At 36.8% G+C, this 243,793-nt stretch overlaps 6 protein-coding genes and 1 long non-coding RNA gene across 17 annotated transcripts; 2 read left to right on the plus strand and 5 right to left on the minus strand.

Annotated features, from left to right (window-relative positions):
* Nucleotides 1-1,708: 1,708 nt before the first annotated feature.
* Nucleotides 1,709-10,804, minus strand: LOC131540148 (cytosolic phospholipase A2 gamma-like). Of its 2 annotated transcripts, none has more exons than XM_058774649.1 (15): nt 10,555-10,804; nt 10,264-10,289; nt 9,634-9,745; nt 9,396-9,538; nt 9,110-9,311; nt 7,558-7,660; nt 7,338-7,478; nt 6,957-7,019; nt 6,810-6,869; nt 6,253-6,381; nt 5,863-6,003; nt 5,063-5,140; nt 4,829-4,983; nt 1,996-2,161; nt 1,709-1,914 (listed from the first exon to the last, which is right to left on the minus strand). In XM_058774649.1, exons 2-15 carry the CDS (start codon nt 10,287-10,289, stop codon nt 1,766-1,768), a joined length of 1,668 nt encoding a protein of 555 aa, XP_058630632.1. In that variant the 5' UTR covers nt 10,555-10,804; the 3' UTR covers nt 1,709-1,765. The 2 variants fall into 2 exon arrangements, with proteins under 2 accessions (XP_058630632.1, XP_058630631.1); XM_058774648.1 differs by having other exon boundaries at nt 6,253-6,414.
* A 4,384-nt stretch (nt 10,805-15,188) lies between these two features.
* On the minus strand, nt 15,189-18,437 carry LOC131541474 (uncharacterized). The gene is made up of 3 exons (XR_009271519.1): nt 18,302-18,437; nt 17,839-17,963; nt 15,189-16,167 (listed from the first exon to the last, which is right to left on the minus strand). It is a non-coding gene; the product is annotated as an uncharacterized LOC131541474 (long non-coding RNA).
* A 10,054-nt stretch (nt 18,438-28,491) lies between these two features.
* Nucleotides 28,492-69,971, minus strand: LOC131541377 (cytosolic phospholipase A2 gamma-like). Of its 6 annotated transcripts, XM_058777082.1 has the most exons (17): nt 69,838-69,971; nt 68,299-68,407; nt 60,260-60,418; nt 60,002-60,027; nt 45,994-46,105; nt 45,752-45,894; nt 45,466-45,667; nt 41,551-41,653; nt 41,331-41,471; nt 40,933-40,995; nt 40,778-40,837; nt 40,310-40,435; nt 37,468-37,608; nt 31,952-32,029; nt 31,713-31,867; nt 29,286-29,451; nt 28,492-29,186 (listed from the first exon to the last, which is right to left on the minus strand). In XM_058777082.1, exons 4-17 carry the CDS (start codon nt 60,025-60,027, stop codon nt 29,038-29,040), a joined length of 1,665 nt encoding a protein of 554 aa, XP_058633065.1. In that variant the 5' UTR covers nt 60,260-60,418; nt 68,299-68,407; nt 69,838-69,971; the 3' UTR covers nt 28,492-29,037. The 6 variants fall into 6 exon arrangements, with proteins under 6 accessions (XP_058633065.1, XP_058633066.1, XP_058633064.1 ...); XM_058777083.1 differs by lacking the exon at nt 69,838-69,971 and having other exon boundaries at nt 60,260-60,355; nt 68,299-68,378; XM_058777085.1 differs by lacking the exons at nt 60,002-60,027; nt 60,260-60,418 and having other exon boundaries at nt 28,493-29,186; nt 69,838-69,969.
* A 7,496-nt stretch (nt 69,972-77,467) lies between these two features.
* LOC131540717 (cytosolic phospholipase A2 gamma-like) lies at nt 77,468-110,654 on the minus strand. Its single transcript, XM_058775906.1, has 16 exons — nt 110,534-110,654; nt 91,953-92,040; nt 91,697-91,722; nt 90,542-90,653; nt 90,299-90,441; nt 90,013-90,214; nt 83,509-83,614; nt 83,280-83,429; nt 82,896-82,961; nt 82,743-82,802; nt 82,026-82,151; nt 81,671-81,799; nt 80,862-80,945; nt 80,626-80,780; nt 77,937-78,105; nt 77,468-77,859 (listed from the first exon to the last, which is right to left on the minus strand). The coding sequence occupies exons 3-16, from the start codon at nt 91,720-91,722 to the stop codon at nt 77,696-77,698; spliced, it is 1,692 nt and encodes a 563-aa protein (XP_058631889.1). The 5' UTR covers nt 91,953-92,040; nt 110,534-110,654; the 3' UTR covers nt 77,468-77,695.
* Nucleotides 106,716-122,821, plus strand: rcl1 (RNA terminal phosphate cyclase-like 1). Its single transcript, XM_058775907.1, has 9 exons — nt 106,716-106,961; nt 107,941-108,012; nt 108,089-108,264; nt 109,482-109,556; nt 109,703-109,827; nt 110,201-110,326; nt 110,554-110,710; nt 120,919-121,022; nt 122,543-122,821. Exons 1-9 carry the CDS (start codon nt 106,847-106,849, stop codon nt 122,694-122,696), a joined length of 1,104 nt encoding a protein of 367 aa, XP_058631890.1. The 5' UTR covers nt 106,716-106,846; the 3' UTR covers nt 122,697-122,821.
* Nucleotides 122,822-125,788: 2,967 nt separating this feature from the next.
* mcc (MCC regulator of WNT signaling pathway) lies at nt 125,789-218,152 on the plus strand. Of its 5 annotated transcripts, none has more exons than XR_009271342.1 (20): nt 125,789-125,944; nt 128,036-128,280; nt 130,452-130,669; nt 165,777-165,890; nt 172,918-173,060; nt 176,023-176,171; nt 179,386-179,549; nt 182,878-183,084; nt 192,239-192,385; nt 193,226-193,315; nt 194,600-194,748; nt 195,649-195,789; nt 197,827-197,927; nt 199,618-199,801; nt 207,472-207,706; nt 209,850-210,062; nt 213,675-213,763; nt 214,731-214,853; nt 215,781-216,171; nt 217,384-218,152. XR_009271342.1 is itself a non-coding variant. In XM_058775870.1 (20 exons), exons 1-20 carry the CDS (start codon nt 125,817-125,819, stop codon nt 217,453-217,455), a joined length of 3,015 nt encoding a protein of 1,004 aa, XP_058631853.1. In that variant the 5' UTR covers nt 125,789-125,816; the 3' UTR covers nt 217,456-218,152. The 5 variants fall into 5 exon arrangements, 4 of the variants coding, with proteins under 4 accessions (XP_058631853.1, XP_058631852.1, XP_058631854.1 ...); XM_058775870.1 differs by having other exon boundaries at nt 215,781-215,883; XM_058775869.1 differs by having other exon boundaries at nt 215,781-218,152.
* Nucleotides 218,153-219,405: 1,253 nt separating this feature from the next.
* ppp1cc (protein phosphatase 1, catalytic subunit, gamma isozyme) lies at nt 219,406-242,542 on the minus strand. The gene is made up of 7 exons (XM_058777009.1): nt 242,266-242,542; nt 232,873-233,004; nt 232,186-232,416; nt 230,945-231,049; nt 229,238-229,461; nt 221,336-221,470; nt 219,406-220,333 (listed from the first exon to the last, which is right to left on the minus strand). Exons 1-7 carry the CDS (start codon nt 242,318-242,320, stop codon nt 220,244-220,246), a joined length of 972 nt encoding a protein of 323 aa, XP_058632992.1. The 5' UTR covers nt 242,321-242,542; the 3' UTR covers nt 219,406-220,243.
* Between the last annotated feature and the right edge of the window lie 1,251 nt (nt 242,543-243,793).

The raw sequence follows: 243,793 nt of genomic DNA on the forward strand, positions 1-243,793 counted from the left end.
AACTGATAGTAGGTTCAGGATGCTGATTGAATACCTGTGTTATTGATTATTCAGCAACTGTTGTTGTTTTTGCTACAGTTTCCAGTTTTAAAAAAAAAATTAGGAAGGAACAGTAGCGAATAATGAAAAGATGAAATGCTAGCTGAAGTATTTGTCAAATTCCACAGTAATGATAATGTATCAGAGGATATTAAAAGTAGATAGAATTTAGGCTGGGACGGAATACTAGGACGCTGTTTTAAGCCTAGAAGCCAATGCAGGAAAACACAAGCAAATAAAGAAGTACTGATAGGGGTTTTAGTTGATATTGAGAAAACATAAGATTTTTAATTTAACTTAAATGTATGTGAACAGGAGGGAAGTTGTACAACTGCATTAATAGATTTTCTGCTTGAAAGAACAACATAAGTAGAGTATTCAAAGATATACAAGATAGATCATGGAATTCCTCGAGGAAGTGAGTGCAGCCCAGTGTTATTCAATATTATGACAAAAGATTTTTAAATAATGTTAATGGTGACATAGGAAGGGCATTATTTGCAGATGATGGGGAAATATGAAAAAGCATACTTAATATTGCACGTGTAGCCTATCGAAAAAGTAAAAAAGAGCAGTAGATTAAGTGCAGACATGGGCAAATTATTGGAGCTTTAGATTATCAGTGGCTAAAGCTCAAGTCATGTTTTAGTAAAAGGAAAAATGTAAAACAGGAGTAAACATCTTTTGATGCTTATCAGGGCTGCAGCCTGTAGATTATCATTTAAAAGAATACACTGTACATTAATTAGATCAAGTGTGGGTTAGTATAATATGTGGATTTGCATCTGAAACCAAGCTTCAAAAGATTGAAGCAATTCAGAATCAAGCTCTAAGAATATGTTGTGGTGCTTTCAGAACATCTATTGCAGGTAGAAGGAGAGAAGCTCCTTTATATCTTCGTAGACAAACTAAGAATGAATTATTGGGTCAATATAAAAGATCACAAAGAGAGTTATCCAGTATCACAGGGAGTGATAGAAGAACGCTGAGAACACGGAAACGGAAAGAAAGTTTGGATGTGTGCTAACAGGGACGCACAAGTCGATGGTATTGCAGACTATGATCAGGTTAGATCAGCTTTATTCATCATGGTTGCATTTTTATACGGTTCTAAAGATCCTGTCTCTGGTTGAAAGGCTACCCCAGTATATATCCCTAAATGTCAAAATAGCATTAAAAGGATAACTGACCACATGTCAATGTATGCAGCAGAATTAACCGGGTTTAAAACCAACATTTATAGTACTTTGTTCTGACTCTATACTGACATCAAGGCAAGACATCATTTTTGAGATTCTTGCATGTTTAAGAGTTTAATGATTTTCCTGTGGGTTCCTGCTCATGTGGGAGTGGAGATTAATGGAATGGTTGATAAAGCAAGCTCATAAATGTTCAGAAATAGATATACAAGTGACTCTTAGCAAGGAAGATGTTAAGTCACTAACAACGAACGGCAAAAAGCATAGAATGAGCAAAAAGGTATAAAAAAAAATAAAAGGTTCCAATTATACAAAAAGTTATGAAAGCTCTGGATTGTCCAATCAGCATCCAGGATAACAACTATCACTTTGATTGATAGTGAGCATTTGAGGCCAGGACAAAACCATATTTTTATAGAACAGTTTATTAATTCATTGGAACAGAGGCAAAGCACTACAGTATATTAAATCAATAATTGTAATCACATCTGTTACAGTTGATTTGATTCTCATCAGTTGTGTCCTTTTCACCCAACGACCGCCGCAATCTGCTCCTTCAGTTTCTCTCTGTTGTTTGAGATGTTTTTTCCAGCGACCTCCATAAGATCAGTGATCATCTCAGTGCTGTAAGGATCTTGAAAGGTGCTATATTTGTTCATTGAGGCCTCAACTTCATCTAAAGAAATAAAACATTTACATGCATCTATAGGCTTTTTTTTTTTTTTAGTTTTATTCAACTAGACAAATCACAACTTGCCTCCACAGTTGACCACGTTAAACAGAGGGATGTGAATCACGGTTGGAGTGTTTTGGCCTTTGAACACATAGAAGTCCTTTGGTTTCTTCAGGTCTTCACTGGGAATGTTGACTTCAGGGAAAGGGATGTTTAGTTTCTTGCACTTCTCAGCAGCTTCTCTCACTGTCTGCAGTGGAAAAACAACAGCATTTATTTATTGCAAGGATTAGATAGAGATTTGAGTTGAAATTTAACTTCTTGACTGAAATAATAAGGCTGAGATGAATAGGAATGCTAGCGGATGCCCTCTCCAGGTTTTATAAATAAATACCAGTTATAATGAAAACATATGCACTTTTGTTTAAAGGGTTCATGAACTGAGGAACCAAAATGCTCTTGATCATTTGACATGAGATCATTGTACTATAAAAACATCCTGTAAGTTTCAGAACTCAAAACTTTTATTGAAGGCAGTCTACCAAAATGACAGCTTGTGGTATGTTCTACACTATGATGTAATAGTGTGGATAAGCACCACCTCCACAGATCAACACCGGTTTCTACTCATCTACGTCGCTACCCGTTTAGCCCAGCCCACCAGGTCGCACATATAGCGTTTACGGGAAGAGAACGCACAGGTCTATGCAGAATCCAAACAATAAAGTTGGCTCTGAAGACAACAAGACGCTGTGCAGTGCCAAGCTGTGAAAAAACAGTGTTTGCTTTGCCTTCCTTCTGATCCCAGCGTCAGGAAAGAGTGGATAAACTTTACTTTTAAATGAAGATCCAGATTGCGTCAATAAGAACTTGGTCCTTATTTCACTTAATTTTACCGCGGATTAGTGGACAAACAAGTAACATTTTGATGCGAGATTTTCAGAAAACTGGGCCGCCTATATTGGATACAACAGTAATGTTGCAACACAAGTGTGAGCAACTGTTTTCATTACGTGATCACTATTGCTTTGCCTCTTCTCATTGGATCATTATTTTAATGCAGAGATCATTATTTGGTGTAACAGAATGTTGACATGCTTTAATGTTAAAACAAACATTTTTCAAATACTGCACATTATTGTAGTTCCTCTATGCCCAGCCTCTCTCAAACGTGTCGCTTTCTACAAAGCCCCTCCTTCCCACAAGCGCAGTCTACTCTGATTGGCCAACTGACCCAGTGCATTGTGATTGGCTTAATACCACAAGCATGCGTCGGAAGTGTAACACCCCTTACCATAATCGCGAGCTTCAGCTTTCGAGTTAGTTTTATCAGTTCAAGCCTGAAAGGGGAACCGATCGTATGACAGACACCGAGATGATGCTCGTATGTATTTGCAGTACACAAGCTGCAGTTAAGAATTTCTGACGGGCTGTACACGCCGCTGTGATGTGACCCTGTTACACATGTTACACGCAAAACTCCGCATTTGAACAGTCAACAGCAAATACTTCAACTAATAACAAAACATACTTACAGTCGCTGATTCAGAAGCGCCAGATTGTCATAGTCTTTTTTTTTTCTTTTTTTTTTTTTCCTTTTATTCCTTCAAGCCTTCGTGCATAGCCCCAGATAGCAGACGTAAGTCTACAAGATGTCTGTTAAAGATAGCTTGATCTGGAAAGCATCTGCTGCGTTCAAACATCTGACAGACATCTAAGATGTCAGTTTTACATGCTTTCTGAATCATGAACATGTTAAAGGCATCAAATAAATGTCTATTTGACAACTGATAGGAAACGTCCAATAGACACATTGCAGATGAGCAAACGCCCTTTAAAAAAAATAATAATAATAAGTCTTACAGATGTTAATGCAGATGTCAAATAGACATCTCTGCGATGTATGCATGCTATCAGGGAGCCAGCCTTGTACTCTGTGTTCACGAAACTGTCGTCCAGAAAATTCAAACATTTGGGTTGTGCTGTTGTTTTATAAAAAAAAAAAAAAATCTTAACAATGATTCCTAACTGCATCTACTTTCGGAAAGCAAATAAAGTGCTTTTGCATAGAAACACACAGCGTCTCCCTGACATGGCTGCGTCAACACTACTGCGGTTACTGAAACCACGCCTTCTTTCCTCGCGAGAACATTTGGGAGGCATTATGCAAATATTTCCACATTATGACGTAGACATGTGGGGGCGTTTGAATGAGTCGTTTTAGGGGGGCGTGGAGGTCTTAACTTTTATAAAGAATATCTCCTTGGGTTTGGGACTTTAGTCTTTGCAACTTTAGGGATCTCATCCATGCATGAACAGCTTTTAACACTCCAAAGAGAAAGGAAAACTTGAAAAATCGCATCATATGACTCCTTTAATGGAGCAACAGATTTGAGAAAATAAATCATTCAAATTCTTTATTTTGTTTAAAAATCTTGTATGAGGTGGCATGGGGTAAAAGGCTCACAGTATTGATAAATACTTCAGCTAAAATAATGGGATTTTTTAAATAAATCCCTGAGTTAATACTTGCTCAAAACGATCACTTTAGCATAGTTTGTACGGTTTTCTGCTTTTTAAAAATAAAAAAAAATAAAATAAAAAGGCAGCTCATGACACCTTTAAATAGTTTTCTTTGCTGTTGGTTTTATTGAATTAAATGCACCGCATTTGTAATTATCTGTCAAGGTTTTTTTTTTTTTAAGATTAGTGTGAACTCTGGAGGTCCAATGAATGAGGATAATCAGCAAGATTAATTTATAAGATTTTTAAAATAAATAAAAGTCTCTCCTGTTGTTTTCTACAGAACAAAAGAGAGAAACACCGGTTTGGAAGGACAGGAGGGGGAGTAAACAGTGATTTCTAGGTGATCTGTGTCTTTAACTTTTATTAGAGTACGTCTTAATGCGTGTTATACCATGAAAGGGTCGCCTTCACTGAAATCCAGGGAAATGATGAGATCAAGGTTTCGTTCTTTTCTCAGCACTGAGATGTACGGTGAGTTGAGTAATAGTCCTGCATCTTCAAAGTCTCTCATCTCAGTTTTCAGAAGAGCGGAAGGCACAGATTCATCTAAAGGGTCGCAGCATGAAATGAGTCATTATGTCACTCACTTTACTGAATTTCTAGTTAACAGCAGGTCTGTTCTCACCTGTCATTCTGTGGAGGAAGTTATAGTTTCTGCCCCAGATCCACCGAATCATGCATGTTGAAATGCTAGAGGCAATACCTGAAATACAAATAGTGGTTGTTAAATTTAGGAAATGGTTCCAAGTTTCTTACATCGTTTTATATTCTTTATATAGTCTCTGACTATATTTGGAAATGAATTCATTTATAAAACTTCTTTAGCTTTATACTTTAAAGTTGGGGATGTGATTATTCACATTTTAGTTGAAATTAGTCAATATTGGCATTCAGTGATTATAAAAACATGACGAAATGATTGTGCCACATTTGGTTGCCTTCCTTTAAAACTGCAATATTTTATAGTCGCTTAAATATGTACATAAAGATAAATGACTGTCTTGGGGTGTTCATGTAAATACAGTCAGTTGTTGACGTGAAGAAAAGCCAAAATTAAAGTCTGTTCATCGTGTAAAGTGACTGTCTCTTCAGAAAACTCAAATTAAACCATCTGATTCATATTGGATTTATTTTACAATTCTTTATGAATGTTTTGGAGCATTATAGTTTTGGGCGAACAGACAGTATGGTTTTGGAACAACATGAGGGCGAGTAAATGAGTGAACGGTCCCTTTAAAATAATCATGATTTTTGCCATAAACGCACTTTACTGGTCGTCTAAAGCAGAGGTTCTTTCTTGGCTTCAGTTAAAACCTTTTTGTTGCTGATTGGAAGCTTTATTGAATCTTACAGTAAAGCACTTGTTTTGCGCATTAAAAATGACAATATACAAGTCAAATACAACGTAGAGCTAGTTCAACTTACCTAAAAGCCCAAAACTGAACTGACTCAAATCATTACACACATCCTCAGTGTATTGCTTCATATACAGTTTTGCAGCTTCTTTATCAGCAACATTCAGTTTTTCTGTAGGAAAAATCAGCTGACTTTTGCCTCCAGTGAGGTCTGTGAAAGAGAGAAACATTACGGAGTTCTTGTTATCTGGTACAAGTTCATCCATCTTGTTTAATGACATGTTTTTCCATGTTATCTTATACAGTTTTGCGGTTTCATCTATTAGATTAAAGTTCAATAACGTTTTGATTGTCTATTCAGAAACTGAACCTTATTATTACTAATTGACAGTAAGTGTGATAACTAGACTCTAAAATGAACTAAACTATGCTCCTCTATATGAATTCTAACACTTCTTACCGTTCAGCGTTTTTCTGATGGATTGATGAAAAGCAGAAGGATCTTTGCCATTTAAAACACACACATTCATATCCACAAGATCCATGAGAACCTGGTGACCCTTTTCTACATGTGGGGAGTTTGGGTCTTCTGAATAAAACACATTGAACAAATATGAACACGCTGAAGAAAAAAAAAAAAGTCCCAAATGTAAGTGCTTTCCACCCCCAGATTCATCATGTTCAGATATCAGGAGTTTCACCACAAATAAACATACACAACATTGATTCCCAGGGAAAGCAAGCTGATAAAATGTAAAAACTGTAACTTGAATGCAATGTAAGTCGCTTTGGATAAAAGCGTCTGCTAAATGTAAATGTCCCATTTAAGATGTTCTGATTTGAAGCTAAATTGAATTTGATCATCTCATGATTTATTCAGTAACACGGTGTATGCACGCATGTGCACGAGCAGTATATTTGTTACAGTATGGATTAGTCTTTGTTAATGTTAGTAGGTCAGTTGACAAGATAAAACGCATCAATAAATAAAAACAGAAGTGCAAATAAATGCTTTACCTTCCTTCATCTCCTCAGACGTTTTCGTTTCTGTCTTAGGTCTTGATTGTTTAAGGAAATCTGGGGGGAATCAAATATAATCATGGATTCACATAATGAAATGAATGTCTGCTTTAGTCAGAACTGAATCTTCAAATGCAGATGCACCTTGAAGTTTTCTCCAGATTAATTCTTTACCATCTTCTCCAGCTAAAGCACTGCCACACAGACCTGCAGAAAACATGATTATGTTTAAGAGTTTACAATAAATGAAACAAAACATTTGTGAAGTGTAATATATTAGTCTAGAGCACAAAATTGTTATTCAACCTCTTAAATTGAGCATAAATTATCTGTATTTTAAATCATTGTGTAATGAGAAGTCTTATTTTGAAAAACAGCAACTCACTGTGCTGTTAAAACTGCTTTAAATGATTTCACATTTCTAATTGTAATATTTATATTAACGTTTTGATGCCCATTAACTTCGGTGATCAGTGTACATTGGTATTGGAAATATTAACAAACTCTCGTGACAGAGTTTGATACCCTGCAGGTACAGCATGTCCATTTCAGGCTGCTGTTTTTTCTTGGAGCCGTTGTCAAACTGGCTGCCGAAGCTGGAGGTGTCCACAAACGCTCCAGTGAGGGAATAACCTGCTTCATATGGAGTGATCTCAAACCAGGGGTCTGCAGACAGAAAACACCTCCATATAACAGCAGACACGAGCTCAATAACACCCTTTAATTCTTTCAGACAAACACAGACCTCCTCCCTTCTCCTGTTTGCTTTGCTTGTCATTCACGGTGTAGATGGGAAACGGGTCTTTACCAAGTTGGGACCGCTTATCTGTCAGAGTGTGTTCATCAATCTGTAGAAAAAACATTTTTAAATGCATTTTTTTAAATACACACACACACACAGTGGGGGGAAAAAATTAAAAATATTTGATCCCCTGCTGATTTTGTATGTTTGCCCACTGACAAACAAATTATCAGTCTATAATTTTAATGGTAGGTTTATTAGCTTAGCGCTGTGACGTAATTGTGACATCAGCCTAACTAGTTACCTGTGGTTGGCCTGGCCGTGCGTCACTCAGAAAACAAGCCAATCAGAAGAGAGGCTCATGAATATTAATTAGACAGGCCAAAATCGACCTGTTCTTAGGGAGCTCTAAAAATATATTGAGATGGTTTTTGGTACTTATGCCGCAAATATACATTAAGGACATCAAAACCTAAAATAAAACCCCAGAAAAGTGTACAATATGGGACCTTTAATGTTTCACAGACACAGTAGTTGTGAATTTCATCAACTTAAGCTAATATCCTAATGAAAGCTAATGAGTCATATTATAAGGGCGTTAAAAAAACTAAAATATCACCTTTCAGAGCAGAGATTGATAAGCATGTCCCAGCCAGGTTATTTACTTGTTGCGGATCCCTTATACATATTCGATTGTATTGTAAATATTTGCAACACATTTCTGCATTTGGTTGTGTTTTGATTATTTGTAGAATACCTGTTGTCAAACTGATGAAAATGTTCTTAAGTCGCAGGTATTTTATTTAATTTTTTTTATTTGCAACATGTTGAGCTCTCTTGGCTACCCCATATTTTACCATTTAATACCACGAACATTTTAATCATTTTAATATAATTAGCATAACTACAAGGTGCACGCCTCGTCTATGCTGGAAGTGTCACTTCCGATAAGCCATTAGCATTTAAAACAGACCTCTCAGACATGCCCATTTCTCCAACCTGCAGCACCGACATGTCTCTGCTATGGTAATGTTGTTAGGAAGTACCTTTTTTTTAATAGAATAGATTAGAACACGCTCTAATAAACTGATTTGAGTTGAAACTACTGACAAATCTTACCTGTGTCTCATGTCCAAATACTTCTTAATGGGTGAAAATGTATGTAAATAAGTGTAGGTCAACATTATCCCTTAAAATGTTTGTCTTGTTTAAAATTGCTCGTTCGTCTTGCTTCCAGAGCACTTGCTTGCTATGAACAGGGGGCTATTACATTTCTACTCGCATAAATATTTTGTGATCAGTTGTTTACTTTTGTGGCAGGTAGATGTGACAACAGGTTGAATGAACAATATCCAGCTTGTTACAAGTCATTTAATCCTAAAATATTGGAGGTTTTCTATCAATGTGGTCTTTGGACCCCACGTCAAAAATTTTACAGTAAGTGTTCATATATTCCTCAAGTTCCTTGGAATCACGTGAACAAAAATTTGTTACAGATATCTCTGAATGGGACTACCATAAATCATGCAGGGATGTAGTATGAATATTTACAGACCTCTTTCACGTATGTTGTGATGACCATCACTGCCCAGAAGTCAGTCAAGCTGAAGAAGTCTCTCTCATTGTAATATTTATTCAGTTTTTCATATGCGTCTCCCCAGCTGACTCCTGGTCCGCTGAGTCTCTTGATGATTTTGTCTTTCACGGTCTCTAGTTTGGTGGACCAGTCTGGTTCTTGGTATAAGGAGGCCATGCACCTTCAGAGAAGAACATACTGCTCTCATTTTTGACATTCAACCCAATTCGATCTCTGTGTGTTTGTTGTTTCTCAGGGTTCGTACCAGGTGGATCCAGAGACTCCGCTCAGATAAAGGATGCAGTCCAGAAGACCTGCTTTATCAAGCTGAACCAGGGATCCCAGCAAACCCACCATGGCTCTCTGTCCTCCTCCAGAACTTAATAATGCAATGTGTGGCACTTTATTCTGAAATACACAGTTTGATCGTGCAAACATACATTTGTAGGTCATTTCAAGAAAGAATAGACAGGTAGATAGATATGAAGTATAAGATGTTTGACCTGACTGCAGGGTATGTTGAGTTTCTGCAGGCTTTGAAAAACAGTTTCTCTCCTTTTGACTACAAACTCCTCCTCTTTCTTATGTAGAGAGTGTGCGATTCTTACTTCACCACTGCATTGGTCACAAAGACAGACGGATCAGTGCTGAATTTAACATCTCATAGTACTACGGTGAAAGGTAAGATGAACCTTGCATTTTGTTTGCTGACAACCATCAGTAATATCCAGTCATGCAAACTACTCAGTTTTGAATTTAAAATATGGTCTGGCATTTATGCGATTCACGTCACTTATTATTGAATGGGATCAGACAAGAAGCATTTCTCATTTTGAGTTCTCAACATAAACAAAACTGAATTTATGCATATTTTAAAAACAGCTCAAATGGATTACTTTACGCACGCGCCTCTCTTTTTCTTTATTATCCCAAATCCTTTATTCATCCGTCCGTTACCATTGGGATTGAATAAAAAGACAACCCTCCATTCTTAATTATCCTTTATTGTAACTCTGAAGTTTATTTTAAAGTTGTTCACAGAATGATCTAGTTTGTATATAATAGACATTAATTGTGCAAGTAATGCAGTACAGTACTTATATAGAATTAGGAATCTGAGCAGGATTACGAACCTTCCCTGGAGTTTGGATGCACTCATCTGTAAAACAAGAGTCAACATTAAAGTAAAAATAATTTGAAACCTATTTGGGAAAATCTTTTGATAAAATCAGGAAAAGTCATTCCTCAAATGTCAATTATTAGCCACAGTGCATACTGTAGTCTTTAGTTTGCAGGTCATTGGTATTGGCCAACTTTTAGTTAGAGCTAAATTAACTCATACTACTGTATTATTGTGACTATAAATGAAATGACATTAAGCGTTTTTAATTGCCTGTTGTAAAAATATTAACACATTTACTCACTGTTCTTGATTGGTCTTGTAAAATCCTGAGATTCACCGATAACAACTCAGCTGCCGTTTTCTCTCAGATCAGACAGAAGATCCTCTTTTACAGGCTCTGGATCATTAAGAGCTGATTAACATAGACTTCAGACAACAGAAAAACAGAAAATATCCACACACACAAAAAAAAGCTTGGTGTGGTGACTTGCTGTGAATTGTTGCACAGATTAAGCTTGCACTGATTTAATCAGCTTTCATCCATGAGTGTAATTAGAAAGCTGATTATATATATTGTGACGAGCTACCCAAGTACTCATTAGCATTGTCATGGAGAGGGAGAGGATCCAATTGCCGGGAGGCGGAGTCTGTGAACAGGAGCCACCTGAGAGCCATCAGGAGAAGGGGATATAAACAGAGCAGAAAAGAAAAAAAAAAAAGCATTGGGGAGACTAGATCTAAACAAAACCAGGCTAACGGTGTCTCTGGTTCTTTTCTCCTAGGCTCCAGTGATTACTAAGAGATCACAAGGTTCCAACAGGTTCCTACACCTTTGCTTCTACACTCTTCAGGGCTGATGTTCTGCCTCCTTAGAGCACCTACACCACTTTCAATATTGTCACTCAATAAATGCCTCTTTGGGGATATCTCACTGCACGTCGAGTCTGAGCCTCCTTTCTCCCACCACAATAGATATACACACACAGAGAGAGAGAGCTGGGTAGTAACTGATTACATAATCAGATTCAAAAATTAAGTGCTTGTAATTAGAGTGTTACATTTTAAGGTACTCGTAATCAGACTACAGTTACTTTTTTGATTACATAGTATTCACACAATAGCAATAAATTATTAATTTATTGATTCTCTCTAATTTCTCTTTTTTTTATCTTTTAAATTTTCCTTTCTAAAATAGTCTACTGCTTATATACACTCAGAAAGTCTTCAGTTTTGTGGACATTCATAGACTAGTCATTAGTCGGGTGGCGACAGCATTTGACCACTAGATTTAAAAAATCATTTCAGGTTTAAGCGTTTCAACATTGCATCAACTACTGATGAACACATTCATTTTCATTTGAATTATCACTCAGTAGGTTATTTAACCATGTATTACGTATTATTGAAAGGCTTTTGTTTTTCAAACTCATTAAAATGCACAGATTCTTGTTATTTCTTATTTGCAGACATTCTCAAACTTTTTTGTCAACTTCTTTCACCCAATAGCCATATTTACTTTAAAGGGGTGGTCAATCAGCAATTCTGTAAAAGACAATATCTCTCTTTGAGCATCGTAACTTTGCTGATGTTGTTTATGCTCAAACAGCAACATTACACGCTTACTAAAGTTAAAAAAGTGAAATCATAATCAATGACCCCTTTAAGTACCCCTGAGATTTTAAAATAAACCGTGAACCTTTGCGTGAACATTTGCTCTGTTCCCCCGAGAGTCGCGTGACACAGTGATGTGACCCTGTCTCCCTGTCTGTGTCTATCTGTCTGTCTGTCTGTCTCTCTCTTTTTTTCTCTCTCTCTCTCATCTCCCTGACATGGCTACATCTACACTACTGCGATACTGAAACCACGCCTTTCTTTGCGTGAACATTTGGGCAGCATTACGCAAATATTTCCACATTGTGACGTAGACATGTTTGAATGAGGCGTTTTAGCCCAGTCTGGATCAGCCTTCTCTTTTAGATGGAATAAATACTTTTGTGGGAGCCTTTGTGCTTTGTAACTCTGCAGATCGTATACATGCACAAACAACATACCACACCAAAAGAAAGGAAAAGAAGAAATCGCATCATATGACCCCTTTAAACTGACAGACAGTGTCTGCTTCCTGAAAAATGCTAGAAAGACTGTTCCAGTTGATCAAAACAGTCGATACTGATATTGTAAGAATTATCAACTGGCCAGAATTTTGAGATCACAGTGGATGTGAAGGACTACAATGCAACAGGACCTAAACCATTTAGAGCACTTCAAGAAATCAGCAGGATTTTAAATGTATTTGATGTTTAATAGGGAGCCAGTGCAGTGTTGACAGAACCAGGCTAATATATATTTCCTGCATTTTGGACCAGCTAGAGTTTGTTTATTAAGCGTGCAGAGCAACCAGCCAATAAAGCATTACAATAATCTAACCTTGAGGTCATGATCGCATGAATTAACATTTCTGCATTTGATATTGAGAGCATATGTCAATATAGAGATATTTCAAGATGGAAAAATGCAGTTTTTACAAATGTTACAAATGTGTCTTTCAAAGGAAAGATTGCTATCAAATAGCACACCCAGATTCCTAACTGATGATGAAGAATTAACAGAGCGGCCATCAAGTGCTAGTGTTCTAGATTATTACATGCAGAGTTTTTTTGGGCCAATAATTAAAACCTTTTCCTTTTTTTCAGAATTTAGCAGTAGGAATTTACTAGTCATCCAATTTTTTATATCAATTATGCATTCCATTTTTTTTTTTTGTGCATTGTATTTTTCATCAGGCCACCAATAATTATAGAGCTGAGTATCATCAGCATAACAGTGAAAGCTAAGTCCATATTTCCTAATGATATTTCCCAAGGATAGAATGTACAGGGCTAAAATCAACAGACCGAGTACTGAGCCTTGTAGTATACCATATTTGCACTTCTGTTCTGATCTATATTATACCTCTTCATTCACTGCTACAAACTGATAATAACTGTCAGATAAATATGAATTTGAACCATGCCAATGCACTTCCACTAATGCCAACATAATTTTCTAGTCTATACAAAAGAATGTTGTGGTCGATAGTTCAAATGCAGCACTAAGATTCAATAACTCTTTCCGGCAAATGATACCATGAAGAATGTGAATATTTAATTTCCTGGCAAAAACAAAACAAAAGGTAAGCAGGTATTGGTATTAATTTCAGTATCAGTATCAGAGGTTGATCCTCCAAAGATTGGGACGCGGCACCAGCATGCAACGCAGTGTGATGCAGCTTCACGTTCTCTATTGCAGTGTTACCGATACATGAAATAAACAACAACAACAAAAAACACAATGCTTTCACGGATGGACTACCCTAGAATATCATGCACTATACATCCCAACTAATGCTAATTTAAATTTTATTCCCTGAATAGTAAAAACTTTTTATCTGTCTCTTTTTTCTGGCTTATGATGCCTTCATGATGATTGAATTTCTAACTATATTTATTTATACTGAACATTTTATAGGACAGACTTGGTCTGTGCACATGCCTTTAAGGGTAAAACCTTAATTTTTTCTCTTGACCATAGATGGCACAAAATCCCATCTCAACACTTAATGTAAGGTTATGCTATTTTTAATATTGTTATTTCACCTGAAATGATCTACTCTGTCTTTTCTAGCACCACTTTATATCACGTAACATTCAGACTTGGAATGACTAGAAATCATAATCTGAGGTGAGGTGTTAATGCATTTAACCTGAAAAAAGTGTTAACTGGAACTGAAACATAATTTTACATTGAAAAAAAGAAAAACATTAAAACAAACAGTGAGGACTTTGCCTCATTTCAGAAAGCTATGCACCACTTATGTTCAGATGCCATCAGTTGTCTTCTCTGCTCAACGATGCCACCAATCTGCTCCAGCAGTTTCTCTCTGTTGTTTGAGATGTTTTTTCCAGCGAATTCCATAAGATCTGTGATCAGCGCTGTAAGGACCTTGAAAGGTCTCATATTCTTTCTTCCTGTGTTCAAGTTTATCTAAAGAAATATTAAAATAGCCAAATTAGAACAGTTGATATTTTAGTTTTATTCATCTGGACAATCTTAACTTGCCTCCACAGTTGGCCACATTAAACAGAGGGATGTGAATCACGGTTGGAGTGTTTTGGCCTTTGAACACATGGAAATCTTTTGGTTTCTCCAGGTCTTCACTGGGAATGTTGACTTCAGGGAAAGGGATCTTTAGTTTCTTGCACATATCAGCAGTTTTGGTCACAGTCTGCAGTGGAAAAGCATAACAGTATCACTTCATTATAAAGGTGAGAGAAACATTTCAGTCAAAATTAAAGTTGTTATTCACTGAAATTGCCAGGTTGAAATGAATGGGAATGCTAGTGGATTGTTTCTCCGTGTATTGTAGATAAATATTGTTAAAATAAAAGCATGTGCTCTTATGTTTAAATAGTTTTCTGTTTAAATGAACCACAGCATTTGTATTTGTAATAATCTGTCAATGGTTTTAAAGGTTATTGCGACCTCTGGTGTCTCACTCTCATTTGGTTCCAAACCCATAAGACTTTCATTCATCTTCCAAGCACAAATGAAGATCATTTTAATGAAATCTGAGAGATTTCTGTCCTTCCCTTGAAAGTCTGCTAACAAAACTCTGATATATAGAGATTGTAAAATAAATCCATATGAATCAAGTGGTTTAATCCGAATCTTCTGAAGAGACACAATCACTTCACATGATTTAAATTTGCTTTTGTTCAAATTTAAACAGTGACCAGCAAACATAAACAGAAGCTCAACTGTACTGCGAGAACAAACCTCATTGGTTCTTGCAGAAGCTCAAACGTGTGAGAACCAATGAGGTCAAGCAAACACGTTTGAGCTTTCAGTAAACATTGTTTGCTAATCAATGTTTATATATGAAGAACTCAGGTCAAGCTTACTTATTAAGGGTATTAGAGAAATCTAGTACATTGGCGAACCACCCAAACCACAGCTCAGCCAAATACAGCAAAATCTAACACATCTCCTTATAAATGTTTTGAAGAATGAGACTTTTGAGTGAACAGGCTTTCAAAGGAGGGACAGAAATCTCTCAGATCTCATTAAAATGATCTTGATTTGTCTTCCATCTACAAATGCTCAAGCAAAGATCTGAAATGCAAATACAAACAGTGGTTCTTAAATTTAGTAAATGATATTGTTCTATATTCTGTATCTTGTTTTTCAGTTGACTATATGGTTTTTTGGAGATGATTTTTGATGTTTCATCATAGGTTTCACTTCAGCATTTATGCTTTAAATAAGGGCTGTGTTCTGAATCAAATTTTTGTTTAGATTTCGAGTTTGGCTTTCGTCAATTATGAAAACACGATAATAGAGACAAACCGATTATTGTGAAACATTCAGTTGCTTTCCTTTAAAACTGTGCTCTTTTTTCATTTCTTAAAAATATATCAAAATGATTGGCTTGGTGTGTTCATGTAAACACTGTCGATTCATATGGATTTCATTTTATGATCTATTTATAAATGTTTTGAAGCATCAGAGGATTAGGTGAGTTTTTGACTTTTAATGGAGGGACAGAAATCTCAAAGATGAACGAAGGTCTTACGGGTTTGGAACGACATGAGGGTGAGTAATTAATGACAGAATTTTTTGGGTGAACTAACCCTTTAAGAGTAAAGCATTTCTCGGTTTACGCATTAATCTGGATAGAAAATCAAAAAAGAAGTATGATATACTAATCAATTGTACAGACAATTCAACCTACCGAAAGTCTCTGAACTGAACAATTGACTAAAATCATTACATACAACCTCAGTGAATTGCTTCATATACAGTTTTGCAGCTTCTTTTTCAGCAACATTCAGTTTTTCCCCTTGAAAAATCAGCTGATGTTTGCCTCCAGCGAGCTCTGTAAAAGAGGCAAACACATTTTTGAGTTATTGTCTAGAATCTAGTTTGATCACTCTGTCTCCTTTCTTAGTTAGTTTTCTGACTTTCTGCATTCAGCGTTTCGCAATCGCACATCTGTTCTTTAGTCTATCTAGCCAAAAGGCTGATACATTTTAAATACAGATATGAAATACAGCCTTTATATTTCAAATAGTATTTTATATTAAAAAAGGGTCAAACCACAAATCAACTTGTGTTTTGTCATTCAGCAGACAAAAACGATTGGCATTGATAATGTATCTTTAAGCTGAAAAAAAGATGTAATCTAGAACATTGCAATCCACTGTAACAAATTATCCTCAGCATGTTCAATAGACTATTTTTTGTGGATAATTATGGTTATTAATGTTAAGTCAAGTCAAGTCACCTTTATTTATATAGCGCTTTTAACAATACAGATTGTGTCAAAGCACTTAACAGTATCAAATTAGAGGATAAAGTGTCAGTAATGTATAATGATAAGATTAAACACTCAATTTTCAATTTTCAGTTAAAGGCATTTCATTATTGAATTCAGAGATGTCATTGTCTAGCTCAGTTTAGTTTAAATATTATCTGTGCAATCAAATCAGCGATAATCGCTAGAAATTAAGTGTCCCCAACTGAGCAAGCCAGAGGCGACAGCGGCAAGGAACCAAAACTCCGTCTGTGACAGAATGGAGAAAAAAAAAACCTTGGGAGAAACCAGGCTCAGTCGGGGGGCCAGTTCTCCTCTGACCAGACCAAACCCGCAGTTCAAAAGTTTATATTTCTATTTTAATTTTGTTGCAATTTCTAACAATAGTAGTATTATGTAGTTAGGTATTTTATTATATTTTAGTTATTTTATTATATTTTTTTTAGTTTTATTGTATTCAATCGAGGTTTTCACTGGGGATATGTCTCTGGGGCTCATCTAGGTGTCCTGGTCTCCGCTGAAGATCAGGGCTGTAGACATCATCTGACCGGATACAGACTGAGAAACAGAATAGGAAAGAAACAGACAAATATTAGCGTAGATGCCATTCTACTTACGATGTAACATGTACATTGTGATTTGAATTGACAGAGCAGCCGTCAAGTTTTAGATAATGTTCTAAGTTATTACATGTGGTGTTTTTAGGTCCGATAATTAACACCTCTGTTTTTTCAGAATTTAGCAGTAAAAAATTACTCGTCATCCAGTTTTTTATATCGACTATGCATTCCGTTAGTTTCTCAATTTGGTGTGTTTCACCAGGCCGCGAAGAAATATAGAGCTAAGTATCATCAGCATAACAGTGAAAGCTAACACCATGTCTCCTGATAATATCTCCCAAGGGTAACATGTAAAGTGTGAAAAGTAACAGCCCTAGTACTGAGCCTTGAGGTACTCCATACTGCACTTGTGATCGATATGATACCTCTTCATTCACTGCTACGAACTGATGGCGGTCAGATAAGTACGATTTGAACCATGCTAAGGCGCTTCCACTAATGCCAACAAAGTTTTCTAGTCTATTCAAAAGAATAGACTAGAAATAACTTGTTTGATTGTGTCTGTTCAGAAACTGAACCCTGAGAAACATTCACTGCACTAAGCATCATAAAATGAACTACAAAATAACTGTCTCCTCTATATGAATTCTTGCAGACTTTAGGAAAAGCTCACCTTTCAGTGTTTTTATGATGGATTTGTCAAGATCAGAAGGATCTTTTCATTTAAAACACAGAGATTCATGTCCACAAGATCCATGAGCATCTAATAACACTTGTATACAGGTGGGGAGTTTGGGTCTTTTAAAGAAAACACAATAAACAAACATGAACACACAGCAGAATGTCTTGAATGTAAGTGCTTTCCACCCCTAAATGTATCATGTTCAGATATCAGGATTCCCACAAGCAAACAGACACACAACATTGTCCAAACTAAGATGCTTTGATTTGAAGCTAAAATGAATCTGATGACATTCTCATGATCTATTCTGTAACACTTAAATAAGGTGCATGAGAAATACATTTGTTACAGTATTTATTCATCACTGTTAATTTTAGTACTGTCAGTAGATCAGTAGACACAAAGGAAAAACCGTGTCAATAAATAAAAACAGAAATGCAAAGAAATGTTTTACCTTTCCTCGTTTCCTCAGTCATTTCTGATTCTATTGTAAGAATTCTGGGGAAAAAATAAATAGAATCAGAGTTCACGTGATAATGAAATGACTGTCAGCTGAATCTTCTTCTGAAACTGTCAGCTGAACTGAATCTTGGAATGCAGCTGCGCCTTCTTTTTTTTCCCAGATGAATTTCTTAATCTTGTCTTCATCAGCTAAAACGCTGCCACACATAGCCGCAGAAAATACAATTACATTTTAAAGTGTTTTCAATAAATGAAACAAAAACGTATCAATTTTAAAACAAAATGTATAATAATGCATCAAATTGTTTGATTGTCAAACTTGAGCCCTTAAATTGTTCAGCATAATCTTTTATTTAAATCATGTGTATTGAGAAGATTCAATGTGCTGTTAAAACTGTTTTAAATGATTTTTAACATTTCTAACTGTAATGATGTTTATATATTTTAGCTTTGACACACAAGTTCATATAAGTTGATATTACAAATGTTAATAAACTCTCATGTGACAGAGTTTGTTACCTTACAGGTACAGCATGTCCATTTCAAGCTGGTGTTTTTTCTTTGAGCCGTTGTCAAACTGGCTGCCGAAGCTGGAGGTGTCCACAAACGCTCCAGTGAGGGAATAACATTTACATTACATTTACATTTATGCATTTAGCAGACGCTTTTATCCAAAGCGACTTACATTGCATTCAAGTTACAGTTTTTACATTTTATCAGCTCTTGCTTTCCCTGGGAATCAAACCCATGATCTTGGCGTTGCTAGCGCCATGCTCTACTATTTGAGCTACAGGAAAGCCTGCTATATAACCTGCTTCATATGGAGTGATCTCAAACCAGGGGTCTGCAGACAAACACAATCATATAACAGTTGACACGAGCACAATAACTCCATTTCTTTCTTTCACACACACCAACACAGACCTTCTCCCTCCTCCCTATTCCTGTTTGCTATGTTTGTCGATCACTGTATAGATGGGAAACAGATCTTTACTCATGGTGTGTGTTCATCAATCTGTAGAAATATATATATATATATATATAGTGAGGAAAATAAGTATTTGAACACCCTGCTATTTTGCAAGTTCTCCCACTTAGAAATCATGGAGGGGTCTGAAATTGTCATCGAGGTGCATGTCCACTGTGAGAGACATAATCTAAAAAAAAATCCAGAAATCACAATGTATGATTTTTAACTATTTATTTGTATGATACAGCTGCAAATAAGTATTTGAACACCTGAGAAAATCAATGTTAATATTTGGTACAGTAGCCTTTGTTTGCAATTACAGAGGTCAAACGTTTCCTGTAGTTTTTCACCAGGTTTGCACACACTGCAGGAGGAATTTTGGCCCACTCCTCCACACAGATCTTCTCTAGATCAGTCAGGTTTCTGGCCTGTCGCTGAGAAACACAGAGTTTGAGCTCCCTCCAAAGATTCTCTATTGGGTTTAGGTCTGGAGACTGGCTAGGCCACGCCAGAACCTTGATATGCTTCTTACAGAGCCACTCCTTGGTTATCCTGGCTGTGTGCTTCGGGTCGTTGTCATGTTGGAAGACCCAGCCTCGACCCATCTTCAATGCTCTAACTGAGGGAAGGAGGTTGTTCTCCAAAATCTCGCAATACATGGCCCCGGTCATCCTCTCCTTAATACAGTGCAGTCGCCCTGTCCCATGTGCAGAAAAACACCCCAAAGCATGATGCTACCACCCCATGCTTCACAGTAGGGATGGTGTTCTTGGGATGGTACTCATCATTCTTCTTCCTCCAAACACGTTTAGTGGAATTATGACCAAAAGTTCTATTTTGGTCTCATCTGACCACATGACTTTCTCCCATGACTCCTCTGGATCATCCAAATGGTCATTGGCAAACTTAAGTCGGGCCTGGACATGTGCTGGTTTAAGCAGGGGAACCTTCCGTGCCATGCATGATTTCAAACCATGATGTCTTAGTGCATTACCAACAGTAACCTTGGAAACGGTGGTCCCAGCTCTTTTCAGGTCATTGACCAGCTCCTCCCGTGTAGTTCTGGGCTGATTTCTCACCTTTTTTTACTTAGGATCATTGAGACCCCACGAGGTGAGATCTTGCATGGAGCCCCAGTCCGAGGGAGATTGACAGTCATGTTTAGCTTCTTCCATTTTCTAATAATGATTGCTCCAACAGTGGACCTTTTTTCACCAAGCTGCTTGGCAATTTCCCCGTAGCCCTTTCCAGCCTTGTGGAGGTGTACAATTTTGTCTCTAGTGTCTTTGGACAGCTCTTTGGTCTTGGCCATGTTAGTAGTTGGATTCTTACTGATTGCATGGGGTGGACAGGTGTCTTTATGCAGCTAACGACCTTAAACAGGTGCATCTAATTTAGGATAATAAATGGAGTGGAGGTGGACATTTTAAAGGCAGACTAACAGGTCTTTGAGGGTCAGAATTCTAGCTGATAGACAGGTGTTCAAATACTTATTTGCAGCTGTATCATACAAATAAATAGTTAAAAAATCATACATTGTGATTTCTGATTTTTTTTTTTTAGATTATGTCTCTCACAGTGGACATGCACCTACGATGACAATTTCAGACCCCTCCATGATTTCTAAGTGGGAGAACTTGCAAAATAGCAGGGTGTTCAAATACTTATTTTCCTCAATGTATATATATATATAAAATTGTGATGATTTTGGCTCACATTTAACAAAAACCCACCAATTCACTCTCGCAACAAGTTAGAACACTTCACAAGACCAATAAAAAAAAAAATTAGTGAATTGTTGGTCTTCTTGAAAGTATGTTCATTTACTGTATATGTACTCAATACTTGGTAGGGGCTCCTTTTGCTTTAATTACTGCCTCAATTCGGCGTGGCATGGAGGTGATCAGTTTGTGGCACTGCTGAGGTGGTATGGAAGCCCAGGTTTCTTTGACAGTGGCCTTCAGCTCATCTGCATTTTTTGGTCTCTTGTGTCTCATTTTCCTCTTGTTTTCAGGTCTGGTGAGTTTGCTGGCCAGTCAAGCACACCAACACCATGGTCATTTAACCAACTTTTGGTGCTTTTGGCAGTGTGGGCAGGTGCCAAATCCTGCTGGAAAATGAAATCCGCATCTTTAAAAAGCTGGTCAGCAGAAGGAAGCATGAAGTGCTCCAAAATTTCTTGGTAAACGGGTGCAGTGACTTTGGTTTTCAAAAAACACAATGGAGCAACACCAGCAGATGACATTGCACCCCAAATCATCACAGACTGTGGAAACTTAACACTGGACTTCAAGCAACTTGGGCTATGAGCTTCTCCACCCTTCCTCCAGACTCTAGGACCTTGGTTTCCAAATAAAATACAAAACTTGCTCTCATCTGAAAAGAGGACTTTGGACCACTGGGCAACAGTCCAGTTCTTCTTCTCCTTAGCCCAGGTAAGACGCCTCTGACATTGTCTGTGATTCAGGAGTGACTTAACAAGAGGAACACGACAACTGTAGCCAAACTCCTCGACACGTCTGTGTGTGGTGGCTCTTGATGCCTTGATCCCAGCCTCAGTCCATTCCTTCTGACGTTCACCCAAATTCTTGAATCGATTTTGCTTGACAATCCTCGTAAGGCTGCGGTTCTCTCGGTTTTTGTTAAATGTGAGCCAAAATCATCACAATTAAAAGAACCAAAGACTTAAACTACTTCAGTCTGTGTGCATTGAATTTTTTTAATACACGAGTTTCACAATTTGAGTTGAATTACTGAAATAAATTAACTTTTCCACGACATTCTAATTTATTGAGATGCACCTGTATTTGAAAATCTGAGGGGGCAAAAAAATCAAAATACTGAGAAAATCGCCTTTAAAGTTGTTCCGTTGAAGTTCTTAGAAATGCATGTTACATATAAAAAATTAAGTTTTGATATGTTTACAGTAGGAAATTTACAAAATATCTTCATGGAACATGATCTTTACTTAATATCCTAATGATTTTTGGCATAAAAGAAAAATTTATAATTTTGACCCATACAATGTATTTTTGGCTATTGCTACAAATATACCCCAGCGACTTAAGACTGGTTTTGTGGTCCAGGGTCACAAATAGTTTTAAGTCAGTTATTTCTATCTTTTGCTGTAGTGTGTCAGTAGGAAATATCAGTTTACATTTCCAAACATTCATTTTGCCATTAATTGTAATAATCCAGTGAGATTTTTGTGCTCCACACAGAGATCTGATCTGATCGTCATCAGTCTGTCTGGAGTGACATGAAGAAACAGAATAAACTGAGACAGACTCAATCCAGAAGAACTGTGTCTCCAAGACGCTTCAAGAAAGCTCCTGCAAAGCTCCTGAGAAACTCTGCTCAACTGCACCGAGGACAAAAGCTGCTTTAAACACAAATTATGCTCACACCAAATGTTGATTTCATTTAGTTAATAGAAGTTAATTGATAAAGAAAATCTATTTATGACATTATTTTGTACAGCATCTTCATTTTACAGCATTTTTACACAAGTGCCTAAAACTTTTAACAGTTCTGTAGCTTTGCAGGTTTCTTGAAGCTTCTTGGAGACACAGTTCTTCTGGATTGAGTCTGTCTCAGTTTGTTCTGTTTCTTCATGTCACTTCAGACAGACTGATGACGATCAGATCAGATCTCAGTGTGGAGCACTGGCTGTTGTCAGATAAAAATCTCACTAGATTATTATAATTAATGGCAAAATGAATGTTTGGAAATGTAAACTGATATTTCCTACTGACACACTACAGCAAAAGATAGAAATAACTGACTTGAAACCATTTTTAGCTGCTGAAAATACTAGTGTTCTAATAATTTTGGCCACCACTGCACTGTTAGACTTTTCAAAGGGTTTTTACAGTAACTTACTGGCAAGTTACTGTAATTAAGATTTACAGTAGCAAACTGCATTTGATTTATCAGTATACTACTGTAATTCATTCATTTTAATATAGATTTCATTAGATTTTATAATTTTTATATATAATTCATTTTATTTTTACTCTACATAGATACTACTGGCATTCAATTAAAACAGACACAATAATTACAAAATATCAAATTCTTTATTTAAAACACTGCATGTATAACACTTAAAAATACAGACTTCCAATGCTGGAACACATGTTGTGTCCTCTGGATTCATCCTCACAAATAATCTTTAGGCAACAGAAACATAATGAGGGGAAAAAGACAAACAGCCAAAAAATACATAGCCCTCTGAAAAACCCAGGTGCTGCTCCAAAACGTGGCCACCATCTTTGCTCACCATCCACTTTGACAGAAATGTCTTCTCTGAAAAACAAGATGTAGAAATAGCACACTTTTAAAAGGCAAAGCTCATATAGAATACACAAACCTCTCAAAACCATAGTTGTTCTCTTACCATGAATTATCAGTCTCAGGGTGGCTCGCGCTGTTCATGTCTTTCTTGATGCTTCATTGCAGTTGCCTTTAAAACACAAATACAAAAAAATGCAGTAAATTTTAAATTCCATTAAAAACTATAACAAACTAATTCTAAAACTAGAAAGGCAGCTAGCTATAAAACTAGTTTAACCTAGCTAACATACGATTTTATTTTCTCAGGCTACTGGCCAACACTAACTACTAACACCTGAACTAAACTTCACATTAGTTAAAGGTCCCATGGCATGAAAATGTCACTTTATGAGGTTTTTTATCATTAATATGAGTTCCCCTAGCCTGCCTATGGTCCTCCAGTGGCTAGAAATGGCAATAGGTGTAAACCGAGCCCTGGGTATCCTGCTTCGCCTTTGAGAAAACATCTAAATGGTTAATTATAGATATAGTAAGACAGAAACTCACCTGTTCCCCACTCATGTTGGTCTGCTGTATTCCCTGAAAAGGTAAACGGGCATCTTGAGAGACTAGCATAAATTGACCGACAGCGTCATCTGCTGTTTTTGGAAGGAAAAAAGGAAGTTGCTCAATTGCATTTGTGAGAAAATCAAGCCGTTTCCTCATAAAAAAGCAAATGAGTCTCACAGTTGCAGGCACGTGCAGAGGGGTGCGCGGTGGGTGCCTGAGAACCTGCCCCTTTTCCCCTTGATGCCCAAAGTGCCCTTTCGTCATGGCAGTTTTTTTTTTTTTTTTGTAATTAAATGAAGTTCCTAAACGTAAGTTAGGGAGGAGCGAGCCCATCTAATCTTTCAATCAACAGCCGGAGTATATAAGCAGCTGCTTACCTCTCTCCAGTCTCAGCTGCTCTAGCATCCCTCCACCTCCCCAATCTCCACCTTCTTCTTAGGTACCTTGCCCTTTGTAATCACCTTATACCATGTCCCTGGGGGGTTTATCAGAGCTCGAGTTGAAACTGCTTCATCGAGCCACCCATCAGTGGACAGCAAGCCAAATAAGTTTACTCTATTTCCCAATGATTATATGGGCAAACGAACTCGTTAAACGCCCTTTTGTGAAGGCCTGCCCAATATAACTATTAGTAAAATTAATCAATAATAATTTAGCTGTAAATAAAATTATCCACATGATGACCTTTCACCTGATGATCTCATCCGGGATGATCGCTCAGGTTCAGACACCTTTAGTAATTTAGGGCACTACCAGGATGCCTTCAATAACGTCTGCGACTACCGGTAATTCTCAGCGGAGCGGTGTGCTTGTAAACTGTTATTATTTTACGAGAACGGTGTGAAGAGATCATGCACAGCTGTTGTTTATATATTGCTGTGTGTAGCCTGTGGAAGCAAGATTAGCTGCAGCAAGGGGCTACAATATTTTTGATCACTGTTTTCCTAATGACAATTTTATGATTGGTTTGTAAAGGGTACTACGAACACCTTTTTCCCATTTTTATCACAGAATAATTGAGGGAATATATTGTATAGTTTCTATACTAAATGATATATCAATCAGTACTGCATTTTTCATATAGTTTATTTATTTATTACCTGGAGATAACTTGAAAACACACATAAACCATATATTTTCGCAATCGTGTGTTTATTGTCTTCACATTTCATCAGTAAAAACGTTTCTGCTTTTTATTCAGCTCAGCTACAGTGATAGTTGTGTGTTTGTCCATATTAGGGATTTCCTGCAGGTCATAAATTTCTGCGCGAGCGCGCCCTCTGGCTTCGAGTATGAATGAAACATGCACTGCACGAGAGTGTTCAGCTCTCCTGATATTCATATCTCCTCATTTTGGATACGAATAAGACTCAGGTCATGTCTCTTTTAATTTAAATCTAGAAACCTCTATGTGAAAACACTTGCTCGAGCTCGAATAAAGTGCAGGGGACGAATTTACATTTTATTAAAATTAATATTAAACATTAAAAATGCAGCTAAAGTAGTTCTACAAACAGCAATGTGAACAAAGGTGCTTGTTCTCTTTCGCTCTTTCTGTTTAATTGGGAAAAGTTTAAAGCGCATCGAAGCATCTTGTCTTTTTTATGTTATTTGACTAAAAATTCATACTTTGAACTATTATTATTATTATAGTATTTATTTAAAAAACGTAGAGTGCCTTAAGAATAATTATCACAACACTGGTAAAACAGGCTTATACTGATTTTCTCGTCCTCCGAATTATACTTATCAATCCTGTTTTCATAATCATTATCACTCAAAAACAGGAATAGAATCCTATTTTAAATAAGACAGGAACATTTTTTTTCTACAACAACAACAGTATTGTTTACAACAGCAAACCCATAACCTGTAAAGTCAATAACAACAACAACAATAATAATAATATAATTCCAGCGTAATTAAGAAGTGCAAAAAATGTCTTTAACATTTAAACTTAAAATGGTCTTTTCTGTTCTGTGTTTCTTTTTCAAACCCGAGTGATGGCATTTGCTGCTGTATCAATACAGAAGCATCCATTTCGATACACACATCAGCAAGGAGCACAGCCCTATTAAAAGTCGTGTTCCATGTGTCCCTTTTATACTTTGAGCACCTGCCCCTCCAAAGCCCCTCCTGCACAGTTGTAACACACAATACAATTATTTTTCCATACCTCTGCATTTTCTCTCAAATAGTTTTGTATTTGCAAATCACTTTGCGTTTGTTTGAAAATCGAGTTTTTGTTTGCAAAGCAGATTGTGTTTATTTGGAAAACGCTGGATTTGTTTGTAGAATTTTGTCACAAAATTCGCTCCATACTCGCAGCCTCTCATAACGCGTCTGTGTAGAAGTAAGAAGAACTGTTCGAGCAGTTAAAAGAAGAACTGGAGAGATTGGTGTAAAACAATAGGAGAAGATATTGACTTAAGTGAAGTATAGGGCACAATAGGAAAAATGGGAGGAATATATAGAAATCAAACAATACCAGTTTTTTTTTTTTAATTAAGAAGGAAAAATAGCAGTGACGGATAATGAAAAGATGAAATGCTAGCTGAAGTATTTGTCAAAGTCCACAGTAATGATAATGTATCAGAGGATATTAAAAGTAGATAGAATTTAGGCTGGGACGGAATACTAGGACGCTGTTTTAAGCCTAGAAGCCAATGCAGGAATACACAAGCAAATAAAGAAGTACTGATAGGGGTTTTAGTTGATATTGAGAAAACATAAGATTTTTAATTTAACTTAAATGTATGTGAACAGGAGGGAAATTGTACAACTGGATTAATGGATTTTCTGCTTGAAAGAACAATATAAGTAGAGTATTCAAAGATATACAAGATAGATCAGTGTTTCTCAACTGGTGGGACGCGGAGTGTGCGGCCAAAGAAACGACATCAACAACAAAAAACGTAATTCTAAATGTTTTTCTGATGCGAGACTTTTATTTTAAAAGACGTGCATGAAAGCTGTTGATACTTCTGTCAGATGTAGTTTAAGTTAAGAGTGCCTGAGAAAAAAAGCGCTGTCCCGATTCAGTATCTGCGGTCAGATGAGATGTTGACAGGTTTAATGTCAGTGTCATTATTCTATCGTTATTTTCGTAACTTAATTTGGTCAATTTAAAAACATGTCCCTTCATTCTCCCAGCGTCAAATTGGTGTAACAACCCAGTGACCAGAGGTGTCTTTATGGAGCGTTCAAGTCATGTCGGATACATAGTATTTACGAGTTGAACGCACATGAACGCCACCACAAAGTGGTTATTACGAGTGGGAAACTCGAAATTTTCTTTAAGCCCCGAGTTTGCATACGTTTAAATGACTGTGGTGGCTCATACCAACTTAATTGTATTAACAAAAACTAGTTTAGGACTGTTTGGGACTTACCTGGCTGGCTTACAGGCTGTTTATTCACTATTGGTCATAATCTTAACAGTTTTAACTTAATTTTTTGTGAAATAAATTTGCTTTGTTTTTAAACAAATTTATATATATATATATATATATATATATGGATGTGTGTGTGTGTGTGTGTGCTCCTTTATACCTTCTTAGGTATGAACTAAGAATGAATTATTGGGTCAATATAAAAGATCACAAAGAGAGTTATCCAGTATCACAGGGAGTGATAGAAGAACGCTGAGAACACGGAAACAGAAACATTAAAAGTTTGGATGTGTGCTAACAGGGACGCACAAGTCGGTGGTATTGCAGACTATGATCAGGTTAGATCAGCTTTATTCATCATGGTTGCATTTATATATGGTTCTAAAGATCCTGTCTCTGGTAGAACAGCTGCCGCAGTATATATCCCTAAATTTCAAAACAGCATTAAGAAAAGGATAACTGACCACATGTCAATGTATGCAGCAGAATTGATTGCTGTGATGGTAGCACTCCAGTGGGTTTAAAACCAAGATTTATTGTACTTTGTTCTGACTCTTATGCTATACTGACATCAAGGCAAGACATCATTTTTGAGATTTTTGCATGTTTGTTAAGAAAAAGTAGTGCAAGTTTAATAATCGTCCTGTGGGTTCCTGCTCATGTGGGAGTGGAGGTTAATGAAATGGTTGATAAACTAGCTAAGAAGGCTCTTAAATGTTCAGAAATAGATATACAAGTGACTCTTAGCAAGGAAGATGTTAAAAGTCATTAACAATGAATGGCAAAAAGCATGGAATGAGCAAAGATGTATTAAAAAAATTATAAAAGGTTCTAGTTATACAAAAAATTATAAAAGCGCTGGATTGTCCAATCAGCATCCAGGATAACAACTATCACTTTGATTAATAGTGAGAATTTGTGCTGTTTAAAAATTAAATGGCCAGGACAAAACTGTATTTTTATAGAACAGTTTATTAATTCATTGGAACAGAGGCAAAGCACTACAGTATATTAATCAGTAATTGTAATCACATCTGTCTTATGGTTGATTTGAATATTAATGATTATCTTGCTTAATAATGTTTGCAAAAAACATTAAATAGAAGAGTGCCTCCGTTGTGCTGTGATGTGATTGGCCGGTTACACTGTTAAACCCCGCCTCTCAATTCCATTTACATTCTGCATCTGCAAATCCATCTGAATGAACAAATGGTGTTAATGAGAAGACTAATAAAACGTCAACAACTCACTCAGATATCACCACTTTATGTCAGGTCACATTCAAACTGGAAAACAATCAATGAGCTTTTTTTTTCTCAGTTTGATGGTCTCTGAAAATGTGTTGACTAAAGAACAGCTTAACATCAGTTATTTAACCTGAAAAAAAATGTGTCAGCATTAAGTGTAACTAGCACGGAACTTTACGTAAAAAGAGAAAAACGTTCAAATAAACAGCAAGGCCTCCTCTGTTCAGAACGCTGCACACCACTGATATTCAGATTCTCATCAGTTGTGTCCTTTTCACCCAACGACCGCCGCAATCTGCTCCTTCAGTTTCTCTCTGTTGTTTGAGATGTTTTTTCCAGCGACCTCCATAAGATCAGTGATCATCTCAGCACTGTAAGGACCTTGAAAGGTGCGATATTTGTTCCTCCAGGCCTCAACTTCATCTAAAGAAATAACAAAATGCTTACATATATCTATAGGCTATTTTTTTTTTTGTCATTTTTTTTGTTGTAGTTTTATTCAGCTAGACAATCGTAACTTGCCTCCACAGTTGACCACGTTAAACAGAGGGATGTGAATCACGGTTGGAGTGTTTTGGCCTTTGAACACATAGAAGTCCTTTGGTTTCTTCAGGTCTTCACTGGGAATATTGACTTCAGGGAAAGGGATGTTTAGTTTCTTGCACTTCTCAGCAGCTTCTCTCACTGTCTGCAGTGGAAAAGCAACAGCATTTATTTATTGAAAGGATTAGATAGAGATTTGAGTTGAAATTTAACTTCTTGACTGAAATCATAAGGCTGAGATGAATAGGAATGCTAGCAGATGCTCTCTCCAGGTTTTATAAATAAATACCAGTTAAAATGAAAACGTACGCAGTTTTGTTTAAAGGGGTCATGAACTGACAAACCAAAATTCTCTTTATCATTTGACATAAGAGATCATTGTACTATAAAAACATCCTGTAAGTTTCAGAACTCAAAACTTTTATTGAAGGCAGTCTGCCAAAACAACAGCTTGTGGTATGTTCTACACTATGATGTAATAGTGTGGATAAGCACCACCTCCACAAATCAACGCCTGCTTCTACTTGTCTACGTCGCTACCCGGTTAGCCCACCGGGTCGCACATGTAGTGTTTACGGGAAGCGAATGCACAGGTCTATGCAGAATCCAAACAATAAAGTTGGCTCTGAAGACAAGACGCTGTGCAGTGCCAAGCTGTGAAAAAACAGTGTTTGCTTTGCCTTCCTTCTGATCCAGCATCAGGAAAGTGTGGATGAACTTTACTTTTAATGAAGATCCAGATTGCGTCAGTAAGAACTTGGCCCTTTGCTCACTTAATTTTACCGTGGATTAGTTGACAAACAAGGAACAATTCGATGCGAGATTTTCAGAAAGCTGGGCCGCCTATATTGGATCCAAAAGTAATGTTGCAACACAAGTGTGAGTAACTGTTTTCATTAAGTGATCACTATTGCTTTGTCTCTTCTTACAGATTGTTTGATATGTAATGAGTTATTTATGTTTTTGACCTAAATCCCCATCTATGAGGAATGAATGCTGTCAAACATACTTGTGTACAAAACATAAACAACTATTAGCCAATGACAGCAGTGGGCGTTTACTTCTGAGTTTACAATCTGCTATGCCTATTCAAATAGAGCGTTCTGATGAGGGGGATAAAAACAGCACAGAAAATATTAGGGTACAACGGGGCTAAAGGCCCATAAGAACCCCTCGGTGATGCAGGGGTCACAAACACTGGTGATTATCTGGAAAGGTCTTTTTAAAGCATTTTCCCTCACCAGCATATCCAGCATATTTTTAAAGCATATCCCTCACCAGAGTTGGGTATAAAATGCATAATGGATAGTAAATGCTGTTTTTAATATAGTACTATTTGTAATATTTACATAGTAAAAACAGTTTTTAGTCAAAAATTGAAATGACAAAAACTGTAAATCTTTACTCCCCCAAGAGTCTCCGCTGGTCCCGTCCAGCTCCGCGCTTCCAGAGCGCCCCCCAGAAGTGGACTTCCCCAAGAAAATTGGGGGGGGGGGGGCATATAGTCATTGCCTGTGTGGCCGGGCCAAGGACCAAGGCCACAGAGTCCCCGGATCCGCCATGGCCACCGGACTCCCCTGATCCACCATGGCCGCCGGACTCCACTGATCCACCATGGACTCCACTGACCCGTCCTGGAGGTCTCCCTTGTTCTGGCCTCGCAGTGGCCTCCAGGGTGCCCCCCCCCTCCCTACCCGGTGGAACTGTTGCGGCGCTGGACGCGCCTTCCGGGAGGAGGGAGTAATGTTAGGAGTTGGGACTTCAGTTTGGTCTTTTTCTGTTTCATCTATCTGTTCTTGTTTTCCCTTATTTGGTTTTGTTCCGGTCTTCCTCAGTAGTTCTTTATTAGTTAATTAAGGTTAAGTCGGTTCACCTGTGTTTTGTCATTATCTCGTTTACTCCCTAGTTTAAGTTTGCTTTATAAACATTCAGTTTGGTGACCACGTTTGTTGAGTCTTAAAGTTATACTGATGTTGTTTACTTTGTTACTGAACACATTGTTACTATTAAAGAACCTGATTGCACTGAATCCTTTGTTACCTTGTATTCCTTGGGGACAACTCGTAACAGTAAGTGGACCTCACAGAACAGTACAAAATAAAAAAAGGCAGTTCATGACCTCTTTAAATTAGTTTTCTTTTCTGTTGGTTTTATTGAATTAAATGATGCACCGCATTTGTAATTAGCTGTCAATGTTTTTTAAGGTTAGTGTGAACTCAGGTGGTTAAATGAATGAGGATAAGCAGCAAGATTGTTTTTTTTGTTTTTTTAAATCTCCTGTGGTTTTCTACAGAACAAAGAGAGAAATACAGGTTTGGAACGATAGGAGGGGGAGTGAACAATGATTTCTAGGTGATCTGTGTCTTTAACTTTTTTTAGAGTATGTCTTAAAAATGTGTGTTATACCATGAAAGGATCGCCTTCACTGAAATCCAGGGAAATGATGAGGTCAATGTTTCGTTCTTTTCTCAGCACTGAGATGTACGGTGAGTTGAGTAATAGTCCTGCATCTTCAAAGTCTCTCATCTCAGTTTTCAGAAGAGCGGAAGGTAAGGTTTCATCTGAAGGATCACAGCATGAAATGAGTCTGTTTATTATATCATTCACTTTACTGAATTTCTAGTTAACCGAAGGTCTGTTCTCACCTGTCATTCTGTGAAGGAAGTTATAATTCCTGCCCCAGATCCACTGAGCCACGCATCTACAAGTGCTCAAGAAAATGTCTGAAATACAAATGCACAATGGTTCTTAAAATTAGTAAATGGTTCTAAGGTTCCTGTATTGGTTTATATTCTTTATATTGTCTTTCTGTTGAACATATTTGGAAATTAATTAATAATTTATAAACAATTTCTTTAGTTTTATACTTTAAAGAAGGGGGTGTGATTATTCACATTTTAGTTGAAATTTCAATATTGACATTCAATGATTATGAAAACATGATAATCATGACAAAATGATTATTGTGCCACATTTGGTTGCCTTCCTTTAAAACTGCAATCTTTTATACCGTTTAAAAAAATATATCAAAATGACCGTCTTGGTGTGTTCATGTAAATACAGTCAGTTATGTGTCAGTTGTTGAGAAAGAAGACAGACGTGAAGAAAAGCCAAAATTAAATCTGTTCATCGTGTAAAGTGACTGTGTCTCTTCAGAAAACTCAAATTAAACCATCTGATTCATATTGGATTTATTTTACAATTCTTTATGAATGTTTTTGTCACAGATCCACCCATCGCATCATCCACACCAACCACTTACACCCGCTCACAATCACCAGATTATTAATCACCACCTGATGCCACTTACCTGCAAACTATATCAAGACACTCACCTCACTCAATTGTTGGTTGGTCTCAAGGTTGCAAGCCAGTCTCTCACCGCTACCTACCGCCTGGATTGCTCGGGTTCTCCCCCTCACATCTCCTGCCAGAACGTGCCTGAAAGAAGGGTCAAGTCAAGATTGATTATTCCTCAGTTTGAAGTGCCTAAGTTATAAGTTATACCTCCTTCCGCATGTCCCATGGCCAAACCGGCGATCTACTCCGGCGATGCGGCCGCCTGCAGTGGTTTACTGCTTCAGTGTTCACTATATTTCGAGTTCCAACCTCACCAGATCGTGAACGATCGGGCGAAGATCGCCTTCATCATGTCTCTGCTGTCGGGAAGAGCGTTGCAGTGGGCTGAGGCACTCTGGAATTCGCACAGCCAGATAGTGCGGTCGCTGTATGCTTTTATCAATCACTTCCGTGAAGTATTCAGTCACTCTGCTTCCTCAATCTCCGTTCACGATGAGCTCTTCCAGCTACGGCAAGCCAACCTGTCCATTCACGACTACACCGTTTGATTTCGCACTCTAGCCGCAAGTAGTGGGTGGAACGAAACTGCGCTCTTGGCTGCATTCCGACGGGGTCTCGAACCCTCCATCAGACAACAAATGTCAATCATAGATGACACGGTGGGACTAGAAAGCTTCCTACAGAAGTCGCTGCACATCTCTCAACATCTGAATGCTTGCCACGCTGAAGACGCCTCAACTACTGCCGCACCTAAAATTACTCCACTAACATCCGAACCCATGCAACTGGGTCGTTACCACCTGTCCCCAGAGGAACGGTCTCGCCTGATGACCCATCACCTCTGCATGTATTGCGGGTCAGAAAATCACTCGTTGCCTTCCTGCCTAATTCGCCCCACGAACTCGACGGTGAGTACGGTCTATCTTCACCCGGATGTCTCTGAAATTCCACATGGTGATGCCCTAATCATATACCTGAACCGATCTTTTCCAGTCAAAATCCTCATCGACTCCGGTGCCTCTGGAAACTTCATCTCCTCGGCCAGTCTCCACCAAATCCAGCTCCCTCGACTCCGGGGCACCACCTCTTATCAAATCTCCACAATTCAAGGCAAACCATTAAGTAAGGGGTTAGTGCGGCATCACACTCCGGAGATCACTCTCCGCATCGGACACTTCCACGAAGAACAGATCTCTTTTCTCGTTCTGGAAAGGGCCATTGTGGACATGGTCCTGGGCCGACCCTGGCTCGCCAAACACCATCCAGATTTGCATTGGAACTCGGGGGAGATCCTTCGTTGGAGTAACTCCTGCTTCAAAAAATGCCTCACGGGTCTTCCGGTACCTCGCCAGACCATTCCCTCCATCACGCTGTGTTCCACCACCATCGAAAGCCCAACATCACATAAATCCGTCCAAATTCCTTCAGTCTATCACGCCTATCAATACGTGTTCAGTAAGGTCGCCGCAACACATCTTCCACCTCACAGACCCTGGGACTGCGCGATTGACCTGCTGCCTGGGGCCAAATTACCGAAAGGACATGTCTATCCCCTTTCGATCCCGGAGCGCGCTGCCATGGAGGAGTACGTAAAGGAGGCTTTACAACAGGGGTTCATCCGTCCATCCACCTCTCCTGCGGAATTCAGTTTCTTCTTTGTGGCAAAGAAGGATGGGGGCCTACGGCCATGTATTGATTATAGAGCACTTAACGCCCAAACTGTCAAGTTTGCCTATCCACTACCACTGGTACCCACTTCCTTAGAAGAACTCCATGGGGCCCGGATCTTCACCAAACTTGATCTCCGCAGCGCCTATAACTTAGTTCGCATCCGGAGGGGAGATGAGTGGATGATGGCCTTTATAACACCCACAGGGAACTATGAATACCGGGTTATGCCGTATGGCCTTTCAAACTCTCCATCCGTTTTCCAAAACTTCATGAATGAAATCTTCCGGGACATGCTAAACCGATTTATACTCATCTACATAGACGACATCCTAATTTACTCACCTAACCTCGAAGAACATCAAAACCATGTAGCCCAAGTACTCCAACGCCTCCGTCAACATCACCTTTATCTCAAACTTGAAAAGTGCGAGTTCCACCAGACCAAGATCCACTTCTTGGGGTATATCATAGACGCTGAAGGAGTACGGATGGATCCCGCCAAGGTGGACGCCGTAAGGAACTGGCCTCTGCCATCCACCATCAAGGAATTACAGAGGTTTCTAGGGTTCGCAAATTTCTATCGGTGCTTCATCGCCCACTATAGCAATCTGTCGGCTCCCCTGACTTCTCTCCTCCAACGTAAGCCCAAAACACTCACCTGGACACCTCAAGACACACAAGCCTTCCACCAGCTGAAATCCTCTTTCTGCACCGCTCCGGCTTTGACCCATCCGGACCCAAGCCACAGCTTCGTGGTGGAGGTGGATGCCTCTACGGTAGGAATCGGTGCCGTGTTGTCCCAACGAAAGGGTGAACCCCCTGTACTCCATCCATGTGCCTACTTCTCCAAGAAGATGTCCTCGGCGGAGCAGAACTATGACATCGGTAACCGCGAGTTACTGGCCATCAAACTCTCACTGGAAGAGTGCCGGCACTGGTTGGAGGGCGCGCAACATCCCTTCGAGGTGATAACCGACCATAAGAACCTTCAATACCTTCGCGAAGCCAAACGTCTAAACCCACGACAAGCCCGATGGGCCCTATTCTTCACCCGATTCCACTTCACAATCACTTACCGTCCAGGCCACAAGAACCTCAAAGCAGATGCTCTATCCCGTCTACACCAACCAGACCCATCACCTGAGAACCCGGAACCCATTCTCTCACCCAAGGTGTTTGCGTGTCCTATTATATGGGAGGTGGATGATCAGATCCGTGCCGCCACTCAAACTGAACCTGCTCCGCCAGGAGGTCCAGAAGGGAAGCAGTACGTACCTACCACCTTACGTCTCACCCTGCTGGACTCCATCCACACGTCTCCGGGATCAGGTCACCCAGGCAGCCAACGAACCCTCTCGCTCCTCCGGAACAAATACTGGTGGCCCAGCATGGCCCAGGATGTCGCCCGTTACGTCAAGGGCTGTTCGGTCTGCGCCATCACATCCACTCCACGCCACTTACCGGAGGGCAAACTGGTTCCATTACCGATTCCACGCCGACCCTGGTCCCATATCGGGGTAGATTTTGCCACTGACCTCCCACCTTCCAACGACTTCACTACCATATTAGCCGTAGTAGACAGATTCTCGAAGGCCTGCAAACTAATCCCTCTACGGGGGCTACCCACTGCCTTCGAAACTGCCGAAACTCTCTTCCAAAATGTCTTTCGAAACTTTGGCCTACCAGAAGATATTGTTTCAGACAGAGGGCCTCAATTCATCTCCAGGGTCTGGCGTGGTTTCTTCCGTCTACTGGGAGTATCTGTCAGCCTTTCCTCAGGTTATCACCCACAAACCAATGGCCAGACCGAGCGTAAAATTCAAGAGATTGGGCGCTACCTCCGCGCCTATTGCCATCGACATCAAGACAGCTGGAGCCAGTATCTGCCCTGGGCCGAGTACGCGCAGAACTCACTGCGACAAGAAACAAGTCCCGGCGGTTGACTACTGGTTCCGGGAGAGCGAATGTGTATGGGACTCAGCGCATGTCCATCTCCAGCGGGCAGTACGGAGGCACAAGGACAATGCGGATACCCATCGCGCCGCCACGCCCATATACCAACCAGGCGACCGAGTCTGGCTCTCCACTCGGGATATTCGCCTCCGTCTGCCCTGCAGGAAGCTGAGTCCCCGTTACGTAGGTCCCTTCCCTGTAACGCGCAGAATCAACGAAGTAACCTACGAACTTCAGCTTCCAGACACCTACCGTATCTCACCCACCTTCCATGTGTCACTATTAAAACCATTCATTAATCCCGTTCTCCCTCCTTCCACAGAGCACGAAGTACCACCTCCTCCCGAAGCCGACCCCAACAAGACCATCTACAGAGTCAAAGAGATCCTAGACTCCCGACGGCGGGGCGGCCGACTCCAGTATCTGGTAGACTGGGAGGGATTCGGCCCCGAAGAAAGATCATGGGTAAACCGAGAGGATGTTCTGGATCCATCCCTTCTCTCCGACTTTCATCTGTCACACCCTGACCGCCCTGCCCCAAGAGGATGCGGCCAGGAGACGCCCGTGGGGGAGGGGGTACTGTCACAGATCCACCCATCGCATCATCCACACCAACCACTTACACCCGCTCACAATCACCAGATTACTAATCACCACCTGATGCCACTTACCTGCACACTATATCAAGACACTCACCTCACTCAATCGTTGGTTGGTCTCAAGGTTGCAAGCCAGTCTCTCACCGCTACCTACCTCCTGGATTGCTCGGGTTCTCCCCCTCACATCTCCTGCCAGAACGTGCCTGAAAGAAGGGTCAAGTCAAGATTGATTATTCCTCAGTTTGAAGTGCCTAAGTTATATCGTCGTTTTGAACCCCTTGTGGGTAGTCTCTTTCTGTTGGACATTAATAAAGAGGAGTGTTACTACTTACCCAGTGTTTGTCTCTCCGTCCAGACGTGACAGTTTTGGAGCATTATAGTTTTGGGTGAACAGACAGTATGGTTTTGGAGCAACATGAGGGTGAGTAAATGAGTGAACAGTTCCTTTAAAATAATCATGATTTTTGCCATGAACGCACTTTACTGGTCGTCTACAGCAGAGGTTCTTTCTTGGCTTCAGTTAAAACCTTTTTGTTGCTGATTGGAAGCTTTATTGAATCTTACAGTAAAGCACTTGTTTTACGCATTAAAAATGACAATATACAAGTCAAATACAACGTAGAGGTAGTTCAACTTACCTAAAGGCCCCAAACTGAATTGACTCAAATAATTACACACATCCTCAGTGTATTGCTTCATATACAGTTTTGCAGCTTCTTTATCAGCAACATTCAGTTTTTCTGTAGGAAAAATCAGCTGACTTTTGCCTCCAGCTAGGTCTGTGAAAGAGAGAAACATTACGGAGTTCTTGTTATCTGGTAATTCAAGTTCATCTATCTTGTTTAATGACAGAATGTTATCTGTACTGCAGATAACATTCTGGTACAACCGCTACATATCTCGGACCATTTCTTCATTACATTTACACTACATTTTGCTACCCGTGTGCCACCAACCCCCCTACCGGTTACTTTTAGACGAAACCTGCGCTCCCTTTCTCCTTCCCATCTTTCCTCTGTAGTATCCTCCTCTCTTCCCTCATCTACCCATTTCTCATCTCTGGATGTAAACGCAGCTACTGAAACTTTATGCTCTACCTTAACTTCTTGTCTAGACGACATTTGTCCTCTCTCCTCTAGGTCAGCACGGACTGCCCCTTCTAACCCCTGGTTATCTGATGTTCTTCGTGAACATCGGACTAAACTCAGAGCGGCAGAGAGAAAATGGCACAAATCAAACAACCCGTCGGACCTGAGTAGGTATCAGTCTCTGCTCTCATCTTTCTCTGCTGATGTCCACACTGCCAAATCCTCACATTTCCACAACAAGATCAACAGCGCTCGAGACATGCGTAATCTCTTCAGAACATTTAATTCTCTCCTCTGTCCCCCTCCACCACCTCCCACCACTTCTATTACAGCTGATGACTTTGCTACTTTTTTTACAGACAAAACTAGATCGATCAGTGATCAGTTCTCACCTCCACGCACACAGGACCCCCAACCAACCACATCCACTGCTAAACCTCCCATCTTCTCCTTCTGTCCCCTGACGGAGGCTGAAGTATCCAAAATTCTCCTCTCCAACCATCCTACAACATGTCCTCTTGACCCAATCCCTCACACCTTCTGCAAGCAATCTCCCACGCTCTTACCGACACTCACACACATCATCAACACATCCCTCCTCACAGGCATCTTCCCCACTGCGTTCAAGCAGGCTCGGGTAACCCCACTGCTCAAAAAACCTACATTAAACACTTCTCTTATAGAAAACTATAGACCTGTCTCTCTCCTTCCATTCATAGCGAAAACACTTGAACGTGTTGTCTTCAACCAGGTCTCATTGTTTCTTTCACAGAACAACAAACTGGACGCTAAACAGTCAGGTTTCAGGAGTGGCCATTCAACTGAGACTGCACTTCTCTCGGTCACTGAAGCCCTGCGAATTGCAAAAGCCCATTCCAAATCATCAGTCCTCATTCTGCTGGATCTATCTGCCGCGTTTGACACTGTCAATCATCAGATACTCCTCTCCACTCTCTCATCACTGGGCATTGCTGGAATTCCACTTCGCTGGTTTGAATCCTATCTCACTGGTAGGTCTTTCAGGGTGGCCTGGGGAGGGGAGGTATCCAAAGCACATAGACTGGTCACTGGGGTTCCTCAGGGATCAGTTCTTGGACCCCTCCTCTTCTCCACATACACTACATCACTGGGTCCCATCATACAGGCACATGGATTCTCCTACCACTGCTATGCTGATGACACACAGCTCTATCTCTTTTCAACCAGATGATCCAACGGTAGCTGCAAGGATCTCAGGTTGCCTGGCGGACATCTCGGCATGGATGAAAGAACATCACCTCCAGCTCAAACTGGCAAAGACTGAGCTTCTTGTCTTTCCTGCCGCTCCAACTCTACAGCATGACATCACGATCCAGTTAGGTTCATCAACAATTACCCCATCAACTTCGGTCAGAAATCTTGGTGTAATCTTTGATGACCAGCTGACCTTCAAAGACCACATTGCAAAGACTGCTCGATCTTGCAGGTTTGCACTACACAACATCAGAAAGATCAGGCTCTTTCTGACGGAGCATGCTGCACAACTTCTTGTCCAGGCCCTTGTCATTTCTAGGCTGGACTACTGCAATGCTCTTCTGGCTGGACTTCCATCAAACACAGTCAAACCTCTACAAATGATTCAGAATGCGGCGGCACGACTGGTCTTCAAGGAACCCAAAAGAGCCCATGTTACACCTCTCTTTATCTCATTGCATTGGCTACCAATCGCAGCTCGCATCAAGTTCAAGACACTGATGCTTGCTCATAGAACAACCACAGGCTCAGCACCGCCTACATGCACTCACTATTAAGAATCTACATCCCTCCAGAAGTCTGAGATCTGCTAGTGAGCGACGCCTCGTGGTACCATCACAAAGAGGCTCAAAATCACTCTCCAGAACATTCTCGTTCACCATTCCTAGCTGGTGGAATGATCTTCCCACCCATATTCGGAGTACTGGATCCCTGTCAATCTTCAAGCAACAGCTGAAAACTCATCTCTTTCGACACTACTTGACTTCAACCTACACATAAAAAAAAAAAAAAACTCTTTCTCCTTATTTATTCCTTCCCTTGCTAGCTTGTACTTATTTAAACAATGCCTGAGACTTGGTGTTACAAGCACTTCCTTTGTCGGCTTGCCTCTTCAAGATGAATCGCTTCATGTGTTCCCCAAATTGTAAGTCGCTTTGGATAAAGGCGTCTGCAAAATGACTAAATGTAAATGTAATGTTTTTCCATGTTTTCTTATACAGTTTTGCAGTTTCATCTATTAGATTAAAGTTCAATAACTTTTTGATTGTCTATTCAGAAACTGAACCTTGAGAATTATTGACAGTAAGTGTGATAACTAGACTCTAAAATGAACTAAACTATGCTCCTCTAAACTATATGAATTCTAACACACTCTTACCGTTCAGTGTTTTTCTGATGGTTTGATCAAGAGCAGAAGGATCTTTGACATTTAAAACACAGAGATTCATGTCCACAAGATCCTTGAGAACCTGGTAACACTTTTCTACAGGTGGGGAGTTTGGGTCTTTTGAAGAAAATACACATTGAACAAACATGAACACACTGGAAAATGTCTTAAATGTAAGTGCTTTCCACCCCCAAATTTATCAGGTTCAGATATCAGGAGTTTCCCACAAACAAACATACACAACATTGTCCAAAAGCCATTTAAGATGGTTTGATTTGAAGCTAAATTAAATTAGATCATATCTCATGATTTATTAAATAACACTGTGTATGCACGCATGTGCACGAGCAGTATATTTGTTACAGTATGGATTAGTCTTTGTTAATGTTAGTAGGTCAGTTGACACAAAAGATACAAAGTATCAATAAATAAAAACAGAAATGCAAATAAATGCTTTACCTTCCTTCATTTCCTCAAACATATTCATTTCTTTCGTAGGTCTTGAATGATTAAGGAAATCTGGGTGGGGGGGAATCAAATATAATCATGGATTCACATGATAATGAAATGAATGTCTGCTTTAGTCAGAACTGAATCTTCAAATGCAGATGCACCTTGTATTTTTCCCCAGATTAATTCTTTACTATCTTCTCCAGCTAAAGCACCGCCACACAGAGCTGCAGAAAACATGATTACGTTTAAGTGTTTACAATAAATGAAACAAAACACCATTTTTAAAGCAAAATGTGTAATATATTAGTCTAAAGCACAAAATTGTTATTCGACCTCTAAATTGTTGAGCATAAATTATCTGTACTTTAAATCATTGTGTAATGAGAAGTTTTATTTTGAAAAACAGCAACTCACTGTGCTGTTAAAACTGCTTTAAATGATTTTTCACATTTCTAATTGTAATGTTGTTTATGTTAACGTTTTGACACCCATTAACTTCGGTGATCAGTGTACATTGGTATTGGAAATATTAACAAATTCTTGTGACAGAGTTTGATACCCTGCAGGTACAGCATGTCCATTTCAGGCTGCTGTTTTTTCTTTGAGCCGTTGTCAAACTGGCTGCCGAAGCTGGAGGTGTCCACAAACGCTCCAGTGAGGGAATAACCTGCTTCATGTGGAGTGATCTCAAACCAGGGGTCTGCAGACAGAAAACACCTCCATATAACAGCAGACACAAGCTCAATAACACTCTTTAATTATTTCAGACAAACACAGACCTCCTCCCTCCTCCTGTTTGCTTTGTTTGTCAGTCACTGTGTAGATGGGAAATGGGTCTTTACCGAGTTGGGACCACTTATCTGTCAGAGTGTGTTCATCTATCTGTAGAAAAAACATTTTTAAACGTGTATATATATATATACACATATATATATATATATATATATACACACACACACACAGTATATATACACTGAAAAAAATTATAAAACAACACTTGTTTTTGCCCCCATTTTTCATGAGCTGAACTCAAAGATCTAAGACTTTTTCTATGTACACAAAAGGCCTATTTCTCTCAAATATTGTTCACAAATCTGTCTAAATCTGTGTTAGTGAACACTTCTCCTTTGCCGAGATAATCCATCCACCTCACAGGTGTGGCATATCAAGATGCCGATTAGACAGCATGATTATTGCACAGGTGTGCCTTAGGCTGGCCACAATAAAGGCCACTACTACTACAACGGAACCCTTACAAAAATTATCTGTTTTTACTACACCAAACCAAAATACCATAGTTACTTATAGTTAAACCACGGTAACCACAAATTAACTTTGTTTTTTGGGGGTTTTTTTTGTTTGTTTTGTTTTTTGGCCTATTGATTGCCATTTGTATAACCACAGTTGAAAAAATATACCATGGTTAGTGTAGCAAAATCATGGTTAATGTGTGGTTACCTGGTTAATTATATTAATAACCATGTTTATTTTATTATTATTTTTTAATAGTAAAACCATGGTTAATTTTCATAAGGAAAGTTGTAAAAGTAAGTTTAGCCAGCTTACTTAATGTTTCACAGATACAGTAGTTGTGAATTTCATTAACTTATTTAAGCTAATATCCAAAAAGCTAATGAGTCATATTATAAGGGTGTTAAAATCAACAAAAATATCACCTTTCAGAGCAGACATTGATAAGCATGTCCCAGCCAGGTTATTTACTTGTTGTGGTTCCCTTATAGATATTCGGTTATTTTGCAAGTATTTGCAGCGTATTTCGGTATTTGGTCATGTTGCGACTATTTGCAGCGCGTTTCTGTATTTGGTTGTGTTGTGAGCAATTGCAGCACGTTTCTGTATTTGGTCGTGTTGTGAGTATTTGCAGTGCGTTTCTATATTTGACCGTGTTGTGAGTATTTGCAGCGCGTTTCTATATTTGGTCGTGTTGTGAGTATTTGCAGCGCATTTCTGTATTTGGTCATGTTGCGACTATTTGCAGCGGGTTTCTGTTTTTGGTCATGTTGTGAGTATTTGCAGAGCATTTCTGTATTTGGTCGTGTTGTGAGTATTTGCAGCGCATTTCTGTATTTGGTCATGTTGCGACTATTTGCAGCGTGTTTCTGTATTTGGTTGTGTTGTGAGTATTTGCAGCATTCTGCTCCGCCCTGGTGGGCTCCAGTCCCGTCGGCTCCGCCCTGGTGGGTTCCAGTCCCGTCTGCTCCGCCCTGGTGGGCTCCAGTCCAGTCTGCTCCGCCCTGGTGGGCTCTAGTTCCGTTGGCTCTGCCCTGGTGGGTTCAAGTCCCGTCTGCTTCGCCCTGGTGGGCTCCAGTCCCGTCCACTCTGCCCTGGCTTCCTGCTCTGCCGGCTCTGCCTTGGTTCCCGGTCACTCCACTTCCACGTGGACCTGGCCCTCCATCCCTCCCCCTGTTCCGCCTCCGCTCCACCACCCTCCAGGATTGTCTAGGAGCGTCTGGAAGCCGCTCCTTGGGTGGGGGGCTATGTTACGAATCCTGGGCCTGCTCTTCTATCCGACTGCCACAAGAGGTCGCCCTGCCATCATATTGACTTTCACACCACACATCACAATGGACTGCATTTCCCATCAGCCATCTCACTAATCACACGCTCACCTGATCACACGCACACAGCTGTATCCAATCAGACACTACTTATAAGCCTTGGACTTTCTCTCCCTCTCTGCCCGAGTATTGTATGCATTTATCACTGTCCTAGTTGTTAGCTACTCTACAGAGCCCTGTTAGTTTCCTAGTCTTGCCTGTTTCGGATTGTGTTTTCCCCTGCCTGGACTACTGCTTACGTTTTGGATTACCTCTGTTGTCTAGCCCCTTTGGAGACTGTTCGCTAGTGATGGAAAAATGAAGCTTTGCGAAGCACCGAGGCTTCCCCTCAACTGTATCGTAAAAAGGTTCATTACTCGAAGCTTTTCAAGACGATGCACACTAACGACATCTTGTGGTCAAAAGGTGGAAATAGCTGCCTTTGCGTCCCAGACGACCCAGCCATTTTTGGATTGTTTCAGATAATAAATCAGTTTGTGCTGTGAAAATAAAGCAAAGAAAGTATTAACTCTATATAAATTTATATTTTACATGTCAGTCATTGTTTTACACAATATATGAATAAATGAGTCTGTGAATAAATTTGTGGAAAAAATAGGCAAGAATATATGATATGCATAAATGATCAAAATAAAAGAAGATTATCAGAATGGTCAGCTGAAATGATTGTGAAGCGGGAATTAATACAAAATGAACATGCACAAAACTACACATGCATATATTTATTCGTACATCGATTCATTCTTATCAAAGAAGTGAGTGACACTTGCCACTGCGCAAGTGGTTCGCGTTATTTGAAACAGAATACAAAGCAGTCACGTGGTTGTGTGCGAAAACGAAGCTTCGGACGTCACAGATCACGTGGTTTTGGCAAAATGAATCAAGCTCCGGTACAGTGCTTCACTGCCAGATGCTTCGTTTTTTTGATACAGGCTTCGAAGCCTCAGTGTCGAACGTCACATCACTACTGTTCGCCGATCGTCGACCCACACTAGTCCTAAGATTACTCTTTGTCTTGTCCCTGCCATACCTGTTTGCCATTGTTTCAACCCTGCCTGTATTTATGACCATGCCTTTAAATAAAAGCTTGCACATGGATCCGCACGTCTCACGTCTCGTCAGCCCCGTTACAGTTGTGTTGTGAGTATTTGCAGCACGTTTCTGTATTTGATCGTGTTGTGAGTATTTGCAGCGTGTTTCTGTATTTGGTCATGTTGGGAGTATTTGCAGAATACCTGTTGTCAAACTGATGAAAATGTTTTCTTAATTCGCAGGTGTTTTTTTTCTTTTTGCATGCGTTTTTTTTTTTTTTTTTGCAACGTGTTGAGCTCTCTCGGCTACCCCATATTTTACTATTTAATATCATAATCATATTTTAATAATTTTAATATAATTATCATGATAACTACAAGGTACACACCTCTTGTCTATGCTGGAAATGTCACTTCCAATAAGCCAATAGCATTTAAAACAGACCTCTCAGACACACCCCCGCCATCGGACATGCCCATTTCTCCCACCTGCAGCACTGATATGTCTCTGCTATGGTAATGTTGTTAAGAAGTACCTTTTGTTTATATAACTGATTATAACATGCTCTAATAAACAGGTAAGATTTGTCCGTTTCAACTCAAATCAGTGTCTCATGTCCAAATACTTATTAATAGGTGAAAAATTGTGTAAATAAGTGTAGGCCTACATTATCCCTTAAAATGTTTGTCTTGTTTAAAATAGTTTGTTCGTCTTGCTTCCAGAGCACTTGCTTGCTATGAACTGATTTTTTTTTTCTCAGTTGTTTTGCGCTTGATGAGCTACTATATTTCTACTCACATAAATATTTTGTGATCAGTTGTTTACTTTTGTGGCAGGTAGATGTAACAAGCTGGATATTGTTCATTCAACCTGTTGTTGTCACAAATTATTTGTTTGTTTTAAATCTTTTGTTGTTTTTCTATCAATGTGGTCTTTGGACCCCACTTTTTACAGAGAATTTTACAGTAAGTTTTCATATATTCCTCAAGTTCCTTGGCATCACGTGATCAAAAATTTATTACAAATATCTCTGAATGTGACTACCATCAATCATTCAGGGTTGTAGTATGAATATTTACAGACCTCTTTCATGTATGTTGTGACGACCATCGCTGCCCAGACGTCAGTCAAGCTGAAGAAGTCTTTCCCATTGTAATATTTCTTCAGTTTGGCAATTGCGTCTCCCCAGCTGACTCCTGGTCCGCTGAGTTTCTTGATGATTCTGTCTTTCACGGTCTCTAGTTTGGTGGACCAGTCTGGTTCTTGGTATAAGGAGGCCATGCACCTTAAGAGAAGAATATACTGCTCTCATTTTTGACATTCAACCCAATTCATTCTCTGTGTGTTTGTTGTTTCTCAGGGTTCATACCAGGTGGATCCAGAGACTCCGCTCAGATAAAGGATGCAGTCCAGAAGACCCACTTCATCAAGCTGAACCAGGGATCCCAGCAAACCCACCATGGCTCTTTGTCCTCCTCCAGAACTTAATAATGCAATGTGTGGCACTTTATTCTGAAATACACACAGTTTGATTGTGCAAATATACATCTGTTGGTCATTTCAAGAAAGAATTGCCAGGTAGATAGATAAATGAAGTATAAGATGTTTGACCTGACTGCAGGGTATGTTGAGTTTCTGCAGGCTTTGAAAAACAGTTTCTCTCCTTTTGACTACAAACTCCTCCTCTTTTGTATGTAGAGAGTGTGCAATTCTTACTTCACCACTGCATTGGTCACAAAGACAGACAAACAGACAGACCAGAGCTGAATTTAACATCTCATAGTGCTACAGTGAAAGGGTGCAAGGTAAGATAAATCTTTAATTTTGTTTACATATTTGCTGACAACCATCAGTAATATCCAGTCATGCAAACTACTCAAAGTTTTGAATTTAAAATATAGTCTGGCATTTATGCGATTCATGTACAGTAATTTTATACAACAGACATTTTATGAAAATATATCAATAAAACCTAAATCAATGTATTTACAAGGTTTTAATATTTTCAAAATTGAAGTGAGATTTTTAATCAAAACTTCCAAACTGAATTTTTCGGCTTTCCTTGCAGGCCACAAATTGTTGAGCGATCTTTTTTCTCGCTAACTGATCAAGTTTTTCCTTGTGTATATGACACACAGCAACACTATTCAGCCGTGTTTGTTTCATGGTACGAAGCCATGTTTTTAGCCTTCTGAGACCACTGAAACTTCTCTCAGCTTCTGCTGAGGACACGGGAGTGACAAGAAGCAGTCTGACAAGTGTTTCCACCTGATCAAAAAGACTACGGACTTCTGGACACATCCCCTGAAGGATGCTTGCTGCTTCACTGCTGCGCTGCATATTATGCTTTGATCTGAACATTGCCAATTGTGTGTTAAGGGATATTTTGTCCAGTTCTGGGTACCACATTATCGACCACCCCTGTTTAAGGAACACTCCACTTTTTTTGGAAATAGGCTCATTCTCCAACTCCCCCAGAGTTAATAAGTTGAGTTTTACCGTTTTGGAATCTATTCAGCCGATCTCCGGGTCTGGCAATAGCACTTTTAGCATAGCTTAGCATAGATCATTGACCTAGCTGAGGGCTACTTTCAGGCGCTGCGTAATATCACTGCGCCTGCTGCGACTATGTTACGGCAGCAAACTTCCTTGATTATTACGCCGGAATGGGAGTATAGTTCCTAATCATATCCGCCTAGAAAATCACAACTTTTCATTTTCCACCGGTCTTAGTACACAATATAACTACAGAAGAGTCAAGTTTTAAATAGGAAAAATATCGAAACTCTTTGGTTATTTTTGAACACGATACTACTGGTCTATTCGGATTCAATGATATATGCTAAGCTATGCTAAAAGTGCTATCGCTAGACCCGGAGATCGGCTGAATAGATTCCAAAATGGTAAAACTCAACTTATTAACTAATTAATTATTGGATAATGAGCCTATTTCCAAAAAAAAAAAAAAGGAGTGTTCCTTTAAGAGGATGTTTTCCAGATTCATTAGCATCAGCAACCCTTCCTGCTCAAAACATTCTTTGAACTGCATATCCACAACATCAATCGGAGAGAGAGATCAAGGATTTGGCACATTTCTGATGCTTTGGTGTAGACAATTTGAAACCTCTCTGAGTTTATTTTATTTGCAACAGCATCCCTCACATAGGCAACAGCAGAAAGAATACCATTGATGGTCTGTGTTCGACTTTGGAGAGATGTGTTGAGATTCTCCAATTCTTCTATAGCCTCTAAGGCAAGCAGAAGACCAAGAATTACATTTCCCTGCTGGAATCTGTCATGTAGTCCATTTGCCCTGTTAGCGGTGTCTGAGCTGCCAGATGCCATTTCATTCAGAGCAAGCATTACAGACTCATACTGATTCAGCACTGCATGGATAGCACTGGAGCGAACTGACCATCTTGTGGGACAAAGGGGCCTTATAGTTTGAAAGGACCCTTGAACAGATTTTGCAACTTCCTTGAACAAAGATTTAAATTTACCTGACTGCCCAAACAAAATTCTTAACTCATGAACCCACTGTAAAGCACTGTGGACAACACGTGAGGCAGTACAACCATGCTGTGTAATGAAATTTACACAATGGGCACCACAGTGGATGTATGGGGCAAGAGGTTGTTCCTTTTTAATGATGGCCTGTGCTCAAGAATACCTGCCAGCCATATGCTGCACCATCATATGCCTGCCCTCGTAATCCAGAAATGGGCAAATTTAAACGAACCAACACATCTTTCACAACCTTTGCAAGATTTTCTCCTGTACCCTCAGATACCTCATAAAGGCCAATAAACTCTTCATCAAATCGTTATCTACATATCAGAGACAAATTGCTTCTTGCTCTTTGCCTGAAACATCTTGCGTTCCATGAAAGGGTACGGTCTGACAGTGTCTGTTTTATGATAAATTTGGGATCAGGGTGGTTTGGTTTTGTTGCTGAGAAATGTTGATCAGAGTCTGCAGATTCTTCCCTGTTCATCAAATCAGTTCTCTCTTCTCTTCAGTTCTCACATGGTTCCTTACTTTTTCCCTCATCTCCCTCTCTTTCATCCTCTTTTTCCTTCCCTTCCTCACACATGACTGACACTTCCTCACAAACATCCTAAAAACAGATATAAACAGCATATAGGGGGCAGGGATCACTCATTAGTGACTCATTTGCCATTTCCATAGTTAAACACAACTTCACAAGTTTTTCATTTAGATGTATATTTAGCAACCCATAAATAGCCTACAATACAGTACTTAACACTTTTGGAACACACTGCCTTTATACATAAAACTAATTTTATTTAACAGTTTGAACATAAAATAAAAAATGTTATATTTTGTTTTATGGAATTAAATTGATTTAAGGAATTAAATTGATGTGTAATTCCTTCAAATATTGGCAAGTAGTCTCAATTAAGAAAAGACTGCCTTAAAATTGTCAATCCTCTTTTTTTTATACAAATCTCACCTGTACACATTCTGGAGGGGTCAAGCAACTGTCCTCCCCTCTCTCTGTCAGTGACGTCACAGCCTGCCTTTCCTACAGACCAGTTAGGACATAGCAATAATAAATCTTTAAAAGACTAAAATTTCATTAAGTATGATAAGATATTCGGCGCAAAACAAATTTGATTTATTGTGAAAGGATAATTCTACTCCGGATGCGAGCAGCACATAGGCAATAAAAGACAGTAGAACCCAACCCAGCAGGTACCAGACGTCTATATAACGTCAGGTTGACGTTGGACATGATGTCGGACAGACGTTGCATTTTGGTAGAAAATGAAAATCAGGTTGACGTCAATATTTAACGTTTACTTAACGTTGGATTTTGGTTCTACAAAAACAAAATCTCAACGTCAGCTGATGTCGGTATCGGACATCAATTTAACATTGACACTGAATTTTGGTCATCCGACGTCGCAACTGAAATTCAACCAAATATCAACGTTTTATAACATTGTGTGCCTGCTGGGAATAATCTGTTATGTCTCATTTAGCAGATGCTTTTATCCAAAGCGACAAGTAGGAGAGCATTTAACACACACTCGGCACAATCCGGTACGACGTGACGAGGTCCATATGGGTTCTGTTGTCTTACACGTCTTTCTACGTTACAGTAGGTTAAATCATAACATGGAAACTTTATCGTGTGATTCATGTCATTGCGACATACTGTAACACATACTTACAGTGTGTGTTTGAAAAAAGGATGTAATCGTCCTCTGCTTTTTTCTGGGGAGCATTTTACCCCAGACAGCCAAACAGCAAAGTGAATGAACGAACAAAAATTCGCAAGAGCAACAAAAGATTTGCTGTGCTGTGATTGGCTGAATGTTAGTTCACTCAAGTCTAAGTAACAAATCAGAGAACACAGGCGGAAATATTGGTGCTGAGTCAAAAAAAAAATGCGGGGGACAGAATCACCTGTTTCTAAAAGTTCCCCCCGGTTGCTACACCCCTGAACGTGAGTACAAGATAAACGCAACATAATGCCATCACATTTACCGATGATGAACTGGTCTGACCCCGATCTGAGTGAAGCAATGTCTTTATTCAGACAAAAAATGAATCTGTACCTGGAGGATGAAGAGATAACAGATGCAGAAAAACAAGCTAGGAAAATTTGTAGAGGAATTGGAGACTAATGCCGAGTTCACACTGCACGATTTTCAAACTCGTCGGATCGCTGTTGTTTTCGCACTGCGTGACTATCTGGGGTAGCATTCAGTTGCTGCTGTGTTCACATTGCACGATGGATCGGCGACAGGGGCTTTCACATTGCACGATTTCACAAGAGGAAGAATCGCCGACAACTCTGTCTGATCCGCAAACTACGTGATAAGGAAGTGATAAGGAAATGACGCGAGAACCTGCGTGCGTCAGCCCGTTGTTCTCGAGCGAGACTGGAAGTATTAAAAAAATATAGCCAGCAAATTGTCTGTGCGCTGATTTCAGCTACAAAAAGAAAAACAGATTATGCAGGAGGGAGATACAGGGAACATGGATTGTGTTCTGCAAAGAGTGGTAAATAATAATTTTGCAGTAACTGTTATGCTGATGTTGCAGCTGGTCAAGCGTTTGTGCTTGTTTCTGTATGATATAATTGTACATATTAAAATACTAATATGGTCTATAACTCCTCACCAAACTTCCCTCTGCCCTGTATCTTTGTCTCTCATTGGCTGAAGGTCATCCCCGATGTAGTTTTCAGTCAGAAATCATTGCACACAGCAGGATTGTGAATCGCCGACAGCTCCAGATATTTAGCATGTCAAATATTTCACAGGCGTCGGCGACGTGTCGGCGATTCCCTCAGATCGCGTCTTTGATAATTCACACTGCGCGATTGTCACTCGCGTGAACGAGGTCCGATTTGCCTCCGATTTCAGGCATTTGTCGGCGATTTATCAAAACCTGTCGGCGAGTGAAAAATCGGGCTAAAATCGTGCAGTGTGAACTCGGCATAAGGATTGAAACGACTCAATGCAAGTGGGCTCAGTGATGCAGATAAGAAAAAGCCTGACACCTTGTGGACTTTTTTTGAAGAACAACTAAAATTAAATGTGAACTTTAGAATTCACAGACTCCATCTCATGCAATACAGACAGAAACCAAATGAGAGCACTGACGATTTTGTGACTAAAGCCAGAACTTTAGCACTAAAATGCCAATTTACTGACGATGGGCTTAATGAACGTCTCATTGAGCGTATCATTGCCAGTACACCTTTTGATGCTCTCAGAAATTATCTCTACAGCAAGCCCAAAGGCCATCCCATTGCTGACCTACTAGCAAAGGGGAGAAAGTATGAAGCCTTAGCAGCTGGAAATGAACAGATACAACAGCTTGGCATGTCAAACACGGAAAAGGTCCATACCATAACAAGAGGACCCGGCCACCCGGTACCCAGAAGCAGTGCCCCTCCGAAAAGCCGAACATCGCGCATGAGCTGTTCCTGCTTTTCAGCCGAGTCGGCATCCCAGCAGAGATCCTGACCGATCAGGGGACCACATTTATGTCCTGGCTAATGGCTGACCTCTGCTGGCTGCTCCGGGTAAAGCAGTTACGGACAACCGTCTACCACCCCAAGCAGACGGGCTCGTCGAACGATTTAACCAAACACTCAAACAAATGCTACAGCGGGTGGCCGGGGAAGATAAGCGAGACTGGGACCTGATGTTGCCCTATGTCCTGTATGTCCCAGGACCTTTTTTCAAGCCAAAATGGACCAAATTCTTGAAGGTCTTCACGGTGTAATCAGCATAGCAGATGACGTTGCAGTATGTGGAGTAGACGAGGAGGATCATGACAGGAACCTGATAAGCCTAATGGAAAGAGCTGCAGAAACTGGAATGGTGTTTAATAGCGACAAGTGTATCATCAAGCAGCAGAGCATATCTTTTTTTGGCAATCTGTACACAGACAAAGGCATCAGACCAGATCCAGCCAAAGTCCAAGACATACAGAAAATGCCAACGCCACAAAGCAAGGAATATCTCCATCGATTTATGGGCATGATGAACTATCTGTCACCCTACATTCCAAAGTTTGCAGATAAAGCCCACAATCTGAGAGGACTGCTGAAAAGCGACTCACAGTGGATTTGGGACAGTGATTATCAGAAGTGCTTCGAAGACCTAAAGACAACAGTGACGGTTGATGCTTTCTTAAAATACTACAACGCTGCAACCACCCTCACACTGGAAGTAGATGCATCACAGCGAGGCATCGGTGTAGCACTGGTGCAAGACAAGAGGCCCATTGCTTTCGGTTCAAAAACACTGAGTGTCAATCAAGATACAGCAACATTGAAAGAGAAATGCTTGCTATTGTATATGGTATGCAGCGATATCACACATACTTGTATGGTAAATCATTCATTGTGGTAACTGACCACAAACCTCTCGTTACCATATGCACAAAGCCTCTACATGCTGCTCCTCCCAGGCTGCAACGAATGCTAATCAAGACGCAGGGATACAACTACAGCATCATGTATCGTCCTGGAAACCAAATGATTCTTGCAGACACCCTCAGCCGTCTGCCAAACCCTGAAAACAATGAAGCCATTGAACATGATGAATGCACTGATGGACTGGATGCAGAATTTGAAGACCCTGAGCTTCATACTGTCGCAATTGTAAACTTTTCTCCGAACAATCAGGAGGCTCTCAGAACTGAGACTGCAAAGGACCCCAAGCTCAGTGCATTAAAAGAAATCATCCATCAGGTATGGCCAGATAAGATACAAGACCTGCCAATAGACCTACGCAGCTATTGGCCTTTCAGAGATGAACTCGTAATTGAAGCAGGAGTTGTATTCAAAGGCAGACAAGTGCTTATTGCAGAATCTGTGACCACTGACATTCTGATTCAGCTACATGCAGGCCACCAAGGTATCGAAGAAAAAAACGCCGGTTGGCTCGAGAGAGTGTTTATTGGACAAAGATAAACACAGACATTGAAAAAATGTGCGAGTCTTGCAGTACCTGTGCAGAGCACCAAGACGCACAACCAAAAGAACCGCTCATTCCACACAAAACACCCACAAAGCCGTGGCAGTACCTGGCATCTGATCTGTTTGAGATTCATGGACAACAGTACCTACTTACTGTGGACAAGTATTCCAAATATCCTTTGGTTGATGAAATGCCCACTCCAGCAAGCAGCCATACAGTTGCACGTAAAATGCAGTTTCATGTCTTTATTTGCTTGACCAGATTAAATAATGACAGACAATGGACCACAGTACACAGGAAAATCCTTCAAAAAATGCATAGCTGATTGGGGATTAAAACACAAAGAAGATGTACAAGTAGCCTTGTTGCAAGTGTGAGCGATGCCCATTGACAGTAATCTACCATCCCCTGCAGAACTGCTCCTTGGCAGACCTATCACCACACTCCTACCAAGTCATGCAGATCCAGGGAAACTGGAACACAGACAACACCTGGAAAAAAGGACAACAATAATGAAAACGCATCATGATCAGTGTAGTGGTAGAGATTTACCTCCACTGTTCTGTGGACAGTGTGTAAGAGTGCTGGACAAGGAGAGGAGAACATGGCACCCAGGGACTATTGTGGAAAAGTGCAGGGAGCCAAAAAGCTACTTGGTTCAAACACCAAATGGAAACACAGTCAGACGTACCAGGAGCCATCTTCGTGAGATGTATGCAACACAAACACAGAACATCCAGAAGAAAGTGCAATTCGCCGAAACACCTAAGAGAGATGTGGTTGAGCAAAGCCACAAGGATATAGTCGAAAGCAAAACCACTCAACCTCTTGAAACAAAAACAGATAATACAGGCAATGAGACAGCAGTACCAACACGCACAAGGTCTGGACGAATCATAATTAAGCCAGTGCAATACAAGGACTGTGTGTAAAGCTGAATGAAAAGTTAAGCAGTAAGAGTTCCAAATATGGACTAAATGCATATTTCTGCACACAACCAGTTTATTAATGTTCATTACTGTTATTAGGTGCATTCCACTGAGAAAAAAAAAAACCCTGGAATGCCTTACTGTTTATGGAACATATATTGTTGTCATGTTTGTCTGAGATGTTTACACTCTTATGTTAAACAGGGGGGATGTTGTGATACGTAATATGTTGTGTTACGCTATACGCTACATGTGTGTACCGGAAGTATCTGTGTAGTTGAACATGAGTTGAGCACCTAGTAAAGACGTTCATACCAACTGATATTGTCGTCCAGTAATACTTCAGGTGCTGGGTTATTTTTTAATCCAAACGCTGGGTTCAGCTTGTTACCAGGAATTTACCAACTAGAACTAGGAAGTATGACCACATTAGCCCGGTTCTGTCAACACTGCACTGGCTCCCTATTAAACATGGTATACATTTTAAAGGGGTCCTATTATGCTTTTTCACTTTTTGAATTTAAGTCAGTGTGTATGTTTGGGTATAAAACGATCTACAAAATTACAAATCTCAAAGTCCACTCCAAAGGGAGATATTTCGTTTTTAAAAAAAATCCCTTTTCAAGAACTACAACGAACGGCTCGTTTGGACTACAAAGTTGTTTTCCTGTATTTGTGATATCACAAAGATAAATCCCGCCTACTGAAATTCGAATGGTTGGCAGGTGGGGAGAACGCTTGGTTGAGCTCTGCACATTTCAAAATCGAAACCCGGTGTGGGTGTTTTTATATCACTGTATTTCTGATGGAAACCAACTGTTTTCAGAAAATTTTGGATGTCATTTTCATTTCGTCTTGCGTGTAATGTCTGATAAAGCAGGGTTTGTGAGCAGAGCACTGCTTTCTGTACAGCGTTACCAGGGAAACCTCGCTCTCTCCCGCTCCCACTCCCTGCTGGCAGAGAATTAATTTGCATATATATGCCGCCACAAATAGTGTAAGTCTGTGGGACTATATGGTATAAATAAATTCAACTGTATAAGAGTTTCACTTCAATTCATGTTATAATGTTAGAATTAAAAAACAATAAACATAATACATATTACCTTTACACTTATCTTATTTTTAAGCTGTTGTTGACATCCTATCTAAAACGTGATTTAGCCAAAAAAAAAAACAACAACAATAACCACTTTAATATGTCTTGCAATATCCGTGCGTGCAAAGGTTCTGCGTGATCCTCGAGTTCAATATTCTCGGGGTCTGAATTGAAATGGCAATATTGATGAACTTGCTGCTTTGGCAAGGGACGGGGCAGTACTGAAACACCGTCTAAGCTGTTCGCAAATCACAAAGCACTGGGACAGCTAACAAATCACAACACACTTTGTTTTTCAGAAGGTGGGCCTTCATCAAACCCAGAACTAATCGAGTCGTTGTGTCAGGCTGGGGAGAAAGGTATTGTAATAATGTAAATTATGTGAAAAATAATGCGATTTCGAACCACCCAAGCATGAGAGCATGTTCTAGTACACCCCCAAAACAAAATCCAGACTTTGTAAAAGAGCATAATAGGACCCCTTTGAGATCTTGCTAATTACCTATAAGGCCCTGAATGGTTTGGCACCTCAGTATTTGAGTGAGCTCTTATCCCAGTCCTTCACCTTATATCACTATAGTCCTTCACGTCCACTGCGATCTCAAAACTCTGGCCATTTAATAATACCTAGAACATCAAAATCAACTGCGGGCGTGAGATCGTTTTTCCTATTTAGCGCCCAAACTCTGGAACAATCTACCTAACACTGTTCAGGAAGCAGACACACTCTGTCAGTTAAAGATTAAAGACCCATCTCTTTAACCTGGCTCACACATAATATACTATCGCATTTCTTATAATTCAAATCCGTTAAAGGATTGTTAGGCTGCATTAATTAGGTCAACCGGAACCAGGAACACTTCCCAAAAACACCCAATGTACTTGTTACATCGTTAGAAGAATGGCATAATTTCTTATTCCAAGGTCACCGTAGCCACCCAGATCCAGACACCTAGATGAGCCCCAGAGACAGATCCCCAGTGAAGACCCTGTCTCCTAGACGGCCATTGGGACAAGACCACAGGAACCAGATGAGTCCTCTGCACAATCTGACTCTGCTGCAGCATTTTGACACACTATTTCCCCGTCTAAATACTGTAAAGCTGATGTAAAGCCACCCAGCTTTATATCAAGCTGATGTAAAGCTGCTTTGACACAATTTGCATTGTTAAAAGGGCTATAAAAATAATAGTGATTGACTTGACTTGTTGGGTTATTTTAATGCTGGGTTATTTTTTTCAACCTAACCGCTGGGTTGAGCTTCTCTTCGGTGAAACTTCAACAACACAGCTGCTGTAAGCACGGGATTTTTACGTCCAGGAGAGAGCAGTTCTCAGCGCCGCCGCCGATTTGGTGCACTCTTTCGGGGAAATAAAGGTCTGTATACATTTTATTTAATTTATAATGTCTTTAATGTGGTGTAAATTATATTATTTTACACAACGCAACATAAGGACGAGATGTCAGTCAGCAGCGGTCGTTTCGCGCTGGAAACGCCTTTGCCTTGCACAACATAAATGGATTTTATTCGTCATAATACTGAGTGTAATTTAGTTTGATGTTAAAATATGTCCTCTAATCTCAGTACTGTTTATTTTTGGGCAGGTTTTGGAGTCAGTCACGCCTTATCTCAGCTACGAGTGAAACGCAAGGCGCAGTTCCCCGCAAACAGCAGCCCTTCACCGGCTCGGATTTCGCAGCACGAGAATTAGCACTATTTCGGTAAAAAGTGATTTCTGAAACGTAGGGATTTTTTTTTTTTTTTTTACTCAAAATCCTCACAGAGAGAGCCAGGAATATCCAGGGTACAATACAGGGAATCATGAAACAACAACCGGCAAACACAAGTGAAAACCAAGCTGTTTAAATACACACAGACAGACAAGCTAAATGAGATAACAAGGGGGCATGGGCAGTTGTCATAGGAACACACAAGGGTAACTATAGAAACAAACAAGCAGACTAAGGAAACAGGAACTAGACTCGGGAAGTGAAGACCGTAACACCGGGGCAGACACGGAGCACATATGACAATTACAGAGAACAGTTGAATACACTTAAATTAAAATGCTACTTCTATATGCCTTTTTAATTTCTAAAATGCTTGTTAAACGAATGTATGTGATATTGTAAACTATGCTGTATTCACCCAAATAAATTCAATTTGTCTTGTATTTTGTCCATGGGTGTTCTTGCTTAATAATAAATGTTCATCTTTTGATTATTGCTGTTGCCTATAGTAATTCTGTGTGTGATTTTTCATTTCCAGCCCATTTTAAGCCAACAATATAATACTTTTTAAACAATAAATTAAACAACCCAGCATGGTGGGTAAAAATGTTTAATCCAACCAGCTGGGTTGCCAAATAACCCAAATTGGGTTTGTTTTTAACCCAGCATTTTTTAGACTGTGTGACGGGAGGAGCCAACGACAGACACAGTGGGTGTGGCGTCAGGCCTCGGAGAGGCTTTTATTAACAAAATAAAGTGTCCAGGGAAAGAAGTGTCCAAAATAAACAGGGGGTCTGGTGTCCTCGTCGTGCTGCGGGCTCGTGAAGGAGGGCAGTGTTCCAGGAGGAAGGGTCCAGGAAGGGGCGGAGTCCGTTGGCCGCACGCTCCCACTCGGGTCCGGGCGCGAGGGCGGCGGCTTCATCATAGCGGCTCTTACACGTCGTCCACGGCCTTTGGTAGGACTTATGCGGCCCGACATCCTGGTCCGACGGCCGTGTCTGGTGCGGCTTTCGTCCGGACCGCGGGTTCGGCAGCTCACGTCTTCGGTGGCGCGGAAGTCCTCTCGCTCCTTCCTGGACCCACGAGGACACCAGCGTGCATGCACGGGAAGAGACCGGTCTCCCGAGGAGGCGCTGGGCATTTAACAGCGGCGGTGATGAGGCTTCATTCAGTCCAGCTGTGCCTCATCACACGCCGCCAGCCCGCGTTGATCCCACGCCCCTCCTCTCATCCACCCACTCCAGTCGGGAGCCTGGTGAAGGCGGCGAATAAGGGACGGGTGGTGATGATAATGAGGGGAGGGCCACTGATCCGTCACATTCCCCCAAGCGACATCCCGTCATCGGTCGCCGCCCACGCAGGAGTGCTACCTTCCTCAACCAGGCTCCATACGGTCGGAGTGGGCGGGCAGGGATTCCTCTCCGGCGATCTCCCTCTCGCACCGCGCCGGAACAGGGACAGAGAAACGGTATTAGTCGACAGCCTCAACCAACCACAGGGTAAGATGACAAGTGGGAAACGTCACTTACCCCTTTGGTGGTTGGGAGGCCGTCTCCGTCGTTTCTCCGTCCCAGCGCTTCTCCACGAACTTCTGCGGGCGAGAGGGATGGCGTCTTCAGGTGTTGCCCAACTGCGCTGTCTAGGCTCCGCCTTGCCCGCATTCTCCACCACTGTGACGGGAAGAGCCAGCGACAGACACAGTGGGTGTGGCGTCAGGCCTCGGAGAGGCTTTTATTAACAAAATAAAGTGTCCAGGGAAAGAAGTGTCCAAAATAAACAGGGGTCTGGTGTCCTCGTGCTGCGGGGCTCGTGAAGGAGGGCAGTGTTCCAGGAGGAAGGGTCCAGGAAGGCGGAGTCCGGCGGCCGCACGCGCTCCCACTCGGGTCCGGGCGCGAGGCGGCGGCTTCATCATAGCGGCGGCTCTTACACGTCGTCCACGGCCTTTGGTAGGACTTGTACGGCCCGACATCCTGGTCCGACGGCCGTAATACGGGTGCGGCTTTCGTCCGGACCGCGGGTTCGGCAGCTCACGTCTCGGTGGCGCGGAAGTCCTCTCGCTCCTTCCTGGACCCACGAGGACACCAGCGTGCATGCGGGAAGAGACCGGTCTCCCGAGGAGAGGCGCGCTGGGCATTTAACAGCGGCGGTGATGAGGCTTCATTCAGTCCAGCTGTGCCTCATCACACGCCGCCAGCCGCGTTGATCCCACGCCCCTCCTCTCATCCACCACTCCAGTCGGGAGCCTGGTGAAGGCGGCGAATAAGGGACGGGTGGTGATGATAATGAGGGGAGGGCCACTGATCCGTCACATTCCCCCAAGCGACATCCCGTCATCGGTCGCCGCCCACGCAGGAGTGCTACCTTCCTCAACCAGGCTCCATACGGTCGGAGTGGGCGGGCAGGGATTCCTCTCCGGCGATCCTCCCTCTCGCACGCGGAACAGGGACAGAGAAACCGGTATTAGTCGACAGCCTCAACCAACCACAGGGTAAGATGACAAGTGGGGAAACGTCACTTACCCCTTTGGTGGTTGGGAGGCCGTCTCCGTCGTTTCTCCGTCCCACGCGCTTCTCCACGAACTTCTGCGGGCGAGAGGGGATGACGTCTTCAGGTGTTGCCCAACTGCGCTGTCTAGGCTCCGCCTTGCCCGCATTCTCCACCACTGTGACGGGAAGAGCCAACGACAGACACAGTGGGTGTGGCGTCAGGCCTCGGAGAGGCTTTTATTAACAAAATAAAGTGTCCAGGGAAAGAAGTGTCCAAAATAAACAGGGGGTCTGGTGTCCTCGTCGTGCTGCGGGGCTCGTGAAGGAGGGCAGTGTTCCAGGAGGGGAAGGGTCCAGGGAAGGGGCGGAGTCCGGCGGCCGCACGCGCTCCCACTCGGGTCCGGGCGCGAGGCGGCGGCTTCATCATAGCGGCGGCTCTTACACGCCGTCCACGGCCTTTGGTAGGACTTGTACGGCCCGACATCCTGGTCCGACGGCCGTAATACGGGTGCGGCTTTCGTCCGGACCGCGGGTTCGGCAGCTCACGTCTTCGGTGGCGCGGAAGTCCCTCACGCTCCTTCCTGGACCCACGAGGACACCAGCGTGCATGCGGGAAGAGACCGGTCTCCCGAGGAGAGGCGCTGGGCATTTAACAGCGGCGGTGATGAGGCTTCATTCAGTCCAGCTGTGCCTCATCACACGCCGCCAGCCAGCGTTGATCCCACGCCCCTCCTCTCATCCACCCACTCCAGTCGGGAGCCTGGTGAAGGGTGGCGAATAAGGGACGGGTGGTGATGATAATGAGGGGAGGGCCACTGATCCGTCACAACTGTAATAGACATTAATTGTGTAAGTAATGCAGTACAGTACTTATATATATTTAGGAATCTGAGCAGGATTACGAACCTTTCCTGGAGTTTGGATGCACTCATCTATAAAACAAGAGAGTCAACACTAAAGTTAAAATAATTTGATACCTATTAGGGAAAATATTTTGATAAAATCAGGGAAAGTCTTTCCTCAAATGTCAATTATTAGCCACAATGTATATAGTCTTTAGTTTGCAGGTCATTGGTATTAGCCGAGTTTTAGTTAGAGTTAAATTCATTCATATAAATATGACATTTAATTGCCTGTTGTAAAAGTATTAACACATATACTCACTGTTCTTGATTAGTCTTGTAAAATCCCGAGATTCACCGATAACAACTCAGCTGCCGTTTTCTCTCAGATCAGACAGAAGATGCTCTTTTACAGGCTCTGGATCATGAGGAGGGGTGGAGATGATTAACATGGACTTCAGACAACAGGAAAACAGAAAACCTCCACCAAAAAAAAGAAAGAAAAAAGCTTGGTGTGGTGACTTGCTGTGAATTGTTGCACAGGTTAAGCTTGCACTGATTTAATCCAATTTCATCCATGAATGTAAATAGAAAGCTGATTACAAATAGAAAGAAAGTGAATAGAAAGCTGAATAGAAAAATTTAAGAAATTCCTTAACTTCTTAATTACGAGATTTTCATGAATCTGAGCCAGGATTGTTAAAGGTAAATAACCTATATATATATATATATATATATATATATATATATATATATACTCATTGGCGTTGTCATGGAGAGGGAGAGAACCCAATTGCCAGGAGGCGGAGTCTGTGAACAGGAGCCACCTGATATGATGGGATATGAACAGAGCAGAAAGACGCATTGGGGAGACTAGATCTCCCAAGACCAGGCTAATGTTGTCTCTGGTTCTTTTCTCCTGTAGGCGCCAGTGATTACTAAGAGATCACAGACCATAAGGTTGCTACTTCTACAGTCTTCACAGCTGATTTTCTGGCTCTCTGGCACCTTGGAGCACCTACACCACTTTCAGTATTGTCACACTCTAAAAAGGCTGGGTTAAAAAATAACCCAACCTTAACCCAGCCGCTGGGTAACTATGGGACAGAACACGCTGGGTTGTTTTGACCCAAGTGCTGGTTGAGCCATTTGACCCAGAATGCTGGGTTGTTTATTTAACCCAACCAGTGGGTCAGGTTAACTGTGTTGCTGGGTTAAACATTACCCAAACATTGGGTTATTTGTTGTCTCATTGCCTTGCTACGTTTATATTTACCAATATTACTAATAATAATAAATAACAATCACAAAGAAATGTAAAATTATTATTTTTCTGTAATACAATTACACAACACAAAAAATGCAACTGTAAATATCAATTTAATGAGTTTTCACATTTCTTTTTAAAGATTTTTTTGAATGGGTGCTATACTGTTACACATTACACCCAATCCCTACAGACACAAATAAAAATGTTTTTTGTAGATCAGTTTCTTTAAAAAACAAAACTTTGTAAACTAGGTACTGTAGATTCCTATTCTTTGTCAACATTGCAACATCATAACACTATGAAATTGATTATTGCCACAGGAGAATCAGTCCAAACATTGTGCCATTAAAACTAAGCCAAACAAAGAGACCTACAACAGACAATACATGTGACAAAAAATTAAAACGTTACAAGTGGCCAGAAAAAACGGTTGCCCTCAAATACTTCGCACATGAAGACTCATGTCCATCAATATGATATACTGCATGCTGGAGAAATTCCCAGGAAGGAAGATGTTAGTGTAGCTAACATCAAGCACAAAAAAAGGACTTGAAAAAGATAAACAGCCTCAAGCAACAAGTCTGTTTCAATGGCATAGCCTGAAACAATGGCGAAGGTGTGGGATGTCGCTGTCTCGTCACCAAGGCACAGAATGTGCAGGAATGCATCACCGTGTTGGTCCCCGCCACCTGTTAATTACACGACACTTAGTCTTGCAACGTAACTTACATTTTTACAAGTTGTAACATTAAGGTTGACTTAAATAAATAACGTTTAAGTGTATTTTATGGAAATCAGCCAAACCATCTGAGTTTTCCTGTGAACTGGGTCTGGTAAAGGTTGCTCAAACTAAATATTTATTGTGTTACTGATTTAGGTTTATTTCTGCTTACTGGCACTTCTTGGTTGTCTACCTAAATTTCATCCAACCAACATGGCATAAATTATGGGGTATTTAAAGCCCCCAGTATATATATATAGTACTGTGCAAAAGTTTTAGGCCACTAGTATTTTAGCCAGCTAAATTAAAAAATGGTTTTAAGTCAGTTATTTCTATCTTTTGCTGTAATGTGTCAGTAGGAAATATCAGTTTACATTTCCAAACATTCATTTTTGCAATTAATTGTAATAATCCAGTGACATTTTTGTTTGATCTGATCTGGTCATCATCCAGTCTGTCTGGAATGACATGAAGAAACAGAATAAACTGAGACAGACTAAATCCAGAACAACTGTGGCAACATCTCCAAAATGCTTCAAGAAAGCTCCTGCAAAGCTCATGAGAAACTTTGCTCAACTGCAGCGAGGGCAAAAGCTGCTTTAAATTTAAAGGATGATCACACCAAATGTTGATTTAATTTAGTTAATAGAAGTTAATTGATAAAGAAAATCTATTTATGACATTATTTTTGACAGCATCCTCATTTTACAGCATTTTTTCACAAGTGTCTAAAACTTTTAACAGTACTGTAGGTTTGCAGGAGGTTTCTTGAAGCGTCTTGGAGATGTTGCCACAGTTCTTTTGGATTTACTTTGTCTCAGTTTCTTCATGTCATTCCAGACAGACTCGATGATGATCAGATCCGATCTGTGTGGAGCACTGGCTGTTGTCAGACATTCACTGGATTATTACAGTTAATGACAAAATGAATGTTTGGACATGTAAACTGATATTTCCTACTGACTACAGCAAAAGATAGAAATAACTGACTTAAAACCATTTTTAACTGTTGAAAATACTAGTGGCCTAAAACTTTTGCACAATAGGGTACAATGGGGCTAAAGGCGCCCTGGGGTCAAAGGCACCTTTGATATTATTTTCATCTAAACCACTAGATGGCACAAAAATGTGGCGTAGCACTTTGCAAAACATTTGCTTTTCAACATGCACGATTTTATTTGTCTGATCTTTGACGCGATCACACGCAGCAGTGCAAAGTTGATTCTGTGCTTACTTGATCTTATATTTTATGTTTTTCAAATGTTGTAGATTTAAGTAGCAAATGAGAATCGCTAAAAATAATACATATATTTTGAGACAAAGGCCTTCTTTATGATTTTCAGTTTGCTTAAGATAATTAAAGCAACAGTTTTTAAATAAAGAAAGAATATGTAAAAGTATGTATTTGGGGTAAAACGCGCCTCTGCTGTTGGGGCTAAAGGCGCCGTAATTAACATGATAATTAATAGATGGCTGACTTTTCCATTTGTTCTCATGACATGGTTAGATTCAGATGGTTAATATCATATATTATGTTGTTATAAATATCATATATATTATGTATGTGTCCATATTAAAGATAATCACAATGTTTAAAATTAAACCATCATATTTAAAAACAGGATATTTATCATATAATAAAATATAATTTGTTGTTAGCCTACTACTGTAAATATATTTTCAATTATTATTGAATCTCCTTCAATACTTTCAGAATCTTTACTTATTAAAATGACTTTATTTCTGTATTTTAAAATATATTTTTTATATTAACATATTTTAATGACAGTAGGCCTATATTTATTGACCACCTTTTTTCTTTTCTTTTTTTTTTAAAATTAAGCAGAAAACAGAACAAACTTTGCTAAAGTGATTGTTTTTAACAAGTATTAACTTAGACATTCTAAAAAAAAAACATTATTTTAGCTGAAGTATTTGTATCAATACCGTGAGCCCCGTGTGTGGGGTAAAAGGCCCCCTTTGTCACCTCATACATTTATAAGATTTTTAAACAAAATAAACAACTTGAATGATTTATTTTCACACAAAATCTGTTGCTCCATTAATGTTCAATACAAAATTTTTTTTTTTTGACAATTATACATTTTAATTGCGCAGCGCAGTGAATACCACATTTTTTGTTAAGGTGGGCCTTTAGCCCCGTTGTACCCTACTGTGTATAGAGTAGAAAAAGTAAAAGAAACTTACAGGTTGTACGTCAAATGAATGACTTCCAGGATTCTGTGGTTGTGGGTCTGAAGACCTTTCCTCCGTTCTTGAATATTGATTGGGGAAGCAGAGCGGGCAGGACTTTGAAAGCACTCTCCCTTTTAGCATCTAAACCATAAGAATAATACAGTGCAAGCTGTGAAACTGATCTCACAATCAAAGAAGTTAGTGATGTTAGTGATGTTCTGGCAGAGGTGCTGCTGTGTACACTCACAGAAAACAATGTGCTCAAATTTTAAAGATGTGGGGCAGCTCCTGTAATATTGCCTTGACTATCGACAGAGACATCAGCTCTCAGCGATATCTCTGACTATCGTCAATACACTATACTATCGTCTATATGCATAACCCCACTAACAATTTAACCATTTCAAATTTCTGTAAACGAAACCATAAAATCTAAATTATTTCTTACCATGCCAAGTTTTTCTAGAAGCCTGGAGAACTCTTTCAAGATTTCTGGGATGCTTGTAGACCCATTACTGCGAATCCACCATTTCTTAAATTTTTTTGGGAGGCAAAACAAATTCTGTAAAATAAGGATGAAAAACTGGGTTAAAAGCTAGCAAAACCATACAGTATGCCAGCCTGGAAATCCAGTGATCTGCCTATTATTCATCAATCTCAAATACAAATTGTTATTTCTAACAGTAACATATAAAGAACACATTACATGCCCTGCGTCCCAATGTGCATACTATCCACCCTATCTGCCCTAAATAGTATTGAAAATTACTACTATCACATAGAATTTAGGATGGATAGTATGCACATTGGGACGCAGGCATAGCCTCTCTAACTTACTGTTAACCTGGATAAACTTGTGTTCTGATTAAAGCAACAAAAGCATTCACTAAAACAGAGGAAGAAGGACCTCAAACACCATGAGAGATTAAGTCTAACTTTAGACAACATTTTAAGTAAAATATTTAAGAATATTACATACTATTTAAGAATAATATTACATACCTGCAATATTGTGGTTTAACGTTAAGGGTAGCTAATGCAGCTGACGTTACCTGAGGAAAAAAAGAGCGCGAAAATAAGTTATTGTTGGATTCGGCACGTCGCAGACATTTACTTGGAAAAAAAAAAAGACCTTAAAAGATCAATTTTAGTACGAAAAGATCTAATTATGACAAAACATTACAAAGCCACACAGAAAGGTTACACAGACAGTAAATTAACTGAACTTACCCCTGTATTTCTGACCTAACGATAGTTCATACCTTTTTCATGAGGCGTTAAAATATAAAACTTTGCGCACGCACGCTCGCTCACACTCACACACACATAACTAATATATAGCCTATATTTATAACTTTTATATAACGATAAAGAGATTGCTGACATGATTGCTTTTGTCAACAAAAAAATGTAGGCGGCTAACGTTACTTCATTCACAGAATAATGCTAACTTTAACCCGCACAGCGACAGATCAAATATCACATTAACCGTGAAATCAGTGTGCTCTCACCACAGTTTATAAAAATAGAGGTAAGTAATCATATTATCATATTAATTTACCTTATAATCCTGTTTGCTGCCAGCTGCTTGACCGTCTGACGATGAGACGAGTGAAGAACCCAGAAAATTCGATGAAGAGGAAAAATAAACAAACCGGTTGGGTCAAAATAACCCAACCCAGGTGTTCAGTGGTGAAAGAACCCCTTGCAGTCATTTGACCCAGCACTAATAACCCAACTATGTGTTTACAGTACCGCAAACAACCCAGAATTATGACCCAGCACAATTAACCCAACAATGTGTTTACAGAAATAACCCAGCACTTTTAAGAGTGCACTCAATAAATGCCCCTTTGGGGATATTTCACTGCACGTCAAATCTGACCACACACACACACACAAGATTACATGTAATCTGGATTACATAATCAGATTCCAAAAATTCAGTACACTCTAAAAAATGCAGGGTTGTTTCAACCCAACTTTGGGTCAAATATGGACTAACCCATCTGTTGGGTTAATTTTTTTTTTTTAATAAAATATTTAACCCAAGTGCCGGGTTAGTCCATATTTGACCCAAAGTTGGGTGGAAACAACCCAGCATTTTTAAGAGTGTACTTGTAATTAGAGTAAGTTACATTTTAAAATACTCGTAATCAGACTACAGTTACTTTTTTGATTACATATTATTCACACAATAGCAATAAATTATTCATCATTTCTTGATTCTCTCTAATTCCTCTTTTTTATCTTTTAAATATTCCTTTCTAAAATAGTCTACCGCTTATATACACTCAGAAAGTCTTCAGTTTTGTGGACATTCATAGACTAGTCATTAGTCGGGTGGCGACAGCATTTGACCACTAGATTTAAAAAATCATTTCAGCTTTAAGAAGTGTTTCAACATTGCAACTACTGATGAACACATTCATTTTTATTTGAATTATCACTCAGTAGGTTATTTAACCATGTATTATTGAAAATGCACAAATTATTGTTATTTCTTATTTGCAGACATTCTCAAAGTTTTTTGTCATCTGAACTTCTTTCACCTAATAGCCTATATTTACTAAAGGGGTGGTCAATCAGCAATTCTGTAAAAGACAATATCTCCCTTTGCATTGAACCTTGAGCATCATAACTTTGCTGATGTTGTTTATGCTCAAACAGCAACATTATATACACGCTTACTAAAGTTGAAAAAGTGAAATCATAATCAATGACCCCTTTAAGTACCCCTGAGATTTTAAAATAAACCGTTCTCTGACAATGGCCATATGGCATGCAGTTAAACATAAAATATTTCTTCTTTTTTAGTAAGTGAATAATTTTGATTGTTATTTTAAAATGATTTATTTTAATTTTACATTTTTATGATTTAATGAAATTTTTGCCTTTCATTAAACTCACAAACCCCCTGCAGTTTCTTTACGAACTCCAGTTTGAGAAACCTTGATGTGACAATGTTTAATGCACTTCATGTTGTTAATTAAAATGAAAGGAATATATTTTCTCACTTTTTGTATTTTTACATCATTATGGTACAATATTATCCTGTTTAAATCAATGTGATAAACGAGTTAGGTCAAAAGTAATCTAAATGTAATCTGATTATATTACCTAAAATGTGTAATGTAATGGATTACGTTACTGACTTTTTGTCATGTAATCTGGAATCAGATTACAATTTGTAAGTAATCTACCCAGCTCTGTATATATATTATATAATAAATGTTGACTGAAATATAATTAAATATTTTAAAACATTTCTTTGATAACTTATTCTATTTCAGCTGGTTCAAAGTCAACATTTTAATTTAGTCTATATGTCCATGAAATTTCTCATTTTAATTTAGTTTAACTGGATGTACCAAAATACCAAATTAAAATAAATAAATAATTGAAATAAAAATAGACATTAAAAAGCTGTGCCTAATAAAAATGACAAAACCCTGCACAATTCCAAAAAGTTTAACTAAACCTGAAATGGAAAATATAAATTCAAAATGGTTATAAAAACAATAATAGTATCTCGATGTGTAACACATTTTGTTGCATCCAGCTTTTGATATTTTTGTACTTATATTTGCTACAAATTAAAGTCCATAAATGTTTGTTTAAAATGTGTTTATTGTTTTATGTTATTTCCTTTAGTAAGTTATATTGTATTTATACAGAGTCACCATAAATGGGTGCATCCCCTCTGAACAAATCTAAAAGATTTATTTTTTCTTAATGATCACTAATACAATTCACAGAAAGGTGGCAAAATTGTTATTTGTTAGACATATTCTACAAATACAGAAAAATGTATAATTAGTATCTGTAAAATACTTAAATTAGCCAATGTTGTTTAAACCTCCTTAAACTCCCTGGTTTTTAATGGGGATTTTTGCTCAATTTGTCTGTACAAAATCCCTGAAACTCAAGAGGCTGGGTGAAATACTTGAAAATACTTGTTCACTGAAGAACTTTCTCCTTTGGGAGAATGTATATAGTGATTGTCATGTATAACAAAATAACTTGTAAACAAAAGCAAGGCACTTGTCGGTAAAATCAAACAACACTACTCTACTTACTACACACAACTAATCTAAAGAACACACACACACACAACTTCAGAGGTTATATAAAACATACATGATAAAACTCAAACAGAGATAGTATGGCTTACTGGCATCACTTTAAAGACGGTTGCATATTCCAGTCGTAAGAGTGAGTTCAACTAGGTCGTTCTTGAGGCAATGGAAGATGCCTTGGAATGCTCAAAAGGGGAAGATGCCCTGGGGACAAGAAAGTGTCACAAGGTTCTTCTCATGCTAATTCTGGTCTTGAGATCACTATCACATGTATCCTCTTTCCTGTTATGGCCATATATTTTGTGTGTGATTGTCACGAAGTGTTGCTTGGCCATTTGGTTCCACAGAAGGATTATGTTTTGGGAACAATGAAGGGTCTTCTTCATTGTTCAGTTTTCATTGTTGCAGATAAAAGGGAAGACAGTTGATTAGTTTTAATGACCTATCACTGACTTAGTGGCAAACCTTGTTCATTTGGTGGACTCTGGTTCATAGTAAATCCTACATCACCCATCATGAAATAAAAGCTTAAAGTGAAGGCCTGTTTATTTCTGGGAGCTTCTCACTTGATTTTGAGTTTTCGTGTTACTTCTGCCATATTTTTACACTTTTTTTAATGTTTTTTTAATGCCATATTTTTACGCTTTTTAAAAAAGTTTTGTCTCACCTGTTAATAAATAATTGCCTTTAAATTGCAAGAGAATATTTTTATGTATTTTAATTCTGTAACTTTCAGGAAAGTGTACTCATTTTTGCAACACAACATGTAATTGCTGAGTTTGCTAATTTTCAGAGGGGTTTACTCATCTATGCTGACAGAGTAATGTTATTTCTGCACATTACGACAGAGTTATTTCTGCAGGGCTACTATGTTCTCTCTCCAATGAGTCTTTCCAGGACTCTCACTTAATATAGCACATTACTGATGTTATCATCTCACTTACACTTGCAGGCCGCTGTGGTGCTTGAGGCCCTGCCACTATTGATTTGTAGCCTACATAAGAAAAATAATTAAACCCATGACATTCAACAAAAGCAGTATTTAAAGAATAACAGCTGTGGTCGGGATCTTAATACACAAAGAAAGACAAATGATCAACTAGCCAGTCTATTTCAAATCAAATATGGGGTCAAGTTAGACGATTGGACATACTCTTTTCATGTATAGCATATAAAAGAAAATTACTTTTGAAGTAATAATTTTTTTAAAAGCCTGTCTTTGTACTTTATATAGTTGGAGCTTATGGAGAAACCTTCAGAAATGACATTGCCTCCCTTCAGAAAAATCTCAATAACTTTTAAAAAGAAAGTGATAGAATGACCATTCTTTCTTTTGTTTGCTGCCACCCAGTGAAATCAATAGAGATTTTCAACAGAGAGCTAGACCAAAAGTAGTCTCGTGTAGCCAGACCTTCAGACTGATGGCTGAAGGTCTGGAATCCATGGCAGCTTTCATTGGTCAAGGCCCGCCCATGAGGCCGTTTGACTGGCATGTCAAACAACCAATCACAGTTCGTTTTGTTCAGCATTACGTTTCGGGGCGTGGAAATGTCGCCACAATAACAGACCGGTGTGTAAAACTCTTTGACGTATTTTAAAGATTCTATGCCGTGAACTTTAAATATTTCACATACTTTTGAAAATCCAGAGTTTAGTTGATCCTGATAAGCGCTCGTCGTCACCGTTGTAAACACGACGGCTTTCTTTGTTTCCAGGCGGAACGTTAAATAACACGACACACCTCTCCCGGAAATCCTGTATAATTCAACCAATCCGACGACGACTTCAACACTTCTGAAGCATTTCCACTTTTGTGTGCCATATGCATCAGACGTTTAGTCAGCGGTCTGTGGGCATGACGTCTGAGGCTGAGATCAAACGGGTCCAGAATGATAGGCTCTCAAACTGAATTTAGATTTTTTTTTTTTTTTTAATCCAAATTTTGCCTGTTTATTTAAATGTTTATCCTGGAATTGTGAACAAAAACAAAACAAAACAAAAAATATGAATAAGTCCACTTATTTAAGTATATGTGGACTTCTGTAAAATTATTCAATTTCTTTCCAAGTATTCCAGTGTATCGGGTAAGGTGCTCCTTTTAATTCAGGTATTTCATTCTGACAGTAATCCAAAAAGTGCTCCAAGACGTTAAGAGGTTTAAAGGGGTCATATGATGCTTTTTTAAAGATCATTATTTTGTGTGTTTGGTGTAACAGAATATGTTGACATGCTTTAATGTTCAAAAAACACATTTTTCAAATACTGTACATGATTGTAGTTCCTCTATGCCCCGCCTCTCTCAAACGCGCCGTTTTCTACAAAGCCCCTCCTTCCCACAAGCAGTCTGCTCTGATTGGCCAGCTGAGCTGACCCAGTGCATTGTGATTAGCCGAACACCACAAGCACGCGTCAGAAATGTAACGCCCCTTACCATAATCGCGAACTTCAGCTTTCAAAGTAAATATAAAGACAGTTAATAATGTCCTTAGTTTTACCATCAGTTCAAGCCCGAGAGGGGAACAGATGCAGTGATGAAGCTCATATGTATTTGCAGTAACCTTACACAAGCCGCGGTTAAGACAGCTGACTCCACTGTGATGTGACCCTGTCTCTCTCTCTCTGTCACACACACACACACACGACGCGTTACTCTACACTGCGCATAACTCCGCATTTGAACAGTCATTAGCAAATACTTCAATGAATAACAAAACCTACTTATAGTCACTGATTCAGAAGCGCCAGATTGTCATAGCAAAGTCAGAATTGACCCCCTTTTTTTTTAGAAATAGCCTTTGTGCACAACCAGCCTTGTACTCTACTAGGTTCACAACTGTTGTCCATAAAATGCATTGCACAAATTCTAACATTTGGTTTGTGCTGTTCTGTTGTAAACAAATCTTAACAACGATTTCTAATTGCATCTACTTTCGGAAGGCCAAAAGTGATTTTGCTTTCGCACAGAAACACACAGCGTCTCCCTGACATGGCTGCATCAACACTACTGCAGTACTGAAACCACGTCTTCTTTCTTTGCGTGAACATTTGGGCAGTGTTACGCAAATATTTCCACATTGTGACGTAGACATGTTTGAATGAGACGTTTTAGCCCAGTCTGGATCAGCCTTCTCTTTTAGATAGAATAAATCATTTTGTGGGAGACTTTGAGCTTTGTAACTCTGCAGATCGTATACATGCACAAACAGCTACATAACACACTAAAGAGAAGGAAAAGAAAAAATCATATCATATGACCCCTTTAAACTGACAGACAGTGTCTGCTTCCTGAAAAATGCTAGAAAGACTGTTCCAGTTGATCAAAACAATATCGATATTGATATTGTAAGAATTATCAAATGGCCAGAATTTTGAGATCACAGTGGCCAGTTGATGTAATCAGCAGGATTTTAAATGTATTTGATGTTTAATAGGGAGCCAGTGCAGTGTTGACAGAACCAGACTGCATTTTGGACTAGCTAGAGTTTGTTTATTAAGCGTGCAGAGCAACCAGCCAATAAAGCATTACAATAATCTAACCTTGAGGTCATGATCGCATGAATTAACATTTCTGCATTTGATATTGAGAGCATATGTCAATATAGAGATATTTCAAGATGGAAAAATGCAGTTTTTACAAATGTTACAAATGTGTCTTTCAAAGGAAAGATTGCTATCAAATAGCACACCCAGATTCCTAACTGATGATGAAGAATTAACAGAGCGGCCATCAAGTGCTAGACAGTGTTCTAGGTTAAGAACACTGGTGTCTCACTCTCATTTTGTTCCAAACCCATAAGACTTTCATTCATCTTCCAAGCACAAATGAAGATCATTTTAATGAAATCTGAGAGACTGTGTGAAACAGTGACCAGCAAACATAAACAGAAGCTCAACTGTACTGCGAGAACAAACCTCATTGGTTCTTGCAGAAGCTCAAACGTGTGAGAACCAATGAGGTCAAGCAAACACGTTTGAGCTTTCAGTAAACATTGTTTGCTAATCAATGTTTATATGTGAAGAACTCAGGTCAAGCTTACTTATTAAGGGTATTAGAGAAATCTAGTACATTGGCGAACCACCCAAACCACAGCTCAGCCAAATACAGCAAAATCTAACACATCTCCTTATAAATGTTTTGAAGAATGAGACTTTTGAGTGAACAGGCTTTCAAAGGAGGGACAGAAATCTCTCAGATCTCATTAAAATTATCTTGATTTGTGTTCTGGAGATGAACCAACATCTTGTGGGCTTGGAACCACATGTGGGTGAGTAAATGATGACAGATTTTTCACTCTTGAGTGAACTAAACATTTACTTTTATTATAGTATTTGTTATATGTGCGTGTAAAACCATGAAAGGATGGCCTTCACTGAAATCCAGTGAAATGATAATGTCAATCTGTCTTTATTCTCTCAGCACTGAGAAGTAGGGTGAGTTCAGTAACAGTCCAGCGTCTTAGTCTCTCGTCTCACTTTCCAGAACAGTAGAAGGCACGGTTTTATCTGAAGGATCACAGCATGAAATGAGTCTGTTTGTGATATTATTCACCCTGAATTGCTCAATTTCACATTGAAGGTCTGTTCTCACCTGTCATTCTGTGGAGGAAGTTATAATTTCTGCCCCAGATCCACTGATTCATGCATCTACAAATGCTCAAGCAAAGATCTGAAATACAAATACGAACAGTGGTTCTTAAACGGGTCATATAATGGTACATGCACTTTTACAAGTTGATTGTACTGAAATGTGTGTTAGCAGTGCCTGTACACAACCATCATAAAATGATAAAAATCCATCCAGTGTTTTTTTTTTAATCTCCTTATTTGTTTTACCCTGTCTCAAATCAAGCCGTTCGACCGTGTGACGCCACACGGTCAGACGCCCCTCCCACGATGGTTGATTGACAGCAGTGTTTCAACACAGACCCGCTCTTGCTCGTGAGCGAGCTGTCAATCATAGTCCGCGCGTCATTGTTGATATACGCTGGAGCTGTCTATGAGCAGAATGGCGTCTAAGCGATTGTGGTGTTCTGTTCTCGGGTGCAATAATGAACACAGCAGTCATTTTGATGTTCCTAAGTCCGAACCGCTGAAGACACAGTGGCTGAGTTTTGCTTTTGAAGGAATATTCCCCACGAGCAACGCGTCAATGTTTTCATGTTTGCGCGAATCATTTTCACCAGACTGCTTTATAAATGAAGATCAGTATAAAGCTGGTTTTGCTAAGAAGCTGCTCCTGAAAAAAGAATCGGTACCAACTATTCGTGTTCCTGCTGAACCTCCAGAAGAAGTGAGTATAACGTTTAATTAACCTTTATATTAATCTTTATATTAATCTTTGCAAATCGCTAGCACGCTTCACGATGTATGTGGCTAATGTTTACATTCAGGGTACATGCATGTTTTCTATTTACGACGTTCTCAATATGAAAAATTCCTGCCATGACCTCATCTCAGTGTTTCCGCCCTGAGAGTTGTACCTAACACTGCATAGATAACGTTACGCATCACTGACAAGCCTACATTTACCGAATTTATTTTTCATGACCATTAGCTGTAACATCAATCTGTCAATGAACTAACGTATCAGTAAACACATAGCGTTCGTATCTCACTACTCTACCTGACAGTACACACAAAAATAGATAAAAGTGACATTACGTTAACCAACCATTCAGAAACGTCCCGTTCGAGCCTTAATTGTCGAACTTCTTCGGGGCCGTCATCCTGTTCCGGGTCCGACTCTGCTTCAAATTGATAAGGTTGCACAGTATCCTCAGAGACTCCCGCTGCCATTCTTCAAAATATACCCTCAACTGTTGTCAAGGCAACACTCCACGTGTGTTAGGTCAAAACGCCCACAGAACAGAGGGCGGGCGAGCAAAGCTCATTAGCATTTAAAACACACGCACTAAAACGGTGTGCTGAAAACAGAGCTGTTTTTGAGCAGGTAAAATTAGTGTTTTCTTACAATACTAATGAGAATTTTAAATTAAAGTATATTACAAACTTTCAATTTAGACCCTAAAGAATCATATTAGCTTGTACAAAAATGGCATTATATGACCCCTTTAAATGTAGTAAACGATATTGTTCTATATTCTGTACCTTGTTTTTCAGTTGACTATATGGTTTTTTGGAGATGATTTTTGATGTTTCATCATAGGTTTCACTTCAGCATTTATGTTTTAAATTAGGGCTGTGTTCTGAATCAAATTTTAGTTTAGATTTCGATTTTGGCTTTCGACAATTATGAAAACACGATCATAGAGACAAACCGATTATTGTGAAACATTCAGCTGAACATGTTTCTGAAGTGAATCCCATTTTAAACACTTTCTGTCTGGTTAAGTGAAATCTGTGAAGAACCTTATACTGTATAAGTTGCAAGTTGGCATTTTTTGTCATAAAGTAGATATTTTTGCATATTTGTGTCCAGAAATCAACATCAGGAGCAATAGATAGGTCTGTTTCCCACTTAACATGTGGTAAAACATAATGTGTTGTCTGATTTTAATATTATTCTGTATATTTTGGAGAGTAGTTTTTTTTTTTGAGGACGATATATTAATTAACTCTGAGTTTAAAGGTGAAAGTTCTAGATTAACGATTCGAATGTTGATTTTTGATTGGATAGAAACACTATTACTCCTGATGTTATATTTCTGGACCAAGTATGAAAATGAGGCCAGATTATTTCTATGAAAGATGTGTTGGAGTTGTGTGATGCCCTTTTCTGCCCATGTGTGTAAATTAAGTGGCTTTTTATTAACTGTATAATCAGGGTTATTCCAAATGGAGGTGTATTTAAATGGTGCAAGACGAGTGTTTGTGATTTAAAACAGAGATGTTTTTTGATTGTCTGACTATAGAATGGTAAATCTGAAATTCGAATATCCTTACAAATTGTTTGCTCAATATCTAGCCATATGTTTTCTGATGGGTTTGGGTGAATCCATTTGTATAGCTGTTGAAGCTGATTAGTTTAATTGTTTCTTGTAATGATGATGAGGGATCTTGTAAATATAGTAATATGTCATCTGCATAAAAACTGATTTTGTGCTGTATGTTTAATGTTTGAACTCCTTTAATGTAGCTGTTTTGGCGGATGGCTGCTGCTAATGGTTTGATTAAAAATGGTGAATAATGAGAGAGAGAGTGGGCATCCCTGTCTAGTGCCGCGGTGCAGTGTGAAGCTACATGATGTTAGTCCATTAGTGATGACAGTGGCTGAAGGTGATGTATATAGAATTTTAATCCAATTAATGAATGACTCCCCAAAACCAAACCTCTCTAATGTGGAAAACAGGAATTTGACCCTATCAAAAGCTTTTTCTGCGTCCAGAGTGATTATGATGGCTTTTGCTTTTTGAATTGAAGAATAATAAATTAAGTTGAATACAGTAGTCTGCGTGTATTGGTGGATGCTAGTCTACCTTTAATTAAACCGGTTAGATTTTTTTATTTTATTTTATTTATTTTTTTATTCGGCTTGATCTGATTTTAGTCTCATCTGACCACAACACTTTCATTCAGTTCTCCTCTGAATCATTGGCAAACTTCAGACGGGCTGTACACGTGCTTTCTTGAGCAGGGAGACCTTGCGGGCGCTGCAGGATTTCAGTCCTTCACGGCGTAGTGTGTTACCAATTGTTTTCTTGGCGACTATGGTCCCAGCTGCCTTGAGATCATTGACAAGATCCTCTCGTGTAGTTCTGAGCTGATTCCTCACCGTTCTCATGATCATTGAAACACCACGAGGTGAGATCTTGCATGGAGCCCCGGTCCGAGGGAGATTGACAGTTATTTTGTGTTTCTTTCATTTGCAAATAATCTCACCAACTGTTGTCACCTTTTCACCGAGCTGCTTGGCGATGGTCTTGTAGCCCATTTCAGCCTTGTGTAGGTCTACAATCTTGTCCCTGAAATCCTTGGACAGCTCTTTGGTCTCGGCCGTGGTGGAGAGTAACTAAATTATATATATATATATATATATATATATATCTGTGTGTGTGTGTGTGTGTGTGTGTGTGTGTATGTGTGTGTGTGTGTGTGTGTGTGTGTGTGTATGGTGGTGGCCAAAATTATTAGAGTATTTTCAGCAGCTAAAAAATGGTTTTAAGTCAGGTATTTCTATCTTTTGCAGTAGTGTGTCAGTAGGAAATATCAGTTTTTATATTGTCAAACATTCATTTTGCCATTAATTGTAATAATCCAGTGAGATTTTTGTCTGACAGCAGCCAGTGCTCCACACAGAGATCTGATCTGATCGTCATCAGTCTGTCTGGAGTGACATGAAGAAACAGAACAAACTGAGACAGACTCAATCCAGAAGAACTGTGTCTCCAAGACGCTTCAAGAAACCTCCTGCAAAGCTCCTGAGAAACTCTGCTCAACTGCACCAAAGGCAACAGCTGCTTTAAACACAAAGGATGCTCACAACAAATGTTGATTTAATTTAGTTAACAATCTAACAATCACGTCTCCTCTGGTTCAGCGTAGTGCCATTTTGGAGAATATCCGCTGGACGCAAGCAGCATACGCTCTTCTGTGTCAGGCACGCCACAAGGAAACGTCTTCTACGTTTGTTTACGCTTTGATTTGAATGAAAACTGCGTATCCGGTGTGCGGCTGACACAGAAGATTATACGCTGCTTGCTTCCAGTGCATATTCTCCAAAATGGCGCTACACTGAACCAGGGGAGACGAATTGTTGAATAAAGTTGTTGTTTTGTTTTCTTTGCGTAGAAAATGTATTCTCGTCGCTTCATTAAATTCAGTTTGAACCACTGATGGCAGATGGACTATTCTGACGATGCTTTTCATACTTTTCTGGGCCTTGACAGTGTTAATTACTTGGCAGTCAATGGGACAGTCACAAACCTCCCGGTTTTCATCCAAAATATCTTAAATTGTGTCCCGAAGACGAACGAAGCTTTTACGGGTTTGTAACGACGTGGGGGTAAGTGGAGTAACCCTTTAATCTAATTTTAATAACCAATGTCTTTGCTGCTGACCTTCGATGATCCAATTCATCAATACTAATAAGCAAAAATAACTTTAGATAAACTAACATATGTGCTTCATTTTTTTTTTTTATTGCTGAAGAGTGTTCTTCTCCTGCATTCTCATCCTTTTTATTAAAAACGCAAAAGTAACACAAAAGTAACGTAACACATTACTTTCCATAAAAAGTAACTAACGTAATGAGTTACTTTTTAGGGAGTAACGCAAAATTGCAATGCATTACTTTTAAAAGTAACTTTCTCCAACAATGATTGTAATCACGTCTGTGGTATGGTTGATTTGTTTATTAATGATTATCTGTTTATTGCTTAATGAAAGTCAAGCATGAAGGAACAAACTGAAACATGCAGAAACATATTAAACAAAAAATGTTAAACATCAAAAAAATTACATTAAAAAGAAAACATTAAAGCAAACAGTAAGGACTTTGCCACCTCGTTTCAGAGCACTGCACTTCACTGATAATCAGTTGTGTCTTTTCTGCTTAATGGCTGCTCGAATCTCCTCCAGCAGTTTCTCTCTGTTGTTTGAGATGTTTTTTCCAGAGACCTTCATAAGAGCAGTGATCATCTCAGTGCTGTAAGGACCTTGAAAGGTCTTATATCTTTTCCTCCAGCTCTTAATATCATCTGATGAAACAGCAACACGCTTACATTAGACCACAGTTGATGTTTTAGGTTAATTCAGCTGAACAATCTTAACTTGCCTCCACAGTTGACGTAATTAAACAGAGGGATGTGAATCACAGTTGGAGTTTTATTTTGGCCTTTGAACACATAGAAGTCCTTTGGTTTTTTCAGGTCTTCACTGGGAATGTTGACTTCAGGGAAAGGGATGTTTAGTTCCTCACACAGCTTGCAAGTTTCAGTCACTGTCTGCAGTGGAAACACAGAAATAGAACTTCATTAAAAGGGCTAGAAAAACATGTCCTTTCAAATTAAATATTTACTGAAATCATTAAAAAATTGAAAAAAAAAAAAATTAAAAGTAAAATAATAATTTTAGTATTTTAATAATGTTAAAGACAAGTAAACAGTCAGTAATAATATAATAACAAATTACAAGCAATAGCACAAATAAATGCAGAAGAACAAAGATACAACTGAAATAATCAGTGCTTTAAGCAGTGGTGGGTTACTTAAGAATTATAGTTTATTTTAAACTTTCAATTAAATGTACCATATTGATTTTTTTTTTTTTTTTAAAAGCTAAGAGAACATTTTTTCCATTATTTGATATCAACATCCTTAATTGCATTAAACTGCAATTACTTTAATGTAAGAACTGCAGTGGGTTTGTGACTTGATAAAAAGCTACTAGTCAGTTCAGTCATTAAAATGAAAAATAAAAATAAATTATTTTAAAACAAAACACATCAAAACAAAATACTTTGTAAACCCTCATGTCTGTGTAACCATTAACTGACATCAGAGAACTGTGAACGCGAATGTCTTTATAAATTATTTAAATATTAACTTCCTCTGGGTTATTTCAAGTAAATATTTCATGTCAAAGGGGTTTGGCTGACAAAAACTTTTAGGAATCCCTGCATTACATTAACAAACATTAATACGCATGAAAACAACAATGTCATTACACGCCAAAAGTATATGGTGAATATAGAGCTAAATGGTATGACAAGATAAGATATTTGGAAAGGAAACCTTAAAAGAAAAAGAAAGAAGAATTAGGGAGAATCAATAAATTATCAATAATTAAAAGTCATTTTATATACAGGTGCATCTCAATAAATTAGAATGTCATGGAAAAGTTCATTTATTTCAGTAATTCAACTCAAATTGTGAAACTCGTGTATTAAATAAATTCAATGCACACAGACTGAAGTAGTTTAAGTCTTTGGTTCTTTTAATTGTGATGATTTTGGCTCACATTTAACAAAAACCCACCAATTCACTCTCAACAAATTAGAATACTTCATAAGACCAATAAAAAAAAAAAAACATTTTTAGTGAATTGTTGGTCTTCTTGAAAGTATGTTCATTTACTGTAAATGTACTCAATACTTGGTAGGGCCTCCTTTTGCTTTAATTACTGCCTCAATTTGGCGTGGCATGGAGGTGATCAGTTTGTGGCACTGAGGTGGTATGGAAGCCCAGGTTTCTTTGACAGTGGCCTTCAGCTCATCTGCATTTTTTGGTCTCTTGTTTCTCATTTTCCTCTTGACAATACCCCATAGATTCTCTATGGGGTTCAGGTCTGGTGAGTTTGCTGGCCAGTCAAGCACACCAACACCATGGTCATTGAACCAGCTTTTGGTACCTTTGGCAGTGTGGGCAGGTGCCAAGTCCTGCTGGAAAATGAAATCAGCATCTCCATAAAGCTTGTCAGCAGAAGGAAGCATGAAGTGCTCCAAAATTTCTTGGTAAACGGGTGCAGTGACTTTGGTTTTCAAAAAACACAATGGACCAACACCAGCAGATGACATTGCACCCCAAATCATCACAGACTGTGGAAACTTAACACTGGACTTCAAGCAGCTTGGGCTATGAGCTTCTCCATCTTTCCTCCAGACTCTAGGACCTTGGTTTCCAAATGAAATACAAAACTTGCTCTCATCTGAAAAGAGGACTTTGGACCACTGGGCAACAGTCCAGTTCTTCTTCTCCTTAGCCCAGGTAAGACGCCTCTGACGTTGTCTGTGGTTCAGGAGTGACTTAACAAGAGGAATACGACAACTGTAGCCAAATTCCTCGACACGTCTGTGTGTGGTGGCTCTTGATGCCTTGACCCCAGCCTCAGTCCATTCCTTGTGAAGTTCACCCAAATTCTTGAATCGATTTTGCTTGACAATCCTCATAAGGCTGCGGTTCTCTCGGTTGGTTGTGCATCTTTTCTTCCACACTTTTCCTTCCACTCAACTTTCTGTTAACATGCTTGGATACAGCACTCTGTGAACAGCCAGCTTCTTTGGCAATGAATGTTTGTGGCTTACCCTCCTTGTGAAGGGTGTCAATGATTGTCTTCTGTACAACTGTCAGATCAGCAGTCTTCCCCATGATTGTGTAGCCTAGTGAACCAAACTGAGAGACCATTTTGAAGGCTCAGGAAACCTTTGCAGGTGTTTTGAGTTGATTAGCTGATTGGCACGTCACCATATTCTAATTTATTGAGATATAGGTGGGTTTTTGTTAAATGTGAGCCAAAATCATCACAATTAAAAGAACCAAAGACTTAAACTACTTCAGTCTGTGTACATTGAATTTATTTAATACATGAGTTTCACAATTTGAGTTGAATTACTGAAATAAATGAACTTTTCCATGACATTCTAATTGATTGAGATGCACCTGTGTATATATATATATACATTGGCCAGCAAACATAAACAGATGCAGTTTTATTAGAGTATGATGTCTTATTAATGTGTGTAATACCGTGAAAGGATCTCCATCACTGAAATCCAGGGAAATGATGAGATCAATGTTTCGTTCTTCTCTCAGCACTGAGAAGTAGGGTGAGTTCAGCAACAGTCCGGCGTCTTCACAGTCTCTCGTCTTACTTTTCAGAAGAGTAGGAGGCACTTTTTTATCTGAAGGATCACATCATCAGATGAGTTTGTTTATTGTATTATTCACATTGAATTTCTAGTTAAGAGCAGGTCTGTTCTCACCTGTCATTTTGTGGAGGAAGTTATAATTCCTGCCCCAGATCCACCGAGCCATGCATATAAAAATGCGTGTCAGCATCTGAACAACTAAAATACAGCACAGTAATTGTTCAATTTAGTAAATGGTTCTACGTTTCTGATATTGTTTTATATTCTGTATTTTTTTTTTTTTTTTTTTCAGTTGACTTTAAAGAAGAGCTGTGTGATTAATCAAGTTTTAGTTTCAATTTAGGCTTTCAGTGATTATGAAAACATGATAATTGAGACAAATGTGTGTTTATTTTACAATTCTTTATGAATGTTTTAAAGCATCAAAGTTCTTGGTGAATAGACTTTAAAGGGGTCCTTCGATTCACCAAGCATGAGAGCATGTTCTTGTACACCCCCAAAACAAAATCAAGACCTTGTAAAAGAGCATAATAGGACCCCTTAAACAAAAAGACAGAAATCTCTCAGCTTTCATTATTAAATTATTAATTATTAAATTATCTTCATTTGTGCTTGGAGAATGAACAAACGTCTTATGGGTTTGGAATGGCATGAGGGTGAATAAATGATGACAGATTTTCATTTGTGGGTAACTGTCCCTTTAAATAATCATGATTATTTATTTATTTATTTATTGCCATAATCATACTTAATTGGTTGTCTAAAGCAAAGGTTTTTCTGTCTGTTAAAACCTGTTTTGTTTGCGAATTGGAAGCTTTATCGAATCTTAGAGTAAAGCAGTTCTGGGTTTATGCATTAATCTGGCTAGAAAATCAAAAAAGAAGTACAATATATAAATCAATTGTACAGACAATTCAACTTACCAAAAAGCTCTGAATGAAACAAATTACTCAAATGAGCACATACATCCTCAGTGGATTTTGCAACTTGTTTTTCAGCAAGATCACTTTTTCCCCCTGGAAAAATCAGCTGACATTTGCCTCCACCGAGCTCTGTAAATGAGGGAAATTAACATTATTGTGTTCTATTATTAATAATGTATATTTCTAGTTTGTCTGTCTTCCTTTAATTAGTTTTTGTTGGCTAAAACAGATGTTTTTGCATGTTGCCTCAGTGTTTCCCATACATTGATTTATTTGTGGCGACCCTTCACAATATCAACATAATAGACAATAGACTTCTCTAAATGAATTCTAGCAGACTTTAGGAAAAGCTCACCTTTCAGTGTTTTTCTGATGGATTGAACAAGATCAGAAGGATCAGTGTCATTCAAAATGGCAAGATTCACATCCACAAGATCCATGAGCACCTGAAGACACTTGTGTATAGGTGGGTCATTTGGATCTTTTGAAGAAAACACACATTGAACAAACATGAACACACAGCAGAATGTCTTGAATGTAAGTGCTTTCCACCCCTAAATATATCATGTTCAGATATCAGGGGTTTCCCACAAGCAAACAGACACACAACATTGTCCAAATCCTTTGATTTGAAGCTAAAATCAGTTTGATGACATTCTCATGATCTATTCAGTAACACTTTATATTTATTAATCTTTGGTAGTTAGTAAAAATACAGTTTTTCATTGTTAGCTCAGGTCAATTTAGTTGCATCTGTTAATATTTTTTTATTAGAATAATGTTTCAGCAAATGTTGCAGTAAGAATGATCTAAGACCAATTAATGCTTTAGCGGTATTTTTTTATTTGCAAATAGAATTTTATTGTGAATTGTTACATAAGTGTTATGGGTTATTAACAGTCTTTAAAACCAAATTAAAGATTATCATCATTAGAGCTCATCTTTTATTTTTCACCTTTATAGAGTTTGACATTTCAGCGGGAAGCATGAACATCAGTAGACACAAAAGATGAAACTTAGTAATAGAACACTTTGTAATACATAAAAGTAGAAATGCAAAGAAATGCTTTACCTTTACTGCTTTCCTCAAACATCTCCAATTCTATTATAGGTATTAAATGTTTAAAGAAATCTGGGGGGGGGGGATCAAATGTAATCAGAGTTCACATAGTGATGAAATGAAAGTCATCTTTAGGAAGAACTGAATCTTTAAATGCAGCTGCACCTTTTATGTATTCCCAGAAGATTTTTTTATTCTCCTCTCCATCAGCTAAAGCGCTGCCACACATAGCTGCAGAAAACACATTTACATTTTACAGTGTTTTCAATGAATGAAACAAACACATATCACCTTTAAAACAAAATGTATAATATAAGTCTAATGGAAGAAAGTTAAATTTGAGCCCTTAAATTGTTCACCATAAATGATCTCTGCTTTAAATCATGTATTGAGAAGTTTCGATGTGCTGTTAAAACTGTTTTAAATTATTTTTAACATTTCTAACTGTAATGATGTTTATATTTTAGCTTTGACGCACAAGTTCACATAAGTTCAGTGTAAGTTGATATCACAAATGTTAATAAACTCTCATGTGACAGAGTTTGATACCCTGCAGGTACAGCATGTCCATTTCAGGCTGGTGTTTTTTCTTTGAGCCCTTGTGAAACTGGCTGCCGAAGCTGGAGGTGTCCACAAACGCTCCAGTGAGGGAATAACCTGCTTCATGTGGACTGATCTCAAACCAGGGGTCTGCTGTGACTGGAGACAGAAAATAAAACCACATAACAGTTGACATGAGCACAATAACACTCTTTCTCTTACACACACCAGCACAGACCTCCTCTCTTCTCCTCCTGTTTGCATTGCTTGTCGATCACTGTGTAGATGGGAAACGGGTCTTTACTGAGATGGTCCCACTGATCTGTGAGTGTGAGTTCGTCAATCTGTAGATAGAAGATAGATTTATTTATGTATCTATCTATCATGTTAGTCAAGGCTCCATTTGACGTTTTTCAGATCGCAACACTAGTGGAAACATCAGAAGATGAACATCACTGAGGAACTTACAAAACAGAGTCCAATAAGCTCCTGCAAGAACTTTAAAAACTCACTATAAAAAATTTTTAAAAAAAGTTGAGCCAACTTAAAATTGTAAGGCAACCAGCTTCAGCAGATTTTTGAGTTTTCTCAACTTGTTGTTTTAAGTTTATACAACAAAAAGTTGAGACAATTCAAAAATCTCCTACAAAAATAAATTGAGAAAACTCAAAAATCTGCTGAAGCTGGTTGCCTTAAAATTTTAAGTTGGCTCAACTTTCTTTTTTTTTTTACATTGTGTCAGCAGTTCTTCTGGTAACTTCATCATAAAGAAAAAGCTTTGAGACATTCAGTTTTTCACACAGACGTGTCGAGGAATTTGGCTACAGGAAAAATTAAAAGGACTTGCCACCATCTTGGAAGTGACACCTAACCCCTCTCACTGAGGTCATTGTTAATAACTTTTGGGAAGTTATATATACAACGTTTTTATGTTTTTATTCAATTTATGAAAGTAAATTGAATTGTTATATAATTACGTTATGTTAGTTTAGTAACAATATCCATTACATCACACATTTTAGATAATGTAATCAGGCTACTTTTTGACTCAATTTTAGTTTCATTATTTTTAATACATTTACCATCAGTACAATACATATATTGCGTCTGCTTCTCCACTCTGCCAACTCTGATTCCAAATTACATGATAAAAATTGTAGTAAGTAACATAATTCATTACATTACACATTTTGAGGTGATGTAAACGGACTACTTTTTGATTACCTAAAAATCTGTGTAATAAGTGTGTGACACAGAACAACCGGAACCACACCCCAGCCAATACCAGCACACTTCATCTCCTGATTACTGAGCACACACCTGCAATCCATTTACTCATCACCACACGCACTACTTAAGCACCCTCAGCACCTCACTTCAGTGTCTGGTCTCATTAATGCATATAGGACTCCTACCTGTACATTGCAATCTCCTGAAAAGCATCTACCCATTTACTTACCTCCTGTGTTCCTCCCTAGAAGTGCTCTCCTCATCTGCGTCCTCCCCCGTCTCCTGGTCCTCCAAGTCCTGGATCTCCGGTGCTGATCCTCATCCATTCTCCTGCAAAGCAACCCCAAGTATCACTCTCTTTAAAGATACCTCTAAGGATTCATTGTCTCTTTTACTCACCTGCTAATTCCTGAATATTTGAAGTGTTTGAATAAGTTACCCTCAACCTTCCTCTTGTGTTCGGGTGTACTTCCGTAACAGAAGACCGGACCTCTAAATGAAGAGGATTGCCAGAAGCATGAGCGATCCCGATCCGTTTCAAGAGATCGTGGATAATCTACGACAGATTCTCACTTCAACCGCCACCAACTCTGTCACCACCAGTGCTGCCACCACCACTTCTGTCACCGCAAGTACCACTTCTCCATCAACACATGTGATTGCCAGTCCCATGGCCAAACTGGCGCCCTACTCTGGTCGGGTGGAGGATTGCAATGGGTTTCTGCTACAGTGCTCATTGGCGCTGGAGATGCAACCGCAGTTATATCCCACAGAAAGAGCTAAAATCGAATTCATCATTTCACTGTTAACAGGACAAGCTCTCCAGTGGGCCGAAACCATCTGGTCTCAAGCTGGCTGTGTTACACAATCCCTGGACCACTTCATCACTCATTTCTGCGAAGTATTCGGAATTCCTGCAGGAAACTCCTCCATTGGTGAGCAACTCTATCGACTTCAAAAAGGTTCAATGTCAATAAACGAATATACCCTGAAATTCAGAACCCTAGCTGCCACCAGCGGTTGGAATGAACGCTCTCTCCTGACAACTTTCCGACAAGGTTTAGAACCTAATCTGCGGTTACATCTCGCTGCTTTTGACGACAGCATTGGGCTAGAGCAATTTATTCAACTTTCCACCCGAGTTGCCAACCGTCTCCATTCTTGTATAGAGGATCAACCAGGTCTCAGGATCAACCTGCCCTTCTCGACTCTGGCTCATCAGGGAACTTTATCTCCAGCACCCTTACTCGCCAGTTCAACCTCAAAACTACGGTTTCCAAAACCTCCTACCAAGTAACCTCCATCACTGGAAAAACCGCTCAGCTGTAAGAACGTCCGGCTATGTGTGGGACCTCTCAAACTTCGGGTGGGTCATCTGCATGAGGAAAACATCCATCTGTTGGTTCTGGAGGACTCCACAGCAGATATCATCTTAGGGCGCCCGTGGCTAGTTCAACACAATCCCATCCTTTCGTGGAGCTCTGGCGAAGTCCTGAAGTGGGGCGAGAGTTGTTTCCCTGACTGCTTTCCTCACAAACCTCATCCTCCAAGCAAGACCCCGAGACACCTACCATTGTGCACCACTTCCATTGAAAGTCCCATTGAGAAACAGTCCATCGACATCCCCTCCTGTTACGCCCCCTTCAGCGACGTGTTCTGCCCGAAAAGAGCCTCCCAGCTACCTCTGCACCAGCCATGGGACTGCGCCATAGATCTGCTTCCGGGTGAGTCAGTGCCCCGCAGAAAGATATACCCACTCTCAATCCCTGAGCAGAAGGCCATGGAGGAATATATTGAAGAGGCTCTCCAACATGGCTACATCCGCCCTTCTACGTCCCCTGCTGTGTCGAGTTTCTTCTTCGTGGCCAAGAAGGACGGTGGTCTGAGACCTTGTATTGATTATCGGGCATTAAACAAGATAACGGTCAAGTTCCGCTATCCTCTTCCCCCTCGTCCCAGCGGCATTAGAACATCTCCGCAGAGCCAAAGTCTTCACCAAGTTGGACCTCCACAGTGCTTACAACCTCATCCGAATACGTGAGGGGGACGAGTGGAAGACTGCCTTTGTGACACCTACTGGCCACTACGAATACTGCATGATGCCGTATGGATTAGTCAACGCCCCCTCCGTATTCCAAGATTTTATGCATGAGGTTCTCCGGGAGTTTCTTCACAAGTTTGTGTTGGTCTACATCGATGACATCCTCGTGTACTCCCGGAGCATGGCCGAACACCGCCACCACATTGTGGAGGTCCTGAAACGCCTGAGAGAATACCACCTCTTCCTCAAAGCTGAAAAATGCTCTTTCCATCAGACCTCAGTGCAGTTCCTTGGTTATAACATCGACCAACATGGCATCCAAATGGACGAGGGGAAGGTCACTGCCATCAAGGACTGACCCATCCCTACCACTATCAAGGAACTCCAACGCTTCTTAGGGTTTGCCAATTTCTACAGAAGGTTCATCCATGGGTACAGCACCATAACCAGCCCCCTCACAAACCTCTTGAAGGACAAACCCAAATCATTATCCTGGTCACCGTCAGCCACCGAAGCGTTTCAAAAACTCAAGAATGCCTTCATCAGCACTCCAATCCTCATCCATCCTGACCCCACAAAACCTTTCATTGTTGAAGTTGACGCCTCCACCACAGGCATCGGAGCCATATTGTCTCAGCAGCAGGGGACACCAGCCCGACTCCATCCATGTGCCTTCTTCTCCCGTAAACTCAGCCCGGCGGAACAGAATTACGATATAGGTAACCGGGAACTTTTGGCCATAAAACTAGCCTTGGAGGAGTGGAGACATTGGTTGGAGGGTGTCACCAACACCCCTTCACCATTCTGACCGACCATAAGAATCTAGAGTACCTTCGAGAAGCAAAGAGACTTAACCCACACCAAGCCAGGTGGGCTCTGTTTTTCACCCGCTTCCACTTCTCCATCACATACCGTCCAGGCTCCAAGAATGTCAAAGCAGATGCCCCATCACGTATCCAAGCCCCAGAGGAAAACAATGATCAACCCGAGACGATTCTACTCCAGAAGATGATTGTAAGTCCCATCCAATGGTCACCAGATTCCGTATCCTCCTCCAATGTCTCCAACGACAATCCGCCGGGCAGTCCCCCAGTACTGCAGTACGTCACCAGAACACAACATACTCCCCTCATCCTTTCAGTTCACACATCATTGGGCACTGGCCATCCAGGGGCCAATGCAACCCTCTCGCTATTGAAAGATTGCTTCTGGTGGCCCAACATGGCCCGAGACGTACGAAGGTTCATCCAGGGATGTACTGACTGCGCCATTTCCAAGAGCCCACGCCATCCACCATCTGGTAAGCTCTTCCCGCTGCCCGTTCCTAATCTCCCCTGGTCACACCTAGGAGTGGACTTCATCACCGATCTTCCACCCTCTGATAATAACACATGCATTCTTGTCATAGTGGACAGATTTTCAAAGGCCTGTCGTCTCATTCCCCTCAAGGGACTTCCCACAGCTATGGAGACAGCAGAACTCTTATTCAACCAAGTCCCAGAGGACATTGTCTCGGACCGAGGACCTCAATTTATCTCCCGAGTGTGGAAAGCATTCTTCACCCTCCTAGGTGTGTCAGTCAGTCTCTCCTCAGGATACCACCCACAATCGACCGGGCAGAAGGAGAGAAAGATCCAGGAAATTGGTCGCTTCCTGAGAACCTTCTGTTATGGCCACCAGAACTCCTGGAACCAGTTCCTGGGCTGGGCCGAGTATGCCCAAAATTCCCTTTGTCAATCATCTACTGGACTCACCACTTTTCAGTGCGTACTCGGCTATCAGCCCTCTCTATTCCCATGGTCTGGCGACCCATCCAATGTACCATCAGTCGATTACTGGTTCCAGGAGAGTGAGAGGGTCTGAGACGCAGCCCACCATCAGCTACAGAGATCGTTGCGGCAACGCAAGTTGACAGCTGACCGTAGAAGATCCACCGCTCCTCCCTACCAACTTGGTCAAAAGGTCTGGCTGTCAACAAGGGACATCCGAATGTGCATGCCCTGTAAAAAGCTTAGTCCCAGATACATTGGCCCCTTTACCATCACGAAGCAGATCAACCTGGTCACTTACCAGCTGGAACTACCGCCTCACTATAGAATTCACCCCACCTTTCATGTGTCACTCCTCAAACCTCACCATCCTTCCATCCCTGTCTCCACAGATCCAGATCAGGCTGAGGAACCCCCCCTTCCACTGATCCTAGAAGACGGAACGTCCTACAAGGTCAAGGACATCTTGGACTCCCGACGCCATGGTGGTATCCTAGAATACTTGGTGGACTGGGAGGGTTATGGCCCTGAAGAACGTTCTTGGGTACCCAGAAATGATATCCTTGATCCCACCATGTTAGATACCTTCCATGCATTACATCCTGGATGCCCCGTACCCCGAGGATGAGGCCGACCACCACGACGTCGGGGTCCTCGGCCCTCAGGAGCGGGCCGTGAAGGGGGGTACTGACACAGAACAACCGGAACCAAACCCCAGCCAATACCACCGTACTTCATCACCTGACTACTGAACACACCTGCAATCCATTTACTCATCACCACACGCACTACTTAAGCATCCTCAGCACCTCACTTCAGTGTTCGGTCTCATTAATGCATATAGGACTCCTACCTGTACATTGCAATCTCCTGAAAAGCATCTACCCATTTACTTGCCTCCTGTGTTCCTCCCTAGAAGTGTTCTCCTCGTCTGCGTCCTCCCCCGTCTCCTGGTCCTCCAAGTCCTGGATCTCCGGTGCTGATCCTCATCCATTCTCCTGCAAAGCAAACCCCAAGTATCACTCTCTTTAAAGATACCTCCAAGGATTCATTGTCTCTTTTACTCACCTGCTAACTCCTGAATATTTGAAGTGCTTGAATAAATTACCCTCAACCTTCCTCTTGTGTCCGGGTGTACTTCCGTAACAGTGTGACTGTACTTATTTCAAGTTATTAATTCGTCTTGCAAACCTCTAGCTCCAAACTGTTTCTCTTCATGGAAAGCTTTGTGCTTAATGACCTAAAAATATTTCAACCCAATTTTATGAACCCAAACCCATTGGCAGGTAGATGTGTAATGAGTGGGATAATGAAGAGTCAAACTGTATTGTTATCATACATTATTTATTATATAAGTCCTAAAATGTTGTTTATTTCCATTTCACTCTTAAAAATAAAAGTTCTTTATTGGCGTCAATGGTTCTATGAAGAAGCTTGAAAATCCATGGAATCTTTCAAATGCAGAAAAGGTCCTTTATAGTCGAAAAAGATTTTTTAAATGTTCCTCAAAATGGTTCTTTTAGGAAGGTCTATAGCAGGTAGATTTGCTGTAGTTTTTGATCAGAAGAATGTTGCAGTATGTGTTTATATGTGCCTGAAGTTCCTTGGTAGGCTATCCCATGATTTATTAAAAATACAGCACTTTAAGATTGACTGTGGCAACTGTAGATCATGCAGGGTTGTGTTATGAATACTTACTGACCTCTTTCACAAATTTTGTGACTACTATCACTGCCCAGACGTCAGTCAAGCTGAAGAAGTCTTTCCCATTGTAATATTTCTTCAGTTTGGCCAATGCGTCTGTCCATCTGACACCTGATCCACTGAGTCTCTCTATGATTTTGTCTTTCACGGTCTCTAGTTTGGTGGACCAGTCTGGTTCTTGGTATAAGGAGGCCATACACCTTCAGAGAAGAACATACTGCTTTCATTTTTGACATTCAACTCAATTCGATCTCTGTGTGTTTGTTGTTTCTCAGGGTTCGTACCAGGTGGATCCAGAGACTCCGCTCAGATAAAGGATGCAGTCCAGAAGACCTGCTTTATCAAGCTGAACCAGGGATCCCAGCAAACCCACCATGGCTCTTTGTCCTCCTCCAGAACCCAGTAACGCAATGTTCGGCACTTCTGTCTGAAATGCACAAGCTTGATTTTGCATTAATCAACTACAACACCATTTGTTGGTCATTTCAAGAAGGAATGGCAGATATATAAAGTATAAGATGTTTGACCTGACTGCAGTGTATCTGGAGTTTCTGCAGGCTTTGAAAAACCATTTCTCTCCTTCTGACTACAAACTCCTCCTCTTTCTTATGTAGAGAGTGTGCGATTCTCACCTCACCACTGCATTGGCCACAAAGACAGACAAACAGACGGATCAGTGCTGAATTTAACATCTCATACTGCTATTTCAGGGCCATAAACTCTAGACACTGGGTGGCAAACCCCCTCCCCCCTTAATAATGATTCTTTTTTAAGGTAATTGCGACTTATTACCTCACAATTTTTACTTTTTCTCAGAATTGGACTATATTTTGCAATTCTAAGAAAAAAGTCAGAATTTTGAATGGATACGAGATATAAACTTGCAATTTTGACTTTATTTCTCACAATTGCAAGTTTATATCTTGCAATTCTGATGTTGTAGCTTGCAATTCTGAGAGAAAAAAAGTCAGAATTGTGAGTTTATATCGCACAGTTCTGAGAAAAAAAGTCAGAATTGCGAGATATAAACTTGCAACTGTGAGGGGAAAGAATTTAAGAATTTATGTCAAAAATGTCAGAGGTTTTTATCTCACAATTCTGAGAAAAACACAAGTGTGAGATAAAAATTCGCAATTACCTTTATCATTTTTTATTCAGTGGCAGAAACAAGCTTCCATAGTTTTATGGAATATCCAGTAATAGGAACTACTGAACTTTTTTATTTTTTAATTAATTTATTGTTTGTTTGTTTGTTTGTAAAATTTTGCTGTTTTAGTTGAAAATATAGTCTGGCATTTAGGTGATTCATGTGTTCTGAATGTGAGACAAGAACATATTAGGCATATAAATAAGATTGATATGCATATTTAAAAAAAAAAAACTTACTAATCCCTGTTTTTTCTGTCTCTTGTTCTTTTTCTTTATTACCATAAATCCATTTAAATCTTTATTTATTTAATTCATGTAAATAAACCATTCAAGACATGGTTATGGCCTTGTGCTGTGTAATATACTTTTTATTTTAGATTTCAATACAACTAAGTAAAGTTTATTATGAAGCTATTCACAGAATGATAAAGTTTGTAATAGACATTATTTATGTAAGTAATGCAGTACAGTGTTTGGCTGTATCTAAAGTGCACAGCTTCCATCGTTCTTGAAATCTTAGCAGGATTACAAACCTTTCTTGAAGTTTGGATGCACTCATCTGTAAAACAAGAAGATTAAATCATTAATTGAAAAATTAATTCTTAAAGAATTACACAAGTCATACCTCAAATGTCTTTTTTTTAATATAGTCTACATGGTCTCTAGTTTGCAGGTGATATTGGCCAAGTTTGAATTTTTTAGAGTTAAATTCATTCATACTATCATTGTCACTATAAATATACTGACATTTAGCTGCCCTGTTTTAAAAGCTTTAAATCATACACTCACCGTTTTTGTGTAGTCTTGAAAATCCTGAGTTTCAGCAATAACAACAGCAGCCGTTGTGTCTCGGATCAGGCGAAAGATGTTTTAAATTCTGGATCCTCACGGGGGTGAATGTGGTGAACATGAAAGAAAAACAGAAAACTGATAACTGGACCGGGGGAGGAGAAAATTCATGTGGGGACTTGTTGATAATTGTTAAACAGGTTAGGCTTGCACAGATTAAATCATATTTTATCTATGATTGTGTTTCTTTTACATTCAAGACTGCACATTATAATTTACAGTACAACAACTTTTATTTCCCAGAGTTTAACTTTGATTTATGAACAGATTTTAGCTTTTGTCTTCAGGTCATATTAAAGCTTGTTCTCTTGGAACATGCCTTTATGCCTTTTTTTCAGTTATTTTACACATTTATGTCTCGATTTTATTGTTTTACATTTCTTTCAGACTTTCAGTTTTAAAAAGTCCATCATAAAAATATGCTGTTATTGCATGTTTAAAACCATGATAGTCTGAACAAAGAGTAAAATAAACAAATTATGTGAAGATGATTGATATGCTTTTTGGTGCATGAATGTACAATGTGAATATAAAAAATGTAAGAATTTTGAAACTTCTTAAATAAGGAGATTTTTTAATCTGGCAGAGGGTTATTATACTAAAACTATAATTTAAAACAAATTACTTGAAATGTAAATTATCTGGGGGGAAATCTTATTTATTTCTCATTTTAGCTGTGGCAACATTTATTTTAATATATTTTAATACTAATACAAAAGTACCAAACTAAAACTGAAATATGAAACATTACATTATAAAACTTTTACTAAACAAATGGACAATATAAGAATAAAATCTAATTTAAAATGTTAAGAAAAACTCTCAATGATACAGTGTGAGTGTAACACATTTTGTTGCAACATCAGTCAAATCCAGCCTATGATATACAGTGAGGAAAATAAGTATTTGAACACCCTGCTATTTTGCAAGTTCTCCCACTTAGAAATCATGGAGGGGTCTGAAATTGTCATCGTAGGTGCATGTCCACTGTGAGAGACATAATCTAAAAAAAAAAATCCAGAAATCACAATGTATGATTTTTTAACTATTTATTTGTATGATACAGCTGCAAATAAGTATTTGAACACCTGTCTATCAGCTAGAATTCTGACCCTCAAAGACCTGTTAGTCTGCCTTTAAAATGTCCACCTCCACTCCATTTATTATCCTAAATTAGATGCACCTGTTTGAGGTCGTTAGCTGCATAAAGACACCTGTCCACCCCATACAATTAGTAAGAATCCAACTACTAACATGGCCAAGACCAAAGAGCTGTCCAAAGACACTAGAGACAAAATTGTACACCTCCACAAGGCTGGAAAGGGCTACGGGGAAATTGCCAAGCAGCTTGGTGGAAAAAGGTCCACTGTTGGAGCAATCATTAGAAAATGGAAGAAGCTAAACATGACTGTCAATCTCCCTCGGACTGGGGCTCCATGCAAGATCTCACCTCGTGGGGTCTCAATGATCCTAAGAAAGGTGAGAAATCAGCCCAGAACTACACGGGAGGAGCTGGTCAATGACCTGAAAAGAGCTGGGACCACCGTTTCCAAGGTTACTGTTGGTAATACACTAAGACGTCATGGTTTGAAATCATGCATGGCACGGAAGGTTCCCCTGCTTAAACCAGCACATGTCCAGGCCCGACTTAAGTTTGCCAATGACCATTTGGATGATCCAGAGGACTCATGGGAGAAAGTCATGTGGTCAGATGAGACCAAAATAGAACTTTTTGGTCATAATTCCACTAAACGTGTTTGGAGGAAGAAGAATGATGAGTACCATCCCAAGAACACCATCCCTACTGTGAAGCATGGGGTGGTAGCATCATGCTTTGGGGTGTTTTTCTGCACATGGGACAGGGCGACTGCACTGTATTAAGGAGAGGATGACCGGGGCCATGTATTGCGAGATTTTGGGGAACAACCTCCTTCCCTCAGTTAGAGCATTGAAGATGGGTCGAGGCTGGGTCTTCCAACATGACAATGACCAAGCACACAGCCAGGATAACCAAGGAGTGGCTCTGTAAGAAGCATATCAAGGTTCTGGCGTGGCCTAGCCAGTCTCCAGACCTAAACCCAATAGAGAATCTTTGGAGGGAGCTCAAACTCCGTGTTTCTCAGCGACAGGCCAGAAACCTGACTGATCTAGAGAAGATCTGTGTGGAGGAGTGGGCCAAAATCCCTCCTGCAGTGTGTGCAAACCTGGTGAAAAACTACAGGAAACATTTGACCTCTGTAATTGCAAACAAAGGCTACTGTACCAAATATTAACATTGATTTTCTCAGGTGTTCAAATACTTATTTGCAGCTGTATCATACAAATAAATAGTTAAAAAATCATACATTGTGATTTCTGGATTTTTTTTTTTAGATTATGTCTCTCACAGTGGACATGTACCTACGATGACAATTTCAGACCTCTCCATGATTTCTAAGTGGGAGAACTTGCAAAATAGCAGGGTGTTCAAATACTTATTTTCCTCACTGTATGTTTATTTCTGCATGTTGCAACAGAGTTATTTCTGTCTACAGCATTGCTCTCACAGTCTCTCCAGGAATGTCATTATAATAACACACTTTATCTCCTTACACTTTCACTTTATGATTGTGTGGTAATGTTCTCTTATTACAGCTTGCTTCATGCTGTCACAGATCGGCCAGGCTCATCCACCACCACAGCGCACACCGTCACCCGAGTATTAACTGCACGCACCTGTTTGGACTCATCACTCCCATCAGGACTCCTTTTTTTTTTTTTTTTTTTTTTTTATATTTTGTTTGCGTTTTTACATTATAATTTAAACAGTACTCTCCTCCATCCCACAACCACGGTCTTGGGAAAAAAAAAAAAAAAGGCAGATAATCTTGAGTCAAAAACATTCCAGAATTTTCAGAGTTTACAGTGAAAAAATAAAAAAACAAAAATAAATAAATTTTAAATTTTTTTAATACAAATAAAGTGTCCCATGCTTGTTCAGTCCATATGATATCATTTAACGCGAAAGGCCTGACAACATCCAAAGATAAATAAAGAAATTAATAAAAACAAAAATAAATAAATAATAATAATAAATAAAACAAATTGCAGAAGAGGTACATCTTCATTAAGAAATAAATAAATAAATAATTACATAAATTTAAGTACACACTTTCAGCATACCTGTCTAGATAACATAGTAAAGGAACTAAAATTACTGGTAACAGAGGCAGATATACATGCATACATATATACTCAAACCTAAATATATTAAATAAATAGGTGACCTTTAGAAAAGAAAAAGGAAAGGAAATAAATAAATAAAACAAGATATGGAAAAAAGATATAAGAAAAGAGGTGGAGGTTGAGACTGGCTACTCCATCCTAAAGGCCAGGGAGCTCTTCAAAGTATTTAATAAAGGGAGACCAATTGTCTAGGAACTTACATTTCGAACCTCGAATCATGTATTTAATCTTTTCCAACTGAATATAAGACATTACTTCTTTTATCCAGCTACCATGAGTTGGGGGGTCCGCCCTTTTCCACTTAAATAATATTAAACGCCTTGCTAGTAGTGTAGTGAAGGCAATAACAGAATGGATATCTTTCCTGAGATCTATAGCCTCAGGCACCACACCAAAAATGCCCATCAAGGGATCAGGGTCAATCGGGATGCCATATATCTGTTTATATGATTCAAAAATCTTCTTCCAAAACTCCTCTAGCTCGGGACACAACCAGAACATATGAGCAGTAGTAGCAGGGGATTGTGAGCACCTACCGCATACAGGGCTAATATTTTGGTAAATCTTGGCTAGTTTAAAGTTAGTGAAATGAAGCCTATGGAGAACCTTAAATTGAACTAAGCCATGTCTCGCACAGGGCGAGGAGGAATGCACCTGATTTAAAGCATCTTCCCATTCTACATCTGTAAATTCTGTGCCCAAATCATTTTGCCAGGCTTTACGAATATAATCCAGGTTCTGTGGATCTATAGATGTTATAATAGAGTATATGCTTGAGATTAGTCCCCTGCCATGTGGGTTCAAATCAAGCAAATTCTCAATAGGTGATGTAGGGGGGATTTCTGGGAAGGAGACAAAGACCTTCTTAATGAGACTCCTAATCTGCAAATATCTAAAAAATTGAGATCTAGGTAAAGCAAAATTACGTACAAGCTCTTCAAAAGAGCAGAAAGTATTATCTAGATATAAATCTTTTAGAAGCCTAATCCCCCTCTCCTCCCATATGCAAAAAGCTGAATCCATGTAAGATGGTGGGAATAAACTGTTAGAGACAATAGGACCCAAAATGGAAGCTGATTGTAGACCAAAATGTCTTCTAAATTGGGCCCAAATTTTTAAGGTGTGAGTCAATACAGGATTAGGGGAGGAGATATAATTCTTTCACAACAGAGGAAGCGAAGAACAAACTAGGGAACTAAGTTTGACATTAGTACATGATTGTTCCCCTTGCACCCACAAAGGGGTATTTTGGGGATCTACACTAGATAACCAGTAGATTATCTTCTGAATGTTACTTGCCCAGTAATAAATTAAAAAATTAGGTAGAACCATCCCTCCCTGACAATTTAATCTCTGTAAAAAAAGTCTTCCTAATCCAAGGGGTCTTATTCCCCCACAAGAAGGAGGTAATTAGACTATCCAGCTTAGTAAAAAAATTCTTCCTAATAAAAATGGGTATATTCGAAAATAAATACTGAAACCGTGGTAAAACAGACATCTTAATTAGGTTAGTACGGCCTGCTAAAGACAGGGGTAAAGAGGACCATTTCACAAAGTCTTTTTTACATCGATCCAATAGTGGACAAAAATTGGCCTTAAACAAATTATTAAACGATCTGGTGACCTGTACACCTAAGTATTTGAAGCCCTCACGAACTATTCTAAAGGGGATAAAGGAAGAGTCTCTATAGGAGGTCGGAGTGATCGGGAAAAACTCACTTTTATTCAAGTTTAGCTTATAGCCAGAGAATTTGCCAAACTCCTTTAATAATGAAATAATTTGAGGTATTGATGTGGCTGGGCTTGATACATATAGCAAAACATCATCTGCATATAATGAAATCTTATTCTCTGTACCATGCCGCATAATACCTTTAAAGTTAGAGGATTGACGGAGCGCAGCAGCCAATGGTTCAATTGATATAGCAAATAACAATGGAGAAAGGGGGCATCCTTACCTGGTGCCCCGATGTAAAGGGAAAAATTCTGAGTATACATTGTTTGTGCACACTGAGGCAACCGGAGAAACATATAACAATTTAATCCATGAAATTAAGTCTGCAGGAAAGCCAAACTGTTTAAGTGTGTAAAAGAGGTATTCCCACTCTACTCTATCGAACACCTTTTCAGCGTCGAGAGATATTACTGCTTCTTGCTCGTCTGGGGGAGAATTTGTATACATTACATTATATAGGCGTCGTAAATTACTAAAAGGATTACGACCTCGAATAAATCCTGTTTGGTCATCTGAAATTATGGTAGGGAGAATGAGTTCTAGGCGTAATGCAATAATTTTAGATAAAATTGTAAAGTCTACATTCAGAAGCGAAATTGGCCTATATGATTCACAACGAGTAGGATCCTTGCCTTCCTTTGGTGAAAGGGAGAGAGAGGCCTGCGTGAGTGTTAAGGGAAGAGTACCAGTATCAAAGGACTCATTATAAACTGCCACAAGAAGAGGGCCCAGCAAAGTTGCGAACTTCTTGTAGAACTCTATCGGGAAACCGTCCGGTCCTGGAGCTTTACTGCTCTGCATTGACCTCTGACACAACTACAGGTCTGCCCAGGCCAGAATTGAGGTCAGGATTTATAGTTGGTAGCTCACATTTTTTTAAAAAAGAGTCTAAAATTGCAGGATCATTAGGATACTCTGAGGTGTATAGGGTAGAGTAAAAATGGACAAAGCTCTGATTAATATCCTGAAGAGAATATGCCATAGATCCAGAAGGGGCTTTAATATTAGTTATTGTCTTCGAATTATTTAATTGACGAGACTGAAAAGCCAGTAATTTACTGGCTTTATCCCCAAATTCATAAAATGTATGCCGGGTTTTTAACAACCTCTTCTCTTCCTGTGAGGTTGACAGCAAATTATATTCAGACTGAAGACTTATTCTTTCTTTATATAAGCGAGGACAAGGAGAGATGGCATACTGTTCATCCAGCTTATTGATAGCTTCTGAAATATCCCTGAGCCTAGACAGTTCTTTCTTTTTAACATAAGAAGAAAAAGAGATTATCCTGCCACGCAGATATGCTTTCAATGTCTCCCATAATATAGATCTAGATACATCATGCATGTCATTTAACTCCAAATAAATCTTAATCTCATTGGTTAAATAAGTAATGAATTCTTCATCTGCCAAAAGCAAAGAGTTTAGTCTCCAGGGCTTAAAGGAAGAATGCTGAGTTGGTAAACTAAGTACAAAAGAAGAGGGGGCATGATCAGATATAACAATGCTATGATACATACTAGATGAAACTAAGGGTATAAGACTCTTATCCACTAAGAAGAAATCAATGCGGCTGTATGAATGATGCACAGGAGAAAAAAAAAGAGAATGTTCTGGAAGAAGGGAGAAGAAATCTCCAGGGGTCTAATAGTCCAAATTGATCACAGAAATTCTTAATGTTTATAGCTGCTTTAGAGGGATGTATAACTTTAGAGGAGGATCTATCCAGGGATGTGTCCAAAACACAGTTGAAGTCCCCACCTATAATTAATGCATAGCCGTCGCCTATTGGAATAGATGTGAAGACTTTATTGAAAAAATTGCTATCGTCAAAGTTTGGGGCATAAATATTAACAAAAATAACTTGCTTGTCGAGCAGGCGGCCTGCAACAATCACATAGCGACCATAGGAGTCACTAATAAACTTTTCGCAGGTGAAAGAAATGTTTTTTCTGATGAGAATAGCTGTACCCCTGGCTTTTGCATTGAAGCTTGAATGAAATACTTGTCTTCCCCAACTCTGTCTAACTTTAATTATATCTGAGTTAAGAATGTGGGTTTCTTGGAGAAAAATAACATCTGCGTTTAATTGACGTAAGTGAGAGAAAATTTTACCTCTTTTAATAACATTGTTCATGCCTTTCACGTTCCACGTTATAAAGTTAAGGTCACATTTATTAAACCTGGACATGATACCAGGAAGTAACTGTAAATAAATAACGAAAAAAATACAGAGTTCGTTATAACAAACCACATAAGCATATTGACTCCGACCAACTGATCAATACATAATAAAAACAAAACAAAAACAAAAAAAACCTGAGCCGTGCAATTATACCCACCTCCCCCCACCTTTGTCACAAACGACCTCGAACAAAAAACATCCGCTGGTATACTAAGAACCATAACTCACCAGCTTGTGTTTCTACTCCATTGGAACTAAATTACTACTGATAACAGAAACAAGTGACATTTTGAACTTAAAATAAAGAATGTGGATCAGACCAAACTTAAATTAGTCTCTTCAGCTCTCCATCCTCTCGTATCACGTGGTTACCCAACCTCAGCGGAGAGTTGTATAAAGCAAGAATACAGACACATTCTCTGCCGTAATGTGCATCTTACACATTCGCTGAAGTGGGGAGGATTCCCCGCTGCGGACAGTCCAAAAAATGTCTCGCTCCATCGTGATTGATCCGTAGACGTGCAAGGAAAAGCAAGCCGAATTCAATGCCCGCTCCTCTGAGATGAGCTTTAACCTGATTAAAAGCCGCTCTCCGCTTTGCGACATCGGCGCTGACATCAGGGTAGAAGTGTATACACGTTCCTTTGTATGACACCTGTCCTTTTTCCCTTGCCAGATGGAGAACCAGTTCCCTCGCCTGGTAGTGATGCATTCGCACGATGAATGGCCTGGGGGCTTGATTAGGTTTCGGCAGGGGTGCTAGGGAGCGGTGGGCCCTGTCCACCTCTGGCTTTCTGGTAAAGATTTGCTCCCCGAATACCTCGAGTAATAATGTTTCAATAAATGTAGAAGGATGCGACCTCTCGGTGCCTTCGGGGATGCCGATCACTCGGATGTTGTTCCTCCTAGATCGATTTTCCAAATCATCAAGTTTGGCCTTTAGTTTTTCATTATCTTTCGACAGCGCTGAGCACGTAGACTCCAGGACAGTAACACGGCCATCTACGTCGGTGAGGGATTCTTCCACATCCTTCAGTTTCTGTTCTTGCTCCAACAGTGAAGTTTTCTCTGCAGAGATAGATGATTTAAGCTCTGCAAGGATCTCCACTCTGAGCGCGGCTACCTCAGATCTAATGCCGCCAAGATGCTCTCTAATATATCCCTGGTCCGAGATGGCGCCGTCCACACTTTGCGTATCGCCAGCATCCTCAGTAATATCAACTGTTTTTTTAGTATTGTTTCTCGGCATGTTGTTTACTCAGGTTCGTAAATAGTGTTATCAAACTATGCCACCCAATAAATGCCAAGTAAGCCGTTAAATAATAGGAAATGCGCAGAGCAGAAAACTTTGCGACCTCTCACGCCGCCATCTTTTCTCCCCTCTCAGGACTCCTTCTTAAGCACACACCTCACTTCACTCAGTGTCCGGTCTCGTTCCTACGAAGTGTACTCACTCTAATATCTTTCAAGCGCTATTCAGAAATACTTACCTTGTATACTTACCCTTTGTGTCTCCTCCAGTGTGCGTCTCTGCTCCTCGCTCCAACGTCTGTTCCAGGTACCTTATCATTGTGGACCTTGTCACTGCTCATCCTCAGAGGTGTGTCTATCTATCTCCAGTCTCCATTCCACAATCTCCTGCGAAACAAGAAACAAGGTTACAATCCCCATCCATCCAAGAACGCCACTACTTCTCCGCCTGTCATCACCAGTCCCATGGCCAAACCAGCGCCCTTCTCTGGCTCGGCGGAGGAGTGTAACGGGTTTTGCTTCAATGCTCGCTTGCTCTGGAAATGCAACGCATCTTTATCCAACGGAAAGAGCCAAGATTGCGTTCCTGATCTCCCTGCTGACGGGGCGAGTGCTCCAATGGGCCGAGACCATCTGGTCACAAGCTGGTACTGTAACCCTCTCTTTTGATAATTTTGTTGCCCATTTCCGAGAAGTCTTTGGCAGACCAGCAGGCGATACCTCTGTCAGCAAACAACTCTACCATCTCCGTCAGCACTCTCTTCCTATTAATGATTATGCTTTTAAGCTCAGAACCCTCGCAACGGCCAGCGGATGGAATGAGCACTCGCTACCGGCAGCGATTAGAGCCGAGAGTGCGGCTTCAGCTCGCTGCCTATGACGACTCCTATGGTTTGGAACGTTTCATACAGCTGTCCATCCGATGTGCCACCCATATGCAATCTTGTATGGAAGAACATCAACTGTCATCATACACTCCACTCCTTCGCCGGCCAGCCACCATCAGTACTCCAGAACCAGGTCGTGAGCCTATGCAAAGTGGATAGTACTCGACTCTCGTATTCAGAACTGCAGAGACTGACCCAGGGCTTATGTCTGTACAGTGGAGCTGGTGGGCACGTGATCGCTGCATGCCCAATTCTTCCGCCAAGACCCATGGTGAGTGTCATTAAGCCATCAATAATCAATATGCAGCCCCTCACCTCTATTATGAAGCTTACTGCCTCCAGTATCTCCCTTTCAGTACATGCCCTCCTTGACTCCAGGTCAGCCGGAAACTTCATCTGCAGGAATCTCTGCCGCCAGCTCAAGCTCCTGACTACTACCACCAAAACCACCTACCAGGTCCAATCGGTAACCGGTAAACCACTCAGCCGTAAACATGTGCACCACAGCATGGGACCTCTTCACCTACAAGTGGGACAGTTACACGAGGAAACTCTGCATCTCCTGGTTCTGGAGGATTCCACTGCTGATGTGATCCTAGGGCGCCCATGGTTTGTGCAACACGATCCTGTCATCTCCTGGAAAACTGGTGAGGTCCTGAAGTGGGGCAGTACCTGTTTCCCTGACTGTTTTCCTCACACTCCTCAGCCGTCATCTCTTCAACCCGAAACACTCACTGTCATCTCCACTTCCATCGAGAGTCCCGTCGAGAAACAGTCAGTTGATATTCCCACCTGTTACGCCCCCTTCAGTGATGTATTCTGCCTGAAGAAAACCTCCCAGTTACCCCCGCACCGGCCATGGGACTGTGCAATAGATCTGCTTCCGGGTGAGCCAGTGTCCCGTGGTAAGATTTATCCACTGTCACTCCCAGAACAGAAGGCCATGGAGGAGTATATCGAGGAAGCTTTACATCAAGGCTATATCCGCCCCTTCTACGTCCCCTGCTGCTTCAAGCTTTTACTTCGTGGCCAAGAAGGACGGAGGTTTGAGGCCTTGTATCGACTACCGGGCGCTGAACAAGATAACCGTCAAATTCCGTTATCCACTTCCCCTCGTCCCAGCGGCATTGGAACATCTCCGCGGAGCCACTGCCTTCTCCAAGTTAGACCTCCGCAGCGCATACAACCTCATCCGGATACGTGAGGGGGACGAGTGGAAGACTGCCTTCATTACCCCTACTGGCCACCATGAGTACCTCGTCATGTCGTATGGATTAGTAAACGCCCCCTCCGTATTCCAGGATTTCATGCATGAGGTTCTCCGGGAGTATCTTCATCGGTTCGTCCTCATCTACATTGATGACATCCTTATCTACTCCTGGAGCATGGCTGAACATCACCACCACGTTGCGGAGGTCCTGCAACACCTGAGAGAATTCCACCTGTTCCTCAAAGCTGAAAAATGCTCCTTCCAGTCCTCAGTGCAGTTCCTTGGCTACATCATTGACCACAGTGGCATCCAGATGGACGAGGTATGAAGTCAGCGCGGATGAATCTAATGTTCTGAAGAATAAGTGTGGCAGTCATATTTACTGTAGCCTACTTGGCAATCACAGATTCTAGCCTACGTCTTGTGATATGTGACCCAAATAAGAATTTTTACCGGATATTGCCATCTGAACAAGTAACAAGTCTGCCACGTTTGTTCTGACCAACTGAGGAAAAAAGCATTACCATAAATCGCGCTACCAATGGTGATTTAATCTAAAGATCGGTTAGCTCATATCACATCAAACCATGCAAATTAATATTATTGTTATACTTTATTCTCAAATTATTAATGTTAACAACATCAGCATTGCTTGACTATGAGCATAGTGTGTATTAGTCTCAGACATCATGCCCACGGAACGTTGGCTAAATGTCTGATGCATATGGCACACTTATCTGGAAACTCTTCAGAAGTGTCGAAGTCGTCGTCGGATTGGTTGAATTATACAGGATTTCTGGGAGACGTATGTGTTGCGTTCTTTAACGTTCCGACTGGAAACAAAAATGCTGTGGCGCCAAACCCCCTCACGAAAGAAGAAGGCCGTCGTGCTTACAACTGTGATGACAAACGCTTATCAGGATCAAATAAACGCTGGATTTTCAAAAGTATGTGAAATATTTAAAGTTCGCGGCATAGAATCTTTAAAATACATCCGAGAGTTTCACACTTCACAACAGAGTCTGTTATTGTGGCGACATTTCCACGCCCTGAAACGTGACGCTGAACGAAACGAACTGTGATTGGTTGTTTGACATGTCGGTCAAATGGCATCATGACCGAGCCTTGGCCAATGAAAGCTGCCATCTATTCCAGACCTTCAGCCGTCAGTCTGAAGGTTTGGCTACGTGAGACTAAGTGTGTATTAGCGTGTAGATTACAATTTCTGTACAGTGTAATCTAATTGTCATGCCATTCGAATTTCTTATTAAGAAATTCTTTCAACCCAAAAAGCAAATTATGTTCCCTTCGAACTGGTTTCGTTTAAAATGCAAATCGTGTGTAATCCCAGGCTATCTGTAATCAGAAGCACATTTAAAACTGGAATATACTTTAATTTCATTCACATGTGTTTCATAAACACATATAATGCTTTCTGGATTACAATCCACCATCAAAATGATACATTTAATTATTCCAGCTGCTGTGAGAAAAGGCTATAAACAATCCATCACCTGCAGGATCCTTACATGTGATAGCCTAGTAGCCGGGACAACTTCTTTATGTTTACAGACGTGACGTAATGACGCAGTGCCATGCTCGAAACCTACCCTTACCTATAGGAAGCCAAACAACCCAAAAGTGTGACGAAACAGTTTGCTGTCATAGGCGTGGCTCAATGGACCGAGCGGCGCGGCCAACTCGAACATAAAGTTTGTGTTTTTCCCTGCACGTTAACATAATGAAGATCAGTATTAAGTTATTACATTTCTTTTGCTTAATATATTACTACATTAACAGTAGTATTAGCTACTTTGAAGCAGGTATGGGCTATATTTAGCAGTCACACGTTCAAAGCAGAAGCTTCCATTGTCCTCTTAGAATTAAAATGTTTTATGGTTTCATTCATCAAGCCATATTTTAAGTAAATTTTACATTTTTACGTTTTACGTTTTTTTTTTTTTTAAATTGATTAATTACATTTTATTTATTTAATATGGAGTGTAGAGAAAAGCCTGACAAACGTAGCCATTATATAAAATTGAATTGTTAAAGTTAAATAACATTACCTTGGACGTTCCCTGGTCTTTAGAGACAAAAAAAAATTCCATATATGTGACCCTGGACCACAAAAAGCATGGGTATGTTTGCAGCAATAGCCAACAATACATTGTATGGGTCAAAATGATCAATTTATTCTTTTATACCAAAAATCATTAGGATATTACTGTAAGTAAAGATCATCCATGAAGATATTTAGTAAATCTCCAACCGTAAATATATCAATTTTATTTTTGATTAGTAATATACATTCCTAAGAACTTCAATTTGGACAACTTTAAAAGCGATTTTCTCAATATTTTGATTTTATTGCACCCTCAGATTCCAGATTTGAATGTTTTAACTTTTTCATTAAGGAGATTTATGTGAATCCATCACAGGCTCTTAAATTAAAACTTGAAATAAAAACCTTATTTAGTTATCTTTTTAGCTGGTTTCCAATGTGATATTTCTTACTTTAATATGTATGTCTTTGACAGTTCTCATTTTAATTTAGTTTACCTTTTATATACAACCCTAACACTAAAACTGAAAATAAATAAAAATTGTATAAACATTTTCTAGCAGTAACTAATAAAAATACCAAAACACCACACTATTACTAAAACTTTAATTAAAATTAAAATGGAAAATACAAAAATAAAAACTAATTCAAAATGTTACTAAAACTATAAGCCAGTATCTCAATGACACCCAGACTTTGATATTCTTATATTTATCTGTTACAAGTTAAAGTCCATAAATGTTTGTTTAAAGCATGTTTATATGTGCTGTTTTTACAGTTATATATAATGTGTATGTCTATATTTCTGCATGTTGCAACAGTGTTATTTCTGCAGAGCTGCATTCCTCTCAACCAGGAATCTCATTATAATACCACACTTTATCTCACTTAAAGCTCACACTTTCACTTTGTATGGTAATGTTCTCTTATTATAGCCTATGCACTGCAGTGTGTCTGATAAACGCAGTGCAGCTTTCTGTCATATTCAGAGGAAGGTCAAGACCAGATAAAAACCATGTGGTATAGAATATTTGAATTAGGGAAAATGTATCTGCTAAGCCAATTATAAAATGCATAACATTTATGTCACTGAACACATACTAACCTGAATTCACAAATTGTCTATAATAAATGTCATATTTGTGCATTATTGACATAAATTAGCAATACTTTAAATGATACATTTGTATTTTTTCCCTTTGATTTTTGTATTTTGTTTTGGTTTTATAAAATGATGTTTTAAAAAAAATGTATGGAAAAGCACTGATTAATTTGAAAATATCGTATGTACTATATATGTGACCCTGGAGCACAAAACCTTAGTCTTAAGTCGCTGGGGTATATTTGTAGCAATAGCCAAAAATACATTGTATGGGTCAAAATTATGAATTTTTCTTTTATGCCAAAAATCATTAGGATATTAATTAAAGATCATGTTCCATGAAGATATTTTGTAAATTTACAACTGTAAATATATCAAAACGTCGTTTTTGATTAGTAATATGCATTGCTAAGAATTCATTTGGACAACTTTAAAGGTGATTTTCTCAATATTTAGATTTTTTTTTTGCACCCTCAGATTCCAGATTTTCAAATAGTTGTATCTCAGCCAAATATTGTCCGATCCTAACAAACCATACATCAATGGAAAGATTATTTATTCAGCTTTCAGATGATGTAGAAATCTCAATTTCGAAAAATTGACACTTAAGACTTTTTTTGTGGTCCGGGGTCACAATGTGACTTTCAAAAGGATCCACCAATGCCAAACTGTAAAATCTTTCATTTTAATATTGATAAATAAATGCAATCAAATCCCAATAAACAAATATAATCTAGAATCAATATTCATGACACAGATATTAAATCACGAAATATTAAATTGGAAACATATAAATTGAAATATGTAAATATTTGTAATAAATGTGCAAATATTTATTATATTTGTTTTTATATTGTTATGCTTTTAAATGTGCTTCTATTTATTTAAAAATTTTAATTATTTTAATATATATTCACAATTTTATTTGATTATAAAGTTCATTTAGCATGATTAAAAAAAAATTAAAAAGCATGTAATAAAATGATTTAAAATGCCTTTTCTACAGTTCATCTCTATTCTATTGTGTCCAAGCCGAGGAAGCTGGACTTTGTCGCGCTCTAGCGGTCATCAGATGTGTCGTCCTCTTTTCGCCTTCGCGTTAGCTGGTGTGTCCCTCGCGGGCTCCCGTCGCGTCTCTGAGTCCTGCTCGCTGTAAACACGTGTGTTCCTCGCATCATGGAGTTCGAGGGCTGCAGCTGCTTCAGACAGAGACTCGTGTTGTCCACACTGAGCGGAAAACGAGTGAAAATACGAAACATCAGATCTAAAGATGACAATCCCGGCCTGCGAGGTGCGTTTATATCACAACATCACTCATGACATGTGACGTAGTAGCTAATAAATCCATAACACCTTCATCATCATCATCATCAAAACATATGTACATGCGTTTATGAAATATTATCATCATTATCATCGTTTATCTACAGCACATGTCAAAATCTAATTATGATTCCCTCTGATTCAGATTACAGATTTGTAGTTTCTATAGTTTTAATGTTTATTACTTGCATTCCAATTCATTTATTTTCTTGTTATTTATTTTAGTTGTTTGTCATTTTGTATTCTATTTATTCTAGTTTTTTTTTTGCCCATTTAATTTATTTTCTAAATAAAATAATGTAATAAATAAAAAGTTAATAATTTAATAAAAGTAAGTAATAATAAATACTACATGTCCAAGTTTTTATTTACTTGTTTGTTTGATTGATGGTTTGTCATTTTAAGCTTTACTTATTCTAGACTTATTTATTTGCCTTTTTATTTTCTAAAAATATCAAATTTTTGTTTATTTAATCATTTGTTTGTCATTTTGTACTCTATTTATTCTAGACTTATTTGCCTTTTAGTTTCTTTTCTAAATAAAATAAGTTCTTGCTACTATATTAGAATGGATTTTTGTTTTTATTGGATTTTAAATGTTTTTTTTTTGGGCTCTTTTGGATACTTAAAATTCACATCATTTTAATTATTGATCCACTTGACTTCACTATCCACTACAACTCATTAATCTTAAAGCATTGTATAAAATTTTAATCTTGTAATAAATACATAATCACATTTAGATTTGACTACAAAACTAGTTTCAGGCCTTTAAGCAGAAGCCTTTAATATCAGCAGCTTCTGACAGTGGCTCTTCTCATCAGATTTCTTTATTTGTTTATTTTTAAATCTTGTTTTTATGTGTTTCGAAATGTGCATCTGTTGACGCAGATACTGTTTTATTATTTGATTGAAATCTAAACATCAGATGTGTTTGTGTTGGTCAGATTTTGAAGCGAGTTTCATCAGGCTCCTCGACAAAGTGACCAATGGCACCAGAATCGAGATCAACCAGACGGGTGAGTTCTGGTGAACACTGATGGATGGAGTGATTGACAGGTGTGTTGGTTGTTCTCTGATGGTGTGTGTGTGTAGGAACGGTGTTGTTCTATCAGCCGGGTTTGCTGTACGGTGGCTCGGTGGAGCACGAGTGTAATGTCCAGCGCTCTGTAGGTTATTATCTGGAGGCTCTGCTCATGCTGGCTCCGTTCATGAAGACGCCGCTCAGAGCCGTGCTGAAGGGCGTCACCAACGACCCCACAGACCCATCGGTGAGTTTCTGCGCTGATATCTGACCTCTCACCTTTAGTGTTAAGTTGCCATTTTAAAGGGATAGTTCACCCAAAACCGAATTCTGTTGTCATTTACGCACCCTCACGTCGTTCCAAACCTGTATGAGTTTCTTTATTCTGTTGAGGACAAAAGAAGATGTTTTGAGAGACATTCGACGGTAGCCATTGACTTCCATAGTATTTCTTTTCCCCATACTATGGAAGCCAGTGGCTACCGTCGACTGATTGCCAGCGTTCCTCATAATATCGTCTTTGTGCTCAGCTGAATAAAGAAACACTATAAAGTAGTAGTTTTGTGCAAAAGAAACGTAAGAGCAAGGTGAAATATATACATCTAAAAACCGAGCATTGATGTTAACATACCACTGTCACCTTTAATCTTTTTATTTCATTCATATCCTAAGGAGATATTTATAACTATATGTATTCTTCAAGCGAAACGGATTAATTCTTTAAACTGGAAAAGTATATATGCACCAAACATAGGACGATGGCTGAAAGAAATGGTATCAAATATGTTAATGGAAAAGATAACTTATATATTAAGAGATAAATACATAATTTTTGATGGAGTTTGGGGACCTTTCAAATTGTTTTTAAAATATGGTGGAGTTGGAAATATGTTGATAGAAGACTAAAAAAAAAAAAAAAAAAGAGGTGATTATTGTATATTAATGTAAAATACTGAGAAGGTTTTTGTGTGTGTGTATGTTTTCTCTGTTACATGGAAATTTATATGTACATGTGTATTGTTAAAATGCAATAAAAAAATAAATAAAACAGAACCGAGCATGGCATAAAGATTATGTAGGTACATCTGTATATCGTTCATGTTATTAAAAAATTTACCTTAAGTTTAATTTATTTCTATACATTTCTCTTTCACTCCATTTGTAGTACCTTCATACATTCCATGATAATAAAACAAATTATTGAATTATTTTTATATATTTTAATTTTATATTTTGGATTTATTTTAATCATTTCTAGACATGATTGTTATTTTTTTAATAAATTACATTTTTTATTCATATAACTGTTTTTAAAATTATTGGCCTGATTTTCTAACATTTTGTTATAGTTTTCATCACAGTCCAGTGTCGGCCGACTTTTCTTTCTTTCTTTATTTTTTGTGTGTGTAATCACATTTAATGCTTCTGCTTTGGTGTCTGATGCTCATGTTCTCTGTTCTCCAGGTGGATCTTCTGAAGGTCACTGCTATTCCTTTGATGAAGAAGTTTGGGATTGATGGAGACGGTCTGGAAATAAAGGTCTGACAAACAAAAACATTTTTGAAACGAATGAATTTGGTTTAGTTTCCCAGTGAATGCATGAAGCGATGCAGTTCAAGTCGCTTTGGATAAAAGCATGAATGCGGTTGGACGGTGTTGTAGCGTTGTGTTGATCTTGTCTGTAGGTGCTGAAGCGAGGTATGGCTCCTGAAGGAGGAGGTGAGGTGCTCTTCACCTGTCCGGTCCGCCGCTCCGTGAAACCCGTTCAGCTCACAGAAACCGGAAAAATCAAGAGGATCCGAGGAACAGCGTATCCTTCCATTGATGATAAAACCGGTTTGACACAGTACCACAATATTACTTGCTTCCAGTACACTTGAACTACAGGGAAGAGCTCGTTACTGTGGCTCAATAACTATGACAGGCTTCCATAGGCTTTAGCACTAAAACACTTTGTGAAATACTATTAGAGCAAACATTTAGCAGTCGTAAAAAATTCCTATTAAAGGAAGTTAGGAGCTACTGTTTGCTGCAAGATGTTTTGTGAAAACAGCCCCAGTTTTGATGAACACTGTTTGAAGTTAAATATCAACCAGTGAAATTGTGCCGTCTAGCCTTCGTGTGTTTTTCGTTGGTGTCTCATCACTGGTGTTTAGTGTTGATCTTTGACTGGCGCGCGTCAGGTTCTCCGTCAGAGTTTCTCCTCAGATGGCCAACAGGATCGTGGACTCGGCCAGGAGCGTCCTGAACAAATTCATCCCGGATATTTACATCTACACCGACCACATGAAGGGAGCCAGCTCTGGGAAGTGAGTTTCTGCAGTCGGTCCGAGCTGATGACTTAAAGCTGAACTGATTGTCAGTAATTAAGGGATTCATTTTATTGAACGTTGGCATTAGAGGGTGGTTTAGTTTAGTGACCTAGCAAACACCCCAGTAATGGCTCAGACGCCACAGTAATAGCCTAATCTCGCGCTAGTAAGCAGTGAGTAAGAGGTTATGGTGACGTGACTCACGCTCTGTGTGTTGTGTGCAGGTCTCCGGGGTTCGGTCTGACGCTGGTGGCGGAGACGGTGAACGGCACGTTTCTGGGCGCTGAGGTCGTGTCCACTCCGCAGGGTCAGGGAGATCCGGTGCTGCCGGAGGACTTGGGCAGAAACTGTGCCAAACTACTGCTGGAGGAGATCTATAGGGTGAGCAGAACCAAACACACACGCGTTCGGTTTCCATCATTTGTGGGGACTCTCTATAGGTGTAATTGCTTTCATTTTGTACAATCTGTATTTTCTATCCGCTACACCAAAACCTACCCCCACACACAACTACAGGCATTTTTAGATTCTCAAAGAAAATTTATTTTGTATTATTTACAAGCTGTTTTCAATCAGTCAACGTTTATTGGCCAAGTATGCATAACATACAGTATTGTTCAAAATAATAGCAGTACAATGTGACTAACCAGAATAATCAAGGTTTTTAGTATATTTTTTATTGCTACGTGGCAAACAAGTTACCAGTAGGTGCAGTAGATTCTCAGAAAACAAACAAGACCCAGCATTCATGATATGGACCCTCTTAAGGCTGTGCAATTGGGCAATTAGTTGAATTAGTTGAAAGGGGTGTGTTCAAAAAAATAGCAGTGTGGCATTCAATCACTGAGGTCATCAATTTTGTGAAGAAACAGGTGTGAATCAGGTGGCCCCTATTTAAGGATGAAGCCAGCACTTGCTAAACATGCATTTGAAAGCCTGAGGAAAATGGGTCGTTCAAGACATTGTTCAGAAGAACAGCGTACTTTGATTAAGAATTTGATTGGAGAGGGGAAAACCTATTAAGAGGTGCAAAAACTTATAGGCTGTTCAGCTAAAATGATCTCCAATGCCTTAAAATGGAGAGCAAAACCAGAGAAACGTGGAAGAAAACGGAAGACAACCATCATAATGGATCGAAGAATAACCAGAATGGCAAAGGCTCAGCCAATGATCACCTCCAGGATGATCAAAGACAGTCTGGAGTTACCTGTAAGTACTGTGACAGTTAGAAGATGTCTGTGTGAAGCTAATCTATTTTCAAGAATCCCCATAAAGTCCCTCTGTTAAAAAAGGCATGTGCAGAAGAGGTTACAATTTGCCAAAGAACACATCAACTGGCCTAAAGAGAAATGGAGGAACATTTTGTGGACTGATGAGAGTAAAATTGTTCTTTTTGGGTCCAAGGGCCACAGGCAGTTTGTGAATTCAAGCCACAGTACACAGTGAAGACAGTGAAGCATGGTGGTGCAAGCATCATGATATGGGCATGTTTCTCCTACTATGGTGTTGGGCCTATTTATCGCATACCAGGGATCATGGATCAGTTTGCATATGTTAAAATACTTGAAGAGGTCATGTTGCCCTATGCTGAAGAGGACATGCCCTTGAAATGGTTGTTTCAACAAGACAATGACCCCAAACACACTAGTAAACGAGCAAAGTCTTGCTTCCAAACCAACAAAATTAATGTTATGGAGTGGCCAGCCCAATCTCCGGACCTTAATCCAATCGAGAACTTGTGGGGTGATATCAAAAATGTTGTTTCTAAAGCAAAACCAAGAAATGTGAATGAATTGTGGAATGTTGTTAAAGAATCGTGGAGTGGAATTTGTTTTTTGGTTTTTTTAAACTGTGGTCATACAACTAAATATTAGTTTAGTGATTCACAGGATTGCTAAATCCTAGAAACAAAAATGTTTGTACAAAATAGTTTTGAGTTTGTACAGTCAAAGGCAGACACTGCTATTTTTTTTAACACACCCCTTTCAACTAATTGCCCAATTGCACAGCCTTAAGAGCGTGCATATCATGAATGCTGGGTCTTGTTTGTTTTCTGAGAATCTACTGCACCTACTGGTAACTTGTTTGCCACGTAGCAATAAAAAATATACTAAAAACCTTGATTATTCTGGTTAGTCACATTGTACTGCTATTATTTTGAACAATACTGTACAAGGTAATTTTTTGCCGGTAAGCGGCATCCCACACATAAAAAAACCCCACTTACACAAAAGAGAACAAAGAAATAAATAAATTACAAAATATGTTTTTGGTGCCCCGTGGGGAACTAGGTATACCAGGATCCATGAGCGTCGGAAGCTAAATAAATGTGGGTTCTAAATAAATATATTGGAAAGGTATTTGTTTTCAATAAAAATGAAAGAAATAATCAAAGTTGAAATGAAGTGTCAGGTAGGGTTAGGTGTATCTGAGCAGCAGCAGATACGCTATTGATGCTTTGTTTGAGTAACTAGTGAAAACACGGACTGGAGTTTAATTTATACGGAATCTGAATGATCCAAGAGGAAAGGGTTTGAGGAAGCAGCAGCATGGACCACACACACACACACACACACACACACACACACACACAACTCAAACAAATACACACATACATTCACACACCTTTCAAACACACACACACACACCTCAAACAAACACATACATACGTTCACACACCTTTCAAATGAACACACACACACACATTCACACACCTCTCAAGCAAACACACACACTCAAACAAACACACACACACACACACACACACACATACATTCACACACCTTTCAAACACACACAAACACACACACCCAAACAAACACACACACACTCAAACAAACACACACATAACTCAAACACACACACACACACCTCAAACAAACACACACACACACACTCTCACACACACATACACACACACCTCAAACACACACAACTCAAACACACACATACATTCAAACACACACACACACACACCTTTCAAACAAACACACAACTCAAACAAATTCACACACCTTTCAAACACACATAACTCAAACACACACAAACACACACAAACAAACACACACACAACTCACACACCTCAAACAAACACACATAACTCAAACACACACACACACACACACACACACACCTCAAACAAACACACACACACACACACTCTCACACACACATACACACACACCTCAAACACACACATACATTCACACACTTCTCAAACACACACACACACCTTTCAAAGAAACACACAACTCAAACAAACAAATTCACACACCTTTCAAACACACACCTCAAACAAACACACACATACATTCACACACGTTTCAAACACACACACCTTTCAAACAAACACACACACACCTCAAACACACACACACACACACACACACACACACATTCACACACCTCAAACACACACACAAACACACACACACACACACACACACCTCAAACACACACAAACACACATAACTCAAACACACACACACACACCTCAAACAAACACACACACACACACACACACACACATACACACACATACACACACCTCAAACACACACAACTCAAACAAACACACATACATTCAAACACACACACACACATATATTCAAACACACACACAACTCAAATAAACACACACACTTTCAAACACACACACTTAAACAAACACACACATACATACATTCACACACCTTTCAAATAAACACACACACACACACCCAAATAAACACACACACAACACACACACCTAAATAAACACACACATAACTCAAACACACACACACACACTCAAACACACACACACACACACTCTCACACACACATACACACACACCTCAAACACACACATACATTCACACACTTCTCAAACACACACACACACCTTTCAAAGAAACACACAACTCAAACAAACAAATTCACACACCTTTCAAACACACACACCTCAAACAAACACACACATACATTCACACACGTTTAAACACACACACCTTTCAAACAAACACACACACACTCAAACACACACACACACACACACATTCACACACCTCTCAAACAAACACACACACACACACACACACACATACATTCACACACGTTTCAAACACACACACCTTTCAAACAAACACACACACACCTCAAACACACACACACACACACACACATTCACACACCTCTCAAACAAACACACACACACACACACACACACACACACACATATACATTCACACACCTTTCAAACACACACACCCAAACAAACACACACAACTCACACACACCTCGAACAAACACACACATAACTCAAACAAACTCACACACCTTTCAAACAAACTCACACACCTTTCAAACACACACACACCTCAAACAAACACACATACATTCACACACTTCTCAAACACACACCTTTCAAACAAACACACACAACTCAAACAAACAAATACACACATACATTCACACACCTCTCAAACAAACACACACCTCTCAAACAAACACACACACACACCTCAAACAAACACACTCACACATATACACACACACCTCAAACACACACAACTCAAACACACACATACATTCAAACACACACACACACACACCTTTCAAACAAACACACAACTCAAACAAATTCACACACCTTTCAAACACACACCTCAAACAAACACACACATACATTCACACACCTTTCAAACACACACAAACACACACACCCAAACAAACACACACACAACTCACACACACCTCAAACAAACACACACACACACACACACACTCTCACACACACATACACACACACTCTCACACACACATACACACACACCTCAAACACACACATACATTCACACACTTCTCAAACACACACACACACACCTTTCAAAGAAACACACAACTCAAACAAACAAATTCACACACCTTTCAAACACACACACCTCAAACAAACACACACATACATTCACACACGTTTCAAACACACACACCTTTCAAACAAACACACACACACCTCAAACACACACACACACACATTCACACACCTCTCAAACAAACACACACACACACACACACACACACACACATACATTCACACACCTTTCAAACACACACACCCAAACAAACACACACATAACTCAAACAAACTCACACACCTTTCAAACAAACTCACACACCTTTCAAACAAACACACACACACCTCAAACAAACACACACATACATTCACACACTTCTCAAACACACACACCTTTCAAACAAACACACACAACTCAAACAAACAAATACACACATACATTCACACACCTTTCAAACAAACTCACACACCTTTCAAACAAACACACACACACCTCAAACAAACACACACATACATTCACACACCTCTCAAACAAACACACAACTCTCAAACAAACACACACACACCTCAAACAAACACACTCACACATATACACACACACCTCAAACAAACACACACACATTCACACACCTTTCAAATAAACACACTCACTCACACATTAAATAAATATATTTGTATTTAAAAATATAAAAAAATACTCTGTTTTGACAACTAACACATTTACTGAAATTAAAAAAGTAAATAAAAGAACAACAAATTACTGTCTTTTTTTGTAAAGTGTTACCAGATATTTTAATGTTGATTAATTTTAATTAAACTGAAGTTTGTAATTCCTGCATCATTAGCGGCGTCAATAGAGTTTTTGTTTCAATGGCAGACTGAGATGTGACATCATTAATTTAACCAATGGGTTGATTTGGGGGCGGAGCTACCTGTTTGTTTGACCAATGACAGATGAGGGGGTGTTTTAAACTTTAAAAAAGTTCTGTGGTCTGATCTTTACTCTGAAAAGTGTTTGTCTGCTCACATTTTCATTTGGATAGAGTCTCAATCAAAGCGTGGTTTGGCTTGTTTACACTGTCCTGGTGCAGAGGCATGCTGGGAAAGAGATGCTTGTCTGTTACATCTCAGTATGAGAGGTGTGAGGTTGTTGGAGAAGAATGTGTGTGTTCGTGATTGAGAACGGGTGAGCGAGCCGGTGGGCCGCAGCGATTAGATCCGCTCTGCTAAAGGGGATTACAGCCGTCTAACCGTAATCCACTGTAACTCACTGTACTGACACCGGATAAACACCCAGCATACGCTCCCTTCATAGTGCGCACACCGCTCTCTCTCGCTGCGAGGCATGTGACGTGAGTTAAAATGGGCTGATTCTGTGTTTTCATACTGAATGCAGAGGCGTTATAGGGCGTCTTTTTAGGGCTGTTAATATTTGAAGGTGCTGGCTGATCGTACGCAACGTGTGCATTTGTGTGTGTGTGTGTGTGTGTGTGTTTGAGCGTGTGTTTGAGTGTGTTTGTGTAGAGGTTAATCAGTAGCTGGTGGTCGGTCTCTGTAGTAAACAGCTCCTGAATGCAGACTAGTTCTGATTGTGCTGCTGTTGGATGGCCTGGAAAGCATGATGTGAGTTAATGCTCTCTCTCTACGAATTCAAAAATATATATTTTTTTGTTTTTAAATGGAAAAAGATGTTTAATTACTGTCTGCATATTCAGCCTGTTTTAATGCATTTCAGTGAATACATTTTGAAATAATTTAATATTGTGCTAAAATTACGGAAAAATTATTTTAATATATTATATTCATTAAGAAAGCCTTGTTTATTATGTCACTGCTAGGCTTGTTTTAGGCTTATTTCTTTGGTATTGCACATGAAATGCTTATCTAAGTAGCAAGTATTTTTATATTATTTGTATTACTTTTTTATTATTTTGTTTTGTATATTTTTAATTTTTTTAATTTATTTTATTACTATTTTATTTTAATTAGTTTATTTGTTTGATTTTGCACATGAAATGCATAACTAAGTAGTTTGTTATTAGTACATTTAGTTATTAATACAAGCAAGTCCTTTTTATTTTTCTATATTTTTTTTTTTTATTTGTGATTTGATTTATTTCTTCGATTTTGCACATGAAATGCATAACTAAGTAGCAAGCTATTAGTACTTTTTATTATTTTATTTTATTTTTATTTTTTTTACAATTTTATATAGCATTATTTATTTTTTATTAATGTGTTTTTTTAAATTAATTTTATTGTTTATTTCTTTGATTTCTGCACACCATGAAATACATAAATGAGTGGCAGGGTTATTCATACTAGTAGGTATTAATAATAGCATGTTTTCTTTTTATATAATTTTTTTTTATTTTATTATTGAATCATTAGAATTTATATATGAATGCTAGCAGTCAGATTTTTTGAGTGGGCTGACAGAACATATCAGCTAATGTTTGGGGTGGGGTTACTTGTTATTCAACCAATGGCAGACAGGTGCAGTGTTAAAAACCTGTTTGAAAACAGTCATTATTTTCGTAATTTTTTGTTGGTGCAGGAACAACACACTTCAGCTTTAAAAGGCTTTTTGTTACAAGTTTGTGTTGAGTTTGTGTTGGTGGTGCAGGAATTATGGGAGTGTTTTTGTCCAAAATGAAACCTTTTCTTGATGCCCAAACATGTTAATAACACACTAGCATAATTTTGCACTTTTTTTTTATGTTCACTTGTCAAAATGAATTGCTGAGGATCAGACTACATGAGTTCTGTTATGATTGTTGTTTTTTTCAGCAGCCAGTCGTTGATCATCCAGCACTCCCCGATGTTGTTTTCGTGTTTTTGAGAATGAGTCAGGTTATTTTCATCAGTTTTCTGAATGACGCATACTCTTGTTTGTATTGAGTGTGTTTTGGCAGAGCTGTCCGGTCACTGACACGCTCGTGTCCTTGTTTGTTTCAGCGGGTACGAGAGTATCGACTGCTGTCAGCCGACACAAACATGAGTCTCATCAAGAACTGTCATATTTCACTGCAAAATCAACATAAAGTCTAACTTTATTATTCACATTATTTTCACAAAAATGAAACACATTTTACCCTCATTGCAAAAATAAAATATATTATGTATTTTGTCATTTTAATATTATTTATATATTACATTTAGTTTTTTTATATCATAGTAAAATGTAATGGCATTTAGCCTAATTTATGCTGAGCTCAAACAGTATGATATTCATTACGAAAAAAATGCGTAATCAATATTAAATGTTTATTACGATACTTTGATCTTGTTTAATTAATGTTTTGAATTTTACTTTTATATCTTCTGTTTGTTTTTTATGTCTATATAGTTATTTATTTTTATTTCAGTTTGAGTTTTTATATTCCTAATGACCCTAAATTAGGCTTAATTTTCTTAATGCAGCATATAATTTCTAGGTTTCTTAGGAAATGGTTTTTACTTTGTGTTTAACTGCTACGTTAAAAAAAAAAAAAAAAGAATCAAATACATTTAGTTTTGTATTAATTTTAAATGTCTTATAGTGTTTTTGTTAATTAGATATAATTTGTTTTGCTTTCTTTTGGCTCTGCTGCTGATGAAGCGTTAAATAAATATGTCTGATTCTGAGCACAGAATGTTTCTGGAGATCTCATGTCTTGTAAACATGCGGCCGGTTGTTATGAAGGTTTGACAATGCCGTTCAGTGTTCATAATTGCATTTGATTCGTGCAGCAGCGGACGGTGAATATGACAGGAGCATCACGTGGAGAGCGCTGCGGTCTCTGAGTCTCACCTTCATTAATGCTCACGGAGCCAAATGTTTGGGACTTTTCCACCAGGCACTATGGGAAAGTTTCCGAGCGTTTCTCATCCATCATGATTCATGAGACAAAAAGTACAGCATTAGACCATCAAATCAATCCCTTTATCAGGACATGAATGTCTCTTAATGGAGTGTCAGTTCTTGGTGAGGATTGACTTGTTTAAAATCTTTGTAGTTTTTTATTCTTAATGCAAATGTAATGTTCCTAAACATGTCTCTTTAAATGAGGACGTACAGTTATGTACTTTAGTTAATTGCGTGTCCAGGTTGATGTTCTGAGTTTGTTCATGAATGTCGATAGCTCAGACCTTTTGTTTTGTGCTACTGAAATGAACGATAAAGGTAATATCATGTTTTTTTTTCATATGTAGAATCGTACTGTGTAGGGCTATGTATAAAAGCGCTATGGTTATTATTTTATCATATTCATGAACTAAAAGACCTGATTTGTTGTTGCAGTTGTTTCTGCTAACTTGTTTCGCTTATTTCTTACGCATTATTATTTCTTAAATGCATAACTAAGTAGCAGTTTATTAGTACTTTTAATTATTAGCATTCTTTATATTTTAATATTATTTTTTATTTAATTTATGTATTTTATTTTTTAAGAATGTTTAGTATTTTTTTTCTTTTTACAGGCCAACATAATTTTAGTTTTTTTATATATATATATATATATATAAAAAATGAATAGCAGTGTTTGTTTGTTTTTTGCATGGGCTGACAGGACGTAACAACCAATGCCGTGATGTTGGGGGCGGGACTACTGGTTTGTTCAACCAATGGCAGACAGAGTGTTGGAAACCTGTTTGAAAACAGTCATTATTTTGGCAACAAGCTTCGGCTTTAAAAGGCTTTTTATTACAACAAGGTTGTTTTAACTTGTATGTTTTCATATGAACAATTATTATTATCTTCGCAAGAAAAAAAAAATTGAACATTAGACCATAAGACCGAACCGAACATCAGGATGTAAATGTCACTTCTGGAAATGAGGATTGACTTGTTTTAAAGTTTTTGAACGTTTTCATTCTAAATGCAAATGTTTTGCTCTTCAGTTTCTTAGTAATGTAAACCCTTCACAAAGAGAAACTATCATGTTTTTTTTTAATTATTTTTGGATGTTATACTTGAGAGTACATTATTCACATGCATGATGGCATTAACATTCTAATCATTCAGTGCCGTGGAGGAATACACATGAAAGTATCATGGTAAAGTGGTTCTGTGGTTCTTTGTGAGAGTTAAAGTGGATTTTAAAGTGTTTGCATGTGGATCAAACTTGAATTGTCATTTGCATTTGTGGTTTACAGTGCACAGGATCAATGTTTAATGTAGTTTAATGTAGTGATTCATCAGACGCAGAGGAGCTCAGACTGAGATGCAGATCCGTGTTTGAGGAACATTTTCCTGAATATCCCACACATTCTCCCGCTGATTACTGCCGTCTGTCCATTTAAAGCTACACGAGGATGACCGTGTGTTCAGATAGTTAGCGGTGTGTGAGCTTCACTAAACTCAGTCAGTGGTAGCTTGACGTTTTGACGACTGCTTGTGAACGACTGAATGGAGAAACACTTTTTACTAGCAGAGACCTGCTAACCAGCCAAACCTTCACCCGGTGTTATTTTAGCTTAATTGAATTACTATTGTCGTTTTCATTAATGTCTTGAATTAGTTTTATATATACTCTTTTTTTTATTTTAATACATTTTTTTTTAAATTTCAGTTTAGTATGTTATTTTAGTACATCAAGTTAAACAAAATGAAAATGATTTCTTTGGCAGTTAGCTAAAATCAAATAATTTTCAGTTTTTGTTCATTTTGTTTCAAGATTTTTTGTTGTTGTTGTTGTTTTCAGTTCTATTTAACTACAGTAATAATCCTGCTTGGAACCCGTTGATTCTGACCTTTATTTTTTTTCTCTTCCAGGGCGGCTGTGTGGATTCGACCAATCAGAGTTTGGCTCTCTTGTACATGACGTTAGGCCAGCAGGATGTGTCTAAAACGCTGCTAGGACCCCTCTCGCCCTACACGTGAGCGCTCACATACACACACACCCAGAGGAGTAAAAGCCAAAGAAGTGTTTTTCAGGGATCTGACATCAGTATCAAGTATCCAAGTAAACATAAATTACAAAAAGTATCAAATGTCATTTCAAACTGCTTGCAGCTTTTCCATGCACTCTCAGAAATAAAGGTACAAACGCTGTCACTGGGGCGGTACCTTTTCAAAGTGTACATATTTGAACCTAATAGGTACAAAAATTGTACCCAGTGACAGCTTTTGTACCTTTATTTCTGAGAGTGTGTGACGCAGAAAGACTGCTTTCTTTACTTTTACTGTTAGCTTGATGCGATTTGACACGGATGCTCTTGCATTTTTTTTTTTTTTTTATGTGTATATAATTATGGCATCTTTTTCCCAGTGATAATATTCCACCTGTCATGTTCTGCATCACATTTGTGTCCGGATCCAGCAGTTTTCTCTGCCGTCATGAATTGTCCATTTTCAGTTATCATGGTACCGGTGCTGTGTGCCTGTCAAGTACAGTACTATGATAACTGAAGATTGACGGTGCCAACACGTGTCTCACCTCCAGCGCCTCGACTTCTGTGGACTCCAGCTTCATATCTGAGCAGGAGGTTGATGCACAAAAATGCCTAAAAAATCTTCAGATTTTTGCCTTTTGATCAGTGTGTTTTTAGTAGCATTGGGATATTATTATAGTATTTATTAATAGATTGAATTAGTTTTTATTTTTATATTTTATTTTTATATTTTATTTATTTATTTTTTTGGTCATTTTAGTGTTTTTGTCTTTTTTTTAGGTTTTTTTTTTTCAGCTTTAGTTTTTTTATTACATCAAGTTCAATTAAATGAAAAATGTTTCCTTGGCAAATAACTGAAATATTTATGTTTTTTTTTTAATGTTTTTTTTTTAACTATATTAAACCCCTTTTTTTTTTTGGTGTTTTTATTAGAATTTGACATTAATGTTGTTTTTAATGTGGCTTTGAATAATGCTACTTTCTTTAGAAGGATTGTTCATTTTAAACTAACAATAAATCAGGGATTCCAAGACGTTTTTGACAGGACCCCTTGGTCCTAAAATATTTAATATTTCTATAATTTAACAACCTTAACGGTTCTCTAATGTTGGTCACATGACATGGAGGTACACAAATAAAATACTTTCAATATTTAATTATTTCAAATTACTTTTATTTATTTTCTATTTTTAAATATAATTTTTTATATATATTTCATATTTTTTTATTATTTATTAGATTTAATAATTTATTTACATTTTATTTTCAAATGATTTCTTTATATTATTTACTACTTTATTATTTGGTTATTAGCTTTAAATCAACTCGCAAACCCGTTGTTTAGGAAGCTCTCTGCGGTTAAAGTATCAGAGAGAACCGCACGACTGCCATGCCGTCTTAACATGTACCATGGTAATACCATGTTTTTTGGTCATGCACTAGGGTAACGATGGTGATTTGTTCTTGTTGAAACCAGCATCTAACTCTCACTGTTTTCCATGCAGGATCGAGTTCCTGAGACACATCCGAGACTTCTTTCAGATGATGTTCAAGATCGAGCAGCAGAAACCTGGAGAAGATGAACAGAAAGGAGGAGAGAAGGTCCTGATGACGTGTGTGGGAGCCGGATACAGCAACATCAGCAAAACCATCAAATAAAGACTCCAGAATCTCCTTCGGACCGAAGATTGTGTGTTGTACTCAGTGTTTTTGTATTTTACAGTGGAATGGTGACATTCCCATATTTTTTCATAAAGAAGTGTCTGCTGAACATTGATTTTGTACCACGTTGAGAGGCGCTTTTGTGTTTCACAATGCATTTTCAGATGGAGGTGCGAGTAATAAACGCATGTGCCGTTTCTTTGCTGATCTCTGCGTTTCTCAGGCGTTTGATATTCTGCACCTTTAACTCTGTCCCGAAGAGGATTATTGAGACCCGCGCGTCTTATCTTTCTCCGTTCCACAATCCCATTTCAGTACACCAAACTACAGTGACAGGGACATTTGCATGATGCATTCGTTTCAAAACACGCATCTGCTGTTAAAGACTTCATGGAATTGTAAGGGTTCGACTCGTGTCAGTAGTATTGAGGTCAGCTGCACTAGGGTTATAAATAAAACCATAAAAAACTTTCATTGAAATGAACTTTAATAGAAATAAAAGCATGGAGAGAGAAAAAAAAAAAAACATTTTATTTCAGTTAGTTGCCAAAGCAACATTTCTCACTTTAATTTTAACTTTATGCACTAAAATAACTAAAGCTGAAATAAAAATTTATGAAAACTATATAGATGTATTTGTGTATATATAGAGAGAGAGAGAGGGAGATAAATGGATATAAAAAGGAGAAAAAAACAAAATTACTAGTACTTTAAATTAAATAAGAACTAAACTAAAAACAAAAAGTAATCATATAGATAGATAGACAGATTTTTTTTAATATTTAGAACAATATTATCTCATTATTAAAGTAAAACCTTGTTTTTTCTTCATTAATATACAAAATATTTAATATAGACTGAACAACAAAAGAAAATTGACAAATCATGCTCTGGACAGCTAGTAATTAAAAAATTGTTTAATACAAATATTCTTTCTTACTATGTTATGCAAATTTCCATCAGAAAATGCAGCTGTATTTAAACATTTCAGGTTTATCAGGGTTACTATTGCTCAACTAAAACTATTAAAATAATAAAAAATAATAAAGCTGAAATAAAATAAATATTAGATGGAAATGTAATGTTGCCTTGGAAACTAACTGAAATAAATTTAAGTTGAAGCATAAAAATTAGTAACTGGAAATATATAAAATGACAAATGCCCAAAACAAAATTACTAAAAATGAAACCTGAAAATGTCAAATTAAAAGCTATAATTTGATTCATGTTAATCGATTTTAATTAAAATATCATTAGTTATTAATTATTAGTCACTGAAATCGCACTGATAGAGGAAGTGAAATCTGAGCCGCTGTTTCCTTCCAGATCCATCAGCTTCCTCCGCCGTTCTTCTGTTTCCTCGGATAATGCGAGAAATGCTCGTTTGGACGAACCGCTGATGTTTTTGTTCTGATCTCTGCTCAGGAATTTTTTTAAAGCTTCCTATTGTTGTCTTTGGCTTTGGGTTTCTCTTCTGATACTCGTCCGTTCTCCATCAGACCTTTATAGTGATTTGGCCTTTATTCTCTTAGAAAAGAGTTGCGCAAACGACTAAATATTGACAGATGATCAGCAGTGATTTCTCTGAATGGAATAAAAGCCTTTAGTCATGCTGGAAACACATGCGAGGTCAAAGGGCAACCCACAGTTTGATGTCTTTCAAGTCCATCTAGAAGAAAACTGTCTGAGAAATATTAGCTTCACAGTTATGTGAAGCTAATAAATGTTCCTCCTTCCAACATTTCATTTTCATCTCTTCTCTTTCACATTTTTCTTGTGCCAAAATTGTCCAAGTACATCTCTATCTACATTTGCAGTTTGGTCTTCTTCCTCTTTATCTGACATGAGAGTAAATGACAAAAACACTGTAATGCCAACAAGTCTCTTCACCGTTTAATGAAGTGCATGTAATACACATAATATATGTGTGTGTGTATATATATAAATACGCATGCATATATGTAAGAAATATTTACATGAACTGTGTGTGTATATGTAATAAGTCACTTTCCAGGACATTTTTGTTCACCGTTCCTGGCTGGTGGAGTGATCTTCCCACCTCTACCCAGAATGCTGAGTCCCTGACAATTTTCAAGCAACAACTGAAAACTCATCTCTTTCGTCACTATTTGACTTCATCCCAAAAAAAATCATCCCCGCCTAGCTTGTACTTATTTGAACAATGCTTGAAACTTGGTATTACGAGCACTTCCTCTGTCTATTTACCTCTTTAAGATGAATATATATATATATATATATACACTGTAAAAAGTGAAAGTTGACTTAACTTAAAAAAAATTAGGAAACCCGTTGCCTTAAAATTAAGTACATAATAATAAATAAAAAGTGAACTTGACAATTCAAATAACTTAATTTATTATAATTTACTTAAAATGTTAAGGCAACAGGTTTCCTCAATTTTTTAAGTGAAGTCAACTTTCAATTTTACAGTGTATATATATATATATATATATATATATTCATAATTATGATTTATATTATACATAAATATGTCACATATATTTCTTAAATATATACATATATGTTTGTGCATTTATATATACACAGTACACATTAAGTAAACAAACTTATTTTGGATGCGATTAATCGATTTGACAGCACTAATAAATAATATTCAAAATCAAAGAAAATACGTATAAATGAAACAAATATTAATATATATTATATATTAATACATTTGTATATAATATTACAAAAATATATATATATATATTTAAAAATAAAATATTCAAAATAAACTAAAATAAATATAAATGTCTTTATATTAAAATAAATATATATTTATTTAAAATAAAATATTATTCCGAGTAAAATAAATATTATTCAGAATTTTTAAAAAATCTAAATGATTTTAAAATAAAATATTAATAAATTCAAAATAAAATAAACATTTATTTACAATGAAAATAAACCTTTTTACTTATTTTTGTAAGCCCCTTTGTTTTTTGTTATTTATTTATTTATTTGAATGGATCATATAATATTGTTATACTGTTATGTTTTACAATATGTAAGCGATTTAAAAAGAACATGCAGTGAAATATTTCGAATTAAAGCAGTGTGTGCTGGCAGCAGCGCTGCACGGAGCGGGTGTTCATGATGGCGGCGGCGGCGGAGGAGAGCGGCAGCGGCGGCAGCAGCGACTCGGGCAGCACCGCGGAGGAGGAGCGCGTCCGGCGGCTCTTCCAGACGTGCGACGGGGACGGAGACGGCTACATTAACCGGTCAGAAACCTCCGCAAACTCACTCTCGCGGGTTTACATGCAGAATAATAACTCTGGAGACTCGCTGAGCTGAACAGCGGGACAGGCGCGGTGCGACACGAGCCTTTTAGTTTGTATGAACGATCGCAAAGCAGCGATATTACGATTTAATTCACGACAAGAAGGCAAAACAAACTTATTAACGCGTATAAAGTTGGTTTGGAGGCTCCTGGGGTTGTCAGAGGTGTGTTAGTTGTGGCGTCGGAAGTGACAGGAAATGTTTCATCCTCATCCGCTAAACTTTGGGGTTTGTTGATGTTTCTGAGCTTGTTTCAGTGTTGATAGTTTGTAGTGTTGTTGGCGGGACATTTTGCGTACATTTCTGTAATTTGATGAATTAAAAGTGATTCTGAAGAGGTGATACTGATGGCAGTCATGTGGTGGCATCAGAACTGCTTTGCAAAAACATTTGTCTTTTTCTTTGCTTAAAAAAAAGACAACAACATGCTTCAGAGTGATTAAATAAAAAAAGGTTAATATCGTTAAATGGCATGCATCTGCTCCAAAAGTATTTGGACCCTTAAAATGACTCTTAAAAATGTCTGAATATCGTTGCATTAGATGCAAAAAAGAAAGATGCACATACTTTACAAGCAAAAACATGTGAAATTTGTTCAGTTTCAAGTGATAGAATAGATCTTGAGCTGAAATGAAGACATGCCACTTTCGAGTTTAGTATTAAGTGCTGAGCAAGAGCATATCATGCATTCATAAAAATAATGCAAAGCTTTATATTGTTTTAATTTAGTTTTTTAATATTATTTCATTTTTATTGCACTTGTTAATGTATGATGTCTAACAACATTTATTTCAAATTAAGCAACCCATGAAATATGAGAAATGTGACATTTAATAATATCTTAAAGGAATGGTTCACCCAAAAATGAAAATGTGCTAAAAATGTTCTCACGCTCAGGCCACCTAAGATTAGGATGAGTGTGTTTCTTCGTCAGATCGTGGCTGAACAAACTCAGGGTTGCAGGATTAGTTTTGAGTTGACAAAACCAAATCAATCCAATCCGGCTTTGTTGGTACCATGAAGCTGATCATCAACTTTCTCTGTCAACATGATCCTGAGTTAATGGAGAGCGTGCACATGAGAGTGTGACATCAGTTACTATGGCGATGAACACTGCTGAAAGCCAAACCACTTTCATGGTACCTAAAACCCAGAGTTGGCGCAAACTAAACTGAAACTTACCTGGCTAGCCAGCTAAACCGGCTTCATGGTACAGGCCCCTGGAGAAATGTAGCATTGCATCAGTGTCTCAGCAATGGATGCTCTGCAGTGAATGGGTGCCGTCAGAATGAGAGTCCAAACAGCTGATAAAAACATCACAATAATCCACACCACTCCAGTCCATCAGTTAACATCTGGAGAAGACAAAAGCTGAAACACATCCATCAAGATGTTTTTAACTAAAATACGAGTCCATAATAACTCTTCCTCCGGTGAAAAAGTGGTCTGGTCTGAATCAGGAGAGAAATCTGCACAGATCAAGCACCATTTACAAGCCAAAACAGATCAAATAAATATTTGAGACAACAGGAGATGGGCTTTTTCACTGGAGGAAGCGTTATTATAGATTATGAACTCATATTTTAGTTATAAACGTCTCGATGGATTAGTTTCAGCTTTTGTCTTCTCCAGATGTTAACTGATGGACTGGAGTGGTGTGGATTATTGTGATGTTTTTATCAGCTGTTTGGACTCTCATTCTGACGGCACCCATTCACTGCAGAGCATCCGTTGCTTAGCAACTGGTGGAATGTTTTAAATTTAAGATTACTAGTTTTCCACTTATAAATCGTAACTTTGATATATCCGCCTCCACTTGTAGATGACTAGGTGATTGTGAAACATTAGTGGAAGATGTGATGAAGTTGTGAGAGAATATCCTGCAGATACAGACAGTCTTTCATGCTTTTTTCTGATTAAACTATCCAAATGCAATTTGGGATGACTGTACATGTCAAAATTGGTCTAAAATATGATCTCATTGCATGTTTTACCTCTGTCTCGAATCTCAAGCATCTCTGTCTTTTGGTCAGGAATGATCTGCTGATGGTCTGCCGGCAGCTGAACATGGAGGATTCGGTGGCAGAGATCATGGGGCAGCTCGGCGCAGACGAGCGAGGAAAGATCTCCTTTGAAGACTTCACACGCTGCCGCATGCAGCTGGTCAACGAGATCCGCAAGGAGGAAGGACAGCTATCGCTGCTCTCCAGCGACTCGGAGAAGAGGAAACCTCACGAGTGTGTGGCCTCCTGGCCCACCAGCAGCGAGAACAGTCTAGGTGTGTTATCTATGAGGATTTTCAAACCAAAAATGATTCAGAAACCAGATATAATTTTGGATATTTTTTTACTAGTGGGTGCAGGACACTATAGTTCATTTATGTAAGTGAGGATAGCAAAATAAAGTAAACTGTGACACATTATACCAAAAAATTCTTCATACAGTGGACTACAGGTAAAATTGATCAAAATTTGCTACCAAAAATTATTCAGACACTTTGACCTGAGCATGTTTTGCTGAAGTGTTTTTTTCTTTAATCGCAAATGCGACCTTTTTACACACAGACTGAACAAAATTAGAGAAGTTCACTTTCCAGAACAAAAATTTACAGATGTGATCCACGATGTTCATGTCTTTCTTTCTTCAGTCTTAAAGAAATTGTTTTTTGAGGAAAATATTTCAGAAATCTCCTCCATATAGTGGATCTCTGTGGTGCCTGCGAGTTTGAACCTCCAAAATTCAGTTTAAATGCAGCTTCAAACGGCTCTTAAATGATCCCAGCCGAGGAAAAAGGGTCTTATCTAGCGAAACAATGGGTTATTATTTTTTTTAAATTACAGTTTATATACTTTTTAACCTCAAATGCTCCTCTTGTCTAGCTCTGCGTGAACTCTGTGTATTCTGGTTGATGACAGTTAGGGTATGATGAAAAACTCATTTTCTCCTCCAACTTCAAAATCAATCTACATCTAAGACCCTTCTTCCTCGGCTGGGATCGTTTAAGAGCCGTTTGAAGCTGCGTTTAAACTGCATTTTGGAAGTTCAAACTTGTGGGCACCATAGAAGTCCATTATATGGAGAGAAATCCTGAAATTTTTTCCTCAAAAAACATAATTTCTTTACGATTGAAGACAGAAAGACATTAAAATCTTGGATGACTTGGATTACATTATCTGTAAATTTTTGTTCTGGAAGTGAACTTCTCCTTTAAGCATTGCTTGGTAATTGGTTGAGCTAAAGTGGTATTATCTAATTATGTACTTAAATTTAACAGCTGCCAGCTATTCAGCCGAATTCATTACATACCTTTCTATTAAAGTTATCTGACATTATCAAGATGAATTTGTTCTGACACAGTTCTTGTCATATTTTATAACCAACTATGGCGAATAAACTGTGATAATGTGAGAAATGTTGAAGGAGTCTGAATAAATTTTGGTTTGATTGTATATATTAATTAATCATTTTCAAAGTCTTCCAGAGCAGTTGCCTTGTATGTTATGTACTTTAAAAAAGACAATTTTTGTGTGTAACAAATTAGTATACACTTTTAAAGTAGCATTAATGGACAAAATATAGAGTGCAACAGTATGTAGTTTAAATTAAAAATCACACATTTTATTAGTATTAATGGACAAAATATAGAGTGCAACAGTATGTAGTTTAAATTAAAAATCACACATTTTATTAGTATTAATGGACAAAATATAGACATTTTTGTTTAAACAATCACATATTTGTATTAGCAATAATGGACAAAAATAGGTATAATTTTGTATTAAAAATCACCATTCGTATTAGCAATAATTGGCAGAAGATATAAAGTGCAACAGTATGTAGTTTAAATTAAAAATCACACATTTTATTAGTATTAATGGACAAAAATATAGAGTGCAACAGTATAATTTTTGTATTAAAAATCAGTTCCATATAGAAATAACAGTTATTTTAAAGACACACCTAGTATGAGCTCTGAGGTTGTTAATTGATGCATTATGCTTTTATTGAAGCTAGGTTTTTTCTTTAAATAATCATATTTAATAGAAAAATTCCTGGCCAAAAAAATTAAATAAAAAATAGGTTACCCATGATTCTGGCATAATAGATTAAATCTCCCTGTACACGCAAAATACTAAAATATTTTTATATTTATTTGCACATTTTGCAGTAAGCTATTTATTTATTTATGTTTTCTATATACATCATCAACCATTTTAAATTGACAGTTTTATATTCCTCCATAATGTTTTGTTATTTGCAATGGTTCATGGGATTGTACTTCTTTCCATAATTAAGTTCACAGTCTTGTATTTTTTCAAGATCTTTTTTGCTTTCCATTTGGTCTGTGGCTCTTTAACAAAGACTTTTTTTTAAATCTCTATGGAAAATTTTGGAAAACATCCCATATTTATATTCTGTTAATGCAATCTGTGGTGTTTGTTCACGCAGGCGCTCGTGAGAGCTGGGAGTTTGATTCTGGAGCTCGAGACTTACAGAGTCCAGACCTGCAGTCTCCGACACAAACACATGCTCCGCAGCAGAGCTCGCCGTTACTCCAGAAGCTCCTGGATCAGCCCAGCGCTCTGGAGCCTTCGGCTGGACTTCACAAGCTCCTGTCCCAGCATCCCTCCGGCCGCGGCGGAAGCTACCTGGAGCTGGCCAATACTGTGAGTCTGACCGCTGTTTAACAGCTGCCTTTGATTAGAACTGGCAAGAATGAATCAATTTCATGTGGTTATAGCATTATAGTGATGAGTCTGGGTAGCTTTTGTTATTCAAGCCCTTTGATTTAACCAGGAGTGATTCAACAAATGCTCAGCGTCCAGTTATTTGTGACATTACATTTAACTTATAAATTGTAATTATGGTACATGTTGTCAGTGCTGATTCTCAGTGGATTTTCATTATGGCAACATTAATAATAAGTAATATTATAAATAACCATTAAAGTAACTATAAAAAAGCTATGTTTTTGAACCTTTGATACATTATGGTAGTATTTCTTGTACTGCCATAAATTTTTGCTGATTTATTTGAAAACCATTGTATTATGGAATTTTTACAGAGAGATATATAACTTCACACTCACTTATAGGTTTATATTTATCAGCTTTTTTCATTACAGTATTTTTAAAAATACTTCATTACAGTAGTGAGAAAATGATAAGAATCATCGAGATTTTTGAGAATGACAAACAAACTGTATGGAACAGTATAACTAATTTAATGGTTATTAAAATAGGCTAGAATAGATTCAAATTTTTTAATTTTTTTTGTTTGATTTTTGGGGTAAGAATCTATGAGAGCCTATTTCCACCAAATAAAAAAAAAAAAATCATGTGTAATTTAAAATTGGAAATGATGACCGTTGAAATTTTGAGGTAAAGCACAAACTAATATTTATATCAATTTTTAAATGAACTTTAAAAAAAAAAAAAGTAATCTCATAAGTCATTTTTTTTTCGTCTCAATTTTCAATTTTTTAGATGTCATTTTTGAATTAGTATCTCATAATTTAACAGAGCATTTTTTTTTTTATGTGGTGGAAATAGGCTTCCATACTGAAATGTGACCTTTACTTGTTTTTGTGAGCTTTACCCATAAAGAGCACAACACTGCTCTGAAGAGCTGAGTATGAAAGATGAATCTGAGCTGTTGCAGCTCGATGCAGTGTGTTAGTGAGTCTGTAGGTGGCGCTGTGAGGTTATTACTGATGAATGCGAGCGCTGCTGATCCTGTCCTGCAGTGTGTCTGATCTCAGTGGTTTCACTCCTTTCTTTGGTCTTTATTCACTGAAGGCAGTTTAATTTCCTGATGAGATCTCTTAACGTCTGATTTGAAAGCAAGTCTTTCCTGGTCATGAAGATGAGTTGAATGTATGATGTTGTTTGGCGTACGAGTGCTTTGACATGAAGATGAATGAAGTCCGTGCTCTCTGGTTCAGCGTCTGCTCTGGACCGCAAGTGAAGAACACGCGACCGCTGTTTGTGTGTCTGTTCATGTGTGATCGAGATCAGCCTTCCTTTATTTTGATCCAGAAGCAAAGCGAGACATTATATTTTACTTAAAGCCATTAAGATTGATTACATTGTATATATTCATATATTCCCTCTACATTGTCGTTACTGTTCACATGTTTTTCTTCTGAGATTTTATGTAATTCTCAGTGATGATTCTCAATTTTTCATTACAGCAACAAAATGTTTTCATTAATAACGTTTGTTATTATTATTAATACTACTACTACTAATAATATGGTTTCTTATGTTAAATGTTAATAATAAAATCAGTAAATCAATATTTTATGAATAGCATTTATTAATAATGGAATAATATTGCTATTGATAACTATTAAAGTAGTGTGTATATATATATATATATATATATATATATATATATATATATATATATATATATATATATATATATATATATGTATATATTTATATATATAATTTGTATACATTTGTGTATATTTATATGTAATATAAATGTATTCTATAAAAACATTATTTATTATTTTTATTAATAGAAGTTATTATTGTGGTTAATAACCATTCAAGTAAATAAAATGTTCAAATGTGTTCATTTTTTATTACTTATCATCATTATTATTATTGTAACTATTAAAGTAAATAAGCGTGTCTGTGAATTGTTTGTTTATATTGGTTTAATGCCTCCAAGGATTAATTGTCTTTATGCAGAATGTATATTTCTTCATGTTATTGTGAAGTAAAACATGAGCAGGATGCGATTCATCGCTTTATCTGTAATGCACCATATTCATTACAGTGACTGCACAAGATGCAGTTTGCTGCCATGGATTCTCTATGGGTTTATGTGTGTGTGTGTGTGTGTGTGTGTGTGTGTGTGTGTGTTGTCGGTGTCTCTGGGCTGCTCTGCCCTGACATATGGCATGTATTAGTGTAGGTGACGTCAGAGAGCGTGTGTGTTTATAGTGATGCAGGAATGTGTTCGGTGTCATGTGATGTTTTAACAGCTCCGCTCCGCTATACAGCCGATCCGGTTACCGCAGTAAAGCTGTACCGAATCATTAGAGAAGACATCACCAGCGTGTTGACTCTTTATGTGCTTTCGCAGGGTTATTTGTACTTCTCTGATTTAAGAAGACCATTTGAGCTGTTTTTATGTGTGGATGCTGTATTTCAGAAGCAGTGCTTTATGATTTTCTGCTGCTCTGTGTTGTTTAATTTCTTTATTATTAAGACGAACTCTTGTTAACTGTTTGTGAAGGATTGCAGTGATGTTTTGTTGAGGTTGCATTCATGCTGGTTTTTGCTGTAGTTTAGTTTTCTTCATTAGGCAGCATCTGTAGTTTTTATTGAGCAGTTAAAGATGCTTTGTAGGAACGTGAGTGTGCACTTTCTGTTTTATGTCCATCTGTTTTCGGGCTAAGTGTGTGAGAAACGGCAAAAAAAAATAAATGCATTAATTAACATGAACTAACAATGAAAAATAATGAGTGTGTGTGTGTTTTCCATTTATGTCTGTCTAATTAATTTCTTCTGGAACTAAGTGTGAGATTGAGAGACAAACAAAAAAGCATAAATAAATAGAATAATAAAAGTTGATCGGTAACACTTTACAATATAGGGTTCCATTTGTTAACATTGTATTATTCCATTTGTAAAATTCTAAAATAGTTCTGACACTTTTATTAATCTTTAATGGTAATTTTACCATTTATTAATGCATTACTGACATAAAAAGTTGAATTTGTTAATATTATTTAATGGAGTTGAGCTAACATGAACTAACATTACAATATATTTATATTATGAACTAATATTAACAAATAATAATAAACACTGTAATAAATGAATTGCTCATTGTTAGTTAATTTTAGTTAATGCATTAACTAATGGGACCTTATTGTTAAGTGTTCTCATTACTTAATCTAAGAAGTACTAGTGATTTATTGATAGAGTGCGTTTCTGTCCATTGATTATTGAATAAACACACCATTGCAAAGTATGACTGAATTTCAAATCAGCTTTGTAGGCAAATATAAATTTTGTGCATGCATGTTTATGCACAGCTCTCATGACTTTAGTGTTGTTCTAAAATAACTATACAGTTCTAATCTACCTGATTGCAGTTGCACACTGCTGTAGTTGTTGACAGACTTTACTAATAGTAAGACTGTTTAAAACTTCTTTCTCTAATACTCTGTTAGAAAGCGCCTGCTGTATATTGGATCAGTATTGAAGGTCTGCCGTCTGTCTGCTGGTATTTAAATCTCTGTCTCTCTCTCTCTGGTTTTCTCTGTCACTTCATCCTCCACTTAGAGCCCAAATTTCATTATGGACATTATCTGCTGAGCGCTGCGTTCTGCCCCGAGCGCTAATGTCCTCATCTCACTAATGCATGTAGGCCATCCGTCAAAGTCACGTTTAGTGGAGCGCGTTGCAAATCATCTTCAGTCTGTCCAGTTTTCAGAAGATCACGTCGAGTCCAGATCGAAACGTGCTTCAGTCTTTATTGTTTGTCATTGTTTCCAGTTGGAACAGCATCTCTAAGATTTAAGGAGAATAGATTTTGATTTTAAAAAATTTTACTTTTTCTAAATAGTTACATTTTAGTTTTTTGGTTGTTTCAGTCTTATTTTATGGTTTGTATATAAATATACATGCAAATGCACAAAAATTGCACAAAAAAACCTTTGTTCATAATTAAAGGGATAGTTCACCCAAAAATGAAAATTCTGTCGTCATTTGCTCACCCTCAAGTAGTTCCAAACCTGTATGAATTTCTTTGTTCTGCCAAACACAAAGGAAGATATTTTGAATAAAGTTTGTAACCAGGCTGTTTTGGGGCACCATTGACTTCCATAGTAAGAAAAAAAAATACTATGGAAGTCAATGGTGCCCCAGAACTGCTCTGTTTCCCACATTCTTCAGAATATCTTCCTTTGTGTTCAGCAGAACAAAGACATTCATACAGGTTTGGAACTACTTGAGGGTGAGTAAATGACGACAGAATTTTCATTTTTGGGTGAACTATCCCTTTAAGTCTCCTGTGAAATTCATGTTATTTATTCCCAAATTCATTGTATTAATTTTTTCTAAATTCCCTTTTTTTCCATTATATAAATTTCATTTATTTATTTATTTTTTTAGATTCTGTATTTTTTTTTTTTTTTTCATTATAATTTTTCTGGACTCTGTTTTAATGGTTAAATTAAATTTAAATTTTAATAAAAAAAACATATCTAAGTAATTGAAAGAATGAAAGTTTTATATAAAACTGTGTGTGTGTGTGTGTGTGTATTATTATACATACACACAGATGAAATATACTGTTATACTATATATTTTTAGGGCCTTATAAAATAATTTTTATGACTGGATTTCGAGAGTCGATTCACATTTAATACATTGTATAAATCATATTTCCGTACTATAACAAAGGGTTTTCTTAAGTTACAAGAGTAGTTCATCGAAAAATGAAAATGAGCTCACCCTCAGTCCATCCAAGATGTAGATGAGTTTGTTTCTTCATCAGATTTGGAGAAATGTGTCACTGCATCACTTACTCACCAGTGGATCCTCTGCAGTGAATGGGTGCCGTCAGAATGAGAGTCCAAACAGCTGATTTTCAGCTTTTGTCTTCTCCAGATGTTAACTGATGGACTGGAGTGGTGTGGATTATTGTGATGTTTTTATCAGCTGTTTGGACTCTCATTCTGACGGCACCCATTCACTGCAGAGCATCCGTTGCTGAGACACTGATGCTGGAATGATACTTTTCACCAAATCTGATGAAGAAACAAACTCATTTACATCCTGAATGGCCTGAGGACAAGTACATTTTTACAAAATTTTAATTTCTGGGTGAACTGTTCCTTTAACTACTGTAATGTTCTTCAGTATTCATCATAACTCAAAGTTTGTTTGACTAGTTATAGTTATTCAGCAAACCTGGGAATGCTGACTGACCGTGGCGTATAGTAAGTCCTTCCCAATGTGCTTAACACAACAAGATCCAGCAATCCCATCAGCGCCGCCTCATCTGTCACTGCTGATTCATGACTGTCACACGCCATTTAGCTTCATCTCATTACTGGCTTCGTTAAGAGCTCAGAGCGGTAACGGATACACATATATATATCTCAGCTGATGAGAATCTGAATCAGAATGGAGGACGTATGTGTGATTTGATATAAACACAAAGATGCAACAAGCCATAAAAGTTATATAAAAGTTATTCATGCAGATGTTTTGGTCCTAAATGCAACAGGACATTTTTAGGCACTTGGTTTCTTTTTCTGCTTAGTTGCATTGGTCGGCACATTTGGCTTTTTAATAACAAACGTTGCATATCTAGAGTGCATAATGCTGATGTGTGTATAAACACGCCACCATTCAGAATCTGCAGATATTAAGACCTTTGTGTTTTTGGAAGAAATTAACACGTTGATTCACCTCGGATGCATTAAATATATTAAAATGATACTGTAAAGAGTAAAGACATTTATTGTACAGATTATTTCGGGAAGAAAGTGTATTATTCAAACTTTATCCAAACTTTAAAAATATATTTACGTAAATATTTTCTAAAAATATATTTTTTACAGTTTTTTTTATTTATTTTTTGGGAAATGTATTTTAAAAATATAAATGTATTTTTTAAATGCATAAAAATACCTTATTCTTTTTAATTATATATTTTTTTATTATTTTACCTCTATTATTTCAATTTGAGGAAATACATTCGCATGCATCACTTTTGAACATAATCTTTATTTGTTACTTCTATGAACATATAAGTCATTTGAATAAATATCAGCAAAGAATATACTTTATAATGCTTCAAAAACATTACAAAATATAAAAGTGAAGCATTATTAAATTATTATAAATCTAGTTTTGATCTGTATTAGGCTGTTTATCATTACATTTGCATTTAGACTAACTGATATATTTTCAGTAGGCTCCCTGAAATACATTTTCAAATATACTTTGGTATATGAAGGTTGAAACTAAATATATTTTCAATTGCAAAAATATATTCCATTGAGCTCTACTGTTTACAACATTTATTTATTGTATATGTTTGTAATGCTGTAAGGGCTGATTTGAAACAAATGTGTATTGTGTGCTATACAAGTACATCTGGGAAAAAATATTCAGATGAAAAAGAAAGCTACAATTTATAGTGTTTAGAAAACAGCAATAATTTATAGTAGGCTATTAATGTTTTTGCTTGTATTTTGATTAATTAAATGTCATTTTTGACCAGAATGACGAACTTCTTCATAAAAATGTCTTGGTATTTCCAGTCTTTTGAGTGTTGCATTATTGCTATTATTTTGTTGTTGTTGTTGTTTTCCTGCTGGTGGCTCAGAAATGACACACTTATTTGCTTTCGGTGAGGACAGAAAACTGCTGTGTTGTGTCTGGATGCAGGCTCACTTTAATATAGTGCTAGTTTGTCTGGTTTGGTTCTGGAGCCTCATTATTTAGAGTTTGCCGCAGGTTGACGTCTCCTTCACCTTCATGTCCTTCAGACGCAGTTGTGCTGCTTCAAGCAGTTTTTCTTCAGCTGTTGTGAACACTGCTCCTTTAAAAGGCCAGACGTGTGTTTTATCCTTTAGAGGACAGATGAAAAGACCAATGCTCACCGTGGGAATGGTCTGAAATGATAAATGTGAATACTGTGTTTCCTCTCCTGCCCTCAGAAACACACACACACACACACACACACACACACACACACACACACACACACACACACACTTACTGTGTATAATGTCCTTACCAGAATGCCAGAGTCACAGCTCCTTCACTGCAAAACATTACTACTTCTGAAGTCCTTAATTAAATTAGTCTTTTTTTTAAACTTATTTTCCAGGCAAAATATACAAAAATAAAAGTAATATTTAATTTTAAAATGTATTAATAATTATTAATAGACTGTTATACATATATACACACGTGTGCGTGTGTGTGTGTGATTTAATAGAGAAGCAACACTGCATAAGATATAAAATTGTATCCTTAATATAAGTGTATTTTGTTTGTCTTTGCAGATTTTTACACTTGCTTTTAATGTTTTTCTTAATTTTGTATGTTTATATAAACTTGTTTTAGCAAGATGAAATACACTTCTATAAAAGATACAATCAGATATTAACACTTGTTTTCCTACATATATATATATATGTAAGTGTATTTTGTCTTTCTTGCTGCATTGGCAGATTTTTATAAACAAGTTTAGAAAAGTATTAAGTATAAACAAGTAAAAAGCAAGTGTTACAAGAAGATACTTTTTCTTTCTATTTGCTTGCAATTTCATTATAATTATTTGTGAAATTGTTTCAAAGTAAATCCTACACCGTTTTTGAAATACCATTTTTAGTCTCTTCTTTAGTCTACACAGCAAATGTGTATATCTGACATGAAACTGCATACCTGTATACTGTTTTTACTGGAAGCCTGAGTCAAGCATATCTTATCATTGCACCGGTGAATTCTGGGTAAAGCCGCTGGAGTGTGTTCCAGGGTCTGAAGTCGTATTGTGAGGGTAATTGTATGTATCAGTGATGTGTCTTGATGAGATCAGCGGTACGGAGGGGTTTGTGGCACGTTTAAAGGCTGAGAGGTTTTAATGGCGGTGTGTAGGTGACCCTCGTCTCACCGCGGTAAGAACTGAAGGAGGAAGCGCTCAGGTTATTGGTCTGTGGTTTGAGCTGGAGGCAAGTGACTGCACTGCTGAAATAGATAGTATCTTCAGCAGCTAAACATGGTTTCAAGTCAGTTATTTCTATCTTTTGCAGTAGTGTGTCAGTAGGAAATATCAGTTTTTATATTGTCAAACATTCATTTTGCCATTAATTGTAATAATCCAGTGAGATTTTTGTCTGACAGCAGCCAGTGCTCCACACAGAGATCTGATCTGATCGTCATCAGTCTGTCTGGAGTGACATGAAGAAACAGAACAAACTGAGACAGACTCAATCCAGAAGAACTGTGTCTCCAAGACGCTTCAAGAAACCTCCTGCAAAGCTCCTGAGAAACTCTGCTCAACTGCAGCGAGGGCAACAGCTGCTTTAAACACAAAGGATGCTCACAACAAATGTTGATTTAATTTAGTTAATAGAAGTTAATTGATAAAGAAAATCTATTTATGACATTATTTTTGACAGCATCCTCATTTTACAGCATTTTTACACAAGTGCCTAAAACTTTTAACAGTTCTGTAGCTTTGCAGGAGGTTTCTTGAAGCGTCTTGGAGACGTTCAGATGTAGTCATTTTTATATTTAATAAATTTCACATTTTAAATATTAAATATTAATTTGAAATTGTAATCACTTGACTGAAACATTTAGCTTTTTGCTGTTTTCTGAATTGTTTGTCTGTCAAATTGCTAATTTCTTAACTATCATGTACCATATACAGTATGTTCTATATCATGTACTAAAGTAGCACATTAAAAACAATTTTACAATTCTTTCAATTATTAATCAAGATATAATATTTTTTAATGTTTTGATATTTTACTCTTTAAAATATATTTAAATATTTATATTTTAAGTTTATATATATATATATATATATATATATATATATATATATATATATATATATATATATATATATATATAACTTAAAATATAAATATTTTAAATATATTTTGCACTTTATGATTTTTATTGTAATATATAATTATAATATCTTTATTTACGTAAATATAATATTTTTGTAATTTGAAATGATCTTTATAAATTAATTTTTAATAAATTACATTTAATGTGTTAATTTAGTACATGATACATGGAATAAGATGCTTTAGAAATTAGCAACAAACAAACAAATTAAGAAAAAGGTACGAACAGACGATGAAAATGTGTTAAATCAGGATGTTTCAGTCCAGTGATTTCTGAATTGATTTCTGGAAGGAGTAAATTAAAGTGACTGACTTTAATCAAACAAGCAATTAAGAAGAATAATCTAAAGATGCAGACTGAATGCGTCAGTAATGTTGATATTGAGCAAGTGTAGTATATGAGGTGCTGACAGGGTTCAGCAAGTTTTTGAATTATTCATCAGGGTATTTTTGTATTTGGTTTCTCTCTTCTTCTCTCTAGCAGGAAATGCAGCTGCTTGTTTCCAAAACCAAAAAATAACACCGAGTGTGTTTGTGTGTAGTTTATATAGCTGTGAGACGACGTGCATGAATGTGAATGCTGTTGTACTGGATCTGGAGTGTTTTGGGTTGTAAAGTGCACAAAAGGAGCACAAAAGCAGTCATAAGCAGCACAGGTATATTTGTAGCAATAGCCAACAATACATTGTATGGGTCAAAATTATTGATTTTTCTTTTATGCCAAAAATCATTAGGACATTAAGTAAAGATTATGTTCCATGAAGATATTTTGTAAATTTCCTACCGTAAATATATCAAAACTTCATTTTTGATTAGTAATATGCATTGCTAATGACTTGATTTGGACAACTTTAAAGGCGATTTTCTCAATATTTAGATTTTTTGCACCCTCAGATTCCAGATTTTCAAACAGTTGTATCTCAGCCAAATATTGTCCGATCATAACAAAAAGCTTATTTATTCCGCTTTCAGATGATGTGTAAATCTCAATGTCAAAAAAATGACACTTATGACTGGTTTATGGTCACAAATGATGACAAAACTTAGATTTTTGGTTGAAATGATCCACCTTACATCTTCACTAGAGGGAGCTGTTGAATTCATTGTATAACACTGGCACGTTTAACATCAATATTAGACTCTTTTTACCCATATAAACTCAAGCCCATCTCAGTCTGTGTGCTCGCTCTAATGCTGCCGTGAGATTGATGCAGGGTGTTTTTCATTGCTTCTGACAGAGTGTTTGATGAAGACTCGTCTAACACAATGACACACACCTATAATTAAGTCTGTTACACGGCGTCTGTGCCAGGAGGGCGATATAATCTGCTTAAGAGCCTCAGCCAGAGAAACGGCAGAGAAAGTTCTGGATCTCGGCCAGCGTGAGGAAAACAATGAGCAAACACGAACAAACCATCAGAGGCTGGGTGTTAAAGAGACAGTGCGCCTAAATATGATCAGTCATCGTTTACTCGCATTCATGTCGTTTCAAACCTGTGCGACTGATTTTCTTCAGTGGAACTCAAAAGCAGATGTTTGGCAAAATGTTCCTGCTGCTTTGTTTTATGCAGTGAAAGTGGATGATGTCCAAGGCATGTCAAGTCTTTAAAAAGACCAAAAGCATCAAAACCTAAATTAACACACTTGCTATATTATGTAATATTTATATGTATTTATTTTTATATAATGTAGTTATAATTTAAAAACTGTTATAAATTCCATTTCGATTTGAAATTAGGTTTCACTTTGGATTATTAATGTCTAATCTGGTGCTTTGCATCTTTTTGTAGTTTGTTTGAATGTGTGGAAATGTGAATCTGACTTTAAAAACAGAAAATAATGACCTTTATGATGCTTTTTAATGGTGCTTTTATGGTATTTTTATGGCATTTTTTTGTGGAGTATAATATTTATTTATTTAAAATATATAAATGTAATATTTATTCATTACACTTATTTTGTATATAATGCAACATATTATTCAATAAGTTAATTACATAAATGTATATTTATTTATGTATTTATATGTAAATACATATGCATTTAAATATTATTTTATATTAAATATTTTTCATATATTTTGTATTTAAATATTTAAAATAAAAATAATACATTTAATGTATTACAGTACATTTTAATTTGAAATAATACATTTAATGTTACGTTCAATGCATGAACTAATGAACAATACAAAATAATGCATTTAAATTTATGTAAATTATTATTAATATTACAATTTTAAAATGAAAAGTATTTATTCATTTAAAGATATTTCTAAATTATATAGAATTTGTGATTTTAATAATATATTTGTTGTGAATGAATTATTAATTGTATTTATATAGCAACATATTTTATAATTTTATATTATTTTTAAATTATTAAAATAATCTGATATTAAAAATATATTCTTAATTATAATTAATTCTTATTAAATAATTCTGAATGATAGATTATTAAACGCAGCATGAATCGAGTCGGTTTATGTGTCAGGGTGATTTATTTCTACAGTATTTACTGTAAGTGTAGTCTCAGTGAGCAGAGCAGCGTTAGCGTGAGGGAGGAGGTCGAGAGCTTGAAGTGACTGATCATATTCCAGCCGAGGGGAATCTGACGGCCTGAAACGGCCCTGAAGGAGTCTCCTCCCACACACACACACACACACACACACACACATACACACACACACACTCCTTCCTGCGGCCCCATGCAGCTGTGAGGCCCCGAGGAGCTCCTCTCTCTCTCCGTCTCTCTCTCTCTCTCTCTCTCTCTCTCTCTCTCTCTCTCTGGATCAGAGCAGTGCGGCGCTGCTGCTGCTGCCGGAGTCTCCGGCTGGCTCGAGGAATGTGCGGAGCGTGGATTTAGTGGTCTCTCGTGCGGATCAGCGCTGGGATTGTGTTGGGAATACCGCCGGATTGTGTGGAGGATGAGCCGGCAGCGGCGCGTGTGGATTACAGCAGCGGGAGGAACCTGAGAACAGACGTGTTTCTTGCCAGCCGCGGGCGTCTGCCGTCTGCCGCTGGAATACCGTCTCCGGAAACACGCTTAGCTCCGGGAGTTTAGGGACCATGAACTCTGGAGTAGCTGTGAGCGAGGGAAGCGAGGTAAGACGAGGCTCTGGCTCATTCAGTGTCATCCGCAGTCGCCTCAAACCCACACACAGGGAAAGACTCTTGCTCTTGTTTTCTTTCCGTGTGTGTTTCTCTGCTGTGACTTTTAAAGTTGCAGGAGCATCGCAGTATTTCTGCTTCATCATGTGATTCTCATCCTCGCTATCTTCAGGGTCAGATCGCATCTGAACGCTCTCCTGCACCAGATGTGCTTGTTTTAAACTTTTTTTACTAACAGAATCTTTCATTTCAAAAATTAAATAGAAAATAAATAATCTATTATAGAATCAGTATTATTAGTAAATAAAAATACATTGAAAAGTGAGCATAAAGTGCAAAATGTGTTCATATAAAAAGAAAAAGTACATAAAATACACCTTCATAAACATTTTGTTTGCTATATATGGCTCTCGTTGTTTTTTTAGCATCTTGTGCCACGAGCTCCACATTTTTAAGAATGATGCGTTAAATATAATAAATGTTAAATATAATTTTAAAAAAATAGTTTCTTTGTTTATTTGCAGGGTTCCATGTTTTTCAATAAACAATTCTATATTCAGTTTCATTTTTCTAGCTATGCTTAGTTCTTTGTTCTTCACTTTTCTGAGTAGAATTGTTAAAAAAAATGTATTTAGAAAATCAGTATGCCGTCAAAAGGAAAAATTGCATGAACAACATATTGATGCCACTCACAATTTTTTTCAGCATCTTATTCCATGAGCTCCACATTTTTAAGAATGTTAAATGTAATAAATGTATATGTATAATAATTATTATAATTTTATTTATTTACTTATATATTTATTTAAAGGGTTCCATGTTTAATAAACATTTTTATATTCAGTTTATTTTTTTCTAGTTATGCTTTAGTTTTTAGACTAGTTTCTCTTTAAAGTATGTTTTTATATATATATATATATATATATATATATATATATATATATATATATATATATATATATATATATAATAAAATTTAGATTATAAATATTTAATTTTTTTTTTTTATGTCGTCAAAATGAAAGAAAAAAAAAGCTACATTAAATGCACCTTGAAATAGAAATTATTTTGTTGGCTATATGTGTTTGTTCAGCATCTTGTGCCATGAGCACCACATTTTTAACAATGACGTGTGTGTGTGTGTGTGTGTGTGTGTGTGTGTGTGTTTTAATTTTTATTAAGATTTTATATTTATTTATTTATGTTATATTTTACTTTTTTTTTTTTTTTACATAAACTCAAGTTTTGCATTGACAGTAAAATTTAGAGTATAATAATTTGTATGATTGTTTATATATAATCATTTTTATATATAATCTTTTTATTATTATTATTTTTAAGAAAATCTTTATGCTAACTCCATCTTCCCAAACAACTGGAAAAATCATAAATGCATTGGTCAGAAAGTGTGTGAACACTGTGTATATAAATAAGGTACATTATTTTACATTAATCAATTTTGCACTGTTCACTTTTTAAATATTTTAAATATTTAATTAAATGCATGATAAATCTATAATGAAATAAATTAGTTTATTTTATCCCTCCATTTAACCTAGTGCTTGTTGTGCATTAATTCAAGATTTGGATATTTCCTTCCTGACATGGTGACTTACAGCAAAAGAAAGAGCGTTTAGCTCGGTGTGCTTGTAATGTGTTTTATGAGCTGCTGTTGTTGCTGTTTGAGTTTCAGGGATGTAATCGAATCCCGTGTTACTCGCTCCGAGCGTTTGATCCCACCCAAATCACATGAAAGCCACACTTAACAGGGAGCACCTTTGATTGGGACCTGCTAGCGTAACATTTTAATTGGCCAAACACGTGTTTATGTGAAGCGAGTGGCTCCGAGCAGCTGCTGCTTGTCAGGAAGGCTGTTTTATGGGCTGGTGTTTAAGGATGTTTACAGATGTTATCCTCTCACATTGATCACGGATTGGTCTTGAAGTGAGGAGTCTTACAGCGCTTAAGGAGCGTCTCTGGGGCTTTTACCAGCCTAATGGCGCTTTGTTGATTCTGAATTATCCCTCCGTTTTATAAAAATGTACTGGAAGTGTTTTTACAGTAATGTTCTCAAGGTCAAATCCTGTAGAGTTGTACTTTGTATTCTTGAGAAACCAAGTGAAACAGCAGATGTCAGTGGATTTATATTAGGCACTTGAGCACTATTTATTTATTTATTTATTTATTGTAAGTGCATTTATTTATTGGTGTTTTGTTGATAATGCATCAGAAATAATTCTGAAAAGTATTTTTTACAGTAATGGTCTCAAGGTCAAATCCTGGAGAATCATTTTTTGTATTCTAGAGAAAATAATTAAAACGGAAGATGTCAGAGGATTAATATCATACACTTGAGCGTAATTAATTTCTTTATTAAAAGCACATTTATTTATTGGTGTGTCGTTAATTGCTGATTTTTTAATATTGTTAAGAAACCAATTAAAACAGCAGATGCCAGTGGATTTATATCAAGCATTTAAATGCTATTTATTTACTTGTTTGTTTATTCAAATAAATTTTATTCTTTATGTATTTTTATTTAATTATTTTAATTATTTTTATTAATTTGATTTATTTTACTTTATTAAATTGTATTATTTAGTTTATTTGTTTTATAATAGAACATAAACAAAATAAATTAAAATAGTTTAAATTTAGACATTTTGATTTAATAACATTTTTATTTCATTCATTCTTATTATTTAATTTTCTAGTTTAGTTTTTTCCCTTTTTTATTTTTAAGTATACTTTTATTTTATTTTTTAAACTACAGACTATTCAGTGTATACAGGTCATTTTGTGCAGTAATAAAGTCCAATAGTTGCTGTTAAACTGTATAAAATACATGAGAAAGATGTTATAGTTGGCCAAATATAACATTTTGTGCGCATCTGTATGCATTATATTTGCAAAGCTTTGGAATTATTGCAGATTTTACCGTTTATTTCTGATGCTGCACTTTTGGCCGCTTCCATTGTAAGTGCATTACTGTACAGTAAATACAACAATTTGAGACTATATTGTTAGCTCAGGTCGATTATAGTATTGGATTGCGATCAGATACGACTTTTTTTAATAGTGTATTAGTAATGCTTTAGAAGTATTTGTTCATGTGTTACCAAGAACGCTCCTTCAAGGAGCAGCCGGTGTAAGGTTGGCATGGTTTTGGGCTGACAGGGATTCTTCTGTTCTCACGCTGACGGCCGGGAGACGTGAGACAGAGCTGCCTTTATCTGACCGGAGCGTCTCTCCTGCTGCAGGCAGACGGCCAGAAATAAAAGCAGTGTTTGATAAGCACAGGGCCGCTGTCTATTTTTATCTGCGCTTGGCCTCTTCACACTGATTTAGTGCGGCGTTCGTCTCTCTGGCTGTAGTACACACTAAAAGGCACTTTAGATGGGAGGATACTGTATCTGCACAGAGCTGTCTGTGGGGTCGAGCAGGAGCCTCGTGTGGTGATCAGACTCCAGGGGCCCGTAAGAGACGCTCTTCATCACCATAATCCCACATCTTTGTTCCTCCAGCGTTCAGGGAAAGCCTCACACTCAACCGTTACTGAGCTGAAAACACTGCTTTCACTTTATGGTGAACATGTCTATTTTTGATGCATAGGGCAAAATATTTTGTAACTATATGTTTTGAAGAATAATAATAATAATAAAATTACAAAAATATATTATAATAATTATATTAGTATAGTTTAAAAAAATGCTGTCTAATAATAATAATAATAATAATTAGTAGTAGTAAAAATGTAACTACAAAAGTCTATATTTATTATTATTATTATTATGTTTTAAATAAATGCTTTGTTATTTTTAATATTTTTAATTTTTCAGTACTAGTAGTGGTAGTAGTAGCACTAGTCAAAAATATAATTACAAAAGGCTATAATAATGTGTTATTATTTTATTATTAAAATATAATTACAAAAACTGTAATAATAATTTACCTTTTTAGTATTGTTGTGTTAAATGCTGTACATTAATAATAATAATAATAATGATAATAAATATTATTACTAGTGTATTAGTGTTAAAAATATTAGTAGTACAAATATAATTACAAAAGGCTACAATAATGTATTATATTTTATTATTAAAATATAAGTGCAAAAACTATTATAATAATTTACCTTTTTCGTATTGGTGTGTTAAATGTTGTACAATAATAATAATAAATATTAATACTAATATTAGTAGTATTAGTAAAAATATAATTACAAAAGGCGATAATAATGTATTATTATTTTATTGTTAAAATATACTTTTACTAAAAGTACTTTTGCAGGGAAATTAACACTGAAGTACTTTTAAAAGCAATATCGAGTTGTTGTTTTTTTAATGTGAGTAGATGTAAATTCATGTAGTCGTGAAATCAGAGACTGTTTGATGAAATCTCATCACAAGTGTTCAGAGGAGACGCATTCGAGGCTCATGTTATAAACTATGATTACTAGAGATCAGATCACCTGAGAGCGAAAGCTGTTTTTCTGACTCTTGGGTTATTTGGCAACCCAGCGCTGGGTAAATATTGGACAGAACACATGCTGGGTTATTTTGACCCAGCTGGTTGGGTTCATGTTTTTACCAAACATGCTGGTTTGTTTTAAGTCAACTAGTGTTTAAAAGTTATTATATTGTTGGCCTAAAATGGGACACAGAATTACTAGAGGCAACAGCAATAATCAAAAGATGAACATTTTATTATTAAGCAAGAACACACATTGACAAAATACAAGACAAATTGAATTTATTTGGGTGGATACAGCTTAGTTTACAATATCACATACATTTAAACTCGTTAAACAAGCATCTTAGAAATAAACATGTAACATTTAAAAGTGTATTCAGCCGTTCTCCGTAATCACTTTTTACAGAAATGTGGTAAAACCTGCCCACAAACAAACTGTACTGAGATTAGAGAACGTATTTTAACATCAAATTAAATTAAACTCAGTACTATAATGAATTAAATCAGTTTGTTATGCAAGGCAAAAGGCGTTTCCATCATGCGAAGCGACCGCTGCTGACTGACATCTCGTCCTTATGTTGTGTTGCGTAAAATAATGTAATTTACAGCACAAGTAAAGACTTTATAAATGAAATAAAATTTATACAAACCTTTATTTTGCTGAAGAAGTGCACCAAATCAGCGGCGCTGAGAGCCACTCTCTCCTGAAGAGGATGCAAAACTCTGGGTTATTTCGTCAGAGACATGCTCAACCCTGCAGTTGGGTAGAAAAAAATTACCCAGCAACTTAGTTACAGAAAAACTACCCAGCACCTTTGTAAAACGTAACCCAGTAAAATGACCCAACGGACTGAACCCAGCATTTTTTTCGAGTGCAGGAAGCCGATCGCTCTGTTTCTCAGTACTAATGTCCTCAGATTTAGCGGCGGCTCGTAAAGCTCTGCGCTCGCTGATGGATGTGATGGGAGATTGTGAGCGGAGAGCGAGAGCGAGCTGCTGTTGTGACGGCCGTGATTTATGGCACTTCTGTAGGGAAGACAAACTCACTGGAGAGGAAAGCGGCGTCTCGCTGCGATTTACAGGCCCTCCGCTCGACGAGGCCCGAACAATGAGCCTGTGTAGATATGAAAGCTGCTTTTATTTTATACAAATTTACAGCATGCTTTATTAACCCTGCGGGGCCGGTAAATCCACAGCTTTTTATTGGGTTTGTTTGTCTGCTTCGGCGAGAGGAGAAAGGTGTGCAGCTCATTAGTTAATAACTTTAATGGATTGATGAAGTGCTTTACCTCTCTGAGTCAATCTGACGTTACAGGAGGTTCATGCGTCTGTTGAATTTGGATCTTTAGATGAAATGACTTCATTCTGACATGCAGTTAAAGTCTGAAAGTAAAAAAGTATTGAACAGAGCATTTAAACAGCTGATATTTGGGACATTTTTTTTAGATTACTGACTGATAACTCTGCTTATTTGACCGATTATCTGAACTTCAGACTACATACAGCTTTTATGTTTAATAGTTATTACAATTATATTAACTAATTGATGTCAGTACACATTTTAGAGTCATTTATTCACAGTGTTTGACCACAAAATGCCAATATGTTGAGCTTATTTGGCCAAACCTCTTTTGATCAATTTTCTTGAATTTGGCTTTTAAGATAAAATTTTGTCAAAGTCTGGTGCCTCTCTTTCTCTCTTTTGTCGTCTGTTATTTCCAACTGATTAATTGGCTTATTAATCAATAAGGGTGATACTTGTGATATTTTTTAGATTATTGACTGATAACTGCTTATTTGGCCAATTATTTGAAGACTAAACTCCAGAATTCATACAGCATAAGACTGTATTTCAGATTATATTGACTAATTGAAGTCATTGCAACATTATACAAAATATTTGACTACAGAATGCCATTATATTAAATAATCAAATCAAGTATGTAGCATGTATGTAGGGATTCTCAAACACTTTTGTCAACCAAACCCTTTTGACATAAAATATACAGTATTCTTGAATTTGGCTCTTTAAAAATGCATCATGACACCAGATAATTCATGCATAGTCAAAGTTTGGTGTCACTTTTCCTCTCTTTTGTCGTCTTTATCATTCCCAAATAACAATAGCCTGTATTTAAGAATTCTTTTTTTTTTTTTTTTTTGTATTTGGATGTCATTTATACACAATATTTGACCACAGAATGACAATATATTGACCAAATCAAGTATGTTGCATAAACATAGATATAAGTAGGGATTCACAAACATTTTAAAATATTTTATTGAATTTTGCTCTTTACATAAAATTCTGACATCAGATAATTCATGCATAGTCAAAGACTAGTGTTACTTGTTGGTTTGTTTTGGTCTTTTTATATCGTTTCCAACTAGGGTGATATATTGGGATATTTTTGCTGTTAGTCTGTGCTTATTTGGCCAGTTAACTCGAGCTGAACTTCAGACTGCATATAAGACTGTGATTATTTAAAGGAATATTTCACCCAAAAATGAAAACTTTGTCATTATTTACTCACCATCATGTCATTCCAAACCTGTATGCATTTTATTCTTATGTTGAACAAAAAATAAGATATTTTGCAGAGTTTTGAAGAACCAAACAGTTGATATCATTAACTTCCATTGTAAGAAATACTATGGAAGTCAATGGGTACCGTCAACTTTTTGATTACCACCATTCTTCAAAATAACTTCTTCTGTGTTCAACATAAGAAAGAAACTCGTACAGGCTCGGAACGACATGATGGTGAGTAAATGATGACAAAGTTTTAATTCTTACATGAACTATCCCTTTAAGGCTAGACACTACAGGCAAAACCTTTTATTTAATTTTTTTCATGCACTGGTCAAAATGGAGTTTTTACACAATATTTGACCATAGAACAATATTGATGAATCAAGTATTTATAGTAGTATAAATATGCGTATAGTCATTGACAGACAAGGAAAACGAATCATCTCTGTCACGATAATGCTCAGATCATGCTGTCGTACCACAGCAGCCCAAGAAATTCACTGTTCGTCTCTCTGAAATATTAATCGGATGTCAGATGCTTTCAGGAATCGGCTGAAGATGTTTGAGTGTGCTGATGTTTAAATGATGAAATGTCGTGGCAGTAATATTGATGTGTCATCATGATTTCTGGTGAAGCTCTGGTGTGTGACGCCGAGATACTCGACAAGAGGTTTATTTTTCTTGCATTTTTCTTCAGAAAATCTTGTCTGTGCAGAACTTGTGAAGGCATGACTGTGCAGTTGCTAAGGAGTTCTAGGTGGTTGCTAGGTGCTGTGGCACGCAGGTGGACGAGTGTGAATGCAGTTTTTAATAGACGGTTAGACAGTTTGCATGGTGAAATATTCAGATAAGTTGAATCTATAAATTCATTCCCTTTAAAACAGCACAGCTACAGCTGTACACATTCAGATGCCTTTACATTTCATGTCATATCTAATGTTATTTTAGTATTGTTTATATACTGTCATAGTATTTATTAATATTTTGCAGAAAGCTTTTTTTAGATTTTTACGTTTTTACATTTTTATTAGTGTTTGTTTTTCTTTTAATATTTTTGAGCTTTATTTTTTATTTGTGTTTGTGTTTTTAGTACTTCAACTTTTTTTTGTATAATATTTTTTTATTTTATTTCAGCTTTGTTTCAGTAGCAAAAGTGATTTTTAATATCCGATAAATGTAAATATATGCAAATTACTTGTAACTTTTTTTTTTAATCAATTTGATCAATTAATTATTTAATTCATTTAAATTTTATCAGAGTCCAAACAAGTGAAACAGTTGTTTATAAATCTGCTCAGTTTGCTGATGGTAATTTTTATTAGTGTAATAGTGTTTATTAGTGATTTTTATTTAACTTACATTTATTTTTATTTCCATTTTTGACTAATTTTAGTACTTATTTTATTTTAATTAGTTGCCAAAAGAACATTTCTCATTTTCGTTTGTTTTTTAAGTTTAAGTTATTCATTGAATATTTATTTTATTTCAGCTTCATTTCAATAAAGAAAATGATTTTTAATATTAGATAAAGGGAAATATATTCAATGAGTCCAATAAGTCCAATAAGTCGAATCAGATCCGTTTATGAATCTGTTCAGTTTGCTGTTGGTCATTGTTTTAATGATATTTATTAAACTTTATTTTATTTCAATTCTAGTTTTAATCATTTTAGCACTTAAATGTATTTTATTTCAATTTATTGCCAAGGCAACATTTCTCTCTCTCTCTCTCTTTCTTTTTTTTTTTTTTTAAAGTTTCTAAGTTTTTATTTCAGCCTTATTAAAGAAAGTGTTAATTTTTATTTTTATTTCCATTTTAGTCTTGGTAATTATACTTGAACTTAATTTATTTTAGTTAGTTGCCAAGGCAACATCTCATTTTTATTTTTTCACCAAAAAATTTAATAGCAGATAAATGGAAACATTCAATGCTTCAGCAAAAATGTCATTCATTTTATCACCATCTTAAGAGTCCAATAAACTGAATCACAGAGCGTTTATAAATCTGTTCATTTTGCTGATGATTGCATTTCATTTGTTAGAATAATTGGTGCTGTTGTGGATTTTAAGAGTCGTAATTGATTTGAGCGAAACAGCCACACACACTCGTAATGCTTCTAGTCAGCACTTGATTCGCTCACTGATCCGTTTCTCCTGATTGCAGATTGAGTTTTGCTTAATAACAGTGGATTCTCCGGCTTTCCTTTTCATCTGGATGCTCTTTTCTGTGTTTGTTTCTCTCTCAGCCTCAAACCTCTTCTATTTATAACATTAAAGGATGATGGTCTGAGAGCCCTAACGTACGTGTGTGTGTATGTGTATGTGTGTGTGTGTGTGTGTGTGTGAGTGAAGTGTGTTCAGTGTGTGTGACGCTGAGGCCTCGGAGCGAGTGTGTACAGAGATAATTCACCTTTCACAGACCATTAAGCTGGAAAACGAATGTGTGAGCACCTCAAGTACCTTCAGCCCCTTCAGTCCAAATAAACACAGTATTTACACCGCAGCCGTGGCTCATAAAAGCTCCTCTGAAGACAAAATGCCCTTTATTCCTGCTCTGTAGAGAGAGAGAGATGGACGCTTGTGCCTCGGGTTTCATAGGGGAATAGTGTTTTTGTTACCTGCCTGGAAAAAGAGCTCGTTTTGCTGTAATAGTTCAGGTTAGACATAAAAGATGTCGTATTTTGGACACGATTGCGTCCAAACCTGGTGTGATGTGGCATGTTTGATTATGCAGAAATAAAAGAATGGCTTAAATTGGTGTGTTCAGATTACTAAACTGTGTCTATTATGTGTACAGTATTTGATTTATTATAAATAGGCGTGTGCATCTGTGAAATCATAACTGCTGTTTTATCTAACTGCCACTGAATGAGATTTAGTCTTTTGTATTTATGATAAAGTTTTGCAGTATTACACAACCAAGTGTGCTGTTTTTTTTAGCACAAGGCAATATTGTTTTTATATAAACAAGAAGTTAATAATGTGAGTTATATTTTATTGTTACACACTATTGTCTGTTTTTGCTCTATTTTGCCAATGAAAATAGTCATAGCAGAATCGTTGCGCATCTCTGTTACTAAATTGATCAGTTTTGAATGAATCGGGTGAATAATTGATTCAAAGTAATCGATTCTTGAGTGAATTGAATGACTCAGTGACTCACTCATTAGGCCACAATGTATCTGTGGTTTTAGTTTCATATTTAAAGTATAGTTTCTAAACAAATCAGTTTAATGAATGACTCGCTCATTAAGTTACCACATTTTGGTGGTGTTAGTGTTGTATTTAAAGTACAATTTCCAAAGGAATCAGTCATTTGAATGAATTGGTTGACTCAGTGACTCACTCAATAAACCGCCACCTTCTAGTGGTTTAAAATTCATATTTAAATGAATCGGCTGCTTGAATGATTCAATGACTCGCTCATTAAGCCACCACATATTGGTGGCTTTACTTTTCATATTTAAAGTATCATTTCTAAACGAATCCGTTGAGTGACTCAATGACTCACTCATTAAGCCATCACATATTGTCGGTTTTACTTTCATATTTAAAGTATCATTTCTGAACGAATCAGCAGATTGAACAATTCATTGAATCAATGACTCACTCATTAAGCCACCACATATTGTCGGTATTACTTTCATATTTAAAGTATCATTTCTAAACGAATCTGTTGAGTGACTCAATGACTCACTCATTAAGCCACCACATATTGGCGGTTTAGGGTTAGGATTCAACGTGGTTCTGATTTGATTGGAGCGGTTTTGAGGCAGCGTGTGAAGCGACTCTCGCTGTGACTGATGTCGGTGTCGGTGCTGTTATTTCAGTGTTCAGTTAGTCAGGCATGTGTAAGATCATCGCTCACTCATGTGATTCATGTTTCATCTCCAGCACCAGCATCAACCGCCTGATTTTTATGTAACACTGTTATATTTGGAAGAATGTGGGTATTATGTGTTGAAGGTGCAGATGCATCCGTCCAGCTCTTAATGAGCTTTGAGCTTCAGCATCTTTATTTGTGACTCTGGTTTCTCTTCTAATGCGTAACACATTCCTGTCTGATTAAAAACACCTTTTAGAAACATATCAGGGGTAGATCTGATCAATTTGTCTTGAAATGACTTGGATCTTCGCTCTCGCTCTCATATTATTAATCCAGAGCAAAGCTAATTAGATTCAGAGCTGGTGGAGCTTTGATTTGAATTGGAGATGCAGATGCACTAATGAACAGAGAAACTCGTTAGAGCTCATTCTGAGCGGGGAATGTTTGCGCTGTGATATGGAAATGTCCCTCTGCGCTGCTGTTATTGTTGTTCGTCAGGCGTTTTCTTCTGGTGTTTGACCGGCGGGGTGGAGATCCTCTTCCTGATGGGAATCTTCAGTGTCGGATTGTTTACGTCCCGCCGACATTCCACCGGTGGGAACGTGACGCTCGTTCTGCGGCGGACGGGTTTAGATACCCGCAAATTAAATACAGAGTTTACTTTTACCTTGAGTTTTTCAGAGCATCTTCTGATTGATTTTATATTATATTAAATTAAATTTTAATAATTAAAAGGTTTGTCTAATCAATTAATTTCATAAAGCTTTATTTAAATTATTTAAAATTATAAATAGTAGGAATGTTTTATTTGTTTTCATCCCAAATTACTATCTATCTATCTATCTATCTATCTATCTATCTATCTCCAAAATTCTGTTTTGTGTTTGAATTTTTCGATTTTTGTGATTTCAATTTTAGTAATTGCATGTGTAACAGCATGTCTAATCAATTGAATTCATAAAGCTTTAACAATTTAATAATTTAAAATTTATCAATAATAGGGCCCTACGGAATATTTAATTTTTTTTCCCTAAATTTCTTTATATTGTGTTTGTTTGTTTGTTTCCCCCTCAAAAACTCTGTTTTAATTTTTCTGGATTAAATTTTAACAGTTTAATTAACTTTTAATAAACAGGCATGTCTGATCAATTGAATTCATAAAGCTTTAACAGTTTAATCATTAATATAATTCAGTTTAATAATCCCCCCCCCCCCCCAAAAAAATAAAAACTATATAAATTTTGTTTTATTTTTTCCCCAAAATGCGGTGTTCCCTTTTTAAAAAAAAAAAATGAATTCTATTTTAATGGGTTAATAAAAGTCTAATAAATAAAAAGCATTTATAAGTTTTTTTACATGTTAACAATAATAGGGCCTTAATAGAAATTCCCTTAGTTTTGCCAGATTTGGTGACATTCTACACTATACTGTAAATTCCATTTTCATGACTAGATTCTATGATTCTGTCCATGTTTTCTGCATTTTAGAGATCATGGGGCTCTGATTTGTTGAATTTAGAGTTCCCTGATTGATTCCTGAAAGTTTGATCTTTCTTAAAACGATGTGAACGTGAAATCTTTCATACTGCACTTAAAACAAGACGATCTAAACGTTGTTTTTCTCTCCAAAACCGTTATCTTTGATGTCCAGCGTGTTGACCTCGGGTCACGACCTTTGACCTCAGCCTCAGCATGAGTGTTTGATGTCTGATGTTACACGTTAGTAGCTGCAGGAACTCTTGAAAACTTCATCCTGCGACTGATGTTAAAAACACACGGCCCAATAAAGTGAATCGCCTGCAATTTAGTCTCGAAACGATTCACATTTTTGCAGTGCTTTGGGGGAAGGTTTGCGTGTCTGAACGGAAGTGAATCCCGCTCCAGTGACTGTCATGCTTTAGAACCCGTCTCTGCCATGATGCTGTTGTTGTAAATCGGGCTTGATCGGGTTTGTTTCTAATGGAAAAAAAAAACAATTATTTTAAAATTCTTTCAATTTAGATGCTTTGAATTTGTGATTCAAATTGTTTCTGTGTTTTTGACGAAGTCTCTTTAGTGACAGACTGATATATCAACCTGTTTTACAGTAAATTTGAGATTGTCAGAAGTTGACTTGGACAATTAATGGAAGTTGTAGTTCCTCCGTGTGTCAATTAAAAAATCTTGATTTCAGCAAACGTTGTTTACATTTATTTATTTCATATATTAAGTTATATATGCTATCAGTTTGCGATTTGGTTTATTTGATCAAAAATACAGTAACACTTTTAATAATTTATTAAACTTTAAGCAATAATAGGGCCTTATGGGGTTTTTTTGGGGGTGTTAATGACTTCCAACAATAAGGCCCTATGAAATGTATTATTTTCCCCAAATTTAATTTTTGTTTTCTATTTTAATGGTTTAGTTACATTTTAATTTAATGTATTTAAAATGTAAAGCATGTCCAATCAATTGAATTTGTGAAACCTGGACAGTTAGACAATAATAGAAATTGTTAAATGAAATGTGAAATGTGTTTTCTGGAATTCTGTGTTGCTTGTTTTAAGTTATCTGGATTTTGTGTTTTATGATTTAAGGCTGCATTTATTTGATCAATAATAAAGTAAAAGCTATGAAATATTATGACAATTTAAAATACCTGATTTCTATTTGAATATATTTTAAATCGTAATTTATTTCTGTGATGCGCAGCTGTATTTTCAGCATCATTACTCCAAGTCTTCAGTGTCACATGATCTTCAGAAATCATTCTAATATGCTGATTTGCTGCTCGAGAAACATTTCTGATTATTATCAATGTTGAAAACAGTCGTGGCGCACAATATTTTTGTGGAAACTGTGATGCATTTTATTTTTCAGAAAGTTCAAAAGAACAGCATTTATTTGAAATGGGAATCTTTTGTAATATTATAAATGTCTTTACTGTTAATTTTGATCAATTTAATGCTGAATAAAAGCCTGAATAAAAACGTATTGCAATTTAGGCATTGGCTATTAAATAACCACACATACCTCGACTACTAGTGTGTATACACTTAAAAGACAGCAGAAAATAACAAAGGCCTGACACACGGAGACGATCCCTCCCTATCCTGACAGGAAGGAAAGGCCGGCGTAAACAGCCAGAGGAAGCGGAGGACGCAGAGCGTCTGTAGTCCACTATAGAGACTCACACGACTGCAAACAGATGCTTTATAATATTCACATGTGAACGAACCGAGACTAGAAGCGCAGATGATGATCGGATGCTTGAGCCTTTCATTTGGAGTTTAGCAGCAGCGACACACCAGAGAGAGACGTCCTATCAGTGACAGTCAAAGGTGAGCGGATCGTGTGTGTGTGTGTGTGGAAGAAATGATTCCCAGCATTCCTGTCGGCAGCACAGGCACCTCTGACATGTTGTCAGGCAGCTGGGTAAATTAGCTCTGTGTGTGTGTGTGTGTGTGATTCGTCGTGATCCAGCAGCAGCTGCAGAGCTCGACTGAACTGTTTCCTGACAGACGTTTCAGAATGGCTGTTTTTATTATGTAACATCTTATTAGTCATTCCCAAATTTAATGCATTATGTAAAATCTCATATTGGCAGGTTGAGACTCGTGTGTGTGTGTGTGTGTAAATTCTCTGTTTATTGGCATTTCAGTCAGTCATCACCAACTATATTCATATCTATGTAATCTATACCACCATTCAAAATTTTGGGGGCAGTTTTTATTCAGCAAAGATGCATTAAATTGATAAAAAGTTACATTTATAATGTTACAGTGGATTTTTATCTCAAATAAATGCTGTTCTTTTGAACTTACTATTCATCTGTGAATTTTGTATCAGTTTCAACAAAAATATTGAGCAGCGCAACGGTTTTCAGCCTTGATGATAATCAGAAATGTTTCTAATATATACGTATTTACGTAATCAAAAATTAAAACATAAAGATATTCAGGTCAGTGAAGAATATGTGCAGAATAAGCAAAAACTCTTTCTTGTATTTATCTGCTTTATTTAGCTTGAACTCAGGACATGAAATGATTGAAGTGGCACATGCTTGATTAACGATGGCTTCTTGTATTGTACTACATCATTGTGGAAGTGTATTTATGATTTGTTTGCATTTTCTGCACTGATTTTGGGGGGAAATGTGCAGAATAAGGCAGAATGGAGTTAAATGTGTTAAACTGAGCTTATAATCATCATATTAGTCAAAATATGTGATAAAAATGTCATGCAATGAGCAGAAGACTATTGTGCTGGTTTTGTGTGGGTCTGATCTGAACCGTGTGTGTGTGTGTGTGTGTGTGTGTGTCAGTGTTACTCGAGTAGTTTAATGCTTATTATAGAGCTGAGTGAGATATTGAGTCTCAGACCTGCTTTCACAGGCATTAATGATCCGCTTCTGACTAATGAAACGAGACCGAACTTAATGAATTAGAAACTGGAAAGCCAGACTCAGCACGGAGGACTGGATTTCCTGAAGCAGTGCTTCTGAACTGGTTTTGCTTCAGGACTCAGACTTTACATTGTACAGTCAGTAACCCATAACCAGCATTTAATGTCGTCAGGATCTTGTGTAAATAAATAAATCAATGTCTTTCTAAGTATCACAATAATAAAATCACTTAAGTGATTGTTTGAGTTGAACAAAAAAATCCAAACGTAAATTTTGTCTACAATTGACATAAATTATTTAATTTTATTTCATGAAAAGAAACCGTTTTGGACTAATTTATTACATTTTTAAGATATACTTATTTCATGAAAGTAAACTGGTATTTGACTGACAATTTATAGTTTTAGGATATACATAATAGTTTTTGAGAACTGAGAATATTTATATAATATTTTTCATTTATTTCACAACTTTAATATGTACTAAATATTTGTAAGTGTAAAATGTATAACCAGCTGAGTGCATAGTTGAAATTTTTAAAGCATATTTTTGTTCATGCTTTACATCTATTAAGAGTATTTGGCCAACAAATTATATTTTAGGATATAACTAATATTTTTGTCAAAATATTAATTGAGAATGGAGAATTTTTTTTTTTTTTAATATATATTTCATCATTTTGCTCATGCGTTACATCAATTAAGTTTATTTCACAAAAATAAACTAGTATTTATTTACCAATTTATATTTTTAGGATATACTCTATTTTTAATTAAAATGTTTGAGAGTGGAGAATATTTTTATGAGATATTTCATTGTTTTGTTTATGCTTTACATCTATTTTTTTAAGTGTATAAACTATTTGACTAACAAATTATGTTTTTAGGATATACTTAATATTTTTTTGTTTATTTTCAGTCTAAATATTTGGAAATGGAGAATATGGTACATTATATTTCACAAAATTGTTCTCCGTATTCTTAAGTGTAAAAATGTTTCACCAAAGAAATAAACTAAATTAAAATGAGATGCCTTGACAATTAACCGAAAGAAAATATTTTTAATTTTGGTCTGTATTTAATTTCAGTTAATGTTTGTTTCAAGAAACAAAAATCTTTTTGTAATGTTTTTAGTTTTAGTTAACGATGGAAGTGTGCCTGTTGTTTGATATGGATGCTGATGGTCTAGTGGTTAAGGGTCAGTAATAAAGATCCAGTTGTGTGTGATATATTCAGGCGTCTTCATCATGTGACTCTATAATATCCATCTCACAGAGTCCATTAAAGAGGAGCACGAGGAGACGTGGAGATCAGGCTGAGCGCTCGATGCTTTTAACCTGATTGTGACCCCTGGAGAAATGCTGGAGCGGGTCATTAGCAGATTACAAACTGCACCGCGTCTGTGTGAATATTTAAATCAGCTGGCCGACAGCACTTACGTGGATTACTCCAGTTTTTAGAGCACATGCGTTTGTTCTTGCTGTTTATGAAGAGCACATGCTGTTTTATTCTCCAAAGTCTCTTAAAAAGAGCTCATATTTGGATTCTTCTCAGCAATCACGTCGGCTTTAAAACTTTTTTTCTTTTTTTTTTTTGTAGCTGTTCACAATTATTTGTGTAGTGTTTAAAACTCTAATAATATTGTATATGCAGCTGTATTGCATTTAGAATTTTATTTTAATTAATTTAATGTAATAAATTTAGTACTTGCATAGTATTTGAAAATCTAATAATATTGTATTTGTATATGCACCTGCATTGAATTATGAATTTTACTATTTGTGTGGTATTTGGGGGATTTATATAGACACACACATCTACTAAAATAAATCTACTAATATTGTACATATATTTAAATTCTAATTTTAGTATTTGAAACGCTATTATTTTACTGGTATATGCAGCTGTATTGATTTAGAATAGAAAAATAATAATTCAATTTTTAATTTTACTGTTTCTGTAGTATTTGAAAATCTGCTAATTTTCTACTTGTATATGCAGTTGTATTGAATTCGAATAATCTTTTTTCAATTCATAGTTAATTTGTTTAATTTAATTTAAAGTTATTTTATTTGTGTAGTATTTCAAAATCCACAATTTTACTTGTAAATGCAGTCTTAACTATTTGTCTTAAATTAGAAGAATATTTTTAAGAAGTTAAATGTTTGGTTTTGTCTTTGTAATGCATATCAGCGTCTCCAGAGTCTCTTAAAAACAGCTCATGTATATTTGGACGTGATGTTCTGCTGGAGAACTTGAAGGAAAGTTGAGTGAAGTTTCTGGGAATGGCGTCATTGGTAACACGTGGAGTAACGCGAGCCACGGCGCGTAATCTATTCAATTAGCCGATGTTAAACGAGCCCTTGTGCTGCGTTTGGCAGAGTGCCGGCCGTTAGAGAAATCAAGCGCCGTTTCTGATCTGCTTCGGTGGACTGAGAAAACAACAGAGATGTTTTAGTCTGCTTTTCAGAAGACTGTTGTTTGTTGTGTCCGTCTCTTCGATATGATGAACGTCTCAAAATAACTTTCATAGAAGCGTTTGCCAGACGGCCTTTATTGTGTCTGAGGTCATGTTGGCCTTCCTGACGTCATTAACAGACTGTCTGAAGATTGCCTGCTTTATTAAACACAAGAAAATGCTTGTGGCAATGTCTCTTTCACAGATTTAACATGGAGTGGTAGTGTATAGTTAACTGAAGAGGACGGGATAACATTCTGCTTGTATATGCAGATGTATTGAATTAGAATGAATTTAATTCAGTAAATTTAGTATTTGTTTGGTAGTTAAAAATCTGATAATATTCTACTTTGCTGCTGTATTGAATTACAATAATATAATTTTAAATTATTAAAGTCAATTTATTAGATTTATTATGTGTGTAGTATATGAAAATCTAATAAAATTCTACTTGTATTCAACTGTATTTAATTAGAATAACATTAATTTAATTTAGTAATTTTGCTATTTGTGTGGCATATGAAAATCAAAAAATATTCTACTTTTATATGCAGCTGCATTGAATTAAAATGTTTTTAATTCTTAATTTAATTTACTAATTTTAATGTGTATATGAAAAACTAATATTCTACTTGTATATGCAACTGTATTGAATTAGATTTTTTAATTCTTAATTTAATTTATTAATTTTACTATTTGTGTAGCATATGAAAATCTAATAATATTTTTATATATGCAGCTGTATTGAATTAGAATTTTTTACAATTCTTATTTAATTTAATTTAGCAATTTTACTATTTAAACATCTAATAATATTCTACTTATGCAACTGTATTAAATTAGATTTTTTAATTCTTAATTTAATTACAATTAAATTAATTAAAAAACAATTATTTATAAACAATATAAAAAATTAATAAAAAAATCAGATTTTAAGAGAACTTTTAATATCTACTATTTAAAACACATATTCCAAGTTAAATACAAATTAATTTCTGCTTTCAGTGCATCTGTTAACACACCGTGTGTGTATTTCTGTATTAATAAATGTCATGCTACAGATGCTGTCAATAGATCGTACTGAACCTGGAGTGGTTCTTTTTAAGGGTTTTAAATGTGCAATCAAGTCCCATTTCATTAATTTTTGTTTTGTTGCAACCAAATGACTTTGTCTTCTGATGTGGCATATCTTCATCTTCAGTAATGAATAATTACTGTACAAATGTGTCTTTTGACCGATAATATTGCATCCCGTCTCACATGGGGCATTTTCCATGCTTTTCTATTAAAGCATGACAGATTTCAAGTTTGAGCCCATGAATGTTTTTATAATGTCAGGTATGAGTATATAATAAGTGTTTTATAATAGACAGAGCTGTTTTTATATGAGCTCCAGCTGTGTTTGATTTGCGCTCACAGCGTCACGCTCCGCTCAGGAGGAATTTTCCAGGTGTTTCTTTAATCACGAGCGGACAGTGATTCAGGAAATGGATGAACGACAGGAAACACTTACAGGAAGCAGATTCTTAGAGAGCAACGACAGTAAACATTTCGGCTGGTTTTTAGGCCTCAAGATATGTGCGTTTCATTCAGTTGGAGAATGGTAGCTAATACAAGACTAATTACTGGTTAGATTTGTGTTGTTTTGTTCTGTTCGTGTTATTTGTTTTATAGTTTTTATTATAGTTTAAGTTTGTTTTTATTTTTATTTGTTTCATTTTGTTCGGCTTTCTGGCAAGAATTTTCCTAGTGGTGTAGACACGGTGTGTCTAACTTTCTTATTTAGTCTACGGTCTTATTTAACTGTATTATTTCTTAAAGATTTATTTCAGTGTTTTGCAGGCTGTGTGTTCGCTGTCAGAAGTGCTAAAATAAACACGTTAATAGATGCTCGAGCCTCATTTATTCATTTTTTGTTTCAAAATTATATATATACAGTATATATATTGGTGCTGTCAAATTAATCGTGATTAATCGCATCCAAAATAAAAGTTTTTGTTGACACAGTATATGTGTGTGTACTGTGTATATTTATTATGTGTATATATAAATACACACACATGCGTGTATATATTTAAGAAAAATATGTTGTTTATATATGAAATATATATGAATATAAAGTATATACATGTAAATATTTTCAAAATATATACTGTATGTGTGCGTATTTACATATACATAATAAATGAAGAGTTAATTTGCAAAAACAGATAACTTTTTTTTTCAGAAATCACGTTTCTTTTATTGCACATTCCAAGTAATATCAATCAAACTGCAGTTGGGTTGTTTTGATTATATAAACATATATTATGTAAACAAAAACTTTTATTTTGGATGCGATTAATCGTTTGACAGCACTTTTTTCATTTTGCTTCATACATAGTGCATATGGCAATAAACGACTTTAATCAAGATGAAAGTAAACAGAAATTAGTCAGATGTATTATTTTGGTGGCGTACAGTATGGATTCTGTAAAGACTCCAGCTGATGTTCATTGACTGCTGTCGCTGTCTGATGTTCATACTCGTCTCGTCCATCAGCCGTCATGATAGAGGTCAGAGGTCACGCTCGTTGGAATGGGATTTCTAATTGGCTGAATTACTGTTGCTGCAGTCGCTTCCTCTGCGTAACTCATCCGTCTTCATTCACACAACGCTCTGTCTGTGTACTCCTAACGTTTGCAGACAGTGCTGTATTTTATAACGCGTTTGTCCTCGTCTCTCAGATCTCAGCATGTGACTGTGTGTTTCTGATTTATACTCGTTTTCTGGCTGCTTTGGTATAAAAGTGTGGATTGAGTACTAAATGTACTTAAATGTCTACATTATCATGAAAATACTGGGCAACTGTTTTCAACAAAGATAATACTCATAAATGTTTCTTCTGCAGCAAATCAGCATATTAGAATTATTTCTAATATAATACGATTTTTAAAAGAATTTGCATATAAAATATAATTTTCATATAAAAATATATATTTTATATTGTATGTATTATGTATTATATATTGTATATTTGTATATTTATAATAAACAATTTACTCATCTGCCATCTTGGATGAAATGCATGATCAAGTTAATGATAGCTAATACACATAAAACTAATTAAATTAAATTAAATTGTTCCAAAAAAAATACAATAAAAAAAAATAGTTCTTTACTCCTTGACGAGGCTGCGTCTGTGTGGAACTAACAGAAGCGTTAACACCTTTTGTTTATTGGTGTAGTGGATCTCATTGGCAGTTTAGTACTATTTATTATCTTTCTACAATTTATTAAATTTCATATTTTTGCTGTAAAAACAACACTAGTAAATGTCATTCCTCGTGTACTTCGTTGTCATAAATGAAATGAATAATTAGAATATGAGTTGAACAGTCTTGCGAAATTGTTGGTAGTGACTTAATTTTATTGTATGTGGGGGAAAATATACAGTCCTAAATAAACACTTTCAGTGCAACACACACACACACACACACACACACACACTGAATGCAGTGTTTTCATGCCAGATGCTGATGGTGTGTGAAAGAGTGTTTCTCAAAGAGGTTTTGTGTGTGTGTGTGTGTGTGTGTGTGTGTGTGTGTGTGTTTGGCTGGTTCTCATAAACTCTCAGGATTTTCTTTCTTTCTCTCTGCTGAGGTGTGAAATAGATTTGAGTAGACATCACAGATCCACTGTAGAATTCAAATGGAGGTTGATTTCATGTTTAGCTGCTGATGCCAGTAGACAACCAGCCAGCTGTGTGTGTGCGGTGCGTGTGTGTGTACTTGTTTTTCTATTCAGGTGGGGACTTAAACCTGAATACACACAGACTCATGGGGACTCGTGTCACGGTGGGGACCTAAATTGAGGTCCTCACGGGCAAACAAGCTTATAAATCACACAGAATTAAGTTTTTTGAAAATCTAAAAATGCAGAAAGTCTCCTGTAAGGGGTAGGTTTAGGTGTAGGGTTGGTGTAGGGCAATAGCACATACAGTAAGTACTGTATAAAAACCATTACGCCTATGAATGTCCCCACAAGGATAGCGAAACAAGTGTGTGTGTGTGTGTGTACGCGCGCACTTGTACAGCTATCTTTGTGAGAGCCGGTTTGAGTTTTAGACCACTGAAGTGAGGACAATCTTGTAAAGTGAGGACATGTTGGCCGGTCCTCACTTTCTGGGACCCCTTTAAAGGCCTGTTTGAGGGTGAAGACTTGGTTTTAGGGGTCAGGTTATAATTGGGTAAAGGGTAGGTTTAGGGTAAGGGTTTGAGCAAGGCACTTAGTTCTGATGGGAAGGGTTATGGTAAGGAGCTAGAGATTGCATTGTGTCAATCAATGTCCTCACAAAGATAGCTACAGAGTACACTGTGTGTGTGTGTGTGTGTGCGTTTTTGTGAAAAGTCAGGACATAGATGTGTATAATGACGTGGGTATGGCAGGTATTACAAGGTGAAGGTGACATCTCAGGACATTGACCCATGTCCCCACTTTTCAAAACGCTTATAAATCATACAGAGTGAGGTTTTTTTGGGGAAAGTTGAAATGCACAGTCTCCTGTAAGGGGTAGGTTTAGGTGTAGGGTTGGTGTAGGACAATAGCACATACAGTAAGTACAGTATAAAAACCATTACGCCTATGGGATGTCCCCACTTTTCACAAAAACGAACGTGTGTGTGTGTTTCCACTGCAAAAAATATTTTACATGTAAAGAAATTATAGTTTTGTCAGATCTGTTTAGATGATGATGATGATCACTCACATGGGTCGGTAAGATTTAAAAAAAAGAAATGAATACTTTTATTCAGTAAGGAAGCATTAAATAGATTTTTTTATATAAAGTGACAGTAAAGACATTTATAATGTTACAAAAGTTTTCCATTTCAAATAAATGCTGTTCTTTTGAACTTTCCATTCATCTGTGAATCCTGAAAAATAAAATGCATCACGGTTTCCACAAAAATATTGTGCAGCACAACTGTTTTCAACATTGATAATAATCAGAAATGTTTGTTGAGCAGCAAATCAGCATATTATTATGATTTCTGAAGATCATGTGACACTGAAGACTGGAGTAATGATGCTGAAAATACAGCTGCGCATCACAGAAATAAATTACTTTTGTAAAATATATTCACATAGAAAAGAGCTATTTTAATTTGAAATAATATTTCACAATTTTGCTGTATTTCTGATCAAATAAATGCAACCTTGAGACTTCCATCAAAAACATTAAAAATCATAATTATTCCAGACTTCTGAACAGTAGATGTTTATATAAAGTCCAAGCTCACCAGAGAAAAACAGGCTGTGCAGGTTGTGATTTTATGTCTGCGTGCTGTAATGTGTGTGTGTGTGTGTGTGTGTGTGTGCAGCTGCATCTGGCTGCGCTGGCGTCTCTGAAGGGCGACGTGGTGGAGCTCAACCAGCGGCTGCTGCAGACCGAGAGAGAGAGAGACATGCTGGAGAAGAGACTGGCCAAAGCACAGGTCACTACACACACTCTCTCACACACACACACACACCGCTGTCAGATCCTGGCACATGACATGTTTGCACACAACAAACCTGCATGCCATCGCTGCAGTGCATCCACTCTCCATCTCACTGAAAACCAGCATCCATCCAGAAAACACAAGCAGCCCCTCTTCCTTTCTTGAAGCTGTTCCTGGTCTTACTGTGAACTATCCATCACTGCATGTGATTATAAAGGAAAAACAAGCTTGACCCCCCTAAATTTGGAATCATATTACAGCAAACAATTTTGGGTGAAATGCGCAGTTTGTCCTGTAAACTATTTGTATATCAAAAGAAAAACATCACCAGCTGCTAAATTCAAATCTGCGTTCGCTGGCTGGCACAGAGCCAGAGACACACGCGATTATAAACCACTGCGCATTATAACCAATCACATACGATTCTGTTGAGCTTAAGAATGCAAGGACCAATCAGAGGCGTTCAGATGCTGAAAACACGCTGTTCGACTGATTGAATTCTCGGACTAATTCTCTCATCAGAAACAACAAAGTGAAGATGTACGAATGTAAGATATTAATTTCACAGTGTGAACAGCTTTAGAGGTTTCTGAGAGTGCTTGAACTCGCTGGACTGAAGTGAAAATGTTCTTTGATGTAAACCTTCTTTGCTCTCTTTTTGTACACTGAAAGTGTTATAGGCTAATTAGTAACTTACAATGTTTTTATTAAATTCACATTAAATACAAATCTTGTACTTAAGTAAAAAGACGGGCTTTTATGCGTAGTTAATAGATTACAGTATTAGGCTACTTTGCCCATCACCCATTATAGACCAAATAACAATCTATAAAGGTGCAAAATGAAGAGCCTGCGGGTCTCTGCTTCTATTGGTGGCTTGTTAAAACCAATAAATCCTAATGGAATATGTCCCAAAACACACTACAGAAAAACATTTTTTAATGGTTAAATGTTGATGGTTTGTAATGTTTGTAATGGTATTGTAGTGTAAACCATTAACATTTTCTGTGATGGTTTTATTGGGGTTTTTTTTTCAATAGGGACATAAGCCTATATCAGTTATACTGTGGGATTGTGGCTGCTGTGTGTCACGTGACAAGCATGAAAGCCCCCACTCGTGCCCCCTCAAAAATAATGAGTGCATGATGCCCCTGACACTACAATACAAAATTGTTGTTAAATAAATGTAACACGATGAAATATTTAATTTAGTTGAAATTGTTATAGATTGCAGAGATTGCAGTGATATGTGACACTGTCAAAAATGACTGAATGAAAAATACTTTAAGATGAATTTTAAAATTGTGCCCCCTAAAAGCACAAGTGGTCCCTGTCTGCCCCCCCCCCCCATTTACTGTGGTCTAGAACCGCCCCATCTCTCTCTCTCTCTCTCCCACTTCGCTTCCTGTCATGTCCTATCACAATAAAAGACAAAATGCCAAAAAAAAAAAAAAAAAAATCATTTTAAAATAGCAACAATCATAATAAAACATAAAAAGATTAAATATTTGATCAAGTGACCATTAATTGACATCAGATAATCATTAATATGCAAATAAGTTGTGAAATTATGGACGTATTAATTTGGACATATGCAAATCTGGATAATGTTAACTACTATCTGAATTACTATATATATATATATATATATATATATAATTATTATTAGTTTTTTATTAATTTTAAATTATATATTTGTTTTAAGTTAAACCATGGAAATAAAAATGGGAAATGTTGCTTTGGCAGCTAGCTGAAATATTTCTTAAACGAGTTTGTTTTATTTCAGTTAACATTTATTTTATTTTAAGGAACAAATGAAATATTTCTATAAAATACAGTTTTCTGTTTATATTTTTACTTTGCTGTAACTGGCCTGATTCTGGTATGTAAAACTCATTTTTCACCATGCAATCAGTTGATAAATCCTTTTTTTTTTTTTCCTCGCCTAATATTTTCAGTATAATCTAAAGTTGGCTTGAAAATATTGTAAAGTATTCAGATTTAAAAAAAAATCTATGAATGTGTGTCATTGCTCCTCTTTAGCGTGTAAATGTCATGTTTTCCATCGCTTGAGCGTCTCTCAGTTTCCCGTCATTAGTGTCATTCTGTGTGGGTTTGATTGCTTATTAATCAGGCGCTAATGTTGAGACCCCAATTAACACTTCTACAACAGCTGATATTAATCATTAATTGTGTCTAGCAGCTCTTTCATGCTCTTTATCTACAGAGTTGAGTTTTTACTCGAAGGCACGTCTGTTGAAAAAATATTCTGATGCATTCACGTTTGATTTTTGAATGCTGTTATAAAGAAGTCAGAGTTTTATTTTCTAAAAAAAATGTGAGTGGTGTTTGACTGCAGAACTCACTGTAGTGATTCTTGAATGTTGCTAATGTGTTTGGAGTTGTTTTCTGTGTAGTTGCTAGGGTGTTATAGGTGGTTGCTACGTGGTTGGTAGCATGTTGTAGGTGGTTAGATCTATGGCTTGGGTCTCTCTATTAAAAAAATATATAGATTAGTTTTTATTAATATTTTGAATTTGTTTTTATTTTATTTTGTTTTTATTTTCCATTTTCTTAATTTTAGTAAAAGTTTACTTGATTTTTGTTGTGTGATTTCTGTCTTTTTTAATGTCCATATAGTTATTTTTTTAATGAAAATTAATTTAATTTTTTTTTTTTCATGTTCAACTGCTTGTTGATGGTTATAGTAGTTAACTAAAAACTAAAACAAAAAGAAAATTACTTGAAATAAAATAAGCATCAACTTAAATATAATGTAAAAATGTTGCATTTGTTTACATTAAACGTGATGTGCTAACATAACTAAAACTGAAATTTAAAAAATTATATAGATATTTAAAAATAACAGAAATTAATATAAATAACAAAAATAAACAACAATTACTAAAACTTTTAACTAAAATTAAAACAAACTAATTCATAATATTAGTAAATATAATGGTATCATAATGATGATTTAATAGTATCTCAATGAAACTAAATATTTCATATTGGTTGTAATAGATTGTGCAGGCGTTTATTGTGACACATAGATGTGATTCTCAATCTGACAGCTAATTTGTCTGGTGTACATGCATGAAAAGCACATCTGGACACTCGTGATCCTCCCGTCTCCCATCATCCCCGGCGGTGAGACAGGCTCCATCTGTCGCCATCAGCATCACATGACTGTTGAACTGGACACACGATTCTTCAGACCTCGTTGAGTGGCGGTAATTAAAAGATTGGAGTGTAGTCCGTGTTACAGATGCTGTCACTGCTGTCTGACACTACGGCCGTCTCTGTGGAAGCCTGAGGCTCTGAAACAGAAACATTGGCAGGAAAGCAGCCAATCGGAAACACCCTCTGCCTGTCAATCATTTGTGATGCTCAGTTTGCTGGCATCTGATTTGTACTTTGGGGGCGGGGTTTAGGAAAGAGGGTGTGTATTTTCTTTTTTTTTCTTTTTTTTTTAATCTATATTCATTTTGTGTTGTTGTTGTTGTGTTAGCAGGGAGTGGAAAGGGTTTTTAGACCGTGTTTGTGAACGAGCTGTTTTGTGTGTTGATGAATGTCAGAAGTTATGAAGTAATATGACTAGCAAATTTAACGTTCATTCATTTATGAGCATGTTTGCCAATTACAATGCATTTATAATTTCTGTTTTCAGTTGAATATTGTGTACGTGGAATGCGTTTCGTGTATATCATACTGTTTGTCGTTTTTAAAAGATTATTCCAGGTTTAGTAGAAGTTAAGCTCAAGTGATACCACATGCCTTCAGTTTGACTAATAATCATCAATTAGTCGTTATTATTTATATATAAGAATTTAAAAAAAACAAAAGTAAATTTGTTTGTATACATATTTAAATATATTATATTGTATTATTGTAACACGGGGACAGCAGAGTAAGTATTCAGTGGATAATACTCAGAGTATAAATAGGACCTAGGTTCGACTCTAGGAGGATTTAATAGTAGATATTGACTCGGTCTGTTACATATGTGTAACAGTAGCTGCCCATTACATCTGCATAATTACAAACTGTAAGTACAGGCTGTTCCATAACTTAGTTACATGGTAAGTGCATTTTGTTTCATGTAAGTACAACGGCTACTACTAAGTACTTAATTAGGTAATTACTCTGTATTATGACACCTTAAAATAAAGTGTTACCAATTTCTGTATGTTTTTTCTTTTTTTTCTCCCAACAATACAATTTTAACCGTGTGTGACTTATTTTCTGGAAGTTGGGTGCTAAGCGTTCATTCTAGTGGTCGACCAGTTGATCGGTTTAGCCGATTAATCGGTACCGATAACCGATTGACAAAATCGTCAGAAATTCATGCTGGTAGTTTTTCCGGTGCTGGGGCAGCTGAGAAGGCTTATGTTTGTTTTCATTCAGGATCCATTCTAAAAATGATCAGGTGATTAATCGGTTCTTGGCCAGTGCCAACCTAGTTATCATTATCGGTTTAATCGACTCTCAGTTGACGTCTAGTTCATTCATTCATTGTTTGCCAATGATAATTTTGGTTTAATATTTATTACAATTTTATTATGTATATACAGTATCAACATTATATTGACCATCATTTGCTCTGTTCTCTAGTAATCAGCTTTAACCATTAAGATGCCCGTATCGGTCAATCTAGAAAAATAGAAGGGCGTAGGCATATTTACTGTGTTCATGAAGGAATGGCTGAGACTGAAAAATGTGAAATGGACAATCCTGAAAGATGCCGTGAAGGGGCAAGACGGCCTCAGGCACATGCCTCAGTCTTGACCTTTGACCTCGACCTGGAGGATTCTTGACCTTTGACCTGCAGCCTATTTCAGAGAGTGCTGTTAAGAGGGTCCGTTCTCTTTGTCTTTCCTTCAGTATGTTTTCCCATAAAGCAACACTTTTCATCAAGCAGTCCCACACGTCCCTCTCCTGAAACAAAGCGAGTATTGTTGCCAGTGTGAATTACTGTTGAAACACAGCCATAAACATCAGCCGGCGTCCAGAAATTAGAGCAGCGAATCAACGGTGCACTGAATATTCGTGACGCATCCGCTTCATGAAAAAACCCAAGCGAAAAGTGAAAACACATGCTGATGGTCGCTTTGAGATCTTCAGTAATGTTTGGCATCTCTGTTCTTGGCCTTTTGTCTAGATCTGATCTAAAAGCTGCCTTGCCGTGTAACGCCTGCATACGCAGTGTCTTCACTGAAATCGAAGCTCATGAATGACTGACGTGAAAGACTCGATGTAGACACGTCATGTACAACACAAGAGACTCAACTCATTCTTCACTGCAGTGGCGTTTTATTAGATTATATGTGTATGTTTCTAACCTAATGATATGATACTCTAATAAACATAAAAATACACCGCACATAAATAAAACATCCTGTTTTAATTCGATAAGAACTATATAAGAAAAAAAAATATTATATACTACAATATAATATCATATATTACATATAAAAGTTAATAAATTACTTATATAAAAACTTATATAATTTTTACTAGTTTTTTCTATTTTGATTAACTAAAAAAAAGAATAATGAGAGAGGAAGAGAGAGTTTTTATTATAGTTTTTGCTATTTTAAATAATTTAAGAAAAAATATGTATTATAATTTTCTCATTTTTTTGTGTTCGTGTGTGTGTGTGTGTTTGTGTGAGCGTGTGTGTGTGTGTTCCTGTTGCGTCTGTACTTCATGAATAGGCTGATTGTGTGGTAATTATTGCTGTGGTTGGAGGTGGAGTGTGTTTAGCGGGTTATTGTCTGTCCTGGTTTGGACTGAGTGATTGAGTGTGTTTTGTTTTCACACAGACTCTGTATCTCCAGCCAGGAGAACATGCCATTCCTCTCAGATCACTGCAGGAAGGGCGCGTAACGCTCGCTCGGCCAGAAGATGGGATCTAATTCCCCCCTGACGTTAGATCCGGGCGTTCGGAGCCACTCAGATTCATTTATTCTGGATCAATCCATTTGATGGACTCACTTTAAACGTGTGTTTAGTGTTGATGAGCAGTTTAATTCTGTGTCAGTTCAATAGTATTGAGTTGAGCGCTGTTTTTACTGATGGTTTTGCTGTTAGTAGCTAATAGACGACAAACCAGCAGTCTGTTTCAGGTCACTCACAGGAACACAGGTGCTCCTTCATTCATTAAAGACGGTTCTGTATCAAAGCATATTTCTGCCACCTAAGAAAACAAAATAAATCATGCTTTGGTAATCATAATTTTGACTTTAAAAGTCAAAATTGTGACATAAGTCATAATTACAACATAAAATAAAAAATTGAAATTCACAAAAAGTGGTAATTATGAGATAAAAAGTCAAAATTATGACTTTAAAAGTCGAAAGTGAGACACTAAATTGAAATTAGATGAAGGCAGAATATACTATAACATAATTTTTTAAGTCTTATATAATTGACTTATGTCACTTTCGACTTATAAAATCATATTTCTGACTTATTTCAACCTTTTATCTCATAATTATCACTTTGTCAATTATACATACATGCGCATATATATATATATATATATATATATAACTAATAAAAATGACACAAAAACAACAAAATCGCTAAATTTAATACAACTTTAAAATTTTAAGTATAAAAATTAAAGTAAATAAAATTGTAATTATGTATAATTTAAAGTGTTAACAAAAACTATAATAATATATAATTAACCTGACAGAAAAACAATGGAAGTCTGTGAGAGGAGTTCTCTAAAACAATATTAGCTCTGTATGTGATGATTTTTCTCACTCATACTGTGTGTGTGTGTGTTTCTGCAGGTGTTCTGCATGTCTCATGGAGAGTTGCATCTCTCACCCTGTGTGTTTGCGTGTGTGTGTGTGTGTGTGTGTGTGTGTGTGTGTGTGTGTGTGTGTGTGTGTGTGTGTGTTCACAGCATGTGTTGTTTGTTTGTCTCACCTTGCCGTTTTCTCCAGTGTAACTCTGCATTATTAATCCCCGTCCCGCTGTGTGTGTGTGTGTGTGTGTGTGTGTGCAGTGTGAGCAGTCTCATCTGCTGCGGGAGAACGAGGAGGTTCAGGAGAGGACGACGCTGCGCTACGAGGAGCGAATCACAGAGCTGCACAGCATCATCGCCGAACTCAACAAGAAGATAGACCTGCTGCAGGGAGCCACCATCAGGTCTCACACACACACACACACACACACACACACACACACATTATATGTGACTTTCTAGAAGCTGCCTGTATAAACTACTTAGAGGTGGCCAATATGATATTTACTGCCAACCGACCAACATTTTAATCTTTTAATAGTTCAATAATAACTAATATTTTAATTTTACTAAACTAAATATTTAATATTACTACTAATTAAAATATTTTATAATTAAATTAAATTAACTAACTATTTTAACTAAATATTTTAATCTCTTAATAGATCAATGATGACTAATATTTTGGGTAACATTTTACCCAATGAATTGACTTGAGCAGAATTTCTGTCTGTAATAAATACTGATTATTAAAACAAAGCACAATATTCAGTCCTGCTCGTCCAGTCATTAGTTTTTCATCATTAGTGCTCATTTTAGTCGGCTGGGAAAATGTAAACACATATTTCTTTTCTAGTTGACACAGCCAAACATTTGTTCCTCACAGAGATCGCCAGCACACACACACACACATTCATAAAAATACACACAAACACACTCAGAGAACAGTTGTGTTTGGACCACACATTTACATTCATGTATTTAGCAGATGCTTTATTCAAAGCAGCTTACAGTGCAGGAACATAAGCATGCACACGTACAGTAAGAGTGTGTGTGTGTGTGTGTGTGTGCGCGAGCGCAGCTGTCTGAGGTCGGTCTGGTCTTCAGCGCCGGCGGTGGTCTCGTCTGCTGAGACTCCTGGGAGAGTTTTACCCTTCAGCATCTGACCGGAGACACGCAGATCATCTCTAGTTCTGCTCCTAAACTTCCTGAGCTGCTTCCCATAGGCAGAAAACTTCAGCTCAAATATAAAGAAGTACACAATTAGAGTTTGAATAATAATAATAATTAAGCCCATTTTTAGGACTATTATGTTTTTTAGTGGCATTTAAGCTCATTTATACACATAATTGTGATAACTGTAATGCGTCTGAGTTTGATTGTAATCTCATTATTTTTAATAATGATCCTCAATAGATTCTCAACAGTAATACAGCTTGTTTTTTTAATTAAAAACAGGTCTAATTAAAGGCATTACAAGAAATACTGCCCTGATTTATGAACTGTTTACAGTTGACAGTGTTTTATTACATTAATGAGAATTAGGAAAGAAAAAAATGACAATAAAGGTAAATGTAAAATAATAACGTAATGGAAATTGTCATAATAATAAATATATGAAATAATAAATATAAATGCAAAATAATAATGTCTTGAAAGTAATGTCATCATAATTCTAATGAAAAATAATACATATAGATGAAAATAATGACAATAATGCAAATATATAATAATAAAGTAAATATAAATGTAAAATAATAATGGCTTGGAAATAAAGGCATAATGCAAAATATTAAATGTAAAACAATTGTTATTTTACATTTATATTATTGTCATTGTTTTAATGACTATGTATTGAAAATAGTGTCATAGTAATGCAAATGTAAAATAATAGTCATTAAAATAGTCATGTAAATGTAAAACATGTGAATATAAAATTATTCTTACAAATAATGTCAGTAATGAAAATATAAATGTAAAGTAGTAATGTCATGAAAATAATATCATAAAAATTCAAATCTAAAATAATAAAATTAAATGTAAAATAATGCCATAATGATGCAAACATAAAATGGTAAATGTAAAATTTAGTGGCTTCATGCAAAATATAATTTTCCAGCTGGATTGTATTACAGATGTGGTTGGCTCTGTGACAAATTGCTTTGCTTCTCTTTTGTAAGTGGCTTTGGATAAGTGCTGGATGAAGTGTTGTCTGTGTAGGCAGCTGACGAGGGTTTGGAGCGGAGCTTCTGTGTTCACTGAGCACTAACCCTTCCCTCTAAAGCCTCTTACTGTGATTTATAGCTTCGTAACTCTGCTCGATGACAGATATCAGCTGCTTTAATGCTCCGTCCGGGTAAATGTTACCCAAGCGCGTCTCATCTTGTCATTTGGCCTGGAAACCCAGCAGGAGATGAGTGTCTCCTTTCATCGTTTATTCTGAAGATATCGCGTTCATCTTACTAAATGAACTGCATGACAATAGCTCGATTCGTTCTCCAGCTCATGAATTCTTGTGATGGGAGACGCAGTGAACTGGTGACCGTGTGTCCAGCTGCATGTGAATGAGAACCACTCCAGTGTTTAATGAGAATCGCCTCATATGTATGCAGCAGGTCGGGTGTTTGTATCCTCGTTAGGGAAATTAGAATATGCTGAATGACTTTCATATTCATCCCTGAATCATAACTCTGCAGTTTGATAAAATAGCTGCTGTATGCAGTATTAAGGGGGAAATTAGTTTCTAAATAAAACATGCAGTTTTGAAAAGAAAAAGACCAAATTCTGAGAGATAAACTCACAAGTGCATGGGGAAAAAGTCTGAATTGTGATATAAAAAAATCACAATTACCTTTTGTTTTTTTTTTATTTCAAGGTGGAACCAAAAAACAAAACAAAAACAGAATTGTGAGATGAAAACTGAGAATCTGAGAAAAAAGTCAGAATTGCGAGAGATGGACAGAAAAACAGTAAATTAAATAAATAAATAAACAATTACAAATAAAATAAAATAGATATAATTAACCAATATATAAGTAAATAACCAAAGAAATCCCTTCTGACGGATGACAAACATTACACGTTGCCAGTTACAGGTGCACAAGGTTTAATGAAGTCCATAAAGGGATCCCAAGTCATAAAAGGATTTGAGTGAACCAGAGAGTGAGCATCTGAACATTTCAAGTCTGGGAAAAGAGAAAAAACATTATTATTTTTTTGTAATCTTTGGAGGAATCACGCTTCCATAGATTGGTGCTCACACTGAAGCAGAGTGTTTTTGATGGGCTCAGAAACACAGGATCAACAGAACATCTCACTTTCTGCGATGCTTCTTCTCGTTCATCATAACGTGTGTGTGTTTCTCAGGGAGGAGGATGAGTTTTCCGAGCTTCGCTCCGATCTCAGTCACAGCCAGCAGGAGGTTAACGAGGACGACCGGAGCGTCGATCAGGACCCCGACCAGGCGTCCATCTCACTGCCTGAGAACCAGTCCACGCTGGTCACTGCAGACATGGGTAAGAGCAGCTGTACAAAACCTGAGCGATTATTGTATTTCCAAATCCAGTCTCAGAAATGCAGACTGACAGACACGAAACCTGCCGGAAATATGAAAAACATTATTTATGAGGAACGGAATATAACCGCAGAATGTGATGCCTTTTTTGGAAAAAAAAGGTTTTATTATTACATTACTTCATCATGACAGTTAAGCACATTTGAACTGCAAAATGTTCATTGCTGTAATGTAAAGAAGATATTTACATTACAGTAATGAACATTATGCAATATAAATGTGCTTAATTGTTATAATGCAAATGTAAAATAATAAATGTAAATATAAAAAAACTCTTACAAATAATGTTATAATAATGCAAATGTAAATAAATATATATATATATATATATGTATATGTGTGTGTGTGTATATATGTATGTATGTATGTATGTATGTGTCATTACAATAATTACATAATGATAATAAATTTAAATGTAAAATAATTATTTAATTAAAATAATGTCATAATAACCATTCAATAAATAAAACTATTCAACATCATGCCTGTTTTTGGAAACATTACAGTTTTTGAAAAATTAAGCACATTTGAACTGCAAAATGTTCATTACTGTCATGCAAAAAGTGTAAAACATGTTGCATCATGGTAGTATTTTATTTATTTATTTGCTATTATTGTATGCTGATTACAATCAAATATTACATATATATTTCTGTGATACAAACTAAAAACATATTAGATTAATAAGAATTACTGTTGAGAATCAACAACAAAAACTCTTGACTTTGTTTGCGTTTCTATAATGAGAACATGTATTTGTCAGGGAAGGACTGTCACTGTGTTCCTAAAAACAGGCTTCACTGTTATTATTCGTTATTTGTATTATTTGTCTATTAATTTGAGGGTGAAATGTTGTGAGATTCTTGTGTTGTGTGAAATGAAATGTTGTGACTTTGAATGAGTTTGCATGGTTCTGGAGGTCACGTCTCTGTATCACTGCAGACTCATGGGAAATATTGGCCTCGTTTGTGTTTTCACACACAGACACCAGTGAGATCTCCAGTGTTTCTTCCAGACAGCAGTGAAGTTCATTAGAGAGCAAATAAAGGCTTTTGCTGAGAGAGAGAAGCCTTCTCTGTGCGTGTGTACAGTTCGTGTTTCCCATAGTGCTTCGCTCTTGGTTTATAACGGCAGATGAAAGACAGACAGACTGGTTTTGCTGAGCGTAATCGTCGTCTTCACTCTGCTTGCTTTTGTTTTTCCACTTGATCGAGCCGATACGCTCCACACAAAAGCTTTTAAAGTCCTCAGCAGTCGGGATGCTGTCATTGTCCCTTCAGTCTAATGGCGTGTTTCATTATGAGTGTATTGTAGGAGCATTCCCAGCATGCATCACTCCCGTCTGTGAAAGGAAATGACAGATTCGGATTCTACAGGCTTTATTGCCGTGATTAAAACAGCTTTGCATTACAAAAGTGGAAATAATGGAGTTGTTTTCCACTTGCGATTTAGAGAAATTAACTTGAAATTACAATTTTATATTCAGACTTTTAGTATCATTGATAAACTATTAGAGTTTTAGCGAATATATATATATATATAGTCAAAACAAAATGTATTCAGACACCTTCAACATTTGTCACATTATCACAGTTTAATTGCTGTAGTTTAGAAAATGGTAATAAAATATGATTAATTCGCAATTAAAGAAAAAAACACTTAAGCAAAACATGCTCAGGTCAAAGTGTCTGAATAATTTTTGGTTTGACTGTATGTGTGTGTGTGTACACACACACACACACACATCTTTTAATTAATATTATTGGTTTTATTTTTAACAAAGCCGTTTCCATGAGTGCAGACTATTTCATTTACTTCGTACAAAATTAAACTTCAGAAGCGTGTCATTAAAGTGATGAATCTCTAGTTGAAATGATCCTGGAGGAGGCTCAATGTGAAGCTCACCCAGTGTGTTTCCCACGAGCGCTTTTATGTTTCACGGTTAATGTATGACGGCACATTGCCTGCAGTTGTGAATATTAATACAGCTCTGGATCAATAATCTGCTCATGTCAGCGATCGTATTGATTCATATGAGCTCTGATTTACTCCGGTTTTTCCATTTCATTTGCCTGCTGGACGCTGGATGAGCAGGTTTGGATGATAATATTATTACAGGTTAGACGGGAGACTTCATGGAGTTCTCAGGTATGGTTAATGCAAGTTATTGAAGTAATTTCTTTAATTTCAGACTTTTGTATCTTGGCAAATCTAAGGGCAATTTGAGACATCGTTGAGATCTCGTCTGAAACTTTAGAAGAATTACTGGGGTTATTTTCTCAGGAGAAACATCTGAGGATCTGGAGATTTCAGGAGAAGTCTCTGTTTGCTCCCTACTTTGATCTCATTGCTGTGTAGGAGAGACATTACAGTAATTGTATGTGTGTGTTTTTTGTTTTCTATACTTTTATGTGATATTTAAAACATATTTTTAAGCTGTTTATTTAATGTTTTCATATTGTGTTCTTTAATTTGACTTTATTAGCTCTCCTATTATTCTTAGAATTGTTTGTGCTTTGTAAATAAATGTCTCCGCTAAAATAGGATGCGAGTGCAGTTTCATGCTGGAGAAATTCCCAATAATGGACTGCAAGTTTACATTTACATTCAGTCATTTAGCAGATGCTTTTCTCCAAAGCGACTTACAAATGAGGACAATAGAAGCAATCAAAAGCAACAAAAGAGCAATGATACGCAAGTGCTATAACAAGTCTCAGTTAGCTTAACACAGTACACATAGCAAGGTTTTTTTTTTTTTTTTTTTTAAGAAAACAAGCAGTTTGTAAATGAATAGAGTCTAAAAGGGACAAGTTTTTTTTTTTTTTTTTTTAAAGAATAGAATTATAATAGAGAGTGCTAGTGTTAGAGGGTCAAATAAAGATGGAAGAGATTCTTGAAGATGGTTAAGGACTCAGCTGCTGGGATTGAGTCGGGCAGGTCATGCACCAGGAGGGAACAGTTAATGTAAAAGTCTGTGAAAGTGATTTTGTGCCTCTTTGGGATGAACAATAAAGAGACGTTCACTTGCAGAACGCAAGCTTCTAGAGGCACATAAGTCTGAGTACTGAATTTAGATAAAGGGGTGCAGAGCCAGTGATTGTTTTACAGGCAAAAAAAAAAAAAGTGAAAGTTGACTGAGATGTGTGTTTTTCCAGATAACTGCAGTGACCTGAACTCAGAGCTGCAGCGGGTTTTGACGGGTCTGGAGAGCGTCCTCTGCGGGCGCAAGAAGAGCACATGCAGTCTGTCCGTGGCGGAGGTGGACAGACACATCGAGCAGCTGACCACCGCCAGCGAACACTGCGATCTGGCCATCAAGGTAAACACCTCACAGATGCAGTACAGGAGCCCACAGACACTAGAACGTGCACAGTATCACAAACTGCAGTCTGACGGGCTGGCTTTGGCAACTAAGAGCTTGACTGACAGGCGATCTGACCAATCATAACGCCCAATCCACCATCATGCCCGACAAACAAATCAGACAGGAGGGTTGATTAACTTCGTGGACTTAAACTTGAAAAATATTGTGTATTGATGTCTTTCCACGGTTGAAATAAAATATGCTATGATGTTCATTCATCTTTGTTTTCGAAATATTTTGACTTTATTCTCGTGGTTTCGACTTTGTTCGCGAGGTATTGTGACTTTAGTCTCGTAATTTTTTAACATGGCACTAAAACGCTGTTGTACTATTCTGATTCTATTCTTTAAAAATAAAAAAAATTAAAAATAAAACTTGCCCCTTTTAGACTTTCACACTATTCATTTACTAACTGCTTGTTTTCCTAAAAACAAGAAAGAAAGATACCTTGTGATTTGAAAGTCTAATGTAGTGACTAGTTCTTTGGTGAAGAGCGATGCATGAAAGTTATTCATGTGTGAAATAATCTGTGAATTCAGATCACAAAATGTCTTAAAATATTCCTCTAATTTCTTCTGTTTTTTTTTTTTTTTATGTTTCTGAAAGAAGTCTCTTCTGCTCACCAAAGCTGCATTTATTTGATCGAAAATACAAAATAAAATGTGAAATATTATTGCAATTTTAAACAGCTGTTTTCTATGTGAGTATCTGTTAAACTGTAATTTATTCCTGTGATGCGCAGCTGTATTTTCAGCATCATTACTCCAGTCTTCAGTGTCACATGATCTTCAGAAATCATTCTAATATGCTGATCTGCTGCTCTACAAACATTTCTGATTATTATCAGTGTTGAAAACACTCGTGCTGCACAATATTTTTGTGTAAACCGTGATACATTTTAATTTCAGGATTCACAGGTGAATAGACAGTTCAAAATAACAGCATTTATTTGAAATATAAATATTTTGTCACATTATAAATGTCTTTACTGTCACTTTTGATCAATTTAATGCATCCTTGATTAATGAAAGTATTAATTTTGAATGATAGTGTATTTTACATTGACTCACCCCTAAATGGTGCACAAAAACAGAGCGAACAGTGATTGGTCTCGTTACCTGTCAATCAGTCGGTCTCTTCCTGTCTCTTCCCGGTTCTTGGCCTAAATGAGCTGCAAAGTAGACTCGACTTCACAATATTTCATGTTGATAGTAAAAAGTCTGGAGCTGAATGACTCCACATTTCATATTTACACACACTTGTCCCCCGTGCTCATGCTCTCAATAATTCAGTGCAGGCTGGATGTGAGTGATGTTAGAAGAGTCTGTAGTTCCTGGACTGATCCCGCATTAGTGTGTGGCGCTTCATGTCACGGCTCTGCTGCGTAATCTGGTTCACTGGTGCGGTCAGACCATCAGAGGCCATACAGTCTCCCGCTGAGGGCCGTGAAGCTGTGTCTGCTGGCAAAACTGCATTATTTCTCAGGAGAAGTATCTGAGAAACAGAAGATTTCAGCAAAAGTCTTCATTTGCTTTGCATTTTGATCTTATGGCCATCTAGAAGAAACAATTGTTACATTGAGATTAGTTTTCTATATGTATTAATACTGTTATATGATTTTAAAACAATTTTAATGTTATTGCTGTCATCTTGTCTTCTTGTCGTCTTCATGCACTGGTAATTTTTGCAATTTTGGTCAATTTTAAGGCTACAGTAAAGGAAACATCCAAAATACACATTTAAGTGTTGATTTAATTATATTTGCATTTGTAGATGTTAATTGCAGTACATATCTTTAAATGCTGTTTTCTCAAAAATAAGTTTGTTTCTCCACTTCAGCAGCATACTCCAGAACTTTTAGCTTTAGTTTAGTTTAAGTTTTATTCTTATCTATATTCGGAAGAATTTTGCTGAGGGGTTTGTTTATACCATCATTCGCCATGTTTTATTATTACACTTTATCTATTTGCACCTGTAGATTTCAGTTGCAAAACATAACATTAAACCGTTTTAATTTTCAGGATTTTACAGAGGGGTTTGTTCATCATTCACCTGTTATACATTTAATATTTTATTTAATATTTTTAGTTTTTGTTTTCAGTCTGTTGAGAGTATTTTCTGATTTACTGAGCGATAAAAACAGAAATCCAAAATCACCTTTAACACTAATATGTTATATATACTAATTACAATACAATACATATTGTATGTCAAAGTGTTTTCCGCCTCACAGCAACAAAAATCCATTGTTCAAAATTCTGAGCTGAACATGTGTGCAAACTAGTGCATATTTTATTACATGATGCATCATTTGCATGTTTAAGCATAGCATGTCAGAAAAAGGGTCTTTGCACACTGAGTCCGAATGTCGTCTGAAATTTTTAGCACATTAAAAAATAAATACAACCTTGCGTTTTGTCAATCACGTTTACACACTGGCTCCGAAACGTTCGTCCATCATTAAAAAATTCGGACCAGGTTCGATTTTCTGCATTTTTGCATCCGTAGCAAGCATTTTGATAGGAAAGGATGACGAATACGGAAAAAAAAATGCATACGAAAATTTAGGACTCAGTGTGTCCTTAATACACATGGACCTTAATGCAAAAAAATTTGTCTTGATGTACTGTGATTATTCAACTGGGAACGTATGGTGAGATCTATTACTTTTTTTACCCTATTCACCTTGCGTTAATTTTAGTTTATGAACTTTCCTATTATTGTTTAGCATTTTTTAAAGCTTTATAAATAAATGAGCTGACTAAAGAGCAAATGTTTTGAGTGCAGTTTCTTGTGGAAATGTTCTCCTCCTCTTTGCTGCAGAGCACTTAAACGAGGAGTTTGCCCTTAAAAGTATGCACTTACTCTTGGAAGTTACATAAAATCTTCAGTCTTCAGTGTCACATTTGAGTGCTTAATCTTGTCATCTTACATTATTGACACACTATTTTCCTATTTTGATATTATAAAGTTGCTTTGACATGATCTGTATTGTTAAAAGTGCTATATAAATAAAGGTGACTTCACTTGACTTGACATGAACCTTCAGAAATCATTCTAATATGCTGATTTGCTGCTCGAGAAACATTTCTGATTATTATCAATGTTTAAAACAGTTGTGCTGCACAATATTTTTGTGGAAACTGTGATGCATTTTATTTTTCAGGATTCACAGATGAATAGAAAGTTCAAAAGAACAGCATTTATTCGAAACAAATGTGGGAACCTCATATGAGGCTGAAACTGAGCTCTTTTAGCTAGCTTTGTTTGTGTGTGTTTGCAGACGGTGGAGGAGATTGAAGGCGCTCTGGGCCGTGATTTCTACCCCAGTCTGTGTGAGGAGCGTGTTCGCTGGGAGAAGGAGCTGGCTGGACTCCGGGAGGAGAACGAGAGCCTGACGGCGATGCTGTGCAGTAAAGAGGAGGATCTCAACCGCACCAAAGCCACCATGAACGGCATCCGAGAGGAGCGAGATCGCCTGCGCAGACGCGTGAGTGACGCTACCCTCAAACCACGCATTCATTGTTTAGGTTTAGTCAATTCAATTCAAGTTTATTTGTATAGCGCTTTTCATGATGCAAATTGTTGCAAAGCAGTTTTACAGAAAATTAAAGTTTCTACATTATATCTAGTAGTAGCTTATCAGTGGTGACTATCTCAAGTTGATGTCCATATGGCAGAAATGTACGGTAGAAATCAGTTAATGACGTAATCAAACAGACGGTGAACACTATTAACAGCAATGATTTATGTTGCGATCAAACTTATAGCAAAATTTGGTAGCTCTGTATGTTGTCTGAGGGTTGGCATCATCTGAGGTCCTCTGAGGGGTTGGCATCGTCTCTTCTCAGGTGTTCTGGATCCAGACTGAAGCTTGTGTAGTTCCTAGTTACGGCAGAAACAGAGAAGGTAATACAGAGAAATTAGCGTAGCTGCTGTTCCAACTCAGCAAAATATGATGTGTTCAACCCAAGCAAAAGAATGAAAATGTGCATTTGATCATGTAACTGAAGTACAAGGTTATGAGATGCATTATATGAATGCTTGGCTAAAGAGATGTGTCTTTAATCTAGATTTAAACAGAGAGTGTGTCTGAACCCCGAACGTTATCAGGAAGGCTGTTCCAGAGTTTGGGAGCCAAATGCGAAAAAGCTGTACCTCCTTTAGTGGACTTTGCTATCCTAGGAACTACCAAGAGTCCAGAGTTTTGCGACCTTAGGGAGCGTGAAGGATTGTAGCGTGATAGAAGACTAGTTACGTAATCAGGAGCTAAACCATTTAGGGCCTTAAAAGTAAGTAGTAATATTTGTAACTGATACAGAACTTAATAGGTAGCCAGTGTAGAGATTGTAAAATTGGGGTAATATGATCATATTCTCTTGACCTGGTAATGACTCTAGCAGCTGCATTTTGGACTACCTGTAGCTTGTTTATTGAAGATGCAGGACAACCAGCTAGATAGTCATGAATGCATGAATTAGCTTTACTGCATCAGAAACAGGTAGAATGTTCCATAACTTGGCAATGTTTCTAAAATGGAAGAATGCTGTTTTTGTAACATGGGAAATATGATTTTCAATATTACAAGTTGCTGTCTAATACAACACACAGATTTTTGACTGTAGAGGAAGTAACAGTACATCCGTCTAGATGCAAATTGTAATCCAAGAGATTTCGTGTACTGTTTTTTGGTCCCATAAGTAATATATCAGTCTTATCTGAATTTAATAGGAGAAAATTATTGGTCATCCAGTCTTTTACATTTTTAACACTTTGTTAGCTTAGATAATTTAGAAGTTTCATCTGGTCTTGTTGAAATATATAGTTGAGTATCATCATCGTAACAATAGAAACTAATCCCATATTTTCTAATAATATTACCTAGGGGCAACATGTATATTGAAAATAGCAGAGGGCCTAGGACAGATCCTTGTGGCACGCCATACTTTACTGGATTTAATTGAGATGATTCCCCGTTTAAATAAACAAAGGGATTGGAAAGGTAGGATCTAAACTATCTTAAAGCCTGCCCTTGAATACCCGTATAGTTTTGTAATCGATCTATGCATATGTCATGGTCTATAGTGTCGAACACAGCACTAAGATCAAGTAAAACTAGCAATGGGATGCAGCCTTGGTCTGACGCGAGAAGCAAGTCATTTGTAATTTTAACAAGTGCAGTTTCTGTGCTATGGAGGGGCCTGAAACCTGACTGAATTCTTCATAGATATCGTGATAGATCGTTTTTTTGCAGGAAGGAGCACAATTGTGCAGACACAACCTTTTCTAAAATTTTATACATAAACGGAAGATTTGAAATGGGTCTGTAATGTCCTTTCTCCACTCATTAATAGTCTGTTGATTTTGTCCATTTTCCAGGTAATCTGGGGTTAAATATATGAGTATAATTCTTCCGGATCTGTCATTTCATAGTTTTGACAACTTCATTATCTGAAAGTGTTCATTTTATATTTGGAAAACAATTGGACAATTGGAAAACAGCCAGTGGCAGACATAGTTTGTTGAAGTATTCATTGTATCATTAATTAACTGTGGTAGTGGTTTTGCTGTTATTTTAATGCTAATTTTTATTAGAATTCTAAAACGGCTTACTATAATATTATGCTAAACTTTTTATGATGATGATGATGATGATGATGATAATAATAATAATAATCCTAAAAAGCCTTATTTTCCTGCATATATTCATATATGGTTTTTATGCTATTTAATTTTTTTTAACTAAAATTTACTATAAATTATATTGAATTGTACTATGTTACTCTATTGCAGTCATGATAATTGTGTAATCATCATTGAGAATAATGTACCTTGTATTCATTGATTTATTTATTCATTGTAGTAGTATTTTTTTGCTGATTTTATTCTGATTTAATTATTCTTTTTTATATATATAATAAACTTTTTACTAAAATTTACTACAAATTACATTAAATTACACTAATTTACTCTAAATTACTCCATTACAGTAATGAGAATCTAATCATAATCATAATTTACAAATAATCTCAGTAACAGTAAACGGTAAAACTTGCCCCTTGTGGGATTAATAACTAAACTTACTAAACATCTGGACACATACAGTAATGAGACTTTAAAGGTTAAATGAGTTCAATTGTCATGAAAATAATACAAAAAAATGCAATGATCCTAAAAAGCTTACTATTACTGAATTTATTATATTATATTATATTATAGTTTGTGTCTCTTGTATCTGGAGTGTTTTGTGCTCAGTTGCAGGCCTTTCTGATCACAGGAAGTCAGACGGTCTAATTCAGTCACTTCCTGTGAGAAGAGAAAGTCATTAAAGTCTTATGGGAGAAGCTGCTGGTCTTTCTGGGCCGCAGATGCTCCTGTTTTTTGTTCCCGACTCATGTTAATGACATTCAGGTGTTCACAGTCAGATCAGTTTCACACACCGGCTGATGTAATAGTCCTCAGAATTAGATATTATTTATTCCTCAAATACATCTCTGGCAGACATTTTTATCCAGAGCAACTTGAACTGCATTTTCGATAGAATTATTCTACCTGTTTGAGCTACAGGAATGGATCAATCCTGACATTATGTCAGAATGATCATATTTACAGGATGAAATATCCAGTGGGATTTTATTTAAGACCAAACTTTTCCACTCTGTTTCCTAATTTAAGAATCTGGGTGGAAATTTCTGAAATGTTGAATGTACAAATTAATTTGCATTTATTGTGTGTACAGTTGATACTTTGTGAGGTCCACGAATTTGGTCCAAGGACGGTATCCAATCGTGGATGAAGGTTTCCTGCATGTTCGGTCTTTTCAGCACGCAAAGTTATTAAACTTAGGTTAACTTCAAATCTGACTCCATTTTATTATGACCTCTAATTTAGATTGAAATGCCAATTGATTATTTGTTCATTTCTAATTATTATTATTATGACATTTGATTATTCTAGTTAACTCTTTACCATTATTATACTCGTTCATTCGGATGCTCATGTCGCTCAAAGATATCGCTTCGGCCATTAGCGGATCTTACGGTCACATTCTCATCAGTCTTGGTTATTAGACGGAGGTAATTGGCTAATACTTTAGACGGCCGCTCCTCTGCTTGCTCGTTCTAAAAGTACCTTTAATTAGCCCCCATAGATTTGTACACACTTGAATAAAGCAACATTATCTCTAGTCAGAGGTCACGACCACTACTACAGATATAAGCCGACCAACATTACTTTCCCTGATAGTAGCTTTAATATGGTCATGCCATGGTTTCCCCATGTACACTTAGCTAGAATAATATTACAATAAACAGAGGTTAGGCTCACTCTATCTAGGTTGGTCAAACAACATTCAGTTGACCTAGACGGAAATTCCCTTTTAGCCCTTACAATCGAAGTACACTTGAACTAATACCAAGTGTTAGCCGGATCTCTAAAGATACAGTTGGTGTGCCCTATGCTCCATCTCAACTGAATCTTAGTCCGTTACTAACCTGACGCAGGAAATGCGGTAACGAGGATACAACGTAATCTACTAGAGTCAATAATTACAGAGTAAATCAGAATTAAAATCAAATGTAACAATTTATTATCAGTCAAGTAAATATGTATTATGCCAATTATACAGCCAATTCAAAGATATCAAATCAATACAAGACATCAAAATCTCAAAGATGAATCTAAGAGTAAGATGCATACCTGACTTGAGAAAAATACATAATATGAAGCGTGCGAACACACTTCATATCACGGGCTCATTCCAGCTACAGAAGGCCCCGATCCTTTTGCAACATTTCCTTAAGTACCTCAGACCAAGACCAACATCCCCCGAAATGGAGACAGGAGCTAACGATTGTAATTTGCATTGATCAAGTAGAGTCATCACCTTTTGGGACAGATGGTAATTTGCATGAAAGGCACTGGGAACTGACCCGCCCTCTACAGTGTGCAAAATATCTCTAAACTCTTAGGATCTGTATTTCCTTTTAGTTTACTTATAAGAATGAGACCATTGTACCAGTCACCCTGAGACAATTCAAATGATACCAAACATGACTGTAAATATCACTTGCATTAATGTAGAACATTTACAATCTACTATTGACCATTTTGAGCAGACGGAAGGAAGGATGGGTGAAGGGATTTAAGAAGAAACAAATGGAAGTTTCCTGCACCTCCACTCCGTGGGGCGTCTCGAAGATGCCCGTGCATGTTTGTACTGTCTGTTTCTCAGGAGATCAAAGTATCTGAGGTTCTTTCATCCTTACAAGTTGATGAAGAACATTTTTTCCCCCAGAATCTCATTACTGTAAAATGTTTGTTATATAAATTGTAAATTTATTTATTTTATCCTTAAAATCAAACACTGAACTGTAATATTTATTTTTATTTTTTAGATTTTCTTTAGATTTAAAAAAAAAAAAAAAATCTACTATCACTGTTATGCTCTTGATCGAGACATTTAACCTAAATAAAATTAAAATGAAAAAAAAATTATTAAAACTACTTTTACTTCTTGATCAAGACTCATATTCTAAATAAAATAAAAAGAAAAAATAATAAAATTAAATGTACTGCTACTGTAATTATCTTGATCAACACACTTAACCTAAATAAATAAAATGAAAAAAATAAAATAAAATAAAACCTACTATCATTATTATGCTTTTGATCAAGACACTTAACCTAAATAAAATGAAATGAAAAAAAAAAAATAAAGACAGTGTTTTCAAATAAATATTATTTGCTTTTATATGCACATTTGTGTCTCATGTCAGAGACGCATTAAGACACAGTAACGAGGTCAAGAGTCTCCATGGTCTCAGCATCTCCACAATAAACCAGATCCCGTCAGAAACAGCAAGCGATGCATTGAACCAATTCCATGAGCACGGACAGATTTCATTAGAGTTAAATCTCAGGCCATTTGTATGTCGTAGGTCTAACCCGGCTGTTTCTATAAAAGCCTTTGGCCTTTTTCACTCTAAACATTTCAGGGCTAATCATATTAGTGTGCTAACCGGCTTCAGACGGCCAGATTCGATTACAGGCCGCGTCTAAAAGCAGCAGACTAATCGATCCAAACAAGTTTGTGCTGTGCGTTTTTCCAAATGATCCGAGGACAGCGACATTCCTTATTTAAGCTCAGTAAATAGATCCATCACCATTAGTGTGGCCGCTTCTGTAACACCAGGAAGAAAGAGACTTTGCAGGATTCAGTGAAGCCAGGATAAAAACTGAAAAGTAATCCAAAACCAGTGACAGAAATGAACTTTTCTATTAAACAGCAAAATTTACCCCCTTAAATTCACCTTCCCCTGTTTTGACATGGAAAAGATGCATAAAAAATTTCTTAGTTTTCAATAAGGGAACAAAACTTTGCAAGTGTTTTAAGACCCTCGAAATAAACATAATTTATAATTATTTTTTTAAGAGATATAACCATGTTTTGTGCTTGGGTCATTTTTGACCCAGGTATGTACATTAGGTGTCAACAAAATGTTTTTGTTAAATTATCTGTGAAGTTATATTAGTGATGGAAAACTTTTGTAACATATACAGTATTTAGCCTTTTCCCCATATCTTACACACTTTTGGGACTGAAATTTGTTGTTAAACATGAATATATGCGCCTATTGATGAACCATTGCAGCCTGAAATTGCTTTTTTCATCTGAAAGTAAAATTAAAATTAATTAAGTTATACTTTAAGAGTAATAGTTATGTTGTTTTGTTAGAATTAAATATGTAGGTTTCATAAATTTGGACTGTTTTTGAGCAATAGTGAGTTAAGTCAAAGGAAATGAATTAAATTCCATTCAATCCAATGGGGTTAATACTAGGAATTCTCAGATTATATATTCTTAGATTTTGAATGCATTATGAGGGTTAAATTAATTTCCAGTGGCATTTTTACCTTTTTAAGGGCGAATTTTCTAACCTTAGTAAAGTGGATGTGTTGTTCATGTAAATTCTTAAATCTACTCAAGAAATGTCATCCGAGTAATAAAACACAGTAGGACTGATACCAGTCAAATGAAATCAGAATCAATAAAATCCATATTTGCACTGCAGAAGTGGCACACAAGCTGCATCTGATGTATCTATACAGACTGTTTAATGCAGCTCGGAGATGTCATGAATGCATTTACACTGCAGTTACAATTGCATGTTATGAGATTTTATGTTTTAAATATAAAATAGATTCAATATAGAACTGTGAAGTGATACTTTAAATATGAAACTAAAACTGTCAGTAGGTGGCAACAAGTCACCTTTCTTAATAAGTGAGTCATTGATTCACTCATTTAACAGATTCGTTCAAAACGGCTGATTCATTCAGGAGTGATGCGAGTGATTTGCTGGCATAATACTCTTACTGTTTGTGAAATGAAAAGATATGCTAAAAATAGTAAGAGTAGTATACTAGTATGCAGTTTTTAATTTAGCAACTGTCTTTTATGAATGGCTTATTGAATCAATGACTCACTTTATTTGTTCAAAACGCCAAATCATTCAGGAAAGAAACACCACTGTGATGATCGGAGACAGTGATTGGCGAAATAGAGCAAAATGTAAATTACTTAATTATTAACTGTACATAAATAATAATATTGTTTTTTTGTTTGTTTTTAACACACCATTGAATGAATCCCAATCCGGTCCTGAAACACGGCTATATTCTTTATTTTTCAGATTTATTTATTTATTTTACACCATTATACAAAGTGTAAAATAGCGATCTTAAAAGGACACGAGCGTCCGGCTCAAGCCTGTGCCAGTAGGTGGATATGGTATTTCAGAACTGGACTGTCCCTCCTAAAACCAGATTTCTGGCCACTCTAATCATGATCCGGATCTGAAGCACGGCTATATTTAAACTCGCACACACCGCAGCTGCTTGACCGTAATTACTGGCCTGGCTTTGTGGCAGTGGTTTGTTTGATTGGACTCGACTACCGCAGGTCAGCTCTGTGTGTGTGTGTGTCACTTTAATGCTGCCGTCATCCATCTAAGTCACAGACAAACACTTACACACTCACTGCCGTCCATTACAGACCGCGAGGACGGACAGCATTGAACCGCTAAGTTAAATATTGATGTTTTCTCTCTTTGTTAAGAGCTGATGGCTCGAGCGGCTGATGGAGGGATGTTTCAGTGCAAACATATCAGAGCTTCTCAAACGTCTCAAACCCAACTATTTAAAGGATTGTTTATCATGCAAAAGCACATAAAATGTCCTTAAAATCAAACACGGAACTGTAATAGTGTTAGTATGAACTGAATGGATCCAACAACATGCCTGACACTGAACAACAAACAGACTGAATGAGGAGCATTTGCATCATAAATCATAAACACAATTCAGTTCACACATTCAACATTGAGCTTGTTTGTAAATCTCGTTAATACCAATGATTATGATTAGATTCTCATTATTGCAATACAGTATTATATTATATTATATTATGCTATATTTACATTGGGGGGGGGGTTGTTGTTAATGTGACCTGTAGATGTTTTTGTTTTTTTTGATGGTAAAATGAGGTTTCACTCCTATTGATTGTCAGATTAGCTGAAATATTGAACAAGCATGAAAGCATGAGTGATGTTTGATAACTTTGTGAATGATCAGTAAACTCAGATTCCATGTGGTCTGAATCAGTTATTCATCTGGCTCATGTAATAATAATAACACTAAGAGCTCTAGAGGCGTTGAGAGCGCTGAGCTCGGTCTGATGTTGTGTCGGTGTGTGTGAGGTGCATTTGTTCAGGATTCAGTCCTTTATTTGTCCTTTGGCAGCTTTTCCACTGGCAGGAGAAGCTTTATTTGCCTCGAAAAATCCACAATCGCTGCCAGCATCACGCAGATGCCGTTCTGGGACGGCTGACCCGAGCGCTGCCCGCTACAAACACAAGTGTGTTCACAGCAAAAATGCCCTTGAAAATAGATTCGGAGGCACATTTATTTCACTGCAGTTCAGAAAATGTTGATTTCTGATTCTTAGTGCACTCATTGAACCTGTGCTGCAGTGCCTGTGTGTGTGTGTCTCTGTGTGTGTGTGTCTCTGTGTGTGCGTGTGTGTGTGTGTGTGTGTTTTTGTGACGTATGAGGACACAAATTTGTATAATGACAGGTATTACAAGGAGAAGGTGACTTATGAGGACAATACCCCATGTCCCCATATTTCAAAAGGCTTATAAATCATACAGAATGAGTTTTTTTGAGAAAGTAAAAATGCACAAAGTTTCCTGTAAGGGGTAGGGTTAGGTGTAGGGTTGGTGTAGGGCGATAGAAAATATGGTTGTACAGTATAAAAATCATTACGCTTATGGAGAGTCCCCACAATTCACAAAAACAAACATGTGTGTGTGTGTGTGTGTGTGTGTGTGTGTGTCTCTGTGTGTGTGTCTCTCTGTGTGTGCGTGTGTGTTTCCTCATGTATTGGATGAGAGGCCTGTGATCATCGTGGCTTCTGCTGCCTGTAATATAGACTGAGCTGAAGCCACATGAGGTCAGATTCTGAGCAAACCTCAGCGTCTAGATTTAGCTCTGGAGCTGCTCTCTGAACTCTGAAGATGGGAAAACGGACTCAAGCGTCCCGGCCGGTGTTTTGACAGACAGGTGTGTTTCTGTCCCTGCAGGTGCGAGAGCTGCAGACGCGTCTCCAGAGCATTCAGCCCGGCGCTCCGTCCAGTCCTGGGCGTCTGACTCCAGCGGGACGTCCCATCAACCCCAGCACCGGAGAACTCAGCACCAGCAGCAGCAGCAACGACATCCCCGTCGCCAAAGTACTTCATAGCTCTTGTTAAAGCCATTGATTGATTTATTTTATTATTATTTGTATTTATTTATTTATTTTTAGTTATTTTAGTGCAAGTTAAACTAAATGAAAATGAGAGATGGTGCCTTGGCAACTAGCTGAAATAAAATAAATTAATTTTTTTTTTTTTATATATTTTATTTCAGTTATAATATACATATTTTTTAATAGTTTTCATTTTTTAACTTTTATTTTTAAATCTTTTTTTAGTTTTAGTTATTTTAGTACAACTTAAACTAAATTAAAATGAGAAATGTTGCCTTGCCTGATATTTTTAGTTGAAATTTTTATTTTTTATTTATTTTATTTAAATATAATTTTTCATGGGATTTTATTTTTATAAATTTATTTATATTTTCATTTTTTTGTTCATTAATTTTATTTTTCCATTTTATTTTATTTAGTTTAAGTGCCTTGATCAAAGAGCATAATAGTGATAGATTTAATTGTGTTATTTTTATTTTTTATTGATGAAGTTTGATCAAGAGCGTAAGAGTGATAGTAGATTTTATTTTATTTTTTATTTTATTCGTTTATTTATTTTTTTCAGCAGACTGATGCTCTTCTGTTATGTGATGCTTTGTGTCGTTTCATTGTAGAGTTTAACAGCTTTAGTCCTTAAGTTTTGTTGTTTGAAATGAGGGTCAGAATTTAAGTTAAAATGTACCTTGTGTGTTTCGCAGAAGAAAAACTCACACAGGTTGATAAACAGAAGTATTGCTTTAAACACAAGGCTGCACTTTATAATGCTCATCCTGTATGTGTGTGTGTGTGTGTGTGTGTGTGTTTGTTTGTTTGTTTGTGGCAGGTGGCGGAGCGAGTGAAGCTGTCGAAAACGCGCTCAGAATCGCTGCCAACGGAGAGATCCATCCTCGGCTCTGAAATCAGCAGCATCGGGGTGAGACAGATAGAAAGACGCTTCGGCTGTGTTCAGATTAGAAAACCTCACATATTAAAGCTATTACTACAGTACATTGTACTGTTTTACGCTGCACATTCAGTGTAGTAGATCATGCAGATATTGTACACACTGCGCACTGATCCAGTGTCAGAATCTGATCCATGAGAGAGAAAGAGACGGGTCACCTTCTCCTCTTCTCTCTCTCTGGCTGTAGTGCTAATCATCAGAGCCAAAGCGTTTAATATTCCATGCGAGAACAGACTCAGACTTCATTCAGCTGATGGTATTTAGATCCTATTTAGATCAGATTCAGAGAAACGACACATGATGCAACAGCATCTTCAGTGTAAACACAGCAGTTGATGATTAAGAAAGAAAAGACCAATCACAGTTCAGCATGCAAATAATCCAATAATGCATGATTTAGTATGCAAATGTTGTGATGTCATCACCATTGGTTTATTCTAATTTATTTTTATTATTTTATTTTGTTTATTTTTATTTTCTTTTTTCATTTTAATTTATTTAGGTTAAGTGTCTTGACCAAGAACATAAGAGTAGATTTTATTCTATTTTGTTTTATTAAAAAAAAAATTATTTGAGTGTAAAAGTGATAGTAGAATTAATTTTATTGCATCTAAAAGGTGATGTGTAATGAGGTTATTTGATCATTTAAAATTATGGGGGGAAAGATTTTTTATTCAGAATGCGATTAGTTGCAATAAAAAAAATATATATAAAAAAATATATATATATATATATATATATATAACCATAAGACCATAGAACCATATATAAGAGCATAGAAGTAGATTTATTTTATTTACTAAGTGTAATAGTGATAGTATTTTTTATTTTAATCAGCACATAATGCTACACCATATTTACAGTATAAATGCAAAAACTGATGGATAGAAAGAAACGACCAATCACAATGCAGCATGCAAATAAGACAGGAAGGAAGAGCTGTTATTCGGTATGCAGATGTGATGTCATCACCAGTGATTTGATTTCGAATGTTACAGTGTACATCAGCGGGAGAGTTTCAGACTTTAGTCTTAAAGGTGAAATGTGTGACTTTTCAGATAAAGTTAAAGCTTATAAAGTGCATAACAACCAAAAATGAGTTTGAATTGAATCTTTGAGCTGAATGCGTTGCAAGACATTGTGGGGAAGACGAATGAAAAGCGGCGAGAGGAGGATGAGGGTTTGAGTGCAGTAACAGCGGTGTGGAAGCGCACTGATCTGCTGGTTTAGTGTTGTTTCCGCTTGTCTCCGCAGGTGTCCAGTAACGTGGCTGAACACCTGGCTCATTCCCTTCAGGACTGCTCCAACATCCAGGAGATCTTCCAGACGCTCTACTCACACGGATCCGCCATCTCCGAGAGCAAGATCCGCGAGTTCGAGGTGGAGACGGAGAGACTCAACAGGTTAGAGAGCACAGACGAGAAGAACCACAGGATTCACTCAAATCACTCGAAGTGAACGAATATGGTGTCATTGCTAACTAAAACTATTTACTAAATGTTTTTGTTAATTGAAATTAAGCTGAAATAAAATCAAATATTAAATAGAAACTTAAACAACTTTAACTTATTTTATTTCAAATTCATTTAATTTCATATTTTTAAGTAAAAATGGAAATAAATTAGTTACATAGAAATATAAAAAATGAACAAAATGACAAAAGCACATAATAAAATTACTAAAACTGAAATTAAATTAAGTTTGTTGAAGTACTAAAATTACTAAAATGTTGAAATACTAAACTAAAAATAAAATAAGCTAAATAGACATATTCAAAACTAAAAATTATTTCAAAATTATAAAAATTCAAATGTAATTGAAATTAAATTGAATAAATGTTGAATTACTTAAATGACTAAAGCAAACTGAAATAAAAATAACCTAAATAGAAATATTTAAAAAACACAAAATAAAACTGACAAACATGCATAACAAAATGACTAAAACTTAAATGAAAATAAGTTTTAAGTTTTTTAAAGTTTGCATTGAAGTACTAAAATGACAGACTGAAACTGAAATAATAAGCTTAATAGAATTTTTTTTTTTTTTTAAACAATAACAACAGGCACATAAATTACTCACACTTAAAACTAAAATTAAATGGAAAATTGAAAAAAAAGAAAAGAAAAGCTACTTCAAAATATTAATAAATACTACCGAAATAACATTGCATTATACAGAAAATACCGCATTTGTGCTACTCAAGTGTTTTGTCAGCTGAAGTGAACATCTTCAGATATCCCTATACTGAGTGTGTAGGGGACCCTGTGTGTATATCTGATCATGACTGCTGTGTGTTTCAGTCGTATCGAGCACCTGAAGTCTCAGAACGATCTGCTGACCATCACGCTGGAGGAGTGTAAGAGTAACGCCGAGCGGATGAGTATGCTGGTGGGGAAATACGAGTCCAACGCCACCGCGCTCAGACTGGCCCTGCAGTACAGGTACACACACACATTACAGTCCAATCACACTCGGCTCTCGCTGCTGAAGACTGTTTCCGCTTCCCTTCAGACGCTTAATCGCTTTCACTGTCATTATCTGATAAAAGCATCAGAGGTGGTGTGACCTGCAGACGAGTGTGATGAAAAGCTGCCGTATCGCTGGGGAAATCTCTGTCTGACACACACACACACACACACACACACTCACAAACACACAACCACTCATCCAACACACGTTTCTTCTGCTCACTCAGGCTGCACTGATTTGATCAAAAATACAGGTACAATTGTAAAATATTATTATGATTCAAAACAGCTGTGAGCGTGTGTGTGAGCGTGTGTGTGAGTGTGTGTGAGCGTGTGTGTGAGTGTGTGTGGTGTGTGTGTGTGTGAGTGTGTGTGAGTGTGTGTGAGTGTGTGTGAGTGTGTGTGTGTGAGTGTGTGTGTGAGTGTGTGTGTGTGAGTGTGTGTGTGTGAGGTGTGAGTGTGTGAGTGTGTGTGAGTGTGTGTGAGTGTGAGTGTGAGTGAGTGTGTGTGTGTGAGGCGTGTGTGTGTGTGAGGCGTGTGTGTGTGTGTGAGGCGTGTGTGTGTGTGAGGCGTGTGTGTGTGTGTGAGTGTGTGTGAGTGTGAGTGTGTGTGTGAGTGTGTGTGAGTGTGTGAGTGTGTGTGTGAGTGTGTGTGTGTGTGTGAGAGAGTGAGTGAGTGTGTGTTTGTCTGCTGGTGTGTGGGGTTTTCAGCAGGAGGTCGAGGATCTGATTGAATTTGGTCTCCAGTGATCATGATGTCATCTGACTGTCATTACATGAGGCCAGTCAAACGCTCATAAAGACGGCGCCGAGAGCATGAAACACCACAATTAATCACGCTGACAGCTCTCACACACACACACACACACGAGCAGATCAACAGCATAAACACTCACGTGATCACGGATGTGTTTCACCTCTTCTACGACAGTATTCACAAAAGAACACAAATAACAAGAGAAGAGCGACACAACTCAGTCTCTGTATGACGGCTGACTGGAAAATAATTATTTGTGACGTCATTTCGTTTTGATGGACACATTTATTTCTTTGTAATGATGTGCACTGATAATTCACGATAAGACCAGGAACATGAATTAAGACACTAAATAGTCTGTACTTTAAAGCACTGTTATTTTAGTATCGTTGATTTACTATTGTAGTTTGTGTTAATATTTTTAATTACATTTTCTCATTTAAATTTCTTTTGTATTTTTATTCATTAGTTTATATGTTGCCTTGGCAACTAGCTAAAATAAAATAACTCCGTTTTAATTAAATACGATTATTTATAATTATCCATACCAGGTTGTTTTGTTTACTTAGAAATTACATATATCTGTGTGTGTGTGTGTGTGTGTGTAGAAAGAGAGATGTGTGAGAGAGAGCAATGGATACATTTTATTTTTATATTTTTTTCTGGTTTTACTTTAATTTTTAGTTAAAGTTTTAGAAATTTTGTTGTTTTTGTCATTTTTATTAGTTTTTAAAAATATCTCTGTAAAATATTTAATAATATGTTTTAGTTTTATTTTGTTTGTTATTTTAGTACTTCAAGTTAACTAAACACAAATGAGAACTAGCAGCTAGCTTAAATAAGTTTTTATATTTTATTTTAGTAATTAAAGTTTATTTAATTTTTTAAGTAACAATGATGGGGTTTTTTATGGTTTCAGTTTTAACAAAAATAACCCAGCTTTTGTATTTTGTAAAAATAACTAGACTTTTCCCGTTTCTGTAGAAAATGAAGTTTTTTTCTCCGTAACTTCACTGAAGAAGGTCCAGGACTCATGAACTCTGTGACTCAGTGGTGTAGACTGGTTCTTGTTTGTTTGTACCTGTGTTATAATCGGAGGCTGATGAAACGAGTGCATTCCAGCATCACGTCCGGGCCTGTTTGTGGCTTTTGTTTCCAGTTAAATATTTTTTCAGAAGCTGATGAAGGATCTGCACTGGCCTCCACATTCCTCCAGAGTGTGTTTTCATGACCGTGTGCGTGTGTGTGTTGCAGTGAGCAGTGTATCGAGGCGTATGAGCTGCTGCTGGCGCTGGGCGAGAGTGAACAGGGTCTGGTTTTGGGTCAGTTCAGAGCCGCTGGAGTCAGTGCTGTGGGTAAGAGACACACACACACACACATCTGAATCTGGACGTCCCATACACTTCTGTTGTTATATATACAGATAGTTATAAGTGCTATAACCCAGGAGTTCCCAAACTTTTTGGTCAGCCGAACCATTTGAGCTCAAATAATTTCTTGAAGGCCCACTGAAATTTGAAGTTAATATTTCAATAATTTAACAACACATTTGCATTTGATGCCAGTTAAAGGTCACATGACATACAGGTAAACAAATAAAATATATGTTTTAAATATAGTACAAATATACAAAAAAAAGCAAATAAATATTTTTATATATATAAAAAAAATAAAAATATTTTTATATAATTTTTGTGTTGATATTTTATTTATTTTAAAGATATTTCTTAATTAATTTGACATTTTGATCATTTAATTCTCTTTAAAATATATAAACCCCAGTTTCTGAAACACTGCTGTAACTAGGGCACATAATTAAATAATTAAAACTGTGAAACTTTAACAATTTAATAATTTATGAAACTTTTTACAATAATACAGCCCTATTAAATGTTTTCTTTTTCAGAAATAGTTTTTTTTTTTTTTTTTACTTTTTCAATTTAAATTAATCTTTATTCTGTTTTAATGGTTTAATTAAGTTTTAGTTATCAAAAAGAATGTTTAATCAAATGAATTCATAAAGCTTCAACAATTTAATAGTTTATTAACATATTTACAATTTATTATTACATTTACTTAAAAGTAGTAGTAATCAAATGATGGCATAAAACATTAACAGTTTAATTTTTTGAAATGTAATCAAATGAAAATTTTACTTTTATTTTTTAACAAGCAAAAAAATGATTTACTGTTCAAATAGAAGAACATGGAAGAACAATTGTTTAGCATTCCTTTTAAAAAAATAATATTAATATTATTGTTGCTTTTTCTACTATATTATTATATTTAGTATTATATAGTATTATATTTTTGTCACAATTTCTTCAAGTTAAACCAAGCCGAACATGCAGACTTCATATTAAATTTCATTCGTATTTCATCAATTTTACAACATGATTTACTGTGTATTTCTGTATTGTATAAAGCACTATAGAGATGACTGTGACTTCATACAGTCGTCCCTCCTTCATGCTCTCTGTTCTCCTCAGGAGCTTTGAGCATCATTTAATATCCTGGTTCTCCAGCGCTTCATTACGGGCTCATGAGTTATTAGTGTAATTAGTTTCTCTCTCGCATCCACACCGCTGCTGGAGAAATTAAAAATAAATTATTCAATAAAACTGTGAGAATTCAGCATGTCAAGATCAACAGAATCTCTGCCAGATTTCCACACGATTCATCGGTCACAGTCACTTATTTCTAAATATTATTTTTGATTATTTCCTTTTCATTATAATTGCATTTGGAAAGAGTTTTGCATAAATGTTTAAATTAATTACAAAGTGTAGTGTTTTAATTAGATCATGTTTTCAGTTAACAGTGTGGTATTTTCAGCTCTGATTAACATATTTTACCATATATTTAAATCTAATTGTGGAGTTACACTTAAAGTTCCCCCACAGAAATGATGAAAATATATTATATCGTATTATTATCGTATATTTATATCGTGTGTGGATCTGAACATACAGCTGTGGATAAGCGAATCATTCTGAAACAGTATTTTCGTGAGGTTGTGTAATATTTTAACGTGTGTGATGGCAGGAGAGCAGGCGGGTGAAGAGAGCATCACGCAGATCCTGAAGAAAGCTCACGACAGCAGAAAGACAGCAGAGATCGCCGCTAAAGATCTCCTGACGCGTCTGGATGGCAGCTGCGGAGCTGCGTTTGCGGTCAGCGGCTGCAGCGTCCAGCCCTGGGAGAGTCTCTCGTCCAACAGCCACACCAGGTGAATTCATTCATTCTCCCCAATTCTTCTTTTTTATCTTTTAAATCTTCCTTTCTAAATCGCTTGTATACATTCAGAAAGTCTTCCAGTTTTGTGGACAATTCTTGTTATTTCTTATTTACAGTACATGCACTGAAAGTATTCCCAATTTTGTTTTGTTTTTTTGTTGTTTTTTGTCAGCCGAACCTCTTTCACATAATATATGTACTTGAAGTTCCCCTGAGATTTTAGGTAATAAGTTAATAAAAAGTAACACATTTGCATGTTCACAGTTCTTTGATGCTGGTTAATGGTCAGATGACAAATGTGACCCTGGACCACAAAACCAGTCTTAAGTGTCAATTTTTCTAAATTGGGATTTATACAACATCTGAAAGCTGAATAAATAATCTTTCCATTGATGTATGGTTTGTTAGGATCGGACAATATTTGGCTGAGATACAACTATTTGAAAATCTGGAATCTGAGGGTGCAAAAAAATATAAATATTGTGAAAATCGCCTTTAAAGTTGTCCGAATGAAGTTCTTAGCAATGCATATTACTAATCAAAAATTAAGTTTTGATACATTATATCTTCATGGAACATGATCTTTACTTAATATCCTAATGATTTTTGGCATAAAAGAATAATGGATAATTTTGACCCATACAATGTATTTTTGGCTATTGCTACAAATATACCCCAGCGACTTAAGACTTAAGTTTTGTGGTCCAGGGTCACAAATAATACATTAATTAATATATATATATAGAAAGTTTACATGGAAAGGTGTGTTATGAATTAATCAAGTAATAAAACGTTAATGCATGTGTATATACATCAACACCAGATGATATTTTATTTTAAATGAATTAACTGATTTATGTATATATATTTTTGTATATTTATAAAAAAATAAATAAATGTATAAATAATATATTTTAAAGGGGTCATGAACTGAGAAACCAAAATTCCCTTGATTTTTTTTTTTGACATGTAAGAAGTCATTGTACTATAAATACATCCTGTTTCAGAACTCAAAACTTTGTCGTTAGTGTAAAAAAGCTTATATTGAAGGCAGCCGGTCAAAACCACAGCTTGTGGAATGTTCTACTCTGATGTAACAGTGTGGATAAGCACCGCCTCCGCAGAAGAAGATCGACATCACCGTCTGTTTAGCTCCACCCACCGATTCTACGTCATCACCTGTTTAGCTCCGCCCACCGATTCTACAGCACCACCTGTTTAGCTCCGCCCTCCGATTCTACATCATCGCCTGTTTAGCCCCGCCCACCGATTCTACGTCAGTGCCTGTTTAGCTCCGCCCACCGATTCTACGTCACTGCCTGTTTAGCTCCGCCCACCGATTCTACGTCACCGTCTGTTTAGCTCCACCCACCGATTCTACATCATCACCTGTTTAGCTCCGCCCTCCGATTCTACATCATTGCCTGTTTAGCCCCGCCCACCGATTCTACGTCAGTGCCTGTTTAGCTCCGCCCAACGATTCTACGTCACTGCCTGTTTAGCTCCGCCCACCGATTAGCGCATGTAGAGTTTACGAGAGAGGTCTAATAAGAAACCAAACCAAACGATAAAGATGCTCTGAAGACAAGAAAACGCTGTGCAGTGCCAAGATGTAGAAAAAACAGTGTTTGCTTTGCCTTCCTTCTGATCTCAATGTTAGAAAAGAGTGGATGAACTTTGTTCAATGAAGATCCAGATCCCATCAGTAAGAACTCGGTCCTTTGTTCACTTCATTTTACCGCGGATTCGTTTACAAACAAGGCACAATTCGATGTGGGATTTTCAGAAAGATTGAAACTAAAAGACGATGCTGTTTGACTGTATGCCGTGGGGTGATGAGCCGTTCTCAGGATACTGTTTACTTTAGCCACGGAACTTGCTAACTAGCTCATTATTAGGAAAGGCGATTTGCAAAGATTCATAAAAGAACATAAACACATTTAGGTAGATTGGGGGCGCATTCCCTTCAAAAACAAAAGCTAATCCTCTGCGTCTTCAGCGGCTCAGATGTCGGGAGTAAATGACGACTGTTATGTTCATTATTACATTCAACAACTAAACACTTAAATCGCTTAGGAGTCATTCTTGTCTACCCCTGCTCCAGCATTGGGCGGAGCTGTGATAAAACAGCAGTGTCAATCAACAATCGTGGGAGGGGCCTGGGTCTGTGTGACATCACACATCCAAGAAGCTGAGAACAGCTTGATTTGAGAAAGGGGATATTATTTATAGAGATTAAAAAAAAACACTGGGTGGATTTTTAGCATTATAGCGTGGTTGTGTACACACACTGCCAACACACATTTCAGTTCAAACAACATGTAAAAGTGAATTTTGCATCCAATGACCCCTTTAATAAATATATAAATAGATGTGATGTATTTCTAAATATATTTATTTATTTATATAGACATTTGAAATAATTGTACATATAAATCATGTAAAATTATTTCAATTATTTATAATTACTTGCAGCCACAGAAGATAAGAGTTGTTTTCATAGAAAAGTAGAAATTATTATATATAATATATATTTTGTATAATTTGTGTGTGTAAACAAAAAAAAAAATGTTTACTGGAAAGGGTACTGTGATTGGTAACTGAAAGATATTTATTAAAAATAGAGTTAATTAAGGATTGATACAGGAAAGGTGTTGTGAACTCCAGCTGCTGTGATTGTGATTCTGTGTGATTCTGCAGGTCTGGTTTTTATCTGTCTGACGGTTTGTACGTGGTTCTGGTCCAGCGGTTGCCCATGACAACACACTCTCATCCGCGCTGATGTGTGTGTGTGTGTGTGTGTGTGTGGTCTCCCATGAGCTTTCATTGAGATTCACTGCTGCACAAACATCCATCCGATCACCTGATGCTGCAGCTGTCAGTCACACAAACACACACACACACTGCGCTGAATCACTATATATGTATCAAAAAATGATTATTTATCATCATTCTTGTCGTTCCAAACCTGCATGACTTTCTCTCTTCTGCTGAAGATGAGTAAATGATGAGATATGTTTCATGTTTTGATAACTGTGTGGGTCAGTGTGACAATGAGACTGAACTGATCTAATGCAGAAAAACCTCTTCAAACTGACAGCTTGATATCTGGGAGGATCGATTATAAGATGAAGTATTGATCTTCAGAGGCTTGTATGCTGAAGGTTTGTCATGTGTGCATGAGTTCAGTAATGTGCTATATATGTGTTTTATACAGCAGAAGTGACAGACAGACATTGACTTATTGCAGACAGTCTCATGCCTCACCTCCCAGCACGTACACACACACACACACACACACACACACACACACACGTTTATTGTGTGTGACAGCAGGAGGGCGAGTGAATTGCGCTGATGTCTCGTGTAGTTCGTCTGGCTGCAGCAGCGTTTCATTATTGAAATGAAAAATAAATTACATCTGCAGTAACCGTTCCATGACTGTTATTTATGAATTTATGAAATATTGTTTATTTTCAATGATGACAAATTACAAGTTTATTGTATGCGCTATTAGTAAAACTAAATTAATGTTAGCGCCTACCCTAAATGAGATTTGTAGGGTAATTTAGATTATTTTTGTAACACATTTACAGGAAAAAATAGTAACACTTTAGTATAGGGACCAATTCTCATTATTAACTAGTAGCTTATTAGCATACATATTAGCTGTTTATTACTACTTGTGAAGCACATATTCTGCTTAACCATATTCTACATCCCTGATCCTGCCCAATACCTAAACTTAACAACTACCAACTAAACTTATATATAAACTTGTACATATATGTCTAATATATATATATATATATATATATATATATATGTAGTATATTATATACAGTGTGTGCAGAATTATTAGGCAAGTTGATATTCTGGTCATATTTTTTTTCCAAGAACATTTTACCAATTCCAAACCACATCAATCTTAATAACTACTATTGATTTTGTATTTAATCATTTATAAGTGATATATAATTGTCCATGAAGGCTAATAGTCAGAAACTCCTTATTTCAGGTGTGCTGAATTATTAGGCAGGTTTTCCTTTACAGATAAAATGAGCCAAAAAAGAGATTGAACTCAAGAATAAAAGTTAAAAAAATAATTAAATGCCCATGAGAAGGATGCAATACTAATGCAATAATAGAATTAGCAAAGTTAAGGCATGACCATTGGGCAGCGAAATGCTCATTGGGTCAGCAAGGTCAGAAAAAACAGGTGGAGAGGAAAAGACACGTTAACTGCAAAAGAATTAAGAATTAAGGTGAAGAATTAGGTGAGAAACCATCAGGAACCATTTAGTCTCCAGCACCATCATTTTCCAGAACTGCAACCTTCCTGGAGTCTCCAGAAGTGCAATGTGTCAGGTTCTCAGAGACTTTGCTTGGGTAAAAAAATATTTGAAATGACTCTCACTTAATAAGAATAACATGCTGAAGTGTTGTGAAATACATGAAGACTGATTTTATATAGGATTTATGGACAGATAAGTTGTGAGTGACTCTTGAAGGACCAGCATCACATCCTCTTGTACCACTGTTTGAAGAATTGATCTTCCAGAATCTGGCAGTAAGTTTTGGGAGCTCATTTTAGTTCATCTCCTATCCTGAAAAGTCTGTCTTGCAGGATTGATTAAAAATAAGCTCCTAAAACTTACTGCCAGATTCTGGAAGATCAATTCTTCAAACAGTGGTACAAAAGGATGTGATGCTGGTCCTTCAAGAGTCACTCACAACTTATCTGTCCATAAATCCTATACAAAATCAGTCTTCATGTATTTCACAACACTTCAGCATGTTATTCTTATTAAGTGAGAGTCATTTCAAATATTTTTTTACCCAAGCAAAGTCTCTGAGAACCTGACACATTGCACTTCTGGAGACTCCAGGAAGGTTGCAGTTCTGGAAAATGATGGTGCTGGAGACTAAATGGTTCCTCATGGTTTCTCACCTAATTCTTGACATTAATTCCTAATTCTTTTGCAGTTAACGTGTATTTTCCTCTCCACCTGTTTTTTCTGACCTTGCTGACCCAATGAGCATTTCGCTGCCCAATAGTCATGCCTTAACTTTGCTAATTCTATTATTGAATTATTATTGCATCCTTCTCATGGGCATTTAATAATTGTTTTACTTTTATTCTTGAGTTCAATCTCTTTTTTGGCTCATTTTATCTGTAAAAGAAAACCTGCCTAATAATTCTGCACACCTGAAATAAGAAGTTTTTAACTTTCAGCCTTCATGGACAATTATATATCACTTATAAATGATTAAATACAAAATCAATAGTAGTTATTAAGATTGATGTGGTTTGGAATTGGTAAAATGTTCTTGGAAAAAAAATATGACCAGAATATCAACTTGCCTAATAATTCTGCACACACTGTATGTTTATTTAATATATATATGGGTAGGTGACAATTGGGTAGATATCAATGTGTCCTATAGTGTGACGGAAAAATGTTTTAAAAAACATTGAAGATAAACCTCTCTCATGATATTTGTAACTCTAAGAATGAAGATACATTTTTCTCATGTTATTTGTATGTTTATTTTTTTTTTCTACATTTTTATGTCATGTCACACCATAGGACACAGTCCAATTTTTATTTGTCAACTACCCATATATATATATATATATTAAAGCCTTTACTCATGTCAGCAGTATCTGTGAATCTGGATCCGGAGGTTTGAGGCTCGTCTGTTGTTCTGGATGATGATCCTGCAGTGAAACGGATGGGATTTCAGGCTCATCGCAGCTTCTCAAATAACCACACATTGATTTTTTTTCCCCCTTTATCCTCCATTCAGTGTTACAGCGTCTCTGAACTGTGTGCTTACAGATGAGGAGAAACCGAGCTCATCTCCTGCGTTTACTGCTGTTCTCCGGCGTTCAGATATTATTGAGTTTTAATGAGACGGGTGTTGAGTTTCCAGGTTTCATTGTTTTACCGCAGTAATCTTGTCCTGCTCATTGAGGTGTGTAAATGATTATCACCATTAGACCTGTGATTATTGAGTTTATAATGACTGACAGACCTGAAGATTATAAGTGTGTGTGTGTGTGTGTGTGTGTGTGTGCATTTTTTGTGACAAATCAGGACATAGATGTGTATAATGACAAGGGTATGACAGGTATTACAAGAAGGTGGCTTTTCCCCTTTTCCCCACTTTTCAAAACACTTATAAATCACACAGAATGGAGTGTATTGAAAATCTGAAATAGCAGAGTCTCCTGTAAGGGGTAGGTTTAGGTGTAGGGTTGGTGTAGGGCAATAACACATACAGTAAGTACAGTATAAAAACCATTACGCCTATGGGATGTCCCCACTTTTCACAAAAACAAACGTGTGTGTGTGTGTCAGCAGTGTTTCTGTGCAGATGGAGATAATTGGCATTGTCATTGTAATTAGGGGCTTTGCTAATTGAGGGAGGGAGATTGATTTGGAGGTGTTTTCACGCTTCATTGTGATTGTGTTGAGTCTGGCTCACACTGATGCTGGAGTCACAGTCTGTGCAGCACTTTCTCACACTCACAGATCAACAACTCTGGGTAAAAACCAATGATGTTTTGGCAATTTGTCTCTGCCGTGAATGGCCCTGGCTTAATAAATAATAGTAATAATAATAATAATAATCCTGTTGTTATTAAAATAATTATAAACTTTAATTGTAAAAAATAAATAATAACAATTATCCTTAGATATTTAAATAATTACAAACATTTATTGTAAATACAATTAATAATAATTATTCTTATAAAAAATAATTATAAAAATACAGTTTAAAATAATGGATAATAGTTACTCTTATTATTAGTAAAATAATTTTAAATTTCATTCATTTCATTATGCTACTACTACTACTACTACTATTAATATTATTATATGTCATTATAAAAACTTATCATTCAATTATTACAGTAATAATATTTTAATAAATATATGTGACCCTGGAGCACAAAAGCAGTCATAAGCAGCACAGGTATATTTGTAGCAATAGACAACAATAAACTATGGGTCAAAATTATCCTTTTTTTTTTTTTTTAATGCCAAAAATCATTAGGATGTTAAGTAGATGTTAAGATCATGTTCCATAAAGATTTCCTACCGTGAATATATCAAAACTTATTTTTTGATTAGTAATATGCATTGCTAAGAACTTCATTTGGACAACTTTAAAGGCGATTTTCTCAATATTTAGATTTTTCTGCACCCTCAGATTCCAGATTTTCAAATAGTTGTATCTCAGTTTCAAAAAACTGACCCTTATGTCTGACTGGTTTTGTGGTCCAGAGTCACATATATAACAGTAAATAATATTTAATTTGTATAATACATTTTATAGTTATTTTTGTAATAACAATTAATAGTTAATTTTATTATTATGACTTATTTTATAATTAAATATTCTTTAATACGTGTTTAGAATTATTTTTATAATAATAACAATCAGTAGTAGTAGTATCTAAAATAAGGGAATTGGCTAAATAACATAGAGACAAAAGTATTTTAGTAAAAATATTTGCCAAAAGCAGTTTTATGGTTGGTGAGAATAATAAAAAATTGAATTCTATGTAAACTCTTTGAAAAGAGTTTTATGGTTATGGCAATAACATTTTTCTTTTAATATAAATCTTCTGAATTTTTGTCAATGTTGCAGCACCACCAGCTCGACGGCCAGCAGCTGTGACACGGATTTCTCCAAAGACGACGAGCAGCGTCTGAAGGACTACGTGCAGCAGCTGAAGAACGACCGGGCGGCCGTCAAGCTGACCATGCTGGAGCTGGAGAGCGTCCACATCGACCCGCTGAGCTACGACGTCAAACCCCGCGGGGACTCGCAGAGACTCGACCTGGAGAACGCCGTGCTCATGCAGGAGCTCATGGCCATGAAGGTGCCAAAACTCTGCTAATAATAATAATAAATCAACCTACTCTCAGAAAATCTGTCTTGACTAGGAACGCTTAGTTCATGATTCAAAGTCTGATGTTAAATTTGGGGCAAATGCTCACTAAGTCTGCATTTATTTGTTCAAAAATACAGTAAAAATTGCTAAATATTATTCCAATTTAAAACAGCTGTTTTCTATGTGAGTATCTGTTAAAATGTAATTTATTTCTGTGATGCAGCGCTGAATTTTCAGCATCATTACTCCAGTCTTCAGTGTCACATGATCTTCAGAAATCATTCTAATATGCTGATCTGCTGCTCTACAAACATTTCTGATTATTACCTAAAAACAGGTTATTATTGTAAACTAAAACCATAAAAATTTTATTACTTGAGACATTACATCAACTGAAATAAAATAATAAAATATTTCAAAATAAAATAAAACAATTTATTTCAGCTAGTTGCCAAGGTAACATTCTCATTTCCATTTAGTTTAAAAGTACTAAAATGACTAAAACTAAATAAAATAAAGCTGAAAACTTAACAGAAAACTATAGACATATTAAAAAACACATTTTAATAAAAATAACAATAAAACTTCAAAATTAAAACAGAAAGTGTAAATAGAATTTAACTTTTTTTTTTTTTTTCTTTTTTCTTTTTAATCAATTATACTACAGTTGTGCACAGATGAACATTATAAATGTCTTTACTGTCACTTTTGATCAATTCAATGCATCACTGATGAATAAAAGTATCAGTTCCTTTAAAAAAAGAATTCCTCTACTGATACAGTCAGACGTTTTAATGGAGCAAAAGCTGTAAAATGTTGGATGAATGACTGAAGCTGGAGTTTCTTACTGTAAACTGAAGCGCTTTAGTTTGGCGACGTCTCTCTGGAGTCTTTCACAGATGAAGCGTTTCTCCATGTTTAGCGTCTCTTTCTGTCAGTTTCATCTGCTGTGGCTCTCCATCAGCACCGTTTCCTCTCGTTTGATCCGTCGGTGACCTTCAGCTTTGGTATTCGGAGCAGCGGCGCGTGTTTGAAATGTGAGATTCGGTCGGACACTGACACCAGATCAGTGCCAAACACTCCAAGAGTAAATGACCTTCAGAGATTCACATGTCTAGGAGGATGTGACAGAAGCTTTGGGTCTGAAAATACAGATTCAGTGTGTGTGTGTGAGATTCCCAAACTTCTTTGAGCTAAAATATTTTCTTGAAGTTAATATTTCAATCATATAAACCAAATAAAATATTTCATCTTTTTAGTAATTATTTTATTTTTATTTTTAAATTATTTTCATTTTAATTTATTTATGTTTTATTTTTGTTATATTAAAATTATTGTAAAGTTGTTAGTGTTTTTTTATTTGTATTTTCATTTTAATATATATATTTTTTTAATTGTCTTATAAGTGGTTTATTTTTCTTATTTTCAAATGATTTTTATTTTTATTGATATTAATATTTTTCTTAGTTTCATAATATTTCATATTTTTATTCCATTTTGATTCTTTTTAAAGTGTTTAATCTATTTCAGGTAAAATATTCAATCTTTTTAGTGTTTTACTTTTATTATTTTAAATTATTTAAATGTGATTTCAAAAATATATTGTTCACATTTTCATGATATTTTATTTCTTAGTAAGTGTTTTATTTTAAAAATATTTATTTTAGTTTATTTTAAATAAAATATATCATCTTTTTATTTCATCTATTTGTATTAATTTAAAATAATTTATTTGAATGCCATTTAAAAACAATTAATATTATTTATATTTTTCATATTCTTCTCTATCTCATATTATTTAACTAGTGCTTTACATTGATGTATTTGTAAAGTTATAAATTATTTATTTTAATTTAGCATTTTTTCATCAACTCAGAAACCCCCATTAGGGAAAGCCTGGTATATGCAATAGAGCTTTTCTCATGTTTATATAGATTATAAATCGATACAAAATGATAAGAATGCACTAGGGTCAGGGTTTATATAGGGCATCAAAGGTCAGGGTTTGACGAGTGTGTGTTTGTGAAGCGTATCCGAGCCGTGAGATGCTCTCAGCGGTGATGTGACCTGTCAGATGAAGCTCTGTGAAATGAGCTGTTGGTCACAGGTGTGTGTGTGTGTGTGTGTTCAGGAGGAGATGGCGGAGCTGAAGGCACAGCTGTATCTGCTGGAGAAGGAGAAGAAAGCTCTGGAGCTGAAGCTGAGCACGAGGGAGGCTCAGGAACAGGCCTATCTGGTGCACATCGAGCATCTGAAGTCTGAGGTGGAGGAGCATCAGGAACAGAGACGCCGGTCGCTCAACTCCACCGGCAGCAGCGCTGGAGCCAAAGACAAGAGCGGGAAGGTACAGTACATACACTACAACATACTGTCCGGTGCAAATGTGTGCATGTATCATAAAAATCCTAAATGGGAACACCAAAATGCAAAAAAATTCACTTTTTTTTTTGTGGAATTTTTTTTTTATCGTATGAAAAGTTTAAAATCATAAGACTTGTGCACATCTCACATCTCATTTAACTTTATTGCACATGCTACCATTCCAAAATTATGAAATATTATTAAATAAACTATTAAATATTAAAAATTTGTTTAATTTTAGTACTTGAACTTGAGAATTGTTGGATTGGCAGCTAGCTGTAATGCAGTGAGGTGTTTTTAGTTGCTCTAAATATGATTAATGGATGGATTGATAATCCTGAATCTGAGTCTGTGTGGTTTTAGAATCTATGAATGTGTTGCTGATGACATTTATCAGCAAAGACTCTCTTGTCTGTCTGTGAGATGTAAGACTGGTAGAAGCATACTGTATCTGTCCTTCCTTCTGTCTGTCTGTCCTTCTGTCTGTCTGTCCGTCTGTCCTTCCTTCCGTCTGTCTGTCTGTCCTTCCTTCTGTCTGTCCTTCCTTCCTTCCGTCTGTCTGTCTGTCCTTCCGTCTGTCTGTCTGTCCTTCCTTCTGTCTGTCTTCCTTCTGTCTGTTCTTCCTTCTGTCTGTCTGTCCGTCTGTCCTTCCTTCTGTCTGTTCGTCTGTCCTTCCTTCCGTCTGTCTGTCTGTCTGTCTGTCCTTCCTTCTGTCTGTTCTTCCTTCTGTCTGTCTGTCTGTCTGTCTGTCTGTCTGTCCTTCCTTCTGTCTGTCTGTCTGTCTGTCTGTCTGTCTGTCTGTCTGTCTGTCCTTCCTTCTGTCTGTCCTTCCGTCTGTCTGTCTGTCCTTCCTTCTGTCTGTCTGTCCTTCCTTCCTTCTGTCTGTCCTTCCTTCCTTCTGTCTGTCCTTCCGTCTGTCTGTCTGTCTGTCTGTCTGTCTGTCTGTCCTTCCTTCCGTCTGTCTGTCCTTCCTTCTGTCTGTCTGTCTGTCCGTCCTTCCTTCCTTCTGTCTGTCCTTCCGTCTGTCTGTCTGTCCTTCCGTCTGTCCTTCTGTCCTTCCTTCCTTCCTTCCGTCTGTCTGTCTGTCTGTCCGTCCTTCCTTCCGTCTGTCTGTCTGTCTGTTCTTCCTTCTGTCTGTCCTTCCTTCTGTCTGTCCTTCCTTCTGTCTGTCCTTCCTTCTGTCCGTCCTTCCTTCTGTCTGTCCTTCCGTCAGTCTGTCCGTCCTTCCTTCTGTCTGTCCTTCCGTCTGTCTGTCTGTCCTTCCTTCTGTCTGCCTGTCCTTCTGTCTGTCTGTCCGTCTGTCCTTCCTTCCGTCTGTCTGTCTGTCCTTCCTTCCGTCTGTCCTTCCTTCCTTCCGTCTGTCTGTCTGTCCTTCCGTCTGTCTGTCTGTCCTTCCGTCTGTCTGTCTGTCCTTCCGTCTGTCTGTCTGTCCTTCCGTCTGTCTGTCTGTCCTTCCTTCCGTCTGTCCTTCCTTCCTTCCGCTCTGTCTGTCCTTCCTTCCTTCCGTCTGTCTGTCTGTCCTTCCGTCTGTCTGTCTGTCCTTCCTTCTGTCTGTCTGTCCTTCCTTCTGTCTGTCCTTCCTTCCTTCCTTCTGTCTGTCCTTCCGTCTGTCTGTCTGTCCGTCCGTCCGTCCGTCTGTCTGTCTGTCCTTCCTTCCTTCCGTCTGTCTGTCCGTCCTTCCTTCCGTCTGTCCTTCCTTCTGTCTGTCTGTCCTTCCTTCTGTCTGTCCTTCCTTCCTTCCTTCCGTCTGTCTGTCTGTCTGTCTGTCCGTCCGTCCGTCTGTCTGTCTGTCTGTCTGTCTGTCCTTCCTTCTGTCTGTCCTTCCGTCTGTCTGTCCTTCCGTCTGTCTGTCCTTCCGTCTGTCTGTCTGTCCTTCCTTCTGTCTGTCCTTCCTTCTGTCTGTCCTTCCGTCTGTCTGTCTGTCTGTCCTTCCTTCCGCCTGTCTGTCTGTCCTTCCGTCTGTCTGTCTGTCCTTCCTTCTGTCTGTCCGTCTGTCCGTCCTTCCTTCTGTCTGTCCTTCCGTCTGTCTGTCTGTCCTTCCTTCTGTCTGTCCTTCCGTCTGTCTGTCTGTCCTTCCTTCTGTCTGTCCTTCTGTCCTTCCTTCCGTCTGTCTGTCCTTCCTTCTGTCTGTCCTTCCTTCTGTCTGTCCTTCCGTCTGTCTGTCCTTCCGTCTGTCTGTCTGTCCTTCCTTCTGTCTGTCCGTCTGTCCGTCCTTCCTTCTGTCTGTCCTTCCGTCTGTCTGTCTGTCCTTCCTTCTGTCTGTCCTTCTGTCCTTCCTTCCGTCTGTCCGTCCTTCCTTCTGTCTGTCCTTCCGTCTGTCTGTCTGTCTGTCCTTCTGTCTGTCCGTCCTTTCTTCTGTCTGTCCGTCCTTCCTTCTGTCTGTCCTTCCGTCTGTCTGTCCTTCCTTCTGTCTGTCCTTCTGTCCTTCCTTCCGCCTGTCCGCCCTTCCTTCTGTCTGTCCTTCCGCCTGTCTGTCTGTCTGTCCGCCTGTCCGCCCTTCCTTCTGTCTGTCCTTCCGTCTGTCTGTCTGTCCTTCCTTCTGTCTGTCCTTCTGTCTGTCTCCTTCCTTCTGTCTGTCCTTCCGTCTGTCTGTCCTTCCTTCCGCCTGTCCGCCCTTCCTTCTGTCTGTCCTTCCGCCTGTCCGTCCTTCCTTCTGTCTGTCCTTCCGTCTGTCTGTCTGTCCTTCCTTCTGTCTGTCCTTCTGTCTGTCCGTCCTTCCTTCTGTCTGTCCTTCCGTCTGTCTGTCTGTCCTTCCTTCCGTCTGTCCGTCCTTCCTTCTGTCTGTCCTTCCGTCTGTCCGTCCTTCCTTCTGTCTGTCCTTCCTTCTGTCCGTCCTTCCTTCTGTCCGTCCTTCCTTCTGTCTGTCCTTCCGTCTGTCTGTCTGTCCTTCCTTCTGTCTGTCCGTCTGTCCGTCCTTCCTTCTGTCTGTGTTCGTCTCCAGCAGCAGCTTGTGTGAATTATTGACGAGTATCTTCTCTCTCTGTTTCGATCGATTGCTCTGCTCTGTTCTCGTCTCTCTGCTGTGAAAGCGTCTCTTCTGTGGGTGTGAGAGCGGGTTCGTCTGCTGTCGATCTCTGCTGTGCTGCGCAGGCATCTGCGTTACACGTGATGTTCTCTTACAGTCCCTGCAGATCCCAGAACGCCTCATCAAACCTGTGACCTTGATATTGTTAGCGCAGTGCTCTACTGTACACACAATCCTCTATTTATTAGCACCAGATAACGTCCAGTTATTTTTTTATTGATAATTTGTTAAAACATAAGTTCCATTTACGTTTATGTATTTAACAGTGATTAGACAGTGAATTGTGATTGTGTGATATTTGGCTGTCATGTGTTAATGAGCTCATGGTTGTGATGCCATCAACATGTTGATTTTTGAATGAACTGTTCTTTGACATTTAGCTTTAATTAATCTCTTTGGGTGTGGAGAGGATGTTTTTAAGCACTGAAAGTTACAGTGTTACACGTAAAAACAGGATTGATGCACATTTGAAACGAGAGACTTAGATATGAACAATTTAAACTATTTGATCTAGACACATAAATCTGTAATATCTGACTGACTGATGCCTGTTTGTCTGTGTGTTTACAGGACTCTGATTCTCCAGCGATCAGTCTGTCTGATCTGAGGAGTCTGAGCGACAGCGACCTCGCGGCGGAGCTCACCAGCGCCCTCAGGAGGTCAGTTCCTCTTAAACCTCTGAGCCGCCTTTTGTGGATGTTTTGTTGAGTATCATATTTGATCATCAGGCTTTTATGGCTCATATAGTCTGATTTATGATGATGAAATTCTGATGCTTGTAATGTAAATCAATGAGATCTTTATAACAGTACAGCAGATACTGACATAAAATTATATAAATATCAGTGGTCACTCCAATAATATGTGACCCTGGAGCACAAAACCAGTCATAAGGGTAAATTTTTCAAAATTGAGATTTATGCATCATCTGAAAGCTGAATAAATAAGCTTTCCATTGATGTGTATGAAAATATTTGGCCGAGATACAACTATTTGAAAATCTGGAATCTGAGGGTGCAAAAAAATCAAAATATTGAGAAAATCGCCTTTAAAGTTGTCCAAATGAAGTTCTTAGTAATGCATATTACTAATCAAAAATTGAGTTTTGATATATTTACGGTAGGAAATTTACAAAATATCTTCATGGAACATGATCTTTACTTAATATCCTAATGATTTTTGGTCTAAAATAAAAATTTATCATTTTGACTCATACAATGTATTGTTGGCTATTGCTACAAATATACCCCAGCGACTTAAGACTGCTTTTGTGCTCCAGGGTCACATATGTCTTAGTAAGATGAGATTGAAATGATCAAACATATAATGCAATGCTGATTGAGAGATGAAGAAAGAGATGTTTTGGAGGCTTGTGAAGATCATTCCTCCGCTGAGGAACAATGAAAGTAAAGCTTCTGGAAACAAACGCTCCTCAGAAGATCCTGATGATCAGATTTGAGACGCACTGATTTTTCTAAAAAATGATTGATGGAGAATCAAGTAAAGCTGAGCTGCTTCAGTCCAGAAAGTGTTCACATGGAAGTATGACTGCAGTTATTCTGACGCTTACTTGATAAAAATCAGTCAAGGTGTGTGTGTGTGTGTGTGTGTGTGTGTGTGTTGCAGAGAGAAGAAGCTGAAGGGTCGTGTTCAGGAGTTGGTGGCGGCGTTAGAAAGACTGACTAAGAGCAGTGAAGTCAGACATCAGCAGTCGGCGGAGTTCGTTAACGACCTGAAACGAGCAAACAGGTACCAAACACACAGGAACAAACGGCTCCGAGGTTTGCACTGATTTGAAAACAGGATTCAGTGTTTGTGTTCGGCTGAGCGGCGCCTCCTGCTGGTCTCAGCGCAGTGTGTTTAATACAAGCTGCTCAAATGTCACCGAACACCATTAATGCTGGTATGGCACATGGAAAATTGCTGCTGAATATATGTATTTGCATTTACCAGGGTTATTTTAGTGTTATTTATATATTATTATACTATTTATTAATATTTACAATCAGCTTTGATTTTTATATTTTTGGTTAAAATTTTTTTTTTTTTTTTTTTGTCTTTTTTTCAATATATCTAGCATTGATATATTTTTATTTCAGTTTTAGTAATTTTGGTACTTCAGCTTATTTCAGTTAGTTGTTAAGGCTACATTTCTATTTTTTCTAAGTTTTTCTTTTAATTTATATTTTTTGTTATGCACTTGTCATTTATATTCATTTTTTTATATATTTTTGTTGAGCCTTAATTATTTTCAGTACCTCAACTTATTTCAGTTAGTTGCCAAGGCAACATTTCTCATTTTGGTTAGTTTTTTTTTTTTTTTTACTGGATTTTTTCCATGTACTATTTATATTTTATTTTGTGCTTTTGCCATTTTTATTAATTTTTAAAATATTTTATTTAGCTTTAATTTTATTTTTATTTCAGTTAGTTTTAGTAATTCAACATTTAGTAATTTTAGTAAGGCAGTGTTTTTAATTTTCATTTAAGTTGAAGTTTTTATCTAATATTTTTTATTTCTATTTAGCTTTAGTTTTGTTTTTTAGTTGTATTAATTTTAGTATTTTAACTTTATTTCAGTTAGTTGCTAAGGCAGTGTTTTTGATGAAAGTTTTTAAAGCTCTGGAGTAGATGGAGTATATATATCAGTGGCTGTGCTGTGTTTGTGTGCCGCAGTAATCTGGTGGCGGCGTACGAGAAAGCCAAGAAGAAGCACCAGAACAAGCTGAAGAAGCTGGAGTCTCAGATGATGGCGATGGTGGAGCGGCACGAGACGCAGGTGCGGATGCTGAAACAGCGCATCGCTCTTCTGGAGGAGGAGACGTCTCGACCGCACACCAACGAAACCTCGCTCTGAACTCACCAAACCCTCCGGACGTCTCCGCAAAACCACACAAAAGCCATCATTCTGTCATCATTCACAGCCTGTAGGACTTTGTTCTTCTGAGGAACACGAAGCAGACGTTTCTCAGGACGTTCACGCTGCTCTTTTACACAACAGCGCCTCTCCAGATACAAAAAGCATCATAAGCATGAAACGACGGCTCAGACGTGCTCATTTTGTCACGTAGGAGACGGCGTTTATTTTATACTGTTCCGTTTTTCCAATTTATAATTATGAGGTTCACAGTTTTTATGCTTTTACTAGTCAGATTATGATGAAACTACATGAGAAAGTACAGCAGCACAGACTCAAAGAGACGAACTAGTCACAGGTTTAGTTTAATAATGATATTTCTTAGTCATACAGTGTAGAGAAATAGTTTTGAGCAATAAATGAGAACGAGGTTTCCTTCATCTGCTGATTAAACTCACATCCTCGGTTTAACCGCCTCGCAGGACTAGTTAAGCCTCCGATGAACATTCTGTCATCATTTACCCAGTTATACCTAACATCTGGTTCAGATTTATGAACTGGAAATACAGATTGCAGACAAATCAAGGCCGCAAGTTATCCATATGAGATGAATTATGAATTATTGATTTGTTAAGACACCACTTAGACAACTTATATTGGCTGATGAGATGTTGAACATCTGTATGTTATTTTATCTGTAAAGTCACTTTACAATAAAGTCTTGTTCATATTATGAACTAAAAATAAACATTATCTTTACTAACATTAGTTAATAATTCTAAAGTTATAATATTAATAAATGTTTAAATTGATCGAAGATGCTGCTTTAGAAGTATTTTTCATTGCTAGTTCATGCAAACTACTATAATCGAACAAATAAAACCTTAGTGTTACCAATTTATCATCAAAATCTAGATTTTTGTAAAATTTCAGTGTCATATTTACACTTCTGCTGATCCTGAGCAATTTTTTATGAGGTTTTTGCATTAATCAATGAAAACATTTCATTTGTTCACAAGAAATTATTTTTTTCTTTAGAAACACATGCACTGATGAATTCTGCGAACAATAATAAACGTAATTTTTTATAGCGCCTTCAAAAGTTGCATCTCAGAGCGCTTTAAAAAATAAATAAATAAAAATGCATTGAAATACAAAAAGAACTAAATTTAAGAATAACATGAAATAAAAAGAATTACAATCACGTAAAAATGACGCCGAAAAAGTGAGTTTTAAGAGAAGATTGAAAAAATGAAAGATGGCAAACAAGTTTTGATCATTTCCAAAAAATAATAGAATTTTCCAAGTGGAGAAAATTTCATTTTCAAATATTTTTTTCGAAGAACATCATTTTTATTTCATGCTGGAAATCTGATGACAGAATCTTGCTTCAGCCTTCATGTTGTGTTTGTTTGCATGCAGTTTTTGGCCGAGGAATGTAACGTCGCTCAACATCACCAAACCTCACGTTTCAGTGTTTCCCGAGAGGTTTGATCTCCATCACGTTTGGCTTCCTCCTGGACGACAGAAGCACTTTTCCACAGTCTGGTGGACCGGATCACCACATTGCCTTCTTACAGACGAGTATTTATTTCTCCCTCTCCTGCAAAATATCAGCGAGACCTCAAACTCACGGTTTTATACGATCCTGCGACTGTTTACACGCTCGAGCTACAAAGCTGTTCGTCCCACGCAGATCTAGTGAAGACGGTGATTATGCATAAACGGCTTTCACTCATATTTATCAGTTACAAGACTGACTTTTAAGTGCTTGACATGGTGAAATATTCAATGCAATAGAAATGCTTCTCTCTCGTTCGAGTACCAATCTGCCCACAGAAAGAGGCGCTGTTATAGAACTACTTTAATGTGAACAAGCATTTAATACAAGAATCCATTACTCATAATGCAGGTTTATTGATCTGCTTCTGTGACTTCATGCTGGACGATCAAATGTCAGCGACTGGTTCACGTTTTCATGCTCTTTCTTTGTGCATCAGTAAGTAAAGGAATCCTTCCTTTCATGAAAGTATATGCATATCCATAAACGATGGGCTGGAGAAACTATAAAGGGTTTGTGAATTGTACTTAATTTGCACAGATCTGTTTATGAATCAAATCTTTGCAATCATTTTGTTTTATTTTAATACAGAATGTATTTGTTTATATAATAAAGAAATAATGCAACGCTTCATGTTGATGGCTCCAGTCATTTTAACAGCTATATTTTACTGCCAGAGTTTCTCACTTTTATGCCAGATGCATTTCTGCATTGAAATATTCAAAGAAATGTAGGTTGAGGTTCATTGATTGAATGGTGAAACGTTATTACAGTGTCACGAATGTTACAAAGATAAAAAAATTTTCATTCAAGTCAGCATAATGTTCCAAGTGCAATGCATTATAAAAAAAAAAAATCTCAATCTTAAAATAAAATTCAGTTATCGATGTTCTTAAAAATACTAGTAATTTAAGAATTTTAATTCTCAAAAATTTGTATTTTTTTGGGCACCCAACTTTTCTACACATTTTAAATAGTTTAAGTACATCTTTTTAGTTGTCAAATATTTTCTGTTTAATCTCTAATTGTCATGCCATTCGAATTTCATATAAAGAAATTTAACCCAAAAAGCAAATTATTCTTCCTTCGAACTGGTTTTCTTTAAAATACAAATCTTGTGTAATCAGAAGCGCATTTAAAACTGGAATATAATCTATATTTCAGTCGCATGTTTCAAAAACACACAAACCTTTCTGGATTACAATCTGCCATCAAAATGAAACGGCTATAAACGATCCGCCACCTGCAGGATCCTCACATGCGATGTAGCGTATTATCTGGGAAAACTTCATCGCTATTTTGAGGCGACTGAAACAGTGCACGGTTGACCAACTAAACCCTGGGGCTTGTACTATGAAGCCGGATTATCTGGCTAGCCTGCTCAATTTCACTTTAGTTTGCACCAATCCTGGGTTAAGTACGTACTTAATATTTTCTTAAGAACATTGTTGGTTCTCAAATTTCTTCTATGAATTTCAAGTTCTTAAAAGCAACTTTTTAAACTCTCAGATATTTCTCTAAAAACATTTTTTTTAATCTGAAATGTTTTTCTAAGTACATTTAAGTTCTCAAATATTTTCTTAAGAACATTTAATTTCTTAATTTTCAATCTTCAAATTCTTAAACATAACTGAACATAACATTTGCTCATTTAAGAACAATTACAATGTTTATTTATATAATTTTTTACCTCTTAAGAACAATTTAAAAGTATTGTAGGGAATACAAAATAATTCTCAAGTCATGAAATAAAACTGAAGTTATGAATTTAGTTTTATGATTAGTGAACCTGGCTCCAAAATCTGTCAGGTCAGTTTTGAATTCATTTTAATTTGACCTTTAAATTGAATGCATGTCTGAAATGAACACAAACGAACGCTGCATTGGTGTTTCCATCTCCCTTCGATTTATTCTGCAAGTATAACAATTACTTATAGTGTGGAAAACTGTGAATTATTGCCCAGACCGAACAAAACATTTCCTGTATATTTACAGTGAGAGTTTGGGTTAAACAGAGAATTTATATGAAATACTGTAGAAATTTGCAAGAAAAAGGTTTTCCTGACGTGATTTACCTGATGAGGAGCTACATTATTCTGAAGACATGCTGGAGGTGGCATGCCCTGAGAGAAAGCCAAGGCCTTGTGTCCTATTCCTCTAACACTAACGCATGCAACAGAAACGTCCGTCTGAGAGATCGACAAATCAACATGCCAAAACCCAAGAAGAAGAAGAAAACAAGGCATCGCATCAAAACAAAGAAACTTGATGTTTTAGTTCACACACACACACACACACAACATCCGTTCGTTTGCAATCATGAAAAAAAATCTAAATGATAAAAGCGGACTGAATGTCAAACCTCATGGCACATTCACGAGACCGAAATACAAAAAAGCTTCAGGTGCATAAAAACAGACTGGTTTGTTCACAGTGGTTTGCAGGGGCGATCGGGAGCACAAATCATCTTAAACGTGTCGATTTAATAAAAATCCAGGCGTGGCGTTCCTCCTGTATTTCTATGCGAGGAGACACTGATACGTCGTCCTGAAGTGGGAATAAAAAGCCGTTTGTGAAATTAAAAGGCTCCCCTCTAATATGCCAGCGGCTGCTCGGGACGGTAAATGAGGAAAACAAGGTAATGAAGGGAAATAAAGATGCAGTGGACGGCTCCTGATCCGAGCATATGATACAAGTCCGGCCGGCCGGCTCGCGCGAGCCTCATTTCTTGGCCTGTTTGGTGACCATGTTCCTGGGAGGAGTCACCGGACGACTGGAGTTTGGCTTCTTCTTCTCTGCCGGCTTCAAAATCTGAAATAAACACATCAGATTAAACGGGAATCTGAGGAAAAACAACCCAGTGAATGAATTACACAACATGACCGGTTTCTGGTCCGCATTTCCTTGTTTCTCATGAGTTTTAATCGTCTTTTGACGAGTTCATTTTGAAACTGTTACGGTCATCTTGCATGTATAAAAAAAATACCATGTTTGAAAAATGAATTCTGTACAAATTTGAATTTAATATAAATGTACATCATTTAATATCAATTTAAATGAATGTGATTTAGATTTAAATTTACATTTTAAATTAATATTAATTAAATGTCTGTTTAAGGAAAAGTATATGTCTGAGGTCCTGGAAGCATCATTGGGGGGTTTTTTTATCCTTTTTAAACGTGCTTTTAAACATCATCTTTTGTCATTTGTTTTAAAAAAAGTTTAATTTTTAAAACTTTGTGTTTATTTTCATTTGCTGTCCCTGGGAAAGTTTGATGGCAAAAACAGAAGAGCAAAAAACTGTATTTTCACTTCAAATGATTATTTACTAAATTAATGCATTATATAAAAATAAAAACAATCACCAAACAAATGACTAAAAACAAAATATTCCATGAAGTCTCACAAATAATGTGATTTTAATATAATTTCCAATTTTTTTTTGCCATCACCATGTGTCCTTTGTTTTAAAATATTGTATTAAATTAACTTTTAAAACTACTTTGTATTTTCACGGACAATAAATGTTTATAAAACATTATGATGCACATTTGCCAGATTTAGACAGAGAATGGTTTCCCCCCAAAAAAACAAAAAAACATCTCACTTAAAATGACTTTCAACACCAAAAAAAAGTGTTAAATAATTACTATTATACATGAAAAAAATTCAATAAAACAAAATTTTCCATGTAGTCTCACAAACAATATGCTTTCATAAAAACAGTAAAATGACGTTTGGACGGGGTGCATGGCAGCTCCTGTGCACACAAGGTTAAAATCAAACGCTGATTTAAAGGAGACCGTCCTGTACCTGGAAGGAGCACATGAGGGTCTCGTCGACGCTCATCATGGCTCCGGCGTTGTCAAACTCTCCGCAGTAGTTCGGTGCGGAGAACAGAGTCACCAGCTGCCGCTTGGCGAAGAACTCGTATCCGTCCTCCACCACCTGCGACACACAGGAAGAGGAAGTTCAGGAGACGCTCGGGATCTAGACATCACTGCTCTGAGTACTGCATTTCATTGCGCTGCGTATGAGAAACATCACACGGCAAACGAAACAGAAGCGTAATGAACCTGCGACGCAAACAAACTTGTCCGAGCTCAGAACACAACGTTGATTTTGCGACACTGTTACAGCACAGTGCTGCGAGATCCAGCGAGAAGCGTTTGAATTCGCCGCAGGCTGAATAAAGGTTGCTGCGAGATCTAATGACATGCACAGAAATCTCTGTTATAAACCGATCAGACAGCGCTGACGCAGAAAACCAGAAGCAGTAACGCTAACTGTAACCACGGTGTAACCATAGTTGAATGTTATTACATACATCTCAGGGTTTGTACAGCCTTTTTGAGAGAGAAATTCAAGCAATTTTCAATGACTTGGAAGCATTTCACACTGTTTCCAGCACTTTAAAGCTCCTGAATGATCCAAACTGAATGTTAGATTTAATGGGATGACCAAAATATACTGTGCTGAACAAACACTGGTGTAAGATTAAAAAAGACATTAAATCAGCGTTATAACCTGTGGATGGCAGCAGTCATTCATTTCTATTTCCTTTATATTTTGAAATCATAAAATAACTAGTATAATATAGTTCTGCACTTGAAGTGAGAAAAGTCACAAAGTGCCTTGAAAAACTTTCTTCAATTTGCAAGAATCACACATAGTGTTCCTTTCATCATCACTGAAGTTATCGGTCAGTTACATATAATACTATAAGAATAATGGTACATTTAATGCGAGTAGAATAGCATATATTAATTTTCTATATAAAAATTTTGCACGTTACTGTTGTTAAAAAGTACATTTTGTATGCATCAACTTAGAAACCAAGAAATAAACATTTAATTTTATCACTAACTGCTCTTATATTAATGCAAATCAATAGTAATTTTTTTGATTAAATTATCTTTATTTTTAATACCCCCACCCCCCAAGCGCTACCATGAAAACAAGACAGATTTCTAAAAAATACTTAAAACAAAATTACCAAAACTGAAAATATAAAAATACAACTTACTCAAAATATAAACAACTACAATAGAATCCCAGTGATACTAAAATAACACTCAAAGTCAATAATTCTTAACATACAATTGTTGAGATTTATTCATTTGTAAATATTAAAATATATAATTGTATAAATAAATGAATTAAAAAAAAAAGCACACATTTGAAATTTGAATTAATTAAAGTCAGTAGGTTTGTCTTAACACAAATCTACAGTAAAAAAAATATATATATATGAATTTTTATTAATTGATAAGATAACATTTTAGAGTTGCATTATGACTCCCAGAATCAGACTTGGATCATAAAGATTTCGTAAAAAGATCCCTAATTAATTAATAAAGTATTTTCTTCTAGACATTTCCTGGCAAAAAATAAATAAATAAAAAATGCCAATGCAAGTCAAAACATTTTCAGGGCAAGTAAAAAAAAAAAAAAACCCCACTGAAACTGAATCTGAACGTGTTTCAGCCTGATGTGAAACGGCCTTTGAGCTGATGAAGTGAAATAATCAGACAGCAGATTTAGTATCTTTTTATTTAGTATCCTTATCAAGACCAGAGAAAACTCTTCAGGTCCAAAGTCTGAGAGGAAGACGTCACTGAAACCAGGCAACATGAGATATGAGAGACTGCTTTATATCATTTACACACGAGCACTGAGTAAAGTGAAAATACAGAGCAGAACAATTCCCAATTTGCTTTAGAATAACAGTTTGACTGTTTTGAGTCTATAGTTTTGAACTGAAGTGTTTCATAACATTAATCTGTTTTTACACTGATGTCAAACTGATGCATTCATTTTAATAGGAATCATCTCATCTTGTGATTTGAGTTCATCATCAAGTTTTAAATAAAAAACAAAAAATGATCAAAAGATATTAAAAAAAATAATAAATATATTGCAAACAATATAATAAACATATTGCAATAATACAACTGTATTTAAGAAAAATACTAAAATTACATCACTAATATTTAAGTGTCAATTAATTCATTTTTAACAATATTTTGGCATACAAAAAAAATAAAAAATAAAATAATAATATATATATATAGTATTTAATTCACTGCATTATACAAATATTATGATTTTTGATTATATTGTGATACAAAAATGTCCACTGTGATACAACTATAAAACATGGATTTCTTTTGCGATTATTATTAAATAAGTCAAACAAAATAATATATTAAGCATTTAATAAAATTACTACAAATAAGACTGTAAAATAACAATACTAATATTTAAGCCTTAATTTCTTCGTTTACAAAAATGTATTTATTTATTTGTTTATTATTTGTTAAATGAATAGATGTGATTATGCTCGTTTGATGAAGAAAGCGTGCCGTAGTTACGTTTGGGATCATTTTAGTTAGTTGGCGGTTTCAGATCCCGTCAAGGAGACCGCTGAACGCGCCTCTTTAAATGGTTTCATGGTGCTCGTTGTTGTATTTTAAAACACAATCGAAATGTTTGTAATTGACATCATTGGCATTTAAAATAAAATAATCCCCAACGCACTTTTAATCACTGTTTTCGCATCTCTTACTGTGATAAACATGCGGGGGAAATGAAAGATTTCATGGCCATGAATTAAGAATTTGTTCCTACTTATTAATTCGTTCCCTCATTTTAGTTAAATCATGGGTTATTTAGGGAACAAATGAATGAAACATGGACCACGGCCACAAATTAATAAGTCGTAGGAACAAATTAACAAGTTGTATGAATGAATTATATGTCCTGCTCGCGTCCCACAGCCCTGTCGAAGCGCAGAGCCCGATATGAAACATTTATCTGAGGAAATTATAATTAAACCAAGTCAAGTTACTAAATTTCTATTGGTTTCTATGTTGAATGACTTTGTATTGTTTCTATTTTAATGTACTTTTAAAGTTTGGAATATAATAAAGCACATTAGTGAATTGCGCACGAGCCGCACACACCCCAAAATTAAATTGCTTAATCGACCACCGATAGCTTTAATCAATCTTTTATCGACAATTAATTGATCGTCGATTAATCGTTGACATCCCTAATTGCAATAACACCATTATACAGTAAAATGAGCAAATCAAGTATTTAATAAAAATACTAAAAATAATTGTATTTTATATGAAGACTAAAATGGCAATACTAATATTTAAATCTTTATTTCTTCGCTTTCAAAATTTAATCTTTCACCTAATTTTGACCAAAACTGCATCATGATGCAAAATTCCTACTGTGATATAAGGCTATGTAATTCAGCTTAACTTTTAGGGCTGGGTAAAAAAAATTAAAATATTGATATCTCGATTTGAATCGATTCTCATTTTTACGAAACAATATCTATTCTTAAATCCCAAGAATCGATTATTCTAGCCTGTTTTCAGTCAATGGATGGAAAATTTACACACACCTCCCAACCAATAAATCACAATAAGCATTGGTACTTTTAATATGAAACAAAGTCTTAGATTTCAATTTATGTCCATTGTATTGCAGTATTCAAACAATAAATGCCGTTTTGGCGCCTTTAATCTGGAGTGACAGATCGCTGCAGAGCCTCAGTGAACTGATCATCTTCTCCACATTAATACCAGCTTCAGCACAAAATAAACATGACTAAACATCTGAAGGCAAGTCAAAAGAAAGACTACAACTTTACAATCCATATCGCTCAATCAGTGTTTCTGCCGCGCAAACACATCAATATAACAGCGTGTAAACAATTCATGTAACATCACATTTACCTCAGAAAGCATATTCGGTGACCATAAACTCGTTAGTCAGCCAGAAAAATAAACTGTAGAGAGGAGTATTTTGCTAAATATATGCACCATATAAAATATTAATTATAATGTTTTACTGTTTAATCTTTACTCTTTAATGTTTTATTTATGTTTCAATAAATCCATCCAAGTTTTGATGACAGCTACTATCAAAAAGACTAAGTAATTGTAACTTAATTATAAAAACTTCATTAAATTTAAGCAGCTGTATAGCACAATCAGTCAATTTTAACCTTCAATATTATAATGTAGTACCAACTGATTCGTGTATATTTTACAGCATTAGTTGAGAGATTTTTTTCTTGAGAAAATTTGGCATGTACTGTTCCTGATATTATATATATATATATATATATATATATATATATATATATATATATATATATATATATAGAATCGAATCAAATCGTGAAATTTGTGTCAAAACCCAGCTTTATTAACTTTACCTTTGCTGTGGGCGAGAGTAGGCGGTCAGAAAATTTTGTGGGAGACCCGCGGGGAACAGTGGGGTTTGGTGTGGAATAGAAATGGAGTCAACACATTAAGTTGAGAAGAAAATTAAAGCGGCTGTTTACTTGACAAAAGCAAAGCAAGGCAAGTCAGACATCTGGAAACAATTCTCAACTGTCACTGAAAAAAATGGGAAAGAGTTGAACTTCGTAAGTTGCGATAAATGTGCAAAAGTGTAAATCTGGCACCTCTGCCCTGAGGCGGCATACCTATTTTCTAAGTTCTCTGTGTTTATTTACTTAAGTTAAATTTATTTCATATTTTGCTTTGGCTTATTTAGCATACTTCAACTGTTTGTTTAGTTAAACGTTTGGTGCGTGTGTATCAAGCAGTACGTTTAAAAACTGAGGTGCTGCTATTAACAACTATTTTAACGGTTAATGTTTTATAACGCTAATAAAAAAAATACCGAATGTTTTTGTCAGGTGTGGTCCTTTGGTTTAGCATTACTTCATCTTATTTAAATGCAATCATGTTTAAAGCCTGCTATTCTGGATGTTAAGTTACGAATATTTAGTCTGAGTATTTGTGTAGCTGACATATTACAAGCTCTGAGAGAAAGTCTGCAGGAGTGGACACAAACATTGCGGGCGCAGGTGGGTGCGGGTTTAAGAAAACAGTCCCACGCAGGCCTCTACACTGAAAAGCACATGAAACTGAACAGAATCGGCACCCGATTACTGTCCCTGTGCATGTGCTGCTGAGCACTGGTGAGTCACTAGATTACAGTCTGAGTGGATATAGATTAGGGTTCAGGGAACAGCACACACACAGAGACATAAGGAGCGTCCCACACTCGTATCAAAGCCCTGCGTCATCAGACCAATGTCAAAGGCTCGTCTCATATCTGCAGACTCATGCGCGGCCGGCTCAGCATGCACCGCTGTGACTCATCCCGCGCTTTTAACCAGGAACAGTTTCACATTTCCAATAACTGGACTTTCATGTAAGGTGAAACTGAGCGACTCGCCCAGCCGAGCCAGACGATCTGACCACTGGCTCATACGTACAGTGACTAGAGACCGGCTACTCATTAACTAGCTGTCTGACAACTGGCTAGCCAATCAGTGAAGTCGACTAGTGTTTTTATCTTTTCCCATTTTTAGATGGGGATACATTTGGAGACTCTTCTCCGAGGTGTTTTAGTGTGCTGACAGCAGCATGCTAACAGTCCAACAGTAACTATTACTGTCAGCAGGGTAAAAGCCTCTCTAAGAAAGTCTAAATCCGTCTATAGCACCGCGTCTACAGACACTGCAGCTTTTGCAACAAACCCACAGCATGCAACAATAAATTATGTAATTCCTTAAGACAGACTACTTGGCGAACTCAAGACTAGAGCTGTACGACACTAGAGAAACCTGACATTGCGATATTTAGTTTTTATGTAATACACTGTATCATGCAACATGGAAAAAGACAGGAATTTTCACCAAATGACCTGAATAGCCATATTTGGAAAGAATGAATTATTCCTAAATGATTGGGGTGATTCTGTTGGGAAGTGTATCTGCATAAAAAAAATTAAAAAAAAGTTTTAAAATGACTTTTTACTCTGAATAATTTTTTTGGGAGTATGAACCATCCTTTTAGGGATTGAACAATTTGGGAAAAACATGCATGTTCACACTTGGGTATATAAAATACTAATTTAAGAAATTTTATTTAATATATAATTGTTCATTGTTGCTCATGTTAGTTCCAGGGTTTTTATAGTTAACTAAAAAAAAAATAATGCATTACTTAAAATAAATGTTAACTGAAAATTTATATTGTCATTTTCATATAGTTTATCTTGGCATGCTAAAATAAACTAAAGTTTAAAAATTAACAAAAACTATATAGACATTTAAGTCCAACAAAAACTAATAAAAACAACAAAATTATTTTAATTACTGAAACTTTAAGGGAAATTCAAATGAAAACAAAAATATAAAATAAAATAAAATAAAATATTAATAAAAATTGTAATAGTATCTCAAATGATACTAAAACAACACTGGTTAGTTCAGTGCAAACAGCAACAACTTTTGATTTTAAAAACGTATTATTAAATGTTGAAATTAAATGAAGTATTGTTCATTGTTAGTTCATGTTAACTAATGTTGTTAACTAATGCTAACAAATGACACCTTATTGTGAAAGTGTTCCCAAAGCAATTCTTTCCACTTTAGCTTTTATAGGCCACTTTTATATTCACACTTTTTTAACTTATTCAATACAGCTATAAAATAAAATTGTGATTATCAATAAATCAAAAAAGAAAAATATATTACAATAAAATTACTGTACTGTAAAATAATCAACTAAATACTAAATACTAAAAATTTTATAGTAAAACTTTTATTTTGCCATTTTGTCTGCATACAAATATAAAATAAAATAAATATATTGCAAACAAAATAATAAAAATATACTGTAATAGTACTATTGTATAAAAAAACTACAGAATTTTATGGTAAGTCCGTAAAATTAAAATACCAATATTTAAGTCTTAATTTCTTCACTTTCAAATATTAAACTACTTATTTTTACCAGTTTCACAATAAGCAGGTTTATATGCACCCAAATAATCAGTTTGTAATCGGACTGAAGGCTCAATCGGACTGAAAAGCATTCATGTAAACACCTAAATCGATCCAACTGAGCTCGATCTGAATGAAATTTCGATTGGATTGAAAGGGGTGGTTTATTCCTTTTCTAATATGATTGAGAGCGCATGTAAACACTCGATCAGACCGAACCCCGAAACTGAAAGGACTTCACATGTGCAATGACGCAGAAATAGCGTAATGGCGTATGACGCACAGAACAAACTATTCCTCCTGTTGAATTCAGTGTTGAATAAATGAGTGTTCTGTCATTTCACTCAGCGTCTGTGAAGTGAAGCAGGACAACGTCCCACTAGCCCTTGTTTTAGATTCTTATCCACAAACGGCTGGTTTTTGGGCTCGGGGACGGGCGTTTTTACTGAGTGATAAATAAGCAGCATGGCACAGCCGTATGTGTTCACTGACTCCAAATTATGACAAGAAATGGCTAAATATTAATTCTGCTGTTTAAAACGAATAAAGAAACTGTTATTATGCACAAACAGCGGGAAACTCTATATTTCTGCAGTGTACGCATGTCAAAGCTTGTGACATATAAACGCACACATCAACCCGATCACTTCATTTAGTGTTCATGTAAACACTACATTCAGATTCATCAATTGGAATGAATTCAGTCTGAAACAAAAGTTGTGCATGTAAACATAGCCAATGAAGCGATGGTTGTTTACATGCACATTAAACCAAAAGCCAAGCCACTCTAATTTTATTTAATTAAAATGCAGCCTTCATGATTTGACAACTGCAATAACCCGTACTAAAAATATCAAATTTCATTTCGATGTATTCTGAAGACTCACCTGGTGGGCCCTGCAGATCAGATCCAGGTCGTGTTTGTGAAGGAACTTGGCCACCACTTCGGCTCCGAAGGTGAAGGACACGCCTCGGTCGTTCTCGCCCCAGCCCAGCACGTCCTTGTCTGGGTCGGACCACAGCAGGTCGCACAGGAGGCCCTGGTCCGGGACATCTGTGGGTCTCATGATCCTTCTGATCTGCTCCATGGACTGCAGATCAGGAGACAGACCTGAGGAAGAGCAGAAACAGCTCGAGATTTCACGTTCTTAGAAAGTCCACTGGATGAGTTCCTAGTTTCTTAAGGAAAGCGAGGCCTTATAACGCGTCATCTGTCCAGAGATCACATGTGACACACTATCCGCCCGGGATTCGCACTGACTCAGCACTCAGAAATGTGGGAGATGATGTCAGTGCAAATCGTGAAGTGATGAAGTAAGATGATTTACACACCCTAAACATTTCAACAACACATGGGACAATCCTGCGGCGTAAGAACTACGCAGAGAGGAGAGTCTCAGAGCGACAGTAAACAGTAGGCTTCTCGTTTTACATGCATCACGTATCTGAAGTCCTTCCTGCTGCTGCTTCGTCACAGAAAGATCGTCTGATTGAGGAATTACTAAAAGTAGCGATGCAACTAACTTAAGTAGTATTTCTTTCTCATGAAGCATCACTTTAGCAAATCAGTTCGAATGGACATTCAAATTAATGACCGGGAAAAATAACACTTTATGATTTATTTTGTAATATTCTGCAACAAAAATATACCATTAAATGCTGTTTTTAATTCAGTTACATACGTTTTAATTTTTTTAGCACTCTAACTGAGATTATATCATTTATAAAAATCAATTATTTGCTATTTTCTTTGCTTTTGTTTTTATTTTAATAAAGGCTGTGTTAAACTGATGCTTATTATGTTGTAATGTTACAGAAGATTTCTATGTTTACAAATATTGTTCTTTTGAACTTTCTATTCATCTGTGAATCCTAAAATATATCAGTTTCCACAAAAATATTGGGCAACATTTTCAACACTGATAATAATCAGAAATGTTTCTCGAGCAGCAAATCAGTATATTAGAATGTGACATATCATGTGACACTGAAGACTGGAGTAATGATGCTGCAATTTCAGCTTTGATTGCAGAAATAAATTACAGTTTAACAGATATTTACATAGAAAACAACTATTTTAAATAGAAATAATATTTCACAACAATGCTATTTCTATTGTATTTCTGATCAAATAAATACAGCCTTGGTGTGCAGGAGTAACTTCTTTCAAAATAATTGTTTTATAAATATTTACCGACCCTTAACTTTTCAACGGTAGTGTATATTTAATTGAAAATATTTTTAAATATGTTTTTAAAAATATATATTAAACTAAACATCCTGCAACTGGCCATTTATGTAGTAAACTAATATAAAAAATATATATTAAACTAAATGTCCAGCAACTGTGTTTATAAAACTAACCAGTAACATGCAGAAAAAGATTTCCAAACGGATTTGAGATTTGACTTGGACTCGTGACAGAAGACAGGTGACGTAACTTGGACTTGACGTCAGACTTGTGCACAGTCACACATTGGATGCCATAAAAACGCACATTCAGGACATTCCACGTAGCAGAAGAGTTCATCGCTCGTTGTTTAGCAGGTGAAAGTCTCTCGGGGTTATCTAGAGGGTTTTAGCACCACACCCACCTCCATGACAGCAGAAGATCTTCTCATCAACGATGGCAGCGATGGGCAGACAGTTGAAACAGTCTGTGAACGTCTTCCAGAGCTTGATGTTGTAGCGTCTCCTGCCTAAACACACAAACTTGAGCTTAATATCACCTTCAGGATTTATTATTTAAAAGTGGTTAAAATGTAAATGAATAAAAAGAGCTCTAGAGGGACAGACTCTGCTAAAAATACACAGCGGTTCCCTTCACTCTCACACACACGACTGCAACAGCGCTAAATAATTAATTCTGCACTGAACGAGAGTCAGAGTTCTGCTTAAAGTACACATTTTGCTCTTATTATAGTTTAAAACATGGTTAAATGCAGTGGAATCTGGTCATGCATTTGCTTCTGTCCATGTGGCGGATTACGTTAATGTGAACATTCACGATGGCCAAGTATTCCAGCAGGATTAGTGATTACAATATACAGCCAAACAATCTGGACACCTTAAATCAGAATCATGTTGTTGCTCACAAAAAAAAAAAAAGGTCTATTGACATTTTTATTAGCAAATGACCACAAAAGCAATTCTTTAATCTGGTTCTGCTAATACAAAAAGCAATATTTAAATTGTGTGTATTTATACATCAGGTAGGGCACTATGATTATTAATTTTATTTATTTTTTTGGTCAATTCGGTTTTAATTTTAGTAATCAAAAACATATTTAATAACTACGTTTTTGAAGTCAGTGTTATTTTAGCAGCACTGAAATACTATCATAATTTTTATTAATATTTTGACACTTTTTATTTTTATTTTAGTTAAAGTTTTAGTAATTTTGTTGCATGTTTTTGTCATTTATTAGTTCTTTTTTTATGTATATGTAGTTTTCATTCATTTTTATTTCAAGTAACAAAAACTGTTTTATGGTTTTAGTTTTTGGCAACGATAATCCTGATTGAAGTCATGAAATACACAATTTAATAATTTAATGATTAATATTTTTAAAGCCCAATGAAATCCATTTTATTTTTTCCCCAAATTCTGTTTTACTTTCTTAATTTTTTTTAATACAAATCAAGTTATACAAAAAAAAAAATGGTGGTAATCAAAAAAGGCATAAAATGTTAGCAATTAATCTTTTAAAAAGTAATCCAATTAAAAAACTCCTTTTGTTTTTTTGGCAAACAACGTGCTGCACAGCAGAGGTTTACAGGTGCATGGTGGAAGTCACAGGCAGTAATCATGGCACAGTATCTACTGGACACTCACACTCATCGTAGAAGCCGTAGATGCGGTTGATGGAGGCACACTCGTGGTTTCCCCTCAACAGGAAGAAGTTCTCAGGGTATTTGATCTTGTAGGCCAGCAGGAGACAGATGGTCTCCAGAGACTGCTTCCCTCGGTCCACATAGTCGCCCAGGAACAGGTAGTTGCTCTCCGGAGGATATCCTCCGTACTCGAAGAGTCTGAGCAGGTCGTAGTACTGTCCGTGGATATCGCCTGTGGAGACGAGAGTCTCATTCGCTGAATGCTGAACAGACTATTTCAACAACATGACAGGCTAAACCATCTCTGAAAGACATTTGACAGTAGTAGAGATTAGGGATGGGCGATATCTTATCGTTTGCGATATACCGGTAAAAATTCCCCCCATGATAAGAATTAGTCTTCCCATGATATAACGATAAAGTCTAGTTGCTGACATATTTCTGTGTGCGACCGTGCGGAGCGACATCGCGGAAGGCGGACGTGAAATTGAGGAGGAGGATAATACTTTTCTCTAAAGAAACAGGATTCCCTGAATTATCGACACTGACATCTTTATTGCAATAAATACCAGAAATATCGTGATATATTTTGAAGCCCGTATCGCCCATCCCTAGTAGAGATTCAGCATTTCTATTTTTAACGTGGTATATCTGCAGTGTGATTTAACTAAAGGTTTGTGTTACTCACCGCAGATCTTCAGCGGCGCTTCCAGCTCCAGGAGGATGGGCTGGCTGAGGAAGATCTCGCGGGACTTCAGACACAATCCACGGATCTCGTTCTCCTGCAGCTGAACGTTCTTGCCAGGCTTTGACCCTCTCACTGCAGACGCACAAACAAACCTACAGTTAGCTAACGCACCGGTTCGGCTCTTTGACCTTTGCCATGGGAAAATATAACATGCAGAAACCAAAACTGAAAACATACATAAAAGCAAGCAATAAACATATGTAACACTCGATGATTAAAAACAGAGTTACTATAGTGTATCACTAATATACTATTATAGTTCCCATTTTATATTTTGTTATAGGGCTATATTTTGAGTTTAGTTTTACATTTTATTTTCATTATAGTTTTATTAATTTTGTTATACATCAAGTTTATAATTTTTATTACTTTTTTAAAATGTGCATAGTTTTTATTCCATTCTATTTCAGTTTTACTTTCATTTATTTTAGTACTTAAGCTTAAACTAAACAAAAATGCCAACTAACTGAAATAAGTTTAAGGTTTTTTATTTATTTATTTTTTAACTATTTTAAACTTTTATTTCAAGTAATTAAAAAAAATCACTTTTTTCAAATTCAGTTTGTTTTCCCATTTTAATTCAAAATTTAGTAATCAAAAAGCATTAATTGAAATCACAAAATGTACACCATTTAAATGAAAGGTTTAACAAAAATGTAATTCACAGGGCCCTATGTAATGCTTTTTATTTTTCCCAATTTCAGTGTTTTCTGTTTACATTTTTCTTAATTCCTTTTTAATGGTTTAAATTGCAATAATCAAAAAGCATGTCTAATCAACTGAATTCATAAAACTTTAACAATTTAATAATTTATTAAATTGTTTACAAATAATAGGGCCCTATGAAATTTTCTTGTTAATTTTTTTTTTCACCCCAGAAATTCTGTGTTAGTTTCATTTTTTTCTGGAATTATGTTTTGATACAAACTAAATACAAAGAAAATGTATTTTCTTATTTTAAGTTCTTATTTTATTTTTTTTATGTAATCAAATGAAGGCATAAAACATTTATATAAGCTTTAATTTGAATAATAAGTAATAAGCCCAGAGTTCTGCCTACAGCTGTAAGATAAAACAAAGATGTGGACAATTTATAAACACAAGTCAACACTTAAATCACCATCAGACGTCATCGTTCATGTAATTATCTGGTTAGTTGTGCAACAGTTTCTCGCAAGCGAGCGTCCAGAGTTGCAAATCCAGACCCTGCAGTAATTCTGGACAAACACTACTTGAGCTCGCAGGGAAAACTGTGGCATTATGCAGATAAACGTGGCGTTTTTAATGGCCTTTCTGTGATCCGTCAGCACAGGGAAGGGAAGTAGGTTAGGTTTGTCTTCCTGTCTGCAGACGTGCCCTACTTGCAGAGGATCAAAGTGACCTACAGGATTCATCCCTAATGTGTAAAGCAGTCTCTCCCGAAAGCACACGGATCATCCCGCAGTCCCATTACTGCCCGCTTCCAACGTCTTCCTACTCACGATGTTCGCAATTTTCACATCGATCGCGTTTTTATTGCGCTGGAACTCCAGGGAATAGTCAAAGGCTGGCCTGTGCACCACGATGGCCTGTTACTGCCCAGCATTTCTATTTTTACCCCGTGTTTGGAGCAACTGGCACACAGTTCTGCAGCTCTGGACTGAAGCTTGTTTTGCTGGTTACTGAGAGTTAGGGCTGGGTGGGAGGACGGTACATACCGTACGCAGTATTTAACTGGATTATCCAAATATAGACATCTGAAATGGTTATTTAATACAAATCAGTTTTCCACTGATTTACCAACTAAAATAGAGATATATACCGTTTCTGTGAAATAAAAACAACATAATTACCAGGATGTAGGATTGTGATGATTTACATTTACATACAGGAGGGTTTCCCCAAACTGGGGTTCACCAGATATTGAAAAGTTAAAATAAAATCAGAAAATTAAAATGTACAGCTGTGATGAAGCAGATATGATACAAATTTTAACATAAAACAATGAAAACTTTATAAAAATAGTAAATATCTAATACAAATAAATTACATATAAAAATAAGACCGTAATATTATATATTATTTAATGTGAATATTAAAAACTTTAAATAAAAACAACAAAAAGATTTTAAAATATAATGATTGACATTATTTATTATGAATATAATTAATAATAATTGTCTAAAGCAGAGGTCGGGAACCTATGGCTCGCCAGATCTCTCACCCTTTACCAACAAATTTTTGAACAGCAGACAAAGTGTAAAAGTATGTAAAAAAGTGACAGGACTGAAACATATACTTTGTTTTATATATTTTATACTTTGAAACATTTCGCCGGTTTCTTTCGCTTTTTCCGCGCAGCTTTCAGCGGGTGGGACTGTTAGCGTTATTAATAAAGGAACGTGAATGAACGAGACAGTAAAGTGGGACATTCTTGATATTAAAAAGACAGACAGTATCCGCTCAATGCGCTTCTGACTGGATGTTTTCTGCGCGCGAGGTCCGAGTGGAACACGGAGCAGCATAGTAGACTGTTTCTTCGGTGGATCGCCTAAAAACACGGAGTGTCAAAATGCCTGCACTGGTGTGTATTCACATAAATACAGTCGACATAAGCACCGTGCATTATTTTTCACTCACTCAGTCTCTTACACACACACACACACACACACACACACACACACACACACACACACACACACGCTAAGCGGAGTTACACCTTGGGTGTGCATTATTTTTCTAATAATTCAACGGACCGAAGTCAATTATTCCGCTTATACTACGGTTGCCACACCTCAAGACATCGATCAGATGATATATTTCATGGCATTCGTCCAGTATTTCTACTTAAATCGCTATTGTGAGTAGGATTATTTCTTCCGCATCTCATCCAACGCCTCTTGTTGCTAATTCCAAAACATCATTTTAAACCTAGTAACAGAGGCTTGAGCCGTTGATAGCAGATTAATGCAGTTAATAACTAAGTTATGAGAAAGAGAGAAAGAGAGAGAGAGAGAGAGAGATTACTTGCAGCAATGTCTGTAGTTATAGTGAAACTTAGTTCCTTTTGTTCACGAACAGCGCCGTTGTTGTTACCTCGCTTGTGAGAAGTCATGTAGTTTTTAAGTTGTTTAATCGTCAGAGTAGCGCTAACAACATTAGCGCGATGTATGTTAGTGTGTGTGCAAACTGTAACTTATGTATGTGCGGTCTGTGAGGAGAGAGAGAGTATGTGCTTTCAGTACATAATAAAACGTAATTTTGTGGCAAAAACATGGACATGATCTGTCCTTTTTATCATTACTATATTTATTTGTTTGGCCAGTGTCGTTGTGGGTTTTGGTTATTTTGCTGTTGTAAGACCTTTGAAATAACAGAAATCATTTGGCAAAGTGATATGTTCATGTAATGAGGACAAGAGCTGCCTGGAACTACGTTAGCCGTGCGTTTCCCTGAAAATAATTGCACACTTTAGAACGTTCGGCAGCCAATCAGATTCAAGCATTCAACGGCCCTGTAGTATAAAGCTAACAGAATGAAGTTTCTTTATTAACTATTTAATGCTCCTATAACTATTAGGGTAAAAAAAACAGGAGGACATGATGGTATTTACTATTTTTACACACCAGAGGCTTTTAAATGAATTGTGAATCTAAAATACGCGTGTTAGAGAATGTACAACGGTTAACAGTGTTTATGTCACATCAGTCCGTCAGAAAAGCAGTTCTGGGCTTTTGTTTTTTTTAGCTAGTTACTTAGTTGTTATTCTTTGCTGGATAACTAGCATATTTAATTTTAAAAGCCCTTTAAAATTAAATATGTAAACAGTTTAGAATAAATGAAAGTACAGTCAAATTTTATCTCCTGTATAGACTTAAAATCTAAATCTTATTGTTAAATCTTATGTATTAGTAAATTTTGAAATGAACCCCAAGAAGAATAATTGCTATATAACTATTGTTTATTGATAGGTCATGTTATCTAACAAATGGAATCTTATTGTAAAGTGTTTTTAATACTACAGTTTCCATCTATTTGATATACACTTGTCTTAAAAATATATGTAATCTTATCTAAATTTATTATAAAAGCTGAGGTTTGTTATTTACTGAAAAGTTATATTTTAGCTGTTGTCAATGATCTAATGTTGTATTTGGCCAGACTCAGCCCATTGCTTTACTTAAGTATATGATATTTTCCTTTTACAGCTGCAGCAGAAATATGACAAAAACTTTTGGGTGAAACTTGTTTAATTTTTTAAAATACTTTTATTACTTGTGGAAAAACTTGAACATTTTTAAATAAGCATAACGAATGGCACTGATTTTTGTGCTTTATTAACTTTATTAATAAAAATAATGTGTTTCTTAATTAGCATGTTTTTGTGTTTTGCTTTGGTACCGAGAACCGTGGATTTTCACTGGTATTGGTCCTGAATACAGACATTTTGGTACCGTGACAACAATATATTGTATATAAAAAATTAAAATAATATGATCTCAGTTAAGCTGACGGCAATATACTTGAAAACAAAAGATGGCTTCGTACCAGAGAAAACACCCTATTTTATATCTGCCTGCATCCAAAACATAGTGACGTCCACCAGTATTTAAAGGGACAGTGCACTCAAAAACGTTGCAGGTTTTATAATATAATATTATTTTTATATTAATACTAGTAATAATTCTGAAATAAAAACATAAATAAAATTAAATACACATACGCACACAGGTGTAAAAGTGGAATAAATGAGTGATTTACACCAAACGAGTTTCCACTGGCTTTCTGCATAAATGTCATGTCAACAAACTCTAACAGAGCAAAGCGAGAGAGGGAGGATCGGCTGACACACTCCACACAACAGGGCTGTGAGACTTATAACAGAAGCCACAACAATGAGCGCTCAGTGACGCTATTCAACGAGATGATGTCAAGTCGCTTCATCACCATTAGCTAAAACTTTCTTAAAGGAATCATTCATCCAATAATGAAACTCTGTCATCATTTACTCAGCCAAAAATGGCACGAACGCTGACGGAAAACGCAACAAGGAGTCAAGACGTCCAAAACCTGCAACGTTTTGGAGTGCACTGTCCCTTTAAATACTGAAGGACGTCAGGCAGATATAAAATAGGGTGTTTTCTCTAGTACTAAGCTGTCTTTTGTTTTCAAGTATATTGCCGTCAGCTTAATTGAGATCCTCATTGTTTTTGTGACAGACTGACACTGCTCTGAAATGCTAAATTATATAATCTGCTACTTATGTAACAAAAAACAAATTGCCCCCTTAAAAAGCTTGAAAGCCGCTTCCCCGACACTGGCGCACAGATCGGCCACATCACGAGGTTTCTGGCTGTGTCTGTGCTAGTATGCACACTATGAGTCAGTGCTCCACAAAGCTGGACTTTCCTTCTGCACCACCAACACTTCCACTACAAAGAAATCACAGCGGAAGACGCGGGAGATCCGCCCGCTTGATGCGAAAAACACTTCTGAACGATTAAAACACACAAAACGTGCGGCAAAGCTTTGAGTTTGGAGCTTTAGAGTGATTGAAGCCAAAAGATGACTCAAGCACAAGTTAAATGACTTTGTCGAGCGTGTCTCAGCTATGCGGGTGAAGTCACTGCCGTGTCATTGAGCATCTGAAACTCCCTGGAACGAGACACACATTCCTAACTACACCTTCATGAGCTCACACACTGTACGAGCACGTTACACAACAGCTGAAGAGTGTGGAAAAGCATCTTTATGCTTCTTCTCTTTCAGTGAGCTTCTTCGTTTACTTTGCTCGATACACAGGACTATACTTGAAGTACTAAGTGAGTCATCAGGAAAATATTACAGTCCGGTACGATGAGTACAAATGCATTTGGTTTATGTATCATCGAGCTAGTAATTACAATAACATGCCTTGATCACTTTTTTCAGTTAACAAAAGCCAATAATCAAGAGGGAATGCTCAAACATTCATGCTGTTCATATCTATTAATGACTGACCATATTTTAGGTTAATTACAAAATCCTGTTTATGAAACATCCAGTAGGGGAATTTCTTTAATAATTTGAGATGCATACTTGTGTTTCACTGAAACTCTTGAACACCTTTTGTCCTGCTGTGATTTTACTTCTACATTTTGGGTGAATGTTTTTAAATGGTATTCAGTGAAAATGAATAATACTCATCCCTTAGTTTTAGAAGATGGGCTGTTTTTAAAGAATCTTTTGAATGCACATTTTTCTGAGTGTGTGAATGTGGTCATTTTGGTGAGTAAATGTTGTATTCTGGTGTTGTATTGCATTCGTTCTTTTATAGGTCGCTTTGAATAAAAGCTAAAAGCTTATGCTAAATGCATAAATGTAAATATTCACACATGTAAATGGAAGAAATGTAAACTTAATTTACTTTATTTCTTCATGATGAAATTTCAAAGTTTCAAACACTTAAAAAAGTAAAAGGAAAACGTATGCTCTATGCTCTGTGTCAAATAAATTTACTATTTTAGTGCTTCAGTCCTGATTTACATCTTTACTAAAGTCATGAGTTTGTTCCATTTTTTTAAGTGTGCCCTATGAAGATGGTATGTCAACCTGTGAATCTGTTCTTCAGCGTTAAAGTCTTTTTATGTTTGTTTCTTGTGAATTACACCGAACAGAATATGTTTAACAACAATAAATAAGCACAAAATTAAGTGTGAATTAAAAACATCTGGGATAAGTTTAAAGATGGGAGACACTAAAAGGAAGAGTTAGAATATTTGCAGGATGCTCTGCAGTGAATGGGTGCCGTCAGAATGAGAGTCCAAACAGCTGATAAAAACATCACAATAATCCACACCACTCCAGTCCATCAGTTAACATCTGGAGAAGACAAATCCAGCATTAAGATGTTTTTAACTAAAATATGAGTCCATAATCCATAATAACGCTTCCTCCAGTGAAAAAGTGCATCTCCTGTTGTCTCTCACATCAAAATCCAGCCACATATTTGTTTTGAGCTGTTTTGGCTTGTAAACGGTGCTTGATCTGTGCAGATTTCTCTCCTGATTCAGACCAGAACATTTTTTCACTGGAGGAAGCGTTATTATGGATTATGGACTCGTATTTTAGTTAAAAACATCTTAATGCTGGATTTGTCTTCTCCAGATGTTAACTGATGGACTTATCAGCTGTTTGGACTCTCATTCTGACGGCACCCATTCACTGCAGAGCATCCACTGGTGAGCTAAATTTCTCCAAATCTGATGAAGTAACAAACTCATATACATTTCTGATTGCCTGAGGGTTCCTTTTTCCATCAATTTTCATTTTTGGGTGAACTATTCCTTTAAATGTATTCTGCTCTTCATCCTCAACACTTCATGAATCTGAGAAGGACTCGGTCTCCAAGACTGATATTCTCCACCCATGAACTACGAGGCAGGTCCTGGCACCACGTTGGGCGGCATTAAACCAAGTGAGGTTATGTAACAGGAGCAGACTGCCAAGGGAACAGCCGTACTAATGCTAGGCGAGCAGATATAGGTGCAGTCCACACACCCCAGCCTGGTTTCTAGGCTGTATAGCAATAAACATGCAGGTGGTGCAACTGGCTCCATGTAAACTCTGACGAGGTGGAAAAAACAGGGAGAGGTTTCTAAGAAACACAGCTAGCTTTATAAAGTATCGTGAGAACAGCCCGCATTAAAAAATACATCTGGCTCAAACACAAAGTCAAACGGCAACAAAAATAGCCACAAATAGAGCAAAAAACACAATTTGGCACAATAGGCAGCGACTCTGCATCAGGTCATTTCCAGAATCCATTACTTTCCTGTCACTTCTACACTATACTGACAAATCATAAAAACATAAGTTATCAGACAGCACCTTAAAATGCCTTTAATCAGTGATTTGACCACAAAAATGAACACCACCCTAGTCTAGATAATGATTCATAATAAATGAATCACAGCGATTCTTTCAATAAGCATTTCTGAGAATGATTCAAGGTGTACGTGTTCTGTTCTTTAGTGCACATAAATTATGAAAATCCATGTTTACGTGCCAAATGATGACATATCTCTACTTTACAATGTTAAAAACTAATGCAAACACAATACAAAGTATATACAAAACCATTTCAATCACACATCTATTTCACACTGTATGGAAACAATCCTAAGAGGACAAAAGCATGTTTCTTGTGTTGAAGTCACTGCTAAATAAACTCAAAGTGAAAATGGGCTGAAGCCCCTCGAGACCCTCTATGATTAATAAATAAACAGATACACATAAAACACCCCTCGAAGAACTCATTACATCTATATGAGTCAAAGCATCAAGCTAAAAAAAATAGATGAGCAATGATGAACTGCTCTGCGTATAAAAATATTGCACAAAACCGAAACCAGCAGTTACGTAAATACATTTATCATGAACCAAGAATTGGTATTACACTGTACACAATAAAACAATAAAGTTTTTGCATAAGCACATGGTATTTACTGTAGTTATGAGTTTTATTGCTTTATTATAATGCATACAATAAAGCAATAACATCATAAAACATTCACTTGTATAATAAACTTATGAGCTTACAGTAGAAAATAAAATATATCAATAAAATAATTCATAAATCTAAATGAGATTATGGTGTTATGTTTTTGGAATTATTTCAGTCTATTCAAACAGGGTTCTCACATCTTTTTCAAGATGTTTGTTATCACTGCAAAAAAAAAATAATAATTTTATAAAGATTACACTCTCAAAGATAAATTACATCTGAACTGAAATAAATATTAACAAAAAATAAATTAATTATTTTAATTTTAACATTTCAATTTCTGTCATTTCCAAGTTTTAACGAATTTAGGACCTTAATAATAAGTGCTTTGAACGGTCAAAGCTGTGTTTAATATCACACCTGTCAACATTATATAGTGTATTTTTGTTTTTAACGATGAAGCACAGAAACCGCGCGTAACTCGCAGCTCGGCCGTGTCTCAACGCCTAGTGAGCTGCCTATGTAGACTGCATTTTTGGGCATCATCGGCGCGTTTTGAACGGTTCCCCCAAAACTCTGTCTATTCAGAACACAATTTTACAATTATCCCGACTGAGACGTTCTGTACGTGTCACAAATGTTGTCTAGGTAGGAAATTCACTATATATTTGAAACGCAGCCGTTAATGTCAGTAAGCAGCTAACGTTAACGCTCTGCTAACCGTGTTAGCTCAGCTCAACAGCTCTAAATACGACCCACATAGCTGATAAATCAGTCATATACATATCCATACGCTACAATAAGAATAATTTTGAAATTGATTATCCTATTATAAGAACATTTTAGCCGTTTCTTGACGTGAAACTCACCCTCGAGCAGGCGCTGAATGATGCTGTCTATGTTGAGTTTGTCGATGTCAGCCATGACTAGCCGAATAAAACACAAACAGCGCCGCTCAAAACACACCAGGCACGACAAATAAAACTATTTCGATTAAAAATAAACAGATTTGTCACAGGGAAACTCTAAACAAAAGATTTCAGATCTCAGCTTGGAGCTTGGAGCGTGCTGCGGCGGAGGCACACCGGCTCTGCGGAAGGATACGCGCATGCAGTAACAGCGGTACAGTGCAGCTGCTGGAAACCGGCGGGCGGATGAATACAACACAGCTGCACGAGTGAGGAAAAATAGGGCGGAGGAAATGGGAGGGAGCGCAGCTGAGTTTCACAATAATGTGTGACGCTGAATGTTAATTGAACACGTTTTAACTATTTCATATTTATTACAAATATTTTTGCATGTTAATATTATTTTAATGACAACATCCTCCCTCAGTTCTCAATACAGTAATGCAAAAAGGAATTAGGCTACTTATTTCATTTGTCAAATATTTAAGCATCATGCATTTAATTTTTGCCGATTTAGATTTTTAAATCCCAGTATTTTTACTGTAATGAAGTACGTTTATATGGCTGAGGGAACATGTTGAGATGTTCAGCATCATATTTCATCATCTCTTCTTGGAGGAAGTGATGTTTTCTTAAGATGTTTCACCAGCATCCTGATCACATCAGGTTGCACAAAGAACATTGACAGGGTGTGTCTGAATAAACCACATTAAAACAGTACGCCTAACAATTCTCTTCATTTTATCTGCATCACAACAAAAAACTTGTGTCTACTTCTTATTGGTCGTATAATTTTTCTTTTCATTATGAGTGAATTAACTAATTGCAGATAGAAAACATTGCAGATGGATTCAAATACATGCATTTTACCAATGACAAAAAAAAAGCTTCTGATTGCATGTTTCTCAGATGTATAGGCTATATTGTTCAGAGCACTGGCAGTATAACTGTGGTGTCCTCTAGTGTTTGTTGTCTGTCACCTGCAGTGACTTTCTTTTCAATTTAATCTTTTTTTATTCATGAATGTGAATTTGAAAATAATTCACTGAATTGCAATTCAAAGAAATTCAACACAATCACAAAACAAAACATAAAAATAACCACCTGATATGTAGAATATCTTTCATACAGCACCATGACATTATTTTTAGATCATTATTTAATTGTGTAAATTCTATACATATAGAGGCAGTCTGCTTCTATGGATTATAATATAGAGGGTAAAATAGAGCATTCTGGGAAATTAAGTTTGTTTAATAGTGCAATATATAAATCAAATACACATTTCTACATGTGTCAGACATCAATTAATAATATAAAATAGTGTTTCTGTAAATAGTCCATATGCTATGTGGATGACAACCAGGGTTATTATTGTTAACTAAAACTAAAATCATGTTACTTCAAATAAAATAAACATTGCATGAAAAAAACAAACAAATGTTAACTGAAATAAAATATAAAATTAAGCTTATTTAATCAGTTTAAC

The sequence above is a fragment of the Onychostoma macrolepis genome, chromosome 05, assembly GCF_012432095.1.
Source record: "Onychostoma macrolepis isolate SWU-2019 chromosome 05, ASM1243209v1, whole genome shotgun sequence".
Taxonomy (NCBI): Eukaryota; Metazoa; Chordata; class Actinopteri; order Cypriniformes; family Cyprinidae; genus Onychostoma; species Onychostoma macrolepis.

Excerpts from the sequence above, each read along its gene's own strand:
- LOC131540148 (XM_058774648.1), bottom strand. The coding sequence starts at position 10,289 with ATGAGTGCATCCAAACTCCAGGGAAG. Across the intron at positions 7,661-9,109 it reads TCACAACATACGTGAAAGAG|ATTGATGAACACACTCTGAC; the intron begins GTCTGTAAATAT and ends TTTTTTCTACAG. Across the intron at positions 6,415-6,809 it reads GTCTGAGGAGATGAAGGAAG|CGTGTTCATATTTGTTCAAT; the intron begins GTAAAGCATTTA and ends TTTTTTCTTCAG.
- mcc (XM_058775869.1), top strand. The coding sequence starts at position 125,817 with ATGATGGCGGCGGCGGCGGAGGAGAGCGGCAGCGGCGGCAGCAGCGAC. Across the intron at positions 173,061-176,022 it reads CTGCAGGGAGCCACCATCAG|GGAGGAGGATGAGTTTTCCG; the intron begins GTCTCACACACA and ends TGTGTTTCTCAG. Across the intron at positions 207,707-209,849 it reads AGGAGCTCATGGCCATGAAG|GAGGAGATGGCGGAGCTGAA; the intron begins GTGCCAAAACTC and ends GTGTGTGTTCAG.
- rcl1 (XM_058775907.1), top strand. The coding sequence starts at position 106,847 with ATGGAGTTCGAGGGCTGCAGCTGCTTCAGACAGAGACTCGTGTTGTCC. Across the intron at positions 109,828-110,200 it reads AAGAGGATCCGAGGAACAGC|GTTCTCCGTCAGAGTTTCTC; the intron begins GTATCCTTCCAT and ends GGCGCGCGTCAG. Across the intron at positions 110,327-110,553 it reads AAGGGAGCCAGCTCTGGGAA|GTCTCCGGGGTTCGGTCTGA; the intron begins GTGAGTTTCTGC and ends TGTTGTGTGCAG.
- LOC131541377 (XM_058777081.1), bottom strand. The coding sequence starts at position 46,158 with ATGTTAAATTCAGCTCTGGTCTGTCTGTTTGTCTGTCTTTGTGACCAA. Across the intron at positions 45,895-45,993 it reads TCAACATACCCTGCAGTCAG|AATAAAGTGCCACACATTGC; the intron begins GTCAAACATCTT and ends TGTGTATTTCAG. Across the intron at positions 41,472-41,550 it reads CAAACAGGAGGAGGGAGGAG|ACCCCTGGTTTGAGATCACT; the intron begins GTCTGTGTTTGT and ends TTCTGTCTGCAG.
- ppp1cc (XM_058777009.1), bottom strand. The coding sequence starts at position 242,320 with ATGGCTGACATCGACAAACTCAACATAGACAGCATCATTCAGCGCCTG. Across the intron at positions 233,005-242,265 it reads CATTCAGCGCCTGCTCGAGG|TGAGAGGGTCAAAGCCTGGC; the intron begins GTGAGTTTCACG and ends GTGCGTCTGCAG. Across the intron at positions 232,417-232,872 it reads AGCGCCGCTGAAGATCTGCG|GCGATATCCACGGACAGTAC; the intron begins GTGAGTAACACA and ends TCGTCTCCACAG.
- LOC131540717 (XM_058775906.1), bottom strand. The coding sequence starts at position 91,722 with ATGAGTGCATCCAAACTTCAAGAAAG. Across the intron at positions 81,800-82,025 it reads CATCAGAAAAACACTGAAAG|AGCTCGGTGGAGGCAAATGT; the intron begins GTGAGCTTTTCC and ends CCTCATTTACAG. Across the intron at positions 77,860-77,936 it reads TAATTACGTCAACTGTGGAG|ATGATATTAAGAGCTGGAGG; the intron begins GCAAGTTAAGAT and ends CTGTTTCATCAG.